The sequence below is a fragment of the Mya arenaria genome, chromosome 4 (genome assembly GCF_026914265.1).
Source record: "Mya arenaria isolate MELC-2E11 chromosome 4, ASM2691426v1".
In the NCBI taxonomy this organism is placed as follows: Eukaryota; Metazoa; Mollusca; class Bivalvia; order Myida; family Myidae; genus Mya; species Mya arenaria.
This window is the reverse complement of record NC_069125.1, coordinates 75,991,673-76,249,108: the sequence shown is the minus strand read 5'-3', so window position 1 is coordinate 76,249,108 and position 257,436 is coordinate 75,991,673. Positions and strand designations below refer to the sequence as shown.

At 35.7% G+C, this 257,436-nt stretch overlaps 11 protein-coding genes, 1 non-coding gene and 1 pseudogene across 26 annotated transcripts; 10 read left to right on the top strand and 3 right to left on the bottom strand.

Annotated features, from left to right (window-relative positions):
- The first annotated feature begins 3,454 nt into the window (after positions 1–3,454).
- Positions 3,455–5,439, top strand: LOC128231080 (uncharacterized; annotated as a pseudogene).
- A 2,062-nt stretch (positions 5,440–7,501) lies between these two features.
- On the bottom strand, positions 7,502–12,433 carry LOC128232014 (nuclear receptor subfamily 1 group I member 2-like). 4 transcript variants are annotated; one of them, XR_008260472.1, is made up of 7 exons: positions 12,391–12,433; positions 10,588–10,774; positions 10,279–10,420; positions 9,800–9,878; positions 9,411–9,615; positions 8,221–8,439; positions 7,502–7,945 (listed from the first exon to the last, which is right to left on the bottom strand). XR_008260472.1 is itself a non-coding variant. In XM_052945347.1 (7 exons), the coding sequence occupies exons 1-6, from the start codon at positions 11,225–11,227 to the stop codon at positions 8,413–8,415; spliced, it is 693 nt and encodes a 230-aa protein (XP_052801307.1). In that variant the 5' UTR covers positions 11,228–11,517; the 3' UTR covers positions 7,502–7,945; positions 8,371–8,412. The 4 variants fall into 4 exon arrangements, 2 of the variants coding, with proteins under 2 accessions (XP_052801307.1, XP_052801308.1); XR_008260471.1 differs by lacking the exon at positions 12,391–12,433 and adding an exon at positions 11,175–11,517; XM_052945347.1 differs by lacking the exon at positions 12,391–12,433 and adding an exon at positions 11,175–11,517 and having other exon boundaries at positions 8,371–8,439.
- Positions 12,434–20,946: 8,513 nt separating this feature from the next.
- Positions 20,947–33,723, bottom strand: LOC128232670 (alpha-1,6-mannosyl-glycoprotein 4-beta-N-acetylglucosaminyltransferase-like). Of its 3 annotated transcripts, none has more exons than XM_052946366.1 (7): positions 33,612–33,723; positions 33,270–33,345; positions 26,975–27,140; positions 24,595–24,647; positions 24,192–24,354; positions 22,866–23,118; positions 20,947–22,653 (listed from the first exon to the last, which is right to left on the bottom strand). In XM_052946366.1, exons 3-7 carry the CDS (start codon positions 27,093–27,095, stop codon positions 21,726–21,728), a joined length of 1,518 nt encoding a protein of 505 aa, XP_052802326.1. In that variant the 5' UTR covers positions 27,096–27,140; positions 33,270–33,345; positions 33,612–33,723; the 3' UTR covers positions 20,947–21,725. The 3 variants fall into 3 exon arrangements, with proteins under 3 accessions (XP_052802326.1, XP_052802325.1, XP_052802323.1); XM_052946365.1 differs by lacking the exons at positions 33,270–33,345; positions 33,612–33,723 and adding exons at positions 27,555–27,653; positions 29,103–29,462; XM_052946363.1 differs by lacking the exons at positions 33,270–33,345; positions 33,612–33,723 and adding an exon at positions 29,103–29,462.
- A 4,136-nt stretch (positions 33,724–37,859) lies between these two features.
- LOC128231660 (uncharacterized) lies at positions 37,860–52,357 on the top strand. Of its 2 annotated transcripts, XM_052944712.1 has the most exons (8): positions 37,860–37,988; positions 44,890–45,315; positions 46,080–46,275; positions 46,495–46,718; positions 47,583–48,008; positions 48,183–48,252; positions 49,869–49,901; positions 50,222–52,354. In XM_052944712.1, exons 1-8 carry the CDS (start codon positions 37,925–37,927, stop codon positions 50,349–50,351), a joined length of 1,569 nt encoding a protein of 522 aa, XP_052800672.1. In that variant the 5' UTR covers positions 37,860–37,924; the 3' UTR covers positions 50,352–52,354. The 2 variants fall into 2 exon arrangements, with proteins under 2 accessions (XP_052800672.1, XP_052800673.1); XM_052944713.1 differs by lacking the exon at positions 44,890–45,315 and having other exon boundaries at positions 50,222–52,357.
- Positions 52,358–61,926: 9,569 nt separating this feature from the next.
- LOC128231659 (mucin-5B-like) lies at positions 61,927–69,773 on the top strand. Of its 3 annotated transcripts, none has more exons than XM_052944709.1 (5): positions 61,927–62,025; positions 63,177–63,602; positions 64,860–65,055; positions 65,272–65,495; positions 68,920–69,773. In XM_052944709.1, the coding sequence occupies exons 1-5, from the start codon at positions 61,962–61,964 to the stop codon at positions 69,339–69,341; spliced, it is 1,332 nt and encodes a 443-aa protein (XP_052800669.1). In that variant the 5' UTR covers positions 61,927–61,961; the 3' UTR covers positions 69,342–69,773. The 3 variants fall into 3 exon arrangements, with proteins under 3 accessions (XP_052800669.1, XP_052800670.1, XP_052800671.1); XM_052944710.1 differs by lacking the exon at positions 68,920–69,773 and adding an exon at positions 67,220–67,875; XM_052944711.1 differs by lacking the exon at positions 68,920–69,773 and adding an exon at positions 67,220–67,875 and having other exon boundaries at positions 65,272–65,502.
- A 29,402-nt stretch (positions 69,774–99,175) lies between these two features.
- On the top strand, positions 99,176–123,197 carry LOC128231658 (uncharacterized). Its single transcript, XM_052944708.1, has 8 exons — positions 99,176–99,327; positions 115,300–115,725; positions 116,401–116,596; positions 116,834–117,057; positions 117,795–118,211; positions 118,391–118,457; positions 121,221–121,253; positions 121,576–123,197. Exons 1-8 carry the CDS (start codon positions 99,264–99,266, stop codon positions 121,712–121,714), a joined length of 1,566 nt encoding a protein of 521 aa, XP_052800668.1. The 5' UTR covers positions 99,176–99,263; the 3' UTR covers positions 121,715–123,197.
- On the top strand, positions 119,717–119,793 carry Trnaq-cug (transfer RNA glutamine (anticodon CUG)). The gene has a single exon. It is a non-coding gene; the product is annotated as a tRNA-Gln (tRNA).
- An 8,822-nt stretch (positions 123,198–132,019) lies between the features above and the next one.
- Positions 132,020–143,716, top strand: LOC128231657 (uncharacterized). Its single transcript, XM_052944707.1, has 8 exons — positions 132,020–132,131; positions 135,755–136,180; positions 136,855–137,047; positions 137,356–137,579; positions 138,791–139,240; positions 139,438–139,504; positions 141,307–141,339; positions 142,081–143,716. Exons 1-8 carry the CDS (start codon positions 132,068–132,070, stop codon positions 142,196–142,198), a joined length of 1,575 nt encoding a protein of 524 aa, XP_052800667.1. The 5' UTR covers positions 132,020–132,067; the 3' UTR covers positions 142,199–143,716.
- An 11,544-nt stretch (positions 143,717–155,260) lies between these two features.
- On the top strand, positions 155,261–171,706 carry LOC128232003 (uncharacterized). Of its 2 annotated transcripts, XM_052945327.1 has the most exons (9): positions 155,261–155,419; positions 164,354–164,779; positions 165,660–165,855; positions 166,090–166,313; positions 168,186–168,530; positions 168,819–168,891; positions 170,003–170,035; positions 170,330–170,392; positions 170,800–171,706. In XM_052945327.1, the coding sequence occupies exons 1-9, from the start codon at positions 155,356–155,358 to the stop codon at positions 170,933–170,935; spliced, it is 1,560 nt and encodes a 519-aa protein (XP_052801287.1). In that variant the 5' UTR covers positions 155,261–155,355; the 3' UTR covers positions 170,936–171,706. The 2 variants fall into 2 exon arrangements, with proteins under 2 accessions (XP_052801287.1, XP_052801288.1); XM_052945328.1 differs by lacking the exon at positions 164,354–164,779 and having other exon boundaries at positions 155,263–155,419.
- A 3,218-nt stretch (positions 171,707–174,924) lies between these two features.
- Positions 174,925–178,283, top strand: LOC128232657 (uncharacterized). Of its 4 annotated transcripts, none has more exons than XM_052946345.1 (2): positions 174,925–175,072; positions 176,912–178,283. In XM_052946345.1, the coding sequence occupies exon 2, from the start codon at positions 177,033–177,035 to the stop codon at positions 178,206–178,208; it is 1,176 nt and encodes a 391-aa protein (XP_052802305.1). In that variant the 5' UTR covers positions 174,925–175,072; positions 176,912–177,032; the 3' UTR covers positions 178,209–178,283. The 4 variants fall into 4 exon arrangements, with proteins under 4 accessions (XP_052802305.1, XP_052802307.1, XP_052802306.1 ...); XM_052946347.1 differs by lacking the exon at positions 174,925–175,072 and adding an exon at positions 176,274–176,300; XM_052946346.1 differs by lacking the exon at positions 174,925–175,072 and adding an exon at positions 176,290–176,429.
- Positions 178,284–186,080: 7,797 nt separating this feature from the next.
- Positions 186,081–193,699, top strand: LOC128231986 (protein unc-119 homolog B-like). The gene is made up of 5 exons (XM_052945302.1): positions 186,081–186,385; positions 188,110–188,223; positions 188,624–188,729; positions 189,198–189,370; positions 189,715–193,699. The coding sequence occupies exons 1-5, from the start codon at positions 186,229–186,231 to the stop codon at positions 189,825–189,827; spliced, it is 663 nt and encodes a 220-aa protein (XP_052801262.1). The 5' UTR covers positions 186,081–186,228; the 3' UTR covers positions 189,828–193,699.
- A 5,966-nt stretch (positions 193,700–199,665) lies between these two features.
- Positions 199,666–251,037, top strand: LOC128231985 (dynein axonemal heavy chain 10-like). Of its 3 annotated transcripts, XM_052945298.1 has the most exons (71): positions 199,666–199,919; positions 201,560–201,721; positions 202,990–203,153; positions 203,344–204,365; positions 204,515–204,713; positions 204,844–204,960; positions 205,225–205,650; positions 205,817–206,012; positions 206,212–206,337; positions 207,682–207,809; positions 208,058–208,144; positions 208,992–209,105; positions 209,436–209,765; positions 209,898–210,058; positions 210,356–210,587; positions 210,756–210,921; positions 211,125–211,213; positions 211,586–211,744; positions 212,785–212,901; positions 213,448–213,550; positions 213,753–213,931; positions 214,110–214,321; positions 214,523–214,679; positions 214,861–215,094; positions 217,039–217,161; positions 217,498–217,731; positions 217,955–218,178; positions 218,535–218,703; positions 218,853–218,953; positions 219,783–219,966; positions 220,420–220,554; positions 220,750–220,902; positions 221,061–221,249; positions 221,401–221,547; positions 221,774–221,965; positions 222,285–222,403; positions 224,084–224,378; positions 224,503–224,760; positions 224,936–225,143; positions 226,163–226,440; positions 226,638–227,116; positions 227,234–227,441; positions 227,645–227,809; positions 227,982–228,303; positions 228,469–228,557; positions 229,430–229,580; positions 229,755–229,843; positions 230,623–230,820; positions 231,177–231,410; positions 231,695–231,792; positions 231,938–232,119; positions 232,438–232,574; positions 232,772–232,989; positions 233,284–233,505; positions 233,661–233,808; positions 233,953–234,088; positions 237,408–237,562; positions 237,818–238,310; positions 239,282–239,385; positions 239,794–239,949; positions 240,483–240,821; positions 241,035–241,235; positions 242,052–242,357; positions 242,497–242,668; positions 242,833–242,964; positions 243,679–243,890; positions 244,115–244,282; positions 244,461–244,641; positions 245,385–245,423; positions 246,787–246,932; positions 250,058–251,037. In XM_052945298.1, the coding sequence occupies exons 1-71, from the start codon at positions 199,703–199,705 to the stop codon at positions 250,202–250,204; spliced, it is 14,133 nt and encodes a 4,710-aa protein (XP_052801258.1). In that variant the 5' UTR covers positions 199,666–199,702; the 3' UTR covers positions 250,205–251,037. The 3 variants fall into 3 exon arrangements, with proteins under 3 accessions (XP_052801258.1, XP_052801261.1, XP_052801259.1); XM_052945301.1 differs by lacking the exon at positions 206,212–206,337; XM_052945299.1 differs by lacking the exon at positions 245,385–245,423.
- Positions 251,037–253,799, bottom strand: LOC128231987 (uncharacterized). Its single transcript, XM_052945303.1, has 3 exons — positions 253,026–253,799; positions 252,195–252,302; positions 251,037–251,771 (listed from the first exon to the last, which is right to left on the bottom strand). Exons 1-3 carry the CDS (start codon positions 253,354–253,356, stop codon positions 251,629–251,631), a joined length of 582 nt encoding a protein of 193 aa, XP_052801263.1. The 5' UTR covers positions 253,357–253,799; the 3' UTR covers positions 251,037–251,628.
- Positions 253,800–257,436: the final 3,637 nt, after the last annotated feature.

Below are 257,436 nucleotides of genomic sequence, written 5' to 3'. Positions count from 1 at the left end.
GTCCAATAAATGAGTCAATTAACCTTCTTCTAAAATTAGGAATAAAATAATCAATATTAATCGACTCCGGATATAACCATACTTCATTGAATCCTGCATTTTGTAATATAGTGCGTACATTAGAACACCAATTGTTTGAATTTGCGTTATTTTCCGCATCATATCGAAGGCTTTGCAATGTATTGTATAAAATGCAATTGTCTCTTTTAAATTGATACAGTTTAAGAAAATATTTTACAATTCGTACATGTCTAGTAACATACAGAGGGTACATACAAACATGCAGGGACTAGATAGATTATCACCAATTTTATGTTGTTCACTTTTACATACAAGCATCTTTTGAACATCATTTTTAGTCTAACCTTTCGGCAAAATGGAGCCTTTTCTGATTGTGGTTTGTTCTGTTTTGTTTTTAAATGAAAAGTAGGTTTCTGAATCAAACTTCCAATGCCGACTTACCACTGTTAAACGCACTTTTTTTTCAATTTTAATATATGTTTCTGTATTATGACAACGTCAAGACATGTACCGTGAATTAACCAAATTTTGAATCAATTGTTACGTACAATATTAGCATGTAACTATTTTTATTATGGTATTCGAATTCATAAGACACATCATAAAACTAAGATGTTTACATCATACTTAAAACAATTCAGTTGAATGTTACAACATGATATAGCATAGCTGTTATAAAAAAAGTTGGTTCTGCAATTCATGAACATTCATATCCATATATCATGTACAACACCTAGATAGATTTATTTCGGCATAGGAAGCATATACATAGTTCACAACCTAACATAGGACAAAATAATGAGCATTATTAAATACTATATCACATACGAGAAAACTATGACATACACACCAACACCAAGGATAACACAAAAAAGGGCAAGCCCTTATTTCCATTGTGGTCCTTTACATTGGCGGCATGACACAGAGAGGCGGGCCTAAATATAATCATGTTTAAAAGTACTATTGAGTCATAAAAATGTATATCACAGTCAAATCTTGATTTAGTGACACTCCTGTTTGCAGCTAGGATTTAAAACACATTACTAAAATTGTAAAAAGATATTAGCAAACAATTTAAAATCCTGAGCCGAAATAGGTAAAAACAATTTTAAATACTGTTCATAAGATGACTTTTGATGGAAACCTTAAAACTTTGTAACCTGTTGATCTCCGTTAACTCTACAGGTAAATTATTCCATAGTTTAATTCCAGAGAAAGCAAAGGACTTAGAACCATGACTTTTGACTTTAGGTAGACAATACCCACCCTTTTGACTAAGTCTTGTACTATAATTATGTACGGAATCTTGCGAAATAAAGCGTTCACCCATGTAATCCGGAGACAGGCCATTTTTTATCTTAAAAACATGACACAACATTATCTGTTCAACTTCTTCAACCTAACGAGCTGTAACATTGTCTTGAATATTCTGACATGAGCTTTATTTATTAAGTTCTAAATTGCATTGAAGAATCGGAAGACATCAATTAATGTTTTGTAAAGCAGCTTTACTTAACTCACGCTCGCCAATTATTTTTATTGGTATATATGTACTCTACGGGGGGAGTGTGTGTGTGTGTGTGTGTGGGGGGGGGGGGTATGGAAGGAGGGGGATGCAGTATTCTATTTGTAGATTGATCTGTTTTCTTTTACTTTTGGAGGGAAGGGGGTCATTATTCTATAGGGGCGGAGGTTGTCATTATTTTTTGTAACATCGGGCTTGAATCTCAGGTTCCGTTTGAGTTATATTAAAAAGTAGTCAATGGCTCATCATTTGATACATACGTATATAATATTATTATACCTCACGTGACCTGCCCATGTTGATTTCATTATTATACCTCACGTGACCTGCCCATGTTAATTTCACATATACCCATCATGGGCAATTTCCTACTGTCACACTGACAGTACCGTTTTGATCGGTTGACATTATTACTGTCACATAGCACGCGTGTCTAAAAATAGGCATTTTTTTGGTTTCCCAAGTCTGAGGTGGTAAGCGCTTATTAAAATGTGTTGTAAATCTGGATACAACCGGTGTTTGCATTATTTCTAAGCGACATTTGCAACAAAATGACAGCTATTAATGTAAACAAACAACAACTACAGAATAAATTGATTAAACTTGAAGGTTGTGTAATGGTAAATCATCTTTATATATGTATATAAATGTAACTGTGTTCGGTATAATAAAATAAATGGGTAATTCTATATTTTTAGAGATTTTCATGTCCCATAAATTTTTCTTCTAAATGATACGGCGTTTTTACATTTGTTTTACTATTTTCTGACCTTCTGTATAATTTGAGCCATTATAAAATACAATCAATCTATATGTACGTCTCTTATATTTGGCTTAAGCCTAATCAAAAATTATTTTCACTTGCCACCTTCAGGAAAATCATAAGAAAATGTATGTCCCATTGTTTAAAGCGTAATGTTTTATTTTGAAAAAAAGAACAAAGATGTTTCTGAACTAAATCATTTTTTATCTGATTAATTAAAAATACCTTATATTTAAATCAAGACATGCTTAATTAACTCAATAACACTGTTTTCTATGATAAAAATAAATTAAAAGGGTTGTCCCAAACATTTGTCATTACCGCAACAGCCTTATTATAATCCAATTAGTCGATATATGACGCTTCGTAGCAGTAACGCGCTTACGTCGTCAGATAGTTTAAAAGGCGCGAAAATTTAAACCGGATCAGTGGTAAGTTTTTGTTTTTAAAACGTACATTTTTTGTCTGTCATTACCGAATACATTGGTTTATGACATTACGTTTAACTAGCATTTTTTTTAAACAAATCGTAAACACTAAGATAGTGTTCAACTTTATCATAACGCAAAATAAAAGTTGTCAATGTTAAATCTGGATGTCTACCGCGTTATATATTTACAACATGTCATTACCAAAACAGTCATTACCGAAACGGATATTTTTTTTCGGTAATGACACAGATGTTTCGGTAATGACAATATTGGTAGACCAAGCCATTTAATAATTATTTTTTTTCGTGGATTGTAGGCAAACATTGTGATATTACTTAATAAATAGACCGCGCGATATCTTCTTCAAATGTTTTACTTAATTTTGCATTCGATAAAATCGAAAACAATTTAAACTTTGTCAACACGCAGCGTATAATTTGAGTTTAATACATTGTTTTGTAATATAAACAAAACTGATGAATGAAAATTGCATAAGCTTGTAGATCTATAATGATATTATTTTATTTGTAGGTTTAAAGATAAAACTCAATGCTTTAGACATCAATATTGGTAAAACTGAGCGCATTCTGTACCATTTGTTGAAAACAAAACACAACGAAGAATTCATCATTTATTCGAAACATATCTGTGATTTGCGCGACTCCTTTTCAAATTTAAAAGACAAAAGAAGGTTATACCTGCTTCAATTAAATCATGGGTATGACAAGCGGAGAAAGGTCTGCGCTCTGGAGGAAGAGACAACGGGAAAATCCTAACTTGCATCAACAATATAAAGAAAAAGAAAAAGAGCGCTAATTAAAAAGAAAAGAAAACGGCCATATTAAATCTGTAAAAGATATGAATGCGAGGGAGAAAAGGAAAACTAGGCGCAACTGGATGAAAAACACCCAAAATAAACACATTAGAGACCAAATGATTTTAGGACACATTGAAAATACCCTGAGCCCCCCTCAAACTCCTGAGCCAATACAAATAGTCAACGACGCCGGCCAAATTACAAGAAAACAGAAAGGTAGAAAGGTAACTAGGCAGGATAGGGCTAGAGCATATAGGGAGATATTTAGGTTGAAAGTAGATTTAGACCATGAAAGACGGCTAAAAGAAAAGTACCGTAAACGAGCCCATCGCTTAAAACAACCAAATGAAACAGAACTTGAAAGAAGGGTTAAAATAACAATGGAAAGTAAAGAGTTGAGAAAACATTTAACACTTCACATTATAACGGTAAGAAACATTCAGGAATCATATAAAGACGCCAAAACTAAACAGGAGAAAAGACAAATAAGGAGAGCCGCTCTGAAAAAGTCTATTTTGAAAAAGTACAGACTAAACAAGTATGCGAAGCAAATATTTGGAATATCCTCTAATAGCAAAACAAAAACCAAGAAACGACCGTCTCTTTTGAAAATCATGGTTGTAAATTTCTTAGACAGAGACGACAATTTGCGAGTTAAGGCGGGAAAAAAGTCTACAATCAGTCGGTCGGGCGATAAGAAACAAATACGACTTTTAAATGATACCTTAAAAAATCTCCATTCAAAATTTCTATGCGAACAAAAAAGCAAGGTTTCCTATAGCCTATTCTGTAAACTGAAACCATTCTGGGTGCTTAAAGCAACAGAGAAGGATAGAGAAACTTGTCTATGCAAAATACACGAAAACACAAATTACAAAATAAATAGATTATTCTCAGAAAAAAATCATTAAAAGTGGATGTGTTGACGAACTGATTTTAGAAATTGTTTGCAACAAGGGCATAAAAGAATACATGTATAGAGAATGTCAGGCATGCAAAGAAAGAACGGTTGCAACCAATTTGGAAAGTGGAAGGCAAGTTAGTTGGAAAGAATGAAGAAATGTTACCATACAAAAGGAAAAGTCAGAGAAGCGGGTAATATTGAAGTGAAAAAACAATCTGTAACAGTGAAATCCAATCAACAAGGGACAATCGAAACGTTAGTACAGGAATTTACGAAAGATTTGAATCGAATAGCCCGTATATATCTTTAATATAACGCACCAGTACAGAGAAATTAGACAGCTACGGCAAACATTAAATGAAAAAAGCATGATAATACACATAGATTTTTTTTCGGAGAATTTCAATTGCAAATATGGGAAAGAAATGCAGTCAATGCATTTTGGGGCGTCACAGCGCCAGATATCGATCCATACAGGCGTCGCATATTTGCAAGGGACTGCAACAGCCTTTAGTACTATATCAGACTGCCTGAAACATTCCCCGCCTGCCATATGGGCACATTTGAATCCAGTGTTACAACACATGAAAACAAAATCGCCAGTTGACTCTGTGCATTTCGTAAGCGATGGCCCAACCACTCAGTATCGATCTAGGTCGAACTTCTTTCTTTTTTTCAACTGAAATAATCGACATGGGATTTAAATATAGCACGTGGAACTTTCTAGAAGCTGGTCACGGTAAGGGGGCCCCTGACGGCGTAGGGGCAACAATTAAACGCCATGCTGACCAGCTCGTCAATGGTAAAGGAATGGACGTCATGTGCGCTGCGGACCTTATGGATGGCCTGAAAGATACTACATCGATACCAATGTTCGAGATAAAGGAAGAGGCAGTGGCAAACTACGAAAGGCAAATCGCCAATGTGACAATACCAGCAGTGCCTGAAACTATGAAAATGCACCAGGTACATAAATGATAAAGGTTTATCTACATGTATACATAAATAATGATATGGGATCACCATGCATCAAAATTTAACATTACGGACAATGGCCAAACAAAAGAACAACGTAATTTGCGCGTCGGATACCTTAAGTAATAAATCGACTTAAATTGGCAAAAATATACTGTCATTTAATACTATGCTGCACATTACTTTCCACAGGCTACGGTTGTCAATAGAGTGCTGATTAGTTCCAGACCGCTGAGCTGCTTCTGCTTCAAAGACTGCGAATGCTACTCGCCAGTTCTGACTTGTATGAGCAATAACGTGTCTCATGTAAGTGTCACACATTTTACCCTAAAGTTTGTTACGATATATATAAAATGAAAGAAATAATCAAGTAATAATTTAGTGAATATCAATTTCAGGAGAATCCTGGGGGCTCCAGCGGTGGCAGTTCTGCCGATGTTTTTACCGACGGTTTCATCCAGGTTTGATTATAATTTGTAGTGTAGCTTAATATATCAACGCTTTACATCGGCTAAACGAATGTATATTTTAACGCAGCAAAATCATTTAACATAATATGCATACATGTAAAGTTATCTGTCTTAACAGTTCTGACTATTTTACGATTTTGAACCAATTATTCTCGCAATGTTGATGCTGTTTCATCTGGCAGTTTCAATGTGTAAAACCATTACAGGCAAACAATGATATCCTAACGGTGATTTATATGGCTATCGTTTTCTTGTATGGCTTGAAAATGTATATCGTGTATATTAAATTCATTATAGAGTACGAACGATCCGTTCCGGACACTAGTATTGAGTGATTCGCTGACTGGTTCCTACTGTGTGGTTGATTATGAGGGGCTTCCATATCCAGGCCTCATTATGGATGTCGACGAAGACACAGTAGAGGTCACGGCCATGTGTAGAATAGGTCCTAATCGTTTCTTTTGGCCACTCGTCGAAGACCGCCTATGGTACGGCAAAAAAAAAGCTTATAACCCTACTTGAAGAGGAACCGGCATTGGTCACAAAGCGACACCGCCACATTGACTCTTGTATGTGGAAACGCATCCTCGAGAAAATGGGGCTTGATGAAGCGGGAAAGAAGGCTTTATAACGTGTTATCCCATTGGTTGAACTGTAAACTAGTTATTAATTTGCTGTTCTATTCATGTTTTAATTGTTTTAATGCAATATTTGTCACACAGTGACTTACTTTATTGTATATACTGCCTGTAGAGCTAGAGGGGCAAATCGTTATTGTTATAGATGATTTAACTGATTTTCCCCATCTGTTTTTATTCGAGGAATTTTGATACTCTCGGCGGCGGTAGCTCGTCCTCATGCAAAATCTTAAACCGACAGCCATAATTAATACAATTACCATATCAAAATGGAACTTGGAATACATGTTGTAGGAGACAATTTGCATGTGTTCAGCAAAGGCGTAACTAAGACTTTAAAAATGATTTAGTTATGTCTGTTTCGACTTAAATAAATGGACAGGCGTTGGCGTTTTGCGGCGCTCTTTTTAATGAAATATTGTTAGATGTACCATTTACGAGTTATGTGTGTGCGTGTTGATTGGTATCAAAACCAACCTTTATGGGATTGTTTATATAGATAAGAAATGTATAAACTTATAACATGAATATGGACGTCCTTATAAATAAATGCATTATTATCAAGAATACGTCATTCTAATAAAATGAGTTGTATACAAATCTAGTTTGTCATTACCGCAACTAGTGACGTCATTACCGCAATATTGAGTCATTACCGAAACAGTGTGTTTTTTATTATTTACCTTCGCCTCGGGTAACAGTATTTCCCTCATGTTGACAATATGTACTGTCACACTGGAAGCCGTGCAATATTTATATAATAGCAAAGCCCTTTGCGGGGATATGTGAGGTGAAAAATGTGGAATATTTACTTTACGTCGCACTCATAAACAAGATCCATATACTATGAAGAGCATTTGACAGAGATTGAAATGCAAAAACATTTTGAAAATACAATATACTTTATACACACGATTTAAGAACCTATTTCAGCATTCCTGTGTGATACTAGGGTAACCAATATTATTCATTGAAGAAGCTCTGAGTGGGACCCTCTCATTCATATACGATACGCTAACCACTGAATGGTATCATACAGTGTTTCATAAAGTTTATCAAATAATAATATCCTATAATCGTTATACATATATAATCCCTTTTTATTTCGTAATACTCGATGCTTGAGATCAACTGAAACATAGAAACGAGGTTATCACACATATCCACTGTAAAACTCTGACAACAGAGGGTAGTGTTTTAAAACCTCCCAGTGACTAACGACTGTCTTCACAATGTCCTTGAACTTCTCTGAGAGTATACGGGCCTGCAGAAGCTTGCTGATGACGGTTGCGAAGCGCTTGTTGAAGTGAAGTCCCTGCAGCTGGCAGATATATTTGTAGCAGTCGATCATCTGCAGCTGGATCTTCTCCACCCTCTCCCGATCACGCAACTCGCACCTGTCTGGAACATAAAGGTGTACGTGAAACACATTTTTAAGCTCAGATAGATTTACACCATGTATATACAGCATGAATAAACTGAATAAGCTTGTACATTATTTCTTCAATTTTACCAACATGTAGGTAGAATCATGAATAAAAACGATTTGCTTAGTGAAAAGTATGGAACTTTATTTCCCGGAGATTAAAAATATTAATATTATTGGCACGCTGTAGTTATTATTCAAAGGAAAAGAAACTCATTCACATATCTGTTAATTTCATGCTCAGATGTACCTGTAAATGTCAAAACAATGGTTTTGAGGACAACAATCTCTTCTTTCGTGAGTTTAAGGTTCTTAAAGAGAGCGGCGGTTCTGTAGAGGCACTCGAGATACTCATCGGAGTAGATGGCGACGGAGTCGCGGTACGAGGTGTTGAACTTACCCGTGAAAACCTTCAAATCATCGTCCATGCACTGGAAGTGACTCAACAACCAATACTCCAGGATGCTATCTGAAACACGCATACACATTATGATGCTAAAACGTCTGTGAAGTATTATGAAACCATCCATTTGGTAACAGAGTAGTAGGATCTAAACTGAACGTTATCTACTCCTTACCTGATTCGGAAAAAAAGTCAAATATCTAAAATCGATCAAAGAATCAAATACTTTAGACCTTGAATACATACGTCTGTTCCGATATTTAAGACGAGACTATTTGACATATGTATTCAACTTGTTTTATATAGACAACTTTATTGTATTGCCAAAATAGATATATGTACTTGGCATTGATATTCTGTTCAAACATGCTTGGAAGTTGCACCCAGGTTTAATCTTTAAACAGTTTTTTTCCAGATGTTTGCCCGCTTTGGCATTCCAAATCAAACGCTGGCATAGACAGAGCTGGGCCACAATTTCAACACCCGACAACGGCCTCATTTTTGAAATGACGTTACATCCGCATACAAGTTGATTCGTTTTCAGAAAAAACTACAATTAACTAGCATTTTGTACCCTTTTTAGTCATAAAGAAATGAAAAGTTGTTTGTTTCAGTGTAAGATCGCAATAAATTTACATAAATTTCGCCGCTCGTGAAATAAAGCATTTGATGGTCACTCGGTGGAATATTTTGCTGATCTTACACTGAGAAAAACAATTATACCGAATAAATAGCGTTTAAACTTACAGGTTCATGCTATTTATATGATAAGGAATGAATAAATAGTCAAAAGATGGTGTTTTCTTTTGATAATAAAAGATGGCACCGTGATTATTTTCTTCATTTTAGCAAATACGTTTCAGTATTGGTACACGCTGATAAGTATCCACTATACATTGTGAACAGTTTCAGCGAACGTTTTTAGAAACGCTGTATTATGAGTTACCATTGTCATGATTCATATCTTTCTGCCCGAATCTATATATAATTAAAAATTCCTGTTAGGAGCATTTACTGCGGATTTGTCACTGACTTACAAAGTAATCATTTTTCCTGCTTTCCATTTTAAGCTTGTTAAGGAAAGAGTCCAGGTCCCCTTCTATCGTCCTTGACACTGCTTGAAGTAAATCCGACACGAGACTATCATAGTGCAGCACCCGTGGAACATCTTGACACTCTAAGGCGTTACGGATTGGATCAGCTGTCGATGGGCTGTTCTCCTCCTCATTAATACCCGTCGACCTGCAAACAGTTTAGAAGACAGTTTGTACCATTGCAAAACTGTGGTTATTGCTTAAGTGCAGTTCATTCATATACAAGTATATTCAAATACTTCCATTTGCATTTTGACATATCATTCTCGTATACATTAAAGGAAATATATGTACAAGATTCATAACAAACCCATTTAACAGTTGGGGATTACCCTGGTGTATGCGCTTCAAGTTTCACTTCCTTGATGTACTGCGATCTCCTCGCTGATGTATACCGACCAGTTTTAATTGCTGAAAAGAAATACGATATATCAGAATACAGCGTCTATATATAGGTATGCACGTAAGGTAAGTGTCTATGCATGGATATGTTATAGTTATATAAGAAAAAAATGATTTTATAATGAAAGCAACTCTCAATCAACTTTACTTAAAATGTGTGGCCGAGAACTATGTTGATGCATCCATTTGAAATTCGATACAAAAATATGCGACATTTGTCATTTACTTAGTTGCATCTTTTTTGATAAGTATGTCTGGAGATTTTTTTTAATATTTAATATGTAATATCTTTTGTTGCGTCAGCGCATCTTTTTCCATTGTCTACCTACGTTTTACTTTAAGTTTTACCTAATTTGATGCCGTGAAATAGTGTATGTATTTGATAAAAAAATCTCGTTGAAAGAGTTACCTTGTTTGGACATGCCTTGCTGCTCACACAAACGGAAACGACAAGCCGAGCAGTTGGTCCGCGAGCCCCGCCGGAACGTGCAGTCATTGTCGGCGGCACACTTTAGTTCATTTTTCGTCCGCAGGCACCGTCGGAAGAAGCCCTACACATACAGCAAATATATTACGTATAGTGAGTGCAGTGCAACTGATAAGCGTATAAATTCTTATGAAATTAAAAACAACTACTATTTATGGTCATGTTTTTCCAGACCAAGGACAAATATGTTCTTGGAAACTTATGGTCCTACAAATACAATATATAACATACCTTACAAGCCTCGCAAGAATTGACGCCATAGTGGAAGCCTGATGCCTTTCCCCTACATATCCGACAGGGGGGCAGAAGTGGTTTCCTCTCGGCATCTGAGCCACCTTCCATACACTCCCGCACTTCCGCTATACCGTCGTTCATAGCAACAAACTCGAATGCGGACAATTTCGACGATATCTCTGTACTGGTAATGTACAATGTAAAAATCTGGATTTTCGTGAGAATTGTTCTCGTACCTTAGGTTTAAGCATTTTCTTTACATGTGTGTGCCTTTTTTATTGACAAAAGCTTGCCGCGCTACAAATTTTAGAACTTTATTTGTTATACTTGCTGCACTATTCTCGATTTTCTGAACGTTGTGGTGCCAATGAATAGGTTGTTGTGCTCATGAATAGTAATTTAGTACGAAACGAATTGTAAAAAAGCTGTAGCAATTTCATAACATAAAAATTAACAATTAACTGAATTAATATCATTTTCGATCTTTTTAAAGTATGACCAACTACCACACTGCTTCGCGAACTTTAAGGTTCATTTTGTGTCGAATAAATTAATACTTAAAAGCAAATGATCGTCGTAATTACAATTCTGTATTTCCAGGTTTTATAAGGCAAAAATCTAACGATTGTGTTTTCATATTTTCAGATGGGTGTCTTTAAAGGGAATAGAAGGCGGGGCTATTCATGTCGAGAAAAAATCACTCCGTAGCTCAAAATTTGCAAGAAAAGGTATTTTACAGTCAATCACCTAAATTAACAAGCACTCCCTTGCCATCTCCGAAAATAAATTCCTTCGTTTGCACTGGATGATTTCAGTTTTGTGGGTAGATAATTCAGCATGTATTATCGGCGAAAGAAACCGAGCTCGTTTAGTAACTATCTTTTTTTCGATGCTGCAAAGGAGGAATTTTTTTTCTGAGATGGCAAGGGAGTGCTTGTTTATTTAGAAAAAGTTATGGCTCCACTGATTACCCGCCGTGTCTTTGATTGAGGTAGAATGACAGGCCATAAATATTCCAGTAGTAGTAGTAGTAGTAGCAGCAGCAGCAGCAGCAGCAGCAGCAGCAGTGGCAGCAGCAGTAGAAACAATAGTAGTGTATCAGTAGTAGTAGCAGTTGTAGTAGCAGTGTATCAGTAGTAGTAGCAGCAGTAGAAGTAGCAGTGTAACAGCAGTAGCAGTAGCAGTAGTAGTAGGTAGTAGTAGTAGTAGTAGTAGTAGTAGTAGTAGTAGTAGTAGTAGTAGTAGTAGTAGTAGTGGTAGGTAGTAGCAGTAGCAGTAGCAGTAGTAGCAGTAGCAGTAGCAGTAGCAGTAGTAGTAGGTAGTAGTAGTAGTAGCAGCAGCAGCAGCAGCAGCAGCAGCAGCAGCAGCAGCAGCAGCAGCAGTAGCAGTAGCAGTAGTAGTAGTAGAAGTAGTAGTAGTATTAGCAGAAGCTGTAGCAACAGTATTAGCAGAAGCAGTAGCGTTGCATTATTTATCCGTTCCAATCATTACTACAACATAATTCAAATACTACCGTCAATATTATTGCATGTAATGTACAAACATTCATGTCAAATACATGTATGTATAGCGAGAAGGAATCGATACTGGATTAGTTCGTTTACTCTCAACAAAACTGGTCTATTTCATTGATTTCAACATACAGGTACATCTCCTATTTGGGAAATTTGATAGATTTATCGTACATTGTCTCTAAACGACTGGATTAACAAAGTAAAGGTAAACTAGTTTAATCTTCACTTGTTCTACTTGGTACTTATAATCTGGTTGATATCATTTACATGTATAAATGCAACTCACCTTTACTAGTATAGAACATATTAACAATCCAATACCGTTCCTTGTCAAACAGTGTTAAAATATAGTATGGTATTGGCGCAGTATGTAGGTCAGTGATAGATAAACATGTAGTGCATTGAATAAATCTATGTATCGGTAAGTCACGTACGTTGACCATAAATATATATTAGCACGGACTTTTAAGATCAACGTGTTTTATAGGTCCATAATACTTGTTTAACATACATTACATAAGTTAGTCTTCTTTGTATATATTAAGTCGATATAGGTCCGAATATCCCTGAATTTTAATAAAAACAACAACAACAACAGTTTTATGACGTCAGCGGTCCATACAAATATTTTGACCTAAATACGCCAAGGCCTCGGTCCATATATACTTTCAGTGGCTGACTGGCCGGTCCGTCTCATGTCATATGACCCTCAGTGGTGTGTAATATTTCTTAAATTGAAAACACCACTTCGAGCCATATATCATTATATGGACCGGTACCGGCCAGCTAGTCAGCTGTCGAAGGTGAATGAACCTCGGGTAACGCCTCGGACCATGTATGCTTTCGGGGGATTACTGGCCGATCCTTATAATGTCATACCATCGTGAGTAAAACAATGATTACTGGCCGATCCATATAATGTCATACCATCGTGAGTAAAACAATGATTACTGGCCGATCCTTATAATGTCATACCATCGTGAGTAAAACAATGATTTTCTTATAAAAATCTTCAAATTTAACTGACACAACAGACAAGACAAATAATAGTAATATAGGTTTGTTTTGGCAGCATTCTGCAGTACATGTATATATTATATTTATTGCATACACATGATGTCGTGTAATACTGTGCCGCATTATAGTAACCACCGTTGGCATTGGCTCTAAAGTAAACTAAGCAATAACGTAAGGCGAATGGTAAAATATATCACGAGCAATCTGTTTACTAACCAAGATTATGGCTCAAAGACAAACAAAATGGCCATCAATGCTCATCAAATACACCACACGTTTGTCGTGAACGGAAGCTCATTTCTGTATTTTTAAATGCGAGTCGTTCAGAATGAAATACTGTTTTCATTTTTTTGAATTATGCTTTTCTGTGTTATAAAACTAAAACAGAAATGTATTGACATATGTTTGTTTTTCGTTTGTCATTATCAAAAGTAATATCGATGTCATAAAAATGGACCTCTTACGAGGGAAGCAGGTCGACAGTGGTGCACGTATCGTTACATCTATTTAACAGTTTAAATCAAATTCGATTATTTGCATGAAGTTTGTTCTTTACCGAATGGTCTCATTTTAAGACTAGATTAACAATTAAATCAACGTTATTCAAATGAACACCTTTGTCCGTCGCTTCAGTTGATCTTTTTCAGAACTTACTACTGCTATATTCTATATCTATATTTCTGTTATATTCCAGAAATAAAACCGATATGGGAGCCGTAGAAAATCAACCTACCACCAATAACATTAAAGACAACAGCAGTACGTCACAAGATGATATTTCGTACGTGGACAGCGACACACATGCTCGTGAGTACTGCTGCTGTATACACGGGTGGGGGAGCGGGCCGGACTTGCGCTGGTACTACCCGTGGGACAAGGGTGTGTACAGACTGTGGGGGCTCTGTTGTATGTGGTACTGTGGCTGTACCGTGGCCCCATGTCTGCTATGCAAACAGGAATTCAGGGATATCATACTGTGTTCAGACCAATGCACGAATAAAGATACACAAAATCACTCAAATAAAAATCAAACGGACGAAATAGCAGAAGCATAACCCAAGTATTGTTTATATATGATAGGTGTTTTGTACAGGAACATGTCATGCTACTATGATGAAGTTTATGTACGGACTAAGTGAAAATTGACTCTATCAGACATCTATTGTGTTTTTTTTATAATTTGCATTTACTTAGCTGTTGTGCTGTTCATGACTACATTGTTGAAATACTGAATTGCAATGTATTTACTCTATTACTCAGAAACGGTATCATGCTTGTTGTTTCATTATTACAAATACTCGTTTCACTTCAATTTACGATTACGTTGCAATTCAGAAAATTCGTACAATATAACATTTTTGTTGAAATATATCTTGTTCTTCATTACTTTCACCTTTTATGTACTCAACTCCTGCTCCCTGCCATTCCTTATGTCTTGACTTTTCTGATCTAGCTCATTTATTTATCATAAATTGTTTGTCTGCCTGACTTGTAGTGCAGTTGGTTCTGGTCGATCTGTGATGAAGCAATCATGTTAACAGTAGCTAATGACATTGATATCCAACCTATTGAAGGCCTTTTGTCAAGTAACGGTCAAATAGAAAAGAAGTACATGTGTATTTCACAAGTGGATTTTCTTTACTTGATATTACTTGATATTACTTAAAAATGCATTTTTCTTTATGCTTTCGATGAAATATCATGTTATTTTCACTGAGAACTGCTAATTTCACTGCAGTGATAATATCAAAATAAAATATATCAATTTTAATATTTTCACTTCTCTTATAGATGTTGTTGGAAGTATCATGTCGGGTAATTTTTTAATAAAGTCACCGCAATGAAAGTACGTGTCGTGTTTCTCGCCGACATTACCCAATCGGCGCAAATTAAATTCAACAAATATCTGCTAATTATTTAAGAAGCAAGAACTATGCCAGATTTTGAGACCATAATTATGTTCTTGCGAAATATCTCTTGCGATGTGTAAAAGTTGGAACTAGACCTGGTCTCCACATCAAAAGGTCTTCCAAGCAGAATGTAACAATTGCATGTCATGTGATTTTATAATTATCTATATGTTCCAAGCAGAATGTAACAATTGCATGTCATGTGATTTTATAATTATCTATATGTTCCAAGCAGAATGTAACAAATGCATGTCATGTGATTTTATAATTATCTATCGCGTGCCCTCGGGTCGGATTTTAACGATACGGCCTGGAAAAACATAACTGATATGTTTTTGCATATCCAAAATTATCAATTTGTGGAAAAAATGACGAAGAAAACGCACTTTTGTACATTTCACCAAAAAGTTGCGACGTTGTTTACTGACGTCATAAAGCGCAGTGATTTTAAATTACTATTGAAGTCAAATAGTTCCTCTAAAAATCAAGTTTTTAAATTATTTATTTTCAATCCTAATTAAAAGTCTTGAATACTTAGATATTTGATTGCGCTTTATTGAAATGGCATAATATACTTTTCATAAACCATGTAATAAAAGAAATAAGAAGTGGCGCGAATGACTCATCTTACATAGGGGGGGGGGGGGGGGGGGGGGGTGTAAGACGGGTTTTTTGTTTCAGCATTGGTCACATGACCGGAAACACATGTCCGGTATGCAAGAATTCGTTGTCTGTTTAATGTATTGCATTTGATTAAGGTTTTAGTATTATTATTATTATTATTATTATTATTGCGATTCCTCATCATAGTGAGCACGATCTCTTGTATGCGATGGTGTTGTTTTTCAACAGATGAGTCATTAAATTCATTATCTAGAAAGAACACAGTCATCCGAATATAATACAAATTAACAAGAATGAAAAACCGACAGATCTAAGTTTACATAACTCATAAGGTGATTGCTTACATAAATTAAGACAAGAAACACATGACAGTATTATTTTGGTTTGGTTTGATTGATTTTGTTGATATATATATATATATGTGTGTGTGTGTGTGTGTGTGTGTGTGTGTGTGTGTGTGTGTGCGCGTGACTACCGGTTCATTACTCGGGTTCCTTGTCAACATAAATATACAACATTAATAAATAATGCTATCTCAATCAAAAGAATACGATGTGTTTCTCAATGTCTTTCATATTTAATTGATCTATATCCAAAATAACTTCACCTTCATTTTTTGTGTTCTTATTTGTATAAATAAACTAGGGCCATGATAATGTACTTCAACATTTAAATAATTTCTGGAATTCCGTCCAGTTTGACGATCCAGGTCGATATTGTTCTTTTACTGTATAATTCCAAATGTCGATTGCCGATTGTCGATTGCTGAGCTAACTTCACACATATGACACACCTCTATATTTACAAAACACCATATTAGCGTCCATCATAATAACGACAAAACACAAACACACACACATACGTGTCTATTCAACATATGTTCCCCCCGGTGGGGCGAATACCAGTACATTAACATAATTAACGGGTATTTTGCGTATATGCATCAGATGATGTAATATACACCAAAGTACACTTGCGCAAACATCATGCTCGATGAGATTCTTCTTAAAACTGAATTCGAGCAAAACGGACAAAAATTCTGACAACTTGAAAACCTTTACAGTCTTTGTGCATTAATAATTTAAAAAAATAAATATTTTTTTAGTCTGGATATCTTGGGTGAAATTTGCGGGTAGCTCTCTCGTCGAATGGAATTCACAGAGCAATATTTTAAAAACTACCATTCTTGTAATGTAGTACTTGTTACAGTTCCCGAATCATTATCTATAAGCCTGGGGGGTATTCTGCCTTTTTGGCCATTGATAGGGTGTGGCCATAGGGGAGTGGCTTTACCACACACTGGCCTTGTGTCAACGCACTTATATAATGATTACAGGAAGAACCAACTATCCCTGATTTGTCTCAAAGGGTATGCTTTATTAGAGGTTCCACGTTAGTCAACGTTAGCAAGCTGTTTTGTTTTGTATTTTGTTTGCAGCACTGTATTTCATTTGTCCACCAATCTGACTTTTCCAATCGTTAAATATTGAACATTTTTTACAAAAACATAATGGACATGAGCATGCGTCTGGTATATATCTATGTGTGTCGTTCAATATCAGTAACTGGCGGTTGCAAACTCCTAATAAATTGGTTGTCCGGTTAGCGCAGTGGTTAGTTCACTCGCTTCTCACATACGCGACACGGGTTCGATTCTCTGCTTGGTAGCATGTGAGTTTGGTTTGTGGTAACCAAGCCGGACAAGTGGGGTTTTCCGGGTTATCGGGTTTCCCCCACAACACAAGACCACACTCTCGCGTAAAATCGTGCCAACGAGAGTGATTAATACAATGTTGTAATAAATTGTTTCACAATCTTTGTAAAATAAATAGGTTTAAACTATTCAAAAGGAGTGTACATAAGTGCACACGTTTACGTAAAGTCCGAAACAGAGGTAACTTAATGCGTACTGTAATAAGATTTACCTTTTAAGTTTTGTCTTTATTCAGGATTGTTGGGATAAGAGTGAGGTTTGTGCACGTAAACTGGTTTAAACCCCCAGTAAATTAACATTTTACTGACCGTTCCATGGGGGTACCTAACAATCCTTGATAATACATGTACCTAGTTTTTTATATAGTATATATGCACTGTGTTGTTTGTGTTGTTTTGTGCTGTTGTTCCATGTTTCTTGTTTGTGTTTTTTGATTGTTTTAGTGTTCTATGTCTTTAGCATTTACCCTGTGCCATTATATGAGGTTTATGTTTTGGCGACTGAGCTTGTTTCTGTAGTTTTTCCAGGCTAGCTTTGTTGAAGAGATATCAACGGTTTCTTTATCCTTCAATGTTCCACGGCAAACAATTTAGAACCCATTTATCGTTTTCCTAGTAGCTTTCCTCGTTATGAATCTTCTCAATGAACAATTTTTCAACTATGACGTAAGCGAGCTTCAACCATAATTGGGATGAGCTTTCGGTGTTTCGCCATGACCTCGCAAGGTACTGCTCGGATATATAAAGGGAAACTGTTTAACTGTTTGGCGGCCTGCCAGACGCGCTTATGGTCAAGGTACAACACGAGTAGGAAAAGGCACGTATTTCAGAACTAATTTATCACTAGAATGCATACCTTTGACCTTATTAGACCATAACGACCAATCAAAAAACGCCTCACAAAACAACAGAATGTTCTTTGGTTAGAGAGATACTCTTTCCGCTCCCCCTGTGGCAACGAAACCATGCATAGACGGCGTGCGCAAAACAATGGCATTTAACAAATATTTATTTCCAATGCAATTTTCTTTTATGATCTTCGGTCACATATAATGTTTTGTTCACTGAGAACTGGTGTTTCCCCAGCAGAAGTAATATGAGAACAATAAATATCAATAAATGTCAGGTGACATTAACTGTAGATGTAAAGACTTTTTGGATTATATACCGCTCGACAATCTGTTTTATATTTTTGGTAATACTGATTATGATGGTAGTACATTTGATAATCATCGTAATAATAAGGGTATTTTACGAGGTATAACTATGGGAAATCTCTCGTTAATCTGTGTTGCATCTTTGATATTCATTTTTGAACGGTCGCTTCCCTGGTGATAAAGATGGCGATTTTACATGTTTTTCAAATGATGGTGCTAGTGTTGTTGATTATATGGTCGCGTCTTCCACGTTATTTCAGTATATCAAAGATTTTAAGGTCTTAGATAGAGATGATTCAGACCATTTTCCTATTACATGTGTTTTTGAGTTTCCAATGATTTTACATGATAATGAACAGAACACTGATGTAAATTTGCAGGGCTCAATTAAGAAGTTCCGTTGGCGCAGTTCTGTAAAGGATGATTTTTTATTGAAATTTAGAGACTTGTTAGAGACTTAGTATGAATCACTGACTGGATCCATAGGCACGAATGTAAACTCTGCTGTAGATTATATTACTTCCTTATATCAGAAAGCGGGCAGCTGCATGTTGCAGAAGTTTCGATATGTTTCTTCTCAGCCCGCATGGTGGGACGATGAGAGTGATCGATTAAAATCAATAAAATATGCTGCTCTACGTAAATTCAGAGTTACTAACTTGTCATCAGATCTCCGGTTTTATAAAGACAGGCGAAATTATTTTAAGAATTGTTGTGACAGAAAACTTAACGAGTATCAACGTTCGAATAGATTGGCGTTAGTAAATAGTAGTGATAATCCCAGTTCGTTTTGGAAAGTTCTAAAGAAGAGTAAGCCCATTAAAGCTATAGACTCTAGTATTTCTAGTGAGGAATGGTTCCAGTATTTTCGTGGTCTTTTATTTGTTGAAGACTCTCATGTTGTTGATCCTTATATTAGAAATGATCATGCATATGCCGATGAAACGGCGAGCTCGCTTAATGACCCGTTTACATTAAATGAGGTTAAACTGTCCATATCCAAACTGATAGATGGTAAAAGTTGTGGACTTGATGGTATTCCGGTGGAATTTTATAAAAACACACTTGCTGATATTGCACCAGTTCTTTTGCTTTTGTTTAATAAAATACTAGAAACAGGTAATTTTCCCGTTTCGTGGGGCAGCAGTATTATAACGCCAATACATAAGTTTGGTCCTTGCAATATACCTGGAAATTATAGAGGCATTTCTATAACAAACACATTATATAAAGTTTTCTCCGGTGTAATTAATAAACGATTGTATGACTGGGCAGAAGAAAATCAGAAAATTGATGAATCTCAGGCTGGTTTTCGTCGGGGTTATTCAGCTGTTGACAATGTTTTTGTCTACAAGCAATGACTCAAAAGTACCTTTCCAAGAAAGGTGGCCGTTTTTATTGTTTGTATGTCGATTTCCGTAAGGCATTTGATAAAGTTAACCGTGTTAAGTTGTTTTCTTCCTTAGAAAGAAAAGGTGTATTTGGAAAATTCTTAAGAGTTTTGAAATCAATGTATTCTTGTCTAACCTCTTGTGTCAAAGTCTCACATAGTGTCACGAAGTCATATGCCTGTAACATTGGTATTAGACAAGGGGATAAGTCAAGTTCAACAATATTCGCTCTGTTTATAGACGAGTTATCCTCTATTTTAAGGCTAAATTGTGATTCAGGCATTTTTATAACTAATGATATTCCAGACATTATATGTTTAATGTTTGCTGATGATGTTGCCAATTGCGCTGAAACTGCAATTAAGTTACAACAACAGGTAAACGCAGTCGATCAGTTTTGTTTTAATACTGGAATGGAAATAAATCTTGATAAAACTGAAGTCATTGTATTCCGTAATGGTGGTCCTCTACGAGCATATGAAAAATGGTTATATCGAGGACAGTCAATTAAAACTACTTCTGTATACAAATATATGGGATTGTTGTTTACTCCACAGTTGTCCTGGAGTTCAGCTCATGTTAAACTAGCTTCTCAGGCACAAAAGGCGATTTTTGCTTTGAAAAACTATCAAAAACCGTTTGGTTATTTTCCATGTGAAGATCTTTTCAAGATTTTTGATACAATGATTAAGCCTATACTTTGTTATGGCTCCCAAGTATGGGGATATGAGAATAGCCAAACCATTGAAATGATTAAAAATAAATTTTGTAGACAATTTTTATATGTAAGAAAAACTACAAATACTTGCATGGTTTTAGGAGACTGTGGAAGATTACCATTATGTATAACATATTTTACAAATTGTATAAGGTATTGGTGTAAATTATTATCTATGCCATCTGGAAGGTATCCAAGGCAATGTTACATAATGTTAAGGTCCCTAGATGATGCGGGAAGGATCTGTTGGGCAACCAAAGTAAAAAGTCTTCTTTTTACTTATGGCTTTGGATATGCTTGGATATCACAAGATATTGGTGATTGTAATTTATTTGTTAAAATGTTTATAGACAGGATAATTGACTGTTTTACTCAAACTTGGCATGATCATGTGAGTAATGCCAGCCGATGTTACCACTACAGCCACTTTAAGAGCTTACTTAACATCGAACGATATTTGTTGATAGAGATGCCACTAAAACATAAAATTACATATGCTAAATTTAGATGTTCTAATCATGATTTGAATATTGAACTTGGAAGGCAATTAAGCATTGCTTTGCATGATCGATTATGCAATTTCTGTCTACTGAACTATAATATATCTGAAATTGATTGTGAATATCATGCCTTTTTTCGTTGTAAAAAATATACATATATAAGGAACCAACATTTGTTAAATTGGTATGAATCTGGTGATGATCTGAATAGTTTTTATGCCCTACTATCCACAAATGACTTTAACACAATAAGAAAATTAGCAGTGTACATATTTCATCTTATGAATTGTATCAAAAAATAAGAATAGTTACACTTTTTGTTCACTTTTTCAGCTCATGTATAAATGTACTATGACACAACTTAAAGCATTACGTATGATGTTTACTATTTTGAAATGTATTTTGGGCCGGAGGCCTTTATTTACAAAATAAACTCTTGACTTGACTTGACTATCACTTTGGACATTTTCAATGCTTTAACAGAATTTGGTAAAATGTTTAAATAGTGCAACTGAAACCAGTGCTTATTGTGTGTGTGTGTGTTTTTAAAATATGAAACTAACGCTTGCTTACTACTAGTGAACAAATGCTTCAGGAATCAATGACTATTTCCCATATAATCAGCCATGTATCCATATCCTTTGTGATACGAATTTCAATACACTGTACAGGCACTACAGTTTCAAAGTTAACACTGAACTGTCCATCTTCAAAGGGGCCAGCCTTTGTATAATCTTCACAATTCTTGTCAAGTGAACCCTGGCTAAGCCAGACCTCTCCTTCCGTAAGAAAGTCGTTCTTGTTTACAGGATGGCCAGTCTTGATAACGATACTGTTGACATGTTGCAGCGTTCTAAAGGTTATCCTATAGACCGAATTATTGGACGGAGTCTCGGCCCAGTAAAACCCCATGGCACTTGAGATGTATGGTATATGGGGCAAATAGCGTCCAAACGTTTTTAAAGAAGAACGTATTTCAGCATTTGGATTTTTCAATGTTGATTGTTTATAATTAACAAGCAAGTATTGTTCTATTGCATTCCCTGACTTTCTCCTATCCTTAAACAACCTGTCAGTGAGTTTTTGAGTTTTGCCTGCAAGAGAGGAGGTAATACCTATATGTTGAAAAAGTGATTTAGCTCTTTTGATTTCTTTCTGTTGTTGCATGATACCACGCAAGTCCTTAATCAATAGATCACAAGGCTTTTCTACTTTGAATAGTAAAAAGAACTTCTTCATTGAACATAACTCTCTTGATCGATACAATTTTCCTATGAAACCTAGGCCACTGAATGACAGTTCGAACCACTCCTTGTTGAATAAAGGTTTGTTGACGTCCACTATCATGGCTTTAATGTCGTCTAGGAAGCCTGTTGCAGCGATGACGTCATCCTCCAAGTGTATATAATATTGGGATATGTTCTCACAGTATCCGAACAGATGCCCGTAGTCCACATTTTGTTTTGTACGCCAGTGTACCCTCTCAAGACTGTCGTTGTATGTGCGCTTCTTTATATTACTGTAAACGTTAAATGCAACACGATTAAATGCTCAATGTCATATTCAAAGTGTTAGCAATAGTATCAAAAACAATTACTTTGGGTTTGAGATGTCGTGTTGTAGCAATATACGTGAAATGCATTGTTCTTGTCATTGTCTATAATCATTTTGAAAAGTTAGTACAGACCTTTACTAAATATAAGATACTCTCTGATCGTAAACTTCACTTACTCCATGTCATGGTAAATGATTGGCTCCGGCTGAATAATTTGAAGAAGCCCCGACTCCAAACTTTCGTTGTAAAATGTGTGGACCTGAGTGAATATGTCGTTAACGAATTCCTTGTCGAAGGAGGCCAAGTAGACAACAATCACCACTTCATCCCTTTCAGCACCTGTCAACTTCTCATGAAGTGATGATAACGTCACTGGCAGGTAAAACTCACCATCTCTTGGAACGCTGCTTATCCCGACGGTCAAAAATCCTACAGAAATAGTAGGGAACAATAATTTATTCGATTAAAACCATAACGCTTTCACAACTTAATGCATACATGCAAGTACATACAGGCCAAGGGTAAAAATGAGCAATTAATAAGCATGAAGTAATACATAGGAAAAAAAAAAAAAAAAAAAATTTAATGAGTATATATTTCTATTTCACATGTTCTTTACTTGATTATTTCCATTTTCATATTAACCATGCCAAATAATTAAGCCCATACGAGATACATTTAGAACTTAGCAATACAATCGATTTAAAACACTCGTATAACTTGACTTTGGATGATTCTTTAGTTACTGAATTTGTTTATATCATCCCCTTTTTACAACTGTCGTTCACAATTCAATTCTTAAAAGGCAATTAAAGCAAGTCAATATCCGTTTATCTATGTTCTCCAGTACGTTTAAACTAGCATGTTAAACAACTTGTATATAACGTAAAATAATACGTCAGACTAGTTTATACATTCAGAACTTCACAAATGTCTACCAATTATATAACAAAATAAAACGAAATGAATGGTCAATCATAAATTGTAAATTATTATATGCTATGATAGAAGCTACATACCGATACCAGTGACTAGAGAGAAACTACATACCGATACCAGTGACTGTAAAGAAACTACATACCGATACCAGTGACTGTAGAGAAACTACATACCGATACCAGCGACTGTAGAGAAACTACATACCGATACCAGTGACTGTAGAGAAACTACATACCGATACCAGTAACTGTAGAGAACCTATATACCGATACCAGTGACTGTAGAGAAACTACATACCGATACCAGTGACTGTAGAGAAACTACATACCGATACCAGTGACTGTAGAGAAACTACATACCGATACCAGTGACTGTAGAGAAACTACATACCGATACCAGTAACTATAGAGAACCTACATACCGATACCAGTGACTGTAGAGAAACTACATACCGATACCAGTGACTGTAGAGAAACTACATACCGATACCAGTGACTGTAGAGAAACTACATACCGATACCAGTGACTGTAGTCTTTTATCTATCTAATAAACCGTTGATTACCTTTACGTTGTCTGTGGTGACCCATTAGTAGCTGTATTTGTCCACTGCACGTCCTGTTCGATAACGGTCCGTAATCTCTCTGTGCTGATGTTTCTTCGCTCCCTTGTTTCAACCCCATGGATATTGACCATTCTGTCTCTGCTGATGGGCGGCTAGTCACCGTCTGCAACAAAACAGCTTTGGCTAGCAACTTTCTACGATAAACCTCTTGTATCCTTCATTTGAGCAAAGAAACATTTTAATTATAAAGAAAGGGCTTTCTAATTCTTTAAATTGTCTTATTCTAGTAATTTTATAATATAAACTCACAAAATGAATGATAGGAATTTCACACAGGCAAAACTTTTATACAAAGTATTGCAGTGTCTCCAAATACAGGCAATAAAATGCTTAAATATTTTACCGTTCTTTTCGTCGAATATGAAATGTGAAAACCATTTTGAGCCGTTCTTCTTTCTGAAAATCAAGCAAACAAATTGTTTGGTACGAGATTATAACATCGAGAAAAGGGTCGCCGTACATTAAGCTGGATTTGAAAAGACACGATTCCTTCGACGAGTTATTCTCACATGATATCATTAGTAAGCATGTTCACGTATCTGTTCGTGTGTAGAAACAAACATCTGCATGCACACATAGAAGAACTATAAGAACGGGAAATTTTGAAAGTGTACAAATGCTCGACACAATTTAAACAAAAACACAAATGTCTCCTTGCTTTACGAACTTTATCAATTTGAACCCTTTAATTCGTAAATAGATTTATTTCTGTTGCATTTAGTTCAAGTTGGCTATACACAATACATATAATATGGAGGGAAATGCAGTATGCTTTTGTACGGTTCCAGTTTGTTTCCCTCTTTCAAATATCAAAACTTCTGTTAAAATTTATTTTTAATTCCCTATGAACAAAAATAGTTCACTTGAACTAGGGTTCTTTTATTTCGGCAAATAATACAGATGTATCTGATTTGTATCGCAGCACGATATTCATGGCATCCTGTAATGTTCCGGTATTCCGAATTACCCCCTTCCAATATTAGAATGATACACGCTTTCCGAAAACAGATGGTTGAGACAGATTTATGGAAATTCTTCTATAGAGTTATACCAGATATTGTCCGATAAAAGGAAAGCAGGCGCCAGAATGATCCAATCCACTCCTATTAGTAATGCGATAATAAGTATCTTCCATGGCCGAGAGTGTTAGTTAGGTTCATCCAACCCGAGCTTAGGGTGTTTAGGTGAAACAAGGTTTACCAAGTTTCCGCAGAACATCATGCGCGAGGGCTAGGATAAACCTATCTTACACAAGCGGCTATGGTAGATGCCTTTTCTCCCAACTCAGTTAAAACAAATAAAGTTCAAATGTATTTTTCGCTGGAACTCTTGTGTGTGTAGTGAAAATAATTTGCGTATAGATATGTGATTATTCGTGGTTGTCATGGATATGCGCGCCGTGATTCAGATTATGTAAGCATTCAAATCGTTATTTAAATAGTTCTGCGGTGAGTGCAGCATAATTTCTTGAACGCAGCATGAAACCTTTTTATGGTGCCATTTGAAGCAAGAAATAGGTAATTTGGATTTCGAATATAATCAAATGGTTTGAAACATTGGCATACTATTTCCGTATTAACAAAGGTTCTACATTTGGATGGAAAATGATTTTCACCAGAAGTAAAAAAAAACAACTAAACATGGATCGGAATGTATATATTCATTATTAAAGTTTGTCACTAAATAAAATCCTGCACGAAGTATGCATTGTTTGTTTATTGTGGAAAACATTTACAGTAGGCATAAGCCCATGAGTACAGCGTACAAAATACAATGGTTAATACATTCATATAATGGCATTGAGTATTATGTAAATGTAGTAAGATACAGCAAAAGGAGAGCAACTCAGTAAATAATACAATAAATAATAACAACAATAAAAAGCAATACAATAAATAATTAATTCAGGCAAAACTCAATATTTAAGTTTTAGGAAGGCACCAAAATATATAAAAATATATATACTTACATATGCTCATATATTACTAATTGTAAAACAGTTAATTTCTTGGAGCATATGCTTTATGACAAAATGTTGTTATTTTTCTTCAAAACAACAGGACCCTCTGATTGCAATAAATCTTTGAACTTTATAACATTAACGTTGGTACGGTAATATATATGTATTAGTGTTTGTCTTAGTTTTATGAAACATTCACATTCGAAAATAAAGTGAAATTCATCTTCTAAAGAGTTACAAAATAAACAGAGTCTTTCATTAACTGGAATAGGTGTAGAGTTGTTCCATCGACGTGTTTCTATACAAAGTCTATGCGACTAAACACGTAATTTAGTTAATGAGATTTTATACATTTTAATGTTAACAATATCTAACTGTGGTTGAAATTTAAATTCAGCAAACAATCTATAGATTAATGCTCTACTAGAACTTTGTATATCTGCATTCCATTCTTGCTTATATTGGTCAATTATTCTTTATTTAACATTATATAAAAACAAATTAACATTTTCTACGGTCTGGAATAACCAAACATCGTAAAGTCCTAATCGTCGTATACATGTCAGTTAAAAAAGAAAAGCATTACAACAGCTTGACTGTAGACTTTTATAAAATTTCAAAAGTATTTGATAAATAGGTTTTGACCAAAAAATGCACATTTAAAATTCAGCATACGAACTTAAATGATATAATGAATGTATATCGATATTAACAGCATGGAATAAGTCATATGCACACAAAAAGGTGAAAGCGAGGGTATTACCTGAAATGTTGATAAAATGTTGGACGGACAAAAAGAAGGCAGTCATCAAAAACAGCATACACTTGAGACGGGCCGACCGTCCCACGGGAATCCATGGAATCCAGCGCGTCCGTATGCGCATTTGCGTTCTAGCTCATTAACGCAAGTGCATGTGTTATTATACAATCTGTAAAAAAGTATTGAGTCATTCAACGTATAGAATAACTAAAGGAATAACCCATATTTTGTTTAAGATTACCTTTATATCAGGCTGTATTTTATCCTCCAGTGATTGGCAAATGACTTATGGATACTTTTAAATCATAAATACTATGTAAATGGGTGTGGCAGCTCTCCAAAATGTCCCCAAGTTAAAACTACGATACTGACTGCTTGCACCCTTTAATAAATGTTGATATAAATAAAATATAAAAATATTGTCTTTGAAGTCGACGATTTTGAAAAGTCTTAGTAACGCAATTCAACATAAGGCTTTATCGTGACTGGTTGATTGACACTATAACGTGATGCTACCAATTTATTCAGTGAAGCTTAAAATATCCATCAGCTGTACAGTTTTCTAATTTATTTTTGACACTACCGGCGTTGGTGCGAGTCCCTTTCAAGCTGCCCTCTCACAGATTTGACATTAACTCTTTTCCTTTCATGTCCTGGACTGAGCCATGTTTTGCGTAAATGCCTGGAAACCAGTGATAAAAGATTGCTTGCAAAAGACCAGATCGCAGATTTTCATATTTAGCTTCGAGAATTGATGTTTTATGGCTTAAACTGTTATTTTAGGAAAAAAATGGAATTTTCGTCAATTTTCTAAACAATTGAGATCTGTTCTATGTGAGAAATCTTACATGATTAAATTTAAGGCATTGTACCAAAATCAGCTGATTCTTAGACTAAAACTAAAAAATAATGTCAAAACTGTCAATCTGTGGGATTGCAGCTTTAAGTTCCTTATACAGAACGTTTTATGTATTAATGACAACTTCGTGCGTGTATATGGGCCATACGGAACAAAGACATGTATCAAATTACATTATTATTTGCTTCAATACTAAGGCCAATTCATTACTCATGAAATGTATAGTATCGCGTCTACTTAGGCCTCAGCAATAAGCATATCACGATCATGGCCCGTGACACATGCTACAGCATGTTACATGAAAATACATGTACAATTTATTGATATTAGACCATGCGCTTTGTGTCCCCAACAAAGTATAAGACCATTCATTTTTGGTTTAATCGATTAGGAAATCGACCCAATCATTTCTTATTTAGAAAATAGAAATACCATTTATAGCAAATGTTTACTAATAAATGTTACTTTGCTCTTTTTGCATATATGTTTTAGTACTTACTTTTTGCATGAACGAATCATATCTTAAAAACAAACAAAAATGTAACGTGAAAAAAGAAGGTATTTAAAGCAGTAATGATTCATCTTAAAATACGTTGCTTTTTTCTGGAAGTGTTTCCTTATTTAAGGATTCGTTTTTACTAATGCTGTGGACGAATAGAAAACTTGTTGTCCGAAACCCATATTGAACGTTTTGAATAAGTAAGATTGCTGTCTTACTTTAAGGCAATCTATAAATATGTGTTTATTTGAGTGTGCTGGTCTGTGTAAACTCTTAATATGCACGTTTAAAAAATGCAGCAGTTGAAAAAGTCACGAAATGTACTATTCTCAAATATATAATTTCACGAAAGCAAGTGATCCGAAGATTTTTAATGACAACACTTTTGTTAATTAAATACATCCACCCTGGCATGGTGGGGCCACTTATATTTAGCATATTTATTTAAAAAAACAACAACACATATTCACATCAATACACTTTGCTCTGATACTGATTTTTACACGATAATAATCAAAACAAAGATTCGACTTTATTTATATCAAGCACTTAATAAAAGAAGTAAAAACCGTAACCTATAAATAACAAACATGCTTGTTTTTATATACATATGTTGAAAACGACAAGCATCTATTATCTATTGTCAATAGGTAGGCAATGTGAAGGACAAAACAGACACCTTCTATATAAATTGACAAATGATAAGATATAGTAAAGATTCAAGAATAAAATTATAATTGTACCCCTTATTAATAGGTCAGAAATGTTCTTACCTTAAATTCGTCCTTATAAAACTCCCAATAACACGGGAAATAAAATGTATTATATAACGCTAACTTCATTTCAAAACTAAAGCAAACTATACAGGTAACTCGACACCATTGTGAATGGCATGCAATAGAGATAAAATTCATATATAAACAGAAGGCAACTAGGTGTTTATTCTTCGACACACTCGTCTCAGCATGTACAGAATACAATGTGGTTTAAGTCCAAAAATGAATGCTGTAACTAAAACAGTATCCAATAAGCGTAAATAATTTAAATGATTTAAGCAGACCAGATAATTGAAATTATTTATCAATAAATGTAAACAGGTCTAGTCAAACCTGCTTGATGCAAACCTGCAGTTAACCGACCGTGAAACCGAAACGATGGGCGGGTGTATTTTTTTACTGAACCAAGCCAAGGTGGGTGTTTGTGTTGACTGAACCAAGCCAGTGTGGGAATATTTATTGACTGAACCAAGCCAGTGTGGGTACATTTATTGAGTGAACCAAGCCAGGGTGGATGAATTTGTTGACTGAACCAAGCAAGTGTCGGTGTATTTGTTGACTGAATCAAGTCTGTGTGGGTGTATGTGTTGACTGAACCAAGCCAGTGTGGGTACATTAATTGACTGAACAAAGCCATGCTGGGTGTAATTGTTGAATGAAACAAGCCAGTGTGGGTGTATTTGTTGACTAAATCACGCCAGTGTGGGTGTATTTTTTGACTGAACAAAGCCATGATGGGTGTAATTGTTGAATGAAACAAGCCAGTGTGGGTGTATTTGTTGACTAAATCACGCCAGTGTGGGTGTATTTGTTGACTGAACCAAGCCAGGGTGGGTGTATTTGTTACCTGAACCAAGCCAAGGTGGGTGTAGTTGTTACCTGAACCAAGCCAGGATGGGTGTATTTGTTACCTGAACCAAGCCAGGGTGGGTGTAGTTGTTACCTGAACCAAGCCAAGGTGGGTGTATTTGTTACCTGAACCAAGCCAGGGTGGGTGTAGTTGTTACCTGAACCAAGCCAAGGTGGGTGTATTTGTTACCTGAACCAAGCCAGGGTGGGTGTATTTGTTACCTGAACCAAGCCAGTGTGGGTGTATTTGTTACCTGAACCAAGCCAGGGTGGTTGTAGTTGTTACCTGAACCAAGCCAGGGTGGGTGTAGTTGTTACCTGAACCAAGCCAGGGTGGGTGTATTTGTTACCTGAACCAAGCCAAGGTGGGTGTAGTTGTTACCTGAACCAAGCCAAGGTGGGTGTATTTGTTACCTGAACCAAGCCAGGGTGGGTGTATTTGTTACCTGAACCAAGCCAGTGTGGGTGTATTTGTTACCTGAACCAAGCCAGGGTGGTTGTAGTTGTTACCTGAACCAAGCCAGGGTGGGTGTAGTTGTTACCTGAATCACGCCAGTGTGGGTGTATTTGTTACCTGAATCACGCCAGTGTGGGTGTATTTGTTACCTGAACCAAGCCAGGGTGGGTGTAGTTGTTACCTGAACCAAGCCAGGGTGGGTGTAGTTGTTACCTGAATCACGCCAGTGTGGGTGTATTTGTTACCTGAACCAAGCCAGGGTGGGTGTATTTGTTACCTGAACCAAGCCAGGGTGGGTGTATTTGTTACCTGAATCACGCCAGTGTGGGTGTATTTGTTACCTGAACCAAGCCAGGGTGGTTGTAGTTGTTACCTGAACCAAGCCAGTGTGGGTGTATTTGTTACCTGAACCAAGCCAGGGTGGGTGTATTTGTTACCTGAACCAAGCCAAGGTGGGTGTAGTTGTTACCTGAACCAAGCCAGGGTGGGTGTATTTGTTACCTGAACCAAGCCAGGGTGGGTGTATTTGTTACCTGAACCAAGCCAGGGTGGTTGTAGTTGTTACCTGAACCAAGCCAGGGTGGGTGTATTTGTTACCTGAACCAAGCCAGGGTGGGTGTATTTGTTACCTGAACCAAGCCAGGGTGGGTGTAGTTGTTACCTGAACCAAGCCAGGGTGGGTGTATTTGTTACCTGAACCAAGCCAGGGTGGGTGTATTTGTTACCTGAATCACGCCAGTGTGGGTGTATTTGTTACCTGAACCAAGCCAGGGTGGGTGTAGTTGTTACCTGAACCAAGCCAGTGTGGGTGTATTTGTTACCTGAACCAAGCCAGGGTGGGTGTATTTGTTACCTGAACCAAGCCAGGGTGGGTGTAGTTGTTACCTGAACCAAGCCAGGGTGGGTGTATTTGTTACCTGAACCAAGCCAGGGTGGGTGTATTTGTTACCTGAATCACGCCAGTGTGGGTGTATTTGTTACCTGAACCAAGCCAGGGTGGTTGTAGTTGTTACCTGAACCAAGCCAGTGTGGGTGTATTTGTTACCTGAACCAAGCCAGGGTGGGTGTATTTGTTACCTGAACCAAGCCAAGGTGGGTGTAGTTGTTACCTGAACCAAGCCAGTGTGGGTGTATTTGTTACCTGAACCACGCCAGTGTGGGTGTAGTTGTTACCTGAACCAAGCCAGGGTGGGTGTATTTGTTACCTGAACCAAGCCAGGGTGGGTGTATTTGTTACCTGAACCAAGCCAGGGTGGTTGTAGTTGTTACCTGAACCAAGCCAGGGTGGGTGTATTTGTTACCTGAACCAAGCCAGGGTGGGTGTATTTGTTACCTGAACCAAGCCAGGGTGGGTGTATTTGTTACCTGAACCAAGCCAGTGTGGGTGTATTTGTTACCTGAACCAAGCCAGGGTGGGTGTATTTGTTACCTGAATCACGCCAGTGTGGTTGTAGTTGTTACCTGAACCAAGCCAGGGTGGGTGTATTTGTTACCTGAACCAAGCCAGGGTGGGTGTATTTGTTACCTGAACCAAGCCAGGGTGGGTGTAGTTGTTACCTGAACCAAGCCAGGGTGGGTGTATTTGTTACCTGAACCAAGCCAGGGTGGGTGTATTTGTTACCTGAATCACGCCAGTGTGGGTGTATTTGTTACCTGAACCAAGCCAGGGTGGGTGTAGTTGTTACCTGAACCAAGCCAGTGTGGGTGTATTTGTTACCTGAACCAAGCCAGGGTGGGTGTATTTGTTACCTGAACCAAGCCAGGGTGGATGTAGTTGTTACCTGAACCAAGCCAGGGTGGGTGTATTTGTTACCTGAACCAAGCCAGGGTGGGTGTATTTGTTACCTGAATCACGCCAGTGTGGGTGTATTTGTTACCTGAACCAAGCCAGGGTGGTTGTAGTTGTTACCTGAACCAAGCCAGTGTGGGTGTATTTGTTACCTGAACCAAGCCAGGGTGGGTGTATTTGTTACCTGAACCAAGCCAAGGTGGGTGTAGTTGTTACCTGAACCAAGCCAGTGTGGGTGTATTTGTTACCTGAACCACGCCAGTGTGGGTGTAGTTGTTACCTGAACCAAGCCAGGGTGGGTGTATTTGTTACCTGAACCAAGCCAGGGTGGGTGTATTTGTTACCTGAACCAAGCCAGGGTGGTTGTAGTTGTTACCTGAACCAAGCCAGGGTGGGTGTATTTGTTACCTGAACCAAGCCAGGGTGGGTGTATTTGTTACCTGAACCAAGCCAGGGTGGGTGTATTTGTTACCTGAACCAAGCCAGGGTGGGTGTATTTGTTACCTGAACCAAGCCAGGGTGGGTGTATTTGTTACCTGAACCAAGCCAGGGTGGGTGTATTTGTTACCTGAACCAAGCCAGGGTGGGTGTATTTGTTACCTGAACCAAGCCAGGGTGGGTGTAGTTGTTACCTGAATCACGCCAGGGTGGGTGTAGTTGTTACCTGAACCAAGCCAGGGTGGGTGTAGTTGTTACCTGAATCACGCCAGGGTGGGTGTATTTGTTACCTGAACCAAGCCAGGGTGGGTGTATTTGTTACCTGAACCAAGCCACGGTGGGTGTATTTGCTGACTGAACCAAGCCATGGTGGGTGTATATATTGACAGAACCCAGCCAGGGTGGGTATATCAGTTGACTGAAGCAAGTCAAAGTGGGGACTTAAAAACACAGTTTCCAGTCACGCAATTTTCTATTTTCACTTCGTAAATAAACAATCGTTCAGCTTATATATTCAATAATTTTTGTTAATGCCTCTAGAAACATAGGTTAAAAAACTGATAGATGCATACACGTGTGGCCTCCGTGGAGACTTATTTATATTGCGAGAAAAGTGATAAAACTTACTTACCAGTTGGACATATCCTCCCAAAACACCAAAATCTCTTCGAACATCGCCATTTATTCCGCATCACACATTTCCCGCACTTAAAATTCGGAAAACACGTTAGACCCACTGGTTTAAACATATTTGTTATTGAACGGAGTAATGCGATCAAGCGTTCTTTCCTGTCTTGCAAAATAGTATTACAATTTAGCAACTTTAGCAGTAGTATTCCGCCTAAAGCTTTCAATAGAAAACAAAACTCGCAATAATTCAAATAAGGACAGACATTTACAGCCTAAACCTTATTACTTCTTTGTTCTGAAAACATGAACACAACTATTCATTGATCTACCGACAAATACTTACTCTTTTTAAAGAGAAAAACCATTTTTTATGTCTAACCCTTCTTGAAATATTTAAAGCTATAAACTAATGTTTAAAAAGGAGGATCGAAAAGATCTAAAAAGAGCCAGCTGCCTGGCTTTTGGCTTTAGTCGATAGCGGAACTGTGCTTATTGTATGAGAATGCTTAGACAGTAGCAAAACGGAGTTAATTGATTGTGTTTCAAGTTCAGTCCATGTTAACCTGACAATATGAGAAAATACACACTAATAATAAAAGTCTATGAGCGAGAACATTCCATATGCAAGTATGAAAAGCAATTATAAATAATTAATGCTTTACACGAACATGCAGGATAATTAAAGGATATATTTACATTTTTATTGCTCTTCGCGTATACGGTATACATTTTGCCAATGTTAATACGTATTTGATATTTTTTGATAAACCGGCATAAAATGTCTTATTTGAACACAATTTGTAAGTTACAAAACAGTGGCGTATCCAGGAATTCATAACTGGGAGGCGCGACCATCAGATGATACCGGCGATGAACACAAAAAGTCACGTGACCACAAATAGAAATGCAAGTAGAATTTTGGCTCGATTGATTACTCCTTATTATAAGATGCCTACGTGCGTTTGCCATTTTAGGTAGACTACGTACGTTTCATGAAAATGCCAACGTGCGTTTGCCAAATTGCTTTGCCAAATTTGAAATACTTCAGAAAATGCATTTTTGTACAATTTGCATCGCACAGAATATTCATAAAACAAATAAAAACCATTATTGAGCAATTAAAAGGAATACATTTGAAAACAATATGGCTTTATGTCTAAAGCTATGACATTTTAACACTAACTACGTGCGTTTGCATTCCTGGACACTATTTGTATCGAAGTGTTCTTGGAAACTATGCAAATATGAAAATGCCAACGTGCGTTAGCCAAATTTGAAATACTTCAGAAAATGCATTTTTGTACAATTTGCATCGCACAGAATATTCATAAAACAAATAAAAACCATTCTTGAGCAATTAAAAGGAATACATTTGAAAACAATATGGCTTTATGTCTAAAGCTATGACATTAATTTTAACACTAACTAGGTGCGTTTGCATTCCTGGACACTATTTGTATCGAAGTGTTCTTGGAAACTATGCAAATATGAATGGTGACCAATACACCGATTGAAAGACAAAACAATGCATTCTTTTTTGCGCTATGTCACTTTAACGAACTCTCGCGTATAACAAAAATATCGATAAGAATCTTTCCTGGATTGACGATCAATCGAGCTAAAATACTACTTGCGTTTGTATTTGTGGTCACGTGACGTTTTTGTTCATCCCCGTTGGATGATATAGATTGAGATCACAAGGCGAACCTTAATTATTAAATTATATTTCAATAAAATTAACAAAATTATCAAAGTTCAAATGATGCCCTGAGGCGTTACTAGGGCCTAAATAAATTGTAGGCCCGATGATTCTATGTCTGTTTTGGGAGTTTTATATGCACATTACACACTCAATTATACTTGCAATGATTACAATAAAACTAAGTAATACACTCTGTACGTAGTTTGAATAAACACCAAACTTGCCAGGGTTAAAATAAAACAAAATTTTGTTTCAAGTGTTTGGGTAGCTGTTAGTTTTATTGAACTGTTTGGTTATTTAAATTTCATCATTTTCAAAAAAGTTGTAGGCCCAGGCCTACAAAGCATGTATGTAGCTACGCCACTGATGCCAGACGAATAATTAGTTGGGTAACTTGACTGATAATTGTACAGCTTGAGGATATTACTTACTGGTTAAGTCTTTTGAAAGAATAATGATTGTATTGTCCAAATGGTTTGAGCGATATAATACACGAAATCGATAATCGAGCAAAATCTATTCATCCAATCTTATTTTGAATATCAACGACTAATGAATTACATAAAGCGGGTAGAAAGGGTATTTCCAACTGTGTTTGCGTCCCTGAGAGCGGGTTAACTTACGGTCTCATTCATTCATGTAGTTCTTAACCAACTGTCACAGACAAAAGATGATCAATGGTGAATAGTAATATTATCCATGTCATAATTACAATGCGAGTAAATTGTTGAAAGTTGGTATGTCTGTCAATGATTATCGCTCTTGCTTTAACAAAATAAGAAGTTTATAAAAAATAGCCCCAGTCGAAAATTCTATTCTGCGCATTTTGAATAACATGTTTTGAGTGTTATAGTATTTCCCAACCGCGGAAATTACTAATTATACGAATTTCTCCTACAAACGTCCTTGATCAAACTGTTTTATAGATACTAGATAGCCTCTTCAACATATATACTAAATGTAAGTTAAATAGCTAGCCAATAGTTGCAAACATTTAACGCCAAGTAGCATTCCTAATAATATTTAGGAAAATAAGATCCAGAAAATTGGTGTTGGAATGTTGAAAATATATTTATTTGGTTACTTTATATATATTTGGGATTTTACAGCATCATAACAATCTCAGTTAGAACACGAGTCACAAGCTTTCATTTTCAATTTTCAAGTTAACCTAGCCAGCAGTATGTTGAAGTTAGGTGAACCAATCTTTGTTCTTTGCCTTTCCAAACTTTACAAAAGCATTTTGGTAGGAAGTGCTGAAATGCTTTATACTTTTCAATGAATTGAATGTGCATAAGCTATTATTAATTTAAATCAAATGTATATTTGTGAAATTGTCTTTATAGTAAATCAATTAGATTGGTATAATTTTCTGTTTAAATCTACATTTGCATATGAATTATACATCAATCTAAATTATGAGCGTAAATTTAACAACTTAGAGCAGTAATTGTATTCGCTATTAACAGCACCTAGCCGTTTGTTTTCGAAATAGTGTTCAGTAAGGCTAAGGTAGTTCGCGAAGAGTTTCGTTTCCGCAAGTAGTATGCATAACAAGCATAATGTTCAATGAATGATAAACATGGCAACTTTTGTATTCATTCCAAAAGCGTTAACTTTTTATATTTCTTGAAGCGCAAAACATACTCGATAGCACCACCATTACTCGACAGCGCCACCACTAGGGCAACAGCGCCACCACTTTTATAAATATGTGCATGTTTCCATTTTTATCAGTTTACCATTTGCTTATCAGTTTTGTTGTGTTTCGCCCTTGGTATTATACATAACAGTTATATTTGCATGCGTGAGAATGTTCTTACGGGCGGTGTAAGCACCGAAATGTACTTGCTATGCAATCAGATCTCAAAATATGCACAAGTCCTATTCGGGAGAAAAGCTCCTGGCACCACAGTTTGCACAATATTGAAACGAAAGAGTAACCAGCCTACAGAAGAAGTGTTCTTACACGGTACCACATTCTCCGATTTTTGAATTATGTCCGTTAAATGAAATTATCAAATAAACTATAAATCATACTCAGGTTTGTTCATGTAAACATAGGGCACAGCTCCACCAGGTCTTTTTTCTTTGCACCACCGTAAAGTGGTGGAGCTGGCGTTTAGAGGCCGTCTACTTAGATCTAAGAAAATGCAATTATTTTAACATCTCTTTACTTTAAATCATCTGTCTTTAATTATATTTATGTTAATTCATTCAAAAAGTGTATCACTCCGATTACGAGCTGTGCGTATAATTTATGTAGTTTTAAAACATATCAGCTTACATCAGGCTAATCTCCTTTGCTATTCTTTTGATTGATAGTTCAGATGTTTCATAATTACTGTGAGATTGCTAAAAGAGAGTCAAGACATAACAAAGCCATATTCATGTTATCTTATCATGGCGTCAGGTGCTTTCCGTACTACATCAGACGCACACAAAAACACACAGAAATAACCTACACGGAAAATAAATGCTTTTTTAACATTTCTCGTTATGACGCGAAATTCGTGTGTTTTTTTATATAAAAACTGTGTGATAAAGGGCTTTAAAATATACACGTATAGGGCTAGATTATTTGAATCGTTTACAATGTATTATTATTTACCTATTTCATTTTTGAAAGCTTAATATCTGTATATGTTCTGCTCTTTTACTCTAAAACACTGCTAGTGAATATATTTGGCTTGCGTATCGTTTGTATATAAACTGGGTTTTGCTTTTTGGGATATATAGAAAGATAAACCTAAAAAGCCTAATGAAGCGCAGCAAATTCACATTGAAATTCAAACTAATAACCAGAATATCGATATGTTATTGTAATGAAGTAACCAACCAGCTTCGTCTTTCGCAAAATCAGGAAGTCAGCTTGGGTAAATTACCGAGCCCGTTTGAAGAAGAGCAAAGACAGCCTCATTTCCTCGTCGGAATCGGGATTCATAAGTTTTAATATGGCCTTCGTTCATTTAGTGTCAATTTTGTTAATCATTCAGATAGTTTCTATCCGGAGTCAAGGTAGGCTTCCTTTGTTCTTTGCTATTGTTTATTTATCAAGAGCAATATTCACCAGTTTTATGACAGACAGACAGACAGACATTTTTATTTAGACTTGTACAATGTACATCATCTACATAAACATATATATTTTCATAAAACATGTCAACGTGTATATACAACATGTGATGGTAAATACGTTTTTGTTTTATATAACACAACATATTATGTGTAACAAAGCAACATACTATCATTTACTATGTGTAACAAAAAATGGAGGCTGAACTTAATATTTATCTTTCAACATTCAACAAATTATTTCGAATAACAAGAGCATATTTAATATACAAAGCTAGTTTAATTAATTCATTTCTACCATTTGATTTCAATAATCGTAGAAATTTGTATACAGAAGGGTGCATATAGTAACAACGTTTTAAATATTTCTTCCTAACATCGGAATAACATGGACATATGCATATAAAATGAAATTCATCTTCAATATCGTTAGTATTGCAAGTTAAACAGTACCGTTCCTCTCGAGGTATTCGGTTTCTGGCATATCTACCAGTCTGAATTCTCAGAGGAAATACAGATAACCTTAGTCTGGAGAAGTACAAGCGTAAATTTGTTGGTAAAATATCGAGGTATTTTTCGTATTCTAATGAAGGTTTAATCTCTTTATATATAGTTAAAACTGTACTATTGTTAAGTGTTCCGAGCCAATTTTGCTGAAAAATATCTAGAAGTCTACGTTTAAATTCATACAAAAAAACTTTACAATCTATATTGGCAACATTGTCAAATATATAAGAAAAACCATGAGCGTCTAACAAATTCTTAACATTTGATACCCAATTTCTTTTACCATTATTACAATCTGACAAAGCCTAGTTCACCATAGATACAGGCATTACATGTATTTGGCCTAACCTTCAGTAGTCTTTTGAAAAATTTTAAGTGTATTCTCTCTATTTCTTTTGATTTAGAATTTCCCCAAATTTCACAAGCATAATTCAAAACAGACAAAACAAAAGCGTCAAACAATTGGCAAAACGTTTTTGGACTAATGTCATAATCTTTACATTTGCATAATAGAACATTCATAGCCTTAAGGGCTTTGCCAATTAAATGTTCTTGATTAAGTGCAAAATTACCCGTGTAGTTGAAAACAGTTCCAAGATAGTTAAAATCATTTACTACATCGATAACGTTTCCATTATAGGTCCAACGCTCAGTGTCTAATAATCCACCACGTTTACGAAAAACCATAATTTTAGTTTTAGTGGTATTCACTTTGAGTCCCCATGTATTACAATATTCGAATAATGTGTCTAAATGATCTTGCAATTCTTTAGGTGTTTTACCTACAATGGCCATATCATCTGCGAATAACAGTAACATCAACACTATATCATCAAATTGTAAACCGGATTCAACATTGTTTTGTAAATACAATTCAAAGTCTTCAACAAAGACAGAAAATAAAAGAGGGGACATTACCTCCCTTTGGCGTAAGCCAACAGCATAATTAAAATACTCAGAATAATAAGAACATGATTTGACACAGGATTTAACTTGTTTGTACATATCGCGTATAATTCTAAGAATTTTGCCTTGGATTCCACATTTATACATTTTAAGCCATAATGCATTTCTATATATGGAATCAAAACATTTCATCATATCGACAAATATAACATATAATCGTTTATTTTCATTTAAATAGTTTTGTACTAATAACATAAGTATAAATATTGCATCAACCGTAGATCTGCCTTTGCGAAATCCGAATTGTGCATCCGAAATTATGTTATGTTCATTGCAAAAAAGTTCAAGTCGTGTGTTAAGCACAGAGGTAAATAACCTAGACATACAACTCACAAGGGTAATACCTCTATAATTGTTCACATCATTAACATTGCCTTTTTTTGCAAAGGGATTATAATACCATCCATCCACTTATCAGGATAAATACCCGAGTTCAAAATACAATTGAATAGATCACATAAATGTGCCGATAATAAATCTATACTTTCAATAAAATATTCATTTAGCAAGCAATCACTGCCATATGCTTTTCCACTTTTCAGAGACTTAACAGCTTTTAAAATTTCATCTACAACGATAGGTTGGTCAAGTTCTGGGAACGTTTCATTTTGTTTATTAAAATCATTATTTTCACAAAAATCTTCCGCTTCTTCGTTTGAACAATCAAACACATTACTGCCAAGATTTTCAAAATATTCTCGAAAGGATTCTAACTCTATTTTATTAGAAACCGACTTATTCTTATTTTTAAAATATTTCCAAAAATCTTTTGGTTTAGCTTTCTTCAAATTTTCTATTTCAGACATTTTGCGTACATAAAATGCATTTTTCTTTTTGCGTATAATATTCTTATATTGCATTTTACGTTCGCATAAATCTAACCTATTTACATTTGTTTTATCACAATTATACAAGTTTAATGCATTCAAATAAACATTACGAGAATTAATACATTCTTGATCAAACCAGTCAGTATTTTTCATATAACTCTCTGTCTCAAAACTAGGTTTATTGTCAAAATAAGTACGTTTTGAAAATAAAGGGTCTGCGACACTTCGAACAATTTCAGTAAAATTATTTAATGCATCGTTTAAAGACTGTTTGGTGCAATTATCTAAATTAAATACAATATTATTAAATTCTGGTAATTTACCTATTATACCAGATCGAAATTGATCTTTATAAATATCATTCCATTTATACCGTACTTCAGAAGAGCTAGCATCATTTATTGTCGGATTATTACAAATCAATGAAAATTGTAACGGGGCATGGTCGCTCCATTCATTAAATTGCCCAATAGTAAAACCATTGAAAAATGACGTTCATTACATAACAAATAGTCAATCACAGAAGAACCGTTACGAGACAAAAAAGTGAACTGATTTGTATCTCCAATGCGACCATTAACAATACGTATACATGATGATTTACATCTAATAATTTAATACCATGACTATTGTGACTTTTGTCTACAGAGGCCCTGACCGGGGTCCTATCCGGTTCATAATCAATGTCATCAACATACATATTACACTTATCGTGAATTACATAGTCGTTTTTACTACTTATTCTACTGTTAAAATCCCCACATAGAAACACGGAACCTAGGCTATCATAAGCAAAAAATGTCATTTTCAAGAGTATCAAACAAGTTAATATTATTAAATGTATTATAAGCTGGGGAATCCTCACACCAAATATACGAACCACACAAATATATATCTTCATTTGTATTAAAAAACGTATGGTCCAACTTAAGCCAAATTAATGTATCATGGTGATTCTTAACAATCTGTATTCCATCTTTCAAATGTTCTTTATAAAGCAATACTATTCCACCACTACTTCTGCGTGAATTTCTGTTTTGAAATTTTCTATAGAAATTATGTGTAATAAAACCGTTAAGATTTATTTTACTGCTAGAGTTCGTCCAGGATTCATAAAGAAAACAAATATCATGTTTAGCAACAATATTTACAAAATCAGCACAAGATTGTTTATCGTTTGTTAGTCCGTGTACATTCCACGACAGTACGGACAGCTCACCTCCGGCGTGCCCCTAGTCGCGTCCCGGACGGCCGTCAACGTACAGCGTGTCGTATGCGATGCACGAGCTCTTCCCCTGTTCTCTTGCCGCCTTCATTCTTGGTATAAGTTTCCTCCGCTTGGCGATCACTTCCGGCGGGTACTGCTCATACATATGGAACGTGGTGCCCCGGAGCTCTTTCCATTGTTTCCGGACAAATTCACGGTCTTTAAAAAATGTAAACTTCGCTACGATCGTCCTCAATTTTCCGGGAACCGGGTACCCAGGAGACCTGTGGACGCGCTCGAAGCGTATACTGTCAGCGGTCTCCTTAGCAATCTTCAGCGCATCTTGAAAATGTTGCCGTAGTTTCCGCTCGGTAGCTTCTACGGACTCGTTACCTCCAGCGGTGTCCTCCGGGACGTTCGTGAACACCAGGTTGTTCCTCATGGATTGTGACTTGAGATAAGCCACATCGTCCCGGAGGCTCTCACGCTCCTTCTCCAAATGGGTGACCTTGTCCGAAAGTAGTCCCACTGCGATATCGGTGCCCTCCACCTTATCCTCGACCTTCGACATGTTTTCCTCGACACGCTTTGTCCTGTCCTCGAGTGCAACACAAATAGATTTCAGTTCCTTTTCAAAACTTGTTACTTTCTTGTCAAGCTGTTCAATAGCCCCCAACTTTATCTCAAATGCATCTAATCTTTTGGTTATTCCTTGGAGGCAGTTCATTATATCTTTATTAGAGGGCTCCCTACTTTCCGCCATTTTATCAGTCTCTGAGTTCGAATCTTGGAAACTATGCAAATCCGCTAAAAACACACTGTTGTTACTATCTTTTTCAACGTGTTCATTAAATAACACTTGGTTTGCTTGGTTTAAAACCTCACTAACTGAGATGTTCAACTCCTCCGACGGGCCTCTTGGTTTGAAAACTTTGCTTTTGTTTAGATTGTCACCTTCATCACTGCTATTTCTCTGTTTGCGCTTAGATTTTCGATTTTTAACCATAGTATCCACAACACAACTTATCAAATAGTCATTTACATGTAAAATCCGTTGATGAAAATCGCTTATTTATTTAATAAATCCCAAATTTTGATTTTTTTTATCCCACTCAAAAAACACCGCCATTACCGCCTACATCACGTGACAAAATGCATACACGTATATGATACAAGTTTAGGGAAACATCGAAGTTTGTTTTAATTTTGTCATTTATTTTCAAAAAGCAGGCCGAATTGTAAATTTGCATGTGTTTTTTTTTTGTTGCTTTAGTTTTTAATTTTTTAAAAAGCATGGAAAATATTGTTCAATTACGTTTCATCGTCCTGGGTACCACTGCTGATACGGCGTCCATCCTGAGACCTATAATGTCATCATGTTACAGGTTTTGACATAATACATAATACAACCAAAGTTGAAAGAATGGAATAACTTTAGCCTTCAGTTGAATTAAAATTGCACTTGACCCGATTCGTCTTTGAATGAGAAACATTATCTGCTTGTTTTTGTGTAAGCTTCCATGGAATGTACCCTATACGGCACCTAGGGTAAAAAAGATAAACTATGGTTTATGAATAATTACAAATTAAGAAACCATAGTTTAATAGTAATTACAAGATAAGAATATAATGTGTATTTTATATAGGGTATGGCATGCACCAGAACGTAAAAGTCCAATGCAATAATTCATATTGCAATAATTGTTGTTGTTTCTGCATTCTTTCGTAGAACAAATTAAATTCAAGTTTCAAGTTGATTGGCAAATCGGCATCTTGGCATTGGCCATTTACAAATAGCATGAAAAGCAGTTTCATAGAAACAAACACATTTACATACTTTTACACATGTCAGGGTCAGTTTAATAGCGGAATATTTTTACGAATGTAGATTTTGATCGAAATAAAATAAAAACAAAAACACAACAACAGCATTTGCATTCAAACTCAGAAGTGTTCCAAGAAAATGGTTATAGGTAGATATAATACAAACAATTTTGTCTTTTGGATTACTTTTATTACAAATAAAAAAATCGTACGTTTTACAGGGAAAATTATATAAGTCTCTACGCTTTATCAACATATTTTTGTATTTAAATATATTATCAGGGGTCACAGGACTTTCTTGACAAAAAATGTGCGTAGTTTTGACATGAAACATATTTATATTGTTGAAATACTTGTGTAATTGGGTATATTTCGGTGATGTTTCGTTATATGTCAAATACCCGATTACAGATGTTGTGTGTTGTGGGTTCGATCCCCATCAGATGCACGGAAACATATTAAAAGTCATCTTTAGCGCCCATCGAGGGACTCGCTAAGTTCATTAAGCCTCAAGGTCAAGAAAAACTTACCTTAGTTTCCAAAATTCGAGGACGAATTTCCAAAAAGAGGAGGCGTGTGTTAACGGATATTAATGCAAAAAATGTGTTTTCGGTCAGTTATCGTGGTGTGTTCAAGCGCGTAAACCCGGGCGTTATCGGTAGAAAACGTGCATTATTCAGTAAATTCACCTGCCCTTAATGACCGGCTTTTTTGTTTTACATAAGCGCTTTCAGGGCTCGCATCAAAACAATGGCAACTGAGTGACCTGGTTTTAGACCGAAAGTGGGTCAGAGATGCCAGCTTTGGTACCAAAACAAATTTCAGCATATACAGCTGTATACAAATATCAACTAATTAAATAAACCGCATTTAACTTACATATTTTCTTCCGAGTTGTCTTTTCCTGGCAAGCTGGTGTGTATTTACTAGATTGTACTTTCTGCAGTTGTTTTGACAATTTGTTTGCTTTAAAAGCACAAAATTAAATCTACAACGTTCAACTCCTCCGAACTTAAGTTATTTCTGTCGATTTTATTCAGAACAAACGACTTATATGGACATGATTCCATTACGTCGTATCCAATGAACAAAGAAATTTCAAATATTATTTCTCTGATGCTGAAGATGCTGTACATTTTATCAAGAACATGTTAACAAATGTTTCAGACTTAAATTAGTTGTCAAAACAAAGAAAGGTTAAAGTAGGACCATATCGGTAATTAATCGATTACCCAATAGGTATTGTGTGTAAATAATCCCAGTAATCCAGTCAGTTTAAAAAAAAACCAACACTTTTCAAACGAATGAACACTGCAAAAATGGCGTCGAAACAAAAATGAAGCTGCCGAGTAATGTTGCGGCCCTAATCGAGCTTAATGTAAAACATTTTCAATGATATCACTCATGACGACACACATGCACCATTGGCTTATCGGGTTTTTCCAAAAGAATTCGAGCCCGTTACTCTCCAGCAAGTTCCCTACAACGCATTTACTTTTCCTTTTTCCAGACGTTTTTGCGAATCTTCAGATAAAAGAAAGTTCGGCATCGTGTTTCGGTTTAGAAAACGACCATACGCGATGGATGCGGTCTACCTGTTCGTCCCAAGACCTCGTCATTCTCATAGAATCCTTCACCGTCGTTTTCCACCCCGTTGTCATGAACTGTACCAACAACACCGTCATTTTTGAAGAATATTGGCAATCCTGTTGTTTGAAAGAGAGTGTGAACAGCTCAAGGGATTGTACAGTTACACACCAGTTCGACACGAAATATTCCGTCGCCAATTATCAGACTTGTAATGGGCATTCTTCTTGTAATGTCATGGTCCCACAAGTGCTGGTGCCGAGCTCTAAATGCCCATATGATAAATACGAGCCGAAACCGTATGATATTGTCTCAAACTTTATGTATATGAATTACTACTGTCTTGAAAGTAAGTTGTTGTCTCGTTATATACTTATCTATTGAAAATCACGTTCAATAATTATGCCCCCCTTCGAAGAAGAGGGGTATAATGCTTTGCACATGTCGGTCGGTAGTTCGGTCGGCGGTCGGTCCGTCGGTAGACCAAAGCTTTTTACACTTTTATTACTTTTAGCTTAAGTAATCGACACGATATCAAGTAACGTTTAAGAGACCGTTTAAGTTTTAAAAGAAGTTAAATTTTAGTTCGAATCTTTAGCAGACGTAATATCGTATCATTTTATACAAGCTTAGGTGTTTAAATATCATAAGTTTACCCGGTTTAAGTATCGTGTTCCAATTAGCTTAATTACTGGCTTACTTAAAACCAGTTAAATATTATGTTGCTTTTTGAATATATCATGATCATTTTCAAAGATTCCTATAGAAGTCTCAAAATATTTTAAAACAAGAAAATCACTTACTATATACGAAGACAAAAATAGTAAGCTAAGCTTGATACTGTTAAAAGTTGAGAAGTTTGGGTCTGGAATATAAGTGAATCAAATCATCTTCATAATACCAGGGGAACTAGAGGGACGAACCCAGTAGTCAAATATATTTAAAATACATCACACACAACATGCAGCAACGGATATAATTATGTTTTACCCTTGTTAAAGATTTAACCTCATATTTATTGAACTAACATAAAAAAATATGTATAGTCTTTCCCACTGACTTTATATTGAAAAAGTCCTTTAAATCAAACTTTTTTAAAACGTTCTCTTTTAGAGTCCCTCAGTTTACCGGACAGCACTGGAAGCCTAACGACACCTTCGCCGGGCAATGATATCTACCTCCAGAGTCCTGGGTTTAGTAGTAACAATCAGAGAATTCCGTATATGGCAGACAGCGAATGTTCGATCCAAACAGACAACTGCAGTTCAGGGATATATGTTTACATTCTTCATTTGGTCTTAGAAGACAGGTTAATATTGATCATTAATCAAATGAAATTACAAATGTCTTTTATATCTATGGCGTCCATGAAAACTTTGGTATAATTGGTTATCAACATTGTTGTTTTAAATTCTTTTTTTTGTATTTTCCATTAAATCATAGCAATCATTCTGTGACAGTTCTTACCAATAATAATAATTATAATATACTAATGCAATTAGATAAAATTGGTTTTCTTTCCTTATAGTAACACTGAACAGTGGGATAATATCCCTTGCAACCAGACGTTGAAAATAGAAACTTCTAGAGGAGATGTGCTTAAAGAATGGACGTGTGCGGACAATACCAACCTTAAAAAGGAACCACTCACAATAAATGCAAACTACATTCTTCTTAAACTTGATAACAATTATACAAGTCCGAGCGTTTGGGATCAAAGCCGCGGGGGAGCGTATTGGTTAGGATTCAAATGTATGTTGTTTATTTTATTTAATGCAATGTATTTACCAGAATGAAAACCTAGAGTATAAGATTGGGGTATGAAAGTGTGTGTGTTTTTTTAGCACCATTCATGCGTTATCGGGCAGTATTTGCCATACACAGAGGGATTTGATAAGAAACATGTTTCACAAATGTTATCTAACACTAGATGTATCTCGTTCAAAATCAATGCCTGTACATAAAAGATCAAGGTCACTCTTAAAAGTAAATTGGTCAAATTGCCTTGTTCAAGCTGTAACTTTGCCATGCATAGAGGGATTTTAACAATGTGCTCCATTACAAGACAGTGTTTCGCGTGCAAGACCGAGGTTTGAAAGTCAAAGATCAAATAAAGGTCAATAGTTAAAATGCCTTTTATTCCAATGCGGTACCTAGTTTTGTACAGAGTATATACGTACTGTGTTATTTGAGTTGTTTTGTAATGTTCAATGTTTCTGGTTTGTAATTGTTTGTTTTTGTGTTCTATGTTTTTGGCGTTTACCCTGTGTCATTAAACGGGGTTATGTTTAAACATTCGACTCATGAGCTTGTTTCTTTATTTTTTTATATACATATTTTCCAGGCTTTTTAAAATGATAATGCCGTTTGAGTCAAGTGAACATAGTTACTGCCTGTTGGACCCATTGTACTCAATTACGCTCCAATTCATCGTATACTTGTGCAGTGTTCACCAGACAACGATTATCGAGGACTTGCAGTTTAGAAAAAACACTTATTTATTCTCATTTTGCTCTTTGTTGACGATATTATTTTACAAATATCTCTCAAGCTTTGTTGGAAAAGTGTATTGGTTGTTTTGATATACTAAATACATGTATGCGTACTCTTTTCCAGCTTTAGTGACAACAGGAAATATAAGAATCGACTGCCCTGCAATCGAACCACCTGTCTGTATTGATACAACGACCACAGTTACCACTTCATTAACTGACATGTCTTCTACAATTCCAACGACATCTACTCGGGAAGCCAGTCCGACTACAACAGGTACAAACACTACGGTTTCTGACACGTCTTCTTCAATTTCAACGACATCAACGCGGGAAACCAGCCCGATGGCAACAGACCCAAACCCCCTACCTCCAAATGCCAATTCAGAGACCACAACAACTACTCCAATTGTAGCTGTAACTGCTCCTCGGCAAGCGATTCCAGCGGCCGCGGTTATTGCACTTCCGAGTGGGCTTTCGATTTTAATCATTGTCATCGTTGTTGTCATCGTTGTTGTTGTAGCGCGCTTCGTACGACGAAGAAAAAATGGTGAGACAATTAAGAAGAAGAAGAACTAATATGTATTAAAAAACTGAATAATGATAATGGCGTTTCTCTAGATTGCATAGTAAAAGTTTAAATCAAAAACCAAACATATGTCGAATTGAATTAGCTTTTATGTTTCGCCATATATTTATCTAAAATAAAGATAAAACTTTTCAGAAAATTCGGGACTGAATCAGATATTTCAGTCGGAAGATTCCACGTATGCGCAAATACATTTGAGTATGAGGTAAGATGGAATAACTACATTAATTATCAGGTAATTGACATTTAAAATTATACGTCGACAGTAAACTACATAATTATAGTAAATATTAAAAAATATTATATTACAAAGATAAAAGTCACGTTTTAACAGTTTAAGCATGTTAACTACGTTAACAAACCTTTACTATTCTTTGAAAATCCCCACTAATACACTGTAGCCACATTTCACTACACGTTGCAATGCCATGTGACATTAACATCTCAAACAGTATTTTTAATTGTGTAACCCAAACCCTCATCCCTTTGGAACCCGAATTACCGTTTTTGGGACTTTCGGCGGCGGCATCCTTACGATTTATGCAGTAATAGTAACAAAATATGTAAATTCGTATGACAAAGACATGCAAATCACGAGTTATGACATCATAACTGGGGGTGTTGATGAATGTCATAACTGGGGGTGTTGATGAATGTCATAACTGGGGGTGTTGATGAATGTATATGCTGTCGCCTTTGGGCTAGACTCAGAACATAACTGGGAAAGGTGCTGAACTCTAAACCCTCGCCTTCGGATCTGACTCACCACATTACTGAGAAAGATGATAAACATACAAACTATCGCCGACGGGTCTGAATTACTTCATTACTTGGGCGGTGTTGAAAATATTAACGCTCGCCTTCATGTCATCAACATATCATTATCGAGGGCGGTGTTGAACATATATACCCTCGCCTTCAAGGCTGAATCACATCAATACTGGAGGCGGTGTAGAACTGATTTATGATGCATTCGGTCTAGACTCACATCATAATTTGAGGTGAAGATGAACTTATTTGAATCGCCCTCCGAGAAAACTCACATCATTAGGGGCCGGTGATTAATTTATTTACCCTCGCCTTCCGGTCAGAACCATTCGCCTAGCTTCAGACAATTGATGTCATTACTTGTGCATAAACATACACATAGAGGCAGTGTTTCGCAACTTATCCCATAACTAGGTTAGTTCTATGCATTAAGCGTAAGTCGTATATATATATATATAATGTTTCCAATCTCATCAACATAATTTTACAATAAACATAACACTCATCTAAATCGTTTGCTCTAAAAAAAAAGTTTTTTTTCAGAAATTGTACGTTTTCAAGGATATAAAGATATTTTTATTACGGTACAGTCAGTGTTTTGTTTTGCTTCCGAGTAGAGGTTAAGACATAATATAAATAGAAATATATGCAAAGCAACTAGTTACTAAGTTATTCACACCAAACAGAGTACGCATCGTTAACACTTAATTAGAAAACGTACAAAGTAAATGTAAATATTACCTAAATCGAGCTGTCTTTTCTGTTCCTGTACCTCGTGATTTATTTGTTTTACTCACAGTGGGCAGCAATATTTTGAAAATGTTTCCAGTCGTGCTGAAAAAACACCCAAACTAGACTTTTAGCTTTGTACCTTCACTTTAAATTTAAAAATCATTGATAATTTCAGAAGTGCAGTTCGGAAAAAAATTGTTAAAGTCTTAATAAGGACTCTTACAATTTGACGGATGAAAAACACTCGGATAAAACATGGTTCTATATTGCTATTGTGTTTTAAATGATTTTCTTTTTAATTTTAATGTTGTTTCTTTGTAGCGTAAACTCCTACATCGTCGCTAGGTGTGCAAGGTAAGTTTACCTTTTAAGAGCCAAAGACTTATACATGAAGTAAAACAAATACTGTATTATTATTGTGCCACTATGATAAGCTGACCTGCAGGACAAATTTCAACTCTAAATATTGTTTTTTTTCCCTTTAAATCTTTGGTAAACTCTACTCTTAAGACAGCCACGGACAACCCTGGCCTCAAGACAGCCACTAGAGTAGACTAAAAACATACCATATAATAAGCGAAGTATGCATGAATTTACCGTATCTGTCATAAAACTATCATAAAACTACAAACTCACAAACTTGTGTTGTACGTGTTATTTCTTTATTTAAATAGGGACGGTAGGGATGACGTTTCATCTGATGACAAGAATAGCAAGAATCTCAGACCTTCGGCCGTCCCGAAAGATCAGAAAGATCATGTTTACGACAACAATCGAGGAGACATTGGTGTCAAACACACATAATGGCCGATCCTGATAAACTCAGACCATGGAATCGAGGTGACCGTGGTGCCAAAAAAGCCGAGAGATTTGACCGATGCAAATTCAAGAAATGGATCGATGTATTTTCCAATTTGGGTAGCGCTCGCTATGCCTTTTTATGTTTGAATTTGTTTTCGTTCAGCGTATATAATTAACAGATTGAATTGTATTATTGTTAGTAATCGAAAGGTTTAAGATTTAACAAATGGCTGTTTCTTTCATTATTTCACTTAAGTTTTAATCACAAACATGTTGTTTCTGTTTGTACATAAACATGTACGTAAAGAACACAAATGTGATACAGTGTATTAAAGGGGTTCAAACAGAAATTGACCTTGTAATTCAATTTGCTTTGGCGAAATTTTGAAGAATATCAATTTTCTACCACCAGGATATCTCCTTACAAAGAAATATATCTGTCAACCAACCGGCGCCGTATTTTAGTCTATGTATTCTCGGTTCGCTCTTTACAATTATTAATTAAATGTAACTGTTATAATAGTTTTTTGACGTACTGTACACTGTAATAATAAAAAGGATAAACTCGTGATTATTTTATGGTAATATATTTTCGATAATTTCCCAATTAAAGACATGCATAAGTAACAAAAACAACGCGGAGAATCTGGGTTTGATTATTTCGTTTGATTTGCTAGTACATGTCCCTTTTCTGCCGGTCCGGACCTCGACAAAAATATAATAACGCTGACGTGGCGGAGGTCCTCGGCCATTTTAGTCGAAAACAACATCGGATATATATGGACGGTTTACATACTCAGAAATTAGTATGTTTAAGTCCACAGCAAGTAGATCTCGTTGTTATTTAATTTAGCAGTTAAACTTAATGAATTTAAGACTCTTTGGAATCCTAGTTCTGTCTGCAATAATACACTTCATTGGTAATTAATTTAAAATTAGATCAATAAATACAAGCTAAAAACTCTAAATTTAATCAATGATCTAATTTAAAAAAATCCAACTACTTCTACTGATGTACCGGCATACATGCGAGGATGTTATCGATAAAAATGGCGGAAGATTCCGAATGCATAAAACTGGTAAGTGCTGCTTGCAATTTTCACTACGACATTTTTTCGCAAGTAAATATTATTAGATTTGTTCAATAAAACGCATGAAAGGCACATTCAAATTATCAAATGGTGAAAATGTGTTCGGTATAAGAAATATAACAGACCACTTCGGGCCATATGGCATTATAAGGACCTGCCAGTCAGCCCCCAAATACATCTTGGGGGGGCGGACTGGCCGGTCCTTATAATGTCATATGACCCTCAGTGGTGTGTAATATTTCTTAAATAACAAAATGTTTGTATGCATCAGATCATTTTGTATATATATGTTAGTAGTTACTTTACACATATTTTGTCAGAACGTTTCCACATACTCATGTTGATCAGTTTTCACATTGATGACAGTTAACGACACTGTAAAATAGTATTATTTAAAATTTGGAAGCACATTGAATATGTTTCTTAGTTTTTATATATGGAATGTTTCTAAGAAATGAAGGTCATTTTGGTTAATTTTGGCATTTCATTGACAGTTTTGTGATCAGATTAATTGTGCCCCATTTTCTTTCTTGAAATTCGTTAACATTGTAAGATAATTTCAATTGTTTTCGACCGTATTGTTGCGTATATAAACAGTCTGTGCTTGCTCATTACAATGTATTAGATGAGTTTAATCGTTTGATCTTTTGTAGTTTTTTTATAGTTATTAAACGTGTTTTTTGATTGAAATTTTCTTTTTGATAATTCCCCAATTAAAGAAAAATAACAGTATCGATACGTTCAAACCCAATCGCCGAGCGTAGCCGCAGAAAAGACCATTGTCGTATCATGCCAATAGCCATATCTAAAATTAATAAAAACTCTTTTTTTTTATTAAATCCAGATTTTAAGCAATGTAACATGATTTTGATCGTCAACACGTAATTTGCTTGGCGAAAGGGACTAAAACAAAGGGAGGTAGACTCTACTAAGAGTTTGTAAGAATATAACATTCATTTCAGAGTCAACGAAAGTTTTAACGAAATACTGGTATAATTTATAAGCAGAGTTTGAAAATGTAATGATATAATACTTTGTTCTTCAAATATGAGTTTGAAAGAAAATATTTCTCATCTTTATTTTACTCCAAATAGCAATGAAAACTGCATATACAAATGCATTTTATACGATACGAAATATATAACAGAAAACACCTCACTGTCTGTCTGTGAGACTTATCTTACAAGTACACCCCTTGACGGTATTACGGCCTGGGACGGTTTTCAATATTGATTGTTAATGGATCTAAGAACGATGAAAGAAGTCGGATTACTTGTTATTGATAACTGATCTATACTGTGAATGATTTAATGATGTTAGACAATAAGATTTATTTCAGTTGTATTGAATACGTCTCCTTATCTCACTGCATGCAGATTAAGTAAAATATGTTTCCAAAGCCTTAAAGGGAATAAACTACAGTTGGCAAGGTGTAAAGCCGAAATTAACAAATTTAATACCGAGTGTGACCGCATCCAGTAGCTCAAAGCCGTTTTTAAAATCCTATAATGGGCGGTAATAGACATTTGAGTAGACAAATCTGAAGTTAGGTTAGCCTAGCCTTCTTACATCAGATTTTTAAATGTATTAAATAAACATAGTATGAAAGAAGGAATTTGCTATTGATAATGGTGTTGTTGTTTTTTGTAAAATTGACTTGCAAGTCAAAGTACCCCGCATTAGAAATCAAAATTGTTTGGGAACATATTAAAACGCATTAATCTGTTAACTTAAGTCAGAATATTGACGTCACTCTGACTTCATATGTGTGTGTGTGTGTGTGTGTGTGTGCGTGTGCGTGTGCGTGGGTGTGCGTGTGCGTGTGCGTGCGCGTGCGCGTGTGTGGGTGTGCGTGTGCGTGTGCGTGTGTGTGCGTGCGTGCGCGCGCGCGCGCGCGTGTGTGTGTGTGTTGAGATGGTCGACTGCGGTTGATTAAAGTGCGATTTCTATTGATATTATATTCAATTTTGATAACTCCCTCAAAACACGCCTGAACTCCATGCAAAAAAGCTTTACGTTGCATACACCTGTACAGCTATAACACAACGGCTAGCCAAGCAGCGAAACTTCACTGCGATGTTGTTGATTGGCGCGATGATCAAATGTCAATGTTAAAAGACAATCAACGGGTGGAATACAGGTAAAAAAACGTTGGTGAAGGTGTTGTACTTATTGAAGGATGATAGGCGATTTCAGTAGCTGGAAAGGTAATTTATAAACTAAGCACAATTTAATTTGTTGTTAAATTCCATCGTCAAATCCGTCAAATAACCAAGAGATCTCTTCGCAAAGAACTAAGGAATCGCACTGGGATATCTTGTATTTCACACTGTGTCTTCAAATTCTTATTTTATCTGGATTTGACTGGATATTGCAGTCACTTCTATCTCATTCGGATTTCAACACAATTTAAGTAGTGATTGTGTCACTAGGGGTCAAGCTATAAAGCAGTCAATAGGCGCGGGCAGACCTGCAAATGACTTCATTGAACCTGAGCAGTACAGTGATGACATCTCAAAACTATTATGCAATTACAGACAAGGGCCTGCTCCCTTTGATACACATTTGTATAATCAGAAAGTAAAGAATTTAAAGGGTCAAAACTCTCTTTAAAACTAAGTAATGCACTAATTGTGACAATTGAAAATTGAGTATTACTCCCATTTTCGCCGGTTAATCCCTATTATTAGTTCACTGAATATATTTTGTAGAGTTTATCCAAAAAAATTGATTGTATAATGTTTGAGGCAATTAAAGGTAAATGTTTATGGGTTTCATCAGAGAATACCCTTCGCCGAATATCACGGGTACTCTGGATTGTGCTATAAAGGAACCCTACCACTGGATTTTTTTCTTAAAATGTCCGGAAGCGTGATGGGATACAACAAAATAATAAAAATGAGTCTCATTATTTCCGAATAATTGCATTCTCTAAACATGCGCCGTCATTTCAAACGCTTCCAATTTTTGCAAGAAAAAGGGTCATTTTGAATCGGTCATGAATCGTCATGTTATACACAATTTTATTCAACGAAATCATATTTCCTAGGCGGCGTGTTGAATACAAATTTGTATTATATAATGAGGAGTGTCAAATTCATTTTATCACATGATTTTTCAGTCAAATTTAGCTAAAACGTCTATATGTTTAACCTGTTCTACTAGTGAACCGAAAATAACAAAGCAATGCCCATTCCCGGGCTTTAAACATGACCACAGATAAACGGTTTAATTCTGTTTATAAGTATAAGGCATTCTAGGGTGATATCCAATAAGAGCTACAACAGGATGAAAACAACCTCAGCCCATTTTGTATATCCGACCGCATTCCTGCTTACAACAACCAATTATATTTGCTTCTCTCTGCCAACGACGTTCGAACAATCCTACAGTTCCTCCTTCTTGCATCGCACAATCCGGGAATAGAACGCACTGACCGTCCGGAATTTAAAACACAACTTCAAAGCCCATCTTTATAAGTTCGGCACTAGAATAATGCAGATATATCACACACCCCTTCGACTTGGATGTAGTACTCTGCAGTTTGAGCTCCATCGTCGTGATCTATCCCAGACACAATTATGCATCTGTGGGGCAACTGAAACTCCCAATCAATACCTTATTCAGTGTCAAAGATATCAAGAAAACCTCTCTCATTTTCTGATTTGCCCTTTGCGACAACTGCTGTTTGGCAACAAACAGCTTTCACGGGAAGGAAACAGGCTTCTCTTTACACGAGTCTTGAACTTTGTTGCTGCAACCAAACGGTTTGAGTAGTAGTGTTATGATCGCGGTGCGGGCTCACCTTTGATTATAGACGGTCGGTCAATATTTGTGATATCACTTCTTTTTTCTCTTTCTACGTTTGTTTATAACGTTTATAACCAACTCACAACGTATGCACACTCACATAAAAATGTTCATTATTTACCGCGTGCTTGCTACTATCATGATTCTTATGCTCTTGTAATTTTGCGACCTATTCTAGTCCATATCTGCATGAGCTATATTACTTCATTGCAATCCAGAATAGGTAAACTCCAACATGGAAAATAACTTATATAAGCATTCAAAAAGTCCTCCAATCCATTCAGAAACATTCTATAAATAATCTATGTGTGCATTGTGCATTGATTTTATGTGTATATTGAACTGAAAAAAATACGTTTTGCTTAAAGTTACAAAGCATTTAAAACATTTTTGACAATATCCAACGCAGTGAACTCCCCTGTTGCCCATTTTGAGTATTTTTTGTTTGATAAATATTCGTATGTGTATGTTGGGGTGGAGGTTGAGGTGTGCTTCATTAAAGGCGTAAGTGAAAAGTTAAAGACAACTGTCAAAACTTAAATAAAATACTTGTTACAATAGGTTTTGGCGTACACCATACTTTTACCTGTAACCAATCTCTAGGACAAGCAGCAGTAGTAGTTAAATATCTTGTTCAGTGTTGTTGTTGTTGTTGTTGTTATAATCGTTTTAGATATAGAAGTAGTACGAGCTCTAAACGTTTAGACGTTGAGTTTGTCTTAAAGCAAGTTTAGTTTCATAAAACTTGAGCACAATTAAGGAATTGATTACCCGTAAGATCGTAGTTCATTTTAGAACGATGCAGTTGCAATGCTCCTTAAACGTTATTGTAAACTGACAGTTGTTATATGCATCAAATACAAAAAGTATAAACATGAGCTCTAGATCACTCACCGATTTGATCTTGTTCCCTTTTACAGACAAAAAAAATTGTAAGGAATTTTCAGTGTAACTGTTCGGCAAAATGGAGCCTTTTCGGATTGTTTTTGTTTTGTTTTTAAATGAGCTGTAGGTTTCTGAATCAAACGTCAAATGCCAACTAACCATTGCTAAACGTACTAAAGAATTCGATTTTAATGTACGTTTCTGTAATATTACAACGTCAAGACATGTACAATTAACCAAATTATGAACCGATTATTACGTACAATATTAGCAGGTGGCTATTGTTATAATGTTATTCGAATTAATAAGACATATCATAAAACTAAGATGTTTTCATATGTAAAACAATACATTTGAATTTTACAACATGATGGTATAGCTGTACCAAAAAATAAGTTGATTCATATCCATATACCATGTACAACACGCAACGAGCTTAAACATTGTCTTGTAGATATAACATGAGCTTTCTTAATTAAGTTCTTAATTGTTGAAGGTGCGCATCGGAAGACATCACTATTTTGTAATTTTTTGGTAAATTGTGCTCAGACAGACATACACCACGCATATACAGCATGAATTAACTGAAAAAGCTTGTACACTATTTCTTCTATTGTTGCTATATGTAGAATCAAGAATACATTGTATTTTCACTTTTTGCAAAGTATGGAACTTTATTTCCTGGAGAGTAAAAAACATTATTATTATTGTCATCGTCGTTAAAACTGTAGTAAGTATTCAAAGGAAAAGAAACTGATTCAGAGATGTGTTTATTTCATGCTAAGATGTACCTATATGTGTGTGGCTACTGATTCATTACTCTGGTTTCTGTTTAACAGTAATATATAACATAATAGGTAACGATATCCCTTTCAAATGAATACGATGCGTTTCTCAATATTTTTTATGATCCATATCCAAAGAAAATTCAACCACATTTTAACGATTTTTTGTTGTAAATTGTAGAATAAACCTAGGGCTATGATTATGTAGTTCAACGTTTAAATAATATCTGTACCCTGGTTAAGACCGAAGGTTATAAACAGTCCAAATGAGAAACAGATACATAGAAAACATTAATGATCATCAACATATCACAGTTTCTAATTTCAAGATTTTTGCAAAGATTCTGTTCAATTCGACATTCTAGCATTCCGGACTGAAATATGATTATGTTATGAATTAGGTGATTTCATAGTGGCCGAATTATTTGTCCGAGGTTAGCTGTAATTGCATGAGCCCAAAATGTCGGAGGCAAATACATATGACCGAGGTAAATTAACTCGACCAATATAGAATCACCTATTTAGTAAGTTTTTTTATTAATTAACTGTATGGTACAACATTTTAGTACAGAACATTCATATAACTTACCTTAAGTTTACATTGAAATCGAAGTTATCCATTTTTTATTCATTGTGTCTGCTTTTTCTAGAATTGATTATGCTGATTTTAACATGCATCCTTTTAGTGACATAGCACATACGTATGAATAAAGCAATCTACATGTCTTTACGTCCTCATTTGGTAATTCGTTTGTCAAAACGTCAATTTTTTAAACGTAATTCCAAATTGGTTTAAACGAAGCACAAAAAAATCAAAACTGTCGAAAAAAACGGAAAAACAAAATGGCTACCGTTTAAAACAATTGCCAGTTTACTTCTCATGAAAGGCGTGTTTCCACTGTGTGGGAACGGACATAGGATATAGCTCAAAAAGTGATAGAAAGTTTTCTATCATTTTTTTGTATTTTATGATTATATATTTATCAAAATCGAAGAGTTTCAAATAACTTGACCCTGTGCAATATACGACTATGCTGGAAATGTGTTTCCTCTTTTGTATAATAGCGGACTGAGGATAGTAACGATGTAATAAGAATAACGAAACTGTGATAATGATTACGGCCATTTACCTATACGCGAGCTCGAGGGAAGTTGTTAAATGGTGTCCATATCGAGGGATGAGAGCAAAAAAAAGGTTGCTGGTTTTTTTTTGTATCGGTATGCACTCAAAACTGTTTCATTCATACAGATTAGTTAACCATGATGTGTTTTTCACAAGCATCAACATTCGATTTGCAAATATCTAAATAAATAGTAATCTGATTTATTGAGGAACACAAAACATATGGCCGTATAATTTATGTGGTGTTTGCTATTCATATATATAGTATTGCTTTGTAAATCAAGTAGTACTTTTTTGCACACTGAAAGTCGTCAGTAAGGAATGAGATATTGTGATCAATTTGAACATGTGAAGCTTTTTTCTAAGCTTGGGTCGATGTTGCTATTACTGAGAACAGAATAATGGTCTCTACTCGTTCCCTTGAGTGAGAAAGTATGTATTGTGACCAACCCTGATATTATGCATATTTACGTTCATTTAGTAGAGCATGGATCAAACTCATTGTTAACTAAAGTTTGCTCAATAATTTCTCATCAAATTGCACTCTCACTTTTTGCAGATTATTTGAAAGTTCGAAATAGACATACATGTAAATTGTATATTAACAGTGTAACTATCAATTTTTGTCCCATTTTACATGTTATCGACAGGACACATTTCTCAACTTTGAAACTATCCTCAGTACATAATAATGTGCTTATCGCGGGATGAGAGCTATCCCCAGTACATCCCCAGTACAGTAATGTGAACATTTCTAAGGGCGTATCTTTAACAGTTTAAAAGTTACATTAACAGTTCTTACAATAAAAATAGTTGAGCTTATGCTTGTGAAATCCTTCGGTTCAGATTTTTTATTTATTCGATATATTTCCTAAAAATAAAAATACATGTCGAAATTCTGTAAGTTTTGAGGTGATCATCTCAGATTTGAAGAAACATTTTTCGAGTTCTGCTAAATCGTAAGAACTTTAAAGTATACCATAGGCCAAATTTAGCATTCAGCTATTAGTTAAAACACTTGTTTCATTTGTGGATACGGTAGATAAGCGTTAACACAGCAAGATCTTACCTCTGGTAAAGAAAAACAACTGCATAATTGTCTGTTTACTTTAACTTTTTTAGCTATATCCGGTGTCCGTTCCCACACAGTGGTTTCGACAGCCAATGATAATACTGAAAGTCGATCTAGGATTCTGTCCGACCCGAAATTTCAGCACAATATTGAAAATTCACTATATTTTGTCGAATCTCTAGCTAGGATTCCTTCCAGCTCAGTATTGTAGCTCGTAATTGAATTTTACTTTGCAAAACCGAATGTCGAGCCATTATTGCCAACAGCTAAAAAGATCTAGAAAGAGGCCACAACTGCCTTAAACCTGATTGAACCCCCGTGGCCTGGCTTTTGGCTTTATAGAGATGTTAAAGCCGATAGCGGAACACCAGTTATTATATGTTAATGTTTAGACAGCAGCCAAATGGAGAAACTTACTTGTGTTTCAAGTTCAAAGAACTCAGTCCATGTTAACCTGACACCATAATAATAATCGTAAATAAATGCATACTATGAACGAGGCTATTTTAAAGAAACGAACATGCTAGTATGTAAAGCAAAATATACATTTTAATTCTTTACACGAACATGTTAGATAATTATAGGATATATTATACGCTTTTATTGCTCATTTTATGTAAGTTATATGTATTGACAATGTATTTGATATTTCTTTGATAAACTGACATAAAATTACACAATTTGTGTGTTTCATAACAGTGGCGGATCGAAGAATTCATAAGAGGGGGGGCACAACTGCCAAACCCTCTCTAAACGTTTATGTCACTGGTGTATTGATATGGCACGTCTAAAATCATTGATGCATATCAACCCTTCATTCAATACTTGTATACATCTTATAATTACAACTTTGATCAGTTGCGAGTAAATGCTTAGATCCTATTGGATGAAACAACCTACGAGTATGTGGCATTCATTCATTTCTCCATAAAGCATTCTGTATGCAAATCAGCCTATAACCGGCTTCTTTCTTTTTACAACTTATGACGTCACGTCATAGTAGAAATTCTTTTTCCTTAAATAAAGTAAAAACACATACAAAACCATGACTACTCGTATTTATACAAACCAGCATTTCCAATTTCAGGTTTAAATTATGTGTGTTAGGGTTCCTTTGATGACCAACTGGTGGGAGCACGGGTTATTGTGGCAAATTGCAAAAACACATCAAATATTTGAATTTCATTATATTTAAATAACCATATTGTCATTTGTACCATTTTGTGATAATACTAAAGGTAAGTATGTACCACTTGTGAAATGATATACTTTGGGATCACAATGTGAACCTTTTTTTATAAATTTATCTATGAATAAGTAAGAGAACAAAGTTATCAAATTTCAAATAATGCCAGTCAAACACTTATTTAGGTTATATAACAAATAATCGAACCTGGTTGAGGATATTACTTGATAGTAAAGCATTTTAAAAGAACAATGATTGTAGAGCCCAAATGATTTAAGCGATATAATACACCAATTCTATATTCGAACGGGATCCATATATCAAATCTTGTTTTGTAACGATTATTGAATTTCCAACTGTGTTTGCGTCCTTGAATACGGGTTTACTGACGGTCTCTTTCATTCATGTAGCTCTTAACCAACTGTCACAGACAAAACAAAATAAATGATGAATAGTTATATTCATAATTACATTGCGAGTAAATTGTTGAAAGTCTGTATCTCTATGAATATTTTTAATCAATCCTGCGTTCGTTGTTCCTGCTATTTTCATGTGTGTGTGTGTGTGTGTGTGTGTGTGTGTGTGTGCGCGCGCGTGCGTGTTGGCGGGGGGGGGGGTATGAAGGTTCGGGGAGTGAGTGTGTGTGTGCGTGTATGCGTGTGTTTGTGCGTGCGTTTGTATGTGCGTGCGTTTGTGCGTGTGAGCGAGCGAGCGTGTCTGTGTGATTGTGCGTGCATGCGTGTGCGTGTCTGTGTGTGCGGGTGTCCACGTGTTTGTGCGTGCGTGCGTGCGTGTGTGCGTGCGTGCGTGTGTGTGTGTAAAAATGAATTACGGCTCCCTTTTAGTATGAATGTCTTAATGAGCGAGCCTTAAAGCATATGCTTAATTGTACTCTACTTAGATCTAAGACTACAATTAAATTTATCTTAATTCATTAAAAAAGTGGGTATCACTCCTATTACTAGCTGTTCGTAAAAATAATGAAGACGCATTTTAAGTTCTAAAACATATCAGCTCACATCAGGCTGATTTCCTTTGCTCTTCTCTTGATTTATAAGATGTTTCGTAATTACCTGGAGAATGCAGGAAAGGAAGTGGATTCAGAACAAAGCCATATTCATTTATCTTTTTAAGACGTCATGTGAAATTCGTACTTCATCCGAAGCACAAAAACACACAGAAATAACCTGCACAGAAAATAAACGCACTATCTAAACATTTTTCATTTTCAAACAATTCGTCTCTTTAGAAAAAACTGTATGATAAAGGGCTTTAAAATATACACGTATAAGTCTAGACCGTTTTTAGTCGTTTACAATTTCTTTATTTACCTATTTCATAATTGAAAGCTTAATAGCTGTATTTGTTTTGCTCTTTTACTCTTAAACACTGCCGGAGTATCGTATGTATATAAATTGGGTTTTGCTTTTTTGTGATTTAAAGAAAGATTAAAAAAACAACAACCTAAAAGCCTTGTGAAGCGCAGGAAAAGTGCATTGAAAATGCAAAATAATAACCTGAATATCGATATGTTATTGTAATAAAGTAACCAACCAGCTTCGTCGTTCGCAAAATCAGGCAGTCATCTTGGGTAGATTACCGTGCGCGTTGCAAAAGAGCAAAGACTGTCTCATTACCGCGTCGGAATCGGGAGTTTTAATATGGCATTCGTTCATTTACTTTCATTTTTGTTTTTCATTCAGATAGTTTCCATACGGAGCCAAGGTAGGTTTTATTTGTTAATTTGCTATGTTTATATTGATTGATTAATTGATTGATTGATTGATTGATTGATTGATTGATTGATTGATTGATTGATTCGTTCGTTCGTTCGTTCGTTCGTTCGTTCGTTCGTTCGTTCGTTCGTTCGTTCGTTCGTTCGTTCGTTCATTCGTTCATTTATCAAGGGCAATATTCATATAATATATGATACAAGCTTAGGGATGTATTGTAGTTTGTTTAAAATCTGTCATTGAATTGCAATTTGCATGTGATTATTTATTGATTTAGTTTTTAATTTGATAAGAAGCATTGAAAAATAATGAACAATAGGTCGATTTAGTTTCATCGTTCTGGGTACAACTGTTCAACATGAGACCTATATAGTCATCATGTTACAGTTTCTGACACAATACATTTAAAATCAAAATTCAAAATAATGGAATAAAATTTACCAATAAGTTGATTTAAAAATGCACTTGAAATATTCACGCCACACCAATTTATTTGAATCAAAATGGCACAATCATGAATGGAAAATCGTTTGTAACGTAAGTTTTGGAAGAATCCGTTTAATTTAAATCCGCAAGGAATCATTTATTTAATACACACAACGAGACACTTACCAAGGTACGCATTTATAGAACCAGGCGTTTGACAGCACAACGCCAACAATGTCACAATCATGGTTCAGTTCTATGAAAGTTTACGTTAATCTTGGTAAGCTAATGGATATGCATGACAGTGATGACAAAAATATTATCCAACCAATGAATCCTGATTGTGACGCTTATCTTTAACATTCATAGATTTGTATAGCAAGCGACATGATCATTCTAAATAAGGGTTTGTGTCTGACCTTGAATTTTGACTAACAGAACTGGGTGTTGAATGCAACTCATCGTGTTCTCATGATGAACGATATTAACAACTATTGTTGATAATTATTTTCAAATACCCAATGCATGTTAAGTTACTGGACGGACAGGTTTTGACCAATGACCCTCGGAATGTTTTACCATCGACCCTTAAATTTGACCTTGACCTTTATATTATGGACATAGGTTTAATACGCGTCAAACCGCCTTCACGTGGTGAACACTTGTGCAAAGCAATTTTAAAATCCCTCAAGACGCATTACCTTTTCCTTTTTACAGACGTATTCCCGAATCTTCAGATTCAAGAGAGTTCGGCATCGTGTTTCGGTTTAGAAGACGACCATACGCGATGGATGCGGGCTACCTGTTCGTCCCAAGACCTCGTTATTCTCATAGAATCCTTTACCGTCGTTTTCCACCCCGTTGTCATGAACTGTACAAACAACACCGTCATTTATGAAGAATATAGGGATGCCTGTTGTTTGAAAGGAAGCGTGAACAATACAAGGGATTGTACAGTTACACACCAGTTCGACACGAAATATTCCGTCGCCAATTATCAGGCGTGTAATGGGCATTCTTCTTGTAATGTCATGGCCCCACAGCTGCTGGTGCGGAACACTCACTGTCCATATGATATCTTCGAGCCGACACCACATGACATTGTCTCAAACTTTATGTACATGAATTACTACTGTCTTGAAAGTAAGTTAGTCTTTGTCTCGTTATATAACTATCTATGAAAATGAGTTAAATAAGTACAATTTAATTTAGTTTAGCTTAAGTTATCGACATAATGTCAAGTAACGTTAAAGAGACCCTTTAAAAAGTTAATTTTTAGTTCGAATAGTTAGCAGGCGTAATTTTGTAACGTTTTATACAAGTTTAGATGTTTGAAAATCTTAGGTTTACGTATCATGTTCCATTTCGCGAAATTACTGACGTACTTAAAAAAGCGTTTATTAATATGTTAAATTTTGAATAGAAAAGCATAGTTTATCATGACTCAAACCGTTTTAAAACGGGAAAATCACTTACTTTAAACAAAGCCCAAAATAGTAAGCGTAGCTTGATACTGTTAAAGGGTGAGAAATTAGGGTCTGGGAGACAGGTGAATCAAATCATATTCATTTTACAAGCGAAGTTAGGGGGACAAACCCTGTTGCTAAATATGATTTAAAATCCATTCCACACAACATGCAGCATGCAGCAACGGATATACGACTGTCTTTCGACATACCTTACTCTTTCGTAAGAATGCCATGCACAGTTGAAAGAGATATGTCGAGTTCACTGGCAATCAATGTTTTCCGCCTATCTTCCTGGATGATACCCCTCACTTTTTCTCGAACACTAGGAATCACGATCGAAGGCCTACCTTCTCTCTTATTTTCTTTAATCGATTGTCCACCGTTCTTAAATATTTTGTGACATTTGTAGACGAATGCCGGCCCAAACTCCTTTCAAGTATCGCTCATTTTCATCATTGAAATTGAGCAATTGAACATTGAACAATAACAACGTTGAATTTTTCGAAATGACGTCATGACATTGAACGTGCAAAATTTGTGCGGATTTTGGACGATAACAACCAGTGTACAAATTACATTTCTTAAGGAGAATGAATGACTTGCGCCGACTAGGGCCTGTTGCGTTGCGCAATGATACTGTTTATTGTTGTTATTGTTAGAAGATTATTATCTCGCCTCAAATTTAATCTCTAAATAAATTGATCTTGTGGATAATACAGTTTCATATGTTTTGGAATAAAAATAAAAATGTCATGTACAATTTACACAAACTTCGCGATCACCCCTCGTAAATATGTTTTACCCTTGTTAAAGATTTTACCTCATTTTTATTGAACTAACATAAAAATTAATATGTTTACTCTTCGATCCCCACTGACTTTATATTGACGAAGATCTTAAAATCAAAATTTTTTGAAACGTTCTCTTTTAGAGTCCCTCACTTTACCGGACAGCACTGGAAGCCTGACGACGCCTTCGCCGGGCAGTGTTATCTACCTCCAGAGTCCTGGTTTCAGTAGTAACAATCAGAGGATTCCGTATAAGAAGGACAGCGAATGTTCGATCCAAACAGGCTACTGCAGTTCAGGAATATATGTTTACGTTCTTCATTTGGTCTTAGAAGACAGGTTAATATTGATCATTAAACAAATTAAATTAAAAATGTCTTTTATATCTATGGCGTCCATGAAAACTTTTGTATAATCGCTTATCATTATTTGATTAACATTGTTGATTAAAATTGTTTTGTTTGTATTTTCCATCAAATTATAGCAATTATTCTGTGACAGTTCTTACCAATAATAATAATGCAATTGAATAAAATTGGTTTTCTTTTTTTATAGTAACACTGATACTTGGGATAATATCCCTTGCAACCAGACGTTGAAAATAGAAACTTCTAGAGGAGATGTGCTTAAGGAATGGACGTGTGCGGACAATACCAACCTTAACAAGCAACCTCTCACACTAAATGCAAACTACATTCTTCTAAAACTAGATAACAATTATACAAGTCCGAACGATTGGGATCAAAGCCGCGGGGGAGCATATTGGTTAGGATTCGACTGTATGTTGTATGTTTTATTTAATGCCATTTATTTACCAGAATGAAACCCTAGATTAAAATATTGGGGTATGAAAGTTTGGGTTTTTGGCATCATTGAAACGTTATCGGGTTGTATTTTTGCCATGCACAGAGAGGTTTTAGAAACATTTTTCACAAATGTTCTCCAACTCGAGGTGTATCTTGTACAATATCAAAGTCTGTGCATAAAGGTTAAAGTCACTTTTAAAAGTAAATTGGTCAAAATTCCTTGTTCGAACTTTGCCATGCACAGGGGGAATTAACATAGTGTGCTCCACGAGAAGACCGAAGTCTGTACGTCATAGATCAAGGTCGCAATTAAATGTCAGTAGTCAACATGCCTTTTATTCCAAGGCGGTACCAAACAATTAAGAAATGAATTTCGGGATTGATGTCATTATCGGGGTATGAATGCAATTGGGCTGGTTAAAGTGTGTGTTCGAATGACTCCAGGCGTACTTTAACCAGCCCGATTACGTTCATATTCCCGATAATGACATCAACCCAGCAATTCATCCCTTTTATTTACACCATCAGTTTATTATTTCATTCAAAAATTGTTTAAAAAATACTTCCTTTCATTCCTTAAATCATTTCTATAATTCTTTCTTACCTTTTCTGTAAATAGAACGTAAAATTAAAACGCTAATGACAAAACAAATCATGAGGTAACGCAAGCTGAGGCGAGGAACCAATGAATTAGTGGGTGGGGCGAGAAGAGCCGGATGAACTGGTCCCGATGACATTGCTGCATGTCCGGCGTTCATCGCATGGAGAGCATTGCTCATGAAGCGTTTTTGGTCAGCGCTGGGTTCCCTTGTGTATGACCACAGGGAGGCTTCATTTCGATGACCAGACATGTACATTATATGTCTGGTATCCAGACCAGTGTCACTGAGCTATTGGATGGCAGTAGCTCTAAGACTATGAGCAGTGTAGGTCAAATGTGCATGCCTGCTTGCACATATCTCCCATGAAGAGGCTGTATGTTCTGGCCGAGAGTGGTGAGTTGATATACCAGATGGATGTTGTGGTGGGTGACGTCAAAGCATTCTTATTGCATGAATTAAAAAGAAATTCGGAATCTGGATCTGTTTTCGCAAAAGGAGCCTACAGTCGAGCATGCCTCAGACCCAGTGGCATACATCCTCTCGTCAAAAGGCGCTTCGTCCGTTGTAATCCCTCCCTAGAAGTTTTTTTCTGCTGTGTTTCATGTGTAAGCCGCGCATATTCCAAACCATGTCCATCGAACTGAAACTCAAACGAGTCCCGCTTAAGTTGTTGATTGAACTCCAAACCCCGGCTGACAAAGTGAATTGCAAAGTTATACCAAACTGCATACCTGAGTGTTGTTGGTGTAGTCTCAGCTTTACTGCAAATAATGGGTATATTTTCACTTTTTTTATAAAATGATTTAATAAAAAGATGGAAATAATACTAGCAAAATGCTAAGTTTTTTATGTCTATAGCGGAATTAAACAGAAAACACCAAAATCCGCCATTTTAGACTGAAGAAAACTTTTTATATTTAAATAAAACAAATTTATGGGGGTTGAAACGGTGATGTATCATAAAGATGTTCCCGTTACTTGTACCACCGCTTACATTAAATCCTATAACCGCCCCTGGTTATACTAGATTGTTTACCTGATATAATCAGCATTTTGACAAATCACCATTGCTGATGATACTTTTGTATTTTGTAGGCAAAGATAGACCTTCCCGCATCTCGGTTTTGAGGAGACCGGTGAGTGTGCGATATCTGATCTGGCCGTGGACAATGTCTATATTCCTGCCTGCATCATTTAAAAAAAATCTTGGTTTTCGACGACAAATTTAGAAATAAAAACAATTACATATCTGAAAAATTATATTGGCACAATTAAACTAAAAATCAAGGTGAATTTATTTTATTGGATTAAAGAAGTGCTATTATTGAAAAGTATGTATATGGCATACCAACATCGCTCAAATGACGGTTGAGAGCAGCCCTGATATTTTTCACAGTGTTTTTGTGATAAAACTTCGGTTGCGGTTCAGCAGATTTGGTTTTCTTCTCCTGAGGAGCTACCTCACAGTAAAACTTCCTCAACAGGTTGTTTAGGCGTCCCTCGTCAACTGTGACCCATTCGATACCATCTCCATGTACACACAAGTGCCAGTCTGGGAAAGAATGAATAATGTATGAGTATGATCAAATGAAAATTAGTTATTTTTAGCAAAACTGTAGGACCTACTGTGTTAAAAACACTATCATAGAATCACACAGAATGTAAGTCAACAGTGAAAGGAAAACAAAATCAGTTTGATGTGCGTGGATTTATTATTAGTTTCTATTGTTTTATAAAAATGAGCAAACAAAGTTGTCAATATTAAAAAAATAAACCACATACATGTGAATATTTGTTTGTAAAATTTATGAGTCAGTCATTGAAATCATCATTTTGTGTTATATCTATAAATATTCGAATCTTGAAATATTTTGAGATTCCATTGAGTGTTAATCTTTGTTTTTGCTGCATGATTTTTGTCTTCAATGTATTTCACCTCTTCTTTTGTTTTGGGTTTAAATCGACCAGTTTCGGTTTCACTTTTAGTTTCACTTTTGGGTTCCGTGTATGTGTGCTTTACGTTCACATTTTCTAAGCCGGTAACTTCATTCAAAACAAATGGAAGATCTAGTTCGGACAAAATATTAAATAAATCGACATCAAATGTGCCGAAATCAGTGTTAGCAATTTTAAACCTCTGAATCGTCTTCAGCAAAACTTTTCACTCATAAAAAGTAGTACGCTGTTAATATTAATACGCGATGACTCACGATCCGAACATATCCGAAGATGTTGCGTTAATCGATTGATAAACGCAACTGCCGAAAGGCAGTTCATTTAAGGAATGGGAGTTGAGGTGTAAATATTCCTTGATAAACAACCCTTGTTTTTTATAGTATATATGTAGTGTTGATTGTGGAGTTTTGTGTCGTTGTTCCATGTTTCTGTTTTGTGCGTGCTTGTTTTTTTGTGTTTTATGTCTTTGGCGTTTACCCTGTGCCATTAAACGGGGTTTATGTTTAAACTTTCGACTACTGAGCTTGTTTCGTAGTTTTTCGTATTCATATTTTCCAGACTGTTTGTCATGAAATGATAGTGCAATTTGAGTCTAGTGAACTTAGTTACTGCCTTTGTTGGAACCCATTGTACTCAATTACGCTCCGATTTATCGTATACTTGTACAGTGTTCACCATACAACGATTACCGAGGACGTGTAATTTTGAAAAAAACAAACACTTATTTATTTCATCTCGCTCAGTGACGATATGATTTTACAAATACCTCTCGAGCTTTGTTGTTAAAGTGTGTTGGTTGTTTTGATATTCTAAATACATGTATACGTACTCTTTTCCAGCTTTAGTGACAACAGGAAATATAAGAATCGACTGCCCTGCAATCGAACCACCTGTCTGTATTGGTACAACGACCACAGTTACCACTTCATTAACTGACACGTCTTCTACAATTTCAACGACATCAACTCGGGAAGCAAGTCCGACTACAACAGGTACAAAAACTACGGTTTCTGACACGTCTTCTACAATTCCAACGACAACAACACGCGAAACCAGTCCGATGACACCAGGCACAAACACTACGATGACTGACAAGTGTTCTACAATTTCAACGAGATCAGCACGGGAAACCATTAAGGCGACAACAGACCCAAACCCTCCAAATACAACTTCAGACAGCACAACAATATTTACACCCTTGCTATGTATTTCTTTCGCATTTGGACTTTTAATATCCTTCGGTCTAAACCACAGTACATAAATTATTCACATATTGAACTACATAATCATAGCCCTAGCTTATTTCTACAATTAACAACACAACTTCGTAAAATTGTAATTGAAGTTAATTTGGATATGGATCAGTTGAAAACGAAAGAAATTGAGAAACACATCGTATTCATTTGAAAAGGATATCATGAACTTTTAATGTTATATATTTATGTTGAACAGAAACCAGAGTAATGAATCAGTAGCAAAACACACACACGCACGCACGCACGCACGCACGCACGCACGCAAGTACTCACACAGACACACGGAAAAAATTAATCAAGGTTACACGTTGAAACAATACTTTCATGTGTTTATTGTATCATGTGTAAGCAGGCACCGTATGAGTTATGTAATCTCAGATCTGTTGTTTTTTCATTCTTGTTAATTTGTATTGTATTCGTGTGTGTTCTTTCTAATGATCTCGAACTTTGGCGACTAATCTGTAAAAAAAACACATTACAATCGCATACAAGGGATCGTGTTCACTATGATGTCAACCACATAAAACTAATTTTATATTCAATATATATGCAAAAAGCTACAGAAACATGCTCAGTAGCAAAAAGTTTAAACAAGCTCGAGAGTTATTGCGGAAATACAGTTACTTTGATAAAACCAAAACATCAGTCAAAATTGCAATACATTAAACAGACAACGACATATATCACATGCCATGCAAGCGTTCCTTTCTGTGTTGACCACCTCTTGAGATGGAGACAGGGTCTAGTTTCAACTGTTACAAATCGAAAGAGATATTTCGCAAGAACATATTATGGTCTCAAAGTATGACATAGTTCTTACTTTTTAAATAATTACAGGATGTTTCTGAAATATCGGTAAAAGAACCCTTTTCACCGAGTGATCATGAAAAGCAGCATTTTTTGTGATCACAAATCGAGTCAACTTCTTTCATCCTAAAGTTTTAGGTACATGTGTTGACATTTGCCTAATGCTGCCCCTGTATAGGCGACCTCGAGTCAACTTGTTTAGAAACATGTTTATTTTGCATAATGTTACCCCTGTAGCGGTGCCTTATGCTTTTCGAAAATAACGTTGACGAAAGAAATTTTATTGTCTTCATTATTTGGTTAGTATCTCGTGAAAACACAACACGTACTTTAATTGTGGTGATTTCATTAAAAAACCCCGACAAGTTTCTTTTATTATGCAACAATATATATAAGAGAAGTTAACATATTAAAATTGATGTCTATTTTCTTGATATTATCGCAGCAGTGAAATTAGCAGTTCTCAGTGAACCAAATCGCTAACGTTCGCCTCCAACAACTTTGCTGAAGATCTAAAGCTCTGAATGAAATTTTCCGTTTTATCTGCCCTTTCCGAGATGGTACAGCAACACTAAATTGATGAACGATATTTTTTTATTTTATGTTCACTGTGTTAATTGTATCATATGTCTCTTCATGGGTTATAATTTTAAGGTTAGAAGTCTACAATTAGATCATGAAATTTTAGGGTCTTTCGTACTACGTCGGCAAGTTGTTTACGTCCTCGAAGACACTCGTTTTATTCCGGACTTTAAAATACCCCACATGTTAAACACTTTTGACAATCAGTGTTTTTGTTGAACTTTAAAAACAAACGATAATAAGTATAATAACGATCATAAATACACCAATTTTAGTAGATACGCTGATTTTGTGAAACCTTCATTTAGTGATACAACTTACAGCCGTGTCCTTAAAAAGTTCCGTGTCCATTGACAAAAGAGACAATTGCGGAAGATTTAAGTCAGCAGAGAATTACAGAGAAATCAACATAGCAGAATATGGAAAACCCACCGTTAGAAATCTGGAAGTAAAGATATACCCAGTTTTGCTGTAAACAACCATCTTCGTACCGAAAACACCAACCAAGGCGAGACTAGCAAGACATAGCAAGACTTCAAGCAAGTATGTTTCTATATATATATATATCTGCAGACTAAATTCTAGCGCATTTGCCTAATCATATGTGTATAAACATATACATATTGATTTTAAACCACAATACAAAATATTTGACATACAGGAAATACTACACCAATGTTTTGACATCAAAGCAAATTATAGAGGTAGTCCTCATCTTTCGTTGCTTGTAAAACTCGTTCCCTCCCTTCATTATTAAATACTGAGCTTTCTAAGTATTCCTTATCACCTACAATCTTTTGTCTGCAACTGTCATCTCACCAATAATTGTATTTGTATCAAGTTTATTGAGGTTAGTGCAATTGATGCTATTCGACATATCTTGCAAAATAATAATTACCCTTATTGCAAATAACATTTATAAATACGGAGGTTAATGTATCAATACTAAAGGTATCATTTAATTCTGCGTTTCATTCCCATTCGAGGCAATATAAAACTGTTGACCGCCGAGACGTGGGGAAATCTATCTGAACAACGTCATCATTGTCTAGAACATGTACTTCTTTTTCTGACTAACTCTACGTCTTGCATCATCGGTAATGAAAAGTAGAGTACATAAGTACACACGTTTACGTAAAGCCCGAAAATAGACGTATTTGTTAACAATGGGATCCTGATCCTGTTGAAGAGATATCAACGGTTTCTTTATCCCTCAATGATCCACGGCAAACAATTCAATTAGAATTCATTGATCATTTTCCTAGTAACTTTCCTCGTAGTGAATCTAGTCAAAGAACAGTTTGTCAACTATGATGTCTATGATGAAAGCGAGCGTCAACCATAATTAGGATGAGCTTTCGGTGTTTCACCATGACCTCGCGTGGGTACTGCTCGGATATATGAAAGTAAACTGTTAAACTGTTTGGCGTCCTGCCGGACGCGCTTATGGTCGAGTCACAACACGAGAAAAAAGAGCTCGTATTTCAGAACTAATTTCTAGAACCATAAAAGCACATCACTAGAATGCATACCTTTGACCTTTCAATACCATAACGACCAATTAATAAACGCGTTACAAAAACAGTACGACACACACTATTTGAGTAAATAGAATGCTCATTGGCAAGATACCCCTTTCCGCTTCCCTTGTGGCAACGAAACCATGCGTGGAGAACGTGCGCAGAACAGTGCCATTTTACAAAAAGTTATTTCCAATGCAATTTTCTTTTATGATCTTCGGTCACATACAATGTTTTGTTCACTGTACTGTTGTTTTCCCTGCAGTAGTGATATTGAAACAATACATATCAATTTGGACATTTTTAATGTTCTTACGAATTTTGGTTAAATAGGTAAATAGTGCGATTGTAACTTGTGTGTTTGTGTGTAAAAATATGAAACAAACGTTTGCTTATTATAATTGAATAAATGCTTCAGGAATCAATGGCGAGTTCATATATAATCATCCATGTTTCAATATCCTTTGTGGTGCGAATTTCGATACACTGAACAGGCTTTCTTGTTTCAAAGTTTACACTGAACTGTCCATCTTCAAAGAAGCCAGCCTTCGTATAATCTATACAATTCTTGCCAAGTCAACCCTGGCTAACCCGGATCTCTCCAGTAAGAATGTCGTTCTTGTTTACCGTATGGCCAGTCTTGATACCGATACTATTGACATGTTGCAGCATTCTAAAGGTTATCATATATAGCGAATTATTTGACAGTGTCTCGGCCCAGTGAAACCCCTTGGCATTTGAGATGTATGGTATATAGGGCGAATAGCGTCCGAACCTTTTTTTAAGAAAAATGTATGTCAGCATGTGGATTTTTCTATGTTGATTGTTTATAATCTATCAGCAAGTACTGTTCTATTGTGTTCCTTGACTTTATCTCAATAATTTAACTATGCTAGAAATTCTTATCTTGCCCACGGGCGAAGATAAAATGTCTGTATGGAACTCCTTTTCAATGGTCACCACATTGTAATCACCTCCCTTCTTGAAGACTGTCGTCTGTAGCATCATGAAAATCTTGTCTAGTGGCAATATTTAGAATCCTAATTAATTATTTCTCGCTTCAAATGTCACCATAAAACAGTTTTCACGCACCTTTCAAGACATAATGCTTCACTCTCCTTAGAACTATTTAAAGAATTATTTCACTATTAACATAATCTGAATCACTGCGCGCATATCCATGAAAACCACGAATTATCGCATATCCATACGCAATTATTTTCACTAAGCGCAAAAGAGTTCAAGCAAAACATACATTTTTACTTAATTTTGATTGACTGAGGTGGGAGAAATAGCATCTACCATTGCCGTTCGCTTAAAATAAGTTCATCCCGACTCTCGCGCATGGTCGGGATGAACCTATCTTACACTCTCGGCCATTGAAGATACTTATAATTCCTATATGTTGTTAAAGAGATATACTGCTTTTGATTTCTTTCTCTTGTAGCATGATACGACGCAAGACAGTTATTAATAAATCACAAGGCTTTTCCATCTTGAAAAGTAAAAAAAACCTTCTTCATTGAACATAACTCGCTTGATCGATACAAGTTTTCTATGAAACCTAGGCCACTGAATGACAGCTCGAACCACTCGTTCTTGTTCAATGAGGGTTTGTTGACGTTCACAAACTTGGCTTTAATGTCGTCTAGGAAGCCTGTTGTGGCGATGACGTCATCCTCAAAGTGTACGTAATACTGGGATATACCCGAACAGATGTCCGTAGTCCACATTTTGTTTTGTACGCCAGTGTACCCTCTCAAGACTGTTGTTGTATGTGCACGTCTTTATTTTACTGTAAACGTTAAATGCAACACGAATAAATGATCAATGCCATTTTCAAAGTGTTAGAAATAGTATCAAAAATAATTACTTTTGGTTTGAGATGTCGTGTGGTAGAAATATACGTGAAAAGCATTGTTCTTGTCATTGTCTTTAATCAATTAATTTGAAAATTTAATACAGCCCTTTACAAAATATAAGCTACTCTCTGATCGTAAACTTCACTTACTCCATGCCATGGTAAATGATTGGCTCCGGCTGAACAATTTGGAGAAGCCCTGACTCCAAACTTTCGTTGTACAATGTGTGGACCTGAGTGAATATATCGTTAACGAATTTCTTGTCGAAGGAGGCCAAGTATACAACAATCACCACTTCATCACTTTCAGCACCTGTCAGCTTCTCATGAAGTGATGATAATGTCACTGGCATGTAAAACTCACCGTCCCTTGGAACGCTGCTTATCCCGATGGTCAAAAATCCTACAGGAACAGAACGATACAATAATTTATTCGATTGCAACCGTAACGTTTTCACAATCTAATGCATACATACAAGTACATACATAAAAGGTCAAGAGTAAAAATGAGCTTTGATAAGCATGAGTTAATACATAGGGAAAACAACAAAATAATGATATAATGAGTATAGATTATAATTACACATGTTTTCAATTCATTCTTTCCTATTTCAAATTTACCATGCTAGATAATTAAGTTCATACGAGATACATTTAGAACTTAGCAATACCATCGATTTAAAACACTCGTATAACTTAAATTGGATGATTCATTAGTTACTGAATTTGTTTACATCACCCCCTTTTTACAACTGTCGTTCACAATTCCATTTTCTAACTTCCTTAAAACACCACATTTCTTGGAAAAGGGCAATAAAAGCAAGTCAATATCCGTTTGACTATGTTCTCCAGCAACGTTTAAACTAGCATGTTAAACAACTTCTATATAACGTAAAATAATACGTCAGACTAGTTTATACATTCAGAACTTCACAAATGTCTGCCAATTATATAACAAAATAAAACGAAATAAATTATCAATTATCTGAATTATTATATGCTATGATAAAAACAACATACCGATACCAGTGACTGCAGTCTTTTCTTTTTCTAATAAATCGTTGATTACCTTTATGTTGTCTGTGGTGACCCATTAGTAGCTGTATTTGTCCACTGCACTTCTTGTTCGATAACTGTTCGTAATCTCTGTGTGCTGGTGTTTCTTCGCTCCCTAGTGTCAACCCCGGGGCCTTTGACCATTCTGCTTCTGCTGATGGGCGGCTAATCACCGTCTGCCACAAACTACTTTGGCTTGCAACTTTCTACGATAAACCTCTTGTATCCTTCATTTGAGCAAAGAGACCTTTTAATTTTAAAGAAAAAGCTTTCTCATTCTTTAAATTGTCTTATTCTAGTCATTTTATAATATAAAATTACAAAATGAATAATAGGCATTTCATACAGGCAAAACTTTTATAAAAAATATTGCAGTGTCTCCAAAGACCAGGCAATAAAATGCTTAGATATTTTACCGTTCTTTTCGTCAAATATTAAATGTTGGAATCATTTTGAGCAGTTCTTCTTTCTAAAAATAAAGCAAACAAATTGTTTGATACGATATTATAACAAGGAAAAGGGGTGGCCGTACTTTAAGCGTGGATTTCAAAAGACACGTTTTATTCGACGAGTTATTCTCACACGATATCCTTAGTAAGAATGATACACGTATATGTTAGTGTGTAGAAACAAACATTTGAATTCATAACCAGAAGTGCTATAAGAGCCTCAAAATTTGAAAGTGTTCAAATGCTCGACACACTTCAAACTAAAACAAAAATGTTTCCTTGCTCCACGACCTTCATTAATTTTAACCCTTACAGATCCAACTAGATAATCAAATAGATAACTTATTTCTTTTGCATTTAGTTCACGTTGGCTTTTTACAATACATAAAACATGAAGGGAAAAACAGTGTGCGTCTGTACGACTTCAGTTTGTTTCCCTCTTTCAAATATCAAACTTTTGTTAAGATTTACTTTAAATAACGGGGATATGAAAAACGTTAACTTGAACTAGGGTTTTCTATATTTAACGCAAATTATACAGATGTATCTTATTATTATTACACCACGCTATTCATGGCATTTATGACCAGCAACAATGTCTTTTTTCAGTTTGCAAATGCATGCGACCTCGCAGTTTTGTCGAAACATTTCTCAAGTAAGGGAAACAGCAATATAATAAACAATGTTGATGGTCTTTGCTATAGGGTTTCCGATAAAGATACAATCATTGCAGACTTCTATATGCCGAAATGGATGTTCATTATCATAAATTCTCTTTATTGTCAATATAAATGTTAGTCGATTATTGATTAGTAAATCTAATAGTGTTTTTGAGATTATATGTTGAGGTTATCTCCTGTAATGTTAGGGTAATCAGAATTACCATTTAAATATTAGAATGACGAACGCTTTGCCTTAACAAGTTGATAGAGTCCGATTTGTGGAAATACTTTTATAAAGTGATACCGGAACAGTCCGATATAATGAAAGCATTCGATAGGATTATACAACCCAATGTTATTAGTAATGAAATGAAATCCTGGACGTAGCATATATGTGCGTTGCATAAGAAAAGCTTCACAGCTTGCTGTAGTTTGGTCTTGCCTGTAGATATATTTTTAAACTTGTTTGCTTAATAGGTTTTAACAAAAAAGAATAAGACATTTAAGATTCAGCATACGAACTTAAATTATATAATGAATGTATATCGATATTAACTGCATTAAATAAGTCATATGCACACAAAACACAAACAAAAGAGTGAAATCGAGGGTATTCCCGTATAAGTTGATAAGAAGTTTGAAGGACAAGAATATGGCAGTCACCAAAAACAGCAGGCACTTGAGACGGGCCGACCGTCCCACGGGGATCCATTTCTCCATACACTCAGTTGGAAACCAACGCGTCGGTATGTACATTTGCGTCCTAGCTTCTTAACACAAGTGCATGTGTTATTAGACAATCTGTAAAAGAAGTCTTTCAGACCATCTCTTTATGTATATAATTACATATTTTTACCATTTCCCGATTTAGCATGCCGCTTATTGTCCAGCTATGCAACTGGCGATGTATAGAATTATTACAGGAAGAACCCATTGATTAAGATAATATGCATTTTAAAAGTTTAAAGTATTAGCATCATATATTTTTTTAATTACCTTTATATCAGAATCTATATCCTTAGTGATTGGCAAATGTATAATGGATTCTTTTGAAAAAGAATTACTATGTAAAAGAATGTGAACTGCTTCCGGTCAGTGTAATGGCTTAGTCACTTATCTGTTCAAAGGACATTTTTTGCAAACATTCTGTAAAAATGCAGGACGATATAAAGCTTGTACGAGTGTGAGTGAATGTATCTTGTACTGATTTGTGCTAAAAGGATACATCATTAATTAAATATCTACCTGTGTCACGTTTCATGGGTTTGTTAACATTTTGTTTGCACCTAGTTAAGTGGTCAGTGCACGAGAACTCAATACCCGCCACGCTGTATGTGTTTGTTTCTACACTGCGCAACAAAAGAATCATTCCTATCATGAGCCACATCCCTAGCAATTGTGACAAAACACTTGAAGCTTCATCACTACTAGATTTAGTTGATATTAAAAACTCACGAATATTGTCCTCTGACTCTTCTTCCTCAATTGTGGCTGAAAATGTTGAAATTACTTTAAACGACACAGAAATCCTGAAATTAGTAAAAGTTTTGCAAGCCACATTTGAGTCGAAACTAACCGACATGGTGACTGCTGTCGTATCTAACGTGCTTTGAAAAGTCGACAGTAAGATATCGGCGCTTCAGCACAAGAATGCTGCACTCAATTCTGCACTCAATTATAGAATCGTGCAACTTGTGCGTCGGGTTGACATCCTAGAAAACCAGGACGATACCAACAATTAGTACAACAGATGAAATTGTTTACGGGTCTCTGGCATCAAAGAGAAACAAGGAGATCTATGGATGCAATAGTCAAGTGTCTGTCAACCGAGATCAAAATTGATATTGATTTTCACAACATTGACAACATGCACCGTCTTGGCAAACCAAAGAAGCTTAACTTGCGCATTAGAGACATTATTATCAAGTTCACATCGTACTGAGCTAGGCAAGTCGTCTTCACTCATCGCTCTCAACTGAAACACTCGAAGATTTTTGAGCGTGTATTCATCAACGAGGAACACGTGGTGGAGAATATTACCACACAAGACGTCTTGTGAAGACAATCGGGTTTAGTCTGCCTGGACATCCAATGGCGTCATTTTGGTTAAGTAACTCCAACAAAGTACATAGGTACACCAGCGCCTATAGCATACTTATGTTTATATTGACTATATAATTTACCCACCGTTTAACAATACAAACAATATCGAAAGTGAAGTTGACATAATCGTATCGAACATTTAACAAATTACTAGTCTGATGCTGTCATGTTTGTTTATAGTAATATCTGCATTATTGAACATTTCTATATAAAGATATATGCAATTCCAAAAAAGTGTTTTAAAAGTTCAATCGAACAAAGTACAGCAACCTTTCTTAAATACGATCCTAACACATCACTTCAATCGATGCAACATTACTTTGTCACACTATTTTAAGATGGAATATAATGCACCTGAATTTGTAAAAAGATAATCTCTTATATATATAGTATCTGAGTATATCCTATAATTGTTACTTAAGCTAGTGGTTGTTATGCGTCGTTGGTGTATATATTTTTTCAGTCTCAATATTGGTACCTAGACAATATTGTAGCCTAAATTATCATCATCATTATTTCTATTTTGTTGTTTGTCGGCTTGTTTGCAACTGTTTAGATAAAGGTGCCATTATAGTGCTCATTATTACTTTTATTTCTTGTACGTCGTCTGTTGCATTTTGATTCTTATTATCGTTCTAGACAAAGGTATAAAATCTCACTGTTCATTATAAGTGGTATGTTCTCTTATGTTGGTTTATACAAATCTTGGTACTTGTTGGCTATCAATACATATATATTATTGGTCATTGCATTTCCTTGTGAAAAGACTTGTTTGCATTAATTGATGCTTATTAACTACATAGGAAGAAGTCATAATACTTACCAACTACCCACAGAGAGGTACAGTAACATTTCCATGTAGTTGTTGTTTTTATTTCTCTTGTATGTCGGATTGGTGCCTTTTCTATATAATTTTAAAACCTATGTAAAGGTACACGTTCAAACATATTGCTCCCAATTTTTTTTTCATTGTTGTTTGAATTTATTGATAATTGTTAACTACCAGAACGAAGGTGCATTTGTTCGCCGTTAGTCAACAGATAATGATGACGCTGCACCTCTCGTATAAACATTCTTCGTATCATAATTATATCACACAATTTAATTAACGTATACTTTTCAACTTCATATGGATCACCATCTATAACATAGTATGGAAATGTTTTTCAATTAATTTCCTTTTCTTCGTATTGTTGTTTTGTCACACACACCGTCCTTGGGGATCATCGATTCATTGTTGCTGCGATATTGTTTGGTAATCAGACGCCCCTCCTATTTCAGCCGGCGACAGATTATGTTTTTACCGACCAACATTCTAGATGCTAATGTTCTTATTTTATTCGCAAATTTGAAGCATCACTTGCTTAATTAATGTTCTTGGTTCTTGTTTTCTCGTACATCGTAACACTGCTTATCAGCAGATCGGTCGATATTGAGCTTAATCCTTGTCCTTCGACAATCTCTGATAGCGTACACTCCTCATTTGATTCATAAACAGCACTAACTAATAGTGGTCTGAGATCATGAATCTGAACAAACAAAGTCTGAAACCAAAACTTGACATTCTAACAGTAGAAGCCCAACCGTGCGATATGCATTTCCTTACTGAAACATGGCTATCAAGCAAAAATTCAGACGAAGATATCGAACTCCCAAACTTAAAAAAAAAAAACCATTTGGTTTTGGTGTCCGAGATACTCTGCATGCAATTCAACGAAATGATCTTCAAGTTAATCGTGTCGAAACGGTTTGGGTTGAAATACATGTATGCCACCGCAAATATCTTGTTGGTGGAACCTATCGACCTCCTAACGCAAACAACACTCGGAGCATTCACTCGACCAAGCTTACAACCAGCAAATTGACAACATACTTGTAACAGGCGATTTTAACATTAACATCAGCTTGAATTCGTCAAATAAAATGTGTAGATTGATAGACTACTTAAATTATGAACAGCTCATCAACTCACTTCACCGAGCACTCTAGTTCACTTATTGACCTCTAGTTCATCAAACACTCCAATCAAGTTATTCAAGTTTCGTCGCAGATCATTTCGTCCCAAATCTTGTCCGGTTTCACTGTCCGACCGATGCTCTCTTGAAATTCACAAAACCTAAGCAGACTTACTTATAACGCCAAATATGGTCATATGACAAAGGCGATTATGTAAAATATAACGATAAAGTCAGATCCACCGACTTGTCGAAAACAATCAAAATATAGATGCTACCGCAGGCACAACCGCTAACTCAATTTTAAAATCAGCCACTGGGAGCATTTCAAATAAAACCGTAACTATTCGTGTAGGTTATGTCTCTTGGATAAACAAAGAGGTAAAACACCGAATCAGAAAACGCAACAAGTTAAACTTTCAAATAATGTACTGACATGGGAACAATTCGAAAATATACCAACGAAACAACAAGCGTCATTCCAAAAAAAACAACATAAAAAGGAATACGAACGGAAAATAATGAACAAAATTAACTCTGATAACATAACAACTAAATTATGGTTCAAACTAGCTAAACGACTAACTCAAAAACAAACATCTTCACCAATTCCAACTCTTATTGATGGAACAACTAAGGCCACAGCAAATTGATCATTTGTTCTACGGATTTTGCCCAAAAAAAGTAGGAGCGAGCGAGCGAAAAAAAAAATACTTTTTTTAAAATTTCAGGCAATTCAGAGGCGAGCGCAAGGCGAAAATTAAAAAAAAATATAAAAAGTTTATTATTTCTTACCAAATATATCATGCAATATGTCAAGAAATGCTTTTTAATTGCAAACCTAGGTTCTTAGTTTAAATATAAATTAAAAGGTTTTGATTGTATCACATGAAAATCTGTCTCAATATATAAAAAAATGGCAATAAGATCCAGTGCTTTACTATTAAGTTCAATTTAAGCATGGATATATTGTAAAGACAACATTCCTCATAGTAACATGCAATTATTCGAAGACCAAAAAGAAAACTATTGTATTCATCCCGTAACTTAATACTATCACAAAAGAATTTTATTTAGACTAGTAAGAGTAATTCATCATTTGAGCATTTGAACCTCTTGAAGCAAATGATAAGGTTGTAGTGACTTTAACATTGAGAATTAAAAACTGAGAAATGCATTTTAGAATTTAAAAAATAACTCACGGAAACATGTTCATTTGTTGCAAGTCGAGTGTCCGTGTATTTTAATATAAGTTTTGCACTCAAAATCTGATTTAGTTATTATTTAACACTAAATTTTGAGTACAAAACAATGAATTACTTAAAACACACATAAATAATTATTGCCTTCGACGCTGTGAAACTGTTGTTGTTTACTGAAGACTATAATCCATTGACTATGACACTGATTTTCAATTAAAAATGTGTATTTTACATTAACGAAAACTGAAAGTATCCTGCAAGGTGCAAATTAATACCGGAAATAAATAACAACGGTGCGTCCTGCAAAATATTCCCGACAAAGAAGACTGTCAACAAATATCGGCTGTTTTACAGTTACCCGGACCTGATTTTTTCCTGACACGAGGAAAGTTTGCTCGCGGGGAATGAAAGCATGGAAATACCTTCAAAAAAGGGCGAAGTCGACGTTGCAGGTTTAAATTTTAAGTAAAAAAAACTTCAGAAAATAGAGGAAATTCATAAGTAAAAAAATGATAATATGCGCGGCCAAATAGTATGTGCGGGTGCAAAAAAAAGTTTTTTTTTATTTTTTTTTTCGTTTTTCGAATTTTAGGTGCGGCAAATCCGACGAACAAATGATCAATTTGTTGTGGCCTAAGGCAGAGTCTGATGAAGAAAAGACAGACCTTCTAAACACCTACTTTAGAAAACAATCAACCATAGAAACCCAGCAACATCCTCTTTTTACAATTGAAAGCATTCCTTCCACTTTCTCCTCAGAAATATTTTTGACAAGTCGGAACGTTAGAGATGCAATTTCCGGTATTGATCCTAGTAAAGCCAATGGTATTGACTCGATTAGTCCTAAACTTATCAAAGAGGGAAAATACGAACTTGTTCTGCCTCTCTCGAATTATTTTAACAAATTGTTGGCAAAGCCTACTTTCCATTCTCCTTGGAAGTTGGCGAACGTCTGTCCCATTTTCAAATAATCTGATCCATCCAGTCCCTGCAATTGTAGACCAATATCTCTTCTAAGTTGTCTTAGCAAACTCATACATATCTCTACAACTACGATGTCTTGAATATAATACTTTCATCCTTCAAACCAGTTAGGTTTCTTTAACAACGACGTCAGCAAAGCCTTAGATGAATGGAAAGAAGTGCGGGCTGTCTTTTGCGACATATCAAAGGCGTTCGACCGAGTTTGGCATCATGGACTCATTCATAAGCTAGCCATTATCTGTATAAGTGGTTCACTTCTTTATTGGTTTTCGTCTATCTTTCTGACTGCAAACAAAGGGTAGCATTATCTTACTCTGTTTCAGGAATCCTCACTATCAACACTGGTTTTCCTCAAGAATCTATCCTTGGACATTTACCTTTTTATATTCATTAATGACATTGTCAATGGCATTAAGGCAAACATCCGCCTATTCGCAGATGACACAAGTCTTTTCATTATTGTCGAAGCTACGTTACGTCTGCAGCCGACCTTAATCATGATCTGTCTCAAATATCATCTTGGTCGGAAAAATGGCTAGAAACATTAATCCATCTAATACAGAATCTGTTCTTTTTTCTCGTAAACGTCATAGACAAAATCAACCCCTACTTTATCTCGACAACGTACTCATATCAGCACTCATAAACATCTTAGGGTTACGTTTTTCTTCAAATGGCAAATGACAATCTCACATATCTTCAAACATCAACAAGGTAGGGCAAATAATTGGTATTCATAGAACATAAAACTTTGTAAGTGGCTGTATCCGTTGAGTGAACCAAGCGAGGGTGGTGATATGTGTTGCCTGAACAAAACAAGGTTGGATGTATTTGTTGACAGAACCAGGCTCGGGTGGGTATATGTGTTGACTGAAAAGAGCCAAGGTTGTTGTATTTATTGAATGTATCAAGCCTGGGTGGGTGTATTTGTTGACTGTATCAAGTCAGGGTCGGTGTATTTGTTGACTGTACCAAGCCAAGATGGGTGTATTTGTTGATTGTACCAAGTCAGGGTCGGTATATTTGTTGACTGAACCAAGCAGACTCGGGTATCTCTGTACTCTGATCAAAGCAAAGTTGGGTGTATTTGTTGACTGAACAAAGCCAAGGTGGGTGTATTTTGTTGACTGAAACAAGCCAAGGTGGTTGTATTTGTTGACTTACCAAGCTAGGCTGGGTGTATTTGTTCACTGAACCAAGACAAGGCTAATGTAATTGTTATCTGTACCAAGCCAAGGTGTGTGTATTTGTTGACTGAGCCAAGCAAAGGTGTGTAAAGGTGTTGGGTGGTATTTTGTCGACTGAACCAAGCCAAGGTGAGTATATTTGTTGACTGAACCAAGCCAAGAGTGGTATTTTGTCGACTGAACAAAGCCAAGGTGAGTATATTTGTTGACTAAACAAAGCTAAGGGTGGTATTTTGTCGACTGGACCAAGCAAAGGTGAGAATATGTGTTGACTGAACAAAGTCAAGGTGGGTGTATTTGTTGATTGTACCAATCCAGGGTCGGTGTATTTGTTGACTGAACCAAGCAGACTCGGGTATCTATGTCCACTGATCAAAGCCAAGGTGTGTGTATTTGTTGACTTACCAAGCTAGGGTGGATGTATTTGTTCACTGAACCAAGACAATACAAATGTAATTGTTGTCTGTACCAAGCCAAGGTGTGTATTTGTTGACTGAACCAAGCAAAGGTGTGTAAAGGTGTTGGGTGGTATTTTGTCGACTAAACCAAGCCAAGGTGAGTATATTTGTTGACTGAACCAAGCCAAGAGTGGTATTTTGTCGACTGAACCAAGCCAAGATAAGTATATTTGTTGACTGAACAATGCCAAGGGTGGTATTTTGTCGACTGAACCAAGCAAAGGTGAGTATATTTGTTGACTGAACCAAGCCAATGGTGGTATTTTGTCGACTGAACCAAGCAAAGGTGAGTGTATTTGTTGACTAAACCAAGCCGAGGTTTGTGCATTATTGACTGAACCAAGCCAAGTGCAGCACAGTGTATAAATTATATACTATATGAAAGAATAGGCATGTTTATCAAGGATAATTAAGCATTTATTATAGTGTCTGTGTGGTTTTCAAGTGTTTCAAGTGTCAGCGAAGCAGAGAAACTGCCGGTGGTACCTTTTCCCTTCCCTTTATGAACGAGTTATTTTTTTGTTTTGGATTGTTCTAGGAACTGTCCTTCCTGCATCATGTCCTTGAAGGGGATCATAGAAAACTTGTGAATTTCATTCAGATCTTAAAACTAAGGCGGTCCGCCATATATGATTTCATTAGCATCAATGATTTTTTTTCGATCTGTTCGTCGGTGGTTCATGAGATAAGCGTCCATGAGTTGCTCTTAAAGGCTGACGGATTCCACTTAGGAACTAACCAGTTCGGATTCCTTGCATGGGTTTATAGCGAGTCAGATGTTTTGGACCACTAAGGCTTTTCAGTTTCTGAGAAACGCCTTTTTAGCAGCGTTAAGGCGTTTAAAGTGTTCAATGTCGTTTAATGTATTCCGGTTAATCCTTGTATTGACTAATAATCGGTGTTCGTTTGCAGTTGAGTAATGTTAATTTGAAATGCTAGGGAGTTACAGGGTGATTCTCCTTCAACCCATAGCTAAATACAGGTCGGTGTCTTCGAAAGTTCAGAGGTGCGTCTTTGATGACAGCAAATGAATGACAGGGGGTTGTAGCTTATTATGGCACATGCTTGGTCAGAGGTTAGATGATACGTGTGGTCGATTTTACTAGCTAGCACGTTTACATGAAATATATGTATTGATGGGCAACAGGACTATATAAACCTCTGGGTGGCGCTGAGGCAAGCTTTTGTATAATTTTATGCATGTTTCACATCAGGGACCCTTTTTCCAAATTTATGCAATGCTTACAAAAAGTTGAGACATGAAACTTTGCAGGCATGAAGAATGAAGGTTAAAAAAAATCCTTTTTTGTTTTTGAAACATTACTAGAAACATGACTTTGAGAAAAATATCCAACTGTCAGATTGAAAATTTTAATTTGCCGGGGGAGTTGCTAATTGATGTTCTGGGGGTTATGAACTCTCTGTTTTAAACATTACCACGTGCTGGTGTTTACATCCCTAGCAGCTTGCTTGTAGCAGACGACATGTCTCACTATCAAATATTGTAGAAACAAATGTGAACAAACCTTGATAAGTTTTTATTCCACCTGCATATCCAAAAATTATTGATAGATTTCATCAGCTTCATATGCTGCATTTTAGTCTAATTGTTTTCTATGATAGTAACACTTTTTCCTTTTAAAGCGTTACATAATTAATAAGTCTGGTGAATCTTTCCCAGGTTTAAATATGTAACATTGTTTTCATATTTGTCGTTTTAAAAAATAATTATGAACCTCATTGCTTAAATGTTAGTTGCTCCTTCGCTTTTTTATCAAAAGCTTTGTCATCATTACAAATGTTTATATCCCAGCCAGGTAAAGTGAATATCTCCTATTGTTCTTCAGTCATGTAAACTATATATATCTCTTTGTCCTGATTATTTTGTTCCATATTTTGAGACTTCTTAGTCTGCCCAAAGTTATTATTATAAAGAAAGGCAGTACCTAGTTCCATGTCTTGCAAATGTTCATGTATAACTGTGTTTGAGTTCCTTCCTTTTTGACTCAAAATGTGCATTTGATTTCCAGTTATCAATACACAAACCAGATTCCAGCCAGTGACATTTTAATTACCAATTAAAGGTGTCAACACTATCTGAATTGTTTCCTTGCTGAAATCGTTTACAACAAGGTATATTTGTACTAGGGTCGTGGATGCATTCAATAAAGCATTATTATTGTACATCTTGACAAAATAATTAGTTTTGGATTCCAGACTAAGAATAAACTTTGCTATTTTGGACTGGAATGAGAATGTTGATTCTAAACATTTGAGAGGGATGTCCCATGCAGAAAAAAATATTTAGTCTAAATAACAAAATGCCAGTCAGGAACAAGAAAACGATCATTTCAAAGAAAACATCTGTTAAAGATGGCTTGGTCATCTTTATTTAATATAGAAGATTGTAGTGTGGGGAAATACATCGTCTGCTCTGATCAGCCCTGTTTGTTTACATTTCTCTTGTGTGTGCTAAAGATAGAACCCTGAGTTAAACAGACAGGTACATAGCTGAGGAAATTTACAATAAGCCACTCCCCATTTACTCGCTGCCGAGGCAGCGAATGTTGCCACTTTAAACGTCCGTTTAAAGATATCATTGTTCACGTAGTGCATAATGTGAAAGGTATACTTGTTCAACTATGAAACAATTGCACGGCGGTGACCTTTTAAGAAGATTGTTTACATTAAATGTCAATAATTTGCATGTCGATTGACGTGTGCAACAATAGCTAAACACCGTACAGCTTGATTTTGTAAATAGGACATGCTGTTTATTAAACGTGTTTCATATGTTGGCGTTTGAGGGTAGTAGACAGTCCTGCGAATTTCTGCAGATTGTTATCTGTTGTTCCTTTAACAGTTTGCAAAGGTGTGGGATAACGACGTACATACCTTCGACGTTCCATGTCGTCAAGTTATGAGCGTAGGGAAATGTAAGAACTTGTTAGAGTCATTACCGTAGTTATCAAAGTTGCCATGGAGACGTTCACGTCATGCATTTTATTCGGATTTTCAGCCAGGGCCAGCAGGACATTCCGTTGAAGCACAGATTTGGGTCCATGAGGACGTAGACCAGATCTTCACCGCCGGCCCCCTTTGCGACTTGGCATTTAGTCCAACGATGGTAGATGGATTATGCAGATTTATAAGAATTTGCAACTCCTGTAAGAACTCGTGTTGTTGCTGTCCATGTCTTTTCCAGTAATAAATCTGCCTTCACGTTCACAGTCACCTACTTGTTCTTCTTGGACGACGATGTCCTGTCTTCCGCGAATGTGTCTGGGTCAACAGTGCGTGAGCAATCAGTGTGCATTCAACGTCATGGACACATCTAAGGATGGAAACTTGGGTTAAAATGATGATAATCTTAACATACTCACGACTTGCCAACACTGGTTCCGATACGCCAATGTCACCTTCAGGCATGTGTTCATGGTTTTAAACATTTTCTAACAATACAATTGAAACTATAGAGACAAGCCCAGAAGCCAAAATATTAACTTTAACACTGTAAAGACGCCAAGTGTACAGAGGTTCAATGCCTATCAGAGAATCAAGGTGGATGCCATTGTATTGTAATTCGCGCATAAACGATCTAGCGGTGCACCATTTGGAACACTTCCAATGGGCTTTTTTCGGATTTGGCCGCTTTTTGACATGATGTCTTATCACAGGCCTTTAAGCACTTACCTGCTTGACAGATGTAGGCTTACCCTCAGTTTTTTACACTCTACAATGACAATTACCAAGGCTAAACCCATGTTTACTAAATTTTTTAGTTAAATGATGATGTAATCAATCTGTATGCTAAAATCTGCTGAATATACAGACGCGCTTAGAAACATCCTCAAATTTTAAATGAAACTATTTCAAAAATACGTTAAACTTTAGTTCTTAATAATAATTCGCCAGGCAAAGTACACCTTATATCGTACAGGTACGAGAGAGCGTCCGGGATGTCTATCTTTAACTCGAATTTGAGTTGCATATAACCCAGAAAGTAAAGCATTAAAATTGGGGTTATTTTAATTTTAATACCTTACTTTCAGCAAATCTTTGTTACATACATGATGTACCACTTTGTATTTTTATGTTTACCATGTACTAGTAATTGAAAACCGTTCCTTTTGTAAATATAGTATGACAGCATCAATATTTTCCTTATAAATAATTACAACAGTTTATAACATAAATCCAAATCACTATTCTTCAACCATGATCTATACGTATCCCTTTTTTGAACTTTTAGTAAAGAGCAAGTTGTTCAGTATGGTTGCCGCCATCTTGAATGAACTACTTTCGCGTTGCTTTCGGAGAAATCTCTGTCAATATGCTGATATGATATTGCCGATTTTTGAGGTTTTCATTGTGATCTCTCTCTTTTTAGCGCTTCGATTCTTGAGCCTTCGTGGCAGTCATATAATTTAGACTTTCGCCTATCTATACACAACATTTTAGAAAGCATTTCATTCATTGAAGTAGTGGTTAACGTTCTATTTTTACGGAAACTCACGAAAGAACATTTTTAACGGAAGGACCCATTTTTTCGACTCTAGTATATAAGCTCGAGCTTGCAGGCGATCAAGGACTCTGGCAGCCATTTTCACAGCAAGAAGCTGAACTTTCATTTTTTGTTATATTTATCTAAATTTAGTATAGAAGTATATTATAAGTAGGAATTAAGTATAGCAGTCATTGGTTAAATTCTTTTAAACCAATTTCAATAGAATTAAAGTATTTTTAAAGAATAATTTGGCTTAAAACTTTCAGTGAGAGAGACAGAGATAATTTTCTATTTTAATTCAGGGGTTACAATAATGAATGCTGGTAATCGTCGGTGAACGGCGGTGAACGCTGGTCCGAAGATGATCTCTAAGATAAATATATATCTATTGGACATGCACAGATGTCATTGAAGAATTCACTTTTGTAATTAATAAATCTTTTCTAAAATTCGGTAAATGTCTATATAAGCAAACAACAGGCATTCCAATGGGTGCTAACTATGCACCTTTTCTTGCAGACCTCCTTTCATACCACTATGAACGTGAATTTATGTCTAGAGATTTGGCCCTTGTTGATAAATTCAATAACACTTTTAGACATATTGACGATATTCTAAGTTTGGATACTCCGGTATTTACAGATAATATCAAAACGATATACCCTTCACAATTCTCAACTCAACTCAACTCATCTTTATTTCCACCATTAACGGTGATATTCATATTATGTACAAATAGTTACTATGAAGGCATGATATCTATATATATATATACATGATATATGTACATACACAAAAAATTAGCATATTATATCAACATGCATATTGAGATTGTGTTTGTATCCTTTGCATCAAACTTAAGGTATAAGTATTGTATCGAACACAATTATGCACTATTCACGAGACAGTTATAAATAAATACAAACAATCGTCTCAAAAATTGTTTTCGCACTGCTTGGTAATTCTGTACACTTAGTTCTGCCCCAAGAAGTGCCAAGTAAAACATTACGCTATCCATTGACAACAGTTCTTGCGCAAGGCCCATGTCCATTTCCATGACGTCAGTGATTAGACGCCACCTTTCACGCTCATGTTTGGTGCACCCGTGAATGAGGTGTATATCCAAATTGTCAGTAACTGTTTGACATCCATGACATCGTTGTGGCAATTGTGGTGGCCTTTTGCACCACAGTTTTGCAATAAACATTCGAACATGTTTATAACAGTTTAAGTCAAATATATCATACACTGTTGCTCTACCTACACGCGGTTGCAAAATTCTGAATAGACTAAAATCCTCGTCTGACAAAGTTCGTGATGACCATAATGAGGTATCTTTCAATGAAGCAATAGTTTTAACTGTATGTTTCCATTGACGTCTAGAGGGAATTCGTTCTGGATTAACTAAAGCATTGTTGATAAAGCTTTGAACTCCATATGTACATAGGATTTTACATATATCAGGAATAAAACCTAAAGAAACATTTCTATCTGTTACAAACTGAAAGTATCGTCGTAGAAAAATACTCTTAGTGGTGCATTTAGAGTCTAGACAAAGTATCAAATGTAAGAAAAGAAATTTCTTAATGATCACCGATGAATACAATTTATGAAGCCCAAGCATTGATTCACACATATCAGATCTCATGCGAAAATGAAATCCCTGAATTTTCTTAACCATAAAATGCTGTAAGCGATTAACTGAAGCTTTATCGCTTTGTACAATATTATTCCATAATTCACTACAAAAGAGAACAATTGGCATTATGATTTTAACATAGAGATTAACCGAAACTAATGGATTAAGACCATGTGGATGTACACCTTGAGCAGTCATTGCAAAAAAATGCATTTTTAGCTTTTTGGCATCTCTCTTCAATTTGTGCTTTGCACTTCATGTTAGAAACTTGTTTCACACCCAGGTGGCTCGCACTATTAGTTTGAGGGAGTATCTGGTCACCATACATTATTGCAACTTTGGGTGGATCACGTTTTCTTGTAAATACGATTATTTCTGACTTGTTTACATTCATGTCTATTCGCCATAACTTACAGTAGCGATATACAATGTCCATCATTTTCTGAAGATTCAAGGGAGATAACGCCAACAGGGCAATATCATCGGCGTTTGCAGGATTGCCGGACTGGGTTGAAAGAACACAACAGTCTTTGTTACTGATCTCAAGATCTTTCAGAAGGTTGTCGACGTAGATTAAATAGTAAAATGTAGATAAAACACCTCCTCGGCGAACTGATTTTTGTATGTTGATGCTATCTGATGTATCGCCATTAAGCTTAACAACGCATTTAAGATTGCTATAAGATGCTTTAAGTGTACGGAGGGCTTTTCCGACAATTCCAAACTGGCCAAGCTTTAAGAACAGTCCATCATGCCACACAGCATTAAACGCAGCCTTCTGATCAAGCATGCCTACGTACACGTTGCTGTTTCGTTCTATTTGTTGATAAATAGTCTCTTGTAGATTAAACTCGGTGGTAACACAGCTGAGACCCTTACGGAAACCTTGTTGTTGTTCATTGGGAAAGTTTATGTGCTGCGATTTTATAACGTCATTGGTTCTGCTAAGTATAACCTTTTCAAATAGTTTGCTTAAACATAGACTGAGGGAGACGGGCCTGTAACTGCCAGGGTCGGTATTGTCTTTGCCTTTGCCTTTGTAAATAGGGATAAGAAGGCTGGTGCTCCATTTGTGAGGTGTTCGTTCGTTGTACAGCACGGAGTTGAAAAGAATAGCTTATGCTCTTGTCAATACTTCACCACCATGTTTTATGTGCTCATTTAAAACGTTATCGATTCCGGGGCTTTTACGAAGTTTCAGGCTTCTCACTGCGCTGGTAATTTCTTCGTTTGTAACTTCTTTCGTAATTTCTAGTGACATTGTTATATCGTTATCTTCCCTTAAAAATGTTCGTAAATCTTCGTTATGTTTTTCATTCTTATTCACGAATTTATCTTCAAACACCATGGTAAAATATGTTTCAAAACCTCTTATAACGTTCTTATTTGTGTATGTTTTGTTATCAACAGATGGTTCGTTACACATTAATGGTTTTTTACCGCTTCGTTTTCGGAGTAGTTTCCAAAATAATCGGTAGTCTAGCTCTGCAGCCATGTTCAGGTCATCAATAGCTTTGTTTTCAAATTCGTTTTGTTTACAGCGCTGAACTCGTCTAAATTCCCTTTTAGCGGCTTTGTATCCATAAAATGAATCGTTGATATAGCCTCTCGGTCTACCCTCATTGATCCATAATCGGCGTAGATGGCGCGCCTTTGTGTGGGCGGCTTTTACTTCTTCACACCAGTAGGGTTTCGCCCTTTTATTATATTTGCTTACTGGAAGAATACTAGCTGCACGGTGTATTGCATTAGTTATTAATTCGTTAAGAAAGTCTGGACAGCATTTTGTACTTTCAACTATGAGTATACAGTTCAGTTCATTTTGTAACATATGTTGATAGCTATGATAATTTTCAATTGTACATTTATTCCAAGCAACGTTGACACGTAGTGGTGGATCCGGTTTTCGGATAGGAGTCATACTCACACTGCAGACTAGTGGCAAGTGGTCTGATGTCATAATGTTTGCACTGTCTTCAATTATAAAGTTAGTACACAAAGTAACACATGATGATTCAAGCAATATGTGATCGATTACTTTCCCCGTTGGCACAAACGTACCGACATATCTATTTCCACGTACATGTTGTAATGATACCAAGTTATTGTTCATTATTAATTCTGTCAGCAATCTGGACTTGGTGTTAGCACTCTTGAACTCATGGTTTCCAATTAGCTGTCCATTGAAATCCCCTGCTAGTAAAACGTCCCCAACCTGGGTGTAATAGGCTATTAATGACTGGATTTCACTTAAAACCGACTTATAGTATTCTGTGTTGTAACACGATGGCATATACACACAAAACATATATAAGGGCAATCTATCATGACATTTAAACTCAATTCCAAGTATACGATGGTTTTCCTTATAAGGTAACTGATTTATGCTAAATGAGAGTGATTTCGTAAACATAATCGCTGTGCCTGCTTTTCCGCACATAACTGGACCAAAATTATCTACATTTTCGTCAGTATTAACATAACAATCGTAATCTGAGTGAATGCTATTCATAAACATTGCAGATCTAGGTAAAAGTTTATGCTCATTTATAAGTGCAATACCTACGTTATTCTGATCTAACATTTTTGCTAAAGGGTAGGCTGATAACATAACACCCCTACAATTCCAACAAAGAAGATTCAATGACATAACATAGATTAAAATAAGAAGGTGCGCAAGCATCGTGAACCTAAACATAATTCAAATTTGACACTATACATAAATATATAAAATATCAAAAAGCACAGATCACTCTAGTATGACGCAGGATTCCAATCGTCAGTGTCCTCTTCCGGTTGTTGTCTATCCCGGTACGTGTGTCGCTCCTGGTTGTCACTGTAACTGTTATCATGGTTACGCCAAGTATCGTCACGCATGCTTCCTCTGCGGTCACTATATCTATCGGACTGGTACCGATCGTTAGATGCCGATTTAAAGTGATAACTGTCATCTTCGTAGTCATCGTAGCCATCATAACTGTCATTACGCTGGTATTGGTAACGGGATCGCGAGTGTATATTTGATGTTCGCTCGCGAATATGGTCTTCTTTGGACTTCCATTTTCTGTAAGAAATGCCGTCAGGCCAGAAATACGCGTCGTCAATAATTGGTTCAAGATCCTCTGGCACGTTAACTTTCGCCGATGAGCCAAATCGGCCATGGAAGACACGAATGTAGGATACATAAACATCGTTGTCCTTGAAATACGTGTATATATCATTCTCCGTGGTCCTATGACCAATGTTCCCGATGTAGTACGAGACGTTCTTTCTCCTTCTGGCGGCAGTGAAACCGGTATGTTCACTGGACCCTTTTTTCCTGACGTTGCGCGCGGACGTTCCAGTGAAGCTGGAGCTGCTGGAGCCTCTGCACTTTCCACTGGTTTATATGCATGAGTGTCGTTGTTACTACTGCTTGACTTGACTGGTTTATCGACCACGTTTGCAATAGCTTCCGGCTTCTGATTATTTGACACAGTCTTGTTAATGATCTTATTGGCCGTAAACGATTCTTCTCAGTTAATACCGGACTGTAAGACACATTATGAGCAGTCACTGATTTGGGGCGCGGGCTTGTTGTAACATCGGCCGTCTGCTGCATGGGTTGGCATTTGATAGCGTCTGAGTAGGTCTTTGGTTGCTGCTCGGGTAGTTCGTGGCTAGCCTCTACAAGTCTCTTATTTACAGTGGCAATCGCAGACCCCAGTCCATCAACATCATTTTGAAGCTTGTTTAACTGCGAATCTGCAGTTGATTCAGGCAATCTCGCTAACACACTTATCATTGTCCCATTCAGAACCCTATAACTACTCACAATGTTCGAAACATTAGATTGGATGGTTTTGGGAACCGCAGAGTCAGATGATTGCTGTTTAGATATTTTCAGAACTTCAGTACTTAGGTTTGTTACTAAGGCGAGGATATCTGGTTTGGTGACTTCTTGCTGCGTAAGGTCATTATCGATAATGATAGTTTCATGAGAGGCAGTGTTAGCAAATACGTCGTAAACATCCTTCGTGTTCTCTCCGGAGATGTATGCGTTAAGTACATAGCAGTCTATAGCACACTTCCGTTCTCGTGATGTCTGCGAGGATGTTTTACGATTTATAGCGGGTCTGTGGACATCCGGGTAGTTCGCGCGCTCTGTCGGCGAGTACATTCCTGTAGCTGTCAATGCGACGATAATTGTTGTTACAAACGCTTAATAGCTGTCTAACATAGTCGTCTTTAGCTAAGTCAGCTAGTTTGCTGTCCATGTCTTGGAAAACCCGTTGGGGTAGAAACGTCCGGGAGCAGTCTTCATCTTCGGTGATACAGCTATCATCGTCCCACAACGAATTATTATGGTTCCCACTGTTACATTGTTCTTGCTTAATACGTATTAAGCTGCTATTTATCAACGTCTTTGGGTCGGTTTCATCCATGTTTTCATGCCGTTGCGTTTAACTGCAAGTTGAGCTCTTAAGTACTTCATAATGATAGTAATTGGTAACCGTTAATTGAATGGCAGTGAAATTCCCGTTACATTAAACGCTCTGCTGTCCATTCAAGCGTGACGATTTTTCAATCATATTAGGTGAACACGGTGAACACTTATCACCTTTACAAGTGACACAAAATGGCTCTTTCAAAAGTACATTGGAAACAAAGAGATTTACTAAAAGGTTCTGTATCTCTGCTATCAATTAACAAAATGCGTTGATATTTCTGCGAAAGTTAGATGACTCACTGATTGTCCTAAATATCCAAACACTTTTGCTTAATTCACAATTTAAAGCCCATTATTTAAACTAAATCGGGAGAGCACTTTTTATGCGTTTTGCTTACACCGGAACCGGAACAACCATGATAAACGTGATGAATTTAATTTCAAAATATTTTAATTACCCTTCTTTAGATGGAGACCTTCCTTGTTCACCATCATATGATATTTTTATTGCACAGTTGATACGATTCGCTAGAATATGTACAGATTTCAAAAAGCTCTCGCAGAAAACTTACGACGGAAAAACTTCTTAAACAAGGTTTCAAAGAGCATAAATTAAGGAAAACTTTGTATAAATTTGTAATGATCATTATTATATTATATCAAAGAACAATAGTAGTCTTTAATCGCTGATTGTTAATATTATTGCTCCGATTTTCATGGTAATGTTTTAAAGAAAATTCGTAAAATTAAAATGTTTCCAGCAGGTAGTTTGGCAGATAGACTCAATGAATTGTTTGGATTTTGTTTCAATCGTGGTTAAATGGCAATACCTTGAAAAGTACTTGCCTCCTTGTTTTTATGATGAATTCCGCATACAAATGATAAGGTTTAACATGGCGTCCTTACATAACTAAACTTTCAGTGCTTAGATCTTATTAACATTTTGCAGATTCATGTTATCTTTAAAAACGTGTTTTTTTTCTGCTGGCTGAGGATTTTCCAGCGTGAGACGCCTCTTTTATTTAAAAGTTTACTTAGGTAATCATTTGAAAGAAAACTTTACCTAATACATGTCGTTTTTATTTTTAATATTTTTTTTTGTTCGTGGTACAATGATGCTTTTTATTATGAAACTCTATGTTCACACAGTTTTAAACTTTTTTTGCGCAAGCAGACTGTGTGTGATGCTCAAAGTTCCAAACAATAACTGAATCGTATATTTGAAAAGTTTTTGCATTAGGTACCCTGATGTGTATTCCTTCGTCTGCAGATAGAGTTTGGAAGCATTCAAGTATTTGGGGTTTATCGATTTGTTTATTATTGTTCGTTTTTTATTATAAAATTTCCTCTAGTTTATGCATTCTTTAATAATACTTACATATTAAATCTAAACTTTATTCAGGATTGTTGGGATAACAGTGAGGTTGTGCACGCTAACTGGTTTAAACCCCCAGTCAATTTTCATTTTACTGAACGTTCCAAGGTGGTGCCTAACAATCGTTGATAAGCACACCTAGTTTTTATATAGTATATATGCACTGTGTTGTTTGTGTAGTTTTGTGCTGTTGTTCCATGTTTCTTGTTTGTGATTTTTTGGTTTTGTGTTATATGTCTTTGGTGTTTACCCTGTGTCATTAAACGGGGTTTACGTTTAAATGTGTGGCTACTGAGCTTGTTTCTGTAGTTTTTGATATAAATATTAAACACGATCGAAGGTCTGTAGCGTTGGTCTCGAGTATCCGTTGCCTTCGCTTCGTTCCTGTACTCCGTTTTCTGTGAGTTCCACAGCAGTTCGTTTTCGCGTACAACTCCACCAGACTATCCTATACCCGTGGTCTCTGATCCTGTAGTCCTTTCTCTGCGTCTTCCGTCTCATTGACATGGTCGGAGCGAACACATTGGTGTACTCATGGTGTGTCACACTTAGGACGAGCTCTTCCTCGTGGTGTTCTTCTTCGTCCAAGGACATTGACAGAGAATGGGAATTTGCAGTCTTCATACTTGAAGCAGGTCAAGCCCCTTTTACTACTTATATCCTTAGCAGCAGTCGCCCTACTAAAATCTTCTATGCCTCTTGACGGTATGATGTGCACTGTTCAGTATCAAGAAGAACAACTAAATCCACAGTGATTTTTCTGAGTTATATACCCGTTTGAATATGAGACCCAGAACACCACCAGCGCGATAGTCAGTTGTAAGTCACACGCTTAACACGCTCGTCTAACGTTGACTTATCGTTCGTCGCGAGTCAGTGACACGTCAGCACACGCTAGTTTTAAGAGGTGTGTTACTTGGATTTTGAAATTGAGAAATTGAACGATTAATCATTTTTAGAACGTTCATAGAACGCAAACTACAACGTTATGTAGTGGCTGCCACATTACTGTAAACATTATTTTTCCGTCTCAACGTAATTGATATACAATCGATTAAGGTGATCAAGTGTTCCTTCCTGTCTTGTCAAAATATTATAATAATTTAGCACATTTACAGCCTCAACCTTAAATTTTCTATGTTCTGAAAACATAAACAAAACAAAACTATTCATCGATCTACCCACCATATCTAACTCATCCTAGAGCCCTAGAGGGGAAACCATTATTGTTTTGTATCTAACCCGACTTTATATTTAGGTTTACAAATTAATGTATTTAAAAAGTGCTTCGAACAGATCTAGAAAGAGGCCACAGCTGCCTTAAACCTGATTTAAAACCTGTTATTATATGTTAATACTTAGATAGCAGCCAAATTTGTTATGGTGTAAATTTCAGGTTTGAATTATATGTGTTAGGGTTCCTTTGACGGACAACTGTGGGGTCACGGGATATTGTGCCAAACGCTAAAACTGCAACTGCATAAGCACTTCAAATACTTGAATTTGATTACATTTCAATAACCATATTGGCATCAATCCCATCATGTGATAATACAAAAGGTAAGTATGTACTCGTGAAATTGTATAGTTTAGGATCACAATGTGAACCATTATTATAAAACTTTCAATAAGTAAAGGAACAAAGTTATCAGATTTCAAAAAATGCCGGTCAAAAACATTATGTAGGTTACTTAACAAATAATCGTACGGTTTGAGGATATTACTTGCTAGTGAAGCAATTTAAAAGAATAATTATTGTATTGCCCAAATGCTTTGAGCGATATAATACACCAATTCTATAATCGAGCAGGATCTATATATCAAATCTTGTTTTGTAACGATTAATGAATTTCCAACTGTGTTTGCGTCCTTGCTATTGAGAACGGGTTTACTAACAGACACTTTCATTCGCTCAACTCTTAACCAACTGTCACAGACCAAACATAAATGGTGAAAAGTAATATTATGCATGTCATAATTACATTGCGAGTAAATAATGTCTATGAACATTATTAATCAATCCTGCAGCGTTCGTTGCTCGTGTATGTGTGTGTGTGTGTGTGTGTGCGCGCGCGCGTGTGCGTGAGAGTGGGTGGGTGTGTGTTGGTATGTGGGTGGGTGTGGGTATGTAGGTGAGTGTGTGTGTGGGTGTATGCGTGTGTTTGTGCGTGCGTGGGTGCGTCTATGCGTGCGAGCGAGCGTGTGCATATCTGTGTGTGCGTGTCTGCGTGTGTGCGTGCGCGTCCGTCCGTGCGTGCTTGTGTGTGTGTGTGTGTGTGTGTGTGCGTGTGTGCGCGCGTGTGTGCGCGTGTGCGTGCGTGCGTGTGTGTGTGTTAAAATGAACTACTGCTCCCTGTTAGGCTATGAATCAAGTAATGTGCGAGTCTTAAAGCATATGCTTAATTGCAGTCAACTAAGATCTAAGAAAATGCAATTGTTTAAACATCTCTTTACTTACAATCATCTGTCTTCAATTAAATTTATTCTAATTCATTCAAAAATTCTATCACTCTTATTACGAACTGTTCGTATAATTGATGAAAACGGATTTAAAAGTTCTAAAACATATCAGCTTACATCAGGCTGATTTCCTTTGCTCTTCTCTTGATTTATAAGATGTTTAGTAATTACCTGGAGGATGCAGGAAAGGAAGTGGATTCAGAACAAAGCCATATTCATTTATCTAATCATGGCGTCATGTGTATCTAAACGTTTTTTTTTATTAAATTGAGGAATTCGTCTTTTTATAAAAGCTGTATGATAACTGCTTTAAGATATATACGTATAAGTCTATATTTTTATTAATTTTACAATATATTATTATTTTTTACCAATTAAATTATTGAAAGCTTAATATCTGTATATGTCTCTTTTACTCTTAAACACTGCTGGAGTATCCTTTGTATATAAATTGGGTTGCTTTTTGTGATTTAAAGAAAGATAAACCTAAAAGCCTAGTCAAGCGCAGCAAATTCACATTGAAAATGCAAACTAATAACCTGAATATCGATATGTTATTGTAATGAAGTAACCAACCAGCTTCGTCTTTCGCAAAATCAGGAAGTCATCTTGGGTAGATTACCGTGCGCGTTTGCAAAAGAGCGAAGACTGCCCCATTACCTCGTCGGAATCGGGATTCATAAGTTTTAATATGGCATTCGTACATTTAGTGTCAATTTTGATTATCATTCAGATAGTTTCTATACGGTGTCAAGGTAGGTTTTATTGTTTATTTGCGTTGTTTCTTCTTTCTTTCTATTTTTCTTTCTTCCTTTCTTTCTTTCTTTCTTTCTTTCTTTCTTTCTTTCTCATTCTTTCTTTCTTTCTTTCTTTCTTTCTTTCTTTCTTTCTTTCTTTCTTTCTTTCTTTTTTTCTTTAATTAATTAATTAATTTTTTATTCATTCATTCATTTTTATTAAATTTTTTATTTATTCATTTATCAAGAGCAATATTCACCATGTTTATGCATACACGTATATGATAAAAGCTTAGGGATACATCGTAGTTTGTTTAAAATCTGTCATTAAATTGCAAAAGGCAGGCCGCCTTCTAAATTTTCATGTGGTAATTCATTGTTTTAGATTTATTTTGTTAAAAAGCATTGAAAAATAATGAACAAAAGATCAATTTAGTTTCATCGTCCTTGGTACAACTGTTCATATCACGTCCAACCTGAGACCTATAAAGTCGCCATGTTACAGACACAATTATTTATCATCAAAATTCAAAAGAATGGAAAAACGTTTCCAATAAGTTTATATAAAAATGCACTTGACACGGTTTGACTTTCACTGATAAATTTGTGCTTATTTTGTGCAAGCTTCCATGGAATGTACCCTACATGACACCTAAGTAATAAGTGGTAAATAAGACAAACAGTGGTCTTTAAGTAATAACAAATTAAAAAAACAACATTGTTTATGTGTAATAACAAAATAAGAAAAAAATATAATGCATATTTTATAATTATAAGATATATACACCAGAACGTTCAAGTCCATTGCAATTATTGATATTACAATAAATGTGGTTGTTCATGCTTTGTAACGATCAAATCGTTAAACGACGACACAACAATTATTTATTTTTTTCAAGTTTCAAGTTGTATTGGTAAGTTGACATTTAGGCATTGACCATTTTCAAATGGTATTAAATTCAATTTCATAGACACAAACGTATATACACACGCTATCAATAGTAATGGTATATAAAATAAAAATAAATGTTTAATTGAAACAGTTTGAACATAGATAAAACACAGTCATAGGCATCGTATTATTGAATGTAATACATCTTAATACCTATAGAAATTTAAATCCGGCAATTGTGTGAATCACTTGCTAGGAAGAAAGTAAATTCTTCAACTTAACTAGGATAGGCAAATGTGATTGAATGCAATTTTTCATACGCATTTCTCTGAATGCAGAGGAGAAAAAAGAAAAATAATTGCTCTTGACATACTTATTATTATTATTCTCCTTATTTCCACCCGAAAGGGATTTAAACAATATTAAACAAACAAACAAACAGTCATATATACAATATAAACAGCAATATACATTATAAGGCACAAAGTTGTTATACAATGATGACGATGTTGATGTGCCCTTTAAGTTGGTATAACAGTTGATGAGTACTCGCAACATTCTACCACGAATTCCATAGTCATGAAGTTTAACAAATAGGGCTGGGTGCAATACATTGTCAAAGGTACCAGAAGTGTCTAGTATTGTTACATATGACGGGGAGCCGTACTCTAGGCCTGTGAATATAGTTTCCTGAAGAGCAAAGGATGCTGTTATCGATCCAAGTCCTTTTTGATGTCCATTCTGTTGTCCATCTGGACAAAAATATGTTTTACTGACCATGTTTGAAGACGTTTACGCACAAGTGTTTCGAAAACTTTATATAATAAAGGCAGTTATGTGAAAGGACAATAACTTTTACATGTATTTTTTTATCTTCTTCTGTTTGTGAATGGGTATGATAATTCCCAACATGCAATCTTTTGGTATATACGAGCCTTTTATTATCATATTAAATAACACTATGAGACAATTTTGTTAAGTTGATCCGCCATGTATTAAGTGCTCTTTTACAAATCACCTGGCACTTTTCTTCGTTTTAGTTCTTTCAATATGCCATTAACGTCATTACAGGTTGCGTCACAAGTTAGTACGTCACCCGACGAGTAGTCATTGGATTTAAGAAACGTTTGTATTTTTTCAGCTAGTTTGGAATGAAAAATAGTATTATAATCAGGAAACTGTTTAAGCGAAAAAAACATCTTTATAATCTTTATAATAATCGCTAAAGGCATTTGAAATGCCCTGGGGTCTCTGAAAGTTATATTTTTCCACTGAATTTCGTAGATAGTTTCTTTTGTCTTGTTCTGATTCTGCTTCGAGCGGAAAAGAATCCAAAATAAACGTATATCGCAAGTTGCAACACGGCTAAGTTCGTCATAAAAGTAATTATCACATTGAGACTTTGCCTGTTTTTGAGTATTGATAAATTTACGTTTTGTCGCCTTACAATTGTCATATAAATAATGCCCGCTTTGTCTTATAGACCCATTTTCTACCCACCTTTTTCTGGCCGTGCGCTGTCTTGAGTGCGCTGATTTTACGTCTTTATTCCAGTACGGTTTTGTGTGAGCTGTGATCTTTGCCGGCGGTAAGGCTTAAGAAGCGGCATAGATTGCTTTTAATATATGAGAAAACAACAATTCAATGCTATCTTCGTCTGCACATAGAAGATATGTATTTAAAGATTTTAGATATGCTTCTAATATGCTTACATAATTCTCGAAGTTAGCTACAAAACATTAATTCCATGCGATAAAGTTCTCGGCATCTTGAACAAAATGTGAGCAGCTGTGTAAGGATCGGAAGGTGGTCTGAAATCGAGCAGCCTGAAACCGCCAAGCAATCATCATTTAGCACCCTGTTGTTAAGAATAGTATCTGACTGCCATGTTCCAGTGGTGACGTAGCATCAAACAAGCCTTGCATATGATCCAGAAATTCGATGAAATTGGCGATTTCATAGTTTACTGATGACATGTATACAGCGAATATAAAAACTGTCAAATTCTGTTTTGAATATACTTTTAGGCCACTTATATTTGAGCAGTATTGAATTACTATCGGTTTAGTCGAGAAAGATAAAGACCAGTTTAATGAAATTGTATACCTTAATAACTAAATGCATTGACAATCTCAATATTAACATCATTAATTGACCATCTTAATGTTCAACTTTTTTTCTCTCAAACAAACATACTTATTAGTTATATTCACATTAATATTTAAATCCCATTTGCATGAAAACTGATAAAGAGAATCAGGTTGTTTATATATATATATGATAGTTTATTAAAGTCTCATCAATACAACATATATACATCACCTATTAAATATACATTAAAACATGCATTGCCACTCAGTATATGAGTTATAAGAGACTATACCACACACACACAAAACATAAAACTACATATTACTTATTTAACATCTAAAGTCGATATATACAAAAGTAAGAAACTAGAAACCAATGCTAATCTTGTTTTAAAACTTAGTTAAATCAAACAAAATAAAATACCGAAAATGAACGCGCACAAACGTGCATACTTACGAAATGGGTGTAAAAAATCGAATATCACCCCGGTCAGACCGTAGATGAACTGATTAGCACTCATTTCTAGCTTAACGTAAAATAACACAATAATTTAAGTTTAAAAAAAACAAAAACAACATTACTTACACAAATAAAACATCCTATAATTAAGAATACCGTTGCAGGTTTTGGCACTAAGTCTTGACAACATGTTATTTGATAAAATAAAAGACAACTTATCTATATCAGACATACTTTGAAATAATGGATTAAATGTGTTCGCCTTTTCTAACAATGGCATTCTTATATTATTATACAACTTACAATAGAATAACACATGAATTTCTGATTCAACAGAGTTGCAAAAAGGGCAAAGACGATCATTTAGGGCAAGATTTTCATATCGGCCCGTTTCCACTCGAATAGGAGCTACCCCGCATCTAAATTTACTTAACGCTGCCCTATGTTTTGGCGGCATAATCAATTTACAATAATTTTCAACAGAATAGTTAATTTTATACTTGCAATAGTTTCTTAACTTATTTCCACCCCTTCCACGTATACCTTTTGGTCTATTAATAGAATCGTGCCACTCATTGATATACGCTGACATCATTTTATCATATATTTGGCTAACAACGGTGGATTTTGGTACATGGTCATTCATTTTAGTATATATATCCAAGTCAAGGCTTACCATCTTCTCATTTACATAATAAAACCAAGATTTGTATGTATTACATGCCTTGCCGTTTGCCCAAAGAGCTATTCGTTTATTGATACGAGACACAGGTGTATTACACAACCTTGACCAATGTCCGACTATAGATTTCCATTGACGGATAATCGGTGGTACCCAGGCCATTTCGCCTGAAACAGCATCATTAGGTGTATATTTCCCAACGCCGAGAAAGAAATGCATGGCTCTATTATGCACGGCGTTGATGCATGAAAACGATTTTACACCCCAGATGGATGCACCGTAACTTATAATCGGCCAAACAATAGAATCATATAATTTAGTGTATGCGTCATACGGTATACCACCAACGATTTTACATTTAGCAATAAGAAGCCCGAGCGCACGGCTAGCACTCTGAGCAACGGCTTTAGCAGTCACATTATAATCAAGAAATTCATTGATAACAATGCCAAGGTAAGTATACTTATCAACTGCATATAAACTGTCATTGCCACACTTAAAGTTGAAATTTGTGCGTTGTACAGATTGAGGACGAAAGTGAACTATATTACTCTTTGTTGTATTAATAGTCATGTCATTAATATTACACCAGTCAACTAAAGCATTTAAAAGTACTTGTAAATCAGCTTCGCTTGACGCTAGTAGAACAATGTCATCTGCATATAATAAAACACACACTTTCTCATCTTCAATAGAAATCCCAACAACTAAACTTTTTAAGTACTTAACTAGGTCATCTAAAAATAGATTAAACAATAATGGCGACAAGATGCAACCTTTCCGTAGGCCACTAGAAACATTAAACCAGTCTGTACAAAGAGAGTTAACACGTACACAGGAACTGACAGAGGAATAGAGCGACATAACAGCCTTAAGCATTTTACCAGATAAACCCAGTCCAAATAACCTTATCCATAACTTATCCCTATTAATAAAATCATAAGCTTTTTTAAAATCAATAAAAGCGGTAAATGTCGACAGTTTGCGTTTTTTCCTGGTATCAATAATACTAGTAAGACTAGAGATTTGGTCTATTGTACTTCTGTTTTTGCGAAAACCGCCCTGTTCGTCCTCTAATAACTTTTGATTTTCTACCCAATAACCAAGCCGATCACTTAACACAGTACAATAAATTTTATACACTGAGGGAGCAAGACTAATTCCTCTATATGATGACGGATCTCTAGGGTCCGTTCTTGATGACTTTGATATTGGGTTAACTATACACTTATTCCAAATACTTGGCACCGTACTAGAATTGAAACAAATGTTAAATAAGGAATGCATGAACAAAATTGCAGAATCATTTTTTAAAGCTTCGCAATATATATTGTCCCCACCAATGGCTTTACCAGTTTTAGCTTTATCTACAGCTTTTTTCACTTCCATAACAGAAATATTTGCATTAAATGAAACATGAGCACCATCTCTTAAATTATTAGTGTTAAGCGCGGAGACATCATAATTATGCGTATTGAATAAAGTACTAAAACTTGATTTCCATTTATCCAGTACAACGTTAATATCATGACATATAGAACCATCATCAAGTTTAATTTCCATTGGAATACGCTTCTTCCTTTCTTGGTTAATGCCTATATTACCAATAGATTTCCAAAACCTGTCATTATTTGTAACAGCCTCGTTTAAGATTTCATTTTGCATATTGTACCAGTAGAACCGTTTAGCTCTTTGTACCTCTCTGTCAAAATATTTTCTAGCAGAAATATAATCAGTCTTTAATGCCCATGATTCACTTTTACCAACAGAGCTAAGCCAAGCTTTCTCCGCAGTACACATATGATACCATAAAACAGACAATTTCCCACTCCACCAAGGTTTGCCTGGTCTATGCTTTTTGTTACATCTGCTAGTACCATAGCTTATCTTAATAAACTTATATGGAAGCTCACTATACATAAAATTCTTGATTAAATCACACCATTTACAATATAAAGTATCGATATCACATTGCCGCTGCATATCTTGCTCTAACTTGTCAAATAATGCATTTAACTTACAAAGCGTTTCATGGTCACACATAAAATTACATGAAATTTTATCAAGATCAAATTTATCAAAAGTATTTGACGTATTTTCTGAACAAGAATCAGCCCGCTCTTCAACACTATTACAAATAATATTCCATCTCAGTAAAGAGTGATCAGGAACACCATGATTGGCGAAAGAATTCAGTGTTGGTATATTATTAATCATATCTGTAACATGAATGACTGAAAACTTTTCAAATGAATCAATACATTCGTGTGGGACGATACAGTAGTCTACTACCGATCTTCCCTTCGTGTTTTAAGTATTCCACGGAAGTTGCTGGACATGACACGGTCTGCATATGAAAGGTCATGGTCAATGAACACTTTATTGAAATGTGGGTTTCGCTGAAGTTCGGGTTTCTTCAACGTAACTTTACGTTTATCTTCCATGGACCTCATTCTGGCAACTATAATAGCAGGATTATATTGGTTTGTTGAGGTTTTGCGTTCAGCAGATTCACAAGTAATGCCGTGGAGTTTGAGAACGTCTTTCACTAGCGTGTTTACTCTAGACACGGTATTTTCGTTCTGTATTTCTGCTAGGCCACGAATAATAATGTTCCTGGAAATATCATTTCCAGAGGCAGGACGGTTATCTGCGAGATTCGACTTTAGCCTTAAGCTCCGTAATCTCTTCGCTGACGTCAACACGCATGGTTTCCTTAAAAACGTCCATTCTGTCGTCCACGTCCCTGCGTATACGATTCAGTTCACTGTTAATGCGTTTATCCAGCAATTGTGATACTTTTGAAGATATTCGCTGTTCGAGGGTAGCTTCTAGTTTGTCTACCCTCTCACTGAGTGATGTGAAGAGCATATGCATATCAGCAGACATCTTACGCACAAGCTGTTCAACAGTGACGTCACCGTCAACATCAATGTCAATGTCAGCCTGAGTAATAACCACTTTATTGCTCGTTCGACGCGGTGCCGGTGTCGGTGGCGTTGGCTGAATATCATAAAGCGTCCGTTTGGCTGACTGCCGGGGCTTCTTAACAGGTGAATCTACGAGCTCTACAGGGCTATTAGCTGGGCGCTTTTTACTGTTCGTGAGATCTGGTGAGCCAACGCGCGTCACGCGCTGCGATAACATCACTGATTCAACGAATGCTGCAGCTTCATCACCACTACCTATATCAGATGACTGTATTAAATTGCTTCCCATAGCCATATTTTCAAAAATACAATTTAAAGCACTTTTAATACCCCCTTTACACAAAAAGGTAAATCCAATTATCCCTAATTATCACCACTCCGACTCCGACTTTATAAATATCACTACAGCTGGGTGAGATCTTCTCAGCCACCGTTCAAGTTAGTGGACACCGTTTTATGCGTCTTTGTTTCCTATTGTCTATTTCATTTTCCCAAATAACTTATTTATTTTATTATATAAACTTTTAATTTCAATCCAGTGAACTCCAATAATTTAGACATATACGCACATATAAGTTTTATACCATAAATCCAACGTTAACCACAATAGATTCCAATTTTTGCGAGAGCACAAAGAACACGACTGTACTGTTCAACAACTGTATCCAAATCTCTTTTTCTAAAAAATATGGAACGCTTCACGAATTTGCGTTTGAAAGTGTTAATTTCTGGACAAGAAATGATGAAAACAATATCTGGTGCAAAAAGTTGCATACATATTGATGGCAAACGCCCTTTTCACTCAGGTTATTGAAATATATAAATCTGTTATGTCATTAATAAATAATATAAACAATAGTGAAACTAGAGGTTCACCCTGTTTAGCCCAATGAGTAACATCGAAAACCTCAGAAAATGGCATACAATTTTTAATGTAAAATAGAAAAAAGAGATAAATACATTGAATCATATCAAGCATTTTGTTATTCATAACGGTTTGCATGAGTTTATTTCAACATGATTCACTTAATACAGTATAAAACGCCTTTTCATAGCCTTTAAAGTCACACTATATTTTCGAGTTGTTATTAATTTTATGAAAATAAAATCCGTGTTATAACGAATTTGTCTGAACTGAAATTGCGAAGAGTTGAATAATTTATCTCGTTCACACTACTGGTTTATTCTGTTACGTTAAGAAATTAAACAAGTTTGCAATCCAAACAATTCCTTAAAGTTATGCCCCTATTTTTTCGAAGCACAAGAACGATCACTTATCCTGACAGATTTAGGACATAACTTTTACGCAGAATTCAACTGTGTCAATATTACGCAAGATAGCCAGAATTCTTACTCATCATTACAATTTATTATAAATTAATATAAAATACGTGAGAGCCAAACATTTGTCTTATTTCTTTCGCGTTCGACTCAATTAAACAGCATGAAATTGGCACTAAACATGTTATGCCAATAAAATCAGATAACGATGACTTAATCGTTAAAGCGTTTACTTATAGACATTGAATTTTCATCTACACTGTCTTATTACATGTAATTAAGCCATACAACCATGTTCCATATATATATTATGTACATACTCGATCTCACTTATAATTGTGTTTATATATATGTATGTATTGCCATGTTCAATCTTTTCTTCAAAGGAGGAAATCAAGAATTATCTATCTATCTTCATCATACCGTAAATCAGCAGGATCACAATAGTCCCAAATAATCTTAACATAAGTAGAAGTCAAGCATTGTATCAGTATATAAATGTATATATTGCATACCTATGAAAAAGATGGCAAAGTCAGTTATACATGGCATGTATAATTTTGTTTGCTACCTGTTTCTGGGGATGATTGGGTTACTTTCAGTGCAAGGTGAGTTAAAGTACAAGATGTTAACCCGTTATTTGATCACTGAAACTTAAATATTTCCCTAACCTTTTTAAATACAAAATATTTCTTTGATATTGAGCCGGCTTAAATTAAGGAGTAAAATGATATAAATGACCTTAATGTACTCAAAAAGATAATTACGACTGTATCGACATATATTGTTCATTATATCCACGCAACAAAGACAGACATCTGGCATACTTTGCCTCGCCACAGCGAATGCTACAGGTGCAATCCCAGTAACATAGTAAAATAACAATGATTTACGACGGTCTTCCAAAGTTATGCTATACGGTCACAATTGATACACGCTTTCTTGTAACATCATTTTTAACCTAGTAGCCATTGTTTAATAGTGTCGTTGAACTGCCATTGTTATATTAGTATGACACTGACAAATGTTTCAAGGAACAGTTCTTGTATGACTGTTGATATCCTTTCGAATACCGCTACCATACATCGACGCGCTACCGTAGCCGCCTAATGCAGACCAATTTTTCAAGGGTGCTGGTTACCGCTACTGTTTTACTGTAGGAATACTGTAGACGACTGAAACGTACCGAAAAAGTAGGTACGTCCAGTTCCACAGCCGCAAAATGCACATTTTCCACAAATTTGTGGTACGTTTTTCATTAAAATAAGAAGGATTGTGAATTTTAAAAACAGCATTAATACGCTATGGTACTTTATCTTAGAAACAGTTACTACACTACGGAATTTCTTTCAAATATAATAACCATGCAAAAATAAGCAACGGTATTTCTTTAAAAATCGTCATTCAACATTATTCGCCTCTGGCTTTTGTAAATTTGCTTTAATAAAACAGCATGGTTATGCTTTTCCTCTTGTATCAGAAGTACGCTGTGGTATCACTGTTAAATTTAAGAAATGAGCAAAACTGCGCAGTGGTATTACTGTGATATTTGTTTACGGACTGTGTGTTAACTTCGATAAGGTAGACATTTCATGTTTGAATTAAACTAAATCAGTCACTTAAGTGCACTTTGGTAGCGTTCTTGAATCTAGAAGTATGCAAAACTACGCAGCGGTATTTCCTGTATAAACATAATACGTAATCAACATAGCACAACCCATTTCAAAGGCGACGTTGCCTTTGAAGGTCATTAAACGCTAGTAAAGCTTCCTTTTAAAACTGTTGAAATATATGCTATAACTTTCATATAAATCCAACCGGACATCTATTACGTGATCGCTATAAAGTTATCATGGAAACCATAGTGACTGCAAATATATCAACAGAACATCCATTACAAAATAGCTGTCACAGTTGCCATGAAAACCACTGCAATAGACAATAAACCAACCGGACAAATATCACAAGGTCGCATCAAGGTAACATTGGAACTACAGTGACCCCTGTTATGAAAGTTGTATAGGAAAGGAGCATGACTTAATACAACATGCATAAATACATATCTGTCGATGAAGCATTGATCAAATGTCACGGTCACCATTCAAGAATCGTTGGTGCTCCGTGTGTCATGGGGTATCTCAGGAATTACCAGGCTCACTTAAGTCGAAAGATAGAAGTAAGGTTGACTCGAACAGTTGTAGAGAACTGTAGAGAAAACATCACAGGATGATCATGTTGTATTTGCCGACAAGTTTAAAACATCAGTTCCTCTGGCGTTTGGAAAAAGATCTATACATTCGTGTCACGCATTAAACACCGGAAGGACATATTGGTCAATAGCAAAATCAGTCCACGAAAAGAGATGGCAAAGTTAGGATGCTCAGCAGAGGGAAACACATGGCATGAAATATTTCCGACCGGAAGCTTATGTCCACTGCATGGGAATAATCAAAACATGTGTGCAACCCGATGACATGTTTCAATCCTATTATAAATAGCCGGCAGAACAAGGTTTTGACGGAAGAAGTAAATACAAAAGGAAAGTGGGGAAAAAACATGCATCAAAGTATTTTTTTTATTAAAAAAGAGCATGGGTGTTGCAGACAGTCAACATTTACAGTGTACCAACACAAAGTGCTTATTTGTGGACCTAATTTGTGTGGTCTGCCGTGGACATCTCGCTTGTGATTCATCATGTATAAAGCGTCAACCCTCCGGCTACCGGCTAAGAGAATGGTAATAGTTTTTTACAGTATATTACAAACATGCTGTAGAATGTTAAATAGTAACCATAATCAGGTTTAATAACACATTGATCGTTGCATGTACCACCAAAATGAAACATGAACAACATCTTAAAAAACAATCAGCTGTTTAATGTTTTATGTTTCTGTTTTTAGGTTGCAGAACAACTTATCGGCGGGAATAGCACACGTATAAGGAAATCCAAACAAACAAGCGACATTTTTTAACTTGACCTCTTTGGCAATGTGCAGTGCAGAGTCAGCTTGCACGAGTATAATTCTAATGTCTATAAACTAAAACTCAAATGAAATGTTATTTTATTTAAGGGAATGTTTTATTTAGTATCGTGGCATTACCTCTAGAAAAGGCCAAATGTGGAGGTCAAGTCCAACAAGACTATGGCTCCAGAAACACAGATGAACGGAAAACAACAACTCATGTATGTTAAACATTTTCAAAAATATATGTTTTTTTTATATAGTTGCATTTTGAAATGACCCTTCAATCGAAACAATGAACGGCCTCTGAAGTTCATGAAAATGCATACATTAAATTAGTTCTACTGTTTAATGGCACATCTTGAATTTCATAGTCTAGTACAAGAAAGCGCCGTTTAGATCAATCATGTATTTAAATAAATTTTCAATATAGTATTGATGAAATAATCATAACAAAATGTTGTTCAGGTGTCAACCTTTTCTTCCTGAAGGGACAAATAATGTTTGTTTTAATGTTTTTTTATAGAATTAAACATTTCATGCTTAAAATGAGAACATATTTTTCGAAATTACACATATACGATGCAATTGTCGCTATCAACGTGTCGTTATAACAAATATTCATCAATATGTGATTTCTTTTTACAGACCGATGCTATTGCATTGCACCAGAAACTCCACTAGACTGTTGCCGTTTCATTAATCGCATGCTGTGATTATACTGGTGTGGTTTCCCGTGACAAATCTTGCGATATTTTTTGCAATATAATAGTTACAGTCAAAACTGATTTATATTTTGGTCTATATTTTTCTATTATATAATTATGAACATGTGTTCTTTGTTGATATGAGAAAAAATATTATCATTATTGATTTTGGTCATGTTTGATTTTATCCCTATGTATTCCTCAAGTTCCTATGATGCAAATAAATGATCTATACATTTTATAACCGTGATATATGAATGAATTATGAATCCGTATTTGGATTTTAGTCCTATAAGTATACATTTATATGGGAAATGAATGAACATGTGTGTAAAATATCATGATAGAGAATCGTTATTGTAATTCCTTTCTGATTTATTTGATAAAAAAACATATTGTTTTGTAATCGCTCTATGCATGTGTAAATACTAGAATAAACAAAATATGTATAATATAATGAAAACAACAGGGACAAGACCATTTGTCGAACAGTAAAAAATAGGCCCTGTTAAGGGTTACACGTCAAGGACCCAAAAAACGATGAACTAGAGACACAAACATTGTTACACCACTTCTTAAATCATCAGTTTCACTTTTTGTTTTATTACTGAATTTTACATAGAATGAGACGTGCCTGAAAAACTGTGATAGTGTGATGTCTGCATTAAAATTAAGCAGGCTAAATTAGCGTATTTAAGCACACACATGCATAATATGATTGAAATAATAAAAAAAAACAGTTTGCAACGTTGCCTTACAAACATTTTTTTAAGCATTGTACTTTTGAAATACACAATGTATTTTGGAAAACCTTTTTCTACTACTGTAGTACAAAATTGCTGTTTTAGAAATATCATATACTAGCCGTAGCGTATTTATGGGGAAAACGACAGACATAAATATCGAGTTACTACAAAAGTTAAAACTGCCATAGTGTATCTATGCATGCACATGTGGTATAATTCCAAGATTGATCATAACATTAAACGTCTCCGGCAATTTTGAAATACATTTACCTGAAAGGTTTGTACTAGAACTACCAGAGTGTATTAATGCATAATATTATCCTTTATGTTCTTAACAAATTGTTCAAATAAGTAATTCCTATCTACAAAACTCGCCTATAGTAGTTTTATAAACATTAAAAAGTAGCTTATACCGAAGATGAAAAATACCACAACCTACATATCACAGGATTACCATTGCGCTGTTTTGCATGTGCGTTTACCTACTGATGATTGTCTTCAATCAAATTACTACAACACACGTCTACGGTTATTTCTACATTTGTTCAAAATTCATCATATCCGTAGTGTATTAATGAGAGTTTTGTAATTTTCCGAAGTCAACCAGAGCGTAGTTATGCCGATATGTCATATTTATTAATAAGTGAATATTTTAGTTGCCATTACATAATAAAACCAATAAAATGCATTTTATTGTATTATTGTGTCTATTTAAGGGTTTAAGTATAAGGAAAAATGTACATTTTCACTAGAACATTACCTAATTAGGGATAATGTATATGTCACTAATTCGTGAAATGCAAACTTGATTTATAAGGGTGTTATGTTATATAATTTTATGTACTATATAATGTTTGTAATTAATTTCTTTAATTGTGTTATAAACTTGTACTGTTTTAAAATTGATGAACATTTTACCTTATTGCTAACGCATTTTAATCAGGAGATTTAAGTCTCTGCTTTTAGCAAAACATGTACAAGATTATAAAAATAAGCGGTATTCCCACGCTGTACGATAGCGGTAATCAGAAGCCGAAAATTTGAGTACGGTTTACACTGCTGTGGTAGTTCGCCGGTGTATGATAGAGGTAATGGGGACACCCAAATTTAGGGTCTGCATTAGGCGGCTATGGTAGCGGAAAGGATATAATGGTATAATTACAACTTACAAGGAACTTAATCTAGAGAATTGAGAACGACGCTACCACTTTACGTATATGGACCGGAGAATGGTCATGAAACATTTAAATGCCCTATTAGAATAGTATGATATACCTTAATCATGAGGTCTTAAAATGTAACATTATAAAGCATATCTCAAACGATTTACTGCCCATCTGTTTCTACAATATCTTACACGGCAGCATTATTACTATGTTACATGTTACTATGTTACTATGTTGCGGTACATTACGGTTGCCATCGTTTATACTTGATAGAACAACTATAAGAATCTAAACAATATACATTTTGTCTGAAGTAATTTCCTAAAGATATCACCATAAACTCTTCATAAACTTGTTTTGATGAAATTGGCAATGCCACTTGATTTTCACTTAAATGCATTAAGAGCTTTCTAAAGTACACACTTAAAATATTGGGCAGTGTATATGGTATTTACTGCCTCTAAATGACTTAAAACATAATCTGCATTCATTTTACGAAATGTTCAGGCCAGACCAATTTATTAATCCCCCGCCACGGAGTGGGGAGATGACTATAGAAATTCACTTCGTCCGTCCGTCCGTCCCTCCGTCCGTCCGTCTGTCTGTAACATTTCGTGTCCGCGCTATAACTTACTTATGCATTGATGGAAAACCAAATTACTTGGTACAAATGTTGTCCTCATTGAGACGATGTGCATTGACCTTGACCCGGGTCCATACCTCAAAGGTCAAGGTCACACGAAACATTTTAAGGTCACAGTACACATGCTCGTGTCGGCGCTATAAATTACTTATGCATTGATGGATTATCATATTACTTGGTACAAATGTTTTCCTCATTTAGACGATGTGCAGTGACCTTAACCCGGGTCCATACCTCAAAGGTCAAGGTCAAACAAGACATTTAAAGGTCAGATTTCACATGCTTGTGTCCGAGCTATAACTTAATTATGCATTGATAGATTACGATATTACTTGGTACAAATGTTGTCCTCATTAGGACGATGTGCAGTGACCTTGACCCGGGTCAATACCTTAGGTGAAGGTCAAACGAGACATTTAAAGGTCAGAGTACACATGCTCAACGACTCATTTTCCTTCCTTTTTAGCCAAAAACCCTTGATATTGATTTTACCTACACTACACACAATATGAATAACTTTAACAAATATCCTTTTATAATATGTTCATATATCCAAGGATATTTAGGTTACCGATCAAACAACTTGCTTTTCTTATAATTTCACTCTTGACCAGTGGTGGTGTACAATTTTGGTAAGATTCAAGGTACCAAAAACAAAATATACTAAAAACAATGGCGGGGGATATAGCCGTCCTTAGGACTGCCTTGTTGGAATTAAAATGGCACTATCATGAATGGAAATCATTTGTAACGTAAGTTTTGGAAGAATCCCTTTAACTTAAATGCGCAAGGAATCATATATAAAATACACCACACAACAAGACACACACCAAGGTACGCCTTTATAAAACTAGGTGTTTGACAACACAACGCCCACAATGTCAAAATCATGGTTCAGTTCTATGAAAGTTTACGTAATTGTTGGTAAGTTAACGGATATGCATGACAGTTAAGACAAAAAAAAAAAAATATCTGACAAATGAATCCTGATTGTAACCTTGACCTTTGACCTACATACATTGGTCTAGCAAGCGACATGATCATTCTAAACATTTGTCTAAGGGTTTGAGTGTGACCTCTAATTTTGACTAACAGAAATGAGTTTTGAAGGCAACGCATCGCTTTCTCATAATGAACGATTATAACAAGTTATTTTTAAATACCAAAATGCATGGTTAAGACACAGCAAGGACAGGTTTTGACCAATGACCCTTCATTCCGACCTTGCCATATGAACTATAAAATTGTTATTTTTACGCGACACACCGTTTTATCATGGTCATTATATGGGATTCTTTTACCATTGACCCTAAAGTGTGACCTTGACCTTATAAACATAGGTTTCATATGCGTCAAACCGCTCTCACGTGATGAACACTTGTGCAAAGTAATTTTAAAATCCCTCAAGACGCATTAACTTTTTTTTACAGACGTGTTCGCGAACCTTCAGATACAAGAGAGTTTGGCATCGTGTTTCGGTTTAGAAAACGACCATACTCGATGGATGCGGGCTACCTGTTCATCCCAAGACCTCGTCATTCTTATAGAATCCTTCACCGTCGTTTTCCACCCCGTTGTCATGAACTGTACAAACAACACCGTCATTTATGAAGAATATAGGGATGCCTGTTGTTTGAAAGGAAGCGTGAACAATACAAGGGACTGTACAGTTACACACCAGTTCGACACGAAATATTCCGTCGCCAATTATCAGACGTGTAATGGGCATTCTTCGTGTAATGTCATGGTCCCACAGCTGCTGGTACGGAACACTCACTGTCCATATGATATCTTCGAGCCGATACCACATGACATTGTCTCAAACTTTATGTACATGAATTACTACTGTCTTGAAAGTAAGTAAGTCTATGTCTCGTAAGATACCTATCTACGAAATCACGCTCGATAATTACACTTTAATTTATTTTAAGTTATCGACACGATGTCAAGTAACGTTTAACAGACCCTTTAAAAAAGTTATTTTTAGTTCGAATCTTTAACAGGCGTTATATCGTATCGTTTTAAACAAGTTAAGGTGTTTAAATATCTTCAGTTTAATAGGTTTAAGTACCATACTCCATTTAGCTAAATTTCTTGCGTACTTAAAAACAGTTTATTAGTACGTTAAATCTTAAATAGAGAAGCATAGTTTATTATGATTACTTTGAAATGGTTCCTATAAAAGTCTCAAAACATTTTTAAACGAAAAAATCAATTACACTTTACGAAGACAAAATTAGTAAGCTAAGCTTGATACTGTTAAAAGGCGAAAAATTAGTGCCTGGAAGATAAGTGAATCAAATCATATTCATTATACAAGTGAATTTAGCGAGACAAACCCTGTAGCCAAATACAAGTTAAAATTCAGTCCTAACCACATGCAGCAACGGATATATATTTTACCCTTTTTTAGGATTGTACCTCATAATTATTGAACTCAAATACGAAAGTGAATATGTTTAGTCTTTCCCACTGACTTTATATTGAAGAAGACCTTTAAATCAAACTTTTTTTGATACGTTCTCTTTTAGAGTCCCTGATTTTACCGGACAGCACCGGAAGCCTGACGACGCCTTCGCCGGGCAGTGTTATCTACCTACAGAGTCCTGGTTTTAGTAGTAGAAATCAGAGAATTCCGTATATGACAGACAGCGAATGTTCGATCCAAACAGACAACTGCAGTCCAGGGATATATGTTTACATCCTGCACCTGGTTTTAGAAGACAGGTTAATATTGATCGTTTAACAAATAAAATTACAAATGTCTTTTGTTTCCATGGCGTTAATGAAAACTTTGGTATAATCGGTTATCAGCATCTGAAAAAAGGTTGTTGTTTGAAATTGTTTTGTTTGAATTTTTCATAAAATTGGTAATCATAGCAGTCATTCTGTGACAGTGTCTAACCAATAATAATAATGTTATAATTAATAATAGATAAAAATTGGTTTTCTTGTTCTCTATAGTAACACTGGTGAGTATGATACTATCCCTTGCAACCAGACGTTGAAAATAGAAACTTCAAGAGGAGATGTGCTTGAAGAGTGGACGTGTGATGAAAATACCAATCTGCAAAAGGGACCTCTCACACTAAATGCAAACTACATTCTTCTAAAACTTGATAACAATTATACAAGTCCGAACGATTGGGATCAAAGCCGCGGGGGAGCGTATTGGTTAGGATTCAAATGTATGTTGTGTTTTTTATTTAATGCAATTCATTTACCAGAAACAAAACCTAGATTAAAAAAATGGGTATGGAAGTTTGGGCATTTGGCATCATTCAAACATAATCGGGCTGTACATTTGCCATGTACAGAGGGATTTTAGTAATATTTTTCACAAATGATCTCCATCACAAGATGTATATCATACAAGATCATAGTCTGTACATAAAAGATTAAGGTCACTTTAAAAAGTAAATTGGTCAAAATGCTTTGTTCTAGCTGTAACTTTGCCATGCATAGGGTGATTTTAACATAGTGCGTTCCATGACAAGACCGTGTTTCGCGTGCAAGACCGAGTTCTCTATGTTAAAGATTAAGGTCGCAATTACATGTCAATAGTTCAAATGCATTTTATGCAATGACGGTGCCTAACAATCCTTGATAAACAACCCTAGTTTTCATATAAGTCGTGTTGTTTGTTGAGTTTTGTGTTGCTGTTCGATGTTTCTGGTTTGTGATTTGAGTCTAGTGAACATATGTACTGCCTTTGACTTTGTTGGATCCCAATTTACTCAATTACGCTCCGATTCATCGAATATACAACGATTACCGAGGACGTTTGAAATTTGAAAAACACTTATCTATTTTCATCTTCCTCTTTGTTGAATATATTGATGATATTATTTTACAAAACCTCTCAAGCTTTGTTTTTAAGTGGTTTGATTGTTTTGCTATTCAAAGTATACGTACTCTTTTTTAGCTTTAGTGACAACAGGAAATATCAGAATCGACTGCCCTGCAATCGAACCACCTATCTGTACTGAAACAACGACAACAGTTACCACTTCATTAGCTGAAATGTCTTTTACAATTCCGACGACATCAACACGGGAAGCCAGTCCGACAACAGGCACAAACACTACGGTTTCTGACACGCCTTCTACAATATCAAAGAAGACAACACGAGAAACCAGTCCGATGGCAACAGACCATAACACCACAACTCCAAATACCAATTCAGACAGCACAACAACCACTCCAATTGTAGCTGACACTGCTCCTCAGCAAGCGATTCCAACGGCAGCGGTTATTGCACTTCCGAGTGGGCTTTCGGTTTTAATCATAATCATCGTTGTTATTGTAGCACGCTTCCTTCGATTACGACGAACTCAAAATAGTGAGACAATTAAGAAGCACTAAAGTAGCAAAACTAATATGTATTTAAAAAAACAACTGAAACACCATAATTTTTCTACATTGCAATAGTAAAAGTTTAAATTAAAACCAAACTCTAGTCAAATGGAATAAGCTATCATGTTTGGCCATGTGTATTTCTAAAATAAAAAATCTTTTCAGAAAATCCGGGACTGGTTCAGCCGTGCGAGTCGGATGAACGGCCGTACGAGCAAATATTGAGTATAAGGTGAGATGCAATAACTATATTTAACATCAGCTAGTTGACATTTAAAGTAATACGTCAAAAGTACGTTATGAAATGATTGTATATATTATTATACATTATTATAAAGCAAAAAGAAATCACTTATAAACAGTCTAAGCATATAAGCTATGTTAAAAACCCTCTTGAAAATATTCTTTGAAAATCACAACTAATACACAGTAGCCTATTAAGCTATTTCTATTTGCTTTGACATGTGACATTTACATATCAAACAGTATTATTGATAATGTAGCCGACTTCCCATCTCTGTAAAATCCGGATTACCCTTTTTTAGGACATTTTGAGACGGCACCCTCCTGTTTTACGCTTAAGTTATAATAATAAAATATGTAAATTCGTATGACAAAGACGGGCAAATCCAGAGCAGCAGTTAATGCTTCTTAGTCATTAAAAATTACACAACGTGTTCGTACTTATAATAAAACTTGATTAAAGCAGGCGGTGAACCGAATTTTGACAGTGCTATTTCACAGTAGTCAGTGTGACACTTTTTGTAAGTCAATATCATTTGATGAAGATATTTATATAAAAATAATATAATTACGAGACGTGCTTATTTACATTTCCTTATACTTGTATATGGAGACAAACTGTCGCCATATCGCACGAGCCGCATGCCATTATGAAGGTATTGTTTTGTAATCTGCACTCCGATTGGACAAGCGCGACGTCATTTACTAAATGGCAAACAACGTTTCAAATGTATCTGCAGTTATTTATTTATTCAAAACAAATGCATGTAGAGCAAATGAAAATACAAGAGCTGATTCCTGTACAGCGTATGTTCATGCAGTATGATCGCTCGAACAATATCCGTTCAATAAGTGTTACTTTACCTATAGGTAGACGTATTTATAACCACATCCATACAGGGGGCGGTGTTGAGCTTATTCATCCTCGCCTTCGGGTCCGACTGAGATCAAAGTTGGGGCGGTGTTGAAATTATATACCATCTCCATTGGGTCAGACTAACATCATTGCGTGAGGCAAAGCTGTACTTACTTACCATCGCCATTGGGTCAGACTCATATCATTATTTGGGCGGTGATGAACACGTTTTACCTTCGCCTTAGAGAGTCTTTCGGGCAGTGTTTAACGTTTTTATCATTGCTGTCGGGTCTGACATACATTATTTTCTGAGATGTTGTTAAACGTATTTTACATTGGCTTCAGGTCGGAATCTCGACATTATATAAGACGGTATTGATCGCATATATCCTAGTCCGCCCGGTTAGCTCAATCGGTAGAGCGTTGGACTCTGAATCGGACAACCCGGGTTCGATTCCCGGGCGGACCAGGTCACTTCTGTTGTGATTGGTTATGAAATCCTTTCTACGGTCATTCGCACTGTACCACTGCCCCTGGCATGTACAGAAGTTGTCAGTTCCTTGCAGAGGTGAAGGCACCCAGTACTGGTTCTGCCCAGGATAGGTGTGCGGTGGTTGAACTGTCACTCTGGGACCCTTCAATGTGCTCACGCCGGGACCCGGAGTATAAACTACTAACACCATATATCCTAGTTTTTGGATCAGACTGACATCCTTACTTACTTGGTTGTTGATGGACGTGTTTACCCTTACACTCGTGTCAGACACATCATTACAATTGACTGTAATAAACGTATATTCCCTTCCATGCGGATCAAACTCACATCATTACTATTGGCTGTAATGAAGGTATTTACCCTTACATTCGAGTCAGACTCACATCCTTACTTTGGCTGTAATGAACGTATTTACAGGATCAGGCTGACATGATTACTGGAGCAGTGAATAACGTATATACCCACACCTTCGGGTCAGACTGACATCAGCACTGGGGTGTTGATAAATGAACACACCCCCGCCTTCGGGTCAGTCTTACATCATAACGGGGGGGGAGGGGGGTATGAACGTATTAAAGCTTGCGTTCGTGTCAGACTCAGATGTAACGGGGGGTGGGGGGGGGGGTTGAACGTATTTAAACTTGCGTTCGTATCAGACTCAGATGTAACGGGGGGGGGGGGTATGAACGTATTTAAACTTGCGTTCGTGTCAGACTCAGATGTAACGGGGGGGGGGGGGGTATGAACGTATTTAAACTTGCGTTCGTGTCAGACTCAGATGTAACGGGGGGGGGGGGGTATGAACGTATTTAAACTTGCGTTCGTGTCAGACTCACGTCATGAGTTGAAGTGTTGCTGAACATATACGCTTGTTTCCTATTGACACAAGTATATTATAACTATTCTAGATGTGTTTAGCCTGCTGGAAACGTTCCAATTGATGAATTAACTGACAATTGTAATAAATAACAATTGAAAGTAAATGTATTTTTATTATTGTCTTTTCAGTATTTCAAATATCTACATACAGTATAACTTAATCACTACCATTGCATACACTTAATTAAATATATGAAAAATATACCAAGGTAACATTTCTATTAAACATGAGTCAATATTTGAGGTAAAAATCTAATTAGTTCTTTATTTATGGTTAGCTTACACCAAAAAACATTTAATATGCCAAATTTATTAAAACCAATATTAATTGAAGGAATTCACAGTGGTCAGTATTCTTTTAAAAAATGTTTCCAATCATGCTGTAAAAAACACCCAGTCTAGACTTTGAGCTTTGTTACCTGAGGTGAATTTGAATTAAAAAATCATGAATAATTTTAAAGAAGCAGTTCGTGTGTTTTTCATGATTTTCTGTTGTTAACTTTAATGTTTGTTTTTTGTAGCATAAACTCCTATACCGTCGCTAGGTTTGCAACGTAAGTTTACCAAAACTTAATATATTTATATATATATATGAAGTAAATCTATTTTAATATATTATTATTATACCTTTATAAAATGCAGACCCGCGGGACAAACTTTAAAACAAACTTTTAATTCAATTAATTTTTTGGTCAATTCTTCTCTTAAGACAGACACGGTCAACTATACTCTAAAGACAGCCACTAGAGTAGATTAAAGGCATACCATATAATAAGCGAAGTATGCATGATCTCATTTCCTTATCTGTCATATAACTATCATAAAAACTACAAATAACTTGTGTTGAATGTACGTGCTATTTCATTATTCAAATAGCGACGGTAGGCATGACGCTTCATCTGATGCATCTGATGACCAAAATAACCAGTATCTCAGACCTTTGCCCATCCCGAAGGACCAGAAAGAGAATGTATACGACAACAATCGAGGAGACATTGGTATCAAACACACATAATAGCCGAGCCTGACAAACTCAGACCATGGAATCGAGGAGACAGTGGTGCCAAAAAGGCTGAGAGATTTGACCGATAAAATATTAAGAAATGGAGCGAATATATCTTCACTGTTAACTTAACATTAATTTTCGAAACGAATATTAGTGGTCCAAATTCAAGAGTTGTTTTGGCGAATGGTAAAATGACTCGGTTTTAATTTGTTTGATAAGATGGTATAAATAGTTCAAGTTTCAACAACCTTCTTTGGGGATTTTATTTTTAACTTTGAAAAATACAAACATTGCGAAAGGAAAACCAACCTTAAAAAGGATTTAATAACCAACGTTGCTATATAGTGAAACAATGATAATGTGATATTTGTTTATATTTTGTAAATATTTCCAATTTGTGTAGCGCTTGTTAATTTGTTTATAACACCCATGTTTACTTTACAAACATGTTGTTTCTGTTTGTACATAAATATGTACGTAAAATACACAGATGAATTATATTAAATAAAGGAGTTCGAACAGACCGTTGTAAATTCCATTTGGCATGTCTTATCTTTCAAGAATAACAATTTTCTTACCCAGGATCTCTTTCCTTACAAATACATACATCTCCAAACCAACATGCGTCGTATTTTTGAGTTTCTTTGTATTCTGGGTTCATTCTCTACAATTTTAAAATAAATACGAGTAGTGTAAGTGTAAGAATATTTTATTGTCGTAAAATATAGTAATAAAAAGGATAAACTCGTGATTATTTCATGGTAATATATGTTCGATAATTTCCCAATTAAAGACATACATAAGTACCAAAAAAAGTGGAGAATCTGGGTTTGATCGTTTCGTTTGATTTCCTAGTACATGTTAGTATATGTGTAAAACAACATGTTTGTATGCATAAAGATCATTTTGCATATACATGTATGTAAGTTGTTACCTTCTACATAGAATTTTATAACGTTTCCACAAACTCTTGTTGGTTAGTTTTCACATTGATGGTTTAGGACACTGTGAATAAGTATTATTTCACATTTGGAAGCACATTTAATATGTTTCTAAAGATTGTAATAAAAGGAATGTTTCTTTTGACTGTTTTGTGACTACCTTGCTTTTAGACAAGATTCTGTGTTGTTGTTTTTTTTTCTTTCTAGATATTCGTTGACATTGTTAAATTATTTCAAACGGTTTCGACCGTATTCTTGTGTACATGAAAAATCTTCATGTTCGCTCTTTACAATTTATTAGTTGACTGTAATCGTTTTTGTGCAGTAGTTTAACATAGTAAAGAAAAGGTAACCACGTGGTTATTTTTTGTATGTTTTTTTATATTTACCCATTTGAAGAACTGAACAGAAAAACTTTAGCAGTATTGATACGTGCCAACACAATCGCCGAGCGTATTGACGCATTAAAACACATGGAGGTAGCCTCTGCCAGGAGTTTGTAAGAATATAACATTCATTTCAGAGTCAAATAATAAAACGTGTAGAAAGTAGCATGTGAGTCGTTTCTTTCTTTACCCAAAAAGTATTTTAAAATAAAACGGCTAAACAATGGTGAAACATGTACAGAACTTTCATTTTACACCTAATAATAATCCATTTTTCATTACGTTTTAAAGAAATACTGGTATAGTTTGTAAGCAATGTTTGAACATGAAACATGATAATACGTTGTGCTTCAAATATTGTTTTACAAGAAAATAAATCTTATTCTTATTTAATACATAAGCTGCGAAAACTTCATACACAATTGCATTTTTTACAGCACAGAAGTAAAAAACAGTACACTACTCACTGTCAGTTGGTGAGAAATCGTATGGTCTGGCCACACCCGTTAAATGTATTATGGGGTTTGCTGGTATTCAGTATTGATCGTTATTGGATCTAAGAATGTTGTAGCTTATCGGATTGTTTATTGTTAATAATTGACCAAAAGTGTGAATGATGTAATGATGTCAGACCATACGATTGACTTAAGTTGTATGATGAATACCTACCATGATCCTACTGCATGCAGATTAAGTAAAAATATGTTTCGAAAGCCTTAAAGGAATTAAACTACAGTTGGCAAGGTGTGAAGCCGAAATAAACAAATTTAGTACCCAGAGTGTGACCGCATTCAGTAGCTCGGAGCCAGTTGAAAAATCCTATAATGGGTGGTGACTTCTCAAAAGTATTATGTAATTACATACAAAGGCTTGTTCTCTTTAAACACCTGTATCTAAATTATCAGAAAATGAAGTATTGAAAGGGCTGAAACTCTCTTTCAAACTTAGTGAAGCTCTTATTGTGGACAATTCATAATTTAGTGTTACTCAAATTTTCGCCTGTTTAATCCCCATTGAACACATGTTCACTGAATATATTTTGTAGAGTTTATCCAAAAATGTATTGCATAATGTTTGAGGTATTTAAAGGCAAACGTTCATGGGTTCGGTCGGATTGCGCTATAAAGGATATCCACAAATGGATTTCTTTCTTTATTTTGTTGTTTTAAAGTGGCTCTCTTATTCATAATCAATACATACACATGTAAAACAAACATCGATTTTGACTGCTAAACCTTTGACTACTAACTAAATAACGCATTTATGTAAAATAATAATTACTAATAACAAGATTGTAACCGTGTATTTAATAGCTGAAATCGCAAAAATATTAAATGATTGGTGAATGCTAAACGATTTACTGTGATCTATTACAGTCTCATAAGCTAGAAATACTGTGGGTTTTTTTGCTCATTTCTTTCAAATTAAACTCGACATCCTTCATAAGAACCATTGTTTTCGACATTTATTAATTGTTGTTGGAATATTAAAACAATATTTTTAATTGTTGTTAATCTTATTTGGGTGTAAGTGTGCATCTTTAATAATGTCCGGAAGCATGATGCGACAAATTAAAAATAATACAACTTGAGTTTCATTATTTCGCAAAAAAGTAAAATCCACTAAACATGCGCCTTCACTTCAAATGCTACCATTTTCTGTAGGAAAAAAATAATTTTTAATCGGCCACGAGTCGTCATGTTATACACAATGGTTTTTTCAACGAATTCAGAAAATTTGTTTATGTAAGTATTTGGCCAGAGTGTCAGATTATTGTTATCACATAATTTTCCAGTAAAATGTAGCTAAAACGACTATATGTTTCACCTGCTCTAGTGGTAAGACGAAAATTACAAAGCAATGCCCATTCCCGGACTACAAATATTATCACAGATAAACCCGATCGTTTTATTTCTGTTTATCAGTATAAGGAATTCTAGGGCGATATCCAATAAGAACTACAAGAAGATGAAACACAACCTCAGCCCATCATATTTATCCGACCGCATTCTTCCTCACAACAACCAAGTATATTTGCTTCGCTCTGCCAACGACGTTCGAACAATAAGCACTCGAATACAATCGTACGGTTCCTCCTTCTTGCCTCTCACAATCCGGGAATGGAACGCACTGTACGAGTAGCGCCCATCCGTCCTGAATTTAAAACACAACTTCAAAGCAGAACGATACCATGATCAGCACATCTTTATAGGTTCGGCACTAATATAATGCAGATATATCACACACCCGTTCGACATGAATGTAGTACTCTTCAGTTTGAACCCCGTCGCCGTGATCTATCCGTAACACCACTATGCATCTGCGTGGCAACTGAAACTCCTGTCATTACCTTATCCAGTGTCCAAGATATCAAGAAAACCTCTTTAAATACCTTTCTTATTTGCCTTTTGCGACAACTGCGACAACTGCTAACAACCTGCTGTTTAGCAACGAACATCTTTCACTGGAAGAAAACAGGCTTCTCTTCCTAGAACCTAGTTGCTGCAATCAATCGGTTTGACTAGTGGTGTTGAGAGCGCGGTGCGGGCTCATCTTTAATGAAAGAGGGCTGGTCAATAATTGTGGCATCACTTATTATTTCTTTTTCTACGTTTGTTTTATAAAGTTAAGCATACCGAACCAACTAACTACGTATGCCCACTCACATAAAAAATGTTCATTATATACCACGTGTTTGCTACTTAATTCGTATGCTTTTAAATTTGCGACAAAATCTAGTTCATATCCTTATCAGCTATATTACCCAACTTCATTACAATCTAGAACAGGTAAACTCCAACCTGGAAAGGAACTTATATCAGCATTCAAATTGCTTGTCTTCCAATCCATTCAGAAACATTTTAAACATTTTGTATTTGTACATCGTGCACTGATTCTTGTATATATTGAACTGAACGAATGCATTTAAAGTAACTACAACAAAACAAATTATTTTAACGATTATTGCTTTCGTTAACACTGTGATGTCATATCCTGTTAGATGACGTCAACGTTATTACTTGATTATGGAAGATGTTTTACTGTTTTGAAATAAATCTTCATCATCAATACAAAATGAGAAATAACGTATTCATTTCTTAGACTAGAATTAAGCAATTGATGTTACCAATAGTTGTTTACAAACGTGAGTGTTGTAGTTTCTGACCAATAAAAATAGACCAATGTGATATTAGACATGTGTAATATAGAAATACAAATAATGGTTATATTAAACTGGAAACAAGGTAATGCAAGTGGTAAATATATATACATATATTCATATTGCGTGCGTGCGTGTGTGCGTCTGTGCGTGCGTGTGTTTGTGTGTTTGTGTGTGTGTGCGGTTTAATATAACAGTTGTAATTAACGTGTTGGTGGATTTTACGATAATTATCTTTTTGAAAACCGAGGAAATGGCCGAGGATAGGTGAACAGTTCGAACTTTTGACAAACGATTTACATAAACAATACGAAAAAACTGTACGGTGCTTTATTCATAAGTATGTGCAATGTCAAAGGATGCATGTCAAAATCAGCAAACCAGTCTAAAACAGCAGACACAATGAATGAATAAGAGATAAGTATGCTTCAGTATAAACTTAAGGTAAGTTATTAGAATGTTTTTAACCAAAATGTCGTACCATACGAAATAGTTAATTCGGACTCATGCTTATTCAGCTAACCTCGGACAATTAATTGGGCAAATATAAACTCCCCTAATGAATAACATCATATAATTAACGGGCGTACGACAACATTTCGTAAGAATAGTTAGTTTAGTTGTCTTGGCTACCGATTTAAATAAAAAAGTATAAAGCAGACTAACATTGAAAAAACCTGACCAATAAAGCTCTCGGTTTCGACAAAAAGTTAAATAATATAGTCCATATGTCTATAATATAAAACTGAGAAAATCTTTGGTTAGTATTAATATATGTATGCCTATTGATAAATGTGTAAGTCATTGACAGCATAGAAAAAGTACTGATAACAAATTGCAAAACAGATCTAATGACATTCCACCTGGCATTTACTGTTGAATTTAAGCCTGTAGCGGTTGCTATACATCTTGTGTATTGGTCGGTAGTAATTGTTGTTGTTGATGTTTTAAGTAGGGAATTGTTGGGTATGTGGCAAAAAGTAAAATGGGATTCATGGGTCGAGTTGGTCCACCCGGATAGATACAGATATTGATGGGGATGGGAGCGTAAGTCTGACGCATGGCATATTTTTAATTTTTGGAACTTCGTGTATTACACTGAACACGACGTGGCGGAACCTAGTATTATATGCGAATAAGACCGCAGCCAAACGCAGAGAAATGATAGTGTTTCAAATAACAACAAGTTGTTTTCAAAGTACTCAGTCCATGATAGCCCGACAGCATGAGTGCATTATGAGAAAAATAAATACATACTATGAACTGAGCTGGTTTATTTAAAAAAAAATACAACAATATACAATTATGCAAAATAAAATATATTTTAACAATGCTTTACGAGACCATGTGAAATAATATAATTTTACAATTAATAGTACAATTTTATTACTGTTTGTTGCATGTACGTAACATGGATCGCAATTATTTTCCGTGTTTGATATTTCTTTTACACACTGGCGCAACTTTCCATAGTTGGAAAATTGGTTGTCACACATTCAATATTTGAATTTGAATATTCAAAAGGTACGTATGAACCAACAGAGAACCGTATCATCAACAAACGTTTAGTATGGCTACTTCACAAATACTCCTACGGCTTATGAGTATTACTTATTAATTAATCCTTTTAGTTAAATGCACAACAATGATTATATTGCCTGAAGTTCGATATGGTACACCAAATCTATAACCGAGCAGATAGTTTTCATTTCATTTTTGCTTTATAACGATTAATAAATTACTTAATGCGGGTAGACAGGGGGTATTTTTAAGGGTTTTTACGTCCTTGGTTAAAATGACGGTCTCTTGCATTCACGTTGCTCTTAACCAACGGTCACAGACAATGCATAATCAATGGGAAATTGTAATTTTATACATATTATCATTACATTGAGACTAAACTGATAAAATCTTGGCTGTCAATTAATGAAAACCGATCTCGTTTTAAAGTAGCACTCTTATTCAAAATCAGTGAAAACACATGTATTTCAAACATAAATTTTGAGTGAAAAACCTCTAACCAATTACTAAATAATGCATTTATGGAAAGTACCAATTACTGATATTAAGATTGTAACAATGTATTTAATAGCTGAAATCGAAAAAAATATTAAATGTTTGGTGAATGCTAAAAGGTTTACTGTGAGCTACTATATCGCCTCATAAGGTAGAAATACTGTGTTTTCTGCTCATTTCTTTCAATTAAACTAGTTAGCCTTCATGAGAACCATTGTTTTCGACATTTATTCATCCTTTCTGGTATATTAAAACAATCCCATTAATCGTGGTAAATCTTATTTGGGAGTAATAGTGCATCTTTAACAAAGAAGGAAGTTGATCGTTTCACCTGTCTATACTTTTATAATGTGCATTTTCAATAATAATTGTTATTTTCTTTTCACTGTTGTGAAATAACTGTGAAATAACTTAATTTACGAAATACTACCCAGACGTCATTGATCGTACTGTTTTATAGAAATTAGAAACAAACTTTATTTCAACGTATATATAAAATGTAATTAATGATTGCAAACATTTAACGTATATAATCATAATATTCATAATAATATTTAAAAAGAAACTATTTTAACAAATAGATCAAATGCTGAATAAAAAAATATTTTTAATTTGGTGTAAGAGTGTTGATCATTTATGTATTTGGTTACCTGAATTTAACAAGGATATTACAGTATCGTTATACTCTTAGAATATGTGTCGAAAACCTTCATTTTCAAGTTAACCAAGCCAGCTGTATGAAGTTAGCTTGACCAATCATTTTTCGTTTGTCCGATTTGATTTAAAAACATTTGGGAAGAGCTGTTCTAATATAACATACTTTTCAGCAAAATGCATGTCAATTAAAGATGATCGTTTTAAAATCAGACAATAAAAGATTTCATCAACCCTTCAGCAGGAATGTCACAAATGTTCAATTTTGGTTTCTTAAAGGAGCCTTTTTGAAAACGTACATATTAACTAACTAGCCCGAGAGCTTCAAGATATCGAAACGGTATTGGTTGTATATAACTAACATGCTAGAGAGCTACCAGTGGTAATCACAGGATTGAGCATAGCCAACAACCACACCAGAGGGGTACCAAAAGTATCACAGTATTGTACATTGCAATACACACCGGAACGTAATGAGTCACACCGAGATAATTCAGAGGTCATTATGGGATCGGTTATAATGATCTACCATACCAGAAAGCTACCAAGGTCATCACGGGGTTGGTTATAGCGGTGCCAGGGCTACCAAGGTCACCACGGGGTTGGTTATAGCGGTGCCAGGGCTATGAAGGTCATCACGGGGTTGGTAATAGCGGTGCCAGGGCTACCAAAGGTCATAACGAGGTTGGTTAAAGCGGTGCCAGGGCTACCAAAGGTCATCACGGGGTTGGTTATAGCGGTGCCAGGGCTATGAAGGTCATCACGGGGTTGGTAATAGCGGTGCCAGGGCTACCAAAGGTCATAACGAGGTTGGTTAAAGCGGTGCCAGGGCTACCAAAGGTCATCACGGGGTTGGTTATAGCGGTGCCAGGGCTACCAAAGGTCATCACTAGGTTCGTTATAGCGGTGCCAGGGCTACCAAAGGTCATCACGGGGTTGGTAATAGCGGTGCTAGGGCTACCAAAGGTCATCAATAGGTTGGTTATAGCGGTACCAGGGCTACCAACGGTCATTACGGGGTTGGTTATAGCGGTGCCAGGGCTACCAAAGGTCATCACGAGGCGATACTGAATTACTGTGTCAGGGAACTTGCAGAAGCTATAAGGTATCCTTAACTCCCACGCCAGAGAGATACCAAAGGTAATAACGGTGTTTGCCATAGTAAAGTAAATTACAGCGCCAGAGAGCTTTCATGGGTTATCACATAGTAGGTTATAATGAACTACCACCAGAGAGCTTCCAAAGATCATCACATGATTTGTTATATTGAAGTACCACTTCAGACACCTTCAACGGTATTCCGATAGTAGCTGCAAAGGTAAACCGATGATTAATGTAATATAGTTAATAACCATGCCGGAGAGCTTCCAGAGGTCATCATGGAATTTGTTTTGGTGATCTACAACACCAGACAACTTCCAGTGATCATCGCGGAATTTGTTTTGGTGATCTACAACACCAGAGAGCTTCCAGAGGTCATCACGGGATTTGTTTTGGTGATCTACAACACCAGACTGCTTCCAGTGATCATCGCGCGATTTTTTATACTAAAATACCACGCCAGACACCTTCCTTATGGAATGTTTTCATCGGAGATGTCGTTATGTAAATTGCGTTGAATCATGATTTATGCACGTGGTTTAATTAATTGCTTTTTTATTTCATATATAATATGTTCTTGTTACAAATAACATCTAACTTAAGACATCTCTAATAACATCTTAAACCTTCGTAACCTCTTAATGACTGGCAAACTTCATGGACGCGTTAAAATTTTGTATACAAAGACGACTCATGATATAATCTATGTATTTGTATCAAAGAAGTATGTCGTGAAGAAGTCAAAAGTTTCCGGTTCAAAACCACAAATTTCTTAGTTTCTGATTTACATTGTGATTATTTAAGTCGTATCACAAAACAGACGACAATTTCGATAATTGTAAAAGAGGACTTCTTCAATAAGCATTAGCATATATGCATTTTCAAATGACCACTGTTATGGTTACGATCAGTTTTCGATATTCAACATATAGCCTATCACAAACTCCAAATTTATGTTCTTTTATGTTATGGGCCGGCTGCGATGCAAAAAGTGGGAGGGGAAGCTCAAAAACTAAAATGTCTAAAGAGTACATGTTTTGTATAGTTTTGTGGACCAATCTATTTTGGGAGTGAAACATATAATCTTGGCGACATGTGATGAGGTAGTAAGAGTTTTACAAAAGAAGATTTTATCAGATGTTGCATCAAAACGCATTCACATAATTATTCATATATAGATAACTGCATCGTATGTTTGAAAAGTTTTTGCATTAGGAGAATTGTATTCCTCCGTCTGCAGATAGAGATGGGATCTCTAATCATAGAAATACTTGGGGTTTACCTATACGTTTATTATTATTTGTTTTGTTAATAAGTTTCATCAAGTTAATGCATACTTTGATAAAATTTAACTTTTGCGTTTTATCTTTATTAAGGATTGTTGGGATAATAGTGAGGTTTGTGCACAAAAATTGGTTTAAACCCCAAGTAAATTTACATTTTACTGACCGTTCCAAGGCGGTACCTAACAATTCTTGATAAACATACCTAGTTTTATATATATAGAGTATGTATGCACTGTGATGTTTGTGGAGTTTTGTGCTGTTCTTCCATGTTTCTTGTTTGTGAATTTTTGTTTTTATGTTCTATGTCTTTGGCGTTTGCCATTAAACCGGGTTTATGATTAAACTTTTTGCTACTGAGCTTGTTTCTGTAGCTTTTCACATAACTACAGGAATACATAACAGAATTGAACTCATTGACCTTAGGAATTCTTTTTTTATAAAAAGGGCTTTAATATCTAATATCCACTTACATGTCTAGAATAATGTTTTGAATCGTTTACATTGATACTTCACTTATTTCATTCATAAAAAGTTAATATGGATTTGCTCTTTATAAGCTAAAAACTGCTTGATTTCATGCATATTTATTCGGTTTTGCCTTTAGGGATATAAAACTGAATGACCTTCAAGTCTGATGATCCGTAGCAAAATCTGTTGGCAATAATAACCATAATATATATAAGGTATTGTTCTACAGTAGCCAATCCACTTCTTAATTGACAAAACCAGGAAGTCATCTCATGTAGATTAATGGCGCGGTGTCAAAATAGCGTATATTGCCTCAGTACTTCGTTGGAACCGGGATTCATAAGTTTAATATGGCATTCGCTCATTTAATTTTATTTGTGTTTTTTAAACAAGTAGTTTTCATAAGGAGTCATGGTAGGTTTTATTTCGTTCATTGCTTTTGCTTACTTATTTATTTCACTAAAGAAAAGTTCACCAAATGTAAGCATACACTAACAACCACGCGTTGTTGTATTTTTGCGTTGCCTTCGCGGACGAGATTGCATCATTGCGAAAAACCGCGCCGATATATCCCGCTGTAGCAAACGCGGTGCTGCGCGTCATCGCCGCGTTCATCTGTCGGCTGCTACCGGGTACGGCATCCGAATATATGCACGCAGCATAACGCCGCGGTGCGGCTTACCGCCATATTTATGTATATTTACAGGAACCGTTGGTACAAATAGAAGATTAAACATGTAAATTGACCGCAGAATGGATTTCAATTGAGCGCGTGGGTAAACAATCTCATTCCCCGAACTTAATTATGTCGCTGAAACATTGAGTGTTTGTTAGAGTCTTCTTTTAAATTCAACTAAAATTCAATGTAAATACAATGCTCTTATATAAATTCTAAAAACACAGGCATAGTATAGAAAAACGATTGAAAAAAGTTAACACAGTTTTATTCAATATATGCTCTATTTAAAATCACACAAGTTTAACGAAGGCATTCGAAATTTAGATTTTTGCGAATAAGGTGACAAATGCGTCTGAATACTTGCACAGTTGCAAAGCATACTTTTCAGGGGTCAAACTACCTTTAAGTAAGATCAAAAAAGTGTACATTACGGGTCGAGTTTGTATGAGTTTAATAAAACTGATTAGAGTTAAATTTATAGGACGGGGAAAACCTTCAGAGAATTGACAGCTACCTTAGTTATCTTTATGTTCGCTTATTAACACCTTGGAACGCCGCGTATTTTGACGCGGTGGAAAGCAGGGAAAAGTATAGAAATTAACGCGTAGGGCATTATGCTTCAATCGCGGTGTATAGTGAAACTAAGATTAAACAGATAACGCGGTAAAAAAAAGGCGACAATGTGCGAAATGTGCAAAAAAATCGTGGTTGGCAGTGTACAAGTTAATAATACATGTTTGAGATGTATCGTATTTTCTTTTGTTAATTTGCAAAGGCTGGCCAAACCGAGACTGTTTATTGCTGTAGTGTTAAATTTGTTTATATCTACCATTAAGTAATGAAAAAAAGAACAATAGATCAAGTTAGTTAAAATGACATTTCTTCAACTGTTGATGCCACGTCCGACTTAAGTGCCATACGGACACTGTGTTACAAACACAATACGTCAATATTTTTCTTGTGTAATAACAAACTAAGTAAAATAAGTTTTATTTTATATCAAATATAGCATGGACAAATATAGCATATATAAGTACGTTCAAGTCCAAGGAAATAATTCAAATCTTTATAAATGTTATTGTTTCTGTCTTGTTACGATAAACCCGTTTAACGAGGACACAACATCAAACTTTCCAAACATTTATAAGCATTTAGGAAAACCTTCTAGCTATTATTTAAACGCGTCGGAGTGGTCTGCAATTGGTATATGGTTTAGGAAAACATGCATTTTTATTCCATGGTTATTTCGTGTTTCACTTTTTGAGACTATGATATTATAAAGTAACATTGACCTAAATATACGGAATTAACACGACCTAAGCATTTTTATTTTTTTTTACCAGAAATGACCCCAATCACCCTTGTCTGAGCTTGGGAATGGTCATGAAACAGACCTATGCCCTTTACGAGTCCAGATTTATTAGAATAGTAAATCATATACCAAACTCTAAGAACCAAGGATTATAAGCAATATCTCAAACTATTTATTGCCCATCTGTTTCTACCATATCCTTTACTGAAGCATTAGTACTGTCAATGGTTTTCTCGTGCATTACGGTTGCCTTCTTTAATACTTGATAGACCAACCTTGGATGTATAATATATATTTACAAATGAGCAGAAACGTCAGGGATAATTTCAATATAAATATCAGTTTTTACTCTACAAAGGCGTGTTTTGATTAAGACAATGCAATTAGTTTGTTTTTTGTTTTGTTTTATTATATAATGCCACAGGAGTTTTCTTCATTACAAAGTGCAAGTATTGGCCATCGGATAAGAATAATTTAACTGTTTCTTGAATGGAATAAAACTATTACAAAACTTCATCAATTCCATAAAATATTCTGGCTTAACTAATATGTTTAAATATATGAAATACCATTCGTAACGTTAGTTTTCAAAGTACTCCTTTAATTTAAAATGCGGAAAGATTAATATTTTGCATACACTCAACGACACACACCCCAAAGCTACGCATGGCGAACTAGAGGTGTGTCAGCTAAACAATGTCACTATCATTGAACAGTTCTGAGAAAGAACTTTAACATGTATTGTCATTACTGTAAAGACATTCGGAGCTCCTCGACCATTTTTATCGAAAAAAAAACAACATCGGATGTATGCCGGTACATCAGTTGAAGTAGTTCATAATTTTTTGAAATGTATCATTAATTAAATTTAGTGTTTCAGAGTTGTATTTATTGATCTAAGATTAAATTGATTGCCAGCGAAGTGTATTACTGCAAACATTAAAATTCCCAAGAGTTCAGTCATAAAGTTTAACTTCTAAATAAAGTTACTACGCGATCTACTTACAGCGGACTTTAACGTTCTTCTTTTTGAGTATGTAAACCGTCCAAATACATCCGATGTTGTTTTCGATAAAAATGGCCCAGGAGTTCCGAATTATGTAAAGATTATATTTAAGCGGACCATGCATAACAGTGTTGTCGTAAAAGCCAATATAATTCATGATGATCCATTAGTGAGACCATGACATTTAACCTACAAATGTGGGTCTAGAATGGTCATATTTAACAAGAGTCACAAGAAATTTTAAACTTCCAAGAAAAAGTCCGGAAAAAAACAAATTATAAGGGATTTTGACAAATGACCCTTATCTGTGACCTTGACTGTTGACCGTTAGACATTGGTCTTGTACGCGACATGCCGCCTTCTCATGATGAAGGTTTGTGCCTAGTTATTTTGAAACTCCCAATTGTATGATTAAGTTACTAGCCAGCTAAATAAAATGTACAATGAATAAAGACCTTTGATTGTGACATTCGACCTATAAATATGGATCTTGTTATCTTTTAAGCGATGCACCGTATTCGCGTGGTTAACAGGGGTAAAAAAACTAAAAATATTTAAAAAAAAAAAATCCCCTGGAAAGCCTGGACAAATTTAAGTATCCTTTACGAGGTCTTCTCCTAGTGAACATTTGTTAAAAAAGATTTTATAATCTCCCGATAAATGAACATGATATGGCTAAAAACACGCACGGACGGATGGATGCACATTCAACGAACCGACTGGCGACTTTGCCAAATCGAACTGCTCTTAATGAGAAGAAAACTCAAATACAAAACAAAAACACACTTTAAATATTTAAGGGATCTACACAATGCAATGCAACATGGCGTTGATAACCCAAAATTCAACACGTTTATTTATTCAACATTTAGCGAGAAAAAACAAATATGTCAAAGCAGGAGAGCAAATCTTATGAACGAAGTTTTGATTGATAAACAAAAAACATTCGCATTCAAACTCAGACGTGCTAAAAGAAAATATAATTCTAAACAACAAGCGCTATGAACTCTCTAAAGCACATATTGATTTCCTTTTTCCAGACGTTTTAGCGAACCTTCAGATACAAGAAAGTTCGGCATCGTGTTTCGGTTTAGAAGACGACCATACACGATGGATGCGGGCTACCTGTTCATCCCAAGACCTCGTCATTCTTATAGAATCCTTTACCGTCGTTTTCCACCCCGTTGTCATGAACTGTACCAACAACACCGTCATTTATGAAGAATATAGGCAATCCTGTTGTTTAAAAGAGAGTGTGAACAGCTCAAGGGACTGTACAGTTACACATCAGTTCGACACGAAATATTCCGTCGCCAATTATCAGACGTGTAATGGGCATTCTTCTTGTAATGTCATGGTCCCACAAGTGCTGGTGCCGAGCAATGACTGTCCATATGATAAATACGAGCCGAAACCATATGATATTGTCTCAAACTTTATGTACATGAATTACTACTGTCTTGAAAGTAAGTTTTTTGTTGTTATATACTTTTTCATTTTAAAATCATGCTCAATTATAACACTGTCAAGGTTCGTTAAAAACATAAAAAATCAAATTATCAAAAAGCTGTTTTCCCCTGTCTCTAAGCTTAATTTTTGGTAACCAGACACGATTTCTCTAATATCTTAGTGTAACAGGTTAAAGTATCATATTCCTTTTCGCTAAATTAATGGCTTATTCTTTTCATAAATTAACTTGCCGTTGTATTTAAATAATTTCTTTGCATCTTTTTTAATCAAAAGACATAGTTAAATCGTGAGTTTTAAAAAAAAAATCCGTTAAATGTCTCAAAGCACATTAAAAGAAGAAAATCAGTCAATTTGTAAGTAAACAAAAAGTGAGATGAGCAAAGCTTGATGAAGTTAAAAGGTGAAATATTTGAGCCTTGAAGCAAGGTAAGTTTTAGCTCTAAATCATAACTATAATACCATTGAAACTACATGGACAATCCCAATATCGAAATATAAACTAAGCCCTTAACATACAAAAACATGCAACCAGGGATATATATTTACCCTTGGAAAATATTGTTCCTCAATACTTCATGAAATTTTAATTATGAAACGTAAATTTGTGGAAATTTCTATATATACTTGCATCGACCTTAATATAAATCTTGATTAAAATGTACTCTTTTAGAGTCACTGATTTTACCGGACAGCACTGGAAGCCTGAAGACACCTTGGCCGGGCAGTGTTATCTACCTCCAGAGTCCTGGTTTTAGTAACGATCAGAGAATTCCGTATATGGCAGACAGCGAATGTTCGATCCAAACAGACAGCTGCAGTTCAGGAATATATGTTTACATACTGCATCTGGTTTTAGAAGACAGGTTTACTTTGATAATTGAACAATAAAATTACAAATATGTTTTATATACTTGGATTCCATGAACATTTCATTATAATCAGTTTCTGAAGTCCATTGTTGTTTGATGCTGATGTTTTGTTTGGTTTATCCATACACTTGGTACTAATTGCAACCATTCTGTGACAGCTTTTATACTTATACGTATAAAGTAATTCGATATGAGAGTTTTGTTTCTTTTTAGGGAAATATTTTAACCAGTTGTTGTTTTTAAGTTTTTATAACAATGATAATATTGTTATTCGATCAAATTGGTTTTCTTTTTCCTTATAGTAACACTGAACAGTGGGATAATGTTCCTTGCAACCAGACGTTGAAAATAGAAAACTCTAGAGGAGATGTGCTTCATAAATGGACGTGTGATGACAATACCAATCTGCAAAAGGGACATCTCACAATTACTGCAAACTACATGCGGCTTAAACTTGATAACAATTATACAAGTCCGAACAATTGGGATCAAACCCGCGGAGGAGCGTATTGGTTTGGATTCAAATGTATGTATCTTTATTAATAAAAAGGCAATGTATTTACCAGAATGATAACCTCATTTATAAGATTGAGGTATGTAGGCTAGGACTTTCGGTGTCAACAAATCGTTGCGGGCTATAGTTTTGTCATGCATGGAGGGATTTTAGAGTAACTTGGCACGCATTTTCTCCATAACAAGACTGTGTATCTCGTATAAGACCCAAGTCTGAACATAAAGAGCAAAGTAGCACCTAAAGGTAATTTGTAGACTTACTATGTACTCCATGTTCGGTGTGCAACTTTGCCATGCATAGAGAGGTTTAAACATACCTGGGTACGCGTGTTCTCCATGACAATCCAGTGTGTCACGTGCAAAACTTAAGTCTATGCGCCAAGGGTTAGGGAAGCAATCAAAGGACATTTGTCAAAAAGGCTTGTGTTTTGGCTCGTCCGTGATGTAACTTCGTCATTTATTGGGGGATTGTAAAAAGAATTTGTCTCGACCCATTTCTGTAGTTCAAAGATCGGAGTCATTTATTACAACCTTTTTATTTTGCTTGTCCGTAAATTGACATACACTTTCTAGATAATGTGTCACCAGCAAGAGCAATTCCCTGTTAGTCCATGATTTAGGATCATTGGTCACAACTCCTTGTATATCGGGTTGTTTCAGCTGTAGCTGTTGCCAATGCATTATGTGTTTTGTTTTTAATTCAATTGGCACTGATGTTATCCATGACTTCACTCATGTCCGAAAGTTAAAGGTCATAAATTCACAAAAAGGTCATTTCTTTAATTCCCATATGTTTTTCTTATTAAAACTGCTACTTGGTCATGCGTTTGGGTTATTTTAAATATCTTGGCGCACATTTTCATCATGACGAAACTGTATGTCACCAGCAATAAAAATGCACGTTTACGTTAATGTCAAACTTAAGGATCTCTGGTCAACATCCCTTGAATGTGGATCATTGGTCAAATAACAAACAAACAGTTTTCTTTGCACCAAGGTTTTTTGTTTTAAAACAAGGAATCATATTAACCTTTCAACGTGTCCGTTGAACATCGATTCTATTTATATCAATTAATTATTAAATTTGCCCAGTCCCCTCTTCCCAATCTCTCTCTCCCCCCCCCTTTCTCTCTCTCTCTCTCTCTCTCTCTCTCTCTCTCTCTCTCTCTCTCTCTCTCTCTCTCTCAGTTGTTTTTTTTCTATTTAAAGCATATTCTTTTCCAGCTGTAGCCACAACAGAAAACTTAAGAATTGACTGCCCTGCAATCGATCCTGTCTGTATTATAACGACCACAAAGACTACAACAACGACCACAATGCCCACAACGACCACAACGCCTACAACGACCACAACGCCCCAAATGCCCACAACGACCACAACGATCACAACAACGTCAACAACGCCCACAACGACCACAACGCCCACAACGATCACAACGCCTACAACGCCCAAAACAACGCCAACAACGACCACAACGCCTACAACGACCACAACGAATTCGACGACGTCTACTACAACTTCAACGACATCAAACAGTGCAACTGAAACTGTAACTGCTCTTCAGCGGGCGATTCCAACGGCCGCGGTTATTGCACTTCCGAGTGCGATTTCGGTTCTCATCGTTGTCATCATTGTTATTGCAGCACGCCTCATACGTTTGCGACGTCGAAAAGGTAAGACAAACTAGAAGCATTCAAGTATGAAACAATATGTATTTCAAACATTACTTTATGATGATCATGGCATTTCTTTACATAGCAATGTAACACTACAATGTTGCTGTAAGTCTAATTTAAAAACCAAACATAAATCAAAATTAATAAGCTTGTTTTGCCAGATATCTGACAAAATTACAAATAAAACTTTTCAGAAGATCCGAGACTGGTTTCGTCGGACCAGCAGGAGAGCCCGTATACGCAAATAAATTTGGATTTAAGGTAATACAGCATAACTATCAATCAGTTGGCATTTCAATAAATACAAAAGCAGTACGTTATATCAATATCATAGTGATACTTATGTAAACAAATACAGAAACAAGCTCAGTAGCCAAATGTTTACACATAAACCCCGTTTAATGGCACTCTTTTTAATTCACCCCCTCATTCACAGTAGCCCATTTAATTTTTTCTTGCTATGTCATGTACAATTAACATATGCAACAGTATGTTAAGGGTGTCACCCCTCCCCGACAATCTGGAATCCTGGATACAGTTTTTTGGGACAAACGGGGACGGCACCATCCTCTGTTATGCTATTAAGGAAAACAAGTTCGTATGATGAAAACGGTAAAAGCAAGCGCAGCAAATGAAGGCTTCTTAGAAATCAAGAATTGCATAAGATGATCTGACTTAAATAACCGAACAATAACGGCCCGACCTTTCAGAAGTCAAACTGCAACTCTTATTGACTAAGTATGACACTAATAAAGAACCTATTAGCAATAACGTTTTCTAAGAGATGTACTAGTACCTAAAACACTTTATAACTTACATGCAAAATAATTAATACTGGTAGAGTAAATATTAAGACTGATTCCAGTGCTTCGTGTGTTCGGGTGCGATCCGTATTGCAAGTGTGACTGAGCCTATCGGTAGACGTCCATATATAAACACATCAGTGTCACGGTGTTGAACGTGTTTACCTTCGCATTTAGGTCTAGTCACTGGGTTGCAGTTAACCCGCTTTACCCTCACCTTAGGCTCAAAGTCTTAATGACTGGAGAGGGTTTGAACGTGTTAGTTCTCACCTTTGTGTCAGTCACATGCCATTATTGGGGGATGTGTTACCCTCGCCTTCGTGTCAGACATATATGATTATCGGGGCGGTTTTGGACGTATTTCCCTTTGCATTTGGGTCAAACCTAATTACTTGGAGCGGTTTTGACCTTATTTATCCTCGCGTTCGGGTCTGAATCGATTGGACGGTGTTGAAATGATTTTCAAACACCTTTGGTTCAAATTTATAATAACTGGGGGCGGTATTGCGTGTATTTTCCTCGCTTTAGGGTCATCCTCACATCAACATTTGGGGCGATGACAAAATTATTTACCCTAGTCTTCGGGTCAGCCTCACATCATGACTTTGGTCATTGTTAAACCTTTTTACACTCGCCTTCAGGCCAATCTCATTTGTCAAGCATCACACAACTACTTCTTTGCCACGCGTAAAAGTACACACACAAGCAGTGATTTGCCGCCCCTCTAAAAGCTAGGTTTATTCCATCTAGTAGGCGTCAGTTTAACGATATTGTATATATTTAATGTTGGAAAATATACTCTAAATTTAATCATTTCAGTCAGTGTGTTTTGTTATGTTTTTAAACTATATGTTGAGATATGATAGATCAGGAAACTTGCAATCAGATTGTTTTTTAGATTCCATGTCAAACAGGTTATGCATCGTTTCCATTAAATAAGAATAAGGTACACAGAAATGCAAAACTTGTTTCGCGCTGAAATCCGTAAAATTACGAGCGGTGTTTTGTGTAACACGTGCTTTCTTGGTTTTCTCACAGTGGTCATAAATATTTCAAAATATTTCCTTCAGATAAGACGTTCGTACCTTACTTTAAAATTGTAAATAATTATAGAGTTGCAATACTGACAAACTTTTTAGAGACCTCATATGATCGCATACATTTTGGTGGATGTTCATCACTCACATGATACATGGTCTTATTTTACAATTGCATGATTTATGATTTTCTGTGATTAACATAAATGTTTTCTTTTTGTAGCGTAAACTCCTATGTCGCTGCTAGGTTTGTAAGGTAAGTTTCCCTTTAATTGAAATAGGTTTAAGAGCCAAGCTATAAAAGTAGGGATAGTCCGCACAAATATCAATCCAAGAAAAATAGGATATTTAAGAAAAATTAAACATTTTAATTCGAACGTTTATGTTTTCAGTTAAAGGTAATATTCTATATTTGAATTTTCATGAAGTAATTTATTTAAATATATTATGTTTCTGTTTTTATAAAAAAAAAATGACATGTAGGACAACATTCAACACAAAAAATAAATTATTTATTTAGGTTTAAGTCCTTGATCAACCCTACTCTCAATTCGGCCAGTAGAGTAGACTTTTCGCTTAAAGTTTTGTTAATGCATGTTGACTGACCTCTAAGGCAGTATCCCTAGCTAGTGCTGGTAGATGGTTCATTGACAATGGTGTATACATGGCTGGTGTCCGGCATGTTGACTGACCTCTAAGGCAGTATCCCTAGCTAGTGCTGGTAGACGGTTTATTGACAATGGTGTATACATGGCTGGTGTCCGGCATGTTGACTGACCTCTAAGGCAGTATCCCCAGCTAGTGGTGGTAGATGGTTTATTGACAATGGTGTATACATGGGTGTTGTCCGGCATGAGTCTCTGGACAACATATTTTTACAACATATTAATAGCGCAGTATGCGTGAACGTAGTTTTCTTTTCATCCATAAAACTATTATAACACTTAATGATCACAAAAATGTATTTAATGTAAGCGCCGTTTCTTTATTCAAATAGCGTCGGTAGTCCTGACGCTTCATCTTATGACCAGATCAACCTGGATCTCAGTCCTTCACAAACTGCGATGGACCTGAATGACGATGGCTACGACAACAATATCAAAAAACACTCATAATGTCCGACCCTAACACAATCAGGCCAAGGAATCGAGGACACACTGGTGTTAAAATCGCATAAAGGCCAAGAACTTGAACTGATGCCAATATGAATAAATGGTGCAAATATATAGTTACTGTCTACTGAATTTATTCAAATATCGAAAAGGATATACAAGTTGCTTACTTACGAACGCGCATATGACCCATTTTTAACTTTTCTGACAAGATCTCATGAAAATGCAAATTCATACTCAACACTTGGAAGTATTTGTTCAACAACATTTTTTTAACTATGTGATTATTAGCAACAAAAAGCGTTATTAACCGACATCGCTGCATAATAGTGTTATAGTTTGTTTTCATTTTGAAGATATTTCGAATTGGGATGGCTATGTATGCAATTTTGTGGTTGCTTTTTTGAGCTTGTTTCTGTAGGTTTTCATATAAGTAATGCACATTTTTAACAAATGGCTGTTTTGTTTGCACTACCTCCAAATTTTAATAGTTATTGTTTCTGTTTGTACATAGATGTGTACGAATTGTACACATATGTAATTCATTTGTATAGGGGTTTAATTAGATGACCTTGTAGTGTTACGTTATATTGTTAACATTTGAAGAGTACCAATCAGAAAATGATGTTGTTATATCACGTGATATGGCTAACGTCTGAAGAATACCAACTTTTTACCACGGGGTCCCTCATGACAAAGACAAATAATTGTTTTTAAGATTGTCCTAAATTGAATGTTTCTTAGAAATCAAGGTCATTTTTGTATGTACCGGAACTGTTTTGACAGTTTTGTTATCTCTATGCATTAAGATGTAGACTATTGTTTCATTTTCTTTGTAGTTATTCGTTGACATTGTGAAATTATTTCTTTTTTTTCGACCGTTTTGTTTTGTATATGAGCAGTTTAAGTTCACTCTTTAAAAAGTATTAATTGAATATAACCGTTGAAATATGTTGTTTTAGACTAATTTAAAAAAAGAAAAGATTTGATTGCAATTTATTTCCGATATTTCTCCAATTAAAGAACTTATCAAAAATAATATAACAGTATGAATACGCACAAACTTATTGACCGCGCGTAGCCGCAGAAAATATCAATGTCGAACTATTTTGTATATGTTTTATTACCTTACAGTGAAAAAAGTAATATTGAAAATTGTGAAACATTTTAAATTGTTACATGATTTTGATCATCAATACGTAATTTGCTCGACGACAGAGGTTAAAACAAAGGAAGGTAACCTCTGCTAGTGGTTGGGAAGAAAATAACATTTATTTCAGAGCCGAATAAAAAATGTATATAAAGTGAAATGTAAATCGTTTCTTTCTATAACCACGTAATGCTTTAAAATGAAACAGCTCAATAATGAAAGAATATAACACATCCCTAAAGAACCTTTAAAAATCCATTTTCATTACGTTTTAACGACATACTGGTATAATTTGTAAGCAATGTTTTAAATGTAACGATATAATATTTCTTGTTTAAATTGTGTCTTAGCAAATAAAATGAAAAAAAGTACTTCTTATCTTTACTTTATTACAAAACGCTTGGAAAATGCACATTAAGTGTCATATCGTATATTACAAAAAGTAAATAAGTACACTACTCACAATCTTTCTGTGAAATATTGTTTGTCCGTCAATACCCGTTGAATGTATTATGGCCTGACCCAATTGCATACGCATTCGTAAATGAGGACACTTAGTTATTGACGAAATACAGCCAGTAACTCAGAGTCAACTCTCTTGTCAAGCCTTGTCAAACCTTACAATATAAGAAATACATGATAAAATAATTAAATAAAAAACTATAGAAAACCGATTTTGCTGTTGATGCTGCCTTTTTGGTGAAACGATAAAGTCCAATGTTCTTTAGGTGTCCGTGCCAATGTAAAACACACACACTGGATAACGATTCGATTCAAAGAGATCATTACTCTCAGGCATTGATTTAACAAAAAGGAATAAATTCAAGCTGTCCAGCATAAGTTATTAAAACTGTGACAATCTAGAGAGAAACGAAGGTCAGGATTTTTTCCCTATTGAATGATGCTGAAAATTCACACGGAGCATCACAAGGTCAATACTTTCCAAAGGACTTTCTCGTAAAACAAGATCACTAAAAATTCTACATGCAATACAGAAAATTTTACAAATCCGTAGTTATCATTGTCCAACACATAAGTGCGAATACCAAGTACAACTATTCTAATGTTCTCATTTCTCTATTTATGTTCCGATAAAGCCTTTTTCACAGTGCTTCCTCGGAACTTTTCTATAGTTCAAGTTACGTGGCGAATAATCACATGACCGTGTTCACCAATCAAATACTGCTATAAATCCTGCAAGTAAACAAACATTTTTGTTTATAAAAATAACATCACAAACAGTTTAAATCAGGAAATTATGAATAATTTACGATGTCATAGAGCACACTTCCGCATATATTTTTTATACATAAGTGTGCTCAGTACGGATGCGAGGTATTGAAGGGTTCTATCCAATATGTGGACGAACTACAAACATTCTTGGTCTGGCTCGCTCGAATTTCGCATTTAAATCAACTTATTTAGAAGCGGCCGGTTTGATTGAACGCAAAAATAAACCTAAACAAGTAGGTGAATAGGTTAGTAAGTAAATTGTTTGTTATCGTGGCATGTGTTCATAAGTAAGCGAATTATATTACATTGCTCACTCGTCCCCCTACAGAACAATCCGGAAAAGGGCCCGGTAACCAACCCGGGAGGATGATACGATTTGCATGCATGTGCTCTTATTGTGTTTTAAATGTTGTTTTGATAAAGAAGTATAATGACAAATACTTTGCCCATTATTTAATAATAATTCAACAAACATATATACGAAAGACCACTCGAACCGAACGTATCGAATTGGTAACGGGTAACCGACACTGCAATCTTCACGACTTAATATTTCACGTCATCTATAATTCGCGAACGCTGTCATTTTATGAAATTTGTTAAACCGAAACATCGCTATTTCGAAATAAACTTTTGGGTACGTTCGATTTCGGATTAACGGTGTTCAACTGTATTTTAGTTGTTCGTGAGTTCATTTCGAACTTAACATATTTTCGCCATATAAGTTGTTGTAATCATATCGTCTAAGTTAATTTTAACGTTACCAGTCGAAAAGAAAGGGAATCTCTGACTCGATTTGTCTAGCGTCCTACATGAAGCCTATTCTTTCACCCACGGACCCGTTGACGTCCTGACCAGTCTCCATCCACAAACAGAGCATTTCACAACGGAAATGTGCCATGGTCTTTTTATCAGACATTTAGTGACAATTCTCAATAAAATCTCAATTTCGAAGGTGTCTTTGAACAACCTGTATATCCGCATTTTTGGCGACCACGTTACGGAATGGGCCCAGTGTGCGTTGAGAGCATTAAGTGTAATTTAAGGTCGACTGTACGAATATTTAGTGTAGGAATAAACCGTGAAGTTGAATCCCTTTCTGTCTCAAAACACGCAGAACAAATTCGTCATCCTCGACATGTTGCACTTTGTTTTCTGACACACCAGAACATAAAAACTTTTTTGCAAAGATGTATATCTTTACAGGAAAGTCGATGAAATGTCAATTCTGTGTTTTATTTTGTTTTATATGACAAATATTCATGTAGATCATACATATATTAATAATGTATACAAAGTTCGTGTACCGGACTAAATCATGAGAAAGTATTTGAGATTTGGGATTTTAGTTGAGAAAAGGGGTAAGAAACGTTGATAGGTAGTTTATTAAGTTTAAAAGACAGACATACAGACATACGGACAGACTCTTTAAAAGAAAGCCATGTAGAACAAATCTATGCTCTGTAATATAGAGAAAATATCAACCCTATACGAAAGGGATTTCCAATAATGATTGCATCAAGTTCATATGCATATGAGTTGATAATGTTTGCATCACTTTCACGCACCAAGTCATTGGCTTACCAGGTATGATATTTGCAAGAGTCATTAAAACATATTCAGTTATGTGTGCATCACAGTCACGCTCCTAGTCATTGGTTTAACAGGTATTTTATTTGCAGAGTCATTAAGACATATTCAGTAATATGTGCATCACAGTCACGCTCCTAGTCATTGGTTTAACAGGTATTTTATTTGCAGAGTCATTAAGACATATTCAGTAATGTGTGCATCACAGTCACGTCCCCAGTCATTAGTTTAACAGGTATTTTATTTGCAGAGTCATTAAGACATATTCAGTAATATGTGCATCACAGTCACGCCCCCAGTCATTAGTTTAACAGGTATTTTATTTGCAGAGTCATTAAAACATATTCAGTAATATGTGCATCACAGTCACGCCCCCAGTCATTAGTTTAACATGTATTTTATTTGCGGAGTCATTAAGACATATTCAGTAATGTGTGTATCACAGTCATGTCCCCAGTTATTGGTTTAACAGGTATTTTATTTGCAGAGTCATTAAGACATATTCAGTAATGTGTGCATCACAGTCACGCCCCCAGTCATTAGTTTAACAGGTATTTTATTTGCAGAGTCATTAAGACATATTCAGTAATGTGTGCATCACAGTCACGCCCCCAGTCATTAGTTTTACAGGTATTTTATTTGCAGAGTCATTAAAACATATTCAGTAATATGTGCATCACAGTCACGTCCCCAGTCATTAGTTTAACAGGTATTTTATTTGCAGAGTCATTAAGACATATTCAGTAATATGTGCATCACAGTCACGCCCCCAGTCATTAGTTTAACAGGTATTTTATTTGCAGAGTCATTAAGATATATTCAGTAATATGTGCATCACAGTCACGTCCCCAGCCTTTGGTTTAACAGGTATTTTATTTGCACAGTCATTAAGACATATTCAGTAATGTGTGTATCACAGTCACGTCCCCAGTCGTTGGGTTAACAGGTATTTTATTTCAGAGTCATTAAGACATATTCAGTAATGTGTGTATCACAGTCACGTCCCCAGTCATTGGTTTAACAGGTATTTTATTTCTGAGTCATTAAGACATATTCAGTAATGTGTGTATCACTGTCACGCCCCCAGCCTTTGGTTTAACAGGTATTTTATTTCAGAGTCATTAAGACATATTCAGTAATGTGTGCATCACAGTCACGCCCCCAGTCATTAGTTTAACAGGTATTTTATTTGCAGAGTCATTAAGACATATTCAGTAATGTGTGCATCACAGTCACGCTCCTAGTCATTGGTTTAACAGGTATTTTATTTGCAGAGTCATTAAGACATATTCAGTAATATGTGCATCACAGTCACGTCCCCAGTCATTAGTTTAACAGGTATTTTATTTGCAGAGTCATTAAGACATATTCAGTAATATGTGCATCACAGTCACGCCCCCAGTCATTAGTTTAACAGGTATTTTATTTGCAGAGTCATTAAGACATATTCAGTAATGTGTGCATCACAGTCACGCCCCCAGTCATTAGTTTAACAGGTATTTTATTTGCAGAGTCATTAAGACATATTCAGTAATGTGTGCATCACAGTCACGCTCCTAGTCATTGGTTTAACAGGTATTTTATTTGCAGAGTCATTAAGACATATTCAGTAATATGTGCATCACAGTCACGTCCCCAGTCATTAGTTTAACAGGTATTTTATTTGCAGAGTCATTAAGACATATTCAGTAATATGTGCATCACAGTCACGCCCCCAGTCATTAGTTTAACAGGTATTTTATTTGCAGAGTCATTAAAACATATTCAGTAATATGTGCATCACAGTCACGCCCCCAGTCATTAGTTTAACATGTATTTTATTTGCGGAGTCATTAAGACATATTCAGTAATGTGTGTATCACAGTCATGTCCCCAGTTATTGGTTTAACAGGTATTTTATTTGCAGAGTCATTAAGACATATTCAGTAATGTGTGCATCACAGTCACGCCCCCAGTCATTAGTTTAACAGGTATTTTATTTGCAGAGTCATTAAGACATATTCAGTAATGTGTGCATCACAGTCACGCCCCCAGACATTAGTTTAACAGGTATTTTATTTGCAGAGTCATTAAAACATATTCAGTAATATGTGCATCACAGTCACGCCCCCAGTCATTAGTTTAACAGGTATTTTATTTGCAGAGTCATTAAGACATATTCAGTAATGTGTGCATCACAGTCACGTCCCCAGTCGTTGGTTTAACAGGTGTTTTATTTGCAGAGTCATTAAGATATATTCAGTAATATGTGCATCACTGTCACGCCCCCAGCCTTTGGTTTAACAGGTATTTTATTTGCACAGTCATTAAGACATATTCAGTAATGTGTGTATCACAGTCACGTCCCCAGTCGTTGGGTTAACAGGTATTTTATTTCAGAGTCATTAAGACATATTCAGTAATGTGTGTATCACAGTCACGTCCCCAGTCATTGGTTTAACAGGTATTTTATTTGCAGAGTCATTAAGACATATTCAGTAATGTGTGCATCACAGTCACGCCCCCAGTCATTAGTTTAACAGGTATTTTATTTGCAGAGTCATTAAAACTTATTCAGTAATATGTGCATCACAGTCACGCCCCCAGTCATTAGTTTAACAGGTATTTTATTTGCAGAGTCATTAAGACATATTCAGTAATGTGTGCATCACAGTCACGTCCCCAGTCGTTGGTTTAACAGGTGTTTTATTTGCAGAGTCATTAAGATATATTCAGTAATATGTGCATCACTGTCACGCCCCCAGCCTTTGGTTTAACAGGTATTTTATTTGCACAGTCATTAAGACATATTCAGTAATGTGTGTATCACAGTCACGTCCCCAGTCGTTGGGTTAACAGGTATTTTATTTCAGAGTCATTAAGACATATTCAGTAATGTGTGTATCACAGTCACGTCCCCAGTCATTGGTTTAACAGGTATTTTATTTCTGAGTCATTAAGACATATTCAGTAATGTGTGTATCACTGTCACGCCCCCAGCCTTTGGTTTAACAGGTATTTTATTTCAGAGTCATTAAGACATATTCAGTAATGTGTGTATCACTGTCACGCCCCCAGCCTTTGGTTTAACAGGTATTTTATTTCAGAGTCATTAAGACATATTCAGTAATGTGTGTATCACAGTCACGTCCCCAGTCATTGGTTTAACAGGTATTTTATTTCAGAGTCATTAAGACATATTCAGTAATGTGTTTATCACAGTCACGCCCCTAGTCATTGGTTTAACAGGTATTTTATTTGCAGAGTCGTTAAGACATATGTAGGAATGTCTGCATCACTGTCACGCCCAAAACACTGGTGTATTATTTTTCAGAGTTGTTAAGACATTTTCAATATGTGCATCACTGGCATGCCCGCTATCTCCAACGTTACAGGTATTCTATTTTCAGCATTCATTTAGACGTGTTCAATTATCCCGCAGAACCCGAAAAAACGATGGCGTCGGGAAAATAATATGGAGGTATTGCGCGGCCCACACGCACAAGCTGTAGTTGAACTTTTATATATTATACAATAGGACCAGAACTCGCTTCTTTATTGACGGACGAATGTTTAAAATGGCAATATAAAGATCTAGCTCTATCACATTTTTTTTCTTTAAATATCTTACTTTTACTTTTAATGAAAAGTTTAGTGCGTCAGTTGTGGGATCCACAGGTACCTACACGCTTGAATGCGAAGTTCAAGTTGTTAAACACATGGATTTTAAAATCAATTTCAATACATTTATACATCAATATACTGTGCATATGCATCTTTTTAATAAATAATTGTGCAATCTGAAATACAATCGACAATTTCAAACATCAATAATTCATATATTTTAGCTGATGTAGTTAAACAGTACGTAAGCACATCTATTTCAGGGCACACTACCTAAAAGTACGAGATAAAATAGCCGGCGCAATGAAATGGCATGTTAATTGATAACCAATTATTTTAAAACACTTTAAAAAGTATTTTTATTTTCTTCCCTCAAAAGAATTTTGGGCTAACTTCAAAATGTTTTAAGTTTTGCAGAAAGGCGTTCGTTTAATTGACCATTTCACATTTTTTTCCTGTTTGATGTATATTCTTCTCCGGAAGTATGCGGCCATTGACAAGGTTCCGTCTAACTGTTCAATCTTCAATTTCGTCTGTTCAGAATGCAAATGTCGGGTTGAGGTAAAATTGAAAAATGAATAGTTAAACGGAACTACTTCCTCTAATAATGAAGCATGATTTAACAAATCAAAAGTAACATAACAAGCATGTGATTACGTTACAGATGAAAACGTATTAGCATTTATAATGTTTTTTATTGATAGCCACATATGACCACAAATTACCCAGTTAAAAAGGCTAAACTAGTGCTTTTAATATCTTTTATCTGTACCTATAGCATAATTATACTTTTTTTTTTGTTTTTATCATTAAAGTATAATGACGAGTAAAAAGTAAAAACGAATATGCATCAACATTAAAAAGATGCATCAACTTATAGTGTGCGCCTTTAAAACGTGTTCTTTAAAAAAAAGGCATAACTTTCTGCATTTGAACGATTATTTTTTGCATAAATACATAATTTTATTGCATTTGAATTACCAAAGTATTTCATCTTGTGACAGGCCTAAAGTTATGTATGTACCCATCCGTGAGATGACATGGTTAGTGATCACAAGGTGGTGTATCTGCAGTTTGTACACTATTAATAAGGCTGAAATAATCCAATATTACATAATTATCCTTCAAAACTTATATAACCAAGCAGGATCTATAAATGTCAATTCTGTTTATGTTAAGGGTATTTCCAACTGTGTTTGCATCTTTGAGAACAGGGTTTCTCACGGTCTCGTTCATTCACGTACTTGTTTATCATAGTTGTAGTGAATAGGATTTATCAACATGCTATTGTGTGAATTTTGAATAACATTCTTTGAGTTTTAATTTATTTCACTTCGGTGAAATTGTTAAATATACGAACTATTATTCAAAACTTCCTTGATCGTGATACATGATAACCAAAATTCATTTCAACATTTATACAAAATATAAGTTAAATGTTTAGTTAGTAGTTAATGCTTGCAAGTATTTTATGCCATGTAGTATTCCTAATATTAATGGGAAAAGGTCCTGTATATAACCAGTTCAAATACTGGTTAAACACTTAGTTTTTTGTTTTGTTTTTTTTTTGTGTTGGACTGTTGAACATTTGTATATTTGGTTATATTTACAATATTGCAGCATCATTACAATATTGATGTGGAAAATAAGTAAAGGCTTTCATTTTCAAATTTCAAGTTAACCTAGCAAGCAATATGTCGATGCTAGCTTGACCAATCTTTGTTCGTTTGTCCGAAGAGTAAGTGCCATACCACTATTCACACTTTAACAATGTAATTAATCATTCAAGTGAATATTTGTGAAAATGCCTTTATATGTTTGTGGTGTTTGTATTTGTGTATGTGGTGTTTATACGCTTGTGTCTATAGTTCATTGTCGTTTGGGCCCTTGCAATTTGCCTCCAAACGTTTTTTTTTTGTGTTTTTACAACTCGGCTTGTCCCTGTAGTTTTCATTGTATTGTTCATAGTAGATGAATTAGATTGTTATAGTTTTGTTTCAATGTAAATTTTGATTTGAAATTGGTTGAATTTTTAAATTGATTTGTGGGCCATAAAATATTAAGAGAAGTATTTGTACTGAATTAACAGGTTGGGAAACATTTAAACATGTCGAAATGATACTTTCACTAAGTATCTAACACAAAGGGCGGATTGCGCATCAGTCGGGCATAGTGCAACCATTTATTTCAATGCCGAATTCGATTTGCATTTAACAAATGGCAAAATGTCATACATTTTATGATTTACCCATACAACAATCAACAATTACTTTGGTCAGTTTCTTAAAATGACTTAAAGGAATAAGAATTTATACTATCACGTGCATTCAATCTCTCAAATTATAATGAGAAATTAAATTGAAATTTAACTTCAAAAGTATTCGGATGGCACTAACAGCCATGCTGCTATTGGTTAATAAACATGCGACAACATTTTCATTCTCAGTTTCAAAATGAGAACATCTTCGAAAACGTTCATAGTGAACTAATACACCAAACAGCAAGAGGTCATTACGGGATTGGTTATACTGAACTATCAAAGAGCAACCAGAAGTCATCACAGTGCTCAGTAAAGTCAACCACCAGGCCAGAGAGCTACACAAGGTCATCACGGGAATGGTTAAAGTGAATAACCACGACAGAGAGCTACCATAGGTCATCATGGGAGTGGTTAAAGTGAACAACCACGCCAGAGAGCTTCCAGAAGTGCTGATTATAGGAACAACCACGAAAAAAAGATCCACCAAAGATCGGACTTCAAGAGGTCATCACATGATTGGTTGTCACCTTCCACGCCAGAGATCTTCCCGATGTCATTATGGTGCATACCATAGTAAACAGCCACACAATAGAGCTACTAGAGGTCATCACGTGACTGCTTTTTAAAGTTAACTTCCACGCCAGAGACGTACAAAGATGTAATCTCGGGATTGTGTGTATTGAACTTACACGCCAGAGAGCTACAAAAGGTCATCAAGGGATTTATTATATTGAACTTCCACACCCTAGAGCTGTCAAAGGTCAGCACGGAATTTGTTGAATGTAACATCCACACCAGACGTCATGATGGAATTCGTTGTTTTGAAATACCATGCCAGAGAGCTTCCGGAATTCCTCACGGTATTTGTTTTAGTGAATTTCCATGCCAGAGGGCTTCCAGAGGTCATCACACTTGTTATTTTTGCATACCGGACGTGTGTTTCCGGGCATGTGACAAGTGCTGAAAAACCGTCCTACGCACCCATGTAAGATGAGTCAAGTGAACCAACGCGCCATTTCTTTAATTGTATGGTTTAGAAAAAGTGCATTATACCATTTCAAAGCGCTATGAAATGTATAAGTATGCAGGACCTTTAATTACAATTGAAAAAAATGCACATCAACAACTCGATTTTTCGGAGAAACTATTTGACGTCAAATATTATCTAAAAATACTACGCTTCATGACGTCAGTAAACAATATCGCTCGCGAGTTTTTGATGAAATGTACAAAAATGCGTTTTCTGCGTCATTTTTTCCACAAATCGAATATTTTAGGTATACTGGAAAAAAAACATGTTTTTCCGGTCCGGATCGAAAATTCCGACCTTCGGGCACGCTGCGTGGCCGGCAGCTCAGTAAGCCTCGTTATCGGTTTACGTTCGTGCCCTCAGAACGGATATTTCTATTGAAACCGGGAACACATGATAGATACTCATAAAGTGTACTTCCACTCGAGAGGGCTTCCAGAGAGATCATAAACGGATATGTTGTACTGAACTTACATGCCAGATAACTGCCATCTATCATCTCATGGTCATCACGGGATCGTAGAACAGAGGTTCAAGATGTCATCATGGGATTGGTTTAAATGCACTTCCAATGTCAGTGAGCTACCAGCCGTCATCAAAGGATTGGTTATAGAGAACTACTACAACAGAGAAATACCAAAGATCATCACTCGTTTTTTTAAATACCCATCCCTTCAGACAAGTCAGACAAAAGATTGGTAATAATGAACTACCACGCACGAGAATTTTAAGCAGTCCTTACGGGCTTGTTTATTATAATTTCGACGCCAGATTCTACCGGCTTGGTGGTGAAGGATTTGTTTTAGTGAAGTACCACGTCAGCTGGCTTCCCGAGGTCATCACGGGATTGTTAAAAGTGAACGTCAGAGAGCTTCCAGAATTTGTCATGGTATTGATTTAAGTGATCTACAAAGCCAGAGACCTTCGAGAGGTCATCTCGGGATCGGTCATAGTGAACTTCCTCGCCAGAGAGATACCACATTTCATCAAGGGATTGGTTAAAGTGAGCTGGTACGCTAGAGGGATCTCAGAGGACTTCTCCGGATTGCAAATAATGAACTACTACGCATGAGGGCTACAAGGGAACACACTAACAGCCTGTTTTGTCATAGACAGTCAGTAAAGATACTGACGGGATTTTTCTAAACACTGTATTAATTTGCGTGGTCATTTGTTTGCAAATGTGAAGCATATTTGCATTTAACCAACATTGAGAAGGTATTAAAATGTCGCCATGTGTGATATTCGTGATTGTCATAAATTTAATAATTATGTGCTCACTGATCGCCATTTTAATAGTCATTACTGTCATGAGAATTGACGTACGTCGTAACAATATCACACCTATCCCTATCAACGGAGATTGTCATAAAGTAGTTGAAAGTGTTAAGTTGCAAAACAAAAGTTGAAACTAAGTTCTTAACTTATATCATGAACATTTAAGGTAGTATGACAAAATGAACATCCAGTGCAACTTTTATTATTGTTAAATAATGAACTTCAATCAAGCAATAGCATATGCCTTTTGAGCGCTCATAGTTACGGTAAAGCACACAATAAATGTCTATTTATTTTCGATATTTAACACATTGCCAAACTCACTAAACATGTAGGTTTCCTTATTCTCAATTAAGCTTAAAACTTTTTTTCTCAGTATAAGGTTCCCTCATATTATTAGTGTTTTGTTTTGTTTTTCATTTTATTTATGTAGGCGTGATGACTTATTTAAATGTGTTAAAATGCTTACATCACACAGAAAGCTTCTGCTCATGAATTATAGCTCACAATTTAACAATTATAGTGAAAATGCAAAACAAAGGAAGTCAATTCAGATCAAACCCATATTCAATTACTTTTATTATAAGCGTAATTTTCATTCCATACTTCGTTAGAAACAGGGAAAAACAACAGAAACAAATTGGAATGTATTTGGGTTTTTTATACAACTGTATAACAATGGGCTTTTAAACTTACACGTACAAGTCCAGCACACTTTGACTGTGAATCGTTTACAATGCATGTATTCACTTATTTCATTATTGAATAATCAATGTCTGCCTAGGTTTTGCTTTTTTGCTTAAACACTGCTATTTTATTAACCGATTGATGCGTCGCAAAATCAGACTGGCAAACACATACCCTTAATATAGATATGCTATTGTACCAAGGTAACCAATCCGCTTCATTCTTCACAGTTGATCAGGAAGTTATCTTGAGGAAACAACAGTGCGTGTCAAAGAAATATCTCTGATTGCATAAGTACGCCGTCGGAGTTGGGATTCATAAGTTTTAATATGGCGTTCGCCCAATTATTTTCATTCGTGATTTTCATTGAGATTGTTTCCATATGCACTCAAGGTAAGTTTCATTCGTTATTTGCTTTTGTATATTTAATGGTTTGTTTCTCAAAAGCAATATTTACTAAATTTAATTATTTAAGAATTTGATACATGTTAAGAGATATATCGTAGTTTGTTTAAACAGTTATTTGCAAAAGGCACGCCGAAGTGTCGAGTTGCCTTTGGTAATTGGGAATGATATTTGATTTGTAAAAAAATATACAATAAATTAATAATGTATCAAGTTGGTTTCACCGAGAATGGTTAAACTGATACCGCGTCCGACTTGAGACATATATATTCACATTGTCACAGTTTTTTGACACACTTTGCCATGAACTTTCCAACTATTAGAGTGGAATAACTTAACCCATCCGACATCAGTTCATAAAACTATGCAGTATACGATTTTGGTTGGTTCTTAAACTTGGCCCTTGGTCCTTCTTTAACTTTGCTAATTTTGTGTGAACTTACTGTATATACCTTACACATTACACGAGGCTATATTAAAGAAAAAGATAAAATAGATTTCATGTGTAATTTCAAATTAAGACAAAAATCGAGGTCAATAAACGCAGTAGAGGTTAACATGATAATAAGGTACTCAACCCAATACTTAGCTCAAAACTTTTTTGATGCATAAACATTTTCTGTTTGTCAGTTAATACCCAAAATAATGTTTGCAACCTACTAGTCATTGTTCAATAGGGCAGATTGGTCTGCTATAAGTGTATTAAAAGGGACTCGCTAATGGATTGTAAAATACACCTTTCATGAAAAAGAGAGTAGGAAATTAAGAGTACACATCATAACGAGTGTAATCAAAGCGCTGAAAGCGCTGCAAGACTGTCGGTGACGTAACTGAAGCAAGCAAACACTACCGCAAAGTTCTTTCAAATGAAACGTGATCAAATGATTTCATACAAATGATGAACACTCTTTAAGGTAGATGAAGAAGGATAAATGTGATTATAATAAGCACAAATATATTGGCCCTACTTAATCATGTATCCAATGGCCTACAAGATTCTTAATTCAAATTTCCTAATTTTGAACCGCTTTAAATTAGTTAAATGCATATTCATTATGTTAAAATTGCTTCAATTTATGACGTCGCTTATAACAGTTTCAGTAAGCAATTACATTCCTTCATATCATTAGGGTCTGTTGAAGCCAATGTCTTTAAAATGCAAATACAATACAAACTTTACCCAAGATTCAAGGGACATAATAAAAATATAACTTTAAAATGATGCTCTTTCAAGCCTAAAAATGCCTCCCAGAACTTCTATCAACAGAGTCCACATATCTACAAAATTTGTGCTCGAGTTACTTTCTTTGATATAAAAGTGAAAACAAATCTGCATGGTGCTGTGGCATCATACCATGAAAAAAACTAATATCTTTAAAATTTGTTTTCTAGTTTGTTTTTATTATAAAAGTGTTGATAAATCTGCATGGTGCTGAAGAAAAAAAACTAATGTCTTAAATTTCAAACCTGCAGCATTACTTAGCGCCATGTTGTCAAGAATATCTGGACAATTGAATGAAATATGCATGGACCGAAATGACAGCTGGTTTTTCATTGACAAAAGATGCCTTTGAGGCAGTTTTAAGATTATGCTATTCAAAGTATGAGGGTAGTTGGTACAGTTTTCACTCATATTCAGATGATGGCTGATATTTGCTGATAAACGTGTATCCTCTTAGCAGCAGGGAATAAGTAAATGACATAGTTTTAATGACCAATATTGGAGATGTGACCTTGACCTCCAAATCCAAAGGGGTCATCTGCTGGTCACCCCAAACCTAAATTTCAAGTTTGAAGGCCATGGGTGCAGACTTTGTCGAGTTGTCACACAGGCAAGCTTTTTGCGTTCAATGGTCTGTGACAAATCAATAGGGCTCACCTACTGGTCAGGCCCAACCCTAATGTCAAGTTGTTCAAGGGCCATGGGTGCAGGCTTTGTCCAGTCATTATTAGTACAACCTTTTAGCATTCAAGGTCACTGTGACCTTGACTTTTGACCCAATGACCCCTTAAATCAATAGGATCTTCTAACAGTCAGACTTAGCCTCCATGTTGAGTTTGAGGGCCATAGGTGCAGGCATTGTCAACTTATCAGTCAGATGTATGGTTTGACACCTTCCTGTTCAAGGTCACTGTGACCTTTGACCATATTAAACCTAAAATCAAAAGGGGTAATCTACTGGTTAAACCAAACTTTCATGTCAAGTTTGACAATAGGTCTAGGAATTGTAGAGTTATCACCCGGAAAAGCTTTGGTCTACTGTAAGAAAGACGGACGTAGCAGCCAACATGTGCAAAGCAATATACTCCTCTTCTTTGGAAGGGGCATAATAAATTGAAATTGAATAAATATTTTTTGTTTATTATGTTAATTAACTTACACTACATACAACAAGTACCATTTTGATATTTTCGAATGCTCATTTGGGCATGTACATGGGTTTTGATCTGACTATGAACATGAAACTACATAGTGATGTTCCCTCCTATCAATTCTAAATTTAAATAACCATGAGAAAAAAAGAATGTTTTCGCTGCACCATGAATAAATATGTCAAACAAAATAAATGTCAAGTTATTCAAGATTAATTTAACACTGTTCTTTTGATGATTTCCATGCATTCCTGACTGCAGGTTTTTCCCATTTTCACACACAGTTATTTCATATTGGCCTTACAAGGTCAGATCTTGAGTTGGGTCTTCATTGCTTGACACTATCTCTTTATCTCCACAGAGATAAAGTTATTTCATATTGGCCTTACAAGGTCAGATCTTGAGTTGGGTCTTCATTGCTTGACACTATCTCTTTATCTCCACAGAAAACACACTGGTGCAAGTTTCACTGCAACAACTGCAAAAAAGTTATATTATATTCTAACTGAACTCTGCATCAATATTCAATTATTTTTTATTGGATTTAGGAAATGTCTTTGTTTTAAAGGGTTCATTTAAATTAATGCATTTTTTTCAATTTAATGCATTATCATGCTGGACTCTTTGACATTGATGGTTAAAACAAAGAAGGCATATGATTTGTGTACAGATTAAACATTATTAATTATAAATGTGTTCTTTAATTAATAGACAAGTGGCAACAATTTCCCCAGTTAAAAAAGCTTACATTTGTATATCTGCAGATTAATCATTTGCATTTCTTTTGCTTTGATCATTTAAGTCAAATGAGTTAGACATGATAATGCATTAAAATAAGAAATATATTTTTGGGCATCAATCTATAGTGTGTGCCTTCAATCTAGAAATAAATTTCTTCTCAACAGATGCTAAATTATAAAAAATATATAAACCAAGATTTTGATTATGACATACCTGCATAGTTAGTGGTCTCCATAACTGCTCATAATTGCTCCCTATGACAAACTAAGTGCTGGTGTATGGCTGGGTAATAGTGCTGCTCCAACCAATAGCGCAATTCTTCCTACAGGTGGACCAGCTCCTCAATATGGTTTCTGTCATGGCAGTGATAACAGTATGTAACATGCCCTTTTCTACTTTCCAGAGAATGAATCTTCCAATCTAAATTACAAATTTAAGAACAAATATATACATATGCACATGTAATGTTGTTAAAAACAAACCATTTAGATGCCACAAAACTATAAGATTTTAGGTGAAAATTGAGCCAAATCAAAACATTTAGTCATTTAAAGCTGCACTCTCACAGATTTACTGTTTTTACAACTTTTGTATTTTTTGTCTTGGAATGACCTATTTTTTTGCTAAAATATCTGCAAATCAGTGATATAAGACTACTGACAAAATATTAGATTGCAGACTTCCATATTTCAGGTCGAAAACAAAGGTTTTATGGCTTAAAGCGTTACTAACCGTTTAAGAAAAATGCATAAAACATTTTGAACTTAAATATAAACATTTTCTGACAAATTTATTGTCAGCAATCTTATATGAATGGTTAACATGCATTTTCACATAAATTGGCCCGTTCCAAGACAAAAAATAAATAAAGTAGTCAAAACATTCAATCTGTAAGAGTGCTGCACTCTCAGTCACAGATTGAAGGTTTTGACAACTTCTTTTACTTTTTGGCTTGGAATAAGCTAATGAAAAGCAGTATGAAAACTGATGAAATAAGACTGCTGACAAAAGATAAGATCATGTTTTTTATATTTACATTTGTATCTATTGGTTTTATGGTTAAAATCATTACTAACGCTTTACTAATAATGAGATTTTTGGCACAGAACATCATCTTTTGACCGTATTAAAATAAGAAAACAGCGTTCCAATATTTTCAGTTGTCTTTTTTGACTGAATTAATATAAGAAAGCAGCGATCCCCTTTTTCCAGTTGTCTGTTATGTCCAGTGTTCAGAAATTCGCATAAAATAATTCATTACAAGACCAAGAAATAAAAAAAGAGTTGGTAAAACAGACAATCTGTGAGAGTGCAGCTTAAACATATGATATGCATTATCAGCCAAGTGCAGACCTACTCACATCCTGGCTACACAACCAGTACATTCATCAGCTTTACTGATTCGAACCAGGCACATTTATATTGGTAGACTAGCATTTTACCATTCTGTGCTGGCCAGTAAAGTTCTCATTTGAATTAGAATTCAAAATGTATATACCTTTGTTCATTTTTTTTGCCAACTCTGTTTCAACTGAACTTCCTAAATGAATGAGAAGTTTCAAAAAATAATTACAATATCTCAGTAAATACCTGCATGTATGTGTTTCTTGTGCAATCTGTCAGCTTTGGTAGGCTCAGGTTTCATTTTGTCCACCTCAATACTTGTAATCTTCTAGTCTGATGTACTGCCATCCAATTTTTAAGTCAGGTCAGGCAGCCATTTCAGCTTTGTTCCAGTTGATTGTATCAGATGATGTTAACAATACTAGCCTTGTATCCAGGCACTTCTCAATCTGAAAGTTTACAAAAGAACATGGCCTGTAATATTTAATAAAAAAATCATAATTGTTTACTCCTGGATGATGGGTTCTAAAGTAAACCTTTGAGAAAAGATGCTACTGGTATGGTGCTTGAACCCACGACCATGTGAACACTTGCATGGAGATCTGTCAAACTGAGCTAACTGGGTAACTGATTTTTAGGCAGCTCCCAGCTTGGCTCTACAATTGACAGGTGCATTATACATTATAGAGACAATAAATCAAACACTTGAAGCACTAGTCCAAATAATAGTAACTTAACTGATCTTTGTACAAATTTTGAAATGGCATATCCTTCACATACAATTTTTTGTACCAAAAGTGGGTAGCTATTCCGATTGGGATTCCGGGTCATATAATTATATATATCTAAAATATGAGTTATGTACACAAAAAGTAAAAGCTGACGAATTATTATGAGTTTGATGAGTGTTTTTCTTCGTTTCATACTGTCAAAACATAATGATATAAACTGTTATACATAAAGATCACCTGCAAGGCTGCGGTGCATAGATTTACATAGATGTAAAATGGTTGTGTTTAAATGCATTAAATGCTTGTTTTGTGAAAAAAATATTTGCACTTACATGGTAATAACTAAAATACGAATATAAACCTTTAATATCTATTTCAAACATATAATACTTATCTAACTACGATTTCAATATCTTTCAACCCCCACCCTGTTTTGCACAAACCCGATTAGACGTAAGGGATTGGAAGAATCCCATATAACACGTCTATTTTTTAGACTATTGAAGCATATATATTCTTTTTTGATGGTTGAGACGTTTCAGGTTAAACAACAATTAAAAATGCGAAATAATTTTAGTGAATAATCAACTCTGAATTGAAAGTAACATGAAGATGTTGTAGTGAAGGATTTGCCATCTATATATATAGATACATTTTTTTTAATCGTAAAAAAAGTCCGTCAACGTACAAATATTTCGACTAAGAGATGTAGATCAGCTAGATGTACCTTCTAGTCCAAATAATTGTACGTTGACAGATTTTTTTACGATTTTTGATACAGCAAATCCTTCACGTACAAATTGTTTTGTACGAAAAGTGGGTAGTTATTCCGATCGGGATTCCGGGTTAAAGCATATTGCATCTATAACATATCATAAAAACAAGAAATATTACCAGATAATGTTATTTTATATAAATTCCGTAACCAAAAAGTAATATCAAGCAAATAATTATGAGTTTGATGGTTTTTTCTTCATTTCATTCTGTCAAAACATAACAATATATACATGAAGGGCACCTGCAATAAAACTCACCAAATTGCAACGGTACAACTATACTAAGAGTAACACGCAATGTTTGTCATAAAAAAGGCAATAACGCGTTAAATACACATAAGCAGGTACTTGACGCCCCACATTCACGTAAGTAGTTCTGTTGCTACGCAGGTGGTGTGTATTAATATATTCATGTTCAATATGTCGTGTCAGGCGACTAGTCGCGTTTCTGAAATACCGCTCTCTAAAAACTGTCGGCTTGCAGCCGACAGTCTAAAAATTGAGATACTGACATCAGTAACCCTTCTACAAATCTTCATATTAGCTCCAATATTATCTTTAAAGACCACAATTTTGAATACCGAAAGTAACGCAATTCAGCAAATTATTGAAGCGTGTTTGATTGATGGATATTATTACCTGGTGTGTCCAATGTATTTGATAAAGGTTAAAATATACATCAACTATTGTATAAGACCTTTAGGCCGACTAGTGAATTGTCAGTTGTCTCTCTTTTATCTTAACTGTACCGTTGTGGGTTCGCTCCCCACTACAACCAGAATACTTTTTATTCTTTAATCGTATTTTTTCTGCAATTTTTTATTAAAGAGTAAATTAATTATAAAATAAGAGTTTTCAGAAGCATAGGTGGGATAATAGTTTTTTGTCCAAAATCATGAGCGAACCCCTAAAAGGCACTGAACCATTATACTTTAAATGGACATTTCCAGTATCACTTTTTGAGACTAGAATATAAAGTAACAATGACCTAAAGCTAGAACATCATTACCTTACTTTTATGGCATGGGGAATGGTCATGAAACCTTTCAGTCCTCTTTCCGAGTCCGAATTTCTTAGTCAGAAAATCGTATTATATAGTCCATTCTAAAAACCAAGCATTATAAGCCATATCTCAAGTCATTTATTGCCCATCTTTATCTACCATATCCTTCATAGCAGCATTGTTAATGCCAATAGTGATTTTACCTTTCAATACGGTTCCCATCTTAAATACTGGAAGGCCAACCTTAAATATCTAATTCTAATTACAAATGCACTTAGACTGCTCATATAAATATTGGTATGAACTCTTCATAGAAGTATTTTGATCACGCAGTTTTAAACCTTTTGTTTATTAAGGCAGACTGTGTGGAATTGTTATCGTTTCAAACAGTAATTGCATCATATCTGAAAGTTTTCATTAGATACTCTGAATTGTATTCTTTCGTCCTCAGACAGAATTGAGAAGTTATTTGGTTCTACTTATTATTATAATTATTTGTGATTTGGTTTATTCTTAAGTTTCCTCAAGTTAATGCATACCAGGAACTATTTACGCTTGACCAATATGTTTAATTATATTATTTTCAAGTAAAATGACAAATGAAGATATGGACAACTATTTGTTACATATGTTTTTAAGTAACTCTTTAATTTGAAATGTGAAAGGTTAAATATAATACATAATACACTCGACGAGACACACTCCACAGCTACGCCCTCATAGCAATGTTTGTCAGCGATTTCCAAAGTCACTATCATGGAACAGTTATGAAAAAGATGGCTTTTAAATCTCGAGTGTAAATGTTAACCCTTGATTTTGACATTGACGTTTGACATATAGATATGGATCTTATACGCTTTATACCGTCATATCATGGTTACTATTTGTGTCAAGCTGTTTTAGAAGTTGCTAATAGCGAGGTTACAGCCCGCACAAGCTAAAGAACAAAATTGAAACAATAATTCTAAAGTTTTACCTTGACCATTGACCAACAGACATGGGTCGTGTACGCGACACGACGTCTTCTCCTGTCAAACATCCGTGCCAAATCATTTTAAAATCCCCCAATAATTGGCCATACTTCAGCCAGAAATCCGTTTGAATGTTATGCACATACACCGAACTACCGAACCGCTATGGTGATGACTATGTCGAGCTCATTACAATCGGGATCGACAATAATAACAAAATGGCAGTGCTCTAAAAGACAACAAGACATAAAAACAACACACGCAAAGACGTTAACGATACATTTAAAAAATCTACACAATGCAACGTAACTTGACTTCAGAGGTCCAAACCCCAAATTTGTTTAAATTCAATATTTTTTACGAATACAATATTGCATGTATCGTTTTATACGTATAAAGGTATATTTTTAACAAAAGAAAATTCCGTTCAAACTCAAAAGTGCTACAAACTTGAGATGGTTTTATGGGCCAAAATTATGTACGTAACTCAACAATTATTTTAACATGCTGTAATACTTAAGTTCCTATGCTTTATCAAAAATCTGTGTATAAAATATATTCGCAGATATTTCATCAAGAGGCCACAACAATATGTTATCTTTGTTATAGGACATTCTGCATATTTTAGGCCCAAAACGTATTCATATTGGCTCAAAACTTTTCCCTTTGATTCAAAAGTGAACTAAACAAACATCTTATAAAATATTATTTCGTAAAATGGGCTCAACACCTTAATACACATATATATTTTGCGAAATACATTCTTATTTTTTCAAAATTGTTTTCCTTTCCAAACTCATTTTTGTACTGTGGAAGATCGACAATATGAAGTCCCTGTTTCTCCGAGTAAGAAAAAAGTGTATACATTTTAGATTGAAGTATTTAAAAACTGTATATATAGGTTGTAAAACACGTGCCCGTAACTGTCTAAATACTCCAACAAATTACTCTAAGACACATATCGTTTTTTTTTTTTTTCGCAGACGTTTTCGAAAACACTCCGATACTACAAAGTGCGGCATCGTGTTTCGGTTTAGAAAACGACCATACACGATGGATGCGGGCTACCTGTTCATCCCAAGACCTCGTCATTCTTATTGAATCCTTTACCGTCGTTTTCCACCCCGTTGTCATGAACTGTACCAACAACACCGTCATTTATGAAGAATATAGGCAATCCTGTTGTTTGAAAGAGAGTGTGAACAGCTCAAGGGATTGTACAGTTACACACCAGTTCGACACGAAATATTCCGTCGCCAATTATCAGACATGTAATGGGCATTCTTCGTGTAATGTCATGGCCCCACAGCTGCTGGTGCGGAACTCTAACTGTCCATATGATATCTACGAGCCGACACCTCATGACATTGTCTCAAACTTTATGTACATGAATTACTACTGTCTTGAAAGTAAGTAAGTCGTTGTCTCGTTGTATTCCTTTCTGTCCACAACCACGCTCAATTATATCACTTTCATTTCAGCGACCAAAACACAAATTTCTTTAAAAGTTAAATTTAATTTTCCAATCTTTAGCAGGCATAATCTCGTATCGTTTTATACAAGTTGGTGTTTGATACTTTTACAAAAACAAATTAACAACTTCCGTCTTGAAAGCTTTTGCATTCATACGAAAGCACATTAAGAATTGGAAACGTTTCCGATGCGAAGTGCTGCATACTGTCCAAACAACATTGTATATTGGCTTTGTGAAAATTATAATTTGCTTTTGTTTCAAGATGTCAGTATGTTTGGTAACCAGGCGCCAATTTCTCTAAATAATTTAAGCGTTCCGGAATTGTTGATCATATTCCATTTAGTCAAATTAATGGCTTTTATTTTATAGTCTACCATGATGTTGTAATATCTTTGCTTAAACTTTTTCATAACACCAAAGCATAGTTTACCATGTTTATTTTAAAAACAATTTCCTTTAAAAGTCTCAAAAACTCTTCAAAAGAAGAGCATACCTCAATCTTTATGAAAATAAATACAGCCATGTTCTATTAATGTTAAAAGTTTAAAAATTGGGGTTTTGTGGTTAACTGAATTTTGGCTCCAAATCATATTCATAACACAAACAAAACTAGACACGAACCAGACCAGTAGCCAAATAAAAGCTTAATCCTAAACACTCAAAAACATGCAACAAAGGATATATGTCTTACCCTTGCAAAAGATTGTTTCTCAATTCTTAATGAACTTTGAAACGTAAATATGTTAAACCTACCCTTCCTACTTTGTATTGATGTATCCTTTAATATCAATCTTGATTGAAACGTACTCTTTTAGGGTCACTGATTTTACCGGACAGCACCGGAAGCCTGACGACGCCTTCGCCAGACAGTGTTATCTACCTCCAGAGTCCTGGCTTTAATAGTTACAATCAGAGGATTCCGTATAAGAAAGACAGCGAATGTTCGGTCCAAACAGGCAGCTGCAATTCAGAGATATATATTTACGTTCTGCATCGTGTCTTAGAAGACAGGTTAACTTTGATAATAGCACAAATTAAATTACAAATATGGTTTATATCCTTGGCCTTCATGACAACTTCACTATAATCAATATCAGTATCTTAATTTCATTGGTGTTAAAGGCTGATGTCTTGTTTAGGGCTTTTCAATACAATCGGTTATATTTGCAGTCATTCTGTGACAGTTTTTATACCAATAATGATAAATTTATTCGATAAAATGGATATTGTTGTTTTTCTTTTCAGCGACACTTCAGAGTGGAATGATATTCCTTGCAACCAGACGTTGAAAATAGAAAACTCTAGTGGAGATGTGCTTCATAAATGGACGTGTGATGACAATACCAATCTGCAAAAGGGACATCTCACAATTACTGCAAACTACATTCGGCTTAAACTTGATAACAATTATACAAGTCCAAACGATTGGGATCAATCCCGCGGAGGAGCGTATTGGTTAGGATTCGAATGTATGTGTCTATATTTATTTTCGGCAAATTATTTAGCAAGGGGACAACCTAGGTTATTTGATTGGTAAATGTCGGTGTGTGTTTGCATCAACTCTTCATTATCGGAATGTATTTTTGCAATGCATATGATCTTTTTAAACACAACTTATGTTTGTGCACTTAAACTGATTTAAACCCCTAGTAAATTTATTTTTTACTGACCGTTCCAAGGCGTTACCTAACAATCCTTTATAAACATACCTAGTTTTTTTAATATATAGTATGTAAGCACTGTGTGTTTGTGGAGCTTTGTGCTGTTCTTCCATGTTTCTTGTTAGTGATTTTATGTTATATGTCTTTGGCGTTTACCCAGTGCCACTAAACCGGGTTTATGTTCAAACTTTTTGCTACTGAGCTTGTTTCTGAAGCTTTACGCATGAATATTATGTCAATATTTTAAATTATTTTCCATGACAAGACGGCTTATCGCGTCCTAAAACCATGTCTGTATATAAACAATCAAGTTCACACTTAAAAGGTCATTTGTGAAAATGCACTTTACTTCGTGCTCGGGTTGGTTTTATTTTTATGTCTTTGGCGTTTACCCTGTGCCATTAAACGGGGTTCATGTTTAAACTTGAGCTTGTTTCTGTAGTTTTTCATATAGATGTTGTAATTGTGCCATGCATAGAGGAAATAGAGTTAACAAATCCTCTCGTATGACGAGGTCTCAATTACAAGACTTGTATTTCAAGTTTTCCAGGCTGCGACGTTCATCTGAGGATTTTCAAATAGTTCAAAGTTCATATGTTCACCATGATAAGACAATGTCTCTCGTCAAAATACATGTGGTTGTGATTAAGGGTCATAAGTCAAAATATCTAGTGGGTTTTTTGGCATTTACAAAATGTAAATTGGCGTCGCATAAGATTTTGAAGTAATTTGGCATACATCTTTACAATAGATTAACAATGTGCCGCTTGCAAGCGTCATAATTTGTAGGTCGAAAGTCAAGGTCACACTTTAGGATAATTGGTCAACATTACTTGAAGTTTGGCTTGAACTGTAGCTTGGCCATGCTATTGGTGTTTTTTGTTGTTGTTTTTTAAACTTCGCACAAATGTTTGCAATTACTTTTCTCATGTCTGATGGTTAAAGTTCAAGGTCGCACATAAAGGTCATGGCTCAAGTTTTCTTTTATTTTTCTTGTCAAAACTGTACTGGAGGAATTCAAAATAACTTTTGCACCGTGACAAGACTGTGTGTCCGCAGCAACACTTACGTATTTACGTTTAAAGTCAAGAAAATACTTTTGGTCAAACAGACAAACGCTTAAGTTAATACCAAGGTGCTCTTGATTTACGTAAGTAAAGCATATCAAACTTTTTGAGTTTCTCTTTTCCATCGGTATTCTTATCAATCACTTTTTTTCCACCTTTTAAATGGTTTTCGTCATTTTGCGGCGTGTCTAGGTTAGATACGAGTTCGGGAAATGTGATCGTTTGAAAAAAACAAAATAAATTCAAAATGTAGAAACAATCCTCCTCGGTGTATTAAAGGAATTAGAAGAAATGTAACATTGGCAATCCCCTTAAGTGACAAGTTACTATCAAAAAGGTCATATAATGATAAAACCAACAGAGTCTAGTAAACATATTCACGGACCTTGTGGTATTCGCTGGTACTCAATAACGCTCTGATGTATTATAAACGTGTGTAGTGTTCAGCAAAAAACAATAAGCGAGGACATTTATTTTGAAAAAACAACATTTTATTAGAATTCCATCTTGCGTATTGCTCATTTTAGACGCTATAATTATACAATGACCACGCAAGCACTGTTTGTATAATGTGCCGTTGTTTGCTTTTAAAAATAAATGTATTCTTTTCCAGCTTCAGACAAAACAGGAAATGTAACAATTAACTGCCCTGCAACCGAACCACCTCTCTGTATTGATACAACGACCACAGTTATGACTACATCAACTGACACGTCTTCTACATTTTCAACGACATCAGCACGGGAAAACACTACGGCGACAACAGACTCCAACCCTCCACCTTCAAATACTACTACAGACAGCACACAACCCACTCCAATTGTAGCTGTAACTTCTTCTCCGCGAGCGATTCCAATGGTCGCAGTTATTGCTCTTCCGAGTGGGCTTTCGATTTTCGTCATTGTCGTCGTTGTTATTGCAGCACGCCTCATACGCTCACGACGTCGAAATGCTGGTGGTAATACTATAAAGAAGTATTCAAGTATAACTACTGGCATGCATTTAAACGAAACGTAAATACATTATGATGAACATGACATTTATCTTCATAGCAGGAAATGTAACAATTAACTGCCCTGCAAGCGAACTACCTCTCTGTATTGATACAACGACCACAGTTAGGACTACATCAACTGACACAATGTAACACTGTAGAAGTCTAATTTAAAAAAAAATCAAGTCTAAGTCTAGTTAAATTAGCTAACATCGTCATATAGCAGTCTTAAATACTTAATCCATTTTTCAGAAAGTAAGATAGTGGTTCCTTCGGACGAGTTGAATAACAACCCTTATGACTATATAACAAATTTACATCTGAGGTAAGTTTGCATTATTATATCAAATATGCGCCAGTTGACATTGCAATTAATACGCGGATAGTATGTTAAAGCATTTACTGGGATAATTTATTAACTTATTTCCCCTCGCCCCCGTGTCAGACACACATCATTTATGGGGTGATGATCAACTAATTCACTCTCGCGTTTGAGTCAGAGTCACATAATGAATGGGGCGGAGATGAACTTATTTACCCTCGACTTCAGGTCAGACTTAAATCATTTCGGGGGGCGTTGATTAACTTTTAAACATTCGTCTTTGTATAAGACTCACATCAATTTTTGGGGCGGTGATGAATGTATTTACCCTCGCCTTCGAGTCAGCCTTACAAAATTACTGGGGGGTAGGTGATAAACATATTTACCCTCGCCTTTTGGACTTATCTCTATCATAACTGCAGTCGGTGTTGAACTTATTAAACATCGCCTTCGGATCAGACTTTTATTATTTCTAATGGCGGTGTTGAACGTATTTGCACTCGCCTGAGGGCAAGGCTCACATTATTAGTGGGGGCGGTGTTGAACGTGTTTTACCTTGCCTCTGGGTCAGCCTCACATAATTTCTTGAGGCAGAGTTGAACGGATTTCCACTCAAACCCATTCGTCCAGCATCACACCATTGCCTTTTTCACATACGCGTCTAAGTTCATATTCAATCAGTGCTTCATAAAGTATTCCATAAGTAGGTTAAATGCATGTATTGAGTGTCAGTTTTATAGCTACGTAAATATCTAATGTTTTCAATGTTAACAGATAAAAGTTTTGACAATGTACAAACGGAGCGTTGTCCCAGAATGTCAACGTTTTTGAAAGAATTGAAGAAAAGTTTATTTTGATATAGTCAGTGCTTTGTACATAATAAGTAGTGATACTTGCGATCAGATTGGTTATTTAGTTTTTCGAAAAACCAGAGTATGCATCGTTAATATAAAGTTAGAATTGATACGAAGAAATGCAAAGCTTATGTGACGCAGTCTTGATTATAAATTTGATTGACATCTCGTACAAGAAGTTAATTGGTTGTAATTTCTGATTACTTATATTAAAAACCGTCGCATTGCGGCGCCTATACTTGTATTTTCTTTTTTTGTAGCGATTCCTATGTTGATGCTGTTAGGATTGCAAGGTATGTATAGTTTGTCTGTATTTATATAACAGACATCCAACTAAATTCGTCGATTGAAAAAATAAGAGCAAATCAATTATTTTAGCGAGATTATGCACAAATATCATTCCAAGAGAAAAGGATATTTAAGATAAAATAAACATTTAAATAATAAGATCAATTTAATGTATTCAGTAATAGGAAATATTTTCATTTGTGAAAATCAAACAAGAAGTAGCTGCATTTAAAGCTGACCCGCAGGACGTCTTTCTAAACAATATGTTAATTATTCAATTTTCTTTCAAAAAACTTTAGACAGTGTAATAACAGGGCGGTCGCTAATGAGTACTCAAATAAAGAACTATCATCCTCGATTAGGTAAGTTTTTCATTTAATGTGATGTGTCCGTAAATTTGTTAATTGACAACTTAGGCAGTACCCACAACAACTGTTGATTGATGGTTTGTTGACTCAATGTTTAAACTTTTGGCTACTGAGCTTGTTTCTGTATTTTCAGATAAATATCAATCCAACTCAACTCAATATAATTTTATCGTTTCACAGCTTTCAGTAAAGTTAAAGCATGGCAACGTTGTTAACTAAATTTGTGTTGTCTGGCATGAATCTATTTGATTTCCCCGTGCTTTCCCGGGCAGAATCCTTTTAAAACGCTACATACAATATGCGCATGTTTATGCATAGTTCTGAATCTTTCCTGACACTGTCATTAATCTACAAAGTCCCAAATTGTGTAGAATGTATGTGCAATTTCTTTATTCAAAAAGCAACGGTAGTTCCGGCGATGACCAGTATATGCGTCCTTTGCCCATCGCGAACGACCAGAAAGACAATACCTACGACAATAATATCCCTGAAGGAATCGGACGGTGCAATTCACAAGACAGCGGCATAATACCATGAACGCAGAGATATTGGCCCGATGCAAATGTAAAAAATGGAGCAAAAATTGTTACTGTCTACCATATATTTAATTAAGTTGTTTTCTTACCAAACAAAATACATGAGCTATTTTTAATGAGTGTTAATATATATATAGTTAGTTGTTTTGTTTTCTTGACAAGTCGGATGAAATAGCAAATTTCCTTTCCAAACTTGAGGTCATTTGTTCAACAAGCTGCAATATTTTTTTTACAATTTGTTTATTATACTTTGAAAATATACTTACATAACGAAATGAAAACATATAAAAGCGTTATTAACCGATCTCTCTTTTTGTTGAAGTGTTTAAAATTAAGAGATTGTATTGTCTTTATGTTATACAGTTATAAGATATAAATGTGTACATTTTAACACATGACTCTTTTTTTTTTAAACGAACTGTCTTAGTTTTAATTAGAAACATTTTGTTTTTGTTTGTACATATAACATGCATGTTATGTAAACAGATGTCGTATATTTGTAAAGAAGTTTTATCAGACAATGACATTGTAATAGCATATGCTTTTGCATGGAAAAATCGCTTGCCGTCATCTTAAAGTTGTGTAACAAATTGTATTTCCAAACCCCTGGTTAAGACAAACTTCAGCGAAACCCATAGATTATAACAGATTTTTAACTTTAATTGCCCAATTGTTTTTATAGGTAATCCGGGTTTGCTCTTTACAGTTTATTTGTTGAATGTACTGTTGGAATACATTGCTGTTTAGAAATAAAAAAGAAACAAACACGTGATTATTTGTAATTTCTGTTCGATATTTCCCCAACTAATGTACTTATGAGCATTAATATAGCAGTATTGATACGTTCAAACATAATCGCCGAGCGTAGCCGCAGAAAATATCATTGTGGTATTATTCTGTATATTTTCATTTGCCTACATTAAAATACCATTTTAAATGATCAAGATTTTGAACATTATTACATGATTTTGATTATCATTACGTTAATTGCTTGACGACAGGGGTTAAAACAAAGGGAAGTAACCTGTGCAAGGAGTTTGGAAGAATATATCATTCCTTTCAGAGTCAAATAATAAACACACGTATATAAGGTAGCATGTGAGTCGTTTATAACTTTACCCACGTAATGCTTTAAAACGAAACGTCTAAGATATGATGAAACACGCAAAAGTGTCATTTCATATAAGAAAAGCGTAAATAACAGAACACTACTCAGCATATGGCTGTGATACGTGCTAAGGTTTGTCCACGCCCGTTTACTATATTATGACGTGACCACACTGCATACCTCATGCAAATGATTCTAAATATATTTTGAAAGCCTGAAAAGTGGAAAAAATATCCTGACGAGTTGGTTATGTGTAAAACCAAAATTAACAAATTTAGTAACCAATGTGTTGAACCGACAAATTTATCCAGTTGAGAAAACGTGGAAAGGGCGGTAAAAAGCATTTAATTAAATAGTTCTCAAGTTAGCCCTGTCTTACCTTATAATATAAGAAACACAAAATCATGATTTAAAGCATCAAATAAACAAACTCTTTGGAGAACGGATTTGCTGTTGATGTTGATGTTTTTGGTTAAAACGACACATACTGATGTCCTTTAGATGTTGGTGCCAACATAAAGTCTCACTCAGGTTTGATTACAAACAATAGAGAAACGCGTAGATCTGTAAACTTAAGTCCGAATATCCACGTCTCGCTGACCTCAAATTTCGATGTTATAATGCACCAGTCAATTGTAACCACGGCCCCCCAGGTCCGGAGAGTAGCGGGGACTTTGACCTTCGGTCCAGCCAACCCCGGGTAAAATCCCCGCCCTGCGGGAACGAACTGATGGTAAAATCCCCGCCAAATGCCCCCGTACCCAAGGGACCCGAGGTAAGGCCCATTCCCCGCTATACTTTGCACCACTACATTCATCCGGCACTGTGGGGTCACCTAAAAGGTAAAAACACGGCCCATTTCCCCGGCTATCCCCGGTATACCCCGGGACCTGGGAGGCGTGGTTACAATTGACTGGTGCATAAGTATCTATCATGTGTTTCCGGTACGGAGAGAAAAATCCGATCCGAGGGCACGTGCGTAAGCCGGTAACGAGGCTTGCCGAGTTACCGGCCACGCAGCGTGCCCAAGGGTCGGATTTTTCGATCCGGACCGGAAAAACATGATTGATAATTTTTCTTGCATATCTAAAATTATCAATGTGGAAAAAATGACGTTGAAAACGAACTTTTGTACAAATACACCAAAAAGCGCGTGTGACGTTGTTAACTGACGTCATAGAGCGCAGTAACTCAAAATAGCGTTTTTTACGATTATTTATTTTAAATTTTAATTAAAAGTCTTGCAAACATATATATTTGATTGCACTTTATTCAAATGGCATAATTTATTTTTCATAAACCATACAATAAATGAAATAAGAAGTGGCGCATTGTTGCGCGTGACTCATCTTACATGGGGTGTAAGATGGTATTTTCTTGCATACCGGACGTATGTTTCCGGTCATGTGATCGGTGCTGGAAAAACTCATTTTACAACCCCCGTGTAAACGATGAAATCTACATTTTCTTGGTTACAAATGACTGGTGCATAAAAACAAAAATCAATGAAAGAAAGACGTCCATGATGACCCTTTATCAGTCATCTGAGTCATCTTGTTCAAGTGCCCAAAACTAATGTTGTTTTGAAATTTGAACAATATAAATCTTCAAAAGTTTTCCTTTCGTTGCCCTGGTAACCAGATATATACGCTGATGACCTACACGTAAATAAATTTCACAATCGCACAATTACCAGTGGTTCGTGACAAGGAAATAATTCTTAGCTCACATGTGAGGCTGTGAGGATTGTTGGATTTCTGTTGTTTGTCCGTCGTTAACAATTGACTTTTCTAGAAATGGTTGAAAAAAGTTGAAAGTGCTCATTGTCAAGGGTACATGCCTTTCAGTCTGACAAAAAGGCGATAATATATGTTACGTCATACGACGATTCAATTTTCTGATTGTCCAAAATGACGGTGTTGTGAATTATCGTGACTTAATTACAGGTTAATACACGGCGTGCCCGGGCCGTTGAGTGATGATTGGCACGAGTGACTCATAATGGCCCGATATTTCCGCCTTTAGTCTGGCCAAACGTCATTTCAAACGTTTGTGCAGAAAGATCAATTGGTTTGGTTCACATTTAAACCGATCTTACTAAATCTTTGTCATAATTTACGTCTCTAAAAGTCTAGTTCAAAGCTTGGTTAAGTGGACACAAAAAAACTAAATCCGAACTTGATGAAACTTTATCAACCACTATTGTATTAGTATGTGTTTTAACTACTTTTTATTTGGCGAAAATGTGCCTTTTTGCCACATAAGAAAGTCCTGTTTATGCGTTGAAAATCACCGCATAAACGTGGTCGATTTCGTTTATGCGGCGATGCTGTTATGCGTCGTTACACGGCTGTAAGCTAACGTGACGAGACACTCTCGAGTCCGCCAAGTATGGCAACACACTTTCGGTAATAACGAGCCTTGGAGAGGTTTAAATATATTTAACATGCTAGTGTTCAACTTTTGCTATCTTAAGAAAAAGGAAAAGACTGCAGCACTGTGATTTTTTTTTTTCAATTTCTTTACATGAAATTAATGCATGTATTTATTTAACAGAAAATTGGAAAAATCATCCAATGGTATTGGCCCAAACATGAGTGCGACAACCAAGTTTAATTACTTCATCGTATCTTCAGTCAACACTTTCTTTATGTTCCGATACAGAAAGACTCCTTCGGTGGCTTTAAGTATAAATACTCGAGTTTCTTGGCGGGTAAAAATCAATAGAGTTGGCAATTTTTCTTTGACAGATATTTAATTAAGCCCCGTTCTTATAACTATAAAACAATGTTGATTAGCTTATCACATCGAATCACATGTTATATGACGAGGTATTGTTTGAGTACAAACGATACATTATACAGCGTGAACAGTCGCTTAAATTGGCACGGTTTATGAGGAGTAGCATTTAAAGTTACAGACTTGATTATATCCTATGTATTTCTTTAAAAGGTTTACCGAAATTAATTAAAATGTATATAACTGAAAAAGATAAAAACAATACTAAGTCAAAAAGGGAATAAAACAGAAGTAAGTTAAAATTTATGGATATATAGAATATATATAAAGCATGAGTGTTATACCAACATTTATTTTAATATTCATGTAGTGAAGTGGGTTTTTTTAACTAATAACAGATTTATTTACTTAAACAGTAAACTTTAAGCTCCTCCTTTAATGGGAGATAATAATTCAATCCAATATTTGTTCTGTAAACATTCTTATTAATATTGACTTTAATGACTACAAAAATGGAAATTATGAAGCAATTGACATCATTCAACCACTCCGGGTTTCACTTTCTGAGCTTGCATTTTATGAATATCTTAAAAGTTATGGAAATAGTTAGGGTAAGAAAAAGAAATACAGTAAGAATTATAGCCATGTTTCAGTTTTCTTACGATAAAAAAAGAGTTTCAAATCACATTTTAGGAATGTACTTTTAATTGCTACCGTCAAAGTAAACAATAAAGCGGAGTAAAAATCTTGTTCGGTTGCAAAATCACTCAAATGTTATCAACCTGGGTTAAATGTCTTAACATTCTGGAAAGGAAAATGATCAGGGTTAGGGAAGGGGAAATCCTTGGGGCATACAACGTATGGGCTTGTCTCTGTAGTTTTCATTGTACCATTGATATAGCAGTGGTGGTTGACATCAATGAACTATGCAATACTGCACCGACTTAGCAGGTAATCTATTTTCACGATTCATTAAGGGCATACACAACGGTATGTGCATCACTGTCACGGCCACTTAGCACCGACTTAATCGTTATTCTAAATCCAGGAGTCATAAAGACCATTTTAATTATCCCGAAGGACCAGAGAAACATAATAAGGAGCCATTTTAAAGACTCCACACATTATTAAACACTAGCCGTAACTGAAAGTTAATACATTCTGAAAGGAAGGACCAGAACTCCCTTCATTTGGCGTACGCGAGCGTCCATTATGAATGAGAATTTCCCTTTGTAAATCAAGCCTCCATTTTTAATTGTAAAAATGAAAATATATAGATAAAACCCTTCTTTAAATCAACTTCATATTTGAATGTCTAACTTTTACTTCTTATAAAAAGCGAAGTATTCCAAAATGTTAAGAAGTATTCATAAACACTTGTTTATAACATATAAAAAACTACATACCGCCTATTGATAAGTGGTATCGTACGAGAAAGTCAGTGAGTGGGACATATTTGTTCGCCCGGGTTCACAGGTGTTATCATAGCTGCCCGGATTATATCAGCGGTCTTGACTCGGTGATGCTCTTCTTTCAAGATAAGATAGGCATTGATTAAATCTGAATTTTCTATTTCATGTCGTCAATTAACTTCTTTCATTCTGTGTATGAGGCTATCTTAAAAAAATATTTTGGATTTGAATACAAAGCAAGTTTATTTATTTTATTTTCAGGAATGGTTTGAATTTTTGGATATATTCCTAATGAGCATTGAAACTTGAAATTCTTTGCCATAGTACATATCCAAAGAGTATAAAGATCATTGTTAAAATTGATTATGACACGTACCATTATCGGTTTTATGCTATTTTTCTCTGCGAAAATATCGTTAATTACGGAAACTTTTTAATTGAAAAGATTACAACAATTATCAAAAGTTTTGAATTACAACCAATAACAAATATATTACCCTGAGAAGCGTGTTGATTTGAAGTATTTGATCGGATACAGATTGATATATCGCTCGTATATATATTTATGTTTTTATTTTATTTTGCAAGTCGAGTTTGATTCAAGTGGCCTATAAAGGAAATGTGCTTGAATAAGGAAATCGATGTCTTTGATCCCGAGAACAATGGCTCATATAAATCATGGACTTAATTATTTGAATTGTGTGCTTTCTCATTTCAGAATAGCCCATAATTGACGAGAAGTCGCGGAGTTAACATCAGCTAAATGGATTAACTATCAGTTGAAGTGTGTTTGCGTTATAGGGAAAAAATGGTGTATAATTAATGTCTTAAATATCTGGATGGCCACGGATCTGCCTGTGATACAGTTTCGTAAGCATGCGTATGGCGATCAAAATGTCCGGTCCGCCGTTACCGCCTCGAGCCATGACGAGTCTCTGCCAAATGTGACCGCCAGTAATTCTAAGAGAAACAGCGATGGTCAAGTACTTCAGGTGAAATTCGACCCTGATGTCAAAATAGCAGATTTTTCTGGTACTGTGTCCACGTCGAAGGAACTAGTTCAAACAGGCCATGGGGTTCCACGTATTAAAGGGCTTGTGCAGGGCATTGACCCAATGCTCCATGTTGACCACAACCATTATGAACAGTGGGCGCGCATCAAGGGCCGTCGTGCGCCAAACAGCTCGCTCCTCCGAGGCATACAGGCATTGAAGGCCCGAATGAAGCGAGATGGTATAGAGCAAGAGAGATTAGAGTCTGGACAAGGCCAGGCTAGGGAGCTACACATAAATACACTGAACAGAAATAGTTTATTGACACGAGACAAGCTGATAGATGACGCGGCAAAAGTTAAACGGGAAAAGTCGATTACGCATTTGCCCCGATCACAAATAGAGCCGCGAAGTCCTCTTAAAACAAATGCTCATGTTATTGATTCTGATGTATTTAAGGACTTAAATCTTGATTTAGAAAAGTGTGCAGATGACAAATATGACAGAATGCCACAGAGAGAGATCTTAAAGCCGCGTTATGGAATGGCAAGAATACGCGATAGATGTGCACTTCCGGTATCAGTTTATCAGCCAATTAGTATCGGTGACCATGTTTTTCTTATAAATGAACCAATCAACTACAGTGAATATATTAGAATTAAATCAAAGACAGATGTTCGAATGAAGAAAGACAGCAGATCATCTCAGGAACGTCCCAGATATAGCGAAGAACCGAACCAAGACGGGAGTTATCAAATGGAAGTTAATATAGATCCTGTAGAGAGGGCAAACACATTTACTTCCGGTGCTCATATAACGAAAGGGAAGCGCGTACCTGTTGTTGTCTCTAGTGCAGAGCTTTTTGATTTTTCTCAACTTTCGGATATACAAAATTCCATAGAAACCAAGTATTTTGAAAGGAGTCGAACGGATATTTCTTTGAATGGTAGAAGTGGCCGTTCTGTTAAACTTGTTCCTAATGTAAGACGTTTAAAGGGAGGAAGTTTAAAAACCTCTGCTTAAACAATGTTTCTTTAAAGCGTTTGTTGTTAGAAAGAATGGTGTTGCATTTATTTGATATTTTTAATAAACCTGTCTAACGAATGTGTAACATTTTCAACGATATTTTAGGTTTCCTCAACATAAATTGCAAGAATACATGAGTGTGCTTACATGAATGGTGTACGGGTTGGTGTTACATTGAACTAGTTGATGAACATTAGCCACATCGGCAATGTTAATCCCTAGCAGCGTGTTTTTAACAAACTGTATTTGGCTGGGTTGTTTCGCACAAAGGCAGACTTTCGGTGTTCTTTGCATCCGCTTCCTCATTTGTTTTGTAGTTGTCTCAAACCTCCGTTGTGCTCAACGCAACCCTGATGGGACAAACCGTTCATTAATATATAGTTTTTTTCTGCCTTAAAAAGTTTGGAGATACTGGGTTAACCAAGTTTCATGAACAGTTGATGCAAAGAATTGTTCATATTATTATTATTAAAAGTAGGGATGCAAACGAATATTCGATCGAACGTTTGGTATTCGAATGTCAAATAGTTTTATTAAACTTTGCATGAATCGTATAACAGATCCTAAACTAGCGATTTAACGTTTATGCTAATGTAACGCTAATTTGTAGTATTAAAATGACAGCGCTTAGGTTGTGTGAGTCCAACGGCGTAGTCATTCCTAAGGGGAGCAACCGTTTTTTTATTGAAAAGTTTGCATTGTGAACAAAAATAATATAATTTAAGAGTTAATATACATGTATGCGAAAAAAATGTTAAGATAATTACAATAAAAGTAAAACAGGCCTGAAATTGTCAAGACCTGTCACCTGTTACCTTTCCATGTAAATGTAGTGAAAATAGCATCTTTTGGGGAAAGAAACAAGGGTAATAACTATGTTTATAATCATTTTGGTAATACATATTATTTTCAAATGTGACTAGGATTAGAGATGAAACGGTCAGACCTACTGGTCAGATTTGGCCAATAACCTAACAATGCCGATCTTATAGCCATTTCAGTTTTAAATGTAATTAAAATTGTAAAACAATTGAATGTGCCAAAGAGTAAACAAGGTTAAATATGGCATTTTTTTATAAATCACACTTAACTCTTGACCTTCTAATCCTATTTGGCCTTTAATTTTACCGAGAACACATGGTCATGCATATTCATTAAATAATTATGCATAGAATTGATGGATAGATGAAGCTTCTAGAGTGTAAACAATTAATAAATATTACAAACCACTGAGGGTCATATGACATTATAAGGACCGGCCAGTCAGCCCCACAGTGGCTTGATGACAAAGGCTCATTAAAGTCACAATAAATAATTTCAACTAGCCAAAATTATATTTTATACATACTTGAACATGTATATCACCAAAATAATACATTGCCATAAACATAAAACGAGATTTGTCAAAATTCAAAAATACCCTATACTGTAATATGAAACAAGTGAAGATGTTCGCCCGGCGAAAATGTTAACAAAGACCAATTCTCGTCGAAAATTATAACTTCTTCGTAAGCTACAAACAAAATACCTGGCTCATAGATGCAGTGGCCCGTTATATATACACGTTAAAACCGGTATTTTTGTCGAGAGAAACAGTATACGACGAAAATGCTTCAAAATGCGAATTATCACAAGTGCTAGCCAGACATTGTTCTGTCAAAATGCCTTGGTACCCAGCTCTCCTTTATCGATTAGCGAAAGCGGCCGAAGGGCGGGAACCACCGGAACACTCAACGGTTTTCCGATGGTTCCCGTCCTTCGGCCGCTGAAATTGTTTATTGTGACTTTAATGAGCCTTTGTCATCTAGCCACTGTGGTCAGCCCCCGGAGGTGTATAGTAACGCCTCGGTCCATTCACCTTCGGGGGCTGACTGGCCGGTTCTTATAATGACATATGGCCCGAAGTGGTGTGTTATATTTCTTATATTATACCGAACACTTTTTTTACCACTTGATAATTTTAAAGTGCCTTTGATGCGTTGTATTAAACAAATCTAATATTTTTTTCTTGCGAAAAAATGTCGTTGTGAAAATTACAAGCAACACTAAACAGTTTAATGACGTCAGCGGTCCATATTATTTTTGGCGAGGTCCGGACCGGCCAAAAACATGATATGGACCGCTGACGTCATAAAAACTGGATTTTTATTAAAATACATTAATATACAGACCGATCAACTTTATATACACAAAGAAGGGACACATGTATGTACTGTAAGGTATAATATTGTTAAATATGGCTTGTTTATAAATCAATGAAACTTGGTTGGATCTTATTGTCATACATGGCATATTAAATATGATTGGATTGGTGATTAAATTTTTTATAAACTTAAGGAACGTAACATATAGCTCTTGACTTACTGGCCCGTAATTGAACTTTGCGATATCATATGGTCATACATATTTTTAAATATGATAAAGATTGGAGAATAAATTAATGTGCTAGAAAGGTAACAATGTTAGATATGACATTTGTATAAATCAAGGGCAATAACTCTATACCACCTAGTCATATTAAGCCCATATTCGAACATGGCCGAGGTATTATGGTCATATAAATAGTATTATGTGATTGGCGAAAACGTGCTAGAGTGGCAACACTATTCAATATAGTTTTTTTATAAACTAAGGTAAATAACTCTTGACCTTCTCATTAGATGTGGACCATGATCGAACTTGACCAAGACATTGTTCTTACTAAATACATTTAGGACTTGTTTAGACATGTGGATGCTTGAGGGATAACGAACGACGGACGGATGATGGACAAAAGACGATCATCGACGGACGGATCACAAAAGCGTACCTTTGACCACTCAGTGGTGCGGTGAGTTAAAAAAGTAAAGTTACATTGTGCGTGTTATAGAAATAATCGGATATTGCAGTGGATGCAGTAAATCGACCAACGTGCTGCAAGAAGATATTAGGTTCATAGTTTATTGGCAGAAGCAAAATATAAACCCATGACTATTGTAAACATGGTAATGGCGTCATTGCAAAATAACAAAAAAGAATAATGTCATATTCTAATTATATAATTGACATACATACATTTAAAACAGTTAAATTTCCAGGTTAGAAATTCTAAATTTAACTTCAGATTCGATATAATTTTTCAACAACTACATTGAACAGTTTCCTTGTTGAGATGGTTAAAAAGAAATACTTTAACATGTTCATAGTAAGCCAGGCCAGTATCGACTTTTGTTAAGCTCACAACAAAACATAAGTTAATCCTCATCTTAGATCATGTTTAAAAAACAACACTTACATTTTCCATCGACTCTTTCGATTCCTATACCTATATTTACTATACATGTCAGTTATCAGCCGAAAATATGTCAAAACATGTAATATTTTCCTTAAACTATCTTCTTTGAAATGCACTTAGTTTTTTAAAAGAAATAAATGTTCTTAAGGCTTAAGATTACAGTACAGTGACATTTTTGGCTTATCACAAAAGAAACAATCTACTCATATATAAACAGGACATGTATTCTACATGACACATGTACGAAGAAATTTCATAGTCGCATCATAGTTTTGTTTATTTTATTCATTCAGCCAAGATGATCAGCAATTGAGTAGATTCGGTGTACCCATTATGAGCTATTGCAATTTTCACGATTTTTTAAACAAAATTTGAAAGACCTTTCCAAACACATTTCAAACCAAGGAACTCTGCCAAGTTCCCAATTAACACCACAGCTTATACAATGTCCTGGATAATTACAGTAAATACCAAGACAATTGAAGTTATTGACAATATTGTTGATATACAATGGTGTTCTCTTTCAAGTGTTTATGTTCAGGTCCTTCTGCAAGAACGGCCATAGCTTCGACGTATAACAATAACATCAAATATATTTATCATATAAGCCAAACCAAAATGCATTTCTATGTTTCCAACTTAATAAGCAAAAGCATATGTCATCTAGATGGCCAAAAATAGAACATCACGGTTTATATCAAAACGCTCAACTTCCTCATTTATAATGTGGTTAATATCTGCAAAAATTTGCTCTGGATGATTTTTTAAAATCTTTCCGGGGAACATAAAAATGTGATTTGCTCTTTGTGAACGAAATATCTCCAAAATTCTTTAGGTCTATTTCGCTTCAGATATTTAAACTCGTTATATTACAATTGTATTTAAAGCTCTACGTTGCTTTAACCTAGTAGTTTTATGCAATCCTCCTCAATTTCCACAATCCTATCTATACCACTGTGTGAATTACTTTATACACTGCATTTTTGTAAAAGCTCTTACCAATTCTACATCCTTATCATGTAGCAGAATCAATTAATGTACATTTTCAAAATATAGCTATTTTAAAACGGGACCGCAAACTCAGACATATTATCAGTACAAGTATTTAATTATATATATATATATATATATATATATATATATATATATATATATATATATATATATATATATATATATATATATATATATATATATATATATATATATATATATATATATATATATAACATTTATATCATGTTGTTAATCACTATTTTGAACAAAATTGTTGAAATTTATATTTATGCGAAAAGCTACAGAAACAAGCTCAGTAGCAAAAAGTTTAAACATAAACCCGGTTTAATGGCACTAAGGGTAAACGCCAAAGACATAGAAAATAAAATCACAAACAAGAAACATGGAAGAACAGCACAAAACTCCACAAACCGCAGAGTACATACATACTATATATATATATATATAAAACTAGGTATGTTTATCAAGTATTGTTAGGTACCGCCTTGGAACGGTCAGGAAAATGTAAATTTACTGGGGGTTTAAACCAGTTTATGTGCACAAACCTCACTCTTATCCCAACAATCCTTAATAAAGATAAAACTCAAAAGGTAAATCTTATTAAATTCAAGCATTATCGTTATTAACTTAATTATTATCCATTTACTTTTAGACAATGCCTAGTACATGAAACTGAGTGGCTGTAAATGGCCTTCCTATTTACAATTTTCATATGAAAAACAAGACGTATATGGAATAAAGCATATAGTAATTGTATCATGTGAAGTTTCAACAATTGAAATACCTTCCTTTATGCCATTGCGAATATAAATGACAATACCACTAATGAATACTAGATAGTAAATTTGTATTTGAGATATATCAATTTGTATTCAATTGTAATCAAAGTTCTTATTTTAAATAAGTTCTTCTTTTTTGTAGTAAGCTTGTTTGAAGACTACTCAATGGGATTTGATTATCACTTAACATATGTTTTAAGTTATACTGAGCACGTGAAGGTTCTTGCATTGTGTGCAAGTTCACATCTTGTCCAATCAAACGTAACATCAATATAAAACAAAACAAATATTAGTAAAGTTAACTTTGGGAATATGGATCACAGAATTATAGTAATAAATTTGAATTGTGTACAGATATATTGTCATTAATCAATTTAAGATTTCACTCTCTTACTTTAACTCGTTTGCCGGGGGCATAATTTGGAAACAAATAAAACGGTAATGTTTTTAATTTTACACGAACCCCGATTGCCATTAATTATGTTTTCGTTTTTATACAATAAAGAATAATAATAAATAGTAGTAAAATATTTATCACAGCAAGAACAAAGATTTGGTAAAAATGCCTTTAGGAGTTATGTTTTTTCTACAACACAAAATATCACATGGTTATTTACTGAAGCTTCAAGTTTCATATTTCCATCCAAAAACGTTTCATTCTGTAATGAAATGTAAATCCATTGGCTAAACATTTTATTTAAATGGAGACAATATGGAACCAGTATGCTACAGAGTAATGGTTCTTGTAATGCGCATGCGTCAGACATAAATGCCATTAATAATTATTTTTAAAATTCCATTCACTTTTTTTCAATATACTACTCGCATTCTGCTAAAGCATTTTTTCTAATCAAGGAAGGCAATCTAGTAGCATTGAGTCGATGCTTATGTTTCGTACGATTCTTTTCAATCATTTTCAAATACTGTTAAAATGAATTGATTCACTGTATTTCAATACGTTATCAAAGGGCCATAAATCAAACAATATCTAATTTTGAGTTAGAAAACATGCCAATATAGCATAGCGTTACTGTGACATAGCGTTACTGTGAGCAACCTCCTAAGGTTTGAAGGTGGTTTCTTTAACAAATTTAAAGTTATCAAGAAAAACATACACAAAGGTGGCGGGAAGAGACGGACAGAGAGGCGAAAAGTAGGGTCCTAATATTATTTTTATATATTTACTTTTCAATAGTTTATTGACGTTTGGCATCACACTTACACTCACGACTCTGTGTACCATTGCAAATGAAAAATCAAAGAAAAAAAAAGAGGATGATAATCTAGGTCGGGGCTCTCCTTTGGAACATAACCAGAACAGAAGTGACGCGTACAGAGCCTGATCGCCATCCATTGAGCCATGGCTGTCCCACTCTCTTCTCCCGGGCCTTAGTACCTCGATAAATAAATGAGGGTTAATTTCCACCTTTCGACTTCTAATTTTTTCTTTAAACTACATTTAGGGTGCGTTGAACCATAATGTCCGTGCACACCATGAACACTTTATCACCTCCTCCTCATTAGTGGACACCAACCGCCACGATAGCCTAGTTGTAGAGCTTTCTCTTCGTATGCAGAAGAACTCTGTTTTAAAAAAAAGAAAAAAAAAGTGGTAGAAGTAGCTCTCTTGCCTGGCGTTCGGTATAAGGAGGGTAATACTTCCTACAAAACGGGTTCTGGTTTAAACCCAGGAAAGTACGGTGCTTTACACGCATTCAAACAAATATTGAAAGTTTCAATATGTTTTGAATATGACTTGAATATAAGAGATGCGTTTCATTGATGTATACTGTAAACTTGTGGCTGTAGAAAAAAAATGAGCCTAGTAGGCATATGTTTTCCGATTGTTCGTGCATTAATAAAACGCATAATGCTCAATTCCAATAATGTAATCGTTGTCTTTACAATAATTTCTCATGGCCGGAATCTATCCCGTTCTTTCGTCATTTATTGTTTGTAAATAAGCCTGTAGTTTCGTTTGGAAATCGTTGTCGTATGATTCAAAATGACGGCGTTCATTAGATTTAAACGATTCTTATAAAGTAAAACATGGTCTCACTGTGCGCGTTGCAGATATGGCTTAACTGAAAGTACACCAGCACTCATTGCTGATTACTTAAGGAAACACAAACAATGTAAAAACTGGTACTATTATACCACAGGGATCTATCTTAGGCCCCGTCCTGTTAAACATTCTTAAAATTGATATCTTTATACATAAAAGCAATCTTGATTATGCAGACGACAATACCATGTCATACAGTGACACAGGCATTCATAAAGTTGTACATACTTTTAAGTATGATAGTAATACATTAGTTGGAAGGGAAGTAACCGCTGTATAGAGGTTATGCTCTGTGTCCAGCTGTGTCAGATAGTAAGACTGTCCTGTGGTTTTATAATCTATTATTATCTTACCTAAAATATTTCATTCGTCAAGTACAATTTATGCATAGCTAATGTCATTCAATCTTAATATGAATGTGATGATGATCTATTACTTCATTATTTTTATTTCTATTTATTTATCCATTTAATTTTATGCTTTAAAAATGCACTTTGTACTAAATCTTAAGTAACAAACAGTGCACTACCTATTCGTATTGTGTAATATTAAAATATCATGTCGGTGAAAACATAGCTTAATTAATATGCTTATTGTACTACACTTTACCCGACAATAAATAAATATCTTGTATATAAGGGAAGTAACCGCTGTGTAGAGTTTATGCTCCGGGCTGCATGCTCTGTGTTCAAGCGTTAATAAAGCAGTTGTGTCCCATTAGGAAGTGCTCGTTCCCAGAATTCCCGTTGCCAGCGCCGCCATTGCGAAGCGGAAGACGCATATTTTGTTTTTTAGAACAAAGAATCGATTCAAGATTTCTACGTTCCAAATACCCCCTTCCTGTTAATTCAAAAGGCCGTTCTTTAAGAAAAAGCTTTCACGATGAGCGTTGCTAGCGCCGAAAGAAAGTCGAAAAAGAAGGGTGGTGGACTCTCTGGTCTTCTTCGAAAAGAGAAAGAACCAGTGACTGAAGAAGAATTGTTGCGAAAGGAAGTTATAACACCAGATGATGTTCATCGTCTGTCAGGTTCAATGGAAAGTATGTTGAAGACAAATGCTTTGATTTAAAGTCATAAGTTAACAAGAAGAATATGTCCTTAAATAATGAAAATCTTTGTGTATTTTAAGGTGAAATGTATTTTTAAGTTAATTTCTTACTCGCTGGTTAAAATTAACAAAATCCTGGATTATTTTTTTCGAAAATCAAAACCAGCCGCAAGAATACCTGTTAAAAAGTTTGGGCATATAAGACTGGCCAGACCTGACCTACTCGCATAAAAAGAATTTACTGTGCCGGTCTTGAAATGGTTCTTAAAATGTTTTATTTACAAATTTCACTTAATTTATATTACACTTTATAACAAAATACATGTTTTTCATATTATAATACACCTTCCAGACCTTTTATAACTATATTCTTTTTTTGGACCTGTACGGAGATTTTCCTTGGTCTGGAAAGCGTCCGGTCTGGCAAGTCTTTCATACCCAACTGCTGAAAAGGAGTAAAATGCAATTTACCTTGACTCCTTTTAACTTTCAAGTATAGGAGTTCAACTTCATATGATAAACAATGGTCAGTGGTAAACAATTGTCCAAGTACAGACTGAAATCTAATCGCCTTTTGCATAGAGTAATAAGGCCACATTTCAGTGGTCTACAGTCTACAGTGCTAATGGGGTTGTTAGTCTAACAAGACGTGTTATACGGGATTCTTCCAATCCCTAACGTCTAAACGGGAATGTGCAAAAAACGGGGTTGTTTTAAAAATATTGAAATTGTTTTAAGTGAAGTATTTTATAGTTGAAATTGATCATCAAGAGTTAAATTCATATTTTACCATGTAAGTGAAATGTTATCTTGTACTAAACAAGCATTTAATGCATTAAAACAAGTTGTTTACCTTTCCAATAAAACGAAAGTTGACTGACTCAGATAACAATTATGCAAAGGGGAACAACTCGATACAATCGTAATAACTCGGCCTCCTCCGACAAAGCTTCGAGATAGACCTCGTTATACAATCGTAACAACTCGGCCATGGCCGAAATGTTCCGAGCGATTTAAAACTGTGCCCTGAAGCCTTGCAGGTGCCCTTCATGTATATATCGTTATGTTTTGACAGAATGAAAAGAAGAAAAGCCGTCAAACTCATAATTATAAGTTGGATGTTTTTTTGTGTGCGTACGGAACTAATATAAAATAACATTATCTGGTAATAATCCTGATCGGAACAACTACCCACTTTTGATACTAAACAATTTGTACGTGAAGGATTTGCCATATCAAAAATCTAAAAAAAATCCGTCAACGTACAATTATTTGGACTAATGGGGTTGTATGCTTCTTAATTTTTGAAACAATACCTATAATGGTTAGCGTATTAGACTCTAGATATAGTCTTATTAATTAGCTTAAATTTTTGGATTCTTATTTAGTTTTACTACTTTATATGGAGGTTTATTTCCTAATTTTTATGAGTTTATGCTGTTGATTTAGTGAAATTTGAGTCTATTATTTGTAAGAACTGAATTCTGCAACCCATCATTGTACTGTGTAATAAGGTAATTGGCTACTTTGACATCAGTGCAATTAGCAGGAGATGCACAGCAGGGGGATTTTCATGCAAAACATTCCTTAAACTAGGCCTTTAACAGGCAAAAGAGCATGAATTAAGTCTTTTTTGGGAAAACAGTTATACAAAAGATAAGTGACAGTTATCATTTCAAAAAGTAAAATTGCATTGTATTTTTTTATCTGTTCCAGACTACCTATGTCCTCCAGAAGCAAACATCTATGGCATTGACTTTACTCGTTTTAAACTGCGAGACATGGATAGTCAGACTGTCCTGTTTGAAGTTGCCAAACCACCTGTGCCTGGTATTCAGATCTTTATTGCTATTAATGTTTTCTTTTTTATTAGTCATCAATCATTTGTCAGTCATATTCACAAGGTGTTTTGTACAATTACCCATATTTTTCTCTGATTACTTCTTATTCCAAGAGATTATCAATTATAACCAAAGAATGTCCAGATATGTATGATTATAATAATGCCTAAAATTAATTAGTTTCTGGTTTCCCAACTGCCAAATGATTTTACCCCTATTTATTCGGAAATGCGCCTTTTTTAATAATTATATTTCCTAGACATTTTTGTAATTTAATGGTATAATTTAAATAATGATGAAAATTCAGCGTTACCTCGGTGCAAAGTCTTATATATATATATAAAATATTTGTCTATGTCTGGTATATCAGTGATGATTTCCTCCTGCAGAGGGTGGTGAGGAGTTTGATTCAGATGACATGGACCCGAATGCTGGCAGATTTGTCCGCTATCAGTTTACTCCAGAGTTTCTCAAGCTGAAGACTGTTGGTGCAACGTAAGTATATTAATTTTGATATACAAAATGCACAATCAAAAAATTGCTTGAACTGGCTTGTTACAGAAAAGGTTTGTACAATTCTCGCCTGCACTTTAACAGTGTTTCAAATATATATATATGTGCTTTACATGTAACACTTGTATCCCTCCCCAGGTCATGGAAACAGTTTGAGATATAGCCTTATGCAAACAGAAACGAACATAAATGAGATTAATTGTACATAATTCATTGGTCTCTGCTCAATGGAAAAGATCATAGCTTTCATATGGTTCAGAACTCTGCAATCCTGTAGAAATATATTTGTTCATGAATTTGGTGTCCATGCTGTATCAATGATCTGCTTAAAATTCATAACTTACGATCGCAAGTGCTTTCCTGTCCCAATTTCTTTCAATATTGATCATTATTGGGAACATTATTTGGAACATTGAAAATATTATTGTATCTACATGTTAATTGTTACAGTGTGGAGTTTGTTGTTGGGGAGCAGCCAGTGAACAAGTTCAGGATGATTGAGAAACATTACTTCAAGGACAAAATGCTGAAGTGTTTTGACTTCGAGTTTGGCTTCTGTATACCCCATAGCAGAAACACCGTGGAACACATATACGAATTCCCACAACTAGATGCTGATGAAAGTAAGCCAGTGTTAACAAGTTCATGTTTGCTGCATACTTAAGTGTACTTGGGAAAATCGATATTTTTACAAAAACTCATGGATTTATTCTGGCATAAATTAGTGTTGAATATATTTGCTTTCTCAAATTTTGATTTAGAAAAAGTAACTTTGATTTGAAAACACAAGCCAGTGTCAGAACGCAATAGTTGTGAAGTAAAGAAATACCTGTGCAACCTGTTTTCAAATTCAATAATAAGCCAAAATTTAGAAATATTTTAGTCAAACATTATTTATACTATTGAAAACAGAATTAACTGTATAGATATTAAATGTAACAACCTGTTGTTTTTTTTAATTTTTCAGTCCGGGAGATGATAGAAAGTCCATATGAGACCCGATCTGACAGTTTTTATTTTGTTGAAGACAAGCTGATCATGCATAATAAAGCTGACTATGCATACAATGGAGGCACTTGAGCCATCTGTGAATACAAACTCACTTTATAGTTTGAATTATGGGTTATATGTGTAATAGTGATCATATGCGTGTGAACTATTGAATGTTGCATTCCACAGATCAGAATTTCTTAGCAAGAAATTAAAATATAGTAATTCTGCCACATTTAGCATGTTTGTGTCAAAAGGCAAGACATTTTAATTAAATCAGAACAGGTTTCTTGCATCAGTTGAACTGATGTTTTTATCATATGAACATTTATAGTATGGTGTTGTTGAATGCATGTATTTATAAAGTATACTCATTTATTTGTCTCAGAAATTCATGGTTTTTAATGCTCATCATTTTTAGACCATGTTTATTTCTGCTGTCCTGAAAAACAAAAAGTAGTCACAAACTGAATGAAAAAAGTCAATTTGCTCCACAAGTAACTGCATTTTGCATGTTTAGCAAGGTCTGGTTATTTGTGTCAGTCTGTTAAAATAAACTTGACATTCCTAATGACTGAGGTGTTAAGCATTGTCTAGCAAGTGGTTTTCAGTACTTCTTGTTGTAGTTTTACAAATTGATGTCAGGGACCATTCATTATGAACATTCCTTGGAGTATATTGATCCTTCTAGAGGATGAGCATATTTATAGATTTGCAAACTTTTGATCCTATATAGGTGAGGGGGGAAGTTTATTGCACAAGTTTTAATGTTGTTGTTTTTTTCTTTTCCTATGGTCATTGTTATTTAGAAACATTCACTCTTGTTGGTACATGTTGAACAGTGTTAAAGGGCTTTGGAGTAGTTGTCGACAAATACCCAAAGTGTTTTCATATTGTGTGAATTACATTTAAATATATTCTTCACAATGAAAGCTCAGCAAATAGTTTGTATTTTGTGCCATTCTTATTTAGTGGTGTAATATAAAGATGTTCTGTTCATATAACCAACTGTTGTATTCTTCATTGAATGCTCCTACATTAAATCCATGACATTGAGATATTTTGAATGTATATATACTGTTTTCAAAAAAATCAGACTCAATATTTACAATAAAATGAATGTCTTAACAAGTCAGCTAGTTCAGATTTTTAAATGTTGTCAGAATCTTTCTAAATGAAAATCCAGCATAATCAAGGGGGCTTTGCATTGTTTGAAATATATTATGTTAATTCCCAATTATAGATATTTTGTCTATATTTTCACAAATCTAAGGGCCCTGGCACCATACGCAAAAAGGTGGAAAAGAACACTATATTTACTTTATATGAGGAACTAATGAATCAGCTGTGATAAAAAAATGTTTTTTGATGTGCACCAGAATATTAAATGTAGAATTTATATTTTTATCCATCATTTGCATGTAATCACCTTTTGAATGATTTCACAATGTAAATTTTGAGGAATGAAGCATTGAGAATCAATTTCGTATATCTGGTATGTAGTAAAGTCCGATACATAAACATAATGTTATTGCTGCCTAGTCTGTCTATACAAGTGTGTATTATTTTTGTATCTCAAAGGGATTGTGCGTAGATAATAATAATGTTAAAGATATGACCAAATAATGTTACGGGTACAACCTTGCTTTTTTCAATTCAATTTTTATTCAATTTATTATATAAAAAAATCCATAAACACGACCCTTTTACTAATACCAATAACACATTTGGGTGACCACACATCAAGGTTAAGGCTGAAGCTATGTGGTCAATGGTTCTGTAAAGCATTGAACTAGCTAACTTTAAACTGAATGCTTTTAAAATGCAAACAACAAAAGCCTAAATTAGACCACTATTAAGCTTTATTGTATATAAAGATTTTGTGTGTATACTTTAAAAGGTAATTTGCATTTTAATATGTTGTTATTTCTTAATTATGAATTTTGCTGTTTTGTATCTTTCCCATCTTTAAAAATGGAGTGAAATCAGCAATTCATAGCAAATATTTGTGTGTGCTTAAAACTACAGTACATATTTTACCACAACTAAGAGTTAACAATTCTGCTTGCATGTAAATTTTATTTCCTACCTTACTTACGAGATTTACAAACCTCCACTTACTTTGTGGGTTGTGATTTGATTTCATGTGTGCCTTCATTGTTGTCCTGTAACCATTGTACGTTCCTTGTTTGTGATTATGTTTTGTAAGCAAACTGTGTAAGCTATCACAGTTTATTGTTGTCCAGAGTATGTAATATTATAAGATAATGCTTTAATGATGTATACAAAAATCCTATTATATCCATTGCATAAATAATTTTAAATACACTGTTTTGGTAGGATTTTGTAATATTTTTAACAGCATTTTGATAACAATTTATGAACCAAAAACATTAACTACTTATCTCATATTGCGTAGTTAAAGTTTTGAAAATACTAGCATTTATGTGCAAATTAAAAAAAACATATCATGATGTGTAAAATGCTTCACTTCTTAATATGATGCATGATTTCTGTTGATACATGAATGTGCATTGAATAAACAAATGTATGTAAGGTACATGTATTTCTGCAAATTATGAACGCTTAAAGGCATTCATGATTAATCGGGTCAGACAACTAAGAAAAAATTATTTTGTAAAATTTGAACACATTTCAATGTCTATATATTTGACCAAAAAGCACTCTTATTTTGCCATAAAAGCATAAGTAACGATATTAAAAATTTGAATTATTTTAGGCTTGGATTTGCAAATACTATTGCAAATTATTATCTGCCAGCTGCTGTATAGTGTCCATTCATGAAATTCAGTTAAATAACTAGATTTCATGGAGAAAGGTTGCATACAATCTTTGAATGAGTCCCTTTTTAAAGCATTTATGTCCTGGACACACAAGCTGATTCTTTGGCAAAACAAAATATATAAATTTAAAAATTCAACAATGACCACATTTGAATGACTGTAATGAATGTATGTGTTGTGAATGGCCATCCAAATGGTATGACAGTGAAATTGGAACCTTCTTGTTCCGTCTATGATATATATTGTGTTGCAATATGTTTGAACTGACTGTTTGCATTTTTGTTAAACATGATACTAAGTGATGGTTAAAAATTACTTGTATGGATTTACCAATGTAAAGGGGTCTGGCCATGTATTTGATTATGTCTACCCATTTATTTGGTTAATGCATACTAAAACCAGCTTAGTTTTTTGAAATTATATTTTCTCTACTGACCCAGCTCTTTAAAAGTAACTGTTTCACCTGTTTGAAATCAGTAACGGCTGACTGCTGATGTACTGAAATAAAAGAAGTGGAGATTTGAAAAGAATTGCTGTCCCATTGGATAGAATATGATTTCAAACACTAGTTATCAATGTCCTTTTTCAAATCATTTTGTGTCTTTAAACACTTATTCCAAATGATCATCAGATGTTTAGTTTTTGTTCTGATTTGTCTCCACCAATGTGATTTATTTACACATTCTAAAACAGCATTTTTGTTTTAATATATGAAATTGTTTATTTAGTTGTTCACATAGACATAGTCAATTTTAAGAAAGTTGCATAAATTAACAATGAACTACGCTGACTGCCTGTGTAAAAGGATGCTGACTCTGACTAGTTGAATAATTGATATGTGTTAATATTGAATGAATTTGCTATGTGCATTCGATGAACAACTAGACAAGTCTTGATAGTAGTTTTTGGTTGTTAATTTAAAATATATTCCTTGTTTTGGTGGGTAGTATTATGTCTTTATTTTGAGCAAGATGTTTTTACTGTTCCAGTCTTCATTTCCATCAACAAGAGTAATGCACTAGTGATTTCCTCTTCAAACAATAAACAAAAAAAGAATATAGAAAACGTTTAATGTATTTATTGTTAAACTCTTATTCACATGTCTTGCTCATTATGTTTCATGTATTTTGTTTTGGATAAAATTGTACATTACTAAAAGAGCTTTGTTGTTATCAGCAAAATCATATCGAGTTCAGAGATTAGTACAAGATGCAAACACGATGTCAACTGCCTGCCTTTCCTCTATTGATAAAGCAGGATGCCACAAGTCCACGATTAACACAGCTCGCCGTTCACCAAATGCAAACCTTTTTTGTGCTGAGAGAGCATCTTTCTTACTGTCTAAAAGACCATCATTACATGACTCTTGATCTTCTTCTTCGCCAAAGTGAGATACTGAATGGAGGAACGAATCATCAAACACCAAGCATTTTCCTTTTTTCCAGTTTAATGTGTGATCACCTACAGTTAACTGGCATTCTGGTGACACATTATTTAAACCTGCAAAATAAAAGGATATGTAGTGAAGTTCACCTTTCAAACGTTCCAGGACATATCGAACACAAAATTAAGCTAAGTATGTGAGGGCCAGCGAAGAAGTTTGTAAACATTTGAAAGATTTAAAATTTCTCATATTAAAGATACCAGCAGCAACATAAATCATGTCATTGCCTTTTTCAAAATTGCAACAAAATGATTATAATGATCAATTCATGTCAAATTCTTCTTACTTTACCTCAGTTACAGAAACTGTAGCACACTTGTTTTACACACAGGGGGAAAGGTGTGTTGTTATGCACAACCCCTATGGCAGTCCCTTCTTTTTGAATTTTACAGAATAAAAAAAATGCAGAATAAACATCATAAATGATATTGTTTGTGATTTAGTACTAATTAGAGTTCCTCCATCGTTATTTTAAAGTCTAGGAATAATTTTGTCTTGATGTTAATAGGAAGGGGGTTCGGATATTGCCATAGGGGTGAGGCATAATACGGGAGCGAGACAAATTGGCCCCTTACCAAATCGGCCTACAACCAAATCGGCCCCTAAGACGTTTCGGCCCTGCCATTTCGTCCCCTTAATTAAAATGACTCGAGACGTTTCGGCCCCTTAATAATTTTCAACAGAGACATTTCGGCCCCTTAATTTTTTTTATTTTGAATACGCTCAGTATCGATACAATATCGATACAGAGTGCTGGCGATACGTATCGATACACAAGCCGAGCGTATCGATATGAAAATACGTGTTCGGCAAAAACGTTTACTGTCCCATTATTCGATAAATAATTAGCAGTACAGAAACAGCCGATCAGTAAAACGCTCGCTGATTGGATGCTATAAACGGTGTAACCAATCAACTTGCGTAAAACAGATCGATGTTCGTCGTGAGTCGCAACATGGCGGACGGTGAAGAAGCATTTGTTGCGTTAATTAAACCAACTAAAGTAACTTCAAAGATTTGGGACTATTTTGGAAATCCAGCGTACGACAGAAATGGTAAACGGTCGGTAGACAGGGAAAATGCTGTTTGTATGAACAGAAGTATATTGTAGATTACTTGCATGAATCAGGGTATAAATGAGTAAAGGTATTATTATAAAATTGTAGTGTTGTTATAAATTCACTCAATTCAGTCAAAATGTCTGCAAAATAACATATTACTATTATACATTTTACTTGTGAGATTAAAATATTCTAAAAAATAATAATTCCAGGTATGGTGGAGGAGTCATGAGAATGATTATCCTAATCTGAGCAGACTGGCCAAGCACACCCTCCATATTCCAGCCACATCTGTTGCAAGCGAGAGGGTCTTCAGTGTAGCCAGTGATGTTGTGACTGCCACCCGAAGCAGACTGGCCCCAGACATGGTGGACGTACTAGTGTTCCTAAAGCATAACTTGTGAAGTTTTGAACTTTCCTGTCATCACGCAGCACGTTTGGTTTAGTTATAATACAGTGTTTGGTTAATTAACATTATGACTTATAAAGTTATGGCAATGGTATGCCATTATGTGTTAGACTCTTGTAAAACAGAAGCATTTTAAGTGTTGTGACTTTTATTATAAAGTAACATGCCATGTTGAATTGTTGACAGTTAAATTAATGTATATAAGTTAATGTGCTAGATTGCTAGTAGCCTAGTACCAGTAAATGAGACAGTGTACTGTGTAGTGTTTGCAAACTTTGCATAATATTTACATTTTAATTGATTAACCTTACAAAGATGTGCCACACTCTTAATGTGTTGTGTCCAGTCACTTGTAAGTTGATGTTTTCTAGTCATTTGTTTAAGTTTCTTACCTAATTAATATATTTGACAGTTAAAATAAATATAAACCCAAACAGTTGGCTTAGTAGTAGTGTATAATTAACTTTATTCAATTTCACATTATGTATCGTATCGTATCGGGCACTCTTCGTATCGATACGTATCGTATCGCGTGATGGCCGTATCGGTGCAACCCTATCATTATACCTCTTGTAAATATTAGCTACATGCTTATTTATATTATTTCAAGATTTGTTTGAAGTATAAAGATTTATGTTCTAATTCAATTTGTTTTCATAAAAAAACAATCTCATGAATAAATGTCTATGTTCACATGTATATTTGTGTTCAAGTATAAATATATTTTCTTTTAAATATATATTTTTTATCAATATATTTGTATGCATATATAGCTTTATGTGTATAACCATACTTCATTATAACTTATTTTCAAATCAAAATTGAAATTTTATGTTTTTAACTTATATTTAGAAATAAATAACAAAATAAAAATAAGGGCCGAAACGTCTCCGTAATCAGGGGCCGAAACGTCTACAGGAGGGGGCCGATTTGGTAAGGGGCCGAAAAGGTAACCGTTTCAACTAGGGGCCGATTTGGTAAGGGGCTGATTTGTCTGGTAGCCCATAATACACCCTGCCCCTGTGGTTTTACAAAGTATCCAATATCTATTGATTAGTAAATGTCAATTATTTCGGTTTATGATAATGATGTGCGGTTAATACCTAAATGACATCTAAGTCTTATGTTAGTTGGTCCATAATGCTCAGTAATTATTGTTCCTGGCTTAACAACTGAGAACATCACATTTCCAAAGACATTCCGTGTCATAGCTGATGGTAGTGCTTGTATAACCGTCATTGTCTCCGGACAAAGGGCTGCATTTTCTTGCACAACATCACCCTGATTAATCAAAGGAAAGACATCCCAAGAACCTGAAGGTGTCATATTACGTAACCAGTGTCCACCGGAGTATCTCATAAGATACAAAAGCTCGTTTGAAATATCTTCAAAAGCATTTTCTAGCATATCACAGTCAGCCAAGTGTATTTCTTGCCACACAGGAACAGTTTGCAGCTCTCTGTAGTAAAATACGTTAGGCTGTTGTTGTTCGTCGCCTCTATACCTGCACTGTAAGCCCTGAGCAATGTTTTCAGTCAAAGTTGATGCTTCCATTTCGTGTAGTTTAATTTGCGCCATAGAAAGAATATCGCTATACTTATTGCATCTTACACAATTTCTGTCACCGCAATTTTCGAATCGTTGTGTTGTCTGCAATGTTTTGCCATTTTCTTTCAATGTCATAAATTCTATACCAAATATTTTGTGTAAAAGAAACATCAACACAAGTATAACCATTCCAAATACAATTGGATATTCCCCAAAATGGTCAAAAACAGCCATAACCAATGTTTGTAAACCGAAAGTAACTTGTTTACGTTTTGCTAAATTATGCTCGATTTTGTGATATAATCGAATAAATTTCTAAAATGTAAGATGAATCACTCATTACTGACAACAAGTACTTAAATTTAGCTAGATTTGGCTAATTGTAAAAGTAGAAAATAAATAGACTCAACAATTGTATTTGAACATAGTGTACCTTTTTTCTTTACTAATATAAATATATCGACCAGTCTGTTTCCAACGCATGAGATGATAGTCTAAATATCAATGGTCCCTATGGAACAACTTTTATAAAATTCATCTAGTCACTGTGAAAAAAACACAACACAAGTTTATTATTTGCTTGCGATTTGCCTTGTGCCCCCAAACAGGGCTTATTTTGGAAAGTTCGACTACTGGGGTTGTCAGTATATTTTCATTGTATTATTGATAGATAATCATGTTTGGGATCAGTAGTTTGATCAGATTGACCTTAAACCTTCAGTTTTATCAAAGGTCGTCAGAGGGGAAGTCGAAGGCCTTCGACATATCCATATCCATAAGTATAGCAGCAACATACTCGTAGTTGCCCAGGGCTCTCTCTCTCTCTCTCTCTTCCAATCCTTTAATGGTCGGGACGGTGTTGATTGCCCTGAAAGCATACAAGAAAATTATGTGGAATATATTCTTAAACAAAGCTGCTCGATCACTAATAACTGACTGCTTAAAAACTTTGTATACAGGAGGGAAAATACTGACGGGTCTATAATTTTCTTTTGGAAAGGTTCTTCATTTTTAGAAAAAGAAGTAACATCCTTTTTAAACAAAGGAATTGTTGGCAATGTTCCTCATGGGTACCGCCAGTGATTCTGAGTCTACTTTGAACATCCTTGGTGGTAGTTTATCTACACCAGTGGGCTTTTTAAAATCCGACATTGTATAACAGTTTATGTACATACTTATTATAATTATATAGGTCCGAAGTTAAATTCATTGACATTTGGGTTTCTAAATTCAATTGCTTCTATGATGCGGTAGTATTCTGTCGAGTTGTTGATACCTATGTTGTTTGCTTTGTTGACATAAACGTCATTAAAAATATTGCAGAAGAATTTGAAATTTATTAGACATAAGCATAAAGGTGTTTTGATTTTGTCCAACCCCACATATCTCTTCAAAGTAAACCTGAAAAGCAGGTATTAAGATCCCCATTCTTAAAAGCACCTGCTTCATTACCCTTGTCTGTTTCAAAGGAGCGTGCTTTTTAACAATGTCCTTTAATAAAAGTTCACTAGCCCAATACTTATGTCATCAATGTCTTCAAAAGCATGTGCCACGTGGATGGTTGCTGTATTTATAATTGTATCTAAATAACAGAATCTGTGTTTGCTTGATATAAAAGTAACGTATTATGATTTAACAGGATTGCAATTAATGCTCCTTTAAAGTTCTGACTTGCATAGACCAACATAAAAAAGCATGGTATTACAAGCAAATTTGAATCAATAGCATTTTAACTTGATGGTTCAACATTTTTCATATGGCATGTTTAGCCATTGGCTACATTTCTGAGATTATATGTGTCAAATAATTGCGAAATAGGTTCTGTATGCACGACAACTTATGGAGAAGCTTACCAAGAAAGGCATCAAAGAGGAAAGTAAATTCCACATAGCACATAGATGCACATAGCACTTTGTGCAGTCTGTTAAACACAAATTACAGTAATACAAATGGCTTTCATTTACAAATAACTGATGAGAGATGAGAGTTAATTACAGCATTAAGAGAAACAATACACGAGACATCAACGCAGTTTGAACACTCGTACATAACTGTGACAATATGTGTTTATGTTGAATTACAAATCTCATTACAACTTCTATTAAATAAAATTTGAACAGTTCTATTGTTTTTATTAAATTCAAAATAAAACTAAAATAAAACTAAGTAGCCGAAATATCTCCGTTGAAGATCAGTAAGGGGCCGATAAGTCTCGAGTCAATATTTTTAATGGGCCGAAATATCACAGGGGACGATTTGGTAGCAGGCCGATTTAGTAAGGAGTCGATTTGTCCCGCTACCAACAGTATTACTGTTTTCATTTACTAGTATATATATATAAAGAATACTTATAAGCGCCCTGCTAAATAACGTTTAGTTGTTTTATGATTCTATTTTTCGATTTTGTTTCAGTATGAACTTACGATTTTACTGTGAAGAACATAAACATTATTATATAAAACTCAGTACTGTAACATACTTAGTTTATATTCTAATCTTAGATATTTTTAGCGCAGGTCACTACGTAGTGATTGGTATTGCAGGTTGAAATTATTTCTGAAACCGGTTTAACATGGTAAAACAGGTGCTTGACTGGTATCGTACCTTATTGTCACCAATTGGGCGAAAATATAGGTTACCAGTCTGTATCTAAGGAAAACACTATTCTGGCGTCTGGAGCAAAATGAAGTTGAAGTAAAATGGATGACGAAAGAATAGACTGGATTAGACACCAAGTTTTCCTTGGCTTGGATATCAAAGAGTTAGAAGTTTTCGAGGAACTTCTAGAACGTGACGATGGTGTATGGGAACGCGAACTTGGAAAATTTCTGAACGATACGCCGGAGGATAATGAGAATTCCATAGTATTTTATAAGATAACAAAAGACGAAGAAGAGGAGGTTGAAGTTGAATGTGGTAATAATGCACTAATTGTTGTTTGCACATTTATGATATAAAGTAACCCCCGAACCTAGTTAAACACAATGCAATGCTTGAACCCATGACCACCATATCACTTTATTGATATAGGTACTGCACACATAGTCAGGAGGTAGTCGTCCAGGCTTAACATCATTAAAAAAGAAGCCTGAACAGCATTGTAGAATGACTTAGTCAGGGGGCATCTATTTGGTCAAATTTTAGGGAGCAGTGACTTCTCCCTCAGCTGAATTTAGGGAGATGTGAGACAACTTCGCAGAGAAATGTCTGTTTGTAAGGCGTATATGTATATAATTAAACATTTTCATTGTTCTATTGAATAATAACATTATTTTAAAGTAATCAAAACAAAATTTACAGGCCAGTTTGGAAGATTGGATTTTAGAAACATCTAAAGAATTTTGTCTCATTATTTCCCAGTTTGAATTCAATAATTGTTTGCGATGTGGAATTTTGTTAGCGATGCCTCAACCATTTTACGTTGTAATCTATACAAAATTAATGTCAAATGAGATTCTTATAGAGTTATTGCAGCCCATCTATAAGGAACAACTCTTAGAATTATTGCAGCCTATTTATAAGGAACACATTAATCTTAATTCTTAGGCCAATTCATTTTCCATAGAAAGCAGATCTAGGGAGGATAAATTCATTTTTCTTGTTGCTAAAGATGAAAATGAAAATTTTATCTTACACCACATGGATGAGTGTTCTGTACATGACTCAAGGGTCCTGCTAGTGATCACTATTTGCAACAAAAGGTGACAACAATTTTTTCAAAATGTTTTCTGAAAATGACTTAAGCAGTATTGATTAAGCCTCTGCAGTTAATCAAGCACAATACTGTTGATATCTGATAATTAGGGCACAACTGGGTTAATTAATTCCGAATGTTATTGTTAACTTGAGAAAAACATGACTTATCTCTTGTGATTAAACTGTGAAGTCAGTTAACACAGAGCAAAATTACCTCAATGATGTCCACTGAAAGTAGCAAAGAGCTAAGCTCAGCTAACTGGGTGAACCCAAACCCTAACCCTACCAATGCACACTTCACTGTACCTTAATTAATTATTTTGGCTGGGTCAGGCACTCTTTCCTTTTAGGCCAGAAAATAATAGTGCAAGCAGTGACACGTACATACCTTCACATTGTGGCATTTCTTGTTGTACTTTTAAATTTGACTTTTTTTTATTGCTTTTGACAGGTACAAATGAAATCAAGTCAAAGTTATTGAAAGTTGATTCATTCATTTTCAAAATTTGGATTTAAAAGCATCAGTGTTTTAGAATATGTTTTCAATTTTCCAGTTGTCATGTGCATCAAAGAAGAACTACAGTGTACATGACTAGATTATAAAATGATTTAGTGAATAAGATGCTGATGAGTAAACAAATTTTGATTTTCTCTTAAAATTGAATGCCAAAGCCACGCAAAAGTATTGGAGGCTGTTTTGTGACAGCTCTGGTTGATTGACCTTAATGTGGAATTAAAAGGAACTTTAGGAATATGTGTTTATTAAATGAACCTGGTGTACTAACACCTGTAAATCAACATTTAGTAAATACCTGAGTGATTATGAGAATGGCAAAAGCATTTGTTATGTACTTCAACAGAGCCTGAGATACCTGACATAGCCCAAGAGGAGGATGGTGCTGAGGGTGAAGGAGGTGGAGAGCAGGCCCAGGGGGAGACAGCCCATGCAGAGGATGTGGAGCCCAAGGAGCAGGCTCTTGGAGTCTCCACACCCACCGGGGAGGAGGAAACCACCAAAAAAGGTAGGCACATCAATACTATGATTCATGACTGACAGAAGCCATTCACAAGACTTACACCTGTGTTAAATAATTATAAAAAGACAATATCCTTTTTTTTTCTTAACTCTTTTCTTTGAAAGATGTACCCGGTATGTCATTTTCGTTTTGTAATTGTGAAGTTTATACTTAGACTCTGGTTAAATTTATGAATAATTATTTTTAATGAACATTTGATTGAACTTCTGTTTCTTTACAAAGAGGATTCAGGTAAGAGCAATCATCTTCAAGCTTTCTAGTTTAATATGATACAGCATTCACATACCTGTAGAAAAGTAGAACTGTATTCCTGTACTGCATTATCGTAACACTTTACTTCATTCTGTTGTCCAGTTGTCTTATGATCATATATTTTCATACTTTATGCTGCACATTTCTATTATGTAGTGACCTCACACCATTTTTTGTCTGTTTCACATAATAAGGAACAAGGACAAACATTTTGAGGGATGTACATCAATATATGAACATTAACCATTTAAATATTGCTTAAGCAAGATTTTTTTTTACATTTTGTTGGATGGTTGGTTAATATGCTGACCTGATTGTTTACTGTTTTAAAATTTGCAACAAAAAATCTTATTTGAAGGAAATGGACTTCCTATTGTTTGAGAACATTGCACCTCAGCCTGATGATGGTCTTATTGGCTAAGGACAATTTGGAATATTTTGAATAACGTCATTTAACACTTTTAGACATTGACATCCTCCTTGAGTCCAAACTATATTTTATATAATTTATAATTATCATATTCCTTAAAAACGATATATATAATACCAAAACATAATGACCCTTTTTTATTTTTCCCATTCAGATGCCATGTTCAGTATTTGGAAGTGATCTAAAATTTTGAGAATGAAATGGAAACATCTGAATCAGAGCAATCTTGGAATTTTAACCAGAACAGCCTTATATGACCCGCTTACAAATATTTTAACAGCAAATATAAATAAACAATCATGAATTATAAATGATTGTCATCTTCTTTGATTAATTTTTAACAGAACTGGCTTACACTCTCCATTTTTCAATTTATTTATTCAACAATATCAATCATTTGAAAGCAGACTTTTGTTTTGTATCTTCATTTAATAATGTGTGTATTTGTAAATTGTACTGCTAATTAAGTACACTATTTCTTTTGAAGTTAAGTTTAATTGCAATCTTACAATGTATACAACTTTCACAGTGAGACATTTACCTGCACAGATATGTAATTCATGATTAACAGTAAGTGGGAAAGGAAAGCGGCGTAAGGGCAGTGCCCCAAGTGGAGACCAGAAGCCGGAGACAGAGGTTCCAGCGACCCCGGCCCCTGAAGCTGAAGCCAAACCTGAGGGTGATGGAGAGGGGGATGGAGACGCTGATGATGAGGAGGACAAGGTCCCTAGAACGGTACGTGTGTGGTGTGTACTGGACAGGGTATTTGTTATTTAGTGTTTTTTACTGGTATCAAAAATATGTTATGGAAACATACTTGAAATAATGAACTAGCTGATATCTGTCATTGAAATGAACGTGACATCTTTTATATTTCAGATATTGAGATTAACATTTTATTTTAAAGCATCTTTTACAATTTCAGAAAATAATTGTGCAGACAGTGACACGTACATACCTTCACATGTGCTACCAGTTCTTGCCAGAGGAGTTTGCCGACCATGAAAGCATGTACTTTATTCGAAATACTCCTGGCATGGTGCCACTGCCAAACAACAAGGATGAAGCTTCAGAGACAATGCCAAATTACTTTGAGACAGGCATTCTTAATGGCCATTCCCTTGTCATGCTGGAGCATATCATTTCTCAGGTTTACATGCCTTTACTGTCATACAATCAACACAGGAATGGAGAGCAGAAAGGTGATGCTTCACGGTCCAGACCTGACACCCGCGTGTCCACCAGGACTGATGATGATGATGGAGAAAAGAAAGTCAATGTTGCTGAATCCAGAGCTAAAGCCATGCTTAGAGACGAGTTTCTTATAAGCATGCAGAAGTTTGCCGGAAGCATCACACGAACAATACAGCAGATTGAGGGAGAAGTGAGACTGGAAGTACCAGAGATGGAGCTCAGTGACAACATTGAAGAAATTGTAGCAAACACTGAGCTCATGGACAAGATCAGAGAGATCTGCCATGAGTGGACCCGACAGATACGTGGAGCACTTGAGCTGCAGCTGAAGAAAACTCCGCATGGTAAAGGGCCACTAGCTGAGATTGACTTTTGGAGGGAAAGAAATGCTGCACTCAGTGCTCTAGTAGAGCAGCTCAAAATCCAACAAGTGGCAAAAATGCTGGAAGCTTATTCACACCTTGAAGCAGACTTTGATGATGTAAAATCTGAACTCAATAAATATTATGTGGAAGCAAAAGACAATGTGAGGTTTTTATCAACTCTTGAACGCCACTTCAAAAACATAACCCATGGTGCCACCTTCCAAGTTGTGATAGAGACAATACCATCCATGATGAATGCTCTACGGATGGTATGGATCATCTCCCGACACTACAACAAGGATGAGCGTATGGTTCCCCTCATGGAGAGGATTGCCTGGGAACTGGCTGAACGTGTGGACAAGGTCATCAACATCAGGACCATATTCAAGTAAGTGAACATAATAAACCTTTGCTATACTATAGCCCATTATATGGTCTTAATTATGCATTGATATATATATATATAGAAACATTTTAATTCAAACGGCAATAAGTGAAAATGCCTATTGTTAGTGACAAAACTGTTTCCTCATTTAGAGACAGCACAGATGAGGTAAAGAGACGGACGTCCGAGGCCAAACAAATGTTGCAAGTCTGGAAGGAAAGCTACTTTGAAGTGCGCGCAAAAATTGAGCAATCTGGACGAGATCAGCGCTGGGAGTTTGACCGCAAAAAGCTGTTTGAAAGGACTGACTACATGTCTAATATCTGCCAGGATCTGTACAATGTTGCTCAGGTAGATTATAAAGCAATTTTATCCTTACTCAATTTAGATAAGAAGACTTTCAGCAAACAAAAAAAATTCTCACACAGTTTTGAGATATTGCTTCTGATGAATAAGTTAGCATTTGGGACGCCCATTTCAGATTCTTGAGGAGTTCTACAATATATTTGGGCCTGAGCTAAAAGCAGTGACAGGTGATCCAAAGAGGATTGAGGATGTGCTTGTCAGAGTGGATGCCTTAGTTGTTCCTCTTGAGGATGTAAGTTTCTATCTTCCCCTTATGCTAAATTTAAATGTAGTAAAATTATAGCTGTTGTCAGGGTCCAGATACCAATATTAATCATATACCCAAATCTCATGTGTTTTCAATTTCAATTTTCAGCCTCAAACAATTAAAATTGCTAAGGTTGTCTGGGAAAGAGTATTTAAAACAGCAGTGCTGTAAAAGTGCTCCTGGTTGAGTAGTCATATGGAAATGCGGTTCTGAAGTTGAATTTTTAATGTGTTTTAATTCTGATTTCAGGTTGGTTTTGATCCATTTTCCACTCGCCATGCATCTTCCTGGAAGAGTGTGATGGACCAGTTCAACCGTGAAGTGATCAGTATTGAAAATGAGGCAAAACAGTTTATTGATGAGTCATTCCAGTCACTGCGCTCAGCAGAGGGAGCATTCAACTTGCTACTGAAGTTCAAGCACATCAGATCCAGGGAGGCAATCAACAACCAGATGATGCAGAAGTTTCGTGACATCCTCGTACAGTACCAGAAGGAAGTGGAGATAATGGACGACCTGTTCCAGAAGCAGAAGGATGACCCCCCTCTAAACAAAAACCACCCCCCTATAGCCGGCTCCATCTTCTGGGAGCGCTCCCTCTTTCACCGCATCAAGCATGTGATTATCCGCTTCCAGAGCATGGAGGATATGATGCAGAGTGACATGGGCAAAGGAGTAAGGCTTAGTTATGACAACATGATTAATTTAATCTACTTATATTAAATTTAAAAAGTAAACACATAAATAGTGTTCAAACATTAAATATTATATACTAGTAAACTCAGCTAACTTTACTGAAGTATCCATGTAAAATATATATATTAATGTGTTAATGTTGCAGACTCGGGCCAAGTACTTGAGTGTTGGTAAGCAGATGAAGACATATGAGGAGGGGAGGTACGAGCAGTGGCGGGAGTCTGTGGAGCAGATCCTGCCCTCTCTGCTCAAGAGGAATCTGATAGTGAAGCCGACACCTGCACAGCAGCTTCAGCTTCAGCAGCAACACACTGCTGAAGAGGGCCATGGGGAGGGAGAAGGTATGGCCATACATCTAGGAAAGTGTAGGAAAGAAATAGTAAAAGGAAGAATTTTTTTTGTTTTTTTCTCTCTGTAAAATTTATTTAGTTTAAGTGGGCTAGTCATTGCAATAAATTGGTAGTAAGTCGAAATCATGATTTAGTTGAAAGATGTAAGCGTTCAGATTTCATAATTTTAACTTGAGATTCATGACTTAAGATGTGACCTCCACAATAAGCAAGACAATTACTCCGGATGATCTACGAAGCTTGTCCTCACCATACAGTCAGTCTCGGACAGTGACAACCCCACACACGGCTGTGAGCCATGTCCCGACACAGAGCAGTAAATACTGCACATGTGTGACAGTGTGTTGCATTGCACGATCTAAGAAATGGGTGCACATACAGACCTTTAATATATGTAATAAAAGTTAGATTTAAAAATTGATTCACATTTACTTTAATTTATTAATTCCCTGCCACGGAGTGGGAAGGGGATTATAGAAATGCACTTAGTGCTTCTGTCAGTCTCTCTATCTGTCTGTCTGTCTGTCAGTCTGTCTGACCATAACATTTCGTGTCCAGGTTATAACTTACTTATGCATTGAAGGATTACCATATTACTTGGTACAAATGTTGTCCTCATTGAGACGATGTGCAGTGTCCTTGACCCGGGTCCATACCTCAAAGGTCAAGGTCACATTAGACATTTAAAGGCCAGAGTACACATGGTCGTGTCCATGCTATAACTTACCTATGCATTGATGGATAACCATATAACTTAGTACAAATGTTGTCCTCATTGAGAAGATGTGCAGTGACCTTGACTTGATCCATACCTCAAAGGTCAAGGTCATATGAGACTTTTAAATGTCAGAGTACACATGGTCGTGTCCGCGCTTAATCTTACTTATGCATTGATGGATTACCATATAACTTGGTACAAATGTTGTCCTCATTGAGACAATGTGCAGTGGCCTTGACCCAGGTCTGTACCTCAAAGGTCAAGCTCACACAACACATTTAAAGGTCGGAGGACACAATTAAAAATGTTTGTTAATTGAAATGTTAAACAAGTTACACTGATCGATACTTTGGGCACTTTGCCGAGCATTATCATTATGTGCAACAAGTTTAATATTTTAATAAACAATGGACACAAATGTGATAATATTATATTAATAACATGTGTTTTCTCTTCAAAAGCAGTAAAACAATGTAATGACATCACCATAATATATATGTATCACTTTATCAAAAATACTTAAGGCATGCTATTTCATTGATGTTATAAATCATAGACTCATTTTCCTTCTTTTTTTAGCCAAAATAAACTTGACATTGATCTTACTGTCACTACATACAATATGAATATCCTTTTTTAACATGTTCATATAACCAAGAATATTTAAGTAACTGATCAAACAACTTTTTTTCCTATTTTACCACTCTTAAACCAGTAGTTGGGTGTACAATTTTGATCAGATTCAATGCACCAGTCAGGTTTAGAGAAAAACAAAATGTTCTAAAATACAATGGCGAGGGGATATAGCTGTCCTTTGGACTGCCTTTTTTTTCAATTTTCTGTAATGACCACATGAAAAAGAGGGATTTTTTTCTTCTGTACTATGAATCTCTTATTATATGTAATACAAAATATTTTGAGGAGTTTACTTTCATGTTTCAGCAAATGTGTATGAAGTGAAGTACTTAGTAGACTTTGACCCTCAGCTGGGGGAGATAATAGCCGAGACCAAATACATGGAGCAGTTGGGATTCTCCGTGCCAGAACTGGCCAGAAATGTTGCTCTGCAGGTATGCAAAAACATTAAATACTAATCTTAATGGGGGAAAATTGGATGATTTACTTGTAGTGGTATGTCTCAAAATAAAAGTTTAATCAAACAGTCAATGAGTTTTTCTAAACCTACTTGATTGTCAAAATTTCTTATATTTTGTGGTACATGTATATATAATTGTCTATTTAAAAAAAAGAAGGTGCAATTCACCATATAGATTTGGATTGATCCTTTTGCTTAAATGCTGTTGTTGCCTGTCTGCAGGATGAGAAGTACATCAAGTATGTGGAAAGCCTGACGCACATGTTACAGCGCTACAATCGACTTCTGGCCAGCCTGGACCATGCTGAGGTACACCATACGTCCTTCTACCATGTCTCTCCCTGCAGTGGGGACCACCCGTCCCAGCCCCTCACTTACCTCATACCCACTGTGTTAAAGTTTATTTTGTTTTGTTTGATTTATCCTGTGAAACAGTAGTATCTTGATAATTTGTTGAAAAATTATATGATAAAAAAAAGATATAGACTATAAATTGAAAAGATGGTTTCTCTTGGGTGGCTTTATGTTTTAAAATTTGTATGATACAGCCTGTGACCAGGATTCAGGTAGTGTGCCAATGTAATGCCATTGTGTTTACCTTCATGTAGTGATTTATATTGTTCAAATTGTTTTTCACAAGGGTACATGTTTTATCTGCTTTAGATGTGTACTGCTGCCAGGCAGTTAAATTACATTGATTTATTATTTATTTTCACTAGGCTTACAAAGAAGACTGAATTAAATAGTATACATCTAATGAAAGAGATTATGGGGAAATATTGATTTTGCACAACCAGTTTCATACATTTTAGACCAGTAATGGCGATTTTTTTCTGGAGTTTTCTTTAACAATTCATAGAATGAAATTGAATTAAGTGCTTTAATAGTCAGTTATCAGTGTATGTTATCACTATGTAAAGATATATAAATAATTGAATACTGTGAACATTTCAACAGATCTGATTGAAGTATTAATAATTATGTTACACCATTGATTATGATACTCATTACCAACAGATTATTTTTTCATGCTATAATGTCCTTATGATAATTGGTGATTCACTCATCTTGACAGCTTTTCTTACTGACATATTTATTGCCCTTGATCTGTAAGCCCTTTAAATACCATTTATAATATATGTCTGTCTGTCCCCAGAGCTTGCTGCTGGAGGACCATGTTCGTGACCTGCGACGTGTCATCCGACCAGGCGCTAAACGACTCAACTGGAACTCCCTCGGTATCAAGGACTACTGCCACAAGTGTGAACAGGTAAACTTAAGTTCTAGAACTCAATTAAAATAGTTTGTTGTAAACTTAACCCATTTTGTCAAGCAAATTTCAAATGTTCATTCATTCAAAAGTGATACTGCTGTAGAAAGTGATAATCACATAAATGAGGAAATGGCCTTCGTAGTAAACCTACAAAATGACAAGTATAGCAAAGCTTTAAGCTCTTAGTTCTACATGAAAAGTTTATTTAAACAAGTTAATGAAGAACATAACACAATAACACAATGTATAATTATGTGATAAATTGTCTGTGGTTTTATTTGTTTTGTTTTTTCAAAAGGTAATTATCAAATCTGTTTGTCATGACAGGCTATTGCGAAGTTTGAGTCACTAGTGAACCAGATTCAGAAGAATGCCAAGGACATTGACCAGCGGCTCCACATGATTGAGAATGCCAACCTGTTCAAGTCCCCTGCACCCAAGTATGCTGACCACCTCCCTGGCTGCAAGGAGTACTATGAGCACATTGAACGTGAAAGGTCCAAGGATTTTGAGATCCTTGCCAGGAAGTACCGCGCTATTGGACCACTCCTGACTAAGATGGAGGGTCTTGTGGTACACACTAACTCTGGGAAGTCACCAAAGCTGCATCAGTACTATGCACACTGGGAGAAGAAAACATACAATGCTCTTTTGAAGGTTTGTCATCTTTCTTGTCAGAAAGTGGTATTTGGTAAATCATTATTCGTTTTTTCCTTTTCTGCATATCCAGTTTTCGAAAAATATAGCAATCATTTTATTATACTAAGATCTCTTTGCCTTTCATTGTAGCTGATCATGAACAATTTGCGGAGGTTTGAGGGTGCCCTGCGGACAGAACGACCCTTGTTCCAGGTGGAGACCCTGCTTGCGGCCCCCGATGTTGTCCTCCACCCACAGGCCAATGAGGTGTACAAGCTCACACTGCAGAGCGTCAGGGACTGTGTGGAAGGGTAATATTGATATTTGATGGGCAATGAACTATCTGGGTACAGTTCCAAAACAATGTGTGCTGTATTACAAACTAAGCTGTAACAGTATAGCTATCCAATTTGATTATTATAAGTGTCTAATCAGAGCTGGATAGTATTTTTTGCCATTCATTTTTATAAAAACCAGAACCATGTGAATAGGAAACAGTCAGTCTGAAATTTTAGGGTATTTTTATGAACAAATTATAACATCTCCATTGTTCAGACTTTTATTGCTCTTAATATAGAAGTAGTTTAAATGTCCATGTTCTGCTCCAGGACAAAGCTGTTTGTGCGATGGATGAATGGAACATGCATCGAGTGTGTGCCCCAGAAGGTTGAAGGGGAGGACGAGCTGTACCAGTTCACCTTCTTCCAGGATATCTCCGTCAACTCAGACACCATCGAGCTTGTTCAGACAATACACTTCAACATCAAGAGTACGCTCACCAGCATGCAGCGATATCTCAACAGATGGAAGAAGTTCCGCAGCATCTGGAAAGTGGATAAGGTAATACAAGGATTCACTTATTATTAGACTGTTTTCATCAACTAGGGTAATGTCTCTCTATTAATAAAAAAGTAAAGTTTATTGAGAACAAATTCAGCAACATGCAAGGCAAGTCTACTGAACAATGTCTTGGCAGCAATTTCTAAACATAAAGTTCTTTTTCAATAGCAAGCGTTGGCTGACCGGTGGTTCCAGAAGGACCCAACTGTTGTGTCATTTGACAGCAAGCTGCAGTACTACCACAAGACAATAGATGAGGTGGAGACCCTGCCAGTCGTCAAGGACCAGGAGTGCATACGACTCTTCATGGGTCCTCTCGCATCCTCTGTGAAAGGTAAGCTTTCTCCCCTGTCAGAAGAGATCTTTTCTGCTTAAATGCTTTGACATTAATTCCTTTTATTTATTTTGCATAATGAAGAAATGACAGTTTTAAAGAGAGAATTTTAAAGCAACAGCATGTATGAGTAATGAGCAACATAAGATTGCATTGTATATGTAACTCTTGAAAGTCTTTCTCATGGCTTGTGTTTGTCACAGACCATGCAAAGCAGTGGATCAACTGTCTTGGGAAGCTACTGAGAGATTCTGCCAAGGACAACCTCTACCAGCTCAACTCCACCCTCGAGGTGAGCTATTGTACAGTAGTTTACAGTAAATACCTGATAATTACTGTCACACTGTCCATGCGTGCATCCACATGCACATGCTTCCATTTGTCTTATCTCGGCAAAAACTTGTAAACTTCGAATCTCATGTGAATTTAACAGTATAGAGCAGCATGGAAAGGTTTGTCCTACATAAAATTTGTGCTTATGTCTCAGCGTCACATTTGAAGGGTTGTGAAGTCTTAGTTTTGTGTTCCTATAAGACTTTGTGTTGTTAGTTCTTATTGTCATTTGGCTATCACTCTGACAAGGCAAAAGTGAAAGGCATTTGTCACATTCCTGTGAATGCACTTGGTTTAGACTGTATTTCCGGTACCGTGCTGTGTATTATAGACAAAGTCTGAGGACCTGGACAAGACCCCTGTGAGCCTGGAGGACCTGAAGTTTGTGCTGACCACAATATCTGACATCAAGGCCATGTCCCTGGACGTGGAGGACAAGATACGTGACATACAGGAGCGATACCGCACCCTCTCCATGTACGATATAGAGGTATGACAAACAATTTTACTTTAAGCTTCAATTTATTTAATCTTGTTCATTTGATAGTTTTAATTTTCAATTTGATTCTTTTATAGTATTTGAAATTATTTTTTCAACAAGCTTATCACAGATTTCGAATATAAGTAAATGGAAGTATGATACTGTGAAATCATTTATATTTGTGGGCTTGAATTTCGTGTTTTTTTGAAAAAAAGGACAATTTCATGGGTACTTAAATTCGTGGATTTTCATTTTTTGAAAGTAAATCGAAACTGAGATCCTAAATCATCTGAAAATTCACCATGGGCTGATATCGTGCTATGTATCATAAACGTTATGCAGTTTATAACAATACCATCCAAAATATGTCAATTATAGCAGATACCCATGTCAATTATCATTTGATCGGTAATTGAGAGGTCATAAATAAAGATACACCACATGAAGGATATAAAATAGTAAAGCCATTGAATGTCAATTAAGAATTTTGCATACTGAAAACGCAGGAAGGGCGTTTTATTAAATAATTGATTAAATATTTGATCAAAGAAATAAAATCAAGTGGGGAGGCTGAAATGCACAATGTTAATAATCAACACATTTTACATGTGCCTCACAGGAGATGGATAATCAGCTTGTTTTAATGTTCTGCAATGACTGGCAAAGCCAAACAAAAAACTGCATGCAAGTACTAATAATTGACTTAAATGTATTATCATTGAGGTTAAATAATATATGATATCAAACATATAAATAAAAAAATAAACAATCATTTATTAACCCCCACCATGTATATTCATGTGAATACATGTTTACCCTATTACATAGCCAGAATGATTTCAGAATTAAAGTTCAAATCGTCTTTGGGATCTTGATCCACAGAAGTTAAAGTCCCACGAATATTTATGATTTCACTGTATCAATGTGGGTACGTCAATGCATTTCCTAGACTTGAAATCCATATGTATGGTAAAATCAGATGTTTAATGGTATTTCATATAACAAGGATTACTCTTTATTAAACTACATGTATTTTGTGTTTGTCCCAGGTGACAGAGGACGAAAAAGAGACACAGTGGAAAATGCCACAGCTCTGGGAAGACCTCATATGGAAGTCCAAAAACGTTGACGCAAGCCTCTTTGTTGTCAAGAAAAAGTTTAAGGAGGTTAGTAGTGGCAGGGCTTCTGTGCTTTTGTCTTGCAAATCATTGAAATGTAGTACATAACATTGAACAGATGAAATACACATTTATAAATCAGCATATTTAGTGAAAATAGAGCTTATTTATTAATCCATGAGTATAGACTACAAAAAAAATGTTTAATGCCATTTTAAATTATTAGAGTGGTTTACTAAGTGCTGGATTAGGAGGGGTAAGAAGTTGTAAATGTTGTAAAAGGACAAAATAAAACAATTGAATGCATATATTTAGTTCAAGGTTGATACAATCATGGCACAATCATCTTTCAGCACGGTTTAGTTTCAAATGATGTTGTAAAACTTCACAACAAAATCACCAGTAAATACTTGTGTTGTCATCTCATTGTCTTTGTACCATCTAATATACATGTCAATACTCATATCACCATTATTGATAGAACTTGTGAATAGTGTTATTCTATCTTGCTTATAATCAGTGCTGTTCTTGTATTTTGTGTGGATATTCATTTATAGCACATATATAACTCACTATTGTGGTTTGTGTTGACAGATCACCCAGGAGCAGATTAAGGACTTCAGCAAGGAGCTGAAAGAATTTGCCGACCGTTTTTACCTGGAGGGCCCAGGAGCTGTCAACAGCAACCTTGAAAAGGGTACGCCTTACTTTCACCCTGCATTGTAGCATTCCATTCCAGAACTATTAAGTCACCTATAAGGATATGAACATTCTATTTGCCATGATGATGATATTGGAACATGTGTTTTGTGGGCTTCACATAAAACAGTATTCTAAAGCAGTGAATACTCTGCGATTAATAACGGTCACCAAAGATTTTTCTTGAATGTATCATGCAGGTGTTGAGCTCATGAAGACATACAGTGTTGAGGTGAACAAGTATGAGATGGAGCGTCAGGAGCTGGCAAACGCAGAAAAGCTGTTTGACTTGCCCATCACAATGTACCCTGACCTACAGCAGGTCCAGAAACAGATGAAGGGACTAGAAATGATCTATGCCCTCTTTGAGGAACAAGAGGTATGTAGAAATCACTCATAGCTCAGCAAATAACGTAATATCTGTTAAATTAGGACTTCTTTTCTATTGTCATCTACCAATTTCAATTGACAGTTAGCAAAACTACATAATTAACTTTAACATAAGCCTGTAATTGTAAAGTAACATGTTAATTTATGTGTTGTGTTTCTGTCTTCAGAATGCCAGAGAGCAGTGGGCTGAGACACTGTGGGCGAACCTGAACATCCAAATCCTGCAGGACGGCATTGAGACCTTCCTCAAGAATCTGCGTAAGATGCCACGAGATGTGAAGCAGATGGCCGTTGCCCGAGCCTTGGAGGAGAAGATGAAGGAGTTCAGAGACTCTCTTCCTCTCTTTGTCGACCTCAAACATGAGGCCCTCAGAGATCGGTGAGAATACATATACAGTTTTGGTTTCTGTTTATCTTGAGTTAAAACATTGATTTATATATTCTCATCCATACATAACATTTTTGTTTTCTGATTTTTTAAAAGAATTCTGTAGAAAAATATTTATTTCTGATTTATGTATTTAAAACTATATACTGTGTGTGCTTGATATGGTACCCATGGTATTCCTTCTTCTTCTAGCCATTGGAAGGAGCTGATGACAAAGACAGGACAGAAATTTGACATTAATCCAGAGACTTTCACCCTAGCCAACATCTTCGCCATGGAGCTGCAGCGATACCATGAGACCATTGCAGAAATTGTTACTATGGCCAGCAAGGAAATGGGAATAGAAAAGGTAGGTTTCATCTGTACATTGGGGACAGGTTACTGAGTCCAGATCACTAATGATATTAGATGCTAAATTGTTTAAAACCAAGACATAATTAAGGCATTAGTATGTCATTTTAAATACAGGCTGTAATAATGTGGTTGATTATTATTATATGAATTAATAAAGTATTTTTTCTGCAAATTAGGGAGTGAAAGAGATAGAGGAGACGTGGAACAACATGAAGTTTACAGTTGTGCCGTACATGAAGGGCACATCCCACCGCGGCTTCATCCTGGGGGCCATAGACGACATCGTGCAGAACCTTGATGACAGCTCAATGAACATGCAAAGCATGTCTGCTTCACGCTTCATCGGCCCCTTTCTCAACAGTGTTCAGAACTGGGAAAAGAGCCTGTCTCACATATCAGAAGTGCTTGATGTAAGTAATATATCACTGTAAAACCAGGTAACCTGACATCTGCCAATTGCTACAGAGGTGACATGAAAAATAGAAATATTTTTTTATGTTCAATAACTTCATAATATATTTTATATTTATATTGCAATATGATAAATATTAAATGGTATATAGTGCTCACGTTCATGTAAAATTGTAGTTTGAAATTGTATTTGAGGTGAATGGTGTTCAAAGTCATTTCATCTTTATCAATGACAAGCTGATGTTTCATAAAGATCAAATAATATGTTAGTTATCTTATTTCTAAAAACAAAGTTGATTTGGTAAAAGAAATTCATCAATAATATTAATGTTAATATTAATATTGCATGACCAGTCAAGAACTGACACTTTTTACATTTCATTAAATTAAAATGATTTTAAGTTAATTTTTCAATAAGTATCTTATTAATCCACCAACATCTTAGATGTTAGCTCTGCCAGTGGTAATTTTGTGACATGTTTTGGTATCAGCATAATTCAAAGTTCATGACCTACTTGTAACAAGTAACTTGTAACATATATGCCATATCCCCCGGCGGGGGGAAAAATCCCCCGTAATTTCGATCCATCCCCCGGTCTCCCGGCGGGAGGTAAAAATCCCCTGGAATTAAAAAAAATATATACATTATTTTTTTTATTTTTTTTTTTTAGAGGTTTTACATCAGACAATAATGACACAGTGAAACCACAGTATGTGAGTGAAACTGAATGTAAAGAAACTACTCCTCAAGAGGGTGAAATTACTGTTTAAAAAAGGTTTGATAAATGCCAAAAGGAAACCTTAACAACAAGTGATCAATTAATTTGAAGTAATGATCAAAGGCAAAGAAATATTACTATTTGGGAAAAGGAAGAAATTAATAATATTCATTCCGTTCTCTTAGTGTCTTAAAGTCATCATAGCTGATAGTATTAAGCAGAATTTTTTAAAAGACTGGAGAAAGGTAAATTTAATTTACAGTATTACAGTATGACATGACAGTGTATCAAAAGAATATGATAAATCATGACATAAAATAATTCTGTATAATGAAAAAGTTAGAGGTTTTCATAGCAAAATATATGTGAATACATTTTTTCGTACTTGCATCTAAAAATACTTTGAAATTTCGCCAACTTAAACCTGCTAAAAAAATCCCCCTGAATTCTATCAAAATCCCCCTAAATTTCAGCCTTTCTGAACAAATCCCCCTGAATGGTCTCCAGAAAATATGGCATGTATGCTTGTTATGGTTCAGACAGGCGCAAAGGAATACTTTAAGTTCATAAATAATATGAAAGCAATATGATGAATGAAGTCGTGTCACCCAGCTATTGAGCAATATTTAGACGAGATTTGTTCTCCCAATTTTTTGGGGAAACACATTATGAAGCTAGAAGTTTCTTTTGATGATATATTACTGGAAACTATGAACTTGAAAGAAATGGCTTCAGTTCTTTGTACAAAAACTTACACACAGTATTTTATTCACCACATTTGCTTCATCCAAAATTTAGGTCAAAAGACATAGTATATGTCTTCGAAAAATAAGTGTCCTTAATAATTGAGTTAAGAAAAACATGTAATAAAACTTGTTATAAGGAAGCTCATATGAAATCGTACCCTGGGATCAAATTAGGTCATTGTTACAGAAAATTGGAAAACAGTTCTGGCTCAATATCTTCATTAGGTATAGCGCTTTAACTATATCTAGTCTTATTGCTAGATCAAGTAGATATTCTTTCCAGTTGGTAGAAACAAGGTAAAGGCCTTGTAAAGGTAACTTTAATGTGCTAATTTTCCTGATTGCACAATTAAAGTACTGGTTTGTCATTTCTTGGATTAATTTCCAGTTGTTATACTTTTACTCAAGTACAAGCTAATATTAAATAATCCTTTAATCTTTCAAGTGTTTTCAAATGAATAATATATCTGGTTCTCAGGTGTGGATGGTTGTACAGAGGAAATGGATGTACCTGGAAGGTATCTTCATTGGCGGGGACATCCGCTCTCAACTTCCGGAAGAAGCCAAGAAATTTGACCAGATTGACAAAACATTCAAAAAGGTAGGAGTTTATTCAAGCTTGTTCAGCTGATGTATTTGAAAGAAAAAAATGAGCTAATTTCGTGGTCATGGTGCCACAAACACTGTAGTTGCGCAAGAACATCAGCCATAAATTTCAAACTATTGTTGATAGTAATATTCAACTTACCAAAATACACATGTAAATGAATATTTTGTTGATTCATGTCTCTTGTTAAACGACTGATGAGTGCTTTCAACAGCTCAAAGCTTTTTTAAATGTATTCTTTTGAATAATATTCAATATCCTCATATGAAAAAGAAATGCTTTCTGTTACGTACATGTATATTCATGTATTATGGTGTTATTTAATTTCAGATAATGAATGACACGCACAAAGTTCCGACAATCAAGATAGCGTGTCATGCCCAGAACAGACTGCAAGACCTTGAAGCACTGAGTGTAGGGTTGGAAAAATGTCAGAAGTCTCTAAATGACTACCTTGACTCCAAGAGGAACGCATTCCCGAGGTTCTTCTTCATCTCTGACGACGAGTTGCTTAGTATCCTGGGTAGCAGTGACCCAGAGTGCGTCCAGGAACACATGATAAAGGTTAGATAGGAGAGCTTTTGGTAACAAAGGTTTACAGTTTATTAGCATTCATTATGAATGGTCCTTTCTCCTTTAAAAGTTTAAAACGTAAATCATTCCATAGATTGCAAAGACAGTTGCAAAGCTAAAATCTATTCTGAAAGAAAATGGTTTCTGGATGTTAAAAACTTGAACACAGATGGTACTTTATTATATCCTTTTACATGATCTTGTTTGTTTGCAGATGTATGACAACATTTCCTCTCTGAGGTTCACCAAGGGCAACAGCAATGAGGTTCTGGCATCAGCGATGATCTCTGCAGAGGGTGAGGTGATGGAGTTCCGAACGCAGGTGCCTGCTGAGGGGCGAGTGGAAGACTGGATGACAAATGTGTTGGAGGAGATGAGGTCCACCAATCGTCTCATTACCAAGGAGGCCGTCTTCTTCTACTGTGAGAACATCACAAGGTATGTGCTCATGTGGTGATTACTGATCAATTATGTCATTTGCCAAAATGATTTTTTACAATGTGATTTTTCTTTTATATTATTGCTTTGTGACAATAGGTGGCAGTATCTGTACTTTATTTGACTAGCGTTATGAGTATTAAAAAATCGAGGGTAAAAGGCACATAAACATATTGTGACATCTTGTTCTTGTAAATGGGATTTTCTTTTGCAAATTGTTTTGTAATTACTGTTTCGACTGACATAACACATTTACAAAAGCTGTAAGAATGTTGTTTTAAATCATTCCCTTGAGCTCACATTGTAGTTGAGTGATAGGAACATGCTTTTAACATGTGTATGTTATGTGTGTGCAGGGTTGGTTGGATGATGAAATACCAGGGTATGGTGTGTTTGGCTGGGAACCAGGTCTGGTGGACCTGGGAGGTTGAGGATGTCTTCAACAAGGTGAAAAAAGGACAAAAAACAGCCCTCAAGGAATATGCCAAGAAACTACACGGCCAGATTGACGAGCTCGTCATCACTGTGAGTGGTTCAGCTATGTCTCACCTTACTTCTTATTCTTGAATTAAAGAGTGTCAAACAATGTTAATGTTTATGAAAAAGCTGTTCTTCTGTTGATCTGTATTACAATGAATAGCAAAGATTAATAAAACTTCCTTGTTCTTTTGTAGATTCGGTCCCCTCTATCATCAAATGAAAGAAAGAAGTTTAACAGTGTGCTGATTATTGATGTGCATGCCCGAGACATCATTGATAGCTTTGTCAGAGACAGGTAAAGACTTTTAATGTATTGCTACTGAATAAGAAGGGTTCAACTAAATGGGAGACGTGAATAATAAACCACAGTGAGTGAAATGGACATTTATTGAATGTCAAAACTAAATAATAAATACGAGTTTGAAATCCCCGTAACATATAATTCACGAGTAGCATATTGGGCCTCCAAACAACCGCCCAATAATGAATAAACGTGCAACAATAAAACTAAAATATACTAGAACAAATGCACAAACATGTATATATTCAAATAAATGAAGTATAAAACCATACACAATCAATTTAGAAATGGGTTGATGGCACTACAATTATACAACATAAAGAAATGCATAGAAATAAAATATACATAGATTGTTTGAAAGCATGTATGGAGGTGGATTTGGAGGTGGAGGAAAATTATGCAAAATATTTTGCTCAAAATACGCAAGCACGTATCTCTGAAGAAATTTCTAGAATGGCTGACGCGGGAGGCTAGCAATAGGCCGACCCCCACCACGTGACCACTGGTCACGGCTTGGAAGCTGATAAGCCAAGCACACACCACGTGACCACTGGCCACGGTGTGGAACGCTGATAAGCCACGCTTTAGAGGTAAATGGTTCAACCCGCAGATTAAGCTAGTGTTGTTTCAGTTCAACCCGCAGATCCTTAAAATATTTTATGTCGGCATAAAATTATATTTGAGAATTGTAACAATATTAATGTTTTCATCGTGTTTAAGACCAACAAAAGAAACATGCATTAATATCAACTGATATAAAAGAACAATGATATAAAAAGAAAGATTGATTTGATTTTTATTTCTTTCCACTTCTTGTCAACAGTATTATGGATGCTAATGAGTTTGAATGGGAGTCCCAGCTGCGTTTCTACTGGGTGAAGGAGCCTGATGAGCTGATGGTTCGACAGTGTACGGGAGAGTTTGGCTACGGGTACGAGTACATGGGTCTCAACGGCAGGCTGGTCATCACTCCTCTCACAGACAGAATCTACCTGACCCTCACACAGGTGTGCCCTCAGTCATATCACGGTGGCTTGTCATGGGATTCTTTATCTCAAACATTTAACCTGTACTTTTTTCTACCATCAATTATACCCCGCCGAAAGGCAAAGGGGATAAAGTAATGGTAGGCGTGAGTATGTGTTGGTGTGTGTGCTTCTGGTTATTCTTGTCTGGAGCATAACTTGAAAGGTCTTTGAGCTCTTGACTTCAAACTTCACTGCAATATATTTTTAGTTATTGCCCTTTGTTTATTCTCATTGTTAAAAACTCATAAAGCGAAATTGTTCTTAATTCAGTATGGGATATGGCAGTCTGTGGCTGATCTTGTTCAATTTAAAGTTTTGAGGAAAATAAACTTAACTTATAAAAGCAAAAAATGTTCAAAAAAGCCAATTACAAGGCCTGCCAGTATTTTACCAAGCCACGATTCATTGCCTACCTCCATACTTCCTCTTCAGGCCCTGTCTATGCAGCTAGGTGGAGCACCCGCAGGGCCAGCTGGTACTGGGAAGACAGAGACAGTAAAGGATCTCGCCAAAGCTCTCGGCCTCCTCTGTGTTGTCACTAACTGTGGTGAAGGCATGGACTACAAGGTAAGGGACATCTACAAAAATCTCCATGTGTTAAATTTTAGATATCTTTTGATTTTATATGTAATGATTTAAAACGATTGGGATTTCAAGATAAAAGCTCAATGATAGTTAATAATTATGAATGAATTATAAATAAACACTTTTAGGTTCAGTTTTTCTTCTACCGTTGCCTCACATGTAATATATCATTTACAGGCTGTAGGCAAGATCTTCTCTGGTCTGTGCCAGTGTGGTGCATGGGGCTGCTTCGACGAGTTTAACCGTATTGACGTGTCTGTGCTGTCTGTCATCTCCACACAGCTGAAAACTATCCAGAATGCCCTCATTTTGAAGCTGAAGAGGTTCCATGTATGTATATTACCTTCTGTGAATGTATATTACCTCACCATTGCTACCGGTATGTCTGTTCATGAAGACAGTTTATACTGCTGACTCAAATTTAAAACATTTTGACATAAATTTTGCATTATTAGGCAACATGTTAAGTTTAAAATGTGTATATACAGTTTGAAGGTGTGGAGATCAACATGGACTGCCGTGTGGGTATCTTCATCACGATGAACCCTGGGTACGCTGGGCGTACAGAGCTGCCAGAGTCTGTGAAGGCATTGTTCCGCCCGGTGGTGGTGATCGTACCTGATCTACAGCAGATTTGTGAGATCATGTTGTTCTCTGAAGGCTTCCTCCTAGCCAAGGTAGGCACAGGAATTAACACTTTCATCTACCATTCACCTGAAGGAAGTTTCTTTCCAATGTTCACATTTTAAACAGCATAACACAAAATGTATTGCAAACTTTTTATCTAATTTACCCATTAAACAGCCAACAAGCATTTTCTGTTTGCAGGTTTTGGCCAAGAAGATGACAGTACTCTATAAGCTAGCTAAGGAACAGCTGTCTAAGCAGTACCACTATGACTTTGGTCTGCGTGCTCTCAAGTCTGTACTGGTGATGGCCGGAGAACTGAAGAGAGGCTCACCAGACCTGCATGAGGTATGATCCTCTAACAGCTACAGTGTTCCCTCACGGTTATCACTTATCAGTCATATCCTTTTTTTGTAAGATAAATTTAATTCATCGAATTGAGGAATAGTATGGTAATATATGATTTCAATTTAAGTGTTCTTAGTATAAAAACTAACAAAGTTGTACATATGTCTATAAAGATATTTGATGAATTGAATAATGTTCCAACTTTTATTCTTTTTTTTTTGCTTAGGATGTGGTGTTGATGAGAGCCCTGCGAGACATGAACTTGCCCAAGTTTGTGTTCGAGGATGTGCCTCTGTTCCTTGGTCTCATTGGGGATTTGTTCCCTGGGCTTGACTGCCCCCGTGTCCGCTACCCAAATTTCAACGACGCTGTGGAGGCTGTCTTAGAGGAGAACGGATACTTGATGCTGCCTGTGCAGGTAGAAAACCCTTCCGGTTTTATAAATTGTGATTGCATTTAGGTCATTTGTTATTCTAAAGACTTAAAATATTTATTTTTCATCAAGAAACTGATAATGAATGAATACCTAGTTGACCAGTACCTGATCAAACATTCAGTTTACCACCAAAAGGAATATAATTCATATAATTCAGGTCATAGAGTTGTTCAATGCATTATTTTAAAACAACTTCCGACAAACAACTTTCGACAAACAACTTCAGACAAGTTATTGGTTTGAATTTTACCCTCATTAATTTACAACTGAAAAAATGTTAATACATGTGTATGGTTAACAGGTGGACAAGGTTGTGCAGATGTACGAAACCATGATGACTCGCCACACCACCATGATTGTTGGACCCACTGGAGGTGGAAAGTCTGTTGTCATCAACACTCTCGCACAGTCACAAACAAAGTAGGTAGCATACTGGAAATGACACACAAACATGCATTGCATATATACAGAGATTCAAATGTCAACTAGGTCACAATTTAGATTGAGAAGTTGAAATGTTCATAATCTCCCCTACCAGTTTCACCAGAGGAAACTATCGGTTTACCCTTCATCTATCTGTTTGTCCATGCTGTTTAACACTTGGGGGGCCTTTTTTGTCATCTGTAAAGATGACAAGGGCTGGTTTCAATATAGGGGTCATGACCCTCCCTCTTATTGATTTAAATGCTGTAAGGGGGGAAAATGAACCATAATTGCTCCTTACAACATGTATTAAGGGTTATAAAAAATTATTAACAGTACCAAACAGTTGTGTGTTTAGGTATATTGAGAAAACAGTGTGATTGTGATAGCAACAAAAATGTAAACAAATATTTATGCTTAAACAAAGTTTGAGGGGGTATATAGGAGTGAGCTTGTCGGTCGGTCTGTCTGTCGGTCGGTCTGCCTGTCGGTTATCATGGTTTCCGGACGATAACTCATGAAAGGCTAGACAGATTTGAAAAAATTTTGGTACACAGGTGTAACATCAGATGATACAGGTCAAGTTCGATATTGGGGCTGGTGGGGCCAAGGTCAAGGTCACTGTTATTAAAAATAGAAAAACGGTTTCGGGACGATAACTCATGAAAGGCTTGACAGATTTGAAAAAATTTAAGTACACAGGTGTAACATCAGGAGATACAGGTCAAGTTCGATATTTGGGCTGGTGGGGCCAAGGTCACTGTTACATAAAAAAATAAAAACGGTTTCCGGACGATAACTCATGAAAGGCTAAATGGATTTGAACAATTTTTGGTACACAGGTGTAACATCAGAAGATACAGATCAAGTTCGATATTGGGGCTGGTGGGGTCAAGGTCACTGTTACTAAAAATAGAAAAATGGTTTCCGGACGATAACTCATGAAAGGCTTGACAGATTTGAACATTTTTTGGTACACAGGTGTAACATCAGCAGATACAGGTCAAGTTTGATAGATCCTTCAAAAACTAAATGAGCAAATATTTACCTTAAAAGTAATTGACACTTGGAAAGATGAACAAACAAAACAAATCCAGCATGCTTCATTTGAACCAGATGCCAGTGGAATACCAGCAGAACTTAAGTATGGCATATTTGCCACAGTAGTGCTTACTACAAATATTGACCTGTCAGATGGACTTGTTAATTCGGCTACAGGAACAGTCCCGGGATTTATTCCCAGGTGGATAAGGATGCATTCAAGCCCAAATATGTTCTTGTAAAATTTGATGATGATCGTGTTGGAAGAAAAGCTCGTGAATGCTCTAGATGTCTTATTCCAGAAGAGGTCAGCTAGGGCATCAGCTAGTTTTTCTTGTCAGCAATGTAACTTCTTAATTACTCTACAGATTTAAATAAAACAATACATGCATGATAAAAGAAGATGCAGTGTGCAGTAACCTTGGAGTTATGGCCTCTTTTGAAAGGAATGGTTTGCCATTCCTATGTCCAGGCGGCATTTGGGGGTATTCGTCACTCCTGTGACTGCTCTAGTTTCAGATTATTCTCAAAGAGTATTATAGCTAGTAGGGGGCTATTGTATTGCTAGTAACACTCTTGACTTGTTAACATAATTGTTTATATCATTATTCATGATATTTTATCATTAATTTCTAGGCTTGGCACACACACAAAACTATTCACTATCAACCCTAAGGATAGAAGTGTGATTGAACTGTATGGTATCCTGGACCCAATCACTCGAGACTGGACAGATGGACTGCTATCCAACATCTTCAGAGAAATCAATAGGCCCACAGATAAAAATGAGAAAAAGTACATTGTATTTGATGGTGATGTTGATGCATTGTGGGTGGAAAACATGAACTCTGTCATGGACGACAACAGGCTGCTTACCCTTGCCAATGGAGAGAGAATCCGTCTTCAGAAACACTGTGCCATGTTGTTTGAGGTAAGAAAAAAAAGTTATATTTTAGATATCATATGTGCCTGCAAACTTTAGCAAAGGGTTTTCAGTTTAAAGAAATGTAAATGTACTGACTATTGAAATGACTAAACTAACATTGTTTTTTCAGGTGTTTGACCTGCAATATGCCTCCCCAGCGACAGTGTCTCGGTGTGGTATGGTGTATGTGGACCCCAAGAACCTTGGCTACCAGCCCTTCTGGTGGAGGTGGCAGAACACACGCACAGGGAAGGTGGAAAAGGACAACATAGGGCGCCTCTATGAGAAGTATGTACCCACGCTGATAGACATGGTGGTGGAGGGCATGGTGGAAGGCCGACAGGGAGAGAAGATGAAGACAATCATACCCCTCACAAACCTCAACATGGTAGGTGTATTATAGAAATAACAGCATAAGACATGCACTTTGTGTCTTATTTTCCATCATTTTGTTCTGGTTTGATACAAAACTACCTAAACAATGTTGTCTTCATTCAGTTCATGTTTATATCTGTATAAAAAAAATGAACCTAAGCTGACATTTTCTGTGTATGTGTGTGCAGGTAACCCAGCTAGCAAATATGTTGGAATCGATGATCACGCGGGAGTTGACAGAGGCGGACGAGCTGGAGGCCATCTTCCTCCAGGCACTCACCTGGTCCATCGGCGCGGGCCTCCTGGAGGATGGACGCATCAAGTTTGATGCACAGCTCAAGAGTCTTGCTGCCATGCAGATTATCAATGATGACAACAAACTTTTGGCTGGACTTGGTAAGCAAATTGCAATGATTTAATGATAAAATGGGTTAATTTCAAGTAAATCTGCCTTTAATTGCTTGCAGTTGTAATTATACCCCCACAAACGAAGTTTGAGGGGGTATATAGGAGTGAGCTTGTCGGTCGGTCTGTCGGTTGGTCGGTCTGTCGGTTTTCATGGTTTCCGGACGATAACTCATGAAAGGCTAGACAGATTTGAAAAAATTTTGGTACACAGGTGTAACATCAGAAGATACAGGTCAAGTTCGATATTGGGGTTGGTGGGGCCAAGGTCAAGGTCACTGTTACATAAAAAAATAATAACAGTTTCTGGACGATAACTTATGAAAGGCTAAACGGATTTGAACAATTTTTGGTACACAGGTGTAACATCAGAAGATACAGATCAAGTTCGATATTGGGGCTGGTGGGGTCAAGGTCACTGTTACTAAAAATAGAAAAATGGTTTCCGGACGATAACTCATGAAAGGCTTGACAGATTTGAACATTTTTTGGTACACAGGTGTAACATCAGAAGATACAGGTCAAGTTTGATATTGGGGCTGGTGGGGCCAAGGTCAAGGTCACTGTTACTAAATATAGAAAAATGGTTTCTGCTTCATAACTTTAATTGGGCATGAGATATTGTGATGAAACTTGCTGTATAGGCAGCCTCTGTGAAGACAATGTTGTGATTAAAAATGGGGCCAGTTGAAAGGTTTTTGTGCACTGTTACGAAAATAGAAAAACGGTTTCCGGACAAACAATACATGCATGATAACAGAAGATGCAGTGTGCAGTAACCTTGGAGTTATGGCCTCTTTTCAAAGGAATGGGTTGCCATTCCTGTGTCCAGGCGGCATTTGGGGGTATTCCTCACTCCTGTGACAGCTCTAGTTGAATTTAGACACAATCAAGTAACTTTTTAAGTTGGTTGTGGGTACTGTGATGTCTAACATTTTGGAGTTAATTACTTCATTTAATTAACACCTCATGGAAATGTATGCTTAAGAGTACTACAATTAATCTTGCAGGTGAGTTGCCAACTACCCACCCAACTTTGTACGACTACTTCTTTGACATGGAACAGAAGAAGTGGATCCCATGGACGAACCTTGTGCCAAAGTACAACCATGACCCTAGTCGCAAGTACAACGAAATCTTGGTGCCAACTCTGGACACAGTGCGCACCACTTGGCTTCTCAGCCTGCAAGTCCGGATCAAGCGGCCAGTAGTGCTGATTGGGGAGACAGGAACATCCAAATCGGCCACCATTGCCAATTTCCTCAGAACCCTCGATCAGGAGTCACATGTAAATACAGGCAAAACTGACATTCCCTTTGCAATATGTTTGCCAGTAATACAATGAAAAATGCAGAAAATAAAAGATCTTATTATCAACACCACAAACTGTTGAATACGAACTCACGTAAATAATACCAATGATTTTAGTTGCTGATAGCTGCCAATACAATGTCTTTATGAATAATATAACTGTTTATGTTTCAGTTGTTGCTGAACATGAACTTTTCCAGCAGAACAACATCAATGGACGTACAGCGTAACTTAGAGGCCAACGTAGAGAAGCGCACCAAGGATACATATGGTCCTCCACCAGGCAAACGCCTCCTCATCTTTGTTGATGACATGAACATGCCTCAGGTTGACACATATGGCACACAGCAGCCTGTTGCCCTTCTGAAGCTACTGTTGGAGAGGGGTGGCTGCTTTGACAGAGGCAAGGACCTCAACTGGAAGAACATGCGGGACATTGGTTACCTTGCTGCCATGGGTAAGGCAGGCGGAGGCAGGAATGAGACAGATCCTAGGTTTGTGTCGCTGTTCAGTGTCTTCAACATGACATTCCCCTCAGAAGAGTCCCTCTTCCTGATCTACAACTCGATCCTATCCGGCCACACCCAGGCCATGGTCAAGGACCTCCAGGATATTGTCTCAATCATCACAAGAATGACCATGTCTCTATACAGGTAAGGAACAATTGGCTCAAATATAAATGATGTTTAAGATGGAAATTTAACACTTACTGAGTTGCATATTATGAGATTGTACTGTATGTCTCAAAAGAGAAAAATATGTTTTTTCAGTAAAATCATCAAGGACCTTCCTCCGACTCCATCCAAGTTCCACTATATCTTCAACCTGCGTGATCTATCCCGCATCTACCATGGCATGTGTCTCACCACATCAGACAGATTCAGCAAAGTGGACCAATTTCTTCGTGTATGGAGAAATGAGTGCCTGCGTGTTATTGGAGACAGGCTGATTAATGACCAGGACAAAATTTATCTCAATGTAAGGGAAAAGCTGATGTTAAACAATTGCTCTGAGGAGAAAATAGGCTTTTATATCATTAATAAATCCTAGTATTTCTGTTTAAATAATTTATGTATATTATTTGAGTTGTATGAATGGAAATAGGTAAATCTTAAATGTTCTTATGAGGTTTTTTTGGCCTACAAATAATCATGTACAATTCCAAATTGTTTTCTCTAAAGGGTCAGATAAAGGAGCTGCTGGATGAGAACTTTAAGACGACTGTGGAGTATGTGATGCGAGACCCATGCCTGTTTGGAGACTTTCGTACGGCCCTGGAGGAAAGTGAGCCACGCCTGTACGAAGACATTCAAGACTATGATGCTGCTAAGGCACTCTTCCAAGAGGTAAACACAAAGGCTTTTCAATCCTTGCAAATCAATGATTCTATTTGACAATATTTTATTCTTCTTAAAAGGAGATTATGCTTCAAGCCTGCTGGATTATCAAACATTCAATTTCTCATATAAACACATATATACACTGCTGTATAAAACCTGGAATACTATTATGTTGTAGATTGCGGAGGAATACAATGACAGCCACACTCCAATGAACCTGGTGTTGTTTGACGACGCCCTGGAGCATCTGACCCGGATCCACAGGGTGATCCGCATGGACCAGGGCCATGCACTGCTGGTGGGAGTGGGGGGATCTGGCAAGCAGAGTCTGTGTAAGCTGGCATCCTTCACTGCTGGCTGTGAGGTGTTTGAGATCCAGCTGTCCCGTGGCTACAGCGAGCAGAGCTTCAGGGATGATCTCAAGATTCTCTACAACAAACTTGGCACAGAGAACAAGAAGATGGTTTTCCTCTTCACTGACCAGCATGTGGCAGAGGAAGGTACAATCATCAGTTCTACTATGTGAACTAAATAATAATCAAATTATGCAGTGCCTTCTTGTGTTTTAAGATTGCCATGTCAAGTTGTTTTAGTTATGTAGACTTCAACATTGATTACCTCTTGTAGTTTTGTTTTTATTTTAAAGGTTATGTATATTGTTTCAGGATTTTTGGAGAACATCAATAATATGCTGACATCGGGAATGGTGCCAGCTCTCTATCCTGATGATGAGAAGGAACAGATCATTGGATCAGTATGACCCTCTTCCTTTTCTCTATTTAAGATCTAAATGCTCCTTGCAATACACAGCATCAAAGTAGCACTCACTATGCCTCACTTCATGGCTATGTCTTAAATAGTATTGAGCAGATAGTTTAAGAGTGAGCAGTTTAAGTTTAAATTCTATAATGATTTTGCATATACACATGTAGATAATAAGATTTAACAGCGTTTTATAACTTTTGCAAGGTTGAAAACAATAATTTGTTTGGCTGAAGTCATGTGATCGACCCTGTGAACAGATCTACTTTTCAAAATAATTCATGTATTTGTATGAATGTTTTGGAATATATGTTGATCATTTTATGTTGTTATTTTTAATTTACCTTTTTGATTTTCTTAGCTGATGTTAGATAGACAGGTATCAATACTGTGTATATGTGTATCAATAATTATGACAATCAAAGTTGTATAAACATTGTTGATATCAAACTTGTTGTTCATGAATTTAAAGTACACAAAACTTGCAATTAATATCTGTCTTCATCTCATTAAGAAATCAAATTTCTTGAATAAAACTGAATAAGCAAAATAAATGCCAAATAGACAAAGTTGTTAGGACATGGTGACTGTGTTGTAGAAATGTCTGTGTTGATAACCCTGTCATGCACACATTCAGCACTCTATTGTGAAGTAAGGCCACTAAGGTTAATGAACTCACTCTGTAAATTGTATATTGCTTTGCAGAAAGGTGAGTGGTTAAAATTATTTATACTGTTTGATCTAAAGAATCTACAGATTTTGTGCTTTTTTGTATACCGATTCTATGTAATATAAGATTCTTTTCTGTAACACAAAGAGTATAAAATCTCTGGTACTTTACTTGTTGTGTTTCCTTGTGTATAGATCCGTCAGGAGGCCCTGAATGCAGGTGCTGGCCATGCCCGTGAGAGCATCTGGCAGTACTTTGTGACCAAGTGTTCCAACAATCTCCACATAGTCCTTGCCATGTCACCTGTCGGGGACGCTCTCAGAACACGCTGCAGGAACTTCCCAGGTATCCTAATCTCTTTCCACAGTTTAAAACTACTCTTATCAAAAGTTGATTTCATTCTTTCCAGTGGGTTAACTCATTTTGATTCTCTTTTCTTGAAACACAGTAAATAACAGAATACTACTGTGCTTCTATGATAAGTAAATTACAATCGTCTTTTGCTCTGTTTTCCTGTAGGATTGGTGAACTGTGCAAACATTGACTGGTTCTTCCCCTGGCCAGAGCAAGCTCTGTATGCTGTAGCCAGTGTCTTCATCTCACCAGATGTAAGTATACTGCACATTGCTTAATACTCATTAGAAGTTTAAATTTTACAAAACCTACTGTTTTGAAGTTTTGATAGTAAATGCAGTTAATGAAACGGGTAACTGTTTTTTATTATATTCATTGGCATGAAATTTTGTTGTTTTTCAAAAAAGGAAAACTGTGGATTTAATTTTTTTTAATAAAAAAAGTTGAAACTGCTATCCGATATGCTATCTGTTATACCAATGTCACTTACAGCTGAATTAAGGGTTATAAATGCAGCGGCATCAAGGATATAAAGTAGTGAAGTTATTAAATGTCAATTAAACTTTTTTGCAAACTGAAATCAAAGTAAGACTGCAGCACTTAAATAATTGATTAAATATTTGATAAGAAGAAATAAAAGACAAGAGCTGGCGCTTAAACACACCAGGTTAATAATCAGCATGTTTTAATGTTCCTGCAATGAAATACAGATTAACATTAAATGCAAATAATTGTCTTTAACTCATTATCATTAAAGGTAAATAATATATACTATATTAATAGCAATATAAACAATGATTTATGTACTTGTGCTGTATACTGTGGCCATGTATATTTCATGTGAATGCATTTATATTCTTTTTTTACGTACATATAGGTAGTATATTTTGAATATTAAAGGGCCAATTTTAATTGGGATCTTCAATTTATGGCCCACGAGTATTAATGATTTCACAGTTTAAGAAAGTTGTCTTTTATATTCTCATCAATATCTTAACTGATGATGCAACTTCATTAACTTTTTTCTTTTAAGAACGCACTGATTTCTGAGCAGCACCGTGACAGTGTGGTTGAACACATAGTTCTGGTGCACACAAGCGTTGGTGAGTACAGCAAGCAGTTCCTGACCCGTCTGCGCAGGAGCAACTTTGTGACACCCAAGAACTACCTGGACTTCATCAACACATACTTGAAACTGCTGCTGGACAAAGACAAGTTCATTGAAGCCCAGGTACACAAGCTGCCGGGAGACAAATACAACTTAGAATAGAGTGTGCATGATATATTGCTTGTTAACTACTCACAAGATTGAAATTAAGTCCTATAGTGGATAAAAGTCTTGGAATTGTCAGGGATTTTCAGTCTGGGACTGATTTTAAGTGTGGTGTCCGTGTGTCTATAAACAACTTGTAAGCACAATAGTCTTCAGTTTTGTTTGTATCTGAATCATTATGTCCCTCGAAATGCTTCAGCCGTAGCATAATTATTTTCTAAGGGAGATAAATTTGAATAGAAAGTTGTGTATTTTTGTCATTTCCTTGACTGCATATTAACCCATGTGTTTTATGCCTATATTTGCTTTTACAGTGTAATCGTCTGTCCGGAGGTCTGATGAAGATTGCAGAGGCCAGTGAGCAGCTAGCCATTCTCAATGAGAAGTTGGCTGTCCAGAAGGTGGCAGTCACGGAGAAAACTGCTGCTTGTGAGGTCATGCTCAAGGAGATTGCCTCTGGAACCAAGCGGGCAACAGAAAAGAAAAAACTGGCTGAAGCCAAGGGAAAAGAAATTGTTGAGCAAAACAAGATCATTGAAGTTGAAAAGGTAATACATATCACTTACCTTCAAGCAACATATATCTAATACTAAAACATCTCTTAAAAGTTAAGTATGTGATTTTATACTAATTAAAATAGTTGCAATTACTCCCCAGAAATTTAAAGTGATACATATGTCAATATATATTCACTTAAGCCCAGGTACACAAGCTTCCAGGAGACAAATTCCACTTAGAAAAGAGTGTGCATGATAAATATAAGTCATAAATATAAATATGAATATATTATGTACCTCTGTCCAGTGCCTTTATACTGTGTATTTGTTTGCAGCGTGATGCTGAAGAGTCCCTAGCTGCAGCACTGCCTGCCCTAGAGGCTGCTCGAATTGCCCTGGATGACCTAGACAAGTCAGATGTCACTGAGATCAGGTACACACACAAAGGAATAACTCTTGTTTGTACATTTACCATAAATTAGGATTAAAAAGGAATCTATGCTTGTTTTTTAAGTCTACTTATTTAAACCTGATTGATATAAAATAAAACATTAAATTCTTAACAATTCTTATTTCAGATCTTTTGCGAAGCCCCCACGGGCTGTGCAAACTGTGTGTGAATGTGTGGTGATCCTGCGAGGCATTCGTGAGGTATCCTGGAAGTCTGCTAAGGCCATGATGGCAGAGGCCAACTTCCTCGCTGCCTTGAAAAAGATGGATGTGGACAGCATCACCTCAAAACAAACCGCTGCTACCAAGGGTGGGGCATTTTAAGAAAAATACTAGACAATACAATTTGGAATACAATTTTACATTGGTTAAACTCAATCTTAATCTGTTTTTCAGAAGGCAATGTCTTGGTGTTGTTGAAGGCAGTGTCATCCAGAATCTTTAACCTTGACCTTAACTAGAAAATCGTCCTCAATATTTGAGTGGGAATTAGGAACACATGTTGTTAGAGCCAATTTGAGATTTAGTTTGCTCCTTGCTGCTCTTGTTCATTTCATATGATCAGGTTGATGTATTTAGAACGTACTTTGTAGAAAATATGATAAGAACATTGTATTTCCTGTTGTAGCACTGTTAAAGGAGATTGACATTACATTTGATGACATGAAGTCTGTGAGTCGTGCTGGATTTGGACTGTTGAAATTTGTGGATGCTGTGCTGGGTTACTGTGCAGTGGCCAGGGAAATTAAACCAAAACGAGAAAAGGTGATTTAATGACCATAACACTGACTTTAATATATTCATTTTAATCAAAAAGATAAATATTTGGGAAACTCTCTATATTTATTTTTTTTGGGTTATGAAGAGTTATATTTTGTCTGGAGTATATGATTTCATTCATTTACATAGTTATGATAATTTAGTCTTTGGGACATCTATGTCATGTTACATGTGCCTTACAGGTAGCCAAACTGGAGCGTAACTTCTTCCAAGCAAAGCGAGACCTTGATAAGATCACCAACGAGGTGAACTCTCTGGAGAAAGAGCTGGCTGACCTTGGAGCCAAGTACGAGGAAGCCATGGCCGAGCAGAAGAAACTGTCTGATGAGGCCGCAATCATGGAACGCCGACTCATTGCTGCCGATAAACTCATCTCTGGTCTTGGATCAGAAGAAAAGAGGTCAGCAAGTGCATCAGCTTACATTATCATTTATGAAAATAAACAATATTGTACATTTGAACAAAACATGTTACTGGAAATATCATTACCAAGTTAAATGTTGAACATTGAAAGGTAAATGATAAAAAATAATGAGTGTGCTGAAATATTTAGAGAAAATGTAAATCACCTATGAAACCAAAATCTATGTCATACATGTATGTATTGACATTTTTATACTGATTATTTTTAAGCAGATGTAGTTTTTTTGAAATGTTCTGTGAAGTAATATGAATGTGACTGTGTTGTATTCAGATGGAAGGTTGACCTGGAAGACCTGAAGGTACAGCGTGTATGGCTGCTGGGTGACTGTCTTGTGGGCTCAGCCTTCCTCAGCTATGTGGGGGCCTTCTCATGGGAATTCCGGAATGACCTTCTCAACAAGGAGTGGCTCGTCAACCTCAAAAACAAGGGTGTCCCCCTCAGCGACCCCTTCAAGCTAGAGTCACTGCTCACCAATGATGTAGAGATTAGCAAGTAAGTTTTGTTCCAGATAACTAATTTACATTGATATAAATATGTTTCAAAAGGAAATTAAAAGAGGAAACTTTGTTATTTGGAAAATAATATTTTATGTCATCACAAAAGGAATAGAAATGACCATATTATATTTAATTTCACTTTGCTTTCAGGTGGACCTCGGAGAACTTGCCACCAGATGAGTTGTCCATCCAAAACGGTATCCTGACTACAAGGGCCAGTCGGTTCCCTTTGTGTATCGACCCCCAGCAGCAGGCCCTTAACTGGATCAAGAAGAAAGAGGAGGCAAACAATCTCAAAGTATGTGCACAGTGCAAATATCCATTAGTGACTTGTTGTTACATATCGAGGATTCATACGATTAAAGGAAAGCTTTTGTCCATCAACTACATTTAATGTAGTTTCCACTGATGGACATACCCTGTATGTTGTGTCGTTTTTCAGGTATGCACGTTTAATGACCCGGACTTCCTGAAGCAGCTTGAGCTGGCCATCAAGTATGGCTTCCCATTCCTCTTCAAGGACGTGGATGAGTACATTGACCCTGTCATTGACAATGTTCTCGAGAAAAATATCAAAGGTATGCTAGGCCGGCCGATATGGCATTTACCTCTGCCTTCTGGGTTTGCTGTGTTTTGCTGTGTACCCTTCTTCTACTTGGCTATGGCATTGTTTGTAATTTGAATAAATTCTTCTGAATTTTCTCTAATTATCCATGAGTTGAAATAATATTTTGGTTTAGAAGTGTTTAGGCACATGTAGTTTATTGTATATCATGTATTTCATTTTTCCTCTTTTTACTCTGCTCCTGTAGTGGGTAAGTTACAATCAGTTGTTGTGCAATAGTTCTGTAAGTTGTTCCAGACAAGTAAATAGTTATAAACGTTATAAGTTTCATCAATTTTCATTTATTATTCAGTATTTACATGAATTTCTTTTAATACCATAAGTATAATGTTAAACTAAGTTTGTTGTTTTTATTTCACATAAAATGTTGTTTTCAAACTACATGACTTTCTAAACAAGAAAAACTTATTGTAACCCAAATGGATTTATGAACAGGTGCAAAAAAGAAAGATAGTAAGAAGCGAGCTTCTGGTAGGCCGGCGTGCTGTCATGTTGATCAAGAGCTGAAATGTGCCTGTTTTGAAATAAACAATGCACTGAAATAGTAGGAAATGACACATTTCAGCTCTTCAATGTTTGTCCCCAAGTGTTTGAAGTTTTGAAAACATGTCACATGTTGTACTATGCTTTACTTAGTATTGTAATTGCTGTGACAGATAAATGGTATACGAAGTATATTGATATTGTGAGAGCTATGAAAATATAAATCTGAAATTGAAACTTGTCAGTTCTAAAATTTGACATAAAATTGAGAGCAGAAAAAAATAATGTAAAAATCTTCAATATGAAAACAAATAGTTGTGTACAGAATCTATGTATTAGCAAACGTTGTTTTTGATGTAACTGTTCTGTTGTGATCTACAGACTTCCCTCAAATGTCAGACAAGATGACAGGTACAGGTTTTATATACCACTCTTCACCCTAAGTCATCATCTTTGATGTACATGCTATATCTATAAAGTGCACTTGTAAAAAAAATCTTGAAATTGATATAATTATATTAAGTCAAGTCATGTGTATTCAATTAGTCAAATTTAAAAATGCTCGGACTCAATTGTGTTCAAATTGTTATACTTATTTACTCATAAGTTGTAGTGGACTTCCAAGTATTGTCACCATTTTTACTTTGAATTCTTTATTGCCAGTTGGATTTGTTAGTAAGAGGCAGATTACAAAATTGAAAAGGGAGTTAGCTGAAGGTACTTGTATCAACACTGTGTGTTGTCTGGCCACAGCTGCCAATGGCCAGCAAACGCTTCAGACTTGATTATGTACAATTTATTTTATATCATGTTTAAAAGGTATGTTTTCATAAAGCTTTGTGAATATACATGTAGGTATGGTGTGAAGAATTGTGAGATCCTTTATTCTCTTTTATTTACCTTTTTAATTAGAGTCGCTTTGTAGACAATTGAGATGTTTAAGAATACAATTGATTTATAGTAAATTTATAGTATAATTTAAACTAAGATGTTTCACAAGCATGGCTTCCTTACGCTTATGTCTGTGGTGCATGCATCAAATTGCTGTAATAAAAGAAAACAGATAAATTCACATTATTTTGTTCATGAACAGCTTTTTAGGGTCCTTCAATAATGTGCTGGTGCCCTATAGTAATCAACCAATCCGCCTGTCTGTCTGTCTGTCTGTGCACATATTTTATGTTTTTTATGCCCCCGAAGGTGGGCATAATAAAATCGCACCGTCCGTCCGTCCGTCCGTCCGGCTCTGTAACTTTCCCTTGTATGGACAGATTTTAAAATAACTTGCCACATGTGTTCCACATACCAAGACGACGTTTGGCCTGCAAGACTCGTGTCCCTACCTCAAAGGTCAAGGTCACACTTAGTGTTTATTCACAATGGAGTGCTGCATATAAGGACATAGAGTATAGGTTGTCACGTCCGTGCTGTAACTTTCCCTTGTATGGACAGATTTTAAAAAAACTTGCCACATGTGTTCCACATACCAAGACGACGTGTCGCGTGCAAGACCCGTGTCCCTACCTCAAAGGTCAAGGTCACTCTTAGTGTTTATTCACAATGGAGTGCTGCATACAAGGACATAGGGTATAGGTTGTCGTGTCCGGGCTGTAACTTTCCCTTGTAAGGACAGATTTTAAAATAACTTGCTACATGTGTTCCACATACGAAGACGATGTGTCCTGTGCAAGACCCATGTCCCTACCTCTAAGGTGAAAGATACACTAAGTGTTAATTCACAAGGGAATTCTGAATATATAAGGACATAACAGTGTAGGTTGTCAAGTATGGGTGGTATTTTTTGATGTTCAGAGGAAATTTAAAATAACTTGCCATATGTATTTGACACATAAAGGCAAGATCAACTTTTCATGTACTGACCTTATTCGTAGGTCAATGTCACATTCGGGGGCATTCGTCACATACTGTGACAGCTCTTGTTTGTAAATAACTTATCAGCCCTTCAAGATATCAAGTTCATACTTTTGAAACTTCCTCACAGTAAAAATACATTCTTTTGTGACAAGTTGTATACTTAGAAATTATTACATTTTTTATGGTTTTGTTTAAACCTTAAGCTTACAGTAATTGTACACTTTTTAATGACATGTTATGTAACTAATGCTTAAATATTGTCACCATTATGCCCTTTTGTATGTGTAGGACTACTTTCCTTTGACTGCAGAATGTCTCATTCATTTCCTTTGAAAGTCATTTGAAATTAATGCTCCAAGTTAAACGTTATTATAGATAATATGCAAAGTTACAACATTTTCATGATACATTGGTATTAACGTCACATTTTTTTTCAGTTACATGAATTTAAGTAACATGAATATCTGTTTTAAAGTACATGTGTAAGAAGATAGTCAGATAGATTCTTGGTCATACTGGTAAACTTATAAAGATGCCTTGAAATTGCACCCCTTTCATAATATGCTATCGTTCAGTGCCTTTATTACTCCTGTGATGGCTCTAGTAAACATCTGTACATGTAGCTAAGTAAATGCAAGATTTGTAGGATAATGCAGATGGATGTGAAAAGTAGACATGGTCATGCATGATGATTATTGTGTCACTTGAGCATGCAGATTTATTCTAAGTGCAACCAAATTATTAATATTTCCGTGATATTACCACTACTTGACTGTATCTGGGTCCTATTAAAACATCTGTAGAACTGAAATCATTCTTTCATTTAGATTTTGCTGTTACTAAATTTTATTTTAACTGTTTCAAGCCAACTTTTGTGTACATAAGGGTGTAAACCATATCTATTCCCCTTGCAGGAGGGCAGGGCAGGGAGTTTGTGGTTTTGGGAGACAAGGAGGTGGACTACGACCCCAACTTCCGCCTGTACCTGAACTCCAAGTTGGCAAACCCCAAATACTCCCCCAACGTCTTCGGCAAGTCCATGGTTATCAACTACACTGTCACACTTAAGGTATGTGTGGGCTTTTTATAATTGTAATCACACTTAAGCTATATCTGCAGATCTGAAAATATTTACTTAAAGTTTGGAAGTACTGATGCATGTTTACCTTGTTGACAGTACATTCTGCTTAAATTAGGCTTGTTCATGAATGAAAAAGTGGTCACTGAATTATGAAACCTTTCCATCAGTATTCTTTGTGTCAGGGTGTTTTGCAACTTAATTATATTTGCCCATACCTACCATATGTTGCTTCCGTCGTTCCAGGGTCTGGAGGACCAGCTGTTGTCTGTGATTGTTGGATTTGAGCGTCGGGAGCTGGAGGAGCAGAGGAAGCTCCTCATCCAGGAGACGAGCACCAACAAGAAACTGCTAAAGGACCTTGAGGACTCGCTGCTGCGAGAACTTGCCCAGTCGCAAGGAAACATGCTTGACAATGTGGAACTCATCCAGACACTTGAGGAGACAAAGACCAAGGCCACCGAGGTCTCCGAGAAGCTCAAGCTGGGAGCCAAGACGGCCCAGGACATTGACAAACTGAGAGATGGTTACAGGCCTGCTGCCCGGAGGGGAGCTATTCTGTTTTTCGTACTGGCTGACTTGTCATCCATCAACAGCATGTACCAGTACTCTCTGTCATCATACTTGGAGCAGTTTGAATACTCCTTAAAGAAGAGCATGCCGGATACCATTCTCCAGAAGAGACTTCGCAATATTATGGAGACCCTTACACATAATATTTATGACTATGGCTGCACAGGTAACTTTTATTAAAATATTTAAAGTAAATATTGATGTGAATTGATAGATTCATACTATTGATGATTATTATATCCCCACTGTTTTTGAGGTATTGACCTAAAACTTCATAAACATAATGACTGGGTTGGGAAGAATTGCTGTGCAAAAGAAGTTATTTTGTGTACGGTATTTTTAGAGTTATTGCTCTTTTATTTATTTTTTATTTTTTTCTGGGACAAGTCTACTTTTCTTTAAAACTCCATCTGTTTTGAGGTATCGACTTCAAACTTCATACACATTGACTGTGTTGAGGAGAAGTGATGTGCATAAAAACATTATTTTGTTTATATGGTATTTTTAGAATTATTGACCTTTCATTCTTTTTATACTTTTTTTTTTACTTCACTCCATAACTCCACATGTTTTTGAGGCATTGACCTCAAACACATATTGACTGTGTTGAGGAGAAGTGCTGTGCAAAAGAAACATTATTCTGTTTATGATATTTTATTAATGCCCTTTGATTATTTCAAAACTAATATTTAACTTTTCTTCATAACTCCATTTTTTTTTACATTTTGACCTCAAACTTCATATTCAAATTGTGTTGAGGAGAAGATGAGTACGAGTGATACATTACATATTAAGAACTTTTAGTGTGTTCATCTTTTTTTAATCAACAGTTTTTGAGTTGTTGACTTAAAACTTAATACACAGATAGATCATGAGGGGAAAAATGCAGTGGAAATGAAGTATTATTCCGTATTTGGTATGTTTAGATAAGTCATCCTTTCATTATATGTTTATACCTATAGAGTATTCGATATAGGTCAATGAGCTTTTGTGGTGCATATGTCACGCCAAGTGATACTTTCTAATACAAGAATGTGGTGCTGTGGGGGTAATAATCACATTCAATGATTGCTCTAGTTTCAATTGGGAATGACAAAGTTTGTAAATTTTCATTCAAGATATTCACTGTGTTTGCAGGTATCTTTGAAAAGCACAAGCTGCTGTTCTCCTTCCAAATCTGTGTGAAGCTGGAACAGGACAGTAACAATGTGAGCCAGGATGAGGTGGACTTCTTCATCAAGGTTGGTAACCCATATGCATGTACATAAAGTAGTAATACATAGTAACACATAAACACATGCAATACATACGGTAGTAATACATAAATATCCATACATGTATGAAGGCACCTGCAGTAGTAATACATGGTAATTCATACTTGCATGCAATACATACAGTAGTTATACATGGTAATCCATGCTTGCATGCAATACATACTGTAGTAATACATAAATACCCATACATGTATGTGCTACATAAACAAGTGATTCATGGTAACTTTAGTGCCAATCAACAAAATAAACATGTTCAGCTATAGAGATATTTGTTTTTAGCTTTTATGTGTGTTATGAAGTCTAGACACATACATGCAAATCAGTTTTATAATGGGTTGAATTGTTTAAAAAGTTATATACTCTTCAAACCATCAGGGCAACATAGCTCTTGAGAAGAGCAAGCGTAAGAAGCCGTTTGCCTGGTTCCCGGAGGAGGGCTGGGAGGACGTAATCAGGCTATCCGAGGTCTTCTCAGACAAGTTTGGTTCCTTGCTAGAGGATATTGAACGCAATGAGAAGGCTTGGAAAAAGGTATACAAAGAATTGCGTTAAACAAATTTGATTTTAGAAACAAAGAATATAAAATAATGACCTTTTGTATGTATACATTTGATGTTAACTCAGTATCAGGGTAATAACAATACAATGAAAAGTTTCAGTGTGCTTTTTATGTTTATAGAAGTAAACACAAAATGTACATAAACTTGCACCCTCACATATCTGGTGTTTATTTATGGGACAAGAAACACTAAGGCCATTAGACTGAAAAGGACTGTTGCGTTTACACCAGCCTATTTATTGTATGATTATATAATTAAGAATGTAAAATGAAATCATAAGTACAAGTCCCATAAAGTTAGGGTGTACATGATAGACCTTTCTGACAGTACAAAACCTACATAAAACTCAAAGATTAGAAAATTGGACAAAGATAAAGTGAGAATGGTAAATTACAAAAGTGCTTAATACGAATAATTTATAATTCCTTTATCGTATGAATTTTGCTTTCATCTATATATGATACGTTATAAACACTTAAACGTAATGTGTTTTCACCTGTTCAGTGGTATGACCATGACACCCCGGAGTCGCAGCCCTACCCTCTCAAGTACCAGGACAATCTCAAAGGATTCAGTCGCCTCATGCTGCTCCGTTGCTTCAGGGTGGACAGAATCTACCGTGCCATCACCGAGTTCGTCACCAAATGTATGAGTGAGAAATATGTTACCCCACCCATCATCAGCTACGAGGCCATATTTGAGCAGAGCACTCCCATGTCCCCTATCGTATTTATCCTGAGTCCGGGCTCTGACCCTGCCAGTGATCTGATGAAGTTGGCTGAGAGGATAGAGTTTGGCAGCAACAAGATCAAGTTCCTCTCCATGGGACAGGGACAGGAGAAGGTGGGTAGATATTTTCTAGTCTTGACATTTTCTGTTCAAAAGTATTGTAGTATTTCATTTACTTAAATCAGAAAAGGTAACGAAAAGAAAATGTGATATAAAGGCACCCAGTAATTCATGTGAGCTATCTTTAAATCTTAATTAGGCATATTTACTAACATCTTGAAGTAGAGATATTTTAGTTGTTCTATAATCAATACCTGCCCATTTTAGGTAGCCCTGACACTGTTAGATACAGCTGTATCGCGGGGACAGTGGTTGATGCTGCAGAACTGCCACTTGTTGGTGAAGTGGCTTCGGGATCTGGAGAAACAACTGGAGAAGCTCAACAAGCCCCATCCAGACTTCCGCCTTTGGCTCACCACAGAACCTATAATGAGCTTCCCCATTGGTATCCTCCAGAGGTCACTCAAGGTGCGCTGAAAATATATGTTATTAAGGAGCATGGAGTCTAACAAATATTTCTCGAGTATCTGCGAAAAAGGCTCACTTTTTTGTTCATGTAATGTTTAACATCAGTCTTAGTAAAAACACATGCGCCTTTCTAGAGTGCCCATATTTTTTTCTAGTTCAGGTGATTTGATGACGACCAAATTATTAGCATAAACATAACTGACCATTTACAATGGGAATACCAAATTTTAAAATTCTACACCAAGTTGCTCAAGAGTAATTTATCCCAAAAGAAACCATACATGACCTTGACTTTTGACCTATTCACCCAAAATCAATACTGGTCATCTACTGCCCATGACCAATGACTAAGTGTGAAAACTCTACACTAAGGTGTTCAATAGTTATTGATAAAAAATGATTGAAAATTGTTCAAGTAATTGATTTTTCATTTAAAGCCTATTCCCATTTTGATAAAGTATATGTAAGATACAATATGCGGTTATTGACCATTCAAACTCATATAATCATGCTTCAAAGTCCTTGTACAAAACAAGTGAAAAACACCTTTAAGTTAAAACTTGTACCTGTACTAGTACTTGATTAAACAGTCCTTGTCACTATTCTCATACTAGCACTTTTTGGTAATGTAGCCTTTCTGGTAAAATGCCTTTTTGACGTGGGCCTTTTTGATCTGAATTATTTTCAAATAACTGTGTGGTTGGAGATAAATCATTTAAAGCAGTGCTTAGAAATGTATAAAAGCTGGAGATATTAGCTGAGTTTGAGTAATAGATAGTATGCTTGTAAAATGATGTTGATTTTTGTCTGTATTAGGTTGTGACCGAGCCTCCAAACGGCCTGAAGCTCAACTTGAGGAACACGTACCACAAGATTTCTACGACAGCCCTGATGGAATGTCCACACAACGCTTTGCCCTCCCTCGTATTTGTGCTTGCCTTCTTCCATGCTGTTGTGCAGGAGCGTAGGAAGTACGGCAAGATTGGATGGAACATATCATACGACTTCAACGAGTCTGACTTCTCCGTGTGCATGGAAATCCTTAAAACATACCTGCAGAAAGCCTTTGACCTGGGAGAGACAAAGATCCCATGGAACAGCTTGAAGTACCTCATTGGCGAGGTGAATATGTAGCACTAACAGTGATTTAGTTTATTCTTAAAGCTTTTAAGATATGATTCTAAAATCAAATTAAGAAAATAGATAGATATGGCAGTTTCTGTGGAGTTTATGTCGTGTCAAATACTTTTTTCCTTTCTAGGTGATGTATGGAGGTCGTGCCATTGATAACTTTGATCGGCGTGTGCTGAACACATACATGAATGAGTACATGGGAGACTTCATCTTTGACACGTTCCAGCCATTCCACTTCTACCACAATGAAGAGGTTGACTACAGGATTCCTGAGGATGGACCCAGAGACAACTACACTGGTATGGGATTATTTAGGTTAATTTGGAAAATTACATTCTTTAATTTTCTGGTTAGTTTGTGTCTTATCAAACATGCATTTCATCCATCTGTCTAAATTATTATGATGTTGTCTTTTGTATACCAGTAAATTGTCAGTATTCACAAAACATGTTCTTATTAACAGATTTCATAGAAACACTTCCTCTGGCAAACACCCCAGAGGTGTTTGGGCTGCACCCGAATGCAGAGATTGGTTACTACACCCAGGCCGCCCGTGACATGTGGCTCCACCTGGTGGAACTCCAGCCACAGACAGGTAAGCAGCTCCGCCTACCTGCGAGAGTAGGGGGAAATACATTGTTTTACTTTTTTACTGAAGTCCCTATTAACAGTTCATGCTCATGTAGGTTGGGTTTTTCTATAAAAGAAGTAAATGTTTAATGAGAGATCACATTGAACGAATTTTTCAACATTTGCAAATCTATTTTATATGTGTTTTATAAAAATTAAATTGTGTTTTGCAATTATTAGACAGGATCATTGTAAATGGTAGGCTTACAGCTGTACATGTTAACCCAATATGGTGTGTCTTTGTGGTATTAAACACATTAGTCTTGTTTACCGTGAGAACACCATTATGACATTATGTTCCATCATCAAAGTTACCTTCCGAGAAAGTATCAACTCAAGTATTAACCCATCCACACCCACCAGAAACAGGCCTTTATATTTGTTGTCATTCTGCTGTTTGTTCTTATCAGTCAGACATTCCTAGTCTTCCTCCCATTGCTTTATCCAAAACATCATTATGTTTTTATACAACAAAAGCATATGTACATAAAGTATTTCATATTTCATTTAAAATAATTTATTTCATTTTTGTTCTGAATAGAAATGCACAGAATGGCTTGTATAACTAACATTCTGATCAAAAACTAAAAGTCACACTTCATCCTTAAAAAATGACATTCAACGCATGGACATAATAGCAAGACATTTTAACAACTGGTAACTAAATTCCCAACCTTAGGTGAAAGTTCGTCTGGCATCAGTCGTGAGGACTTTATAGACAAGATAGCAAGTGACGTGCTGGGGAAGATTCCTGAGGAATTTGAGCTGGACAAGCTCCGTAAGCGTTTCGGGCTCGAGATCTCACCAACCACCATTGTGTTGCTACAGGAACTGGAACGCTGGAACAACCTTGTCAACCGTATGCAGAAGTCACTCGTCACACTCAAGAGAGTAGGTCTTACAAACAGGCTATTATGTAGATTCACATTTTGTGTGATTGTGAAGTGCTAGGTCAATTAGCATTAAGCTTTGTTTTTTTAAGCTAACCATTTTTTTATGTAATTTCTACATTGATTGTGAGATAGAGGAATGACCTTGGCTATTAGAGCTGTACTTTTTGATGTTTGTCTTCTGTGGATCTGCTCTTTAATGAGGTTATGTTCTGTGTTCTTAAGGCCCTGGCAGGAGAGGTGGGAATGTCCAGTGAGCTGGATGATGTAGCCAGGTCCCTGTTCAATGGGCAGATTCCATCCATCTGGCGTAAGCTGGCACCAGAGACACTCAAATCTCTAGGAAACTGGATCATACATTACCAGCACAGATACAAGCAGTACAATGGATGGGTAGGGAGAGATTGAATCACTGCTGAAATAGTGTAGCATAAATTGAAATTTACAAGCTTGTATGTATTGTCAAGACAAAAACATATTTGTTTAAAAGAATATTAATAATAATTGTTATTTATTTGAGCCAAATTGTTTTTGTTTTTTTTATGTTTGACTGTGAATTGACTATGTGCAGGTAAATGATGGTGAGCCGGCAGTGATGTGGCTGTCAGGCCTGCACATCCCAGAGTCATACCTGACCGCGTTGGTACAGGCTACGTGCCGCAAGAATGGTTGGCCCCTGGACAAGTCAACCCTGTACACAGCTGTCACCAAATGGGTCAGCCCAGACGAGGTTACAGAGAAGGCTCACCAAGGTATGTACTGTAGTCCCAGTCTTGTATGTGTGATGAATCTTTATATACATATACATGTATGTTTTGGTGTCAGATTGTAACAGATAATTCGCTAAGAATGGTGGCAAATAACTTGTTTAATGCAGACACTGTCACAGCTTTCTGTTTCACAATTTCTCATGCATCATGACTGTCTTCTGCAACTACACCAGAATCTGAGGAACCATTAAAAAACACATCACTTCCTTTTTGTTTTGTCTGTTTCATGTTGTTGCTCTGGTGGAGGCCTATGATTGATTTTGGGTTCTCAGGTGTCAAAATAGTATAACATTGATACCAACAAATGTAGGTTTGTTAGGAATTAAATATTTTAATTCATTTTGACTATGCATTTTTCTGACATTCTAACAGCAGGTGATACCTTATTTTCAATGTAGCAGGTGACTTCTTATGTTCAATGTACCAGATGACACCTTATATCCAATGTAGCAGATGACACCTAATCTCCAATGATTGCATTCACAAGAACAGAACACATTTCTGTGCAGAAAGTTCAAACTGATTTCAGTCTTGTATCTGTGTCATGTCTGATTATTGTGGGTAAATCGACACCCATCATTTTATGTTTACAATTTTACATTCATAAAAAAATCTCTAGGGTATAGAATGTATATATTTTCATGACAGTAAGCACAGAGAGGTATCAGAATATTATAGCACAATCATCAGTTTATTTGCTATTTTGCAACTGTGGTTGATTCTAGGGTTCGACCCCAGCGCGGGTAGCTTTGCGGGTATGAAAGGTAGGGTTTTAGCACCAGAAGCAACCTGGCTCATCCTAGTGTTGTTACTTGTACTTCAATATATAACCTGCATTTATATCCTTAACTGTTATTTGAGCAAAGCATGCTATGTGCCCTCTGCAGTCTGTAGTTGTTCATACAAAATGACCAAAATTCATTAGCACATTTTAAGTAGTACTTTCTTCAGCAGAAATGCTAAATCTTTATTAAAATACGAGCAAACACATGACTTTACAATGGATTTTTAAAAAATAAGGAACAACTTCTACAGAATGCATGTAGCACAAGTCAGACTTGAAGCACTGCAATATGTATTACCATTTTTCTCTTATAACCAGCAAGCAATTGTAATACCATTGTGATGAAATGCCATGGCAGTTGTTTTTTGTTTTTTTCTGACAATCCTGCTTTTGCGCAATGGAATGAAATTGATTTAGAGAGTTAAATGGCTGGTCGTTAAGTGTGAGCCTCGCAGTCACCCAAGAGGTTTATTGTTGTTCTCCAAAACCAATGACACCACAATTATGTGTTTCTATCCAGGATATGGATTTAGTGTGTGTTACCATCTAAACGAATTAGTCTTAAGACTTACAAGTGTATTGTTACAAGTTGTTTTTAAGCCAAAAGTTTGTTTTTTTGTTGTTTTTATTTATTTATTTTTTTTTGGGGGGGGGGGCGGTGAGTAGCACGCTCATATTAGCCATGAGGGATCAACAATATTTAGCAGTTTTTGATGGTTAAAAGTAATGACAGAATAGGCTAAATATTGCAAGAATTTTTTTATCTATGATTAGACTTAGATCATTCGCTGTTTCAGATCAAGCTAGATATTACTCAAAACAGTATACTTAGCTCTCTTATACATGTATTAGTTATTGTAGAAAATATTCATTATTAGCACGAATACAATTTAGCATTAAAATAGTTAACAAAATGTTTACATTTAACTCTTTTTCATATATTTTTATGACAATGTCAAAATATCCCAATGTTAATCATGCTTTGGCTCTTTACCAATGTTGGGACATGGTGTATTTGAACTCCCCAGTCAGTTCTGCTTTTGGCATGGCAGTGTTATATGTCTTTTCCAAGTAATCAGACTGCATTGTAGAAATATGGCCACATTTTGGAATATGTTTCTTATCAGTAAATTCATTAATATCCTGCTTCCCATTACATAATGTTATTGATATTGCTCTTTATCAAAACTTGTATTTTACTGTCCATACCAATCAAACTGGCTAGTATTAATCATACTTATTTCCATCATGTGATCCTTTTAACATACCATCTATTTCCCTGCATATAATACAGTAAACACTGTTACCTTATTAGATGTAACGTATGCCACGCACTGTTGCAGGGTGCTTTGTACATGGCCTGTACCTGGAGGGAGCTGGCTGGAACAGGGAAGAAATGTTCCTCATCAAGCAGAAACCTAAACAGCTCATCCAGGAGCTACCCATCCTCAAGATCATCCCTATAGAGGCGCATAAGCTTAAACTCCAGGTAAGGTGAAAGTAGAGGCACACATGCTTTAACTCCAGGTAAAGTGAAAGCAGTAGAGGCACACATGCTTAAACTCCAGGTAAAGTGAAAGCAGTAGAGGCACACATGCTTAAACTCCAGGTAAAGTGAAAGCAGAAGAGGCACACATGCTTTAACTCCAGGTAAAGTGAAAGCAGTAGAGGCACACATGCTTAAACTCCAGGTAAAATGAAAGCAGTAAAAGCACACATGCTTAAACTCCAAGTAAAATGAAAGCAGTAGAGGCACACATGTATGCTTAAACTCCAGTAGAGTGAAAACAGTAGAGGCACACATGCTTAAACTCCAAGTAAAATGAAAGCAGTAGAGGCACACATGCTTAAACTCCAGTAGAGTGAAAACAGTAGAGGCACACATGCTTAAACTCCAGTAGAGTGAAAGCAGTAGAGGCACACATGCTTACACTCCAGGTAGAGTAAAAGCAGTAGAGGCGCACATGCTTACACTCCAGGTAAAGTGAAAGCAGTAGAGGCACACATGCTAACACTCCAGGTAGAGTGCAAGCAGTAGAGGCACACATGCTTAAACTCCAGTAGAGTGAAAGCAGTAGAGGCACACATGATTAATCTCTAGGTAAAGTGAAAACTGTAGAGGCAGACATGCTTAAACTCCATGTAAAGTGAAAGCAGTAGAGGCACACATGCTTAAACATCAGGTAAAGTGAAAGCAATTGAGGCATACATGCTTAAACTCCAGGTAAAGTGAAAGCAGTAGAGGCACACATGCTTAAATTCCAGGTAAAATGAAAGCAGTAGAGGCACACATGTATGCTTAAACTCCAGTAGAGTGAAAACAGTAGAGGCACACATGCTTAAACTCCAAGTAAAATGAAAGCAGTAGAAGCACACATGCTTAAACTCCAGGTAAAGTGAAAGCAATAGAGGCATACCTGCTTAAACTCCAGTAGAGTGAAAGCAGTAGAGGCACACATGCTTACACTCCAGGTAGAGTGAAAGCAGTAGAGGCGCACATGCTTAAACTCCAGTAGAGTGAAAACAGTAGAGGCACACATGCTTAAACTACAGTAGAGTGAAAACAGTAGAGGCACACATGCTTAAACTCCAAGTAAAATGAAAGCAGTAGAGGCACACATGCTTAAACTCCAGTAGAGTGAAAACAGTAGAGGCACACATGCTTAAACTCCAGTAGAGTGAAAGCAGTAGAGGCACACATGCTTACACTCCAGGTAGAGTGAAAGCAGTAGAGGCGCACATGCTTACACTCCAGGTAAAGTGAAAGCAGTAGAGGCACACATGCTTACACTCCAGGTAGAGTGCAAGCAGTAGAGGCACACAAGCTTAAAGTCCAGGTAGAGTGAAAGCAGTCGAGGCACACATGCTTAAACTCCAGGTAAAGTGAAAACAGTGAAAGCAGAGGAGACATTCTACTTTATTTCCAGCTAAAGTGAAAGCAGCAAATTCACTCATGCTTATACTCCAGGTAGAGTGAAAGCAGTAGAGGCACACATGCTTCAACTCAAGACAAAGTGAACGCAATTGAGGTATACATGCTTAAACTCCAGGTAAAGTGAAAGCTGAAGAGGCACACAAGCTTAAACTCAAGACAAAGTGAAAGCAGTTGAATCATACATGCTTAAACTTCAGGTAAAATGAAAGCAGTGGAGGCATTCTACTTAATTTCCAGGTAAAGTGAAAGCAGTAGAGGCACACATGCTTAAACTCTAGTAGAGTGAAAGCAGTAGAGGCACACATGCTTAAACTCCAGTAGAGTGAAAGCAGTAGAGGCACACATGCTTACACTCCAGGTAAAGTGAAAGCAGTAGAGGCACACATGCTTACACTCCAGGTAGAGTGCAAGCAGTAGAGGCACACAAGCTTAAACACCAGGTAGAGTGAAAGCAATCGAGGCACACATGCTTAAACTCCAGGTAAAGTGAAAACAGTGAAAGCAGAGGAGACATTCTACTTAAATTCCAGCTGAAGTGAAAGCAGTGAATTCACTCATGCTTAAACTCCAGGTAGAGTGAAAGCAGTAGAGGCACACATGCTTAAACTCAAGACAAAGTGAACGCAATTGAGGCATACATGCTTAAACTCCAGGTAAAGTGAAAGCTGAACAGGCACACAAGCTTAAACTCCAGACAAAGTGAAAGCAGTTGAATCATACATGCTTAAACTCCAGGTAAAATGAAAGCAGTGGAGGCATTCTACTTAATTCCCAGGTAAGGTGAAAGCAGCAAATTCACTCATGCTTAAACTCCAGGTAAAGTGATAGCAGTAGAGGCACACATGCTTAAACTCCAGGTAGAGTGAAAGCAGTAGAGGCACACATGCTTAAACTCCAGGTAGAGTGAAAGCAGTAGAGGCACACATGCTTAAACTCCAGGTAAAATGAAAGCAGTAGAGGCACACATGCTTAAACTCCAGGTAGAGTGAAAGCAGTAGAGGCACACATGCTTAAATTCCAGGTAGAGTGAAAGCAGTAGAGGCACACATGCATAAACTCCAGGTAGAGTGAAAGCAGTAGAGGCACACATGCTTAAACTCCAGGTAAAGTGAAAACAGTGAAAGCAGTGGAGGCATACATACTTAATTTCTTGGTAAAGTGAAAGCAGCAAATTCACTCATGCTTAAACTCCAGGTAAAGTGATAGCAGTAGAGGCACACAGGCCTAAACTTTAGGTCAAGTGATACTTCAGGTAAACTTCACTTTAAATGATAGAAGTAGAGACTCACAGGGTTTAAGTTCAGGTAATGTGATAATGGTCTTCATGTAAGGAAATAAGTAAAAAGACAAACAGGCTTTAACTTGAGGTTTAAGATAGATTACTTAAAGAAATAGAGGCACACAGGCTAAAACATTGTAAGGGTATGGTAATACAGGTCTGTAAAATTGCACAAATTAAAAATAGCATAATGATGATACAATCAGTGGCATATGAAGCTATTCCAAACATTTATCAATTGTTAATGTTGAGGTAATGCAACATAGATTGTTTGGGACCTGAGGAAAGGTTATTAGTTGCAGTGAATGTACACTTTCAATGTACTGGTGCTAATGATAAATGGGTTTATATCAAAATGCAAAGGTGTTATGTTTAACATCAATCTCATCCCACATTCCAGAATACATTCCGCACACCAGTCTATGTGACTTCCCAGCGCCGTAATGCTATGGGTGTAGGTCTGGTGTTTGAAGCAGATCTGGCCACCACGGAGCATATCAGCCACTGGGTCCTGCAGGGTGTCTGTCTCACACTCAACACTGACTAGACAGGGTGTCTGTCTCACACTCAACACTGACTAGACACACACTCAACATTGACATGAAGAATGTTTAACATGAAGAATGCTCAATACCATCAAATCTCACAGTTGCTATTATATGGAATTGAGACTGTGTTTAAAAGATCATAAAAAAACAGATAAAAAATGACTCTGTTTTTTATCTTTAGTGACATTTATTGACAGAGAAAAATACTTGCTGACATTTTAGTCAACAATCTTACTTGTGCTCTTTTTTGAAGCACCATGCACTGGAGGACTCTTGTTTAGTGGATTTAAGCATTCATGAGGAATAAGTGATATCACTTGCATATTGTTACTTATTTTAACATGTTTTTGTTTTTATTCAAGAAGTGATAAAATGTGTATCCGTCCAAAATGCAAATCCAGTATTTATACTTTATATTTAAATACAAAATGTTTATTTCAGAATTGTGAATGTTATATTATTAATGAAGTTTTAGATATACATTAAACACTGTAATATATTGATATGATTAGAGCTGTGTTTTGAAAATTCCGTCCTTATAATGTCTACATTTCTCTTTGAAATTGTTTGAATATGAATATGGTATTACATATATGAATAAAGTATCACATTTACATGGTATATAATTATTTTATTAATGTTGCATTTTCTATTTACATGTTTGTCTTTGATGATAAAAGACACAATAAAGGAAAATAATTTATTATACATGAAAGGAAATGGATTTTTTTTGACATTTCAAGTAAAGCAAGATAAAAATGAACTGTTACATCAAACTATAGTGTTTTATGAGTTGCTTTGTTGAATTGATTGAAAATAAAAAGAACACCAATCTGTTTCTCCTTTATTTATCATTCCTCTTAATAAATAATCAACAGATGAGCATGATAAATGGTGAATGATAAATGGTGTAGAACATGTGAAGATTCGTTTTTAACTAAAGAATTAAAATATATGTTACTATTTTATTGTATTTTCCTGAAATGGGGTTGAATGCATGTTCATAGAGTTGCATCTTGGTTCGGCCTCATTTCGTTGTGTATAACTCGTCAAGCGATTATAGGAGATTTTCAATAACACAAAATTTAATGTTCACTTTATTGTACCGGTACCTAATCCGGCAATGTTTGCCATCTTTAAAAAAATGCAAGAAATTATTTCAAAACAAGTTTGACTGGTCGGTTTATACCACGAACGTAAAACTTTTGTTTCAGTGCAATGATATGTTATCACACGAATTGTTCGTTTGGTGCATATCCTGTTTCATTACTCCTCACTTGCTGCTGCATTCAGCTCGGTGACTTCAGTTCTGAAGATAATCCATTTGTCATGATTTAAGTTTTATTTGGACTCTAAATACGGTACATACGATCGTATTTGATCGCGTCCCAAGGTCGGCTTGCCTCTTTTGAGCAAATGTTTGTCAGTGTTTTGAGCATGTTTTGTGGAGTTTGAGGGCCTTCATGTCGCGAGAGGCGGTGGCGAATGCATGGATGAGGCAGGTGCGCGTGAGTAGGCGCGTGGAGCGGCACACGTCCAATAACGAGAGGAACTTCATCTGCTGGCCTGCAAATAACGCTTGAGTTAAATAACCTGTATCTGAAAGTTGACATGGCTGTCATTTTCGCGCTGAATATATAAATTATATTCGTTGCTCAAGATAAAATTGGTGATGTGTGAAATAGCACTTGAATTTAATGAACATTTAATTTGATACTAGTTAACACGTAATTTTCTTCATCTTCAATATTTCTGCCGTTATGCGTATTGAATGCTTAAGCTATTAAAATGTTGGATTTGTATCATAAGGGACATGATCATAAAGTGTATGGTAAACAAAAATAATAACGGACGTGATATATGAACGCACATATACAGTTCAAACATTTGATAGCTCGTCATAATAAGTAGCACAATAAGCATTTAAGTGCGTACAAATGTCGCCACAGATAACACTCGTTAATAATTCAATAGAGCCGTTTTACGTACGCCTGTCTGTGGCTGCGAGGAGGGCATCTAAGGTGAGAGTTTCTCGGAACGGGGCCGCTGGGTAGAGGTCAAACCCGCCCTTGTTCATGTTCTCATCCTCCAGCGTCTCTGGGTTAACAAATGTACATGATGGTAGTACACAATTACTTGAGTACATGTGAATTCAAAAGATATATATCATTTATGTTTAGACTTTTATTTCCATAACAGAGTCATTCTTTTAAGACCGAACTGAAATCATGCACCATTCATAGGCCGGTATTATGGGCTCGCCGTCCGCTAACGTCCACATCCGCATTTTAAAACGGAAACCCTATTCCATTAGTCCACGGAAGAAACACAGACAATCTCATTTTCCTCTAAAAGATAACATCCGATAATTAAAAACTAAAAAGTCATCTTCAGTCCATTGTTCTTCGCATTTATAGATAGACATGTTTCATCAGCACTATTATTCAGAGGCTATGATGCGCAAATATAAAAGGATTTTGTAGAAAAACGTTCAAATTGAACAAAGATGGACTTAAAAGTTGCGTTATAGTTACGTTTTGGTTTATGACAATGTTTTGATGCATTCTATCTCATTAATTGTTCATAATGTAGAGCTTTTGATAATATTTCTACATGTTGTCCAAGCGGCAAACTCACTGTGCGATTTGAGCGGACACGGATCGGACGCCTATCGGACGCGCAAACAGACGCGGACACATGAATTAGACCCAACAATAAATAACACGTTCAGTTTAAATTAACATGAGCGGGCTCGCACGTGCACAGCGTGTACATGAAATACCGACCTTAGATAATTCGTTGAACCGATGTTAAACTTACCTCCGTATGGACCGGCCATTGTCCACATCATGGTGTACACGACGCCGCCCTGCACGTCATCAAACCCAATGAATACGTTTGTGTCGTTCTGCTTTCTGTAAACGAGCCTGTCCGTCCGCTGTCGCAGACAAAGGTCCCCAACCACCTCTCTTAGCGTCGAGTTGTCGCTCCACCGCGGCCGTCGGTCAACGACCCGCTTGTCGGCCGGAACCGACCGGCCACGTTCGTCTCCTGGACACCCATCATGTCCACAGGCCGCAATAACTGGCGTTAAAACCACAATAACAAATGTTCTTAACGGTAGCTTCATTTTGAGCATTCTTAAATTCATTGTATTCGCATGTGTTTCTATTACCAACAATGATTGCTTATCGTTCTTTCTGAGTTTATCAATACAAACTATTTCTAGAAAACAATCATTTGATTCACGGTGCTGTCAGTCATTAAAAGTGCCGCTTTTTATCCCCAACATGTGTTGCTGTTTTGGCAGCTGCGCGCAAAGTATAAATGTTTGTCTGCTTAAAAAACCAGCGTTGTAAATTCGGTATAAATAAAATGCCAAAAAATCATGAAGTGTAATACTCCGGTATTATAGCAATTATGTAACCAAACTTATGTACGTATTTTACATTTGACTGTTGTATTATTGTTGACATTTAGTATTTGGCAGTCATGCTAAACTAAACAGTCTAGTATATTATATCCATTCGCACTGCATTAAAATGCCATCTACATAACGTTTATAAAAATCCTGGTAACTTGAAAATGAACAGAATCCAGGTGTGACGGGACAATATTTCATGCTTATAATTGCATACGTATTTCCTGGTATAAATATGTGGTGGTTTTGAATAATTATACTTGCCTGTCAGAACACAAAACACATTCATATAAAACATTCAAATTTCATTCGTATACAACCACGGCATTCAGAACACCTCGGTCATTTTCTATCTTAAAGGCCTTGTTTAAGCCTTCTATAAGTGCCCCCCCCCCCCCCACCACAAAAAAAAATCGGTGCAAGGCGTGCTGCTTAGTTTCCAGCTGTGCAGTTATAGGTGTTTTATTTTAGAAATTGGACAATACATCTTGTCTTTTAGTTCTTGTTGTTGTTTTCTATTAATATTTTTTTATCATAATGCCTTTGAATAGGAATAAGAATACTATCATAATTTATTTACATATGATTTAACCTGGATGCTTCCCAATTTGGATATAACTGGTGACCATACATTTAAAATGGATTTAAATATATATGTTATATAACTTTTAAAAAACTTATCACTCTTATTTGTGAATTGTTTATTTCCAATATGTTTACTGATTAATGAATACATTAGCTATGCATATTGTTTAATTATATGTATTAGTGAGACAATGAGATTATCTCCTCGAAAAGTGTCAACCCTAAATGGCCCTGAGCCAATAAACAAATACACAGGAGATAGCCCCTACTGTGACACCCTGGGCTGGTATTCTATATTGGTCTTAACGGATCTAAGAGCGATGTAGCTAATCGGATAACTTGTTATTTATAACTGACCAACAGAGTGAATGAAGTCAACCATGTATGACCATAAGATTGACTTAAGTTACATATTGAATACCACCCCAGTGCAATAACCAGGAGATGCACAGCAGGGAATAATCATGTTAAACAATTCTTAATCTAGGCCTTAAACAACGTTGTGTTGCCGAGGTGTTTCAAACCCAATCGCGGCAAACAGGCAGTTGCATTATTAAATCATTTTAAAAAACGTAATACTACATATAAATAAATACATATATAAATATGTTTTCAAGCACTTATTTGCTTCACCATTGCTTAGCTCAAATGAGCAAATCAAAACATTTAATCTAGAAGGCATTTCATATATCATTGGGATGCCTGACCACGAGCGGTTCTAAGGTTGGGGGCGCACCCGACCCCCAACACACCCCTCCCCTAGAATTGTCTGAGTGCGGCTCCCCTAGTGAAATATGTTTTGAATTGTAGATAATAAGTTTTCTTCAACAAACACAGTGACTTTAACAGAACGATGGCACGGCGGAGACTGTAGCTTGAAAAAACACTGAGCATACGGGGGCGTTCTGACGTCTGCAAGCGCATAAAGAAACCATGCAACAGTTATGGTAGGCGTGCGATTGGTACAAGAATGCCCATTTAACACTTTAACACATGAAAGAGTATTGTAAATTCGTACGAAATGTTCTTCATAACATACCCTTACTAACATTAGGACTGAAAACGCCAAACATTCTTATGCATGAACGTTCTTCCTGCAGTGATTCAGAGCATTGATTTATTGCTACAACCCGGGTACATCGAACATCAAACAAATTGATACCGGTAGAAGGCAATGTAGCTGATGGCACTACTTCTTCCAAATTTTAACTTCTTTCGGTTTAAAACCGGCGTTCGAGATTTGAACTTGCAACCTTCCGTAACTGAAGCGGACGCTCGGGGGTAGAGCTAACAAGCCACGGATCGGCATTGGTAGTGATGTAACTTTAACCTGTCAGTAGATACCTTGTAATATACAAGCAATAGCTAGTCAAGTCAACACATTTATTCACTCAAATTCATGCACAACATGAAAAAATTGAGGTAATTGATAAAGACAATACATTTCAGAGGCTCAAATTGAGGATTCAATGACATAACATACATTCAAATAAATCAAATATTTAAAGACCAGATAGTCTCGTTTAAAAGGATAAATATTGCACATGGATCATTGGATTCAAGCAGTGTTTACGAAACTTTACGAGTTATAAAATGGGTTAAGTACAATGGGAGAGTCAACTAATATATGCAAAAAGTCTAAGATAAATAAGATCAGTAATGGTTAACGAAGTTGTTTAAGAATAACAGATACCATTTTACACATGTTCAAAAATTCCTTTTTATTAGTTGTGCTTACCAACTGATCAAGTTTATATATGTTTGGATTTCTGTTAAAATATGGTTTTATATGTTGCTTACGCTCGTTATCAAAAATGTTACACTCGAATGAAAAATGGAATTCATCCCCTAGTTTGTTACATATTTGGCATTTCCTTTTATTGACTGGTGTTCTATTCCAATTGCCCGTTTCTATTGGTAGTCTGTGGTTTCTTGTTCTAAACTTGATAAGTGGATATAATAATGATTTGGGTGTTGAATGAAGATACTTTTCATAGCCAAATGACGTTTTGAAGATTTTATAAAATTGACTGTTGCTAGCATTTCCAAAAAGGGAGTACCACGATGTTAAGAATAGATCTTAAGCTTGCGCTTATCCGCAAGTTTTAGCCTTTTAGGATTTACATCTTGTTGATATTCCCAAGTTCCTATAAATCCACACTTTGTTAGTATTGACTTTATTTTGAAGCACCATTGATATCGTGTTCTTATTATGTCTGGAGGTAAAGTCTGAACTGTTTTGTATATGCATTTATATATCATCGATGATATTTTACTACTACTACTACTACTGCTACTGCTGCTGCTGCTGCTGCTGCTGCTGCTGCTGCTGCTACTACTACTACTACTACTACTACTACTACTACTACTACTACTACTACTACTACTACTACTACTACTACTACTACTATAATTAGGAGTTGAACTTTTTACTTTGAGAATAGACTTTAAAAATTTCAGCTGAACTCTTTCTATAATATCAAAATATCAAGATTTCCTTAACCCCAGATTTCTGCGCCGTAAAGTAAAATTGGTTTAACAGTTTTATTGAATAAGTCTATTTGAAGATCGATTTGAAGATCGATCGGAAGATTGAGTCTATAAGAGTTCCTGATGAGGCTATAAGTTGCTCTAGTTGCCTGCGATGCAACATGTATTTTGTTTTTATAGAAAGAACCTGTTCTATTAAACAACACACCTAAGTAGTTATATTCCTTCACTATATCAAGCGGCTGATTGTTTAGTGAAAAAAAAAATTGGTTGTCGGCCTTTTGAATTTTTCTTTATTTTTTTTTTATTTTGTTGTATTGATCTTAAGTTTCCAGTCAGTGCAGTAATTAGAATAGGCATCGAGAGCATTTTGCAGGTCACGTGCCGTTTCTGCCATTATAACTGTGTCATCTGCATATAACAGAATACTCGATGGCTTAGTTTTGTCATTTGCAATAAGCAACGTTAAGATAGTTTTCAAACTTATCTTTAATTTATTTTGTTAACTGAATAGTCGTGTCTAGTGCTCTACGGCATGCGATCACTGTAACTGTTGATGATTGATATTGCCCTTTAGTAACATAATATTTCGATGTCGCATGACCATTTATTTCGTCTTTGTCTTTTTCTTTGTACTTAAACTAATTCGGAGCAGGATACCATTAATACCATGTCACACATGTGTGTGATTTATAATGTACGGATGCAACTATGAGTCTTTAACAACAGCTTTGA

What these genes read in the sequence shown, in the direction of transcription:
- LOC128232014 (XM_052945347.1), bottom strand. Translation starts at nt 11,227, where the DNA reads ATGAAAACACAATCGTTAGATTTTTGCCTTATAAAACCTGGAAATACA. An exon ending in GCAAGGCATGTCCAAACAAG is followed by an intron (nt 9,879 to 10,278) that starts GTAACTCTTTCA and finishes ATTTCTTTTCAG; the next exon opens with CAATTAAAACTGGTCGGTAT. An exon ending in CTTGAAGCGCATACACCAGG is followed by an intron (nt 9,616 to 9,799) that starts GTAATCCCCAAC and finishes AACTGTTTGCAG; the next exon opens with GTCGACGGGTATTAATGAGG.
- LOC128232670 (XM_052946366.1), bottom strand. Translation starts at nt 27,095, where the DNA reads ATGCGCATACGGACGCGCTGGATTCCATGGATTCCCGTGGGACGGTCG. An exon ending in ACATTTTATCAACATTTCAG is followed by an intron (nt 24,648 to 26,974) that starts GTAATACCCTCG and finishes CTTGATTTTCAG; the next exon opens with AAAGAAGAACGGCTCAAAAT. An exon ending in CATATTCGACGAAAAGAACG is followed by an intron (nt 24,355 to 24,594) that starts GTAAAATATTTA and finishes GTTTTGTTGCAG; the next exon opens with ACGGTGACTAGCCGCCCATC.
- LOC128231660 (XM_052944712.1), top strand. Translation starts at nt 37,925, where the DNA reads ATGGCCTTCGTTCATTTAGTGTCAATTTTGTTAATCATTCAGATAGTT. An exon ending in GAATTACTACTGTCTTGAAA is followed by an intron (nt 45,316 to 46,079) that starts GTAAGTTGTTGT and finishes GTTCTCTTTTAG; the next exon opens with AGTCCCTCAGTTTACCGGAC. An exon ending in CGTACGACGAAGAAAAAATG is followed by an intron (nt 48,009 to 48,182) that starts GTGAGACAATTA and finishes AAAACTTTTCAG; the next exon opens with AAAATTCGGGACTGAATCAG.
- LOC128232003 (XM_052945327.1), top strand. Translation starts at nt 155,356, where the DNA reads ATGGCGTTCGCCCAATTATTTTCATTCGTGATTTTCATTGAGATTGTT. An exon ending in CATCGTGTCTTAGAAGACAG is followed by an intron (nt 165,856 to 166,089) that starts GTTAACTTTGAT and finishes TTTTCTTTTCAG; the next exon opens with CGACACTTCAGAGTGGAATG. An exon ending in ACGACGTCGAAATGCTGGTG is followed by an intron (nt 168,531 to 168,818) that starts GTAATACTATAA and finishes TCCATTTTTCAG; the next exon opens with AAAGTAAGATAGTGGTTCCT.
- LOC128231659 (XM_052944709.1), top strand. Translation starts at nt 61,962, where the DNA reads ATGGCATTCGTTCATTTACTTTCATTTTTGTTTTTCATTCAGATAGTT. An exon ending in AGTTTCCATACGGAGCCAAG is followed by an intron (nt 62,026 to 63,176) that starts GTAGGTTTTATT and finishes TCCTTTTTACAG; the next exon opens with ACGTATTCCCGAATCTTCAG. An exon ending in ATATTGGTTAGGATTCGACT is followed by an intron (nt 65,496 to 68,919) that starts GTATGTTGTATG and finishes ACTCTTTTCCAG; the next exon opens with CTTTAGTGACAACAGGAAAT.
- LOC128231985 (XM_052945298.1), top strand. Translation starts at nt 199,703, where the DNA reads ATGGATGACGAAAGAATAGACTGGATTAGACACCAAGTTTTCCTTGGC. An exon ending in GGGCCATGGGGAGGGAGAAG is followed by an intron (nt 206,013 to 206,211) that starts GTATGGCCATAC and finishes TCATGACTTAAG; the next exon opens with ATGTGACCTCCACAATAAGC. An exon ending in GATAGCTTTGTCAGAGACAG is followed by an intron (nt 218,954 to 219,782) that starts GTAAAGACTTTT and finishes TCTTGTCAACAG; the next exon opens with TATTATGGATGCTAATGAGT.
- LOC128232657 (XM_052946345.1), top strand. Translation starts at nt 177,033, where the DNA reads ATGGCCACGGATCTGCCTGTGATACAGTTTCGTAAGCATGCGTATGGC.
- LOC128231986 (XM_052945302.1), top strand. Translation starts at nt 186,229, where the DNA reads ATGAGCGTTGCTAGCGCCGAAAGAAAGTCGAAAAAGAAGGGTGGTGGA. An exon ending in CTGAAGACTGTTGGTGCAAC is followed by an intron (nt 188,730 to 189,197) that starts GTAAGTATATTA and finishes TAATTGTTACAG; the next exon opens with TGTGGAGTTTGTTGTTGGGG. An exon ending in ACAACTAGATGCTGATGAAA is followed by an intron (nt 189,371 to 189,714) that starts GTAAGCCAGTGT and finishes TTAATTTTTCAG; the next exon opens with TCCGGGAGATGATAGAAAGT.
- LOC128231657 (XM_052944707.1), top strand. Translation starts at nt 132,068, where the DNA reads ATGGCATTCGCTCATTTAATTTTATTTGTGTTTTTTAAACAAGTAGTT. An exon ending in AGTTTTCATAAGGAGTCATG is followed by an intron (nt 132,132 to 135,754) that starts GTAGGTTTTATT and finishes TCCTTTTTCCAG; the next exon opens with ACGTTTTAGCGAACCTTCAG. An exon ending in GTATTGGTTTGGATTCAAAT is followed by an intron (nt 137,580 to 138,790) that starts GTATGTATCTTT and finishes ATTCTTTTCCAG; the next exon opens with CTGTAGCCACAACAGAAAAC.
- LOC128231987 (XM_052945303.1), bottom strand. Translation starts at nt 253,356, where the DNA reads ATGAATTTAAGAATGCTCAAAATGAAGCTACCGTTAAGAACATTTGTT. An exon ending in AATGGCCGGTCCATACGGAG is followed by an intron (nt 252,303 to 253,025) that starts GTAAGTTTAACA and finishes TTGTTAACCCAG; the next exon opens with AGACGCTGGAGGATGAGAAC. An exon ending in CCTCGCAGCCACAGACAGGC is followed by an intron (nt 251,772 to 252,194) that starts GTACGTAAAACG and finishes CGTTATTTGCAG; the next exon opens with GCCAGCAGATGAAGTTCCTC.
- LOC128231658 (XM_052944708.1), top strand. Translation starts at nt 99,264, where the DNA reads ATGGCATTCGTACATTTAGTGTCAATTTTGATTATCATTCAGATAGTT. An exon ending in CACCTGGTTTTAGAAGACAG is followed by an intron (nt 116,597 to 116,833) that starts GTTAATATTGAT and finishes TGTTCTCTATAG; the next exon opens with TAACACTGGTGAGTATGATA. An exon ending in ATTACGACGAACTCAAAATA is followed by an intron (nt 118,212 to 118,390) that starts GTGAGACAATTA and finishes AAATCTTTTCAG; the next exon opens with AAAATCCGGGACTGGTTCAG.